General features: G+C 40.1%; 1 protein-coding gene and 1 pseudogene across 6 annotated transcripts; both read right to left on the bottom strand.

Moving 5' to 3' along the window:
• Window positions 1–57,129: 57,129 nt before the first annotated feature.
• LOC137028822 (leucine-rich repeat transmembrane neuronal protein 4) lies at window positions 57,130–174,989 on the bottom strand. Of its 6 annotated transcripts, none has more exons than XM_067398094.1 (4): window positions 174,835–174,989; window positions 174,401–174,594; window positions 169,140–170,704; window positions 57,130–59,576 (listed from the first exon to the last, which is right to left on the bottom strand). In XM_067398094.1, exons 2-4 carry the CDS (start codon window positions 174,402–174,404, stop codon window positions 59,238–59,240), a joined length of 1,908 nt encoding a protein of 635 aa, XP_067254195.1. In that variant the 5' UTR covers window positions 174,405–174,594; window positions 174,835–174,989; the 3' UTR covers window positions 57,130–59,237. The 6 variants fall into 6 exon arrangements, 3 of the variants coding, with proteins under 3 accessions (XP_067254195.1, XP_067254197.1, XP_067254198.1); XR_010896203.1 differs by adding an exon at window positions 138,206–138,376 and having other exon boundaries at window positions 59,445–59,576; window positions 174,401–174,989; XR_010896205.1 differs by adding an exon at window positions 93,991–94,069 and having other exon boundaries at window positions 59,456–59,576; window positions 174,401–174,989.
• A 93,350-nt stretch (window positions 174,990–268,339) lies between these two features.
• On the bottom strand, window positions 268,340–270,397 carry LOC137028390 (piggyBac transposable element-derived protein 4-like; annotated as a pseudogene).
• Window positions 270,398–288,358: the final 17,961 nt, after the last annotated feature.

Below are 288,358 nucleotides of genomic sequence, written 5' to 3'. Positions count from 1 at the left end.
GATCTGAGGGCCGTTATTGCTTCTAAGAGGGCTTCGGTGAAGAAGTTCTGATGTCAATGGTTTCAGGCTCTTGAGGGCAGACCACTCCGGGGGAAGATGGTTTCCACCTCATTACACAGTGCCCATCTCCTCTTCGTGCCCTCAGGAGGCCGTTCTGTCAACCCCACCACCACATGTGTTTTGGGGTGCATCCCAACGTCCGCCCCGAAACATAGAGGTGTCAGGTTGCTCGATCCCTCAGAGGAGTGCTCTAGAGTAGTCAAGTCAGTTGATCCCTGCTGGTTTGCCACTTCAGGGCACTGCTCTACCTGCTAAAATTAGAGACACTGGTTCCTTTAGTAGATTTTTTGACAGAGAGGAAACTACTGCCAAATATATTTCATTGGGTCCTGTAGACAAAAAAGGATATACAATTTAGTTGAGGTCTCACCCACCCCGGGGTTTTGCGAACAGTGGTGGGCCCAAGCAGGATCTTGTTATGGAGCAAGAAGTAAAAGCCCTGCTGGCCAAAGGGGCCATAGAACACATTCCTCCTCCCAGCAGGGAGTCCGGGATCTACAGCCGTTACATTATTGTTCAGAAAAAAGGATGGGGGGGTTGTGTTCAATTCTAGATCAGTGCCAACTAAATCGCTCCGTAGGGAAGTTCAAGATGCTTACTCACAAGAAAATTGTGTCACAAATCAGATCGAAGGACTGGTTTGTCATGATATATCTGAAGGATGCATACTTCCATGTGTCCATCCTTCCACAACACAGGAAGGTCCTGAGGTTTGCTTTTGGGGGAGAAATGTATCAATATCAAGGTCTTCCTTTTGGCCTAGCTTTATCACCTCATACTTTCACAAAGTGTGTGGATGCAACTCTGGCTTCCCTGCGACTCCAGGGCATCCGCATTCTAAATTATATTGACGATCAGTTGATTCTAGCCCAATCAGAGCAGATAGTGGTTCAACATCGAGATGTCATTCTTGCTCATATGAGAAAGTTGTGGTTGAGGTTGAATGCCAAGAAGAGTGTGCTTTCTCCAGCTCAGAGGACCACTTTTCTGGGTGTGGTATGGGATTCAATGACGATGCAGGCCTGTCTCCTGCTCATATCACTTCGATTTTCTCAGCCATAAAAGAACTAAAGCTACGCCAGTCACTCACTGTCAAACAGTTTCGAAGACTGTTAGGTCTGCTGGCAGTTGCATCCAGTGTGATAACTTTTGGCCTGCTGTACAAGGGACATTTGCAGTGGTGGCTCAAGACCAAGGGGTTTTCAAAAATATGCATTACATCGGTTTTTTGAAGCTTTATTTTGTCAATGACCCATACACAACACAAACCAGCTACAGGATTTGAGGCAGGGTCGAAGTAGACGTTGTTTACGGGCAGCCAATGAAGAACTTGCATTAGGTAAAAATGTGTAAATGTACTGATGTGTTGCCACCATGGAACCATGGAAGTGGGATTTGAATTCCTGACAAGAGTCGATTCTTTGTTTTGAGGGACAATAACTTTGCAGATCGTTTACATTCACAGACAGCTACATTACACATTGCATGAAAGGTAATATTGGAAAAAGCATAATAGGGGTATTTTAAAGGAGTGCTATAATGCCCCTTTTACAAGATGTAATATAAGTCTCTGGTGTTCCCAGAATGTGTCTGTGAGCTATTTTGAGCTGAAACTTCACAGACAGTTGCTTAACTTCGTTTTAAAAAATGGGTGGGACAGGAATGTATGGTTGGGGTGGGGTGTGTATGTGTATGTGTGTGTGTGTGTGTGTGTGTGGGGGGGGGGTATTGTAATTGTATTATTACAATAATAAATGCACAATATTTACTGACATAGACCTCATGTTTAATATGATTCATCCTTAGTTGAGTTAGTCTCGAGTATTTACATTAGTCAATAAACACGTGGATTTGTATTTAGTATTAGATTGTCCTGATAGACTAGAGGTAGAATGTTTGTTCAGCGTGCCAGAGGTTCTGGATTTTAATGCGCCCTCGTATATATATATATATTTTTTTTTCTCATTAAAAACAAAGATGTTCATCAGTGATTGTATATCAAGACCAGGGACACATTTATGTGCATTTTGTTTTGTGATTTCACCAGAACGAATAAAGTGTCTCTGCAACAGCGTTAAGACTGTGCAGTGTGCACAAGTGCCAAGAGAACACTTTTGGACCACTGATAACAACGGAAATGAGCACATCCCAGCGCCAGATCGCCTATTATTGAACACAAATGAACGAATTGCTAATCAACTAGAGATGTTTCTTTTCTATTCGATACATCCGGGTCCTCAAGATGTTTCAAAAAGTGGTAGGGACAACATTGACTCTGGCAAAAAGTGGTGGGGACATATCCCACCCGTCCCAACCACAAATTACGCCTATGCCCACAGATAATTTATTTTTGCTTGCCAAATTTGCCTTCTCAGTAGCCTACATGCAATAAATGCACAGCTTTGAATGAGTGCGGATTTCTAGCGTATTTACTTGAACTCATCAGGTAGGCTAATATGGTTTGATCCATTCTAGACCTAGCCAAAATAAGAATTTAAAATGGACTGAATAAAGATTTCTCCGAACTTGACGTGTGATGCCACACTGACTGACATATGCACTTGAATTATGGTCACATGCCCAGAGCACAGCCCTTGAGACGGTTCTGTTGGACACATAACAGTAATTAAAATTATTAGCCTTTTGCTTGACTACATTATCAAACAGCTAATAATATATCTGAGTCAGACAGCTGACTTCTAACAATCAGTATCCCAAACACTTTGAACAATTCAGAACGTCAGTGGAGAAAGGCAAATAGTTGATCATAACACCATAATATACATCATAGACTCGCTATATTACTAAATCTACACAATTTTTCATATTAACAGAAAATACCGGGATAACCTGGCTTCTCTCTTCTGCTTCAAGCAGTCATTATAAATGATATGCTAAAGCCTGCTGGCACATTGTCTTGATTGGTTACAAGGTAGTCTGTGACGTCACAAGCACCCACTATTTCAAACCACAGGTTTTAGACTGTCTTTGGTTTACTGCAGTTTTAAACATAAAATACTAAGCAATGGTGCTGTCTTATGAATTTGCACATGGTTTGTCTTTAAGCATATTAAAAACATATAAACAATATAGACATATACAACATTAAAAACTTGATTTTCACCACAGGGGGTCTTTTATTCTAGCCCTATTAATCCTTGCAGTGCTGCATTCTAAGCAAACAATATTATGAAAAGAAAGCAGAAAGAATCTTTTAAGGTCCAAGTCAGGTGTAAACCATTGCTGGAGGAAAACACGGGAGCATGGAAAATAAAAAGTTTACTCTTGGTAAAAAGTTCATTTTAACCATACTGATTCTAGCTTGCGTTGACATTGTTATCCCACCTCTGTATATCCCGCTTAATTTTCTGACCAATTTCATAAAAATTCATCTGAGCAATCTTAGACAGGGAATCAACAATTTTGATACCAAGATAAGTACATGAATTAGCTAAGGTAAGACCATTCGGAAGATAAATTGCTTTAGTAATACTATTAAGTGCCATTAGGAATGACAATTTATTTTATATCCAGACATAGTGCTAAAAAGTATTGAATAATCGCTGGTAGAGACGTTCTTAAATCTGAAAGATAAAGCATAATATCATCAGCATATAATGAGATGTGATGATGGGAGTTATTAATAATTATAGGGGAAATTGTTTGGATTTGTCTAAGGGCTTGTGCAAGAGGCTCTAGTGTGAGTGCAAATAAAAGTGGGGATAAGGGACAACCTTGCCAACAACCTGTTTGTAGTGGAAAAGGTTGTGATTGACATGAACCTGTAAGCAAAACAGACTTAAAATACTCTGTCATGTTTTGTCATAGAGACTGAAGTAATATATCAATTGAAACTATAGAATGTGTTCTTTTATTTGTGTACACTCAGAGTAAAGACAAAATGGTGTGCTTTTTGTAAAATAAAGAAAACTAACATGATGCATGATCTCTCCTCTCCATCTGAACGAAGTCCAATCTGATAGTTCTCAGAAAATGAAGTGTAACAGTGAATACTAATCGCAAAAAAAAAATGAGACTTATGTCTAAAGAAACGTTGAAATGTCAGGTTTTAAATCATGCAAGTCAAATCGAAAACAAAAATTCTGTTTATGTAATCTGTATGAAAAGAGAGAGATGTCAGAGGTCTGTGAGTCAGCTCATTATCCACTAATTCGGCCACACCCACAGAGCAAGCGCAATTCAGACGCAAATTCTGAGGCAATACATGTATACATTGTCGCAATCGTGTATTTATTATCTGCATGTTATTACCATAGTTATAGTGATCTATGGACGCCTCTGTTAGTTCCTGGAATGTCACATGGTATGCCTCTCCTTCACTACGTGTCATTTGTGGACTTAATGTGCACAGAGCGTACTCCGGCTGCAAGTATGAAATGAAAACACAGTATCCAGAGCTCATAGTGATGCCAATAAATATTGAATACATATTACTCCTCTGTATAGAAAATTGACATAAACATAAGAGAATCCATCAATATTTCTCCAAATGTGCATGCTTTTAAGCTAAAAGCTTATATGAAATGCCACAGAGGTAACATGAATGTTCAGACGCTTTGCATCACAGAAATACATTATATTTTAAAGTATATTAAAACAGAAAACCATTATTTTAAATTGTAGTCATATTTCACAGTATTACTGTTTTTTCTGTATGTTTGATATACAGCATGATGAGCATGAGACTTCTTTTAAAAACATAAACATAAGTAATGTGTCCAATCTTTTGACTGGTACTGTAATTTAAACTATAATAGGCCTATACAAAATTTTCTTCACATGATGTGCAATAATACGTGCATGCATGAGATCTCAATTTTCTTTTTTTTTTTTTTTTTTTTTTTGTCAAGAGTGGATATTATATTAACGTATTCCTGTTATCAGCATGATCACAGAGGGTTTTTTTTTCACATAGCCTACATGACTGAAAGGGCTCATTATGCGGGTCATTATGGAGGTCTTTATCTTCTCAGGTGTGAATCATAGCATTATTCATGAAGATTCACGCCTCCGTGCATACTGTGTGTCTTGACAAAAAGTGTCTTACAAAATTTAAATCAATATATTGTTTTGTATGAACGAGTAGGTAGGATAATTTTTACATCATTTTGAAGCAAAAATCCTAGTCTGCAACCTCCAATTCCAACTCCAACCTCAACACATATTTTATATATATTGGCCTTATTTCAGTATTTTCAGTTAAGTTTTTTGTTTTTTCAATAACCACGCATAAACATTATTCCTTCAAAAATACAAACGTGCATACATGTTGCTCACATATTATGGTAGCCTAGTTTGTGCTGAATACAGTGTAATGAAACCTTTTCCATTAATATGTTTATGAACATCTGAAAAAAGGACAAATGTCAGGGCATGTCAAAACTTCTCCAGGGCGCCAAATCAGCCTCAGACTCCAGAGGGTTAATGGATCTTTATCCTTTTTAAGCAACAGAGTAATGAGGGCTACATTTTGATCTCCCTGAAGTGTGCCGTGATCAATGGCATAATTCATGGACTTCAGAATTAAGGGACCCACAATGTCCTAGATAGCGAGGTAAAGTTCCAGAGGAATTCCATCAGGGCCAGGTGATTTACCTTTCTGCAACATTTTAGCCGCAATGTGGGAAGATTCAAATCACTGAGAAAATCACATTTTCCTCTGTCAAGGGAACCTCAGACAAATACAACACAGAATAAAAGAATTTAAACTCATCGTTAATAACTTTAGGGTCCATAGTAATTTCACCAGAACTAGTTTTGATTACATCAATGTTGGCTTTAGGTTCACACTCTTTGAGTTTCAATGCAAGCAATCTACTAGAACTATCTGCATTAAAATAGTATTTTTGCTTTGTTCTGTGAATAATAAATTCAGCTTTAGATATAGATGGAGTATATTCTGCTTTCAATAAAGAGAGCTCCTGAAAAAGCATGGGCCAATTGGCATTCTAGATCATGGATTTTATTTTCCAGCTCCTCAAACTGTTTATTCCTAGAGGAAGTGGTTCTTTTATGGCAGGGATGGACAACTCCGGTCCTGGAGGGCCAGTGTCCAGCAGAGTTTATCTCCATCCCTGATAAAAACTCACTTGCCTATAACTTTCTACTAATCCTAAAGACCTTGATTAGCTGGTTCAGGTGTGTTTGATTAGATTTGGAGCTAAACTCTGCTGGACACTGGCCCTCCAGGACCGGAGTTGTCCATCCCTGTTTTATGGCATCACTGCGAAAACCCTCCTTTGGAACCTTTATTTTTAAGAGTTGAATAATGTAGGATTGTTTTTGTTTGTCTACCACAAAGCAAAATCATAAATATGTTTGTTTGGAAACAAATAGTAGATCTTTCCTAAATCATCCACATAATGTGTAGTATCATTAATGTTTGTAGTACTTAAATTTAATATTTTGAAAAACACCTTCCCATTTGAGCAGTAAAAGTGTTTGAAATACTAATGCTTGCCTTAGCATGCACCACTAATGATAAAAAAATTAAGTCTTGAGTCATCTCAGAGTTAAAAGAACATCTACCTCTAAAAGCATTTGAAATAAAATGGAATAAAAACCAAACGTTCCCTTCAACAAATATTTTAACACTTTAACAAAATAAGCAGCAACAGGTTGTTCTGGTAGTGCAGGTAAATGGCCTATTGCATATTTTTATGCACAAAAAGCAATTTTGTTTTAATCCAACGTTTCTGCTCAAACCCATCACAAATACATGCAATTTGCCTCTAATAATAAGAGTAAAAGCATCTTTACCTGAATCCAGTCATTTCTTAGGTAATTGTGCATCAACATAATCACACGTTTTGTGTGTGCACAGCCGTCTCTTAGGACTTCTCTGCAAAAGAAAAAAAAACAACAACTTTTGAGCCACACTACTGGCTCTTGACTCAATGCACCTGACATTTTTTTCTTCAGAAACATGATTGATGCCAAAACAATACTTGGTCTTGATACACTGATTGATTACCATGAAAAGAAACAATAGCAGCTCTCAGAAAATCCTTTCTCTGTGGCCCAGAAATCAGGTTGATATGGCAGCGATGGACAATTTCTCTTACTGTATGTTAGTCCCTCTAATGCCATGGCAACCATGGAAAGGTGATGAGGGTAGATTTCTTTGATGTTTTAACAGGTTTTCTGTTGTTTGGGTGGGGTTTTTATCACAATTTTAGTTCTGCTCCCTTACTCCCTTTCGGGGGAACTCCACGCTGCATCAGGTGTTGATGCTATGGGAACCCCTCCGCATGATTGCGTCTTGAAGTAAGTGTGAAATGTCCAGCATGTGATGCTATGACCAGGAAACTATAAAGCACACCTTCACCAAACAATTTTAACTTCTGTGTGTTCAGCAAGCTCTCTATGCAAATCATTTGTCATATTTATTGTTTGTCCTGTAGTCAAAAGTAGTTTTGTTGTTGTTTTTTTGGGAGCAGAGCATGCACAGTCTGCTCTCTATGGGGCTGACTGTGCTCACTGTGAACATCTTCTACTGTGGACGCTCCACTCCTACCTGGTGCTCTTTGAAGAGGGCTCTCGGGCATGCATTTTTTCGTGGTTCTGAATCATGCTCTGAGGACATTCAGAACGCTTACAACAGACTCTCATGGGCTGGGCAGCTGCCTGGAGATGATGGCTGTTTTTCTGGCTCTGAAATCTTTCTTCAAGATCTCAAGGGGCCACTGAGTGCTTGTCAGATCAGACAACATGTCAGTGGTCTCCTACATAAAGGCAGGCTATTCTCTCTGAGGGCAGGGTACATCCCTGGGCACCTGATTCACGGAGCATACATCCTGTTGAGGCTGAGGCTGAGACCCCGTGGATGGAGACACTACCCCGAGGTGGAGTTTTATTTGGAGGAAATTTTTGTTTCTCCCTCATGCATCCAGCCACATTGGTACAGATGTGACAGAGGCTGTGCATGTACATATTACCCCGATTGCTTTGCTCCTGGGAGTTCACAAGTTCACACTTACAAATAAGTCAAATAAGTAAATGGTATGCGTATTTGGCGTGTTGTCCGAGGAGAGGGCTCCGAGCTCGGTAATTGGCCCAAACCCAGAGTACTCCCCCCGTATTCTGGTTGGGAAGATAACCAGGTGAGTGTGAGGAGACAGGGTGGTGGAGAGATGCTGAAAACTGTTGTGGAATCATAGGTGAGTCGACTGTGTATGTATGATGTCCTCCACTTATGCTGATTGGGTAGACATGTTAATTACTGATTGCTGGCAGCCAGTTGGAATGACGTAATAATTGGACAGATCATTTGATAGCGCTCCTCCCGAACTTTTGTTTATAAACATCATTTCTAGAGAGATTTCACCAGGACAGCATCAGTCTACTCCTATTAGCCCCATTCTGATCAGGCTGAGTATGGTTCTCGGACCTGATATCTCTCCCCGATGGCTCTCCCTGGGAGATTCCTGTCAGGAGAGACCTTCTGTCTCAGGCAGGGGGTGCTATCTTCCACCCCCACCCGGACCGGTGGAAACTGTGGGTTTGCCCCCAGAGACCAACTCCTGAACTCTCGCCTCTCAACTGAGGTTGTCTAGACCATCCTTAACTCTAGAGCTCTATCCACAAGGAAACTGTATGGCTTGAAGTGGAGAGTTTTCACTTCATGGTGTGGAAATCACCAGCTGTACCCAGTTAACTGCCCGCTTGATTCAGTGCTGGAGTTCCTCCAGGACTGATTTTCTGCAGGGCAATCCCCCTCCCCCCGAGAAGGGAATGAGTTGCTGCATCGCCCTGCCATACTTCCTACATGTCTGTGATCGACTTGCTTTGGCCAATCAGAAGCCGACATTGCTTGGTCAAGGTGTGCTTTAGCGTGCAAGGAGACTTGTACACGCTACGGAATGACGTCTCACCATGTCACTGGACTGATTTCACATGTACTTTAGAGCTACTAGAGCTCTTGGTCCCCAAGAATCAGAACCTGCTGCAGCTGAGGCACAGTGGAGATTGAGATCCTGGGGCTCTCATTCCTCTGCCGCCGGGATGAATGCTGAGCCAGATGAGGAAGTTCTTTCATTAGAATCATCCAATCTGTCCTGGCTTCAAGCCAGGAAGATCAGGATGTGGCTGTGCAGGGTAAAGACATTCTTATGAAGCCCTCACAGCCTGCCTCCCCCACATACAGTGAGCTGCTGGAGGTTATGGCAGTGTTTCTTGGCCATAACCCCCAAGCTCTTGTGAGTCTTCTGTTTCTTCCAGACCTCCATGCCAAGGTTGAGAGGTCTTGGAAGAAACCATATTCAGCTTGCATTTATTGGCATGAATATGCAGCAATGCCTCTCATTGAAGAGACTTTCGCGGGCTATCTCTCAATGGATGATGTTTTGATGTTAATGATTCCAACCCTGCCGTCTAAGCCATTAAAAACAATGTTTTTGTATGCAGCTGCAGGTCAGGCTGATGGAGCTCCACACACTAGGGTCATGTTAAAAGCTTATCAGGCCAACCTGCTTAAGGACCTTGATAATGGACAGGGTCTTTCCCCTTAGGCGGTTGCAGAGCTCCACCGCACCACAGATCTGGCTCTCTGGGCCACCAAGTAAACTGCTGCCATGATTGGTCGCACTATGGCGGCTATGGTGGCCATGGATGGACATCTGTAGACCAATCTGGCTGACATCGGGGAGAAAGAGAAACGATTTCTTCTCAATGCACCAGTGTCGCCCTCTCAGCTGTTCAGCACATCCGTCAAGGGGGTGGTCGATAAGTTTAGAAAGGCGAGGGTGCGGTCTGCAGCTTTTAAGAAATTTATACCATGCCGTTCCAGGTCCACGCCTCAAACTTTGAGGGGTTCTGGGTCTGTGGGCCACAGACAGGCCCAGAAACAGAGCGTTGCATCTCTGACTCCTCCTCCTGATACCAGATAGCCAAGCATTCGGGTGACAGAAATTATACCTTTTTCCTTTTCCTCATTTCTTTTCCTCATTTCCTTAATTTCTGAGCATGTTCGGTGGAGGACCCCACTCTCTGGAGTCTCTGTAAGACAGTGACTGTAGTAAGATCAAAGTTTGTCTGGAAGGAAGAGGATGGAGTCGGCGATTGACTGCTGACTGAGCTTTATTCAACAACTCAAAACTGTTCAACAGAAAGACTGTGCATCGCACAAGAACAAAATAAATAATCCACAAAGGGCTTCACTCCAGTCTTGGTATACACAATTCCCAAAGGGCTTTACTCCAGTATCGCTGTCGTGACCAGCGTCTCAGTCAGCAGTTCCCCTCTCTCTCCCACACTCCTGCTTCTCACGGCGTTTTATCCTGTCTCTGCACCAATTACTAGAATGAGAAACAGGTGTTTGTGATTTACATTTAACCCGCTTACTTACCAAGCCTCTCCTGACGCTTTCTCCTGCTGCAGACCTCGCTGAACCACGCCCCCCTCGCCACAGTGACATCGGGTTTTCGGCCCCCTTGTGGCCATCTTGGTGATCTGTCTGTAAAATGGAGTTGGCTGAGGCCTACTTTCATCTAGTTCTGGCAGCGAGTTTTATTGAAAAAGAAAATAAACTTGTCCAAGCTCTCTTTAGACTAGAATATTAAGTGTTGGCTCTCTCTAAGCTGTCTTGGTATCTGTCTTTCAGTGCTGTCACTTGAACCCTAAATTAAACAGTACGCCAGGTGTCTTTTTCATTGCAGTTTAACAGAATATCAAGTGTTCTGCCATTTTTTTAATCTGTCTTTGAAGGTAGGCATGGTTTGTTAACTACAGCATGAAAGATCTGATATTCTGATTGACAAATATGTGCAAGTGGATGTGTTTGGCTGTTTAAACACCTTTTATAATGATCGCGTTAGTTGAGCTATATGCACGATGGGCGCCACCATGTTATTTTGCGCTGCAGTACAGAGAATTGGATCTGTTGGATTTACAACACGCAAAATCATCCACTTCTCTCGACGTACATGAAAGTAAGTGAGCGGGTGATCTGGGAGAAGAATAGAGTAAACTTTAAAGTTACTTACACAATGTGTTTCTGATAAGAATAAAATGTGTCGTCTAATTATTATGTAAAGGATTGTTATTGCCACTTCCATAGACATCAGTGTGTATTTTACAAACTCTAAATGTATTTATTTAGAGTTTAGTTAGTACTTATATGTATTTAAATGTATGAAACCTAAAATAAACATTATGTGGTTGAAAACACTGCATATTTTGGCTTTCAGTATTTTTTCCATTTAGTCTTCTTGTGCTTGTCATTCCTATTTAGGCGGTTATTCCCTTAGCATGGTGGAGTGGGTATTTCGTTCCCCAAAGTGTTTTTGATGCAGTGTGAGTTCCCGAAAGGGAACATATCGGGTTACGCATGTAACCATGGTTCCCTGCGAAGGGGAATGAGACACTGGATCTCGCTGCCATGCTTTGGTTTACCCGACCAGGACACCTTCAGACAAAATGCTGATGACGTGTACTCCAGGTTCTCCTTTTATACTAAAGGTCACACTAGATTGATGTCACGGCCTTTCGCAGGTCAATGTTATTGTCACATTTCTATTCTTTAGACATTGTCACACCAAGGCATTTTGCAAAGTGTCTTTGACGCAGTGTCTTGTTCCTCTTCTCAGCGAACCATGGTTACATGCTTGACCATGCTTCAGATTTCACCCTCTTCTGGCCTAAGGAGACAATCCCCCCCCCCCCCCTATCACACAAAGGTGTTCCCACAGTATCAACATCTGATGCAGCGTCTTGTTGGTTACCGTCATAACCAAGACATTCCCATTCAGTCAGTCACGTTCGACGTTAGAGATGGACCAGGTGTGGAGATGGACTCGATCAGTATGACAGCATGTTTCACAAACGAACACGCACAATCTGTGCTGAACTGCCTGAATACATTCAGGTGGGAGAAAGTGTTCCCACTCAAACAATTTCAGAGGCTCCTAGGGCATGTGGCATCCATAGCCGTGGTCACGCCGCTCGGATTGATGCATATGAGACTGCTTCAGCACTGGCTACACAGCCGAGTCCAGAGATGGGCATGGAACCAGGGCACTCTCCGTGTGGCCACCACACGAGTTGTCCTCAAACATTCAGCCCATGGTCGGACCTTGCCTTTCTACAGCAGTGGTTCTCAAACCTGTTCTGGGGACCCCCCCCACCACTGCACATTTTGCATGTCTCCCTCATCTAACACACCCAATTCAGCTCTTGCAGTCTCTACTAATTAGCTGATGACTTGAATCAGGTGTGTTAGATCAGGGTGACATGCAAAATGCACAGATGCACTGGCACACAGCTGGCCCCAGGGCTTACACAAATACGTGTTTCCCCCAGTGAGCCTTCTTGCACAGACACTGTGCAAGGTCATGGAGAATGAGGAGCAGGTCTTGCTAGTTGTGCCATACTGGCCCAACCGGACCTGTTTCCCGGAGTTGATGCTCCTCACGACAGCCCCTCCCTGGCAGATTCGCCTGAAGAAGAACCTGCTTTCTTAGGGATGGGGCACTATGGCACCCACGTGGAGGACTTAAGTGGCCTACCGCCAGTGGTAGTTGACACTATCACTTCGGCCAGAGCCCCCTCTATGAGGCACGCTTATGCCATGAAGTGAAGTCTGTTCACTGAGTGGTGTTCTCCCCGCTAGGAAGACCCCCAAAAATGCCCGGTCAGCTCTGTGCTTTCCTTCCTTCAAGATGGCTTAGAGTGGAGGCTGTCCTCCTCCACCTTGAAGGTCTATGTGGCCGCCATCGCAGCACATCACGATGTGGTCGGTGGCAGGTCGCTAGGAAAGCACAACCTGATTATGAGGTTCCTAAGAGGCGCCAGGAGGTAAAATCCTCCTAGGCCTCACCTCGTTCCCTCTTGGGTCCTCTGTTGCCCTGGCTGGCCTACAGAGAACTCCCTTCGAGCCTCTTAAGTCAGTCAAGCTGAAACATCTGTCGTTAAAGACAGTGTTCCTGACTGTGCTCGCCTCCTTTAAGAGGGTTGGGGACCTGCAAGCATTTTCAGTCAGCGAATCGTGCCTAGAATTCGGGCCGGCTCCCTCTCAGGTTATCCTGAGACCCAGGCTTGGATACGTGCCCAAAGTTCCCACCACTCCCTTTCGGGACCAGGTGGTGAACTTGCAAGTGCTGCCCCTGGAGGAGGCATACCCAGCCCTAGCGTTGCTGTGTCCCGTTCACACTCTGCGCATTTAAGTGGACCGCACGCAGAGGTTCAGAAGCTCTGAGCAGCTCTTTGTCTGCTTTGGAGGTCAGTAGAAGGTAAAGGCTGTCTCCAAACATAGGTTGGCCCACTGGATAGTGGATGCCATTGCCTTGGCTTACCAGTCCCAAGGAGAGCCGTGCCACCTCGGGCTGAGAGTTCACTCCGCTCAGGGTGTTGCTTCCTCCCGGGCGTTGACACACGGTGCCTCTATGGTGGATATTTGTAGAACTGAAGGCTGGGCAACACCAAACACATTTACAAGGTTTTATAATCTCCGAGTGGACCCGGTGTCCTTCCTTGTGCTGTCTACAAGTAGATAGCCATGGGTTCTCGCTTGCTCTGCCATTTCACTCTGAAAAGGGAATACGAGCACTTTTCTCTTCCTCAGTTCAGTTCCCCAGATGGTGAACCCGTGGAGTTCCTCCTACATCCTGCGGCAGACGTGGTGGAGGCATCCGACGCCACGTCCAGTACTCGTGTGCATGCCCGGATGGTCAGCCCTTGTACTGGGCTTGATGCACATATGATGTGATTCCCTGTGGGTAATCCCATATGTGTTTGTCCACAGTACAGTTTCCCTGACAGTAAACCTGTGTCTCTCTGGGCGGCTCTCCCTTGCCCTATCTCTGTAATGTAGTGTTCCTCCCTGGTTAGGTAGGCCCTACCTCAGAGATTTTCATATGCGTTATTGCCCCATGGGTCAGTCCATATGAGTGCTCCACACGTCACCTCTCTTCGGGCAGTCTCCGTAGCATTCCCCTCCATTCAGACTGGGAACGCTTCCATGGTATTTTGGTCATAGCTGAAAAATGTGGGAATTAAGTCTCAAAGCACTCTTCCCCTGGGGTAAGGAACAGCAGCTTCGACCATCCCGAGTACCGCCTGGGCTTACTCTGGATGCTGAAAGGTTACGACTCTATGGTAGCACTTGCATTTGGGCACACTACGGCTTGCCAGCATCTGCTTCCCCAACACTTGTAATGTGGTTCAGTTTCTATGGCGTTTTCCATTGGGACCCATTATGTCAGTATTGACGTAACATCGAATGTGACTGACCGAATGGGAACGTCTAGGTTACTATTGTAACCCCCATTCCCTGATGGGGGGGGAACGGTGACGTTACGCCCCCTTGCCATAGCCCTAAGTCAACACTGAATAGCCGGGTTCCCTGTCTCGGCTTCTCAGCAAAATATGAATTGAAGTCAGTATGCTGGTCCTATTTATACCTGGATGCCGGGGGTGTGGCCCGGCATGTAAATCTCACTGGCCAGTTCCCATTGCCTTGTTTTGTACCACTTGGAGGTGATTGGGCTCCCAGGCGAGACTCCATTACCTCAATATCGACATAACGTCTCTGTTCCCTCCTTCAGGAAATGGGGGTTATAGTAACCTAGATGTTTTCAGTTTGTTTCCATGGTTTTTCATTGATTGTGTTGTTGCATTTGTCAATCATTTTGTTGATTAGTTTCACTGTGTATTTAAGTGTGTTGTTCTGTTCCTGTTTTCTTCACTGCAACCGACTGTGACTGATATCCCTTTTGTGTGATGTTTGGTAACCCATAGCTACGTCCCTGCTTTACTGAAAAAAAAAAAAGAGAGAAGAAAAATTGGTTTAGAAACTATTTTTACTCTGATATTGCTAGTAAATTTTACAAATATTAAAAAAAAAATAAAAAAAATAAATAAATTAAAATTAAAACACATTTTCACATTTCAAATAGTTAATCCTGAGTAATTCTAAACCCAGGGTAAACAGAATCCGCCTGGGCTATTTTCCTTTACATTTCAAATTGCTCATAATTTACCTGGGGTTAATCCTGGGTATTCATAAATTTATAACATTTCACAGTGTACATTCCTAAACCTTGGGTTAACATCCGTATTTGCATATTTGCGGTGTCAGTGTCACTGATGAACGTGATATGTTTACATAAAGGCATTAGCATTGCATATATATAATATATATATATATATATAGCTGATTTCTGTACTATCAAGTTTATCTTGAATGGACTTTCAGACTATAAAGGTAAGAATGAACTCCAGTTGTCACGTCACCATTTGACATTTGTCCCCTCAAATGCTGAAACAACAACACGCTACGTTTCAAAGAACTGTCTAAAGACCCTTTTCACAGACTGTGAGGACGCGTTTTAACAGTCATCAGCATCGTAAATCCTGCAAAATGTTTTATATGTGTGTGTGTGGGTGTGTGTGTGTGGGTGTGTGTGTGTGTGTGTGTGAGTGAGTGTGTGTGTATATATATATATATATATATATATATATATATATATATATATATATATATATATATATATATATATATACAGCTATGTTTCCATCATCCTGTTTTTATGTGCATTTTTAAGTATCACATCATCAGAAACAAGTGATGTGAACGCCATATTTCGAAAAAAAATTGTATAGTTGTCAACAGAACTCTTCTTAGCAACCATCGGGGCCAGCTGATAAATCAAACTTTTGCCGAATCCCGTAGGAAGGACGGCAAAGACATCTTTCTTCTATAACGGACGCGATGGCGGAATCTATACATCTCAGTTCTTCAACAACAGCCATCATTGTTGTAAACTAATTGACCTTTCCCAAAGACTCGTCCCCCTTATTTACTGTTGCTTTGTCCGACAAGCCGTGGCGCTGTCACGCCACACAGAGTGGGAAATACATTGCGGAGCAAAGAGAAAACTGACAACACATCGACAGACGAGACAGAGCAGGTTACTTATGATATTAAACAAAGTCCCAGCTTACAAACTGTGTAGTTATTAAAAAAATTAAAACAATAAAAACCATTTTGTGGCTCTTTAATGTGTTGTGACCATGATCGTGACAGATCGCTGTAGCGCCTCAAGAGGCTCGTGAACCGATCATCTCTTCCTACTAGTCCATTTATAGCATCAAATAAACATGAATGAACATGAGAATCAATGTTGTTTCAAACGCGGAAAGACGTCAATATGCACAATTTTTCAAGTTTAACTCCACCGATGTTAATCTTCTAACTCCTGACTGCTTTGTCGGACAAAATAGCGGATGCGGCATTCTGATCGGTTAGATCGCTTGTCAATCAAACTCCCCAAGCGCTCTTTGATGACATGGCTGATTACGTTTCTGGTGATAATCTGTCAATCATCGCCCTGACAATGTGATTGGTCCGAACAGTTTCTGTTTGGGCATAATTACTCCTCTACGGATCGAGTCCAGACCGAACTCCCCGACCTCAAAATGTTGTGGGCGGGGCTAAGTTCGGCTGGCATCCAGGCTACTGAAAAACTGGAAATGTGAAAAAGGTCAGTTGGCTGTTTGTTTATAAGCATCTAGCCGTAACATTCTAACACAGCATCGTTTCACACTGTACAAGCAAAAGTGGCGTTAACCCTGTTCCGAAACAGAGTTTCATAACCCTAGGTAAAAAGTGGTGTCGTACCATGGGTGCAGCAGGCACAATAATATTACGCACCGTCTCTCACAAATGTCTCCATGGTTGCAAGGCATGCTCCCTGTGCAAGCAGGGGGTCACAGGCGGTGCGTAATATCATTGCGCCTGCTGCACCCATGGTACGGCAGCAAAGTTCCTTGATTATTACGCCATAATGAGAGTATGGTTCCTAGCCATATCGGCCTAGAAAATCACTTAGTACATGATTTAACTACAGAAGAGTCAAGTTTTAAATAGGAAAAATATCAAAACTCCTTGATCATTTTTGAGCGAGATGCTAATGGTCTAATCAGATTCAATGAACTATGCTAAGTAATGCTAAAAGTGGTACCGCCAGAACCGGAGATCGGCTGAATGGATTCGAAAATGGTAAAACTAGGGATGCTCATTTCGGTTAAATTTCTCGACCGACAACCGACGCTCGTTATCCGATTATTAACCGTTAACTGATAAGATTATAATATTGTATAGCCTATATGATGATAATATGACATATATAGGCTATGACATTAAATAAATACAATTGACGAGTGTCTGTGTGTTCCACGGGTTTATTTTAACATGCAAACAGCAGCATAGAACAGATAAACAACAGAACCTGGATTCACATTATCAAATTGTCACGCACCTGCAGTGTTTCTGACAACAGAAAAAAATAATTTAAATAAAAGGCATAAAATAAATAGGCCTACACTAAAATTATTTTTCACTTAAATGTTTAACAAATTAAGATGACAAACAACCGGTATTTTAGACATTTTTTCCATCAAATATAAATAGCAGGCCTACTGTACCTCAAGCATTGTTACTGTTATGACCACGGACGGTGCAAATGTGCATACCGAACGCATCTTTCCGCACTCATGGGCAATGGATTTTCTTTGAAAGGCTCGCACACGAGACTAAGCGGAATGCAGGAAATGAAGTATACCATGGCCCTAAATTGTAATGGGAACGCGGGGGCACCGCGATGCGACCGCAAAAGGCACTTTCACTTTCGTTATCAAAGTGCATGCCACTAATAAGCTTTGTAAATGCAGTATTACAGTATACACATACCAATTAAACGCGCAGGTCTCCTCTCGTGCGTCCTCCCCACTGTGTCGCCGGTCGAAGCAATAATTTTCATTTCGCTTTTAGATATCTCTTTTATACATGCCATCAATGCTTTTAACTCAAAACAGTCCATAAACTACAAATCCTCACGAAAACTTCTGTCAAGCCAGCTCGCGCGTCAATCTGAGAGATCAGCCTCTTACCTTAAAGTGTCAAATTTCTCGGTTTCTGAATGGACGGTTTTGCTTGATTGACAAAAGCTAACGTTCGGGCACGATTTATATACCATCGACCTGTCCTAAAACATTAGCACGCTGTGATCGATTGCTTGGAGATCGCGTCTTTTTCTGTTCGAGAGCGCATTTCCTCTTCTTCACATCTGCAACAAAACAGTTGATTATTTAAGAACGAAAGCTCACAGAAACGTGAAAATGGTCTCATTTGAAAGAAAATATCCTAAGCTAAAAGATGATATATTGTGACTGATTGAAGCAGCCCTTATCAAAAGTGCGGGGGTCGATTTCTGTCTTTTCAAAACTGTCCCCCGTGCCAACGTCGCGACCCTTTCTATCGAAATGGTCAGTACTTATTTTCGCTCGCTTCATTTTGCTTGTTGCTTAGCGAAATATGTCTGGCACGTGTGAAACGCCCTGCGAGTTAACAAATAAGCATATATGTATATATAGCATATTTTTCTTTAACCATGCATCAAAAAAAAAAAAAAAAAAAAAAAAAAAAAATTTAACTGATTGTATTAATCGGTTAAAATTCTTACTTTCGGTTAACGGTTAAACGGTCAATGTGAGCATCCCTAGGTAAAACTCAACTGTTTAACTGTAGGGGTGTTGGAAAATGAGCATATTTTCATAAAAAGTGGAGTGTTCCTTTAAGTGTGAAACGTTCCTTCACCTGGGATTAAACACATTGTGAAAAGCTCTATTGAATTAAATGTTTTTTTTTTTAAGGTATTAGTATATTCTTGTAATGCATACTCCAATAATCTTTGTTTTATTTACATACAACTTTTAAAAATCCTTTTTTTTTTTTTTTTTTTTTTTTTTTTGCTGTAGTGGACTTTGCCTCTTTGTGGCGCCTTACGAGGGGTAACTGAAGTCGTAAATCAAAAATACATCTCAAAGTATCTATATTCTGCAAGAAAACTGCTACTTCATTCCAATTTGGTGAAATGTAATGGATTTTCACAGTATTACTAACAGCTTGATGCAGTGTAAAGACTAAATTTAGTGAAGAAAATGGATGTATATGGGTAGGGCCGTTTCTCTCTTCTTGAGTGACTTGTGTAATGGGCACTTTACAATAGTCTAGCCTTGAGAAACTATCTTGGAAACTTAAAAACTGGCTTTTATGTAACTCAAGCTAGTGTATGGATTGTGTTAGAGCACAAAGGGATCTATTGTGACACACACACTTCAGGTAATGAGCGCAAAGAACTGTAATTTCATCGGCTGATTACAGATGGTAATTAAGACACTGATCCTGCAATTATTCTGAGGCAGATATTGCATGCCTGGAATACTGTTCTTTATGAAACACATCCGGCTCTAGAGGCTGATCGGATGAGCCGCGTTGTAAAATAGTTGAAAACTTATATTTTACCATGTCACTTTAGGGGCTCTGAAGAACTGAGAAGTATTTTAAATGATAAAAAGCGGAATATCTAATTATTTTACTCTGAATACATCAGTTGAATTATATATAAATGCTCTCTCTTTGGTCATTGTGTTGCTTAACCATAAACAACCTACAGTATTTTACTTGCTGGAAAAATTATGATTATTAAATTTTTTTTAAAAAAAGCATTATTTTTCAATTAATTATTTCATTTGTTTTAATATCTTTTATTATAGTATGCCACTGGAGGCCGAGCATTATACACCACAGTCCTTTTCAGGTCATGGCTCACAACAGCCCATAACCGTGGTAAATCACTATGACATGCAGCCTTCAGTGGCTTATTGCTTATTTTCTTTTGTGAGAAAGCAGTATCCACTGCTCACTGGTTTTATTATTGATCAATTATCAATCACCTCAAGGTAAAATATTGATATAAATTCTACTGATGCTTGTCTGTGTTCATTACTGTTCTGCACATAAGTTTTACTTACATTTACCCTTAATTAAAATTTAATTGTGTAACACAATTGTATTATTTAGTTAGTTATGTCACACATAGACTGAGTAATTTATGCCTGGCCCCAGTTGCTTTAATATGAAGGAGGCTGGGGAAACAGACAACAGAGCAAATCTACCCACCAGAGTGATGTTTTGGGGTTTCTGGCAGGGAGGGGGTCATCTTCTTGCTGTGCTATCAGTAGCCTGACACAAACACCTCTACCTTCCCTCTAAATAAATATCTAGACAGACAGCTGTGTCAGGAGATGAGTAACTACACATTCTCTCTATGAAACACTATCACTCACTGGCACAATTGCATTTTCCACCCCGCTTCAGCCTTTTCATGCAGCGACCGCTTACGTTTGGTGCAATCTTGTACATGCACCTGCAAATGCAACAGCATATTTGCTATTGTGGCCATCATGAAGTGTTTTGATTGCCATTAATGTTCACTGTTTATTGCATACTGTATCCCTTTCTTTGAACAGACAAGCCTTGCAAAACATGCCTTGTAATGGAAGCATCTGTCAGCAACCACAACTCATTTAGAAAACTTTGGTGTTTTCAGAAATAAAATAAATGGCTCGTAGCTTTCAAAAACATTTTGTGTGTGTGTGTGTGTGTGTGTGTGTGCATTACACTTTTATACCATCAATGACAAACCCAGCTAACAAAAAATGTTCTAATAAAGTTTTGCTTACCAATATTCCCATTAAGTTATGAAAGCATTATTTCTGAATGTCAGGTAAACGTTTTTAAATATTTTAAAAATGTTTTTGTTTTTTATTTTTATATGAATGTTATTTATATATTAAAGATTATAGTGATCCATTATGTCCTCCTGTTTTTTTTTTTTTTTTTTTTTAAGGGTCTTTGATTAACGTACTCAAAAGGAATTTTTTTTCATAACTTTCTGATGGAAAGGTTAAGGTCTTGAATTATAACACATCTGCATATCAAATGTGTCGCGAATCTTTTGTCTAAGGTGGTAAAGAATGAGAGAATTTTTTTTTTTAACATGCCTTGAAGAAAATATAAATTTGCACTTAGCAAATTACTCTGACTTTTGTAAATAAAGCACATTCTATACAGTAATTAAGCCTAAAGGAAAGGAATCATGTGTGCACTAAATTATCTTAAAATGATCAAGATTAAAAAAGAAAATCACAATAATGTAGGGTTTCTCAAAATACATTTCAAAATATAGCTGCAAGCAGCAATTCGGGGCCAAGCCCCAGAAGGGGCAGTAGCGCAATACGGAGCAGGAAGAGCAAAAACAGCAGAAATTGAATGTACATGCTAAACAGCTCGTTCAGAAGGACAGGTGGAAATGAAATGAAAATTAATAGAAGTTCAGAGAATGAACACGGAATGAACTAAAAACACTTGTATCTCATTCAAGAGGAATAAAGATTAGTACAATGCTTATTTGGATAAAAAAGGTATCAAAATGACTCATTACACACAATTGTATAAAGGCACCCCACACGGGATTCGAACCCACAACCTCCGGGTCCAATGTCCATTTCTCAACTCATTGCGCCACTGTGCAGGTGAATGTTGGCACACCTGCCGAAGTTCATTAGTTCATGTGAAAATGAACTCAAAATGAAGAATTTTTATAAAACTGCACTGAATGTTATATTTAATAACTACTTTAGATCATTCTGCAGCTCATCATGCTGTAGCGCAATACAGAGCAGGAAGAGGAAAAACAGCAGAAAATGAACAAACATGAAACAGCTGGTTCAGAATTACGGGCGAAAATGAACTCAGAACTTATGTACATAAGCTTAGATGTTCCGATGTTGACAAATTCAATATCCCCGGATTCGGCATGGCACAGGGAATCCATAGACACCAAGATCTTGATTTTCTAATAAAGTGTTCAAAAGTTATTGGCCAAAATAGCCATTTTTCAGATCTCATGACCTGTAGGTGGCGCTGTTCCCAAATTTGGCATGGAACCTCAGATCATGGTCTTGATCAAGTGTACCAATTTTAGTTTTGATTGCTCAAAGTTTGGCCGAGATACAGCCTCTATAGCAATTTTGGGTCAACCTCGTTAACTTCGTGACATCATAACTTTTGAACAAAGATGAATAAAAAAAATCTGTTCAGTCATTTCTGTGCGGCTCAGACCAAAGATCACCTGATCAAAGTTTGGACAAAATTGGACAAATTTTGAAGGAGGAGTAGCGAAAAAACGGAATACTGTACTTATCAAAATGGCCGCTACTGTAATGGGTGGAGACTTAATGTAAGAATTTTAATAGAATCAGCATGAAGAGACGAATCAGATGTACTAAATTGTATTTTTCTAGAGCAAATGGTTCAAAAGTTATAAACTTTAGAATGTTGAATTTTTGAACTGGTGGTGGCACTATAGAGTTGGTCCTAGAGACTCCAAAATTGGTCAGATTTCTAGACATGACCATCACTACAAGTGTGCCAAATTTCATAATTTTCTCATGTTCCGTTGATAGGGCTGCCATAGACTCCCATTCGGGAGGAAGAATAATAATAATAAAAGGGAAAACGTACAATTACAATAGGGGCTACAGCCCCTTCGGGGCTTGGCCCCTAATAACTTTAGTTTAGATCATTCTGCAGCTCATCATGCTGTAGTGCAATACAGAGCAGGAAGAGGAAAAACAGCAGAAAATGAACAAACATGAAACAGCTGGTTCAGAATTACGGGCAAGAATGAACTCAGAATGTACATAAGCTTAGATGAAAATGAACACAGCATGAAACAAAAAGCATTTATTTCTAATCCAAGAGGCAGTAAAGGAATCAAAACACACTATTTTATAAAACCGCTCCACCTGGGATTCGAACCCACTAACTTCGGATACAGGGCTCTTCAGATAACTGGCTTTACACATTGAGCTACTTGAGGATGCACATTCAACAGACTGTGGAAGAAACCTTTTAGTCTAACAAAGAATTCACAAAAAAAGCATTACTTAGCATGCTAACCATATTAGCATGCTAAGCTAACTTAATGCTAATGAAGCTCATGGTTAACTTGATAACTGAAGAGCCACATTAAAGAGAATGACAACTGGTTAGCATGCTAAGCAATTAGCATGCTAAGCTAACTAGCATAAGACAACAAACACAAGCAAGGTCACATTCAGAGATGAATATCTTGGGAATGGTAGCGAATATCAAAAATCCATTCAGTCATTTCTGTGCGGCTCGGTCCAAAGATCACCTGAGCTGATTTTGGACAAAATTGGACAAAAATTGTAGGAGGAGTAGCGAAAAAACTGTTTTCCATTTATTTCAATATGGCGGACAGGTACATTTAAGGAAAATGACAAATGACACATCGTCGGAATCGGCATAAGCCAGGGAATAAAATGACATAAAGCATACACATTTTGGAAAGTGTTTTCAAAAGTTATAAGGGGTTTTGCAATAATCATTACATCTGTGAAACAGTAGGTGGCGCTGTGTTGAAACTTCTCAGGTACCTTCAGGACCTTCTAAAGGTCATACATACCAATTTGTGTGAAGATATGTCAAATTGTTTAAAAGTTATTGCAATTTATGACAAAATTCTAAATGGCGGACACGTGGTTCATCCGATGTTGACGAATTCGATATCCTCGGATTCGGCATGGCACAGGGAATCCATAGACACCAAGATCTTGATTTTCTAATAAAGTGTTCAAAAGTTATTGGCCAAAATAGCCATTTTTCAGATCTCATGACCTGTAGGTGGTGCTGTTCCAAAATTTGGCATGGAACCTCAGATCATGGTCTTGATCAAGTGTACCAATTTTAGTTTTGATTGCTCAAAGTTTGGCCGAGATACAGCCTCTATAGCAATTTTGGGTCAACCTCGTTAACTTCGTGACATCATAACTTTTGAACAAAGATGAATAAAAAAAATCTGTTCAGTCATTTCTGTGCGGCTCAGACCAAAGATCACCTGATCAAAGTTTGGACAAAATTGGACAAATTTTGAAGGAGGAGTAGCGAAAAAACGGAATACTGTACTTTTCAAAATGGCCACTACTGTACTGGGTGGAGACTTAATGTAAGATATTGAATGTGATCAGTATGAAGAGAGGAATCAGTTGTATTGACATTCATTTTTCTGGAACAAAGGGTTCAAAAGTTATAACCTTTACAAAAGTGAATATTTGAACTGGTGGTGGCGCTATAGACTTAGTCCTAGATACTCCAAAGTTGGTCAAATTACTTTTAATTACTATCACTACAAGCATGCCAAATTTGATAATTTTCCTTCTTATGGTTCATTGATTACCATACAGGGGGAAGAAGAATAACTATGAATTTGGACATAAAGGAATTGCATGTGATAGCTTCAGATTAGACCAGTTTTAGGCAGAATGCCTAGAACAGACACAAGTTCTGCATCTTTTCCTGCCACAGTACCTCATGCGGTCTGGGCATGTGTCACACTGAGTTTCGAACCCACGATGCAGAGCATTCGGGATCCGTGGCGTAACACATTGAGCTAATCAGCCATGCAAGTTCATCAGTATGCTAAGCAGAGGTTTCAGTGTGAGAAAGAGTTCACAAAAAAAAAAGCTTCATAGCATGTTAACCATATTAGTATGCAAAGTTATTTAATGCCAACTAAGTTTTGGTTAACCTGTTGACTGAAGACCACATTAGAAAGAATAGCAATAGTTTAGCATGCTAAGCAATTACTGTGCTAAGCTAACTAGTATAAGACAACAAACACAAGCAAGGTCACATTCAGAGATGAATATCTTGGGAATGGTAGCGAATATCAAAAATCCGTTCAGTCATTTCTGTGCGGCTCGGTCCAAAGATCATCTGAGCTGATTTTGGACAAAATTGACCAAAATTTGTAGGAGGAGTAGCGAAAAAACTGTTTTTGATTTAATTCAATATGGCAGACAGGTACATTTAAGGAAAATGACAAATGACACATTGTCGGAATCGGCATAAGCCAGGGAATAAAATGACATAAATTGGATAATGTTTTCAAAAGTTATAAGCAATTTTGCAAAAAACATTATATCTGTGGAACACTAGGTGGCGCTGTGCTGAAACTTCTCATGTACCTTCATGACATTCTGATGGTCATATGTACTAAATTTTGTGATGATATGTCAAATTGTTTAAAAGTTATTGCAATTTATGACAAAATTCAAAATGGCGGACATGCTTTTCATCCGATGTTGACAAATTCAATATCCCCGGATTCGGCATGGCCCAAGGAATCCATAGACACCAAGATCTTGATTTTCTAATAAAATGTTCAAAAGTAATTGGCCAAAATAGCCATTTTTCATATCTCATGACCTGTAGGTGGCGCTGTTCCCAAATTCGGCATGGAACCTTAGATCATGGTCTACCAATTTTTGTTTCGATTGCTCAAAGTTTGGCCGAGATACAGCCTCTATAGCAATTTCGGGTCAACCTCGTTAACTTCGTGACATCATAACTTTTGAACAAAGATGAATAAAAAAAATCTGTTCAGTCATTTCCGTGCGGCTCAGACCAAAGATCACCTGATCAAAGTCTGGACAAAATTGGACAAATTTTGAAGGAGGAGAAGCGAAAAAACAAATACTGTACTTTTCAAAATGGCCGCTACTGTAATGGGTGGAGACTTAATGTAAGAAGTTGAATAGCATCAGCATGAAGAGACGAATCAGATGAACTAAATTTAATTTTTCTATGACAAACAGTTCAAATGTTAAAACCGTTAGAATGTTGAAATTTTGAACTGGTGGTGGCGCTATAGAGTTGGTTCTAGAGAATCCAAATTTGGTCCAATCACTATTCATGAGCATCTCTACAACTGTGCCAAATTTCATCATTTTCTCATGTTCCGTTGATAGGGCTGCCATAGACTCCCATTCGGGAGGAAGAATAATAATAATAAAAGGGAAAACGTACAATTACAATAGGGGCTACAGCCCCTTTGGGGCTTGGCCCCTAATTAAATTAAAGCTGCAGTCTGTAAGTTTTGCCTCTTTGTCGCCATCTGTTTGAAACCTGCATTTGCAGTTATTTGTGGAATTTTAATCTTTACGTGGGTTGTGCATCGGCATGTCTACTCAGCCCAGATGAATCTAATGTTTGCTGTCAGTCACCACATCAGTGTGGATACTGTACTTCACAGATTCTTATCCGAATCTGCACAGATCACGTCAAACCGTGCAAATTATTATTACTGTTATACTTTGTTCTCAAATTGTTAATGTTAACAACATCAGCATTGCGTGACTATTAGGGGTGTAACGATACGCGTATTCGTATCGAACCGTTCGTTGGACTAATTAATTACATTTGGAAAATAAAAAAGTTTGTGAAATATAATGTTATGCGTTCAACAAGGTAGCCCAATAACCCAAACGACGTAACAGGCAACGCCCCTGACACCCCCGAAGAAAAAAACACACCAACTTATACGTTTATGTTATGCTGCGTTCAAACCGAACGCGTCTGGGGCATCTGGAGCGTCTGATTTAACGTTACATGTGGCTACTCAGGCAGGCGCTCACTCACTCAGTACGCGCTGAAGGCTCTTTGCAAAATGGCTAATGTGTTTAACACATAGACTGTAAAGGTTTAACAGACCAGAAATAGAAGATCGTCCAAAAAACCAACAGGTCTGGTGTTTGGGTGCACTTTGGATTCCCTGTAAGCTATATAACATTTTCATTTCTTTATAAGGAGCTGTTTTTGTTTTATCTCTTTCGAGCGTGAGTTTAAAATATTGTAATCTCCCCCCAGAGTGAGTTTTTTTTTTAATGCAACCATTATTTTAGAACGTTTGCCTTTAATGTTTCCATAGCGACGCATCTTGCGTGTCACTAGCGCTGAGCGCAGCAACAATAACACTGTATGACAGATGGATCGCTATTATTTTGTTTTTCCTTGTTTATTTAAAATATTCACAAACTTGCTTACCATGTTATCAACTATCTGATATTCCGATCCTCAAATATGTGTAAGTGAGTGTGTTTTGTTGTTTAAAAGCCTTTATAAATGATCTTTATCTTGATCTATAACGCGAGATTGGCGCCGCCATCTTAGTTTGCGCTGCAGTTCACAGAGTTCTGTCAGTCTGATTTACAGCAGATGAATTCATCATTTTCTCCTGAAATATATGCAAGTAAGTGGCTGGTGAACTGGAAGAATAATAGAGTAAACTTTGTAGTTACTTAGGCCCATTATGTGTGTCTGATATGAATAAATATCGGCAAATTGTATATGAATGGATTGTTATTGCTCCTTCCACTGATGTCTGACATCAGTCTGCATTTTATAAACTCTAAATATATTGTTTTAATGGTGCTTATGCGTATATAAATGTCTGAAATCTTAAAAGAATGAACGTTAAAGAACGTTATGTGGCTGAAAACACTGAAAACACACAGCTTCTGTGAGAAAAGGCTATAAATGATCTGCTACTTGCATCCTCACATGATATAGCTTACTAGCTGGGACTCCTTCTTTCTGTTTACAGACATGACGTATTCTCAGCTTCAGATGTCACGCCCACGGACCATTGGCTGAACGTCTGATGCATATGGCACACTTAACTGGAAACACTTCAGGACTTTTGAAGTCGTAATTGGTTCGTTGAATTCTACAGGATGTCCGTGAGCCATGTGTTGCATTCTTTAACGGTCCGCCTGGAAACAAATGCCGATGCCAAACCCCCTCGTGGAAGAAGAACTACGCCTTGTTTACAACTGTGACAATGAGCGTGTATCAGGATCAACTAAACGCTGGATTTTCAAATGTAGGTGTTTGCAGCTCCACTGTTGCAGTAAATTTGCACAATGTTTTTGAATGAATAATTTATTAGATGCATGCTAGTGTTATTGCAAGGACATCGACTTTTCATTTTCACGCTCTAGACATGACGCAGAGCAAAATGAACTGTGATTGATTGCGTTACATATCAGTCAAAACGGCCTCTTGGGCGGTCCTTGGCCAATGAAAGCTGCGACAGAGTCCAGACCTTCTGCCGTCAGTCTGAAGTTCTGGCTACTTGAGACTAGATGTGACGTAATGTTGCAAAGACGAATGCTCAAATTTCCCGTGGAAACCCAGCAGTAGCGATTTTATTATAAAACATTATTTCCTAATTCAAGACAGTTTTACGGTGCACCAAAACATCAGATTGACTCGGTTCACCACCAAAAGCTCTAGTGTGAAATTCTTGTAAAACTGGACATCACTGAAATGAGATTTATCAAACCAACACAGTTCCTGTTAACCTTAGATGACCCCTATGAAACCAACGTAAATGCCCATAGGAGCGAGATACTGCTGTTCACTACTGATGATATACTGCCCTGCACAGAGTTAAAGCTTCATGTCATGATAGATCTAAATTTATCCAAAGATAAATCTCACATTTTAGTCTGTTCAGACACAAAGCTATTGTAACGCTTCAGAAGATGTGTAATATACTGCACAAGTCATTTCAATGATATTTTTATGGATAATTTCATGGTGTTTAGTCCTTACTGAAACTCCCTGAAAAGCCCCAGTTCCAATTCCTTTTTTGTCAAATATGGTAAGGAGTGGCCAGTGCATTGTTCAATTTTTTTATGTTCAATTTTTTTTTTTTTTTTTCATGGACAAAATAAAGGTTTTTTTAGGTGAACTGTTCCTTTTTAATTCAAGAAGCAAAGAGAATCAAAAGCATTTTTTCCTTTATATTTTAAGCTATGCTTTGCTCATTCAAATGACAGTGAGCACTGTGAGAATGATAAATAAGTCTTATTGATATAGCATGTGATACAAAGTGAAACAGATAAATCACGCTGTTTGGCTCTATCTTTTCTTTTGCGATATCTCAGGGAGAAAAAGATTGGAATCTGGGATTCACGCAAAGCTCTCCACTGTCACAGTGCCTTCACTTTAAAAGACACTACCAGCTTTGAAATGAACAAGTTTACAACGAAAACAGTATGTTGCAATGAAATTTCAGTGATGACAAAAACAAGGAATTTTACCCTTTTATCTGCTATTGGAGTTAAGAACTCTTCAGGTCAGCTTCTGTTTTTTTTTTGTTTTTTTATCACAGTGGACACAAACCTAGCAAAGGCCATCTTCTCCTTTGTGTTATTTCATTTGAAAAGTTGAACCTTGAAGGAGCTGAAACACAATTACAAATGCAGCTGTAAAGGTAAGTAATATTAGGCTGATTGCCAGTAATAGCAGGATGTGTCAGCTGGAAAAGAGTCCGATGATTAGATTTCTGAAGAGTGGATATTCAAAGCAACATGAAATAACCATGTGTCTCCGAGGTTAAATTGCTGGTGCAATTGCGGGTCCATTGGTCACCAAAAACTGAAATTATTTGAAGCGTCTCATATAAAATGGCAGCTCATGCTAAACATGGACAAACTATTGGCAAAGAGCAACAACAATAGCAAACAACAGGCAGATGGCCACATAGATGTGCTAACTGGCTGTAAAAAAAGCAGCTTTGAAAAATTATCGTAGAATTAAAACAGGATAATTATCTGAATACAACTGAATATTTTTAGCTTTACAAAGCCGTAATTTATTTCAGACCTGCCATTTGAAAACTTTATCCAAGGCAATAAGCACAAACAATCTGATGTGAGTTGCACAAAACCTAGACATCAGAAAAAGTAATGCAGTTGGAGAATTTCTTTTTACTTATATTGATTGCTTTACATCAAGAAAAATGCTTTTAGCCCAAAACTTTATTACCAACTGTTGCTAGCACATGGGTGCCATTAGTTTGTATTGCTTTGAATGCTTATATTACTGCCAAGGAATATGAACCCAAAATGGAACCCATTTTGCAGTCTAGCAGCACCCTATTGTGAAACATATACTCCACTAATGTTCCCATACACTGGAATTATAATGGCAATAATTCCATTATGGCAAGTTTTGGAGTACAAGTAGATTTTCAGATTTCAAATAGAACACCTCCTGTGTGAACTTTAGGGTTTTTATATAAAAATACATGCTATGGTTTGCTTCGTGAGTGAAACAGATATGCTTATTGTATTGAGCTAGTTGAGACCTTTGCTATATGACAAATTACACATGACCAATTTGTATGACGATTTAACAGATTATTTTTTACAATATTTAGTTCATATTAGTTGCATTTATCATTTTGCATTATTAACAACGCTTTGTCAGCAATGAATATAATGTAAAAGACCAGTTTTTCTCAATCGATTTGACACATTTCTCCAAACTCAGAAAAAACAAAACAACAAACAAAAAAAAAAAAAGAATGGGAAAAGGAAGAGGTGTTAGAGTAAGAGGTTTTGGAGAGGATAGAGGAAGGGAAATATTGAGAGGGAGATGAACAGTGAAAGAGGTAGAAAGAGATGAGGGGAAAGGAATAGGAAGATGAGATGAAGCAAGAAGAGTTGAAGATGTAGGAAGAGGAGTAGAGGGAGAAGAGATGGTAAAATGAAGAGCAATGTATTAGTGGAAAGAGCAAAAGAAGAAAATATAAGAATACATGGACAGAGAGGAAGGGGAGAGCAAGGTGTAAAAGGAGGGAGGAGAGAAGGATAGGGTACAGATGGGTTTCAAATGAAATCAGAGCCAACCTAAATGACCATAATGTCTTAATGGTCTTTCGTTTAGAGAAGCTGGACAGAGAGTTCAGCCCAATATAAACATTGTGCAACAGTCAATGTTCCTGGACAATGAGTGCCACAATCCACTGGTGTTGTGGCACACAATGCTTATGGCCAGCGCCATTTCTAGACATATGCAAACTAGGGGGTCACCTAGGGCGCAAACAGCTGGGGGGCGCCAGTGAGAGCCCCCACCCCATGAAGAGATTTTTTTATTCATATATATTTTATTATTATTATTATTATTATTTCATACTTTTGCTATTTCGAGGCATTATGATTACTTGCAATTACCTGTGTGACAAGTCTCCCTGTTGATAATGGTCGCTGCTGTTAGGAAGAGAACAGAGAAATGAGATGTCAAAGGCGGCAGGGAACGACTGTCTTCAGTTGAAAGAACAAACAGAACAATCGAGCATGAATTAAGTGTTTAATATATGCAGCTATGACTACAGAGATTATACGTCTAAAATATATACAGAAGGTATACACATATATATACACAAGAGTGAAAATGAAGAAAAGACAGGGAAAGAAAGATGATCAAAGAATGGCAAATTACACAGTTAAACCTTTTTGAGAGAGAGCTAGCACAGAAATCAGTTTAGACAAATTTGAGATAAATGATAATACTTGCTTATTGGTTCAAGTCCGTGAGTAGCAGTTTCAGTGCGCTTGGCTTGGTTGGTCCTTTCCGAGAGGGTTTCTCCGGCGGGGTTTTCAAAAGAGGTTTAAACTTAAGTAACTTAACCGAAGAGAGAGAGAGTCCAAAGAAGTGGTCCCGAAGATGAGCGCGATGGCAGCGCGATGGCAGCGCGTGGTCACCGGCGGCGTCCAGGAGAGACGTGCTCGTGAGACAATCGGGAGACAAAGGAGAAGGTGTGTGTCGTTGTTTTTATGGAAACCCAAGCAAACATACCTCCTGAATTGTAGCGGCCAATAGATGCACAGCACTATTTGGCGGGCAAAGTTCCTTGGTTTGGTCTCCTAGATGAATTTGCATACTTAATGGCTATCAGATCGGATTTCAAGATCGAGTGCTTTCTTCACAGTATCATTAAACACAGAAAACTGCATATATCAGCCATGTGACCCACCTCAGTGAATAGCTCGAGTCCGGAGCTTTACGGAGAGATCAAACTCGACAGATCAGAAAGGCATAGAAAAGAAGTTATGGTTTACAGACAGAATTCCACTATTAAAATGCACACTAGCACAAATACACTCATTTATACACTAGGAAACATGCATAGGCCCTAAAATATATGATGGATATATTTCAGCATAGTGGTAGTTAACATATAAAGTTAAAAATGTATGTTTGTGTGTTTCTGTATGTGTCTGTGTGTGTGTTTTTGTGTGTGCCTGTGTGTGTGAGTGTTGGAATGTGGATCTGGCCCGTAGTCCACATGAGGGGCCCCTTTGATGTCCTAAGAGCAAGGAAATTGGGCCTCCTGTGTTACCTCGGAGGGCAACAAAGGTGTCAAGTGGGCTCATCTTTAGCAGACTGTTCGGAGCCCATTTAGTGATTAAGAACACAGTTCCTCAGATTAAAAGCATTCTGAAAACTCTAAAGTTTATTGATTATCCTGATACATGTGCATATGCTACACCAGTGTTGTGATGTATGGCAAAGTGAAACGGAATATTGAGTAGAGGGCAGGATTTTACCTTAGCGCTCCTCCTCTCCATCTCTCGCTCATGGCTGACTAACAATTGGAGGGGAATGGTTTACACGTTTTCAACCCAAGCCGTCAAACTGACGTCATCAGAGAAGGAATGCCATTCCAGACCGGAAGTAACTTTTCAGATTTGATTAAAGATTACCATGACAAACACATTTTTTCTTTGTATTAACTTGCACGGATTAATCGTTCAACACAAGACTAGTAATATGCATTAACAAAGTAAATAGTGTCAATTCTGATTTCATGACGACTTTAAGGGTGCGTTCACACTTGTAGTTTGGTTCGTTTGGTTCATTTGGTCCGGACCAAAGAAGAAAAAAAACATTTAGTCCTGGTCCGGTTAGCATTCAGATTGGATATTTTATCATCGAACCAAAAGACACCGAACCTTCAGGCATAGGGATACATTCACAACGTGATTGGTCGGATTTTATGACGTATTGCCTATTTTGAGACGTAACTTACCGAACATCCAAAACAATGCTGTTTGCTGAGGTAAATGAGCTCGTTGTGTGTGTGTAGCTGTCCGTAGCCTGCATGTGATGGTATTTTGGCCAGCTGGGAACTCGTGAAGAGCTTATAAAATGTGTAAAGTAGTCAAAACACCGGCGGGAATCCATCCGTCCCACACACAAATGATCTGCTGCATGGAGACGCGCGTCTGATGCCTGTCATGGGCAAACTCGCGTCTATGACGAGAAAAACCGACATGCTGAGGATTCTGTCCTTTTTAGGGTCTCGTCTTCCTGTTTTTTGGTTCGGTTACATGTCTTTGGTCCGTGTTGCGTTCATATATCATTCGAACCGCACCAGAGTTCATTTGGCTTGTTTGGTGCGCACCAGGGTTCGGATGGCAGCGTTGACATTATGTTCAAATGAACAGCACCAACCGAGCAAACGCACTAGGGTTCGTTTTAATCGAACCAAACATGACAAGTGTGAACGCACCCTTAGTTTCATCATCATGAAAAAGTCAAAGCCATCAGGGGCTCAATATTGTAAAAAGAAAAAAGAGGATGAGAAAAAGAAAGCAAAATATACAGGTATGTTATTAATTGGATAATTGTTCTGTTCTACTACAAGCTAGTTGCTCCATCATCACAAGCAAAACAAGATACTGCATATTAGCACAGGACTGCTCATTTCAGCAGCGGAATATTATAGCATAGTAAAGTTGAATAAAATGTCATTATCAGAGATGGCTGTTTAAATTGACCAAGTGATAGTGTCATAACTATGACAAGTTTGACAACCAGCGGCCAAACAACATAGTTTCAACAGAAAAACAAAGAAAATTAAAAATGAGTTTTATATGAATTCAGTGCATATCAAGAAATAACTTATTAATAAATGCATTTCTTTATGCTGCAATAGTGCAGTTGAAGTCACAGACAGACAGGCATTGTGATTTGGGTGTGTAGATTATGAGAATCTGTTTATGCTAGAGAGTTTTATATTAATGGTACAAACAATCATGACAGGTGCACTCAACAAATCTTTGGAGAAACACAAGGCAGATGCTACTGTACACTGAAAATAATGATACTTTGGACCAACCTAAAAAAATACTGTAATTTGTTACATCTAAATTTATAATTTATTTCTCAAACTATATAGTTGATTTGGTTGAAACTTTAAACTTTAAAATTTAATATAAATCAAAATAGTTATTCTGCCCAGGATAAAAAAAATATATATATATTTCACACAAAGTAAAAATGTTTTTTTTATAGAGACCAAATCTTTTTTTTTTTTTTTTTTCTTTTTTGGAAAAACCTACTTTTTTGGAAAAAACTACTTTTTACTATAACATCAAAGTATACTTTTTACTTTGGACTAAACTAAATAAATTGCTGTAATTTTGTTCCAAGCAATTTTATTAAGTTCACTCAAGTTAAATTTCTGATTCAATATGAAGTATATTTTTTAATAATACCTTAACTAATTTATTTTCTTTAGTCAAGACAAAACTTTATTTAATGCAGGTCAATATAATAAAAATGTTTGCTCTGCTACAACTTTTATCATGAACAAAAGCTAAATATGCTATAGTATAACATACAAATATTCCCTTAAAATAAAAACAAAAACATTCAGTAAATGCTTAATTTATTTGACTTAGTATAAATAAAGACAGGAATATTCTCTTCAAAAGGCCTATGTTTATTGTGATGTCATTGTCTATAGGAAGAGAAGCATCAGAGCCAAGCCCCAGTCCTAACTGTAAGTGTTTACTTCTTTTTTACAGCTTTAGCTATACAGAATAGTTTCAAAAGTGTTTAAAATGATATGTGGCAATACCATGCCTGATTGTACATCATGTAGGTGAAGCTGACCAGACTAGGCTATCAGCAGGTGTGTGCATGTTTCTCATATGAAATACTGCTGTATAATAGTTACTTTCATACACTGGATAAGGTATAAAAAATGATAGAACACAAATGAGTGTTGTATTGCTATTGAACTTATTATTATAGCTGATAACATATAGCTGATAATGTAATATATTGTTTTGTTACAGTATTTTTTATTTTAATTTATTTAGTTTAATACACAGTATATGTTTACATGAATTGGGGCAATTTTGCAATAATTATTAAATGTTTTCCATAATGGAATCTAAAAAAGGCTAGAAATGGCCCTGCTTAGGGCAGCACCACACAGAAAGGCTCCTAAATTTTTTAAATTCCCTCAATGAAATTCACTTTCCACAAGGTGTTCAGGAGCAAATTGAGCAAAATTTGTGTAGTTGTGATGGACAATGTCCACTTTCACCATTCAGAGTGGTTTGAGCATCACACATTTCAAGATGTTGTTTCCTCAAGTATATTCTCCTCTTTGAGATGGAAAGTATATTATTGCAACCCTTACAACTAAGTCTTCTTCAACCAATGGAAGAGGCCTGTGGAGAAGTTGAGGCACAAGGATGGATCCAGCATTCACAGCTTTTTTCCCCACAGTGCATAACTCATGAAAATATATGCTCTAATGTTGATAAAATTCTTTGACCAGATATAAATGAGAGGCAAGATCTATAAAGTTATCTGATTCAATGTTTGCAGTACATTTATTTGATTTATTTACTTATTTATTTTTTTGGGGAGGACAACTGATCATTATCTGAATTTATCAAACCAGCAGATAACAAATTTGTAGTTTTGATGTTAGTATTTATTTTCGACAAATGCATTACTAGAACAATGTTAGTTGTTTTGAGAGCAACTACATTCATTTGGAGAAATGAGAGAGAGAGAGAGAGAGAGAGAGAGAGAGAGAGAGAGAGAGAGAGAGAGAGAGAGAGAGAGAGAGAGAGAAAAGATTGTCTTCATTTACTCACCCTTGTGTTTTTCCAAATTTTATTTATGTGAAAAATAAAAGCTGGTAATTTTACGAATTTCCAGTTGGGTGAATTCAATACAGTGGCAATACATTATAACCCACTTTAATGCTTAATAAAGCACCCAAGAGTGTCAGAAAAATAAACTCTATTAGGCTCACATGATCATTTTTCAAGTGCTCTAAAATGGTTTCAGTGAAAAACAGGCATTTTAACAGTAAAATCACCATCCTGTGTGTCCATCCAGTGCTTTATACTCCAGTCCAGTAGATGAAAGAAATGTGGTTCTTCTAGACCTTCTACACACTAATGTAAAAGGTTCCATCTCCACCTACAGTACTGGAGTGTAAAATTTTATTTACTGGGATAATTATTAAATTAACTCCTTTGATATTGCTACAGAAGTCATACGGCTTTGGAACATAATGGGGGTGAGTAAATGGACAAAATTTAGATTTTTCGTCACAATTTTCTCACCCTTAGGTGTTGTTCCAAACTCTGTTTTTTGTTCATACAATGAAAGTCAGTGTTGTTTGGACCCCAGTGTTCTTCAAACTATATTCTTTTGCGTTCTACAGAAGAAAGTTTGGAACAACCTGAGAGTGAGTAAATGATAACCTTTTTTTTTTTCTTTTTTTTTTCTTTTTTTTTTCGGGGGTAAACTATCCCTTTAAGAATCATCTGTTACAGAAAAATTAAGTCTTCTATACAGTATTAGAACCTCAGATATTATGATTGACATGCTGAAGTTGTTGAGAAGTGGTAGCATATTCTTAAAGGAAATTGTGCTCTCAAACAGTAACCCCTCAATGTTTTTTCAATAATTCAACCAAAGAAAAGAGGACACTTCTCTCAGTGCTTGAGACTCCTCTTCAGACAGCCGACAACATCTATGACCAATGGTGCAAGGGACTGGAGCCTCCCTATGGCCGTCCGCATGCTGCGTTGGTGATTATTTTTTTTCCCTGAGTCATTAGACCCCTACCAGTGAAGTCCATGCCCTGCTGGGACCAATGTGTCTTGATAAATTTGCCCTATTATGCTGATAAATTAGTCCATCTCCAGAGCATTCGGGGGCTCTCTGCAGCTGTGACTGGGGGCAATGCTTCTGCCATTACACTCTTTTAAATGTCATTCTATTATCTTCCCTGAGCACAGGAAGAAAAAAAAAAAAAAAAAATGAGACGGGTAGAATTGAGATGAGAGTATGAAAGCGGTTTCACTCTTAGTTGTGCTAAGTTCACATTAAATCTAAATAGAAGTTTGTATAGTGTCCACAAAAAGTCAAATTTCACTGAATGTTTATGAATGTTGTTACATTATGCATAACAAAATATCAAAATAAATGGCACTTCCTTACATAAAAGATAGCACAAAAAAAACACTTTTTAAGCTAATGTTGATGACGTTAGAGAGAAATATTTGAAAAAAAAAAAAACATGTTTGCCAGTTATCTTGTGCAAACCAACATGCAACTTCTGCAAAAAGTAATTATTTATGAAATAATAATTCATATGTTAAAAACATTTCTCTTTATGTATATACAAAAGTACATAGATACATTTAACAATATTTAATAATTCATGTTATCATCTTATTTGTTAAATTCTTTATATATAAAAATACAAGTTGTATACAATCAGAGGAATATTTGCAACTTGTGCCCAAATACTTTTTAAGGCCACTGCATCTGGTACAGTAAAGATTTAAAATAATTTTACCATTTTGTGTTCCTCTATTTTTATGAAATGTTCTAGACAATATTCAATCAGCCAGATAAAACAACAAAACAGGTGTTGATACAGCATGACTTTAAACATAATGTGAAATGCAGTGTTTTAGCTGTGGAGAAATGGTCTGCCGTTTTAGCATTACAAAAGCCGTGAATCGTTGATATTCTGATGTCCTCTTTTATACATATCAAAAGTGGGAATGGCTCCACCTGTATTGTTATTGCATCTGTTTGAAATCATAATCCATTATGTAGAATGTTAAGAGCTCATGCTGGTAGGAATAAAGAAAGGCTGCATTATTTACCACTACAAATTCTCCAGGGATACTATGAAAAGCCTGTTTACTTTGGGTAAACATTATTGTGCGTCACAAGGAGAGAGAGAAAATAACCACTAACAACAGTAGAAAATTTCCCAGAATGCTCCTACACCTACTCCTCTCCACTATTAAAGTTCACAAAAAGGTCATTTTGGCTTTCAAATACCCTCTTCTTCTGGTGCTCCAGGCTGCTGAATGAAGCTCCTCCGTCGTGCTTTTTTCTTGCAACCATTATTAAGTTTAACAACTATGTATGTTTCTAACAGAAAATCGGTAGCGGGGCATCAGAAAATGTTGGCCTCTGGATTCCTCCTGACAGTGTCTGTTTTCACAGTCATTCACTATCAGATGGCCTCTATTACACAAAACCTTTAGAAGAACCTGGCAACAATGCAGCTTTAAAGGGCACGAGTGAAAACACACACAGAATAATTATGAAGCCGCTGACCTCTTGCTCGTGCAGCATACGCCATTGGCAAACAGCTGTAGCAGAGTACATGGGAGAGTGAGTTTAGTATTTCTGCAGTGTTTCAGGTATTGGATCCTACAGCTTTACTTAAGAGAAACCTGATTTCAGGCCGTATCCATTATCGATAACTCTTTAAGGATTCGAGTTACAATTAAAATGCAAGATTTTAAAGCCTAACAAATGTAGCTCTTGGAAGTAGCTAACAAAAAGTAACACTGTTTAGGAGCATGAGAGTAGCACAGATGTTTGCAAAACACTGTAGCTTTTCCAGTAATGAGCTTTTTAGTCCATGAAGTAGCAATGTGTTTTTTTATTTTTATTTTTTATTTTTTTTGTCACACTTTAATGCTTTTCTGCAGTGCAAAATGGAATCGTAATCAAATGTGCTCACCTAGAATAGGTCATCTGGAAAATGCTGAAATGATGCACTTGATGTGGACTTGCAATCACACTTTCTTCACTCATGGCTCCTGGTTTGTCATCTTATAATTCAGAAAGGTGCTCGTAAGCATCTCGTTTGAGTTCATTATGCCCAACAGTCTATTCATTTGACGGATAATTAATTTACATGAACTGGTAAATATTAATAATAAAGATTGTCTTCCATCTTTTTTTTTTTTTTTTTTGTAATATTCACTACTTGATTATATACATTGCTAATGTGCCCCTCTCACAGAGCTGGGAAATGTGACTCAGTTGACTGAATCTCTTCATTCAGATGGTTCATTTAAATGAACTGGTTTAAAAGGATTAAATCATCTAAATCCTTCCATCTTTTTATAGTGATCACTATGTTTCTACTTGGTTATATAATTTTGCTTGTGTGCCACTATGATTAGGAAATCTGATTCATTTGTGTGAATCATTTTATTCAGATGGTTAATTTAAAGTTACACTATGTAATATTTTGCAGTAAAATATCCAAAAACCACTAGGCCAGTGTCATATAATATTTTGTTCACTTGAGTACTTACAATATCCCAAATGTTTCCAACTACAGTAGTTAACATTTGAAGTGGATCAAAAAAGTTAATCAAAGTTGTCTTAATAACTAAGTTTTCCTAATATGAAGGTTTTAGGACAACTTTGATGAAAGGTTTTGATCCACTTCAAATGTTGACTACTATATTTGTAAATTGTGAGAAAATTGCATTTTTAATCAAGGCTCCGGGACGTGTGAGGAGTCGCCTGTCAATTGTGCCATACTCGCATTACCATTGGTTTCCGGTTTTATTTTTTAGAAACCATGGAAACACCAAAGACGCTTTAATATTACATGTTTTAATACACAAGGGAACAACTGTTTTGATATATTAGACAGAAAATGGATTTTTATATAGCTCAACACGTTAAGTCTTATTGTTTAAATCTAATTTTCTTGATTTTTTGTGAGTACCATGTTTTACCATGCCTCAGAGAAAAACACTATTTTGTCAAGTAGCTAACATAGCGTAACTTTATTTTTATTAACAGAAATACATAATTTTCTCCATCATACAATACGTTTTAAAATTAATTGCATGCCATTTATCAACACAAGAAATCCAATATTTAATATGATATTCTAAAATCGATCTAGCTTACTGCAGTGTGCAACAGTGTCGCAGCTGCCGAGCAAATGCTCAGAGTAACATTATAACATAATTTTCAACACACTCAAATGTATCTAATATGATAAACAGAGCTGTGTTACCTCATACTCATGACCGGAAAAACGGAAGCGGCGTCGGTGACTGTGTCATAATAAAAGTTCTGCTGCTCGTGAGGCGTGTGTTGTGCAATTGCTCCAGTGGCCTCGTTCAGCTCCCACAACACTCAGTCTTGTTCTGCTTCATACTACAGTAACGTTAATAATCTAATTCATGAACATGATTTCTGTAAAAGATCTAACCAGATATTTCATGTAATTTTACTGTAAAATACTGTTAAATGTACAGTTCCCTTTCAAGGGAACTCAATGCTGCGTCATGATGTCATGACACTGTTTGAACATGTGACTGGTGCCTGAAGCACATGTGCAAACATGCCAATCTATATTGGACACGGTATAGAATGACGTCACTTGGTGCACCGGCATGCACTATAAAGGGGTGCCCATACAACACATCATCGGCTTTTGTTGTCTTCCGTAAGATCTCCATTTGCCTTTTTACACCTGAGTGCTAAGATGTGGTTCAGATCTGCTTGCATTCATGGGGCTTGCAGCTCGATCTTGCTGATGAACTGGAGACAGGACTTTCCCTTTCTCCATCCTAACTCCCGAGCTCGCAGATTCCCAGGCAGGATCAGGAAGCATGCTCAGCGGATTCTTCCGATCCTCCTGGGAGCATTGTATTGGCCCATTTAGTTCTGAGGAACTCCTGCTGATCGTGAGCTGGTAGACTTTTGACTCGTGCCACGGCCAGGCTCAAGCTGGAGTGGTCTGTTGAGAGGGAGAAGCCTGCTCCTAGCAGACTAGATGAGTGGTTCCTCCTGGGTACTAAACATCCCAAGCCTGTGAGCCTTCCTTTTCTACCTGAGATTCACAATGAGATTATGAAGTCTTGGGACAAACCGTTCTCTGCTCATTTCTTTTCAGCCCCAACTCCAAATTATTGTAATGTGAAGAGGCTGGAAGAGCATGGGTGTGTGAGGATGCCCCCAGTTGAGGCGGCACTGGCCATGTACACTCTCACCAGAGGTGGCGTCCTCGCAGAAGGTTCCTGTTCTGTCTACGAAACCCTGCCATTTGACATCTAAATTAGTAGGCAGAGCATACTCAGCTGGTGGAGTGTTGCAAATGCTCTGCTTGTTACAAGTTTACCAGGCCAACCTGCTAGGGGACCAGGGCGAGGGGCTGTCTGCCAAGGCAGTCCTAGAGCTCCGCCGCACCACGGATTATGCCCTTGCGTTAATTCTAAGCATTTAATTCCCCGCCATGTCCAGCATTCTTCCTCTGTCACCCTGTCTCAAGTTGAGGTTCGAAGTGGCGATCTTGTGCAAAGCCGAAGAAAGATCTTAGAGAGGTGATTTCAGATAAAACAAAAGTCAAAGCAGAATCCCTAACTCTATTTCAGCTTGTCTCTCTCTCCCTCCCTCCCCCTGCCCCTTCCATCCCTCACTGCATTTGCGTTAGCAAGGATGTTGGAGTACAAGATGTTGTTATTCCAAATTATATTTTTTTATTTGTGTTTTCAAATAATACATATTTTATCCTCTTCATGGATGTGAAGCGTTCTCCTCCTGAAGAGGATTGAAATATTTCTGAGGTGGTTCGACTTGAGTAGCCCTCTTCTCAATCTAGAGTGGAAAGCTTTTGCTCCCCTGGGGCTGGGAAACTGCATTAGTATGTGTGTAATTAATTCTGGGCAGATACACCCTGCTTTGAAACACAAAATTCTAAAAGGGAGAAACTTGTGTGTCTCTAGTTTGGTTGTGATTGTAGAGAGACTCTCTCCAGCACTGCGAGATTAATATATATGAACCAAACTTATTATTACGCACACTATTTGCGGCATTAGACAGTGACATACGAACATTAACACTGGGAGGTTGATAGCAAAAATATTTCTGCTCTCTCTCTCCTGTTGTGCGTTCCCACGGTCACACCTGAGTGTAGGGGAAATTGTGTTTCTCTCTCTTTCTGTCTGATGGGCTGCTCCTGACAGTGTAACGGCACTCATTAAAGTGCCACGTGTTTTTCATTGAAGAGGGCAAGTTTTATATTCTGTTTTCGGATTGAGGCGAGTTTTTTCTCATATCCTTCCCACCGTCTAGCACCTGGTGTAGGAGCTGGGAGAGGATGCAGTATACCCCAGTTTAGTTAGCATATCGATCCTTTACTATTGCCCATCCTACCCTGTTATTGGTGTCTGCGATTAGGTAAGCTAAGCTGTACGACAGTCACACACGAACATTAACACTTCCTCAGTAGTGCCCTCTGGTGGAGACTAGAGGTAGAAGCCCTGTGCTGTGCTCTCTAAGTGATCTGTTTAACAGACTGAGAACTTATCTGGGGTCCAGCAGCGAGTGCTTTCAATTGTTGAGCTCTTTCTGGTGGAGCCTCCTCACTTGAGGTTCTGGAAGCACCATCCTCTCTTAGGTGGCTAATTGGTTGCTTATGCAATCCCCTCTTTTATGATGCTGGCAAGGCTAGGTTGAAACAAGACTCTGCCCTAAGTACTTCTGAGTCTTGGCTCCCTAGATGCCAGATCCTTGATGTGCAGTTTGGCAGTGTTGGCTACGGACTGCCTCACTAGATGGCGCAATATAGTGAGCAGGCATGATGTCATATGGCTTAGTGTATTAATGTTCCCACAGTGTCATGACACAGAGTTGAGTTGGAACATTTTGGGTTATAAATATAATCCTTGTTCCCTGAGAGGGAACGAGAAGTTGCGTCTCACCGCCATACTCCAGGCATGCCTACTGCGTCTTACTTCAGACAACTTGAAGCTGATGACTCATTGTATGGGCGCCCCTTTTATAGTGCATGCCAACACTTCAAGTGAAGTCATCCAGTACCGTGGCCAACATAGACTGGCATGTTTGCACACGTGCTTCGGGGACCGGTCAAACTGGGGGCATTCCCACATTGTCATAACATCATGACACAGCGTCTCCTTCCCTCTCAGGGAACAAGGGTTATATTTATATAGAAGCAAACAGAACAAGTTAACTTATAATTTACAGTGAAAAACTGTAAACTCTCATTCCCAGAATTCCCTGCATGACATTTAATGTTATTTCGTTACATAAATATGTTAGTTAATAGTCATGTAGTGTATAGTTTTTGTTATCAGTTATGTACATTTGGGTTTTGTTACAGTTTCTGTTGTTTAGTGCATTATTTTAGCGCTGTGTGTTGCCATTTTGGTGTTTTGTGGGAATGACCGTGCACCTTCTGAAGTAACGTAGAAACAGTTTGTGGAAAAGCTACTTGTGAGGAACTTTGTTTTTTTTTTTAAACCAAAACAACAACAACAACAACAACAACAAAAAACAACAGGAGTTGTTTTTTTTTTTAATGTGTAGATGATTCATTTAAATGAATTACTTCAAGAAAGATTTACATTTTTGTTAGTATTGCAGTATGCAGTGTTGCTAAATAAATTTTTTTTTTTTTTAAATAGGTAGCTCAGAGGCAGTTTCAAAAGTAGTTTTAAAGAAGCTTCCACCACACTGCAGGATAAGTCCGTGGTCTCATACGGTAACAAGAAATGATAACATTTATTGTAGTGCTGATTGAGCTAATCGAGCAAAGGAATAAGAAATGCTCTACTACATAAGCAGCTTAAAGCTTCTCTCGGGCCCAGTTCATGTTTAAATGCCCCAGCGGGGTGCCTAACCTTTCAGCTGAAGAGGTTTTCCAATGGACTTTCTTGCTGGACTTTAAATGTCTCATCCAACCATTTCAGTACAGGGCAGATAATGACAGCTAGATTGACCGCTTTCTTCCTTGAAGGGGGACAGCAACTGAGGGAGTGATCAAAAGAACAGTGTCCTGACTTCTGATACTGTATCACTTTTGCACCGATTCAAAAAAGGATAGGAAAGAACTGGCCCAACATGTAAAATTAGGTGGCATTCTGTGATGCTCGAAATTGCAAAATTGCAGTTTCAAAATCTTGGGACTCAGACTTTTTTTTTTTTTTTTTGTGAAAGATGTTTTTTTGTTTTTTTTCCATAGGGCTGTCTCTCTCTCTCTCTCTCTCTCTCTCTCTCTCTCTCTCTCTCTCTATATATATATATATATATATATATATATATATATATATATTTCACATACATTAAATATTTAATTTACTATCTACATTAAAGGGATTTAGAAACCCTTGTAATTCTGACACCGGTGGCCATTAAGTGAACTGTAGCCAGCAACTTACTGATTGTGCTCACACTCGTGCACTCATAAAGTTCAAGAGACTGAAGGTGATTCAATGCCCCAATATACTCATGGTGTTATGTTATCACAAGTTTTTTTTTTTTTTTTTCTCCTTAGAAATAAAAAGAAGTTGGAAAGTATAATTTACTATATACATTATTAATTATATGGAATGTGATTAATTAATATTAACAATAATAATAATAATTTAGTAATTAAATACTGTCATTAAAATTTTTCAAAGTTCTATAGCTTCTTTTTATATTTATAATTTTATATTTTATATATCAGATTCTATATTTTTTTCTTCAGATAAGACTAGTTCCAATAAGTTTCTGATCAGTTTTTAGAAATCACACAGAACAAAATAAAAAGGTTAATATCAATATTAAATAAAAGAGTAACAGCTTTAACAAAAAACAAAACAAAATACACATCTTTCATTAAGCAATAAGTTAATGTGTTCATTCTGATAGTTTTTCCAAAAACAAACAAACATAGAAATGACATTCAAAATGAAAAAAATTCAGATCGACAGTGCTGTACATTAGATCGTTAAATTACTTTATTTCTGATCTCATCATCAAAATTTTTACAAAACATTTTTTTCTGACAATAATATACTCAAAGAAGAGCCACATTTTTGCATTTGGAGCAGGTCTTCACAAAACTGTTTTCAATCTGCGTACAGATGAAAACAAAAGAAAACAACAGCAAACTAACAGAAGGGTTATAACAATGCATATTTACATCCCACAGAAAAACAATAACCCATAGCCCGAGACCAGGCAAAGCCAGAGAAACATGATTTTCATGGAAGTTAATGGGCCTACAGAGGATGAAGTGGAAGGTTAAAACACAGGGAGAGAATACAAATGAGAGACAATATTGCTTTTCATTGTGTTTTTGCCCTATGTAATCCATTAATAGATTGAGTGGGGGGAAATGAATCAGAACCAAAAAGCCAAAATTCACTTGAATCATTAGTTTGAGTTCTCCATAAATCATCAAGGCCCAGATCGTTGATATCTACACAATTAGCAGTGATGTCACGCCTCTTTCTACAGCACTGTATTTCAATTCAAAGGACGGTGTTTGAGGTCTCGGCTGAGAACCGATTGCCTTCCTACAAAGCGGCTCTGCTTTACAAATGGAACAAAACATCTGACTCAAGATGTTATGCTGAGGAACCTTGAACATGCTAGATGGGTATGCACACAGCCAGCTTAACAGACGTCATTTTAACAAAAGCGTTTTTTGCTGTAGATACATCAAGCACTCAGTGAAAAACAGATACATGGGAGCTATTGCGACAAGTAGGCCTACTGTATAGCAGTCAAAATACAAAATCAAAAGTGTGTCTATATCAGATCCTTTTTCCTGCAGATGACACTCAAAAGTGCTCGACCGACAACTCGGAATCAGAATGAAATACGTAAAGCAATAAGCTTTAGTCAGTGTAGAAGAAATACTGAAAATGTCATGAACAAAAACAAAGCTGTAAGAGATGGAAGTACAGTCAATTCAAGATCTGCCAGTCATTCAAACAATTAAGCATTTATATTTCCATACATTTTCAGTGGACAAAAGACTTTAGAAATGACACACTGAACAAACTTCCATCCTGTTTGCATTTTCTCTGCCTAAATTCTGTAATTTCCTGTTCATTGATTATACTAAGTTCAGGTTGGAATGAGTTTTATTCCACATGATTGCATTATGACCAATTTTATATTAGTAATGAATGCCTTTTTTTAGCATTTCAGAGGAAATTGTGTCTCTGTTCCAAAACCTAGCATGCAGCCTACGTAAGCAAGATTTTAAGGCATTATTGGCATGTTTGTGACATAAAAGCCATTTCAAAAGGTAGGCAGCAACATGATTAAGCTGCCTTCTAAAATACCTACTTTGGCCAGTTCAAAGGCAATCCCATAATGCAAGGCTGAAATAATGATGATATTATTCATTTGAGTGAACCACTTTAGATTTATTTAAATTCTTCCATCTTTCTTATAGTAATAACTATGTTACTTATGTTGTAAACTATTTTGTAAATGATGCTGATGTGTGGCCCTCCCACTCATACAGTTAGGAAATCTGATTTATTTCAGGGAATCTGTTCATCCAATATGATCAATTTAAATTAACTGTTTCAAAAATTATTTTATGATTGAACTGCTCATTTTAAAATCTTCCCTGTCTACTGAAATTTGTTAAGACATCTGCTTTAAACATAACAATGCTCATGATAACTTTCATTAACTCTACAACAGGTAAATCCACTTCACCAGCTAATTATTCTTCAACAGCAATGCCATAGAAATATACAGGGCTACCGGAAAAACAGAAGTTCAAAGACTATATTCTAAAGATGGTGGCGCGCTTGTTTCTCTGGTATCTATTACAGACCAAACTGGCCTTGAAAAAATAAAAAAATAAATAAAAATCCCTGTACTGATTTGAAATGAGAGGAAACCACTGGATTTTAATCATGATCCAAAACAAAGATGCTGCACACATTTTGGTTACTTTCAAGATTTTGAGCAAAAACAGAACAATCTTAACATTCTCTTTACAGACTTCACAATATTCCCACTCAAATTACATTTTGGGAAATGACTGCAATGCAGTTTGTGTGCAAGTCCAAAACAGAGATCGGCCAAAATAAAATGTCCAGTTCTGATTTATGGCCGGTAGATCGGTGCATCTCTTGTTTTTAAATTGGTAGCTCAAAAGCACTTTCAAGTTTTATAGACTATTTTGCCCCAAATTAGTGTCATTTGTTTTTATGCTTCCTAAAATTTTGTGTCGTTAGCTTAGTGACATGCTAACACTCTCATACAATAGGAATTTTCTATGTAGGGCATTCCAAATCAGTCTCTTCTCATGTTTCATGATGGTTAAGATGCTGTCTGTGTACAGTAGGTGGTGAGGCAGCTGCCTAGATTTTGGAACAGATCCTTCAGCTCTTTAGCCCAATTTTCGCCTGGCCATTCTGTCCAACATTCAGTTGCTAAACTACGACACTTGATGTTTAGATAGTTTGTGGGCTGGAGCTCTGGTTGAATGTGGCAGATTTAGTTGACATAGAATAAGTATGGTGAGAGAGCCAAGTCCACAATAGCAGCAGATGTTAGCCCCATGGGCCAACCCCCGCACACTGACAACAGCGCTACCTCTCAGCCATGTGCAGGCCTGGAGATAAGCAATGTTTTTTTTTTCTCCTCCAATTTCTGCACAGATGAGCAGATGTATGTATTTGTGTATGTGTGTTGTATATAGCTCCTTTCACCAAGACTTTTGCCCCCAATGTTTTTTTTTTTTTTTTTGGGCTGCACAGCAAAGAAAACGGCCAGTGAGCTGAAATTCTTTCTTTCTTTCTTTCTTTCTTTCTTTCTTTCTTTCTTTCTTTCTTTCTTTCTTTCTTTCTTTCTTTCTTTCTTTCTTTCTTTCTTTCTTTCTTTCTATCTTTCTCACAGGCCTCTTCCTGTCCTTCTGGATATTTGCATTAGACACTCATTTGAGAGTCACTGCAGAAGTATAAAAGTCTTCTCTGTTCCTTTAAATCCTACCCTTGAGGAAAAATGTGTTCCCAGAAGACACTGGGACCCAAATCACAAGGGGAAAATAAAAGAACAAGACCAAAACAAACAAACAGGAGGGGAAAACTCTGTGAAGTTGTGGTTTTATTTTTTTGGAACTCTTAATTTTGCTTTTGTGTGAATGAACTGTATTAGCCTATTCTTTGTCTGCAAAGTGCTCTCTGAAAACCAGCGAATTACTGTACGCCCACTTCCTCCGTTTTTAGAGAACATCCTTTGTGGACTGAGATGAAGTAAATGAAAAATTTGCATTTAGCTTGTTTGTTTTCCGCAGCTTAACATCACCTGCTTGGATATTTTCAGTAAATCTTCCAGGAAATGTTTTGCTTTGTAAACACTACTAAACACAGTTTTTATTTAACTTTTTTGTCTGCACCTGCATATGATCCTTGTGGCAAATTGAAATTTGATTGCACTAAAATCCATTAATAATTCATAAATTCTTGATTAGGGACTATTCCCTTTAAGGAAAACATGCCCTCATGCCCCCATCCCCCCTCCCCTTCTGGTTCTAAAGTGTATTAAAACAATTTATTCAAAAGAATCAGCATGGACCCATTCTGCCCAATCACTGCATAATAGAATTAGGCACTAAATTTTTGAAAATGTAAAATATTTTGGGCTCAAATATGATTAACACATTTAATATATACACACTGTATTTAAAAAAAAAAAAAAAAAAAAAAAAAAAAAGAATAATGTACTGGCAGAAAATTACCAGGACATTATCCAGTAATCTAAAACACAACGCAATGAAGTTCAAAACTCAAAATACAGGTAACTACCTGGTGCAGCCTGGACCACGAAACATAATAAACATGCTCCAGCCAATAACCGACAAGAATGATTTTAAATGCGCGTTGATGACTGTTTCAGGAAGCACGGAGGGGAGGGGGAGGGGAAGGAGGAGGGAGGGAGGTTCTAGCTAGCCTCTGTTTTGTTTGACAACACTTCGAACGTCAACAGGAAGTTACTCCACCCAGGATCACTTAGAGCACCTTTAAAACTGTACATTCTGCCCTATATTTATGGATTTTTTTTTTTTTTTAGAGTGCACTACCGTTCAAAAATTGGGGGCCTGTTTTTTTTATTTTTTGAGAGAAGTCTCTTATGCTAACAAAGGATGCATTTGTTTGATAATACAGTAAAATACCGTAATATTATGAAACATTATTACAATTACAAAAAAAATAAATAAATAAAAAATGTTCTCTATTTTAAAATATTTTAAAAGGTAATTTATTCCTGTGATGTCAAAGCTGAATTTTCAGCATCATTACTCCAGTCTTCAGTGTCACATGATCCTTCAGAAATCATTCCAATATTCTGATTTGATGCTCAAGAAACTTTCTTATTATTATCAGTGTTGAAAACCATTTTGATGCCCAATATTCTTGTGGAAACCACAATCATTTATTTATTTATTTATTTATTTATTTTTTTCAGATTATTTGATGACTAGAAAGCTCAAAAGAACAGCTTTAAAAACTAAATCTATATAAATATTTTGTATTTTCTGTCAGATATTTAAGAATGAATTTCTTTTAGAAAAATAAGGTATTGTATTTCTGTCATGACAACTCTCGGAGAGATTGGCATGGTAATGAATATGGCAATCTAGAGTTTCATGACAGAACTAGGTGCATATCAGGTTCCCTTTCATGGGAACTATCGACGCTACGTCGAATGACATGATGGGAACCCTCTGTATTTTGTGTTCGTGAAGCACCTCTGTATCCAACCAATGAGAAAGACGTGACGTCAGAAGCGGGTGACATCACGGATCAGGAAGCTATAAATCATACCCACAACAAAGCACACTAGCTTCTGTTGTCTTCAGCAAGTGCTATCTGTATCTTGTTTGTCTTATTTATTGTTGTATTGTCTCCATACACACTGTGGTCTCTTCGTCCGAGGACAAGAGTTCCCAAGCACAAATAAGACACATATATATATATATATATATATATATATATATATATATATATATATATATATATATATATATATATATATATATATATAAAATGGCGGAAAAGCAGCAGTTTAAGAAGTGTGCTCCTCCCTGCCCACGTTTCATTGTGGTTGGAGATATACACGAGATGTGCGTGAAATGCCTGGGGGTTAAGCATGCACAGGCAGCTCTCGAGGGAGCTGTCTGTGTACATTGCGAACGGCTCACCCTGGCCGAGGCGAGTGTTCCCTGCCGGTCTGGTTCCGCTGCTGCCGAGACACAGCGAAGGCTGCACTCGTGGGGTTCACAGATGGATCTAGTAGAGGGGGGAGACGGGCGCTGTCCTATCGCTTCCCTTACCTGCTAGACCCAGTGTCTCTCCTTTGGTGGTGGAAGCACGCGTAGCGGTTTCTTCCCCCCGAAGGGAGACACAGATGCACAACATATCTTCCTCCGAGGAGGTTGATGTGGAGAGCGTCGATGAGGAACCGCCAGCCTCATCCCCTGCATATGAAAAGCTTTTGGAGGTAGTGACCAGGGCAGTAAAAAAAACTAAATATTGACTTGCCCGCGGAGAAAGCTGATAGTAAACCGAAAAGCAAGTTAGACGAGAGGTTTCTTCCCACGCAGTCACTAGGTGTCGAGGTCGTGGAAGAGACCAGTCCAGTATCGACTGTATAACCCACAGACATCGCTATATAGTAATAATGTTGGCTTAAAACATCACGGCTATGGGGCGATGCCTCGGATCGAGGAGACGCTTGCGAGCCATCTCTCGCCCGAGTCTGCATCGTCCCTCAAGACCCTGACGTTGCCCACCAAGCTAGAAGTTGTCTTTAGGGGCTTGGTGGGCAACGTCGGCAAAGCTTATTCGGCGGCAGGTCAGGCGGCTGCATGCCTTCATACTATGTCGATATTACAGGCATATCAAGCCGATCTGCTGGGGGAGATTGATGAGAGTGGGGAAGCGTCCTTTGAAGCGATACACGAGCTAAGAAAAGCGACAGATCTAGCTCTCCGGGCCACCAAGGGGACGGCCAAATCCATCGGCCGCTCTATGGCAGCCCTGGTGGTCACGGAGAGGCATCTCTGGCTCAACCTCTCTGACATCAAAGAGAGGGATAAGAATATGCTGATGGACGTGCTGCCGTCTCCTGATGGCCTGTTCGGCGACACATTGTCAACTGTCGTCAACAGGTTTTAGGAGACACGAAAACAAACAGCGGCATTTTCTAAAATCATTCCCCGCCGCTCTCATCCCCCGAGGCTGCTGGGCGGGAGCAGCCTTGGCCGACAGCCAGCTCCTCAGCGCACAGGGCGCAACAGAAGGCCAGTATTGGCTCCCGCACTCCCCCACGAAAATCTTGGGGACTGGGTCGGGCGGCACAGGCGAAGCCTTCCGGAGGTAGGACGGATCTGAGGACCGTCATTATCTCCCGGAAGGCTTCAAAGAAGAGGTCCTGACATCTATAGCGCAGGATCTCTCGAGGGCAGCCCCCTCCGGGGGGATTCGGATATTGGGTCCTTCCCGGTGCCCTCAGGGGACAGTCCAGTCAACCCTGCCACCCAGTGTGCGTCAGGGCACAGTGGTCTCCGCCGATCCTCCAAAGAGGGTCGGTCAGCACGTGATTCGTTTGTCTGCCAGTGCGCCGCGTCAGATAGACGAGCCAAGTGCTCAAAAAACACCAGAGACCAGTCTCGGGAGACTGGTTCCCTTAGTAGAATATTTGGAAGAATGGAAAAGTCTCCCGAACATTTCGAAGTGGGTGCTACTCATGATAGAACAGGGTTACAGAATTCAGTTCGGTTCTTGACCGCCGAAGTTCAATGGGGTGCTTCCCACAGTGGTAACCCCAGAGCAGTCTCTGGTGATGGAATAAGAGGTTACGACGCTTTTGCAAAAAGGGGCTATAGAAAGGGTTCCCCCTCCCAACTTCATTGTTCCGAAGAAGGATGGAGGGTTGCGTCCGATCATAGATTTACGTGTGCTAAATCGATCTGTAAAGAAGTTGAAGTTCAAAATGCTTACACTCAAACAGATCATCCCTCAGATCAGGTCCGAGGCCTGGTTTGTAGCGATGGATCTGAAAGACGCATACTTTCAAGTATCCATCCATCCTTCTCAAAGGAAGTTCCTCAGGTTTTCTTTCGGGGGCGAAGCTTACCAATACAGGGTTCTTCCTTTCTGCCTATCTCTCTCACCCTGCACGTTCACGAAGTGCGTGAATGCAGCTCTGGCTCCACTGAGACTCCAGGGCATCCATGTGCTGAACTATATCGACGATTGGTTGATACTAGCTCAAACAGAACAATTGGCAGTTCAACATCGAGATGTTGTTCTGTCGCACATGAAAAGGCTTGGGCTGAGGCTCAATGCCAAAAAGAGTGTGCTGGTCCCAAGTCAGGTTGCAAACTATCTAGGAGTTATCTGGGATTCCACCACGATGCAGGCGCAGTTGTCCCCTGCTCGTGTGAGTTCCATTCTTGGGGCCGTGAATGGGGTGAAATTAGGCTAGTCACTCACTGTAAAACAGTTTCAGAGACTGTTAGGTCTGATGGCAGCCGCATCCAACGTTATTACTTTTGGCCTCCTGCACATGTGACCCTTACAGTGGTGGCTCAGGACCAAGGGGTTTTCTCCGAGGGGGAAATCCTTTTCGCATGATCAAAGTCACGCGGCGATGTCATGTGGAAAAAGCCTTGGTTCCTGTCCCAGGGACCCGTGCTGGGGACTTCTTGTCGTCGTGTAATGCTTATGACAGATGCTTCTCTCTGGGGGGAGGGGGGGGGGGTATCTCCTGGCACATAAATCGGCTGGAGATGATGGCGGTGTTTCTTGCACTGAAACACTTCCTCCCAGACATGATAGATCACCATGTGTTGGTCCGTATGGACAACACTTCGGTGGTCTCGTACATCAAACATCAAGGGGGGATTGCGTTCTCGCCTATCAACCAAGTTGGCCAGTCGCATCCTTCTCTGGTCCTAGCTGAAAGCAGCTTACATTCCCGGGTGGTTGAATGTGGGGGCGGACGCTCTGTCCAGGCAGAGCGTGAGACTGGGGGAATGGAAACTCCACACCGAGGTGGCGGAGTTAATATGGAAAACGTTTGGGTTGGATGCTATGCTACAGACGTGACCGAGGCTGTGCCTGTACGCATTTCCCCCAGTCTCACTGCTCCCGGGAGTTCTGGAGAAGGTTCGCCAGGAGAAGGTCGACCTAATATTGGTGCCCCCTTACTGGCCGACCAGAATATGGTTTTCGGACATAATGTCACTACTTCACGGCTCTCCTTTGGAGCTTCCTCTCAGACAGGATCTCTTGTCTCAAGCGGGCGGCACAATTCTCCATCCCCGTCCAGAAATGTGGAAACTGTGGGCCTGAGCTCTGAGGGGGCAAGGCTCATAGAATCTGGTCTCCCAACCAAGGTTGTGGAGACCATCCTTCACTCCAGAGCTCCCTCCACTAGGAAGCTGTATTAATATAAATGGAAATTGTTCACTACATGGTGTGGACAATGTAATTTGGACACTGTCAAGTCTCCTATCAGCTATGTGCAACAGTTTTCAGAAGGTTTAACCCCTTCAACACTGAAGGTTTATATTGCAGCCATTTCGGCTTATCATAACCCTGTAAGGGGTTCCTCGGTGGGCCGAGACCCCCTAGTTATACGCTTCCTCCGTGGTGCACTCAAGTTGAGACCTGTGGTGCGCACAAAAACCCAACCTGGGATCTAACTATTGTGCTCCAAGGGTTAGCCGAGGGTCCCTTTGAGCCAATAGAAGAAGTGTCGGATAAATTCTTGACACTAAAAACCATCTTTCTATAGGCCGTTTCATCCCTAAAAAGGATCAGTGATTTACAAGCGCTGACAGTCGCTCCATCATGCTTAGAAGTTGCGCCTGGTATGATTAAGGTCTTTCTACACACTAGACTGGGCTATGTCCCAAAGGTGCCATTATACTTGAGGCGTTCTGCCCGCCTCCATTCACAAATTCAGATCAGGAAAAGAAGAATCTGCTTTGCCCTGTGAGGGCACTGGATGCTTATGTCCACAGAGCTGCCCTGTGGAGGAAAACCGATCAGTTATTTGTGTGTTATGGGTCCCCTAAGAGAGAGGGCCCAGCATCCAAGCAGAGGATGAGTAAGTGGGTGGTTGAGGCTATCTCACTCGCATATGAAACAGTGGGACGCCCCTGTCCCTTAATTGTGCGCGCTCATTCCACGAGAGGTATGGCTGCATCTAAAGCTCTCTTGTCAGGAGTCTCTCTAGACGACATATGCGGTGCGGCTGGATGGTCATCCCAGCACACCTTCATTAGATTTAATAATCTCAACCTAAATGTTACTCTGGGTGCCAGAGTTCTACAAGATAACAGCCAGGCACTTGGAGACAAGGCGTAGTTGGGATAGCGTTCCCATCACGTCATTCGACTTAGCGTCGATAGTTCCCACAAAAGGGAAGGTCTTGGGTTACGAGTGTAACTCCTGTTCCCTGAGTAATCGAACGAGACGCTACGTCACGTTGCCGTACCTCCTACATACCTGGAGCGCTTGCTTCAGACATATTACAGAAGCTAGCATTCTTTGTTCTGGGTATGCTTTATAGCTTCCTGATCCGTGACATCACCCGCTTCTGACGTCATGTCTTTCTCATTGGTTGGATACAGAGGTGCTTCACGAACACAAAATACAGAGGGTTCCCATCACGTCATTCGACATAGCGTCTCGTTCCCTTACTCAGGGAACAGGGGTTACACTCGTAACCCGAGACGTTCTTCACATGCGCCAAATTTGACAACAGAAAATGAAGACTTCAGATGCAAAAGCCTCTAAGTGCCATTTGAAATTTTCTTCTAAAATGAGCATTTTTATCAAGCTCATGTGTTTAGGTTCAGTAATTTCACTTTAATGGCAATTAATAGGTCATTTTCATTGCCACTGAAGTGAAATAACTGAACATAAACATACAAGCTCGATAAAAATGCTCATTTTATAAGAAAATTTCAGATGGAACTTAGAGGCTTTTGCATCTGAAGTCTTCAAATACTTTTTTAAATCATTGTATTAAAAAGGTGTTTGGATATTGTCACAATGTCACAAAGCCTAATTACCAAAATTATACTATTTATATTATTTTTACCCAAAAGAAAATAAACGCTCAAAACAGAAACTACAAAATGTGAAAGACAAGCAAAGAGAAGATGCAGGAGCATCTTCAGGCTTACATAAATGACAGTAAAGCAGCAAATTGTCAGAAAAATGGGAAGAGACAGTTACATAAGGCTTCCTGATTTGGCGACTTTGTGGAGGAGGAGAATCATTGCTTTGAATGGTGGTTTAAGAGCTTAGATTATCAAGTCAATGTAACTCATCCAAATAGCTGATTGGATCAGATGCTTTCATACACATTCCTAGTCTATTTTAAGACAAAAATGATAAAACTATGCAGTTCTGAAAAAAATAAGCGTATGCAAATTATTTTATTTAGACTGATACCTCATCAAGCAGACAGCCCCAAACAGGGAAGTCTATGGAGAAACACAATCTCATGGCAATTCATAACTATTGTACATTTTGGCAAAATTTATGGCTAATTCGTATGAATTCATACAATCTCATTTGTATGTTTCCGTACAATCTGCTTACACTCATGTATAGGTATGTTTATGGGTGGATTTTGGAGTGGACCTACATGCTTTACTTTTTTTTTTTTTTTAAATACTCGTACAAATTAATACAAAATCGCTACCCAGTAACACAGTTATGTTTTCCTGGGAGATCAGGTTGGAAAATTATCCTTAAGCATTCCTATCCATCTCAATGGCAGTTGCTCAGCTGGTGCATATATATACAGTATATATATATATATATATATATATATATATATATATATATATATATATATATATATATATATATATATATAAATTAAGAACAATTACAATGAAATATTCTACTTTCCCCTAAACAACAGCCTGACATTGCCTTTGTCAGACAAATACAGGACACAGAAAGTACTATGGATTTTCTGCAACGCTGCCACTGAGCTAATGTCTTGCTGTAAGGAGCATTTTATGAGGTTGTAAAGTTCTTGCGACTTACTCAGAATTGAAATGCGGTGGGCAGGTAACCCTATTAGCATTTACCTAACAACATCAAGCCTTTACTTGATACATCATGCATGAAGCCTCGGAGCAAAGTATAAGCCACTCTCACTGAACAAGTAGATATTATTTTAATTTGCCTGGGCTTCTCAAATACAAACCAAGGAGAAAGAGAGAGGGCTGGTGGTGGATCACAAAGCTTAGGGCACATAGCAGAATCAAAGTATATATGATGTTAAAATGAGCACTGATATCAATCTTTCAATTCCCAAACAGATGTCAGCAATAAAGTGATACAAAGAATATGAAAATCTATGATGCTAATGAGATGAGGAACTGACTGAGACAGCAGATAGAAAAATATCAATCTTCCAAATGAGGAATCATATCGAGTCTTTCTAGAAGCGTATTCTTTGATCAGGATGCGCGTTTAAACAGCTGAGGCTTCTGTCCTTTTCACAAAACTTGTGTCAAAAGAAGCAAAACAATATGTTTCTTTATACTCTCTATTTACAAGATAAACATGTGAAGATAACTGGTGCCGGAGACCATCAGGACATGTTTCAAAATGTCTTTGATCGTCTTGACAGCGTCAGTTCTCTCGAAGAGTTTGAGACATGACAGTGTGAAATTTCTTACCTCGCCAGCTCTCCACCATACTTCCTGTGACGTCTTGGTGGAGCATTGCGTTTTATCGATCCGTGTCAATTACAAACATGCCAAAGTAGAGTTCTGAAGGGGCCAAAGTGGTTACCGTGGCTCCCGAGAAGACGGTGATGATGTCACCACCAGCCGTTGTTCCGGAGGCTTTGAACAGGTTGAAATTTGCAATATCCACACTAACCGTTGGTGAGGTACCATGTCCACATTCATTGTGTGAAGTCCAAACGCACAGGCACACAGGGTGAAAAAAAAAAAAATCAGAGTTTACAGGCAATAATTCCACGTTTTCATGTAATTCAAAAGTCCTTTGAGGGTTAAAAGAAAGAAAAACCAAACCGGACAATGGCTTGCAATGCCAGAGAGTTCCTTGATCAAAATGCTCTGCTGAACAACAGTGTGTGAAACTGCAAACTGAGTGATACAGAATCAATGTAATGTGACTAATGAATGACTATAGTAGTCTATTAGACTGGTAATAGTCTAAAGTTCAAATAAAAGCCACACCAGGAGCATCTGGTCACCTTAATCTGAGCTCAAACTAAAAATGAACAGGCCCTTGGTGACTATGGGAGACCGGAGGCTATTGCAACACGTATTCAGCACATGTTTAGTAGAGATCACTTTCTGCCTGAGGAAAAGTATGATCATTTCACTTTAATAAATAATAAATTAAACGAATAATACATTTTAGTAAAAGGCATTTTTCCCACTTTGTTTTAAACATTATTCCTGACATCTAAAAGATGTACCATCTAAAGGTGAAAACTCTTACTACATGTATTAGATCAATAATACTATTATTTTGATGTTTGCTCTTATTGGACATACAGTGGGTTAATAAATTTTTTTGTGTTATGTGTTATGATTGCCCCAAGTCACTGTCACAATCAAACCCATAACACTCTGACAACTTGTATTAAATTCAGTTTAATGATATTATTACATTTGGCACATATATACATTTCTTACATCAAAACATGTCATGTAGATTTGTAGCAGTAGTCCGAGTTATAAAGGAAAATTTCAATTGCAGTTGTCCCCGGTCTCCCATATGTCTTGCTGTTTCATTTAATTATAGCAATTTCATCTGTGTAGCTGCTTTGTTGAGTGACATCTAGGGTCAGAAAATCTCTTTGTTAACACTCCATGACCTGAGGTGACTGTCCACCTCTTTCTGAACTCAATTAAAGAAAAGTTTGGGAAATCCTGGTTTATTCAGCTCTTCTATACAACTGGAGGCTCTTATTAGAGGTTCTAGCTTTGCTATTGTTAGATCATTTTCTTAGATAATTAAAAAGCCATTTGAAAATGGTTCAGAAAAATCATTTTGGTCAGAAACATGTTTTACACAAGTATGTGAATGTAAACTCTTCTAGCTAAGCTCCATTTCACACATTGTTGCGTGCCAAAAAATAAATACAATTGTCAGCATTTCCACAATCAGTTTTTCCATTTAGGTCTATTACTGTCATAGCGTATCAACAGTTTGAAGAGAACACTCTTCGATGACACATAGCTAGCTACCTCAATAATAACACATCCAGCGTAATGCCACCATCTGGAGGTTTGTCACAACAGCGTGTACAACAGGACAGTGCGCTTGCGATGTGTTGCATACTTGCGAAGAAGGTGTTTCTGCCACTGTACGGTAACTCCAGCATTCTATCCGAGTGAGGTACGTTTCCTCCGCCATCTTAGGATTCTTTCCTCTTGAAGCTGAAGTGTGTAATTTCTAGCAAAATGCAGAGACAACTAGTATTTAGTAGAAAGTATGAACAAGCGGTTGATTTAGCAGAAACATCAAAACATAGATTGTTTGTTTGAACAGCCAACATACTGTAGCAACACCGGCTCAACCAATAGTGTACATTTGGGGGTGTGGTTTTCTGTTTGCCTCACCAATGGCAGATAAAGAGTGTTATTATTTTTGACACTAGTGGTTGCAGAAATTACACACTTCAGCTTTTGAACTTAAAAAACACATACACACTCACAAGCAAACACACATACACTATCTAGTTAACAGGTAGCCTTCAAACACAAAGCTTGATGTTTTTCACTCTGCATTTCAGTATTGAATTCTGCAGAAATAAAAATCAGGCAACATGTTGTCAGTCGTAAACACCGCTGGCCCACACATTACAGTATGCTTTAGACACACACTGATTAATTTGAATACATTTTGAAAAGAAACACAAGCTTTATGTACATTTAAAGAAGCTTGATCTTTGGTACATGTGCACACTGAAAGACCTTGCCGTGTGAGACTTCATTTCAATTTTAATGAATGCTTTTTTATATACTCAAGAGATCTTCCATCTGACATGCTCATGTCTGGACAGATCTGTCTTTTTAATCAAATAATGACAGCATTTATGAGCACTCCCTGGCAACTAAATGAAAATAACAGCGAGAGGCCTTTGAGCTCTGGTGAACATTAATTTGTTTCTTTTCATTCTCTCATTCTCACACTCTCTCCCTGGTCAAAAAAAGCCTTGTTTATTGCACATTCCTATTCATTCTTCACTCAGCATGAGAGAATCACCATTATCTACTCCTCAGAGAAGGCGTCATGTAGCGTCGGCACAGAGCGAGGGCTGAATGAAACCAAAGCCACGTTTAACGTCTCATGCATGTTGCATTGGATTTCAATTTGCCTTTGAGCAGAACCGGGACAACAAAACATGTACTGGCCTTTGATTCGGAACAAAGAAAAGATGGAAAAAAACAAACAAATGGAATCCTATTTTCCAGGATACGCTACACTCCAAAATAGAAGTGTACCGTATGCCAGATCCTCGTGTCCTCCAGCGACGTCATGGGAATGATTTTCACTTCTCTATATTCACGAGAAACAGTTAGTGCACAGCAGTATGCACAGTTTTCAGACGCGCAGCTGCGTTAATGCCGGCAGAATGTGGATCACCACCCAGGCACAGCCTCTTTTGAAATTATCCAACATGCCTTGCTATACGAGCGGGGCTGTTAGCGTCTAAAAGTGAGGGTGCTGGTGGAACGTTCTGTTGTTGGATAGTTAATGGAGCGTTCTGTGGTGGGGTAGGGGATGCTGGGCCCCTCCATGGTCGCTCTCTGGCTCGGTGGGGAGCAGGGTCCCGCGGTGCCCGTTTTGATGGTGGGCACTGCCGGAAGGGCCACAGTCTGGATGGTGCTCCTCTCGCGGGGGGGAAGCTCCTCCAGCCCCTCCAGGCTTTGCGGGGGACCGTCGTAGCTCATGTTGAGCCGCAGGGGTTGATGCGCCTGGCAGTAGTCCACTATGGGCTGCTCATACCTGTAGAAGGTCAGAGTGCTCATCTGGTGAGGGACCTGTTGGGGGTAAAGTAGAGCGAGACAAGAATGAGACAAGTTGAAGATTCTTAATTAAGCCATCAACAGTCGTTAAATCATCATTAAAGGGATAGTTTATTCAAAAATGAACATTTTTCTCATTATTTACTCATCCTCAAGTCTGTATGACTTACTTTTCTCAGTAGGACACATAATAAGAAAATCTGAAGTTTTTACTGGTTATTCTTTTTCATGCAAATATAATCAAAGTCCCTTTAAGACAAGTCATTTCACTCGGCGACCATCTTTGAAATGCCTCTCAGGCATCCTGGGCATCATGCAGCTCCTATCTCTTTGAATGGGGAAACATCAAATTCTCCAAAGCTGTTCACCAAGCTTTCGCTTAAATTTCATATTTGAAATAACCAATGGAATCTGACAACTGTCATATAATTATTTTTTTTCCAAACGCTGGAATTATGACCTAAATGCGCGTCTCTGACTGTTTCTATAGAAACCGGTGCTTCTAACAGCCGCTGCAATGACGCGATGACTTTACCAGTCGGCGATTGGCTCTTATTTAGAAGGCGGGACTTATTCCGCCATATTGTGCATTCACTTTCTCCCATTCAAAACAATACGAGTGACACGACTTGTGTTATTCTACACGACTAGTGAATTCAAGCTTCAAAAAATCATGCAAAAGCACCATAAAATTTGACTATATTCCAAGTGTGTTGTAGTCTTTTGAAGCTTTTTGTGACAAGAAAACTTAAGTTGTTATCATAGAACTCAAAAACAGAATCAGTCAGATTTCTGAATGAATCATTCAGACTCAAATGGAATTAATTCATTGAAAAGATCTGATTAAAAAATTATTTATTCACGAATCAGTCATTGCTTCTGTCATTAAGAATTTTTAGTGAATAAATAATTTGATAACTCTTTACAGTAAGGTTCCATTTGTTAACACTAGTTAACTACATTAGTTGATGTAAACATTATTTAATGAACCTGACTTAACATAAACTAACAATGAACAGTTTTATTTTTATTAATGTTAACAAACATGAATAGATACTGTAACAAGTGTATTGCTCATTGTTATTTAATGTTAGTTAATGATTTTACTAATGTTAACTAATGGGACCCTACTGTAAAGTGTGAACAATCATTCAAACTGGAACTAAATTAAAGTTTCATTAAAAAGATCCGAATCAAAATAATGATTTGTTCATGAATCAAACATTGCTACTGCTCTCATGAAGAATGTTCACAGAATTAATCATTCAGACTGGAACTGCAATAACGATTCATTTAGAGGATCAGATTCTAAATAATAATTCGTTCACGAATCTGACATACTTCTTCCATTTTTGATTTTCAAACAACTTACATTTTGGTCTTTTTTGATCACAAAAAGCTATTGTATGACTCTGAATATTGCACATTAGTCATATAGTATGGACTACTTTTATGGTGTTTCTTGTCATTCTGTATAGCTTGATAGTCCCTGTCTTAATTCAGTTTCTTTTATGGAGAAAAAAAAAAAAAAAGCAATCATGATATTCATCAATATCTATTGAACCTATAGTGCATTCCAAGGATAAATGAAAGACATGAAGGTGAGTAAATAATGAAATTTTTCATTTTTGGGTGAACACTCCCTTTAATTAGAGTAATTAAACCACCCCCTCACCACAAGAGTCATTAAATAGTCATAAAATATCTCCGATAATGATTCTACCACCAAGAGACATGCACACATTCCAACATCCCTCATTCCCTCATCGTTCTCAGCCCACTCGCGACTTCCTCTTTAAGCCCTGCTTCCGTCTGCATTTAGAAGCTGCCTCGTGGCGCCTCGTTTTCAAAGAGGCACCGCGCTGGTAGGGGTAATAGCTTTTTACACCGAGTGCAAACCCAGCATCTGTCTTGCTTCCCAGTGTGTGTGCTGTGCTCGCTGGTGACTCACTCTGTGTATACACAAGTGGCAGAACACACACATGCATACACACACACACACACGCACACACACAAACCCCCGCATAGGCTTCTGCAGCTATTCCTATGATAAGTGACACAAGCAAATATGCCTTTCCTTTTCATGCCGTGACTCTGGGAGAGCTGCTGTGGAGAAACATGCCTCATGTGTACTGCAAAAAATAATGCAATTTTACCGGAAAACTTGACAACAAATACTGATAAAATACTGACTGGTAATTTTTCCTAAACTCATTGACAAATTAGTTTCTTGTGTAGTTTATGCTTAAGGAATCATGGATCATTCTTTTTGATTCACATGAATCAGTGAATGAATCATTCTTTTGAGCTGGATCTTTTCAATGAACCAAATTTTCACAAATTGAACAATTGGTTAAAGAATAAAACTGATTTGGTCATAGCGAGCTCAAACCACTGAAAACTTGATTTGGTTCTGTTTCTATCATATAAACTCTACATTTAATTCTACACATTCATAAATTCTACATTTATGGTGATTTTATCATTAATTTTGGAGCTTAACAGCTATGATCACTATAAACTATCTTCATATGGAAAATAATCTTTAAAATACCTAATATTTATTTCCAGAGAAAGCCATACAGATTTGGAACAACATAATTTTGATAATATATACAGTATATTTTCTAAAAACCAAAGAGGACCCATTATGGTTTTTTTTATATTTTTTTGATTTTTACATTTTGTTTTGTCTTTAGTGTGTAATGTTGCTGTTTGAGCATGAAAAATGTAAAGTTACAAAGTACTCTTTATCAGTAAGAACTGTTCCTGAACTCTCTGAAACGCTTGATAGTAGTCTTGTGTTTTCTTCCGGGAATGAACACGTCACAATATTCCCAATTAAGTTACATTAGTAGTCAGTTTGTGGTAAGGGGTGTGACATTTCAGAAACAAGCTATAAGCAGTTGACCAATCACAACACAATGGTCCAGCTGACCAATCAGAGCACAGTGCACTTTTCAGAAGAGGGGCTTCCTAGAGACAGGAACTAAACAGAGTGTTACAAAAGACTATAGATATAGAAAGATGGTTCTCTCTTATTAGTTATGAATGGGAGAATCTGCAATGTGCAATATGGTGGAATATGTCCCGCCTTCAAAGTGAAAGAGCCAATTAGAAGAAGCCATTAGAAGCTCCGGTTCCCACAGAAACCTGAGAGTCGTGTTTAGGACTGTGCATAATAAATGTAATTTATGGGTCTGTTTATGTCAGATTTTGTTGCTGATTTGCCAAGCAGTTTGAGATTTCAGGATTCCCTCATTCAAATAGATAGGACTTGGTTTCGGATGCCTGAAATAGCTGCCCAGAGGCATTGCAAATATGGCTGCCGTGTGAACAGACTTGAAAGGGACTTTGGCGTTACTGACAGACTGGGAAGAGAGGTGCTGCACCAATGTAAAATATGTGAAAAATAGTGTTTTTTGATCATTCAATGAAAGCCTGTTCTAGAAGACTCCAAAAATAAAATCAAAACTTTCAAAAAGGGCATAATATCTCCCTGATATATTCTATGAAATCGTACTATCCAATACAGGTTTGCTTCTCAAGTAAACTGATCTTGTTTAAAGGATTTTCAGACATTATATTAGAAAACATGACAAAAATAGTGATTTAAAAACTATTTTTGTTGTGTTCTCATCCCTCTTACCCTCACACACAATGACAAATCCTGCTGAAACGAGTCACCATGTATTTCCACTGAACGACCGGAGTTCATTGCTTTTAAAGGGGTGAATTAGTGAACGCTTACAGATAGTAAAGAGCAACCAAGCGCGATTACCGTCACCGAGCACTAAGTGAACATTAGTGACAAGAGAGCTCTGCCGGTGTGACAGACGAAGAGATTTTACAAAGAGACTCCTGACAGGAAGCAAAATAAATAAACAACGTCAAATGCAGGGCCGACTCTCAAGTGATAATGAGATGCGTTGTGTCAGCGGCTCGGGTTTAAAGCTCTTTGTATGCCACAATTAATCCACTTCCCCATATTCCCTTGAGCAGAGCGAATGGCTTTTGCATAGGCACCAGCAGAATGCACAGCTACTTAAAAAAACTGCTTTACTTAAAGTGTCATGGGATTTGTTAAGAAGAAATGGATAGTCATATAGGGCCAGTGCAAGGGATCTCAAAAGTACTAAAGCCAATATTAAAATACGAAAAGCGATTTTGTACAAATACATGCGTATTTGTGCTAACGGGTATGTGAAGTGCACATGCTCATCAAGATACCATTTAATGCGGCCATGTAATTGAAAAAAAATCAGATTAAAAATTGGATCTGTGCATTAGGTCTTGCAGTGTAAATGCAGCTTAATAGAACTGCTACTGTGTGTTATGTTATTAATACTAATCAAACAACAATATTGTCAAGAAAAAAGACAAAAATGCTCACTAATGTTGACTGGATAACTGTAGAAGCTTTAATAAGTCTCTACAATCAAATATAAACACAAAATCAGGCTTAAAGAAAACAATATAATTAATTTACTCATTTTAATTACATGCCTGCTTCTCATTTAAACTCCAACAGCATTCAATATTAATGCTTTATATCTAATAATCATGCAGTGAAGACGCTAGTGCTAGTAATTTGAGCAGTTTACATTTGATTACTTGAAGAAATTATGCTGCCTTAACATAACTTCAAGCACTTCATTTATTCTGTTGGATATAATTGATTCTATCAACTGGTTATTCATAAGCAAAACTGTATAATTATTACTGGTTATCAGCTGATGGTGATGGCAAATATCTGCTAATTAATTGGTCTGTCTAATACAGTTTATGTTGGCAACATCAATCACAAAGAAGTAGCAATGTTACAAAAGCACAGGAAGAGTCTGTGAGCTGAGCTATTCAATAATGGTCTTATTGAATTTTATGACTCATCTGTGTGTTTGGGAGACAAGTGGGTTGGACCTTTAGTCTATGAGGACCCTCGGAAACATCAAAAGGTACCTGGGTAAAAAGAGAGGAGCGCTTGCCAAAATCTAAACCACTGCCCCAGGTGGCTTGAAAAATAGAAAATGAATGAGAAAGAGATTGGATCATTGTTGTCAAAATGAAAGACCCTTTGGCAAATATTTTTTTCTTCTACAATCTGACATAGATTTTCTGATGACTACTCTTCATGATATTCAATATATAATGAGTTAAGGTAGAGGCTATTTGCATTAAGTGCAAATAGTGATAGATGCTTACACTAAGTGAAAATAGCAATATATTCTATTTACACCATGTAAAAGTATCAGTTCTTTGCAATAAGAGTAAATAGTAATCAGATGCCATCTATACTTTATATTAGCAGATTCTATTTGCACCTTAGTATTTTTGTACATTAACAGGATGCAATAATATCATGCAATTGATCATATTTATTAAAATTATTACATTGATACTGCCTTGTTGAGAGAATAAAAAACCTCCCTACACCTTCCCCTAACCCTATCCAATAAACACTTTTAATATTATTAAACACTAGTTTGCAGTTTATTTCCACTTTTAGAACATTATTTTTTATTGAAAATAAATGCGAGCTTGGCAAAAGGCGGATTTGAACCCACATTGATCGCGTTTGCGTGCCTTATATGCTACTGCTGTGCCACTGAAGATGTTAAATCCTGTGTCTTTTTTTGAAACTCAAGTGGCCCAACCAGATATTGTGGGCGGAGCTAGAGTAAATAGTGTTTGCCTACAAGGGACGCTATTTGAACTTAGTGTAAATAGACACTCCGATGAAGGCAAATATGTATTTGTTTTGTTAAATGACTTGCCATTTTAACCAAACAGACATTGTTGCCAAGAAGATGTATAATGTTTGATGTATAATGCAATAATACAGTGATTTTCCTCAACATTCGTCCTTCTTCATGTGGTTGGAGTGGTGTGGTTAAAACCTGCTTGCTATTTTCCAAGCGACAAGCAAAAGTGAAGCATGTTTTTGATTTAGAAGAACTTTGGAATATTTGGAATAACATAAAGAAATCAGTTAATATTCATTAACAAAGTAAATGGTCTATTTTGATTTGCTATTGACTGAAATTGTCTTCTCTGATTAAGTGAACTGTCACATTGTACTGAGTTACAATGATTGTCAGAAGTAAAGAGCGGTCATCTAAAAAGGGAAATGTTTCAGGATGTTTACGCTACCATGAAACCAGTGGACTATCCAAATGAAAAGACATATATATGATAAACAGGGTGAATCCTGTACAATGAGGCAGGCATAATGTTTGCGGTGAGTCAAACCTTTCTAATGACACCATAGCATTACCTCTTCACTTTTTCCAGCTTAAATCAACTCCATTAAGCTTTACTTATTACATTGTAAATGCTCAGTGGGTTAGACCCCCCCCCTCCACAAACACACAACTCTCTTTCATAGCCATTCCTTCCTTCAGCCACTCCCAACAGATCTGCAGTGAAGTTGCACTGATTAATTATAATATTAACTACTAACTGTTTCAGTGAATTCTGAACAGTGCTGGTACATAAATCTGGACTTAATGTGTGTGTGAGGGAGAGAAAGGGTGTGTGACAAGTCATAACTACACCTTTCAGCACGGCAAAGTGACAGACGTGGACCTTAGTCAGGGAAGACACTATATTTAATTTAACACAAATGAAAAATGGCCTTGAGAGACAGACGTACGGTCTGTTCACTGGGTTTGACTGTCTTACAGAAACAGTTCATCCAGTGCGGATGCCATGAACAGACTTATGGGTCAATGACATGATGTTAATTTGTTATTAATTCATTAAAAAAATGTATACATTCATACATACAGAGTTAAATTCACCTATTCTATGATGATCATGTTTTAATTACTGCTTTACATTTCATTTTGATTTTGACTAAGTAAAAAATAAAAATCAGGGTGACACAATTGTCATGATATTATAATAATAATAATAATAATAAAAAGCTTAATTAAAAGAACAAATTCTTGAAAAACTCTGAAAAAAGCTGTTTGGCATAATGTTTTATTATAGATTCTCACAAAGAATAAAACCATATAAATTAAAATGCTATTACAATTTAAAAAAAAATATATATATATATATATTTTAAAATGTAATTTATTCATCTGATGCCAAAGCTGAATTTTCAGAATTACTTCAGTCTTCAGTGTCACATGATCCTTCAGAAATCATTCTAATATGATGATATGATGCTCAAGAAACATTTATTATTGTATTATTATAAATATTTTGATCAATTTAAATTGTCTTTGCTGAATAAAAGTATTAATTAATTAATTAATTTATTTATTTTTTAATATTTTACTGATATTATTTTAAATCCAATTAAAAAAAATATATATATTTTTTTGGACATCCTCATTTGTCATTGATCCTTAATTAGATTTCACTCTTTTCTGGCTTATTTACAGTATACAAGTCAAACTTTTATTGTTGGTCATGTATGCCTGAATACCAGGGCTGGACTGGTAATCAGGCATACCAGGCATTTTCCCGGTGGGCTGATGCACTTTGGGGCAGATAAAAGGTTATTTATTTATTTTTATTTCTATTTTTTGCCATGGACTGGCACATCTCGAAGGGACAGCGGCCCATTGGTTTGTCTTCTGAATTGACAGGCCAAAGTGAGAGAGATCTCCCCCTCCTGTGCTGTTTTTTGTTTTTAATTGGAGCACAAGGGAAACTGCAAAAGGCAAATACCCGCTCACCGCTGCCATTGACGAACATGCACTGCGTTTCTGTCGCCCCATGAAATGATAAACAGCGCAAATCGCTTGATGCGTTGATCGATTCAGATTTGTCTCAGAATTTTGTTTAAAACAGTCGTGTGATATGGGAACATTACAGGTTACAGGTTGCCGATACACACGACTACAAGCTTGTCAATCCAACACCACCACCTTTATCTTGCAGCTACAGTGAAGAAATATGGTGTTTTGGCAGAAATGTATTTATTAAAAATGCTGCTATTATTAGGCCAACTTATATTAAATATTGCAGAATATAAATCACTTTTTTTCATATAGGCTGTTTTCGTATTTTCTGCGTTTACAATAGTTTTATCACACAGTCTATAGTTTATTATTTATTTTAGAAACCATTTACCTATGGTAATGAGGAGCAGGGTTTTACCTGTGCCCTTTCTACCATGATCTTACAGTTAAACCATGGTAAATTTCAGTAGGGTAATTAAAGCATCATTTAACAAAACAGCTTTAAAGCCTGGATCCCATGAAATAAGGGCAAAGCTTTTTTTCCTTCTTCTTTTTTTCTTTCTTTAAATATGTTTTATGATATTTTTAATAGTTCTTATGAATTTTAATTGAAGTAAAATGTTATTTCAATGAGAGCGTCATGAAAGATAACATAAATTAGGTGTTAACTCTTTAAAAATGTTATTGTTTTAATGGGGTAACCAAAATGTCACACTCACCCTAATGTCATTACAAACATGAATTACTTTCTTTCTGTGTAACATAAAAAAGAAAATAATTGGAGTCAAGGGTAGCTAACCAAAATGGTTTGGTTGACAACATTCTTCAGAAGAGAGAAAGTCATACAGGTTTGGAATGACACAAGAGTGTGTAAATGATGACAGAATTCAATAGCATTAAATTTACTTAACGACATGAAAATCAGCACTTTACTGCCAAAGTGCATTTCTATGTGACAAAAGTGCAATATTAAATTTGTTAAATGCATTTATAGTAAATTCAATAATATCCATCACTATTTGTCACTGTCCTTGTTGTATTTATTCATTTATTTACTCCAATTTAAGGCCCTAAGCCCAGCAAAAACATTCACAGGGGAACTCGTGGGCCGCATGGGCTGGGTTTGTCCAGGGCCGAATTTTAGCCCCAGTCTAGCCCTGCTGAATACTATCCCATAATGCCATTCATCTCACAACCGGTGAGGTTTAAATGCTTTCTATTCAGTGTCTGTAACAAATCTCCTGTTGTGTTTCATTTGGAGTGGTACATACTGTGATGTTTTTTTGTTTTTTTTTTTCTCACTGTCTCCTGCCCCATATACCCAGATGACAACACCGTGGCCAACTCTGGTCAAATCGCTGGGCTGTTTGTCCATTACGGATGACTATGACAGCAGGGACTCATCAGTATGTGAGGGACATGGTGTCTTTGCCATTCCTGTTTATTCAGAGCTTAACAGGGAATTCTTGTGCCCTGGCCACTAGTTATGCAAATAAGCAGGCTCGCGTAGCATATTAAAGCCATACAGTCAAGCTAACACTTTGATTTGTTGCCGCTGCTGGTCTTAGAAGCGTGCCAACTAGCTGACAGCGAAGGCTAATAGATTGCCTGCCGAGCACCGTAAGGAATCTATAGTATTCATTCTCAACATTCAGGCCAAAACCTTTTTATTACAAGAAACATTACCGCTGTGCATTTGCAGTGCATTCGTGCAAGAGGAAATTCAGTGCAACAATGTATTTACCATGTCTAAGCGGCTAAACAAGGCAAAAGACATTCACCATCTGCATGCATGAGTCATCCTGCTACAACTAAGCATGCACAGTATGGAATCTGCTAGATCTTTAGTTAATAAGGTGACAAGTATGATAAGCAATATTAAATCACTCGGGTTTAGAAGCACAATCTGCATGGAGTGGGAAAATGCACAACTTCATGCGAGAGGAATGTTTCAGCGGTAAATGGACACGTTGTGCAAATGCGATTGTGTTGCAATTAGTATACATTTTAAAGGGCGGATTCACACCAAAATGTAATGTTCTGTCATTGTTTACCCCTTGTTATTTTTTTTTCTGTGGATATACAATGATAAAAGGACTAAAATAAAAGGAATAAATAAATACATGGACTAAATAAATGAATACATTGACTAAATACATACATAAATAGGCAAGTATGTTAAACCATATAAACCACATAAAACATAATTGTGAGTATAAAACAAGCAATTGTGAGGTAGTTTATAAGAAATACCGTAAGAGACATTGTGAGGTATAAAGTTGCAATTCCAAGAAATAAAGGTGCACAATTGCTTCACTCCAAAATGAAAATTGTCATTGTTTACTATTTTCTCTGTTATTTTTTTTCTGTGGAACTCAAAAGATTTTTTTAACAACCATTACACAGATCTCACCATACAGTATAATGACAGTACGAACATAAATAAATAAATAAATACACAAGGATTTTAAGTGTTATTAAGTGGTATAAAGCAGTGAGTATAATACAGGTAATTGTGAGGTAGTTTATAATAAAAGACATTGTGAGGTATGAACTTGCCATTCTGAGGTAATTGCAATTACAAAAGTAAAGTTACAATTACGAGAAATAAATATGCAGTTGTACGATATAAATTCACAGGTATGATATTTAAAGCCACAATATGATATATAGTCACTCTTAAGATAAACAATGACAATAGGTTGTTTGCAAATGGCGCAAAATGCAGATGGAGGACAGGGAAAGATTTTCTACATAGGGAAGCACTATGAAATGCTCATCTTTTGTGTTATTTATGGATGCTCCATTCGAAACCACAAGGAGCCTTTATCGTGTAACAAAAGTTGTTGTTCTTCAGGGGGAAAAATGTAAGAAATTGACTGAAAAACGCAGGAAAAAGTGGCTTGTAATCCTGCGTATACAGTCAGGAGGAGCCGAGTTGGATAATGCTTGTGTGTGCAGTGACCTTTTTGTCTGTATTAACAAATAACATGTCCAAGGCTACAGTATAATTTTTACAATGGCAAAACCTGGGTCGCTGTCGTGAAACACTTTGCGGTTTCTCTTAGAGAACTGTTTAAGGGATTATATCAATATAGGCATATAATAGACATTCCCATAAGAAAGGGGTTAATCACACATTAAGTCTCATACTTAAGGGAAAAACTGTTTAAGTGCTTTAAACAGCCGGGCAATGGAGAAGTTTCATCTCGATGATAGGCAAATATTACAATTCCGCTCCTCTTTATAACGTAAGGATCACATCCAATGCTTTGGGTCAGAGTTAACTCTTCCGCAAATCAATGCGTACAATCATCTACCAGAAATTATTTTAAAATATGGATATTTTTCTTACAAAAAAACAATCGCTTACTTTCAGAAGGCCTTTATTAACCCCCGGAGCCGTATGGATTATTTTTTTATGATGTATGGATGCATTTATTTTGGGCTTCAAAACTTGCAAACTTTGCAAGCAGGAAAAAGTATCTTTATGTCTTAAGTCATATGGACTACTTTTATGGTGCAACAGGTGTTTCTTTACCATTTTTTGGAAGTTGGCAGCCCTTAGTCACAATGAACTACTGTGAGGCAAGAGTTGCATAATGATTCTTTAGAAATGTTCCATGAAAAACAATGTGTGAGAGAGAATAATAAGAGAATTGCCATTTTTGGGTGAACTATCCCTTTTAGTTTGTTTACCAAAGCAGAAAACATGGACCAGGGCAGGATGCGCAGTAACAAATTATCTTCACAATGGTTTGACAGAAGTATTTTTATCACTGTCGAGAGAGTTTAAATCGACCCTGATAGGGCTTAAAAGTGTTTGCATGCATTTGTGTGTGAGTGTTGCATCAGGGTGCGTGAAAATTTAATGTGGCTGTGTTGTGTAGAGAAAGATGACACAGATGTTGCACAGGGAGCCTGTGTGACACTAAAGACACCAGACACACTTTCAATGAAGTAAAACACATGTCTGAGGGCAAGTTCGCCTGAGCAGCATGAAATTTAAACAAGAGGGAGGGGAAGAACATGTTTAAGAGAGAAAAGGGAATTTGAGTCTGCGGTAACCGTGACTAGTGTTTGCTTTCCATTTATATAACTGATTAACTCATACATTATCTGTCAGAAAGCTGAAAGGCTTATCTGCATTTATCCAATAAAGGTCTGTGCACTGATTTTTGGGGAATGTTGCTTTAGTTGGTATATGGTGATATTCCTAAAGGAATAGTTCAGCCAAAAATGAAAATCTCCATAATTGCTCAACCTCATGTCATTCCTCCATTTCAGTTGCTTGCAAAAAAATCATTTAAAAAATTATATTTTCTTTATTCTGTGGAATACAACAGATATTTTGAAGAATGTTTGAGCTGTTTTTGTCCATATTCTTAAAGGTGCCCTCGAATGAAAAATTGAATTTACCTTGGCATAGTCAAATAACAAGAGTTCAGTACATGGAAATGACATACAGTGAGTCTCAAACACCATTGTTTCCTCCTTCTTGTATAAATCTTATTTGTTTAGAATCTCAACATAACACCGACTGTTACGTAACAGTCGGGGTGTAGGCCCAAATATTTGCATATGCCAGCCCATGTTCCCAACATTATGAAAGGCATTAGACAAGGCAGCCAGTATTAAAGTCTGGATGTGCACAGGTGAATCAACAGACTAGGTAAGCAAGCAAGAACAATAGCGAAAAATGGCAGATGGAGCAATAATAACTGACATGATCCATGATATCATGATATTTTTAGTGATATTTATAAACTGTCTTTCTAAATGTTTCGTTAGCATGTTGCTAATGTACTGTTAAATGTGGTTAAAGTTACCATCATTTATTACTGTATTCACAGAGACAAGAGCCGTTGCTATTTTCATTTTTAAACACTTGCAGTCTGTATAATGAATAAACACAACTTCATTCTTTATAAATCTCTCCAACAGTGTAGCATTAGCCGTTAGCCACGGAACACAGCCTCAAATGCATTCAGAATCAAATGTAAACAATATAACAGTATGCAATACTCACACAATCATACGCATGCATGACGAACACTTTGTTAAGATCCATTTGAGGGTTATATTAGCTGTGTAAACTTTGTTTGTGCACTGTTAAAGGCAAGCGAGCTCCGTGGGCGTGGAGCACGAGAATTAAAGGGCCAGTAGCCTTTGAATCGGCTCATTTATAATGATGCCCCAAAATAGGCAGTTTAAAAAATGAATTTAAAAAAAAAAAAATCTATGGGGTATTTTGAGCTGAAACTTCACAGACACATTCAGGGGACACCTTAGACTTATATTACATCTTTTTTAAAAAAAGTTCTAGGGCACCTTTAAAATAACTTTTTTTTTTTATCTTGGTGTTAAGAAATTTTTAATAATCTGAAGAACCCTTTTCCACCATAAAGAACCTTTTATAGGAAGGAAAGGTTCCATGGATGTTAAATGTTTTTCATGGAACCACAGATGCCAATAAAGAACCTTTTTTTTAAAGAGTATTTTATTACTGGAAAACAAGAAAAAGTCTCAGTTGATAGGACAGAACTTGATTAATTTAGTTTGTGTTGATAAAAATACATGGTTTGACTCATCTATAACTTCACGCCACCATGCATATCTCCGTTCCTTTTGTGGCAATGCTCCATCTTCCATCATTCCTTTGAAGAGGTACGCTTTGTCTGCACGCCCAAAACTGCTGTGTCCATTCGTCCAAATCTACTTTCATTTTCACTCTGTCTAGCTGATGAACATTTCAAAAAGTAAAAAGGGTTTTTGGCTCTGTGGCAGCCGCCCCTGTCAACTTTTAATCAGGGATATTGAAAAGGAGTGTGTGAACGGGCCTTTTTAAGCTGGGGCTAATCAGACATGCCTCTGTGATCTGGACCAAAGCCAGGCCTGTGTGAAGACTTTGCTCTGACTCTGCCATTGTTTCTTTACCTACTACTTTCTCTTTCCCGTCTGATTTCATTTCAGAGAGGCAGATTATCTGAAATGAGGCATTCTATCTGGAAAAGAGCACTCAGGATAAGCCTTTACTGAAGATGCTTCTGTTTGAAAAGGATCGATGTGGATTGTCTCTCCCTCCTGTGCATCTAAGTCCTGGCTTTCTACTTTAAGGTGCTCTTGAGAAAGAACTACAAAGAATTTACTGTTCTTTAGTAAATGGACAAATCCCTAATTCTTATAAATGGAGCTGTAGACAACAGGTTATGTTCTGCTGGCGAATCTTCTTGGAAAACACATTGGTTTTGTTTGTGTCTATTTAGTATGCTTCTCTCCACCTCTACTATAGTGTCAGCCTCAGACAGTACGCCCACAACCCGTTCATTGACTGTCAGATGCGAATTGCACAAAAAAAAGGCATGAAACCACAAATTGGGATCTGATTGGCTGTTGCTACACATCTTAAATGTAAAGTGTGTCATTTCTTGCACCAACTGGCACAAAAAGTGTTTCCAAACATTCAGAAGCCCAACGAGGTCATGTGTTTGTATATAGTTTTCTCAAGTTCACAACTTATTGTATATCCTCTGTGTTTTTGTATTTAGTTTGGTGCCATTTATGGTGCAAGAAACTGCACAGTTCACATATACAGGTAGTTTTTAAATAAATTTTTAAATTTTCAATTAATTAATTAATTAAAAAAAAAAAAAAAATCAACCCAGGCTCATTAGAAAAACATGCCTGTGGCGAAATTTCTGCAAAATAATATTACAATGCTACTTGCATGTTTTGTGACACTTTCAAAGTGAAATGTCCAGTAAGTGAATCTGTACAGTACACCTAACCAATAAGGTTAAAGGGTTAGTTCACCCAAAAATAAAAATTATCCCATGATTTACTCACGCTCAAGCCATCCTAGGTCTATATGACTATCTTCTTTCAGAAGAACACAGAGATATATTTAAAAATATCCTTAGTCCTCCAAGGTTTATAATGGTTGTGATTGGCAGCCCACATTTTGAAGACAAAAAAATCCATCCATAACAAAAATTAATCCATACGACTCCAGGGGGTTAATAAAGGCCCTCTGAAGCAAATCGATGCATTTGTTTAAGACAAATATCCTTTATAAAGTAAAATAATGAGTTTCTGGTGGGACAGCCCAGATCTATATTTAATTAAAAAAAAATTGACGATACTGTTTTGCATTTTGCACAGTGGTAATGTCATTTGCCATCAACTTACAGTGGCATGAAAAAGTATGTGAACCCCTTGCAGAATCTGTGAAAATGAGAATTATTTTAATAAAATAAGAGGGATAATAAAAAAATGCATGCTATTTTTTGTTTAGTACTTTCCTGAGTAAGATATTTTACATAAAAGATGTTTGCATTTAGTTCACAAGACAAAACAATAGCTGAATTTATTAAAATAACGTCCACGACTGTTTTTATGTTTTGTGATGGTTGTTCATGAGTCTTGTTTGTCCTGATCAGTTAAACTGAGCTCTGTTCTTCAGAAAATTCCTCCAGGTCCTGCAGATTCATCAGTTTTCAAGCATTTTTGCATATTTGAACCATTTCCAGCAGTGGCTGAAGGATTTTGAGATTCATCTTTTCACACTGAGGACAACTGAGGGATTTAAACTCAACTATTAAAAAAGGTTCAAACATGCACTGATGCTCCAGAAGGAAACACGATGCATTAAGAGGCGAGGGGTGAAAACTTTTGAATTCAAATATCAAGGTAAATTGTACTTAATTTTTCTGCCGGGAAACATGCAAGTATCTTCTGTTGCTTCTGAAGGGCAGTACTAAATGAAAAATGATATTTAAACAAAATAAGAAAAAATGTGATATCTTCATCCTGTTCAAAAGTTTTCACACCCCGACTCTTAATGCATCGTGTTTCCTTCTGGAGCATCAGTGAATATTTGAACCTTTTTTAATAGTTGTGTTTGAGTCCCTCAGTTGTCCTCAGTGTGAAAAGATGAATCTCAAAATCCTACAGTGCTGGAAAGGGTTCAAATATGCAAAAATGCTTGAAAACTGATGAATCTGCAGGACCTGGAGGAATTTTCTGAAGAACAGAGCTCAGTTTAACTGCTCAGAATAAACAAGGGACTCATGAACAACTATCACAAAACAAAAAAAAGCAAAAAAAAACAGTCATGGATCATCAGGTAACCACACACAGTATTGAGAATCAGTGGTTCACATACTTATAAATGGGGTTATTTTAATAAATTCAGCTATTGTTTTGTCTTGTGAACTAAATGCAAACATCTTTTATGTAAAATATCTTACTCAGGACAGTACTAAACAAAAAATAACATGCATTTTTTATTATCCCTCTTATTTTATTAAAATAATTCTCATTTTCACAGATTCTGCAAGGGGTTCACATACTTCTTCATGCCACTGTATATCCCAACCATTATAATAATAATAAAAAAAGACAGATACAATATCATTTGCACCACAGACACACATACACCTTCAATTTTCTAAATCAGCCCACTTTCATTTACAGATTACATAGCTGCAAAAAGGTTGGGGAGGTGTAGAAGATATGTAATTATATTCTGGTGTAATATCTCTCCCACTCCCCTTGCCTGTTGTGTGATTACATTAGCAGAGAGCTGCAGTGCTGTTCTGCTCTGCTTGCTGTGCTGTTGGGTTTGTTAACTTCAACATGTGTGTGTTCCTCATTCATGGTGGGTCTAGGCTACTAATCTAAATTAAAACGATAACAACAACTTATTTGGCAGTAATTAAGATAGATTGTACAGTCAAAAATTAATGAAGGGGCGTATGTTTTCATCTGCAGAAATAATTAACACAAGGCAGGAATGAGGGGAAAAACACCTTACAGGCCTGTGCATGGAAGCAGTGAAATATCGGTATATATTGGTACACTTAGTGAAGATTATGGTATGAGCATTTTATATGACAGTAATGGAGTAAATCACAATATAGCTATTTTCAACATAATAATCACTTTTATTTTGACTTGTTTGATAGCAAATAAATAAATAAATAAAAATGGGTAGTTCCGAAATTCTGATCGGATGAACAACATTCAAAGTCATAAAATGTTAATATACACACTTCTGATACATATACATGGAAGAGTAAACAAGCACTGCCATTTCTAACTCATATTTGTGTGGATAAACCACATCACTGTATATGGATTTAGATGTCTGGTGGTACAGTTTGTGTTGAATGTTTGGATCAATACTGCTAATACAGACACACCATCCCATACTGCCTCTCTCACTGAACTTCTTATCAAAGCAGAGTCTGCTTGCTTTGATCTGATGTTCAGCGCGGAAGAGATAAGACAGGACATCCAAGCACCAGACCTTGACCTCAGGCCTGTGGTGAGCAGACAGCAACCGGAAACATTTCACAAACATACACTGTTACGATTACAGTGTTTATTAAGTGACAGCTGAAAAAGTGAACTTTAATTTTCGCTTGAAATCATCTAATCGTCATTTTCTGATTTCTGGCTCATCACCTCTTAAAATACTGCTAGTGATACTTTAAGCTGTTAGGCAGTTACCAAGGAAATGTCACATCTATTTTCTTAAGATTAGGTCGAGGAAGTGGATTTCGAGTGGATTGCCTTTTAACACTGAACTTAGCTTTTCTTCCTTTTTTGCTTGAGAATTGCTTCCTTTGGCGGCCTGACTGCTGATAGGCCGATAAGAAGTGATGTTATTTAAGTGTTTACGAATATATTAGATAGTGATCTAACATAGCATCTGCATAGTAGCACATCAATGTATTTACATACTTTGTGATGATTAAATTGCAAGGTCATTAAAATAATCATATACACGTACGTTATATTATTTATTTTTACTTAAAGGCACACTATGTAATTTTCCGCCGCTAGAGGTCGCTTATTGAAAACAAAGGCGTAAATTTTTATTATGCCACAGTCGTCGCTTCCGCTTCTTCCAGGCAAGCGTATGTGGATTAGAGGTCTACAAAGAAGACCCGAGACCCGAGGACCCGGTACCCGACCCGGGACCCGTACGGGTTCGGGACTATATTTTAAATGGTCAGCCGGGTCCGGGTCGGGTCCTAATCTATTACTTCGGTTCCCGGGTCTGATTAACATTGTGTGTATACCCGAGCTGATTTGATGCGGAGATCACCCGGCCGTGTTGGGAGTCAGTCAGCGCTGTGCGTGTTTTGTAACTTGCAAAGTATGAGCCGGGAAATAAGGTGAAAAAACACGAGTGACCCCAGCCATCAGAAGCAGAGCGGGCGGAGTTAATGCAAGCGAACGGTGATCATCGAGTTTTACTATTCCTATCGTGTGCAACAGTAATGCAAACAAACTTCAAATCTCAAGAACTGCTTGTAGCCTTGCACATTCGCAAAAAAATAACATTTAAATAACATAGCCTATTTCAAATCATTAACAAAATATGAACTATTACACGAATGTCGAATCTGTGACGCTTAAAGCTTATTTTTCAGGTTGCTCCAGCTAACGCGCATGTCTCATGCGAGCGCATTTTCTTTCTCCTGTTTTTATAATAACATTATGCCGTCTTGTTATATCTAAAGTTTTGGTCAGACTCGGCTCAGAAAGCACAGAAATAACCGCAAATAAGTAATGCCAACGTCAGCGGCCATATCACTGAACAAGCAATCGTTATTATAGTTCAAAAGGGCAAACAGTCAAAGTTATTTTATTATGCTAGTTGAATCGAGTCTCGAGATACAACGAAATAATGCAAAACTGCAAAGTCGCATTTGTCATCGTGACAGCAAGTGGACTTTTGAAGCTGGAATAATGAGTGGATTAAGCATTTCAATCGGCAAGAGAGGAATAACGGATGAACTTTCTTGGCAAGTGCATCACAGCCAGGTACAAGGGAGAAAGCTATAGCATACTAATAAGACAACACGTTTTATTTTCGCAACTTGTTTGTTGACTTATTAAAAGCAATTTGCTGTGGAATAGACCTATGTGCCGATCGGGTCCAGACGGGTCCGGTCGGGTTCGGGTCCAGCTTAGACGGGTCCGGGTAGTACATTTATGGCATTTCTCGGTTCTGCACGGGTTCGGGTCCAACTTTCAGAATAATAGTCGGGCCGGGTCGGTTTCGTGTAGCACATTTACGGGTCTCTTCGGGTTCGGGTATGAATTTTTGGACCCGTGAAGACCTCTAATGTGGATTAAAGCAGCGCTGTTTTATCATATTAGATACATTTGTGTGTCGAAAGTTGTTATAGTGCTACTATGCATTCGTTTGGCGGCGGCTTAATGCACACTGCAGTAGGCTAGATCGATATTGGGCATGGCAAAAAATGGTACTCACTGTAAATCAAGAAAACAGGGTTTAAACAATAAGACTTACTTTGGTGAGCTATATAACATGATTAGTTTTGTCAGTGAATGTATCCATCCAAACAGTTGCTCACCTGTCTAATAAATCACATGATATATTAAAGCGTCTTTGGTGTTTCCATGGTTTCTAGAAAATAAAACCAGAAACCGAGGGTAACGCGAGTATGATTTCATTGATAGGCAACACATGGACATGGTCTGTGTCCTGGTTAAAATTGTTTATTTCTCTGGATTTAAACATTCTTGGAAACATTTGAGATAATGTAAGTACACAAGTCAACAAAATATATAACACTGTTCTAGTGTTTTTTGGATATTTTAATCCAAAAATCTTACATATTGTGCCTTTAATTCAGTTGAAACAAACATGAAACAAACAGCTCAACTTTATCTCACCTTCAGACCAATGATTGAACATACAACTTCTAACATATAAAAATGATCAATCAAATGGTCTTAATTGTATCCATTCTGATGAAAATAGCCTAAATTCCTTCATTACTGTCTAAATACTGTCTGTGCATTGGCTGCATAAAACAATACATTATGGATTAGAAGCTTTCTGAGATAAATAGCTTTGGACAGACATATAACTGCATTATTAAAGCTCCAGTGGGAAAGATGTGACACTTCCAGAACTGCAGCAACAAATCCAGAGAGGTGCATTAAGAATGCATGTGTGAGTATTAAGTATGTAGAAGTGCTTTAAGAATGTATTATGTATGTTTATGCTTCAAATCGATCTGAGTTTCACCGGTGCATCCACGAGAGGGTGTGTTTATCTCACTTGCATCCCACTGTATTTACTCCAATGACACTTGTCCCTCTGCACTTTTTTTAAAAGGTCATTGAAACAATGTAGTGAGATGTTCACAAAAGCGCTGGCTTATGGATGTCTATTTGCGACCGCAGTTCTGCAGATAGTCAACAAATAAAATCTCTGAGTCAGCAATGTGCTACAAAGTAGAAAATCTTGTCAAATCTAAATGTAAAACTTGTTTCTCACCTCAGGGACCCTCAGATTGTATTTTTCTATTGTACAACTGGTGATTTACATTCTGCTAACAATGTCAGATGAAATTCGACTTCAATGGAAGATGTTGGCATGGAATTAAGAGACAAAGACACATTTTAAATGTATTAAAATAAATTTAAGTGATGTATGGTAAAAAAATAATTATAGCACTTTACAAATTTTAAACATTAGTTAATTTTTAACAACAACAACAAAAAAAAGATAAATACTTCTATAGAATTTATTAATTGTAGTTAATTATAACATTTACTAATAAATACATTTTTAAAAATCAAAAGTTATTTTGATTGGTTGACGTTAGTTAATGCAATTAACACACACAACAAACAACTGCAATTTTATGAACTAACATTAAAAATGACTAAATTCTGTAAAATATATATTGCTCATTGTCATTGTTAACAAATGAGACCTTATTGTAAAATTTTACTCGCACTGTAAAAAGGAATTGTTGGTTTAACTTTAAAAAGTAAGTTACCTGGTTGCCTTAAAATTTTGAGTTCATTGAAATTAAAAATTTGAGTTAATACAATGAAGGCAATTGGTTTAATCATCAGAAACTCAAAATATTATGTTATCTGAACCACATTAATTATTTAAGTTGATTTGACAAAAGAAAAAATGTTGTGATAACAAATCATGAAAATATTTTTTTTTACAGTGCATAAACCATACCATTCTATAACGCGACACAATGACCACAAATATGCAAGCTAAATAATTCTATATTTTTCTCAGTTTTTGCACATTGGCAGACATGGAAAGTTAATTTCAGTGTATGCATCGCCCTCCCAAGAACAAAAGTCAAACTCTTTGTTAAGCAAGGAAAGTAATACCCGTACAATGCCTTTGACTTAGACCACATCTTGGGAGAAAATGACTCTCTTTCAGCGGTTCCCGCTGCTGATGTTCCGTTCCTCCGTGGTTATCTGAAAAGTGACGTGCAAGCACAGCAGGGGTGCAGCTCCGTTGGGAGATGAATGGAAGGTTGAGTAACCCCTAGAGCTGCAATTACTCCAAACACTAAGTGGTCTTTTTCCCTTTAACCTCTTTGTGACCTTTCATAAAGAGCGTGAACAGTCTTATGCACGCCTGCAAAACACCGAACATCAGCAGGCTCTAATCAAACTTTAATAACCACCATTGATAACCGCGTGCTTGACTGCTCCAAAGACGTCCAGCTGGGTTGTCCTCTGATGACTTTCTTCTAGCAAAACCATTGACCACAAAATGAGGCTTTATCCCAGTCTGAAGAAAGATTTTCCCCCAGAAAAACACTTTTGTTCCAAGACAGCTCTTCATCTGGCTGTGAGAAATAGTTCCTCACTTGAAATGTTGGAGAATGTGGTGCTGACTTTGATGGTGTGCTCTACAGTTTCAGAGCAGAACGCTGAACGATACTCCCACCGCTTCTTTCTCAGCCTCAGAGTTGCTCTTTGGCCCTCTCTGCTGAAAGTAAGAGTCTCTACAGAGGTGTTCTGATTTCAGAACAGCATGCCCTGGCTAGCCCTCCTGTCACATCAAATCTCTTCGTGATCTTGGTGGATGTGCGTGGAGAGAGATGGGTAAATATTGGGCCTAGGCTCAAATTAAACTGGCCAGATATACCATTGCAATACAGATGGCAGGTTTAGGTTGTGAGATTTACCCAGAGCTAAACATCAGATCAGTGTTATGGCTAATGGCACAGTTGCAGCAAGTTGAGGAAATGCTTCAGCCAAAATGTAAAGATTATGCACTTCATGATTCTCATACTTTTGACTAATTTGACTTTTTTTGTTAGCAAATGCAAGTTTATGGTCAGTCGGATTTTTCAATAATTTTGAAAGATGTCTCTTATGCTCACCAAGGCAGCATTTTTTTTTTTTTTTTGGATCAAAAATACGGTAAAAAAAAACTATAATATAAAAACATTAGACGTTCTGCTGTTCCTGTCTGTGGAAAAACACCATCTTTGCATAAGCTGCCGATCGGATCCCGATGTCAGAGAAAAATAGATTTTTTTATTTTTAAATTTCACTGTGGATTATTTGGTAATTCAGTCCCAATATACACAGGCTATGCAAACAGAGTCTTACAACATGGATTCGACAGCAACGTATACGTAACAGTGTTCATTCTAATGCCTGATCTGTGATCAGTGATATGATCAGTCAGATTTTCTGTCCCAAAATCGTTTAATACTGTTTATGCATCAGTAAATCAAGCCAGTGACTAAATGATAAACTTCACATTGTTTCTCTTAGTACCATGAAAAAATTAGATTTTTAAATTGTGATTAAATGACATACAGAAAGCGATCAAAGTACGCTACCTTTATATTGGCTGAAGCTGTCAATCACACAGCTTGAGTTTATCTGCCACTTGCTAAAACTGCCACTATAATGATGATGCTGTTACACCTCACAACAAAGCTATAGGCTAACGTTACTTTAGTTACGTCATTGTTAATTGTGGTGAAAGCATTTAGTACAGGAATCGAGTTACAATGATAACTACAAAAATAATAATAATAATAATAATAATAATATGTTTTATGTATATAGCGCCTTTCCAGAGCTCAAGGATGCTTTACAGTGAACAATTAACAGGGAAGAGATAATACAAGTAGACAATGATGAGAAACAATAATGGAAGTATACAGAAAAACAGAGTCAAGTACAAAATTACAAAACAGGACTTAAGAGACATAACATTCAGAGAAATAATAGTAATAATGCAGAGTAATCAATTAATCAAATCAGGGGTATAACATTCAGAAAATAGGTGAGTTTTGAGTAGTGATTTAAATTCAGAGATATTATTGACACAACAGAGTGAGCGTGGGAGAGAATTCCAGAGTTTGGGTGCAATAACACTGAATGATCTGCGATGCCGAGGGACAACGAGAAGGCCAGAGTCAGAGGAACGTAGTGAGCGAGTTGGAGTATAGGGGACGAGCATATTACAGAGATAAGGGGGAGCCAAACCATGCAAAGATTTAAAAGTGAGCAAGAGAAGAATTTTGAATTTAATACGGTAGGCAACTGGAAGCCAGTGGAGATCATACAAAATTGGGGTGATGTGAGCAGAACGCTTGGTATGGGTGAGTATTCTAGCAGCAGAGTTTTGAATGTATTGTAATCTGGAAATGGAGCTAGCAGGTGGATGACAGTTTCGGCGTCTTTGGTACTGATGAAGGGACGGAGTTGGGCAATGCGACGTAGGTGAAAGAATGCAGATTTGGTTATAAAGGAAATATGAGACTGAAAGGAAAGGGTGGAGTCAATGATTAAACCTAAATTTTTAACAGTATTGGATGTTTTGATATGAGAACCATCTATTTCACAGGTGAGATTTGTAGAAATATGGCTAGTAAGTGAGGGGGTTCCAATTAAAATAATCTGTTTTGTCCATGTTGAGTTTTAGAAAATTTGAATTAAGCCAATTTTTTATTTCTTTAACACAAGCAGAGATTTGAGATCACTGCATTCACGTGATCATCTGGTCAATGCTCATCACTGCAACTTTTCATGTGATGGGAAAATATATAATCAACACTTTTCAGGATTTGTTCATTTCAACAGCTATAATCGTAAAAATGTAGTAAAAGTATCCGAGAGATTTTTACATGTAATATGTATTTCAAATGCAAAGATTTCAGCCAATCACAACAGCGGGCGTTTACACTGAAGTCTCACAGCAGACACACCCCTTCAAACAGAGCGTTCAACCAGAGGGCTTAAATCAGGATAGAAAAATGCCTTTTATTTCTAAATTATGACATTTTATGATGTAAAAATCATACTAACAGTATAAGTGCATCTCAGGAAACATTATAAATAAAAATTAAAAAAAAAAAAATCCACTTCATGACCCCTTTAATATTTTTGTAGAAATCGTGATGCATTTTTTTTTTTTTTCAGGATTCTTTGATGAATACAAATTTCAAAAGAGCAGAATCTATTTGAAATATACTTTTACAATGTTGCAAAAAAATATTTACTATCCCTTTTGCCCAGTTTATTGAAACCTTGCTAAATAAAAGCATTAATTTATAAAAAAAAAAAAAGAAAAAAAAAAAAGAGAACTGACCCCAAACAGTAGTGTATGCAAACATACAGAATGACGGCATCGTTAGTGATCATCTCGCATGATCATAAACATAAACTAAATACATTTACTTACACATATTTGTGTATTCGTGAAACGGGGGATCAGTTCGAATATTTTTAAATTACATGTGAAATGGTTAAATGTCCATTAAATATTTTAGAATGGTGTAAAAAAAGAGCCTGACGTGGAAATTAGAATTTTTCTATGATATTTCTAGATTTTTCATGAACGTGTCAATCCTATATTTATGTGCTATTTCATCATTTTCCCCTTCTCCTGCATCCATTTCTCATTCTTTCTTAGTTTCCTTCCCCCAATTTCTCTCTCCATTACGCCCACAAACAGCAGCTGAAAAGGTCTGGCACTTGTTCAGAATCCCAATGATCACCCTTCCCAAAAATGTCAATGGATGGAAATCAGGCAACGTCACCAGACTGAGGATTGAAGCGTGGCATTATGGGCGACAGAGAAGCTCCGGCTGTGTGCGGAGAGGGGGCGAGTGTTCTTCTCGCCACTCCTGCCCAGTCGGAGGCCTGGTGAAGGGTATAAATCAGCAGTTAAAAGTGAGGTGCCTCCGGCTGATTGGTGTATAATTGAGTGTCTTTTCCGGACATTTCTCAAGGCTCTGGCTCTGATCATTTTAATTTTGCAGTGTAATTCAGGGTTCTGGCCTAATCAGAAGAATCTGTGCCCTGTGAGATTTGAACACCACAGCCAGTGTGGCTGAATGGTGTTTAATATAAGAGAGTTGGTTTCTAAAGTCAAAAAGGGAAATTAAATTATGCTGCAGAGATTTAAATTTATATCTGGAGTGCTCGCCTAATAATATGAACCCACGACTTTGGGTTTTCATTAGAAAAGTTACAGGTCTAAAAAAAGAGTGATAGAGTTATTATGCACTTTTAAAGGTCCAGTTTATTTTGTGATTTTATGCCTTATGTCCTTACCAGATGCAATGGGATGACACGCAATGATAGGATCAATGATAAAGGCCTTCTGAAGTGAAGCGATGTGTTTTTGTAAGAAAAATATCCATATTTAAAACTTTATTAACTATAATAACTAGCTTTCCGACAGACGGCAGAAGAGCAACCTCTGACCTGACACAATGACAAACATAGAAACGCAGAGGATAGAGCAAAACAAAATATAAGTCATGAATTAGAAGTCTAAAACGAGACATTTTAAAGAGAAATGTTGGAGGAATTTGATATAAGAGAAGAGGAGCTTGAGTTTGTTGCTCAGGCCTAATTGTTTGAACCGCGAGAGTCATCTAAGCTTACGATACTCCTACATCCTGCGTCATACATCGGGGTTACTCTTGTGTCGACTTGCACAGTATGAGTACGGTCGTCCACCGGAAGCTAGTTATTTGAGATTTATGAAGTTTTAAATATGGATGTTTTTTTTACAAAAATGCATTATTTCGCTTCAAAAGGCCTTTATTAACCCACTGGAGCCGTATGGATTACTTTTATTATGGATGGATGCATTTTATTTTTGTTTCAAAATGTAACAGAAGTGTCATATACTGTACATCTAGGATGGCTTGAGGGTGAGTAAATCACAGGATAATTTTCATTTTTGGGTTAACTATCCCTTTAATGTGAAATAACAATGAACGATATTTCTACTGCATTTATTGATCATAGATAATGTTAATCTCAACATTTATTAATACATTTTTAAGATCAAATGTTATAGGCCTATCTGTTAACATTAGTTTTAACAGGGGTGTGTAGACTTTTTATATCCACTGTAGCTATGATTAATAAATGCTGTAGAAATATTGTTTACTTTTAGTACATGATTACCCATTTGTTTCTGCATTTTGGTAATGAGACTGTCTGGGAATTAGCTAAAAAAATTCAAATAAAAAAATAAATTTCATTTTTTTTTTTTTTTTTCTCCATTAAGAAAATTGATTTTAGATCAGGTAGCAAGATTTGCCTATCTACTTTTTCCTCTTCTTATATATATATATATATATATATATATATATATATATATATATATATATATATATATATATATATATATATATATACTTTCCTGAGAAGTTTACATATTATTAAATGGCCTTTGGCATTGATTGACTGTTAGCCTCTGGATCTGTCTTGATAGACAGTGGAAGACCACAACTAGTGTCATTTCCTTACTCTGATGGCAGCTGCACTGCTGATTGATTGGGTCAGGGTAAAATCCTTTGAAATATCTCTCTGCATCTCTTTGTTTCACCATCATACCATCCATCATTCTCAGGTGCCACCTCTCCTGCCCCCTTCCATCACCTCCATCCTTCCTGTTCCACTGTTTCCATAGTGATGTGTGCTTGTGCCCATAATGACTAAGTATCTCTCAAAGGGACTGGCAGAACCCCTCTAATTTCTCTCAGCCCTTTTCTTTTCTTTGTCACATTGATGCAAGCTCACCTTTTAAGAACAGTCCATAGAGAACACGACAGCATCAGAAAATGCAAAGTGTCTGTAGAAGGGTGTATAATGTCAGCATGTCTCTTATGTAGGTTAGCCACATCAAAACAAAGTGGTAAAAGCAAACCTTTTGAAGGAAAATAGATCTTTAAAACTGAAATGTTACTCACTCTTATTTCTTTAAAAACCTGGAACATCAAAGGAGACAAGTCCAATCTGCATGTTCTCCGTACAGTGAAAGTGAATGGTAACCACAACTGTCAAGGATGATTTGAATTGTGTGAATAATGATTTAAATTTTAATCTGTTTGTCATACAAAGCTATTGTATGAGTTTAGTAGACTTTTAATAAAGTGTACAGGTCATGTGGAAAAAATATTTATGATGTTTTTTTTTTGTTTGTTTTTTTTATGTTTGTTTGACAGTTCCTGGTCAACATTTACTTTTATTCCATAAGAAAGAGCAGCGTGAACATTCTTCAAAAAACAAACAAACAAACAAACAAACAACAACAACAAAAAAAAAACACAGGTTTGGATCATCACAAGAATGTTCATTTTTGTATGAACTATCCCTTTAAGAAACAAAAGGGAAACAGATTTCTTGAAGAAGAGATTTTTTGCCCAAGAAAACAGAGGGGAGGGCTAGTAGAGATGAAGGGGGTGGGGGGTGCATTGGATGCAGAAGAGCATTGAGCCGTGGCCTGTGTAGCAGCATGTAGGCACTCGTTACTGATGTGGCAGAAAATATGTGCCGACAGGAAACGAGGATGCCAGCTGTCCCTCGATTATGACATTACCGCGCAAGAATGGGCGACAGCAAAATCATATATGACTCACAGGCGATGAATAATAGAGGCAAGAACCATGAACTTCTGGCCCCGTATTAGGTGCCACATACAACCTCCCAGCCTCCCTATACAAGACCAACACTGCATATGAACAATGACACTAAACCACTATGAGAGGCTTGAGGGATTGCATCGACACTCAATAATTAATAGCAATTAAAATGAGTGTCTGTGCATGCAAAATCACATCTGGAACAGCTGAAAGCAATGCCTCTAGCAAAAAGCTTGTTTTTTCCTGCCAGTAACCATGCAAACATCCAAACAACAGCATCGGTGTGTGGGCAGCAAACATTATTATGCAGATTATTTTTTCAGCACAAGTGACCTTGCCTTTAGAATCTACTGGTGCAGAACTGTAGGGAAGTGAAGTCTAACACCACCCATGTTGACTTATTTAAATACTGCATTGACATAAATGCATACAAGGGATGTGCAGTTTGGTCATTTGGACTTCTCGTGTACCTAACTGCGAAAGTTTTCCAGGTTTCAGATGGACAACTTTAGTCGTTAACTTGCAGCATGAGCATTGCATTTTTAAGATGCAATGTCAAGTTAAAAATAGTTGAACTTTTTAAAATGCACTTCAAGACCTCTACATTATGTTCCTTAGCTGGACCTTGCAATCTCATTTTTAACGAGAATGCAGTGTTTGCACTGCCCCTTTTTTAACACTAGAACTACCAAGGCAGTCATTTTGACCGTTTTAAAGATTTGCAATGTAATAACTTTGTTGAAATAAAACCCATATAACTACAGTTCCATGACTTTTCTTAAATTAATGTAAATTTTATTTTAACATTGTTATTTTATTAAAATTTCAAAACACAAAAGAGTTCTGAGTATTTCTACCTTGAATGGCCATAGCGGTCAATTTGACCGCACATATTGCAGGCGTATCTCCTCAGCGCTTTTTCCCGCGGTTAAAGATGTGCGTAGCTGTTGCCTAGCAACCTTTCTCTGGCAGTTTTGTATGCTTTTGATAAGCTAAAACTTAGCTTTACCGTCAAAATGGCAACAAGAAAGAAAATGACTGTCACTGAGGTTTTATCCTTGCTTGAGAACATTGATGATGCAGAGTCTGATGGAGGAGCAGAGAGCGATGTCTCTTGGTCTCTTGACAGTTCGTCTGACACTGATTCTGAGGTTCTGAGTCCTAATATAACAGAACTATTTATTCATTCTAGATTTCATTAGAGGCTGCATAAAATTGTTTCCGATTCGTGTGGTCCAAACATTTCCGATAATGCTAAAGCATTGTAAACTCCAAAAGTCAAAATGTATTGAATAAAGACAGATGTAATCATTTCCAAAATTCACAATATGTTTTTATCTAACGAAATATTCTGCTTCATTTTATATTTGTTGACATTTTGACTTTCAAAAACAACATTTTAACTGCGGTGAAAAACTTTGATCTCCAGCTTGCCGGATGCAAATTGCAGAAAGCAAATTGCGGCATGCACTTTTGTGGGAGGTCTAGTAGCTCTTACACAATAATATCACGAACATATTATATTATGTATGCTTAAATTACCCCACATTTTTCATTAAACATGACCATAGAAGCTTTGAAGTAAATATAACATGAAAAAAATGACATTCACTGCTGTCTGGTATGAACAGTCAAAATGACCGCTATTGGCAGTTCTAGTAGTTATGGAATTCCGGTAGTGCTAGTGTTAACAGGGGTGGCCATGTGAGGCACGATCAATCAGTCAATCAATCAATCAATCAATCAATCAATCAATCAATCAATCAATCAATCAATCAATCAATCAATCAATCAATCAATCAATCGGAGTGAAAACAACAACGATTAACATTTTTATCATCATTACCATTAGTTTTAACTGCTATTGAATGGAGTCTTTTTTATAATGGCAAATCACATTTTTTTGGGTGGGTACAGACTCCTTCAATCGAACAGCATCCCAGTGTGAGAAAGAGATTATCATACAGTATGTGCACAGTTATCCTGCCACCTCCATTGGGGGATCAGCCCTTGTGTTTATACAATGAGCTCTGGACTCCTTTTTTAAATGCATTGTAATCCGCTTCCTGCAGCCAACGCAGTTGTGGTAATGTAGTTACAGATGGGAATTGTCATTATATGAGAGAGAACGGTCTATATCCTTAGAACTTGTCAACTTGGCAGTAACACTATTTTCTGCAACTCAAGTCCAAAAGTTACATTGAAAACACTAGCATGGGGCAAGAACTGTGGCCCAGCAAGCGACCACTGCAATGCAAGAATGTGCATGCTGGTAGTTTGGTCCCCTCAGGGATGTAATCTCTAGGGAATAATGTTCAGCATATGAGACAGGGGAGAGCCATCAAGACTTAGCCATGTGCCCCACGGCACTGGAGATCATGCATATTTCATGGAAATGGCAAAAACAGACAGTAAGGGCTGCTAGGTCTCTCTGTGGTGCTCTTGAATGACAGCAGTGTGCTTTGGGCCGAGGACTGGTGGGTCATGTTTGGTAAGCAATATTTGAAAATAGCATAACAGACTTCTTAAATGGCTTTCTAAAGGTATTTTGGAGAAACCTATGAATATCTGAACTCTTACATGAGGGAATAAAATATAGAAAAATGAAATGCATTTCTGGCATGGCAGTTGTCCATAATGCAATTCAAGATAACATACAAAATAAATAGCCTACCAAAACTGCTTTCAATGTGGTGTTAAATAGACTACTGTAATGATCACTTCATTTTCAGTCTCTTTCTCACCTCCCATTCAAACACACACACACACACACACACACACACACACACACACACACACACACACACACACACACACACACACACACACACACACACACACACACACACACACACACCATGGCATCAATAAATGCAAAAAAACTGGAGAGATTCACAATCCCTTTAAGATCGTCTCTTATGTTTTATCCATGCTGGAATAATTGCCACAGCTGGTTTTCCTAGTTATCCTTCTGCAGAGAGCTAATGACTTCATATCACATAAGTAAAGTAAAACATTGATGGCTCACGTGTGCACTGCATCCTTCATATCTTAAATTGCATGTGCGAGGACACTCCTGCAGAAACGTGACATCAGTTCTTTTCACCTGCTGAGAAACCACTAATTTGTAGATCATGTGTCCACCACTCTATAAAACTCTAGGCTGGAGCACATTACTAAAAGTTTGCTAGGGTGTTCTAGCTATTAGCTAGGTGGTTACTAGGATGTTACTCAATGGCTGCCCGACCCTCAACTCTCTACAGCATTCTGTTCCTGAGATATAATCTTTCATTTCAGCGAAAGACTATAGGATTTCTTCATCCGATTTTTCATTCACCAAGCAAAAACTGTAATGTGGACTGCCTAGAAATGTAATATCAAAATAAGCTGCACAATTTGAGGTATCATATGTGGGAAAAGTTATGTGCCAAACATTTTCTCTAGAAGAAGAAAAATAATGCGCCTTAAGTTTTCAAAAAAAAAAAAAAAAAAAAGGTTTCCCAAATACTCTTCCAATGTTCAGCCAAACAGGTAGTCGTGTCCTGAATTTAGGCCAATGGTTGAGGGTCACTCAAACAAGCACAGTAATGCTGAAAGCCCTACAGAGCCACAGTTTCCTTACTTATATTTGTCTCTGCACATTAAACTTGGGTAGGAGAAAGCATTTTAACATCAAAAACATTACATTTCTGCTATCGCATCATAGAGCTGGGTGGGGTTATGTGGACTTAGGCATCAACCAACTTTGAAGTTTTATGATTATACAAATGTGTGTACCCAAAGCACACTCCCTTTAAACTGTAAACAAAGTCTAAGTTGAGATGGCAATGCTCTGCAGTTTGTTTAAGGCCATCTGCTGAGAGCTTTGCTTTTGCTGTGTGCTAGATTTAAAGCTTTTCAAACAGGCTCAGAGATGATACTCATGCCACAGTAGTTTTAATCTCAGTTGTGGCACTGTCTCAATGCCCTATGCCTTGTGTGATTGGTAAGTGTTGGCCTCTATGAGAGCGTTGAATATAAGAGAGGTGCACTGGTTGTTTACCCAGCAAGGTAAGAAATTGTGCACTTTTTATTCCCGGCGTCTTCGAGAGCTTTGGCTATAGCTTCGGTAATGGGATCCTTCTGTATAGGTGAGGCAGCAATCAGAAAAAGCAAGAAGCTAGGATTGAGAGGGGGAAATAGAAGATGAGGCGGAGGCAGGAAAGAAATAAAAGAGATACGGAAATTCTCATTGACATTTGAATAGTCTGCAATGGCGTTTCAGAGTCTTGGTGCACAAGCTAAAAACCAGTGAATAAATATATCATGTCAAGAAGCCAGAGAGATACAGAGAGACATCGATAGATAGACCGAGAAGGGGGGTAGAAAGAAAATCACCACTAGTGGTGATTTTCAATCCCCCCTTGTCATCGCGAGTGGGTGTAAAGTTCAGCCTCCTCACAAATTGGATGGGGGAATTTGTTCTCCCTTGACATTCTCTATGGAGGTGTCACACAGAGGAGCTGGCCGCCTGCTCTTTGGAGGGAGATGACAGGGGCATTGTCAGGCCAGGAAACACAGGCCCCACTCCCCCTGCACTATCTGTTGTACATCACAATACAAGGGCAGCTTTTTGAATGCCGTAGCTTGCCTTGAAACTGCAGGGTGGAGAGGGAAACGTTGTAGGCACTCAAATGGACTCTCGTGAGACGCTGTTTTGGGATCGGCAGATAAAGAGGTTGTAGATCACGGCGTGTTTTGGGGAATAAGGTGAACGTTCATCTTAATTACCTCCCTGACATCTCACAGCTGTCCGTGATATTTGCAAGATACCTGAAAATGCGGATGATGAATCCCTGTGAGGGTCTGGAATGTCTGAAGACAGAGGGATCCTGTCTTGCTCTGTACCAATCTCTTCATCAACCACATCATCATTTCTCACACTCAGCTTGCGATGGTGGCCACATGGGAGTTGGTAGGAAACTACCCACCCCGCCCCCATCCGACACAATTTCGCATGCTTCGCAAAATAAACTCTTCTCTATCTGGGGAAATAGACATAGACACCTTCCAAATTAACTGCGACAAAAAGAGCTAGGCACGATCCCCTGACGTTTCCGGCTTATCACAAAATGTCTGGTCATTAGCAGATTTGCCAGTTAACACAAATGTGCATGCTTTCCCCAAAGGGACACATCAAGGTTCGACGTTTGCATGCTGCTGCTTTTCTGAGGCAAAGCCAACTGAAACTGACTTGATTACTGCATGCTGCTGAAACCAACAAGGTCAATAGTATCTGGTAAAAGCTCTTTGTTAGAATTCACATTGATCTGAATTGTAGTTGTTCAACTGGTGCAGGACCCCATGGAGGTATGCCATTTAAAATCTTATTGGACCACAGTACTTTTTGAATAACTCCTACAGTTGCTGTGGTGGTGTAGTTACCATTTAGCATCTACCATTTAAATTTATGCATTTGGCAAACATTTTTATCCAAAGCAACCAAGGGTGCCCAATACTGATCCTGTAGGGCCACTTTCCTGCAGAGTTCAGCTCCAACACACCTGCCTGGACATTTCTAGTTATCCCGAAGACCTTGTGGCTATTTCAGGTTTGTTTAATTTGGGCTAGAGTTAAACTGCAGTGGAAAGTGGCCCTCCAGGAGCAGGACTGGACACCCCCGAGGTGTGCAGGACATTTTATCAGTTCATGCATTCCCTGGAAATCAAACCCATGATCTTGGCATTGCTGGCACCATGCTCTAATGTTTGAGTTACAGGGAGGCTAACAACAGGGGTTAGCTGGGCTATACTAACCATCCAAACATTAAACGTCTTGGCAGAACCAGAGTGCAGAATCTGTAGCTGTACATGGTCCTGAAACCACTGCAGTTCAGTAATTGAGTTGTACTGAACCGAACACAACAGGTAACTGTCCAGGGTCCTGAAAAGAAGTGCACTACACATCTGTCCACTATTCTATTCCTGGCTCATATGAGAATCAGTGTCAGTAGGTTGGCACAACAAAACAGAGAACAAAGAGAACACGGGCGGCAGACGCACCATGTCGAGACGTCATGCGACCGGATTATAGGCAGAGTGACACTGCAGAAGCCCTAATCCGTATCTGGGAGATTAGGAAAACATGACACTGTGCTCATCAAATCCTTTTAATCATCCAAATGTTCTGGTCTCCTCCACATTTACAAAAATGTGGCCAAATGGAAGGAGAAATGAATCTGTCTGGAAGTTACTGTCTGGCATCATTGCCCCACATTGCCTAAACCCCTCACTACAAATGATGCCTGAAAGTTAAATAGCATAAGGGCATGCAATGCAGTTGTCTGCATTAGACTAAGAAGATATCTTCTTTTCGCATAATTGATAGGTTTGAGGCAATTTACATGCAACCTGCCCTTTAAATAGTATCAAACAATATTAGTGTCTAACTCTGAAGTCTGACAAAAGAAGTATGCATTGTCTCCTTCAGGCCCCAAAAGTGGTACAAATAAGAAAGAACTGTATGTGCACTAAGTCCTAAGGGGTTTGTAGAGAAGGTTTTGGATGAGGATTTAATGGAGCGATAGTAGAGGAAGTCATGTAAAATTAAGCACTAGCACAAGACGAACGAGTCATTGTGACCCCTTAACCTAATGTTCTGACTGATTTCAGTTTTCTTATAAGTTCTATCTAATTCTTTCTATGTATGCCTCACGTCTTTAGGAACGGCAGCTACATACACAAAATAGCAGAATATGGTTGTCAGTCATGTTTTAAAGTGCTAAATATGGCTATGTTTCAGTCATAAACAAGAGTGATGACTGCACTCTAAAATTGAAGACTCCTTTACTTTTTTTTCCTGAGATGGAGAGATGAGCTGTGTCACTCAAAGGTTTTAGATCCAGTCACTGTTTTCCATATGGAACTGCTCCCATGATGTTGTGGTTTGTGTGTGACCAAAACGCTGCAATGTAGTCTTATAAATTAGTAAAAAATGCTGTCAATTAAGAGTTGACAGATGATCTTGTACCTCAGTTAGGCTTGTCTCAGTGGTTTTCAATCTAGGGTCTGCCTCCATCCCCCCTCTCTCACAGGGCCAGAAGAGGGTGCTAATGGGTCCAAGGCAAAATGCACAGAAAAATAAATAAATAATAAAATAAGTAACAATTTACAGAATTTGACATTATTATGGTTTCATTCTATTTTCTAAAAACTGAATTAACAGTCATATTAGATTTAAGTTTCTCTTTCGGTTTATACATCTAAACATTCACTTTAAAGTTGGACAGAAAAAAAAAATAATAAAGTGCCAAATTAATGTAAAATGTAAAGTAAAATTTTCCAGATTTGACATATTACCTTTTTAAAAGCATAAATACCCCTTTACCTACTTACCAAAATCTTTAAAAAACAAAATGTTTTACCTGTTTTTAATAATAATAATAAAAACTGCTAAAGCTTCTGACCCCTTATTTTGACTCCAACAAACATACCAAGAGTGAAAAACCCATAACATAACATTGAGGTATGAAGCAATAGCGGCTATGAAAAAAATAAAAATAAAATAATTCATATATACATGTGTTTGCTTGCACACATTTCTTGCAACAATGCCCTAAGGCAAAATACACATGCTGCACCTGTACCGCTGTCATCTGGAATTGTTTGATGGGACTCGAATTAAGTCATTACTACAGGCGTACTTCTTTCTCCCTGATGTCACGTACAGCAACCACAGAGAATTACGCTCTCAGCCAATTCTACGTGCATGGGCTCATTCTCATGCAAACATAAACACATGCACACTCCAGAGTCCTCACGGGACTTTCCCAGAGTCTTACAAACACATTTCCCATATCTGCAGAGATTGGAATGTGCAAAACCATGTTCAAATTGACTAGGCTTTCCGGAATGACTAGTTGACTAATCAGTCTTTAATAAATGCTGTACGGTTAATCTGGTTTCGCCAAATTAACAAGTTTCTAATGGACTGTTTACATAAAATTTGTGTGTGTGTGTGTGTATATATATATATATATATATATATATATATATATATATATATATATATATATATATATATATATATATATATATATATATATATATATATAGAAAAGGGCGCCAGTGCCAGACCTGCCAATTCTGGTGTTCAATGGCAAATGCCAGTCAAGCTCCACGGTGCCGGGCAGTGAGCACAGGGCCCACTAGAGGATGTCGGGCCCTCAGGCCACCCTCATGAAGTCTGTTTCTGATTGTTTGGTCAGAGACATTCACACCAGTGGCTTGTTGGAGGTCATTTTGTAGGGCTCTGGCAGTGCTCATCCTGTTCCTCCTTGCACAAAGGAGCAGATACCGGTCCTGCTGATGGGTTAAGGACCTTCTACAGCCCTGTCCAACTCTCCTAGAGCAACTGCTTGTCTCCTGGCATCTCCACATGCTCTAGACACAGCAAATCTTCTGGCAATGGCATGTATTGATGTGCCATCCTGGAGGAGTTGGACTGCCTATGCAACCTCTGTAGGGTCCAGGTATCGGCTCATGCTACCAGTAATGACACTGACCCTAGCCAAATGCAAAACTAGTGAAAAACAGTCATCTCATTGTTGCCCATCTAGTGCACCTGTTGTTGATTTCATTAACACCAAAGCAGCTGAAACTGATTAACAGTGTGTGTGTATATATATATATATATATATATATATATATATACACATTTATACATTACCCCACCGCCCTAAACAAACAAACAAACAAAACAAAAAAAAAAAAACAATCAAAAAATGTTCCATGGTACTAGAACAGTATTTTGGGCCTGTATTTTGGGTTAATACTATTGAAAGTACTTTGGTAAGTATCACAGTATTACCATCTGAGACAACTGATGTGCCACAGTATGCCATAACAATACTTTTTTTGCTTTTTGTTTGTTTTGTTATTCTTTTATTAAGCTCATTAAAGCAACATTAGCTAAAATAAAAAGAAAAGAAACAAGATGAACTGCTTCACCTCACTAATCAATTGCTCTGTTGAACTTTGATGACTTAACAATCGTGATTTATCCCTAGTAGATGAGCTTTTTGGTAACAATCCACCCTTCCCATATCCAGCAGGCAATTAGCCATCTGAACTTTCTCACACATCCAACAAAGCATCATTCAGTTCCACTCACCATGAAAACATTCTCGCGAGAGTGCCTTTTCCTCTGAATGTATTCAGAAATCAGGGAACATGTCCATACGCATGGCCGCTGTGATAAAGTGCCCAATTCCACTATCGCAGAGTCTACGGCAGAAAGCCGTGCCTCCTGTGTGTTGTAATTGTGATTCTTGTTTCAGAGTGTGAGCCTTCAGGCTGCTCTTTTGGTTTATTCATGAGTTGGGTTTGAGGATGGGAGTGGTGGAAAAGAATCTTTAATTTTACTATCAGCCCAGGCCTGGCAGATCTATGTGAAGAAGCCTCTAATTAAAGTCAAAAGGAACACTGACCATTTTCTAATGGAATAATTCAGATGAGCCATGTTTGTCCATGCCAGTCTCTCATCCTCCATTCTCATTTATTAGAATGCATTATACTTGTGTGATTTCTGGCAGCTTGTATTTGCTTCAAGATCACAAGCAAGTGTTGCCCTCAAAGAGAATTGCACTCTCTCTCTCTCTCCCTCTCAAGTGTGTTTGCCAGTTGGTGCTGGAAGCAACCAGATGAGGAAAGCGAGGAACTATGTGCTCTGGTTAACCCTTTAAAGCTTGACATTTAAAATGATTTTTGAAATGGAACAGTTTATTGAACCTTTAGATAAAATCTAAAAAAAAAATAAAAATAATAAAGACAGCTTCATATAGTAAGAAAATATGGAGCTCATACACAAGGGGGAAAATACTCAGTTTTATTCAGAGGACCCAACTGTGCAAATAACTGTGAGTTGTTGATATTTATATGCTTTATGATCAAAACTCTGTAGATTTTCAGCAAAGTGTTGATCAAGGTCATACAGTAATTTAGAAGCCCTAGAAATTTGTGTATTAAAATCAACAGAAGGATTTATAGGTTTAAGAAGAGGCAGGAAGTGAGCACAGTTGGTTTTTCACAGCGTTGCTGGAGAGGGGCTGAAGTAACCACAGGTAACAGGTATGGAGATCACACACACCAGGCATGAAGGTATCAATAGCTTCACAGAATCCAGATGTGAAAGAGGGGATGTCAGAAGAGGACACGACAAGAACATTCTGTAAAAATGACACATTAAGAGACTGTTCTGCATTTAGTGGTCTTATGGATGGAGACATTTTTTGTGTGGTTAGAAACGTCTTTAACCAGATCTCAAAAGCCCAGTAATGTAATTTGTGATTGCGGTGAATAAAGTCACTACCAACCATCAACCCAAAATCCTGCAAATCTGATTAGGACCACCTGAGGGCACATTATATTGAGAGACTGTCTGTATTAAATCTTATTTTGAAAATAAATAAAAAGACAACATAAATAAGCATGAAGCAATTAAAATGCCAGTAAACTTTAGATAAGTATTTATCCGTATTAAAAATACTTGGATCAGCCAACAAATTTACTTTTCCTCCAATCCATTAGTACAGATACATGACGAATGGCTTTAACTACCATTTCAAAGCTTGTGGAAAAAACCTAAATGGGAACTCAGTCACAGCGAGACCTACATTCGCAGCACTTTGAGGAGGATGTCACGCCACGTGGTTCCTTTGCGGCTTGTGAGCGAGTTCCACTAAGCCTTGGAGAGGGATGCCTCTCTAGTTCCCACTCACTTCCCTCTTCGTCTAGCATAGATGTTCATCCAATGGTTTTTCTGAAGACACACTGTCAACATAACGACATGACAAGTAATTCATGAAGCCTGACAGAAACGTTATCAAATATGCATTAAATATCACGACTAGCAACATGTAGTCCCTCACAACATTTGTCGAAGTGAGCCGTGTTGAGTGAGTCATGCGTGGTTTGTTGCCGTTACGGGATGTTGGGGAAATGTATTATTCCAAAAAACAGGGAAAAAAAGTTTTCAAACTTACAAAAGTTTTCAAAGTTACAAAGTGTACATTTGCTCAAGCGATCAATCAAAATCTCTTGAGGTGTTTTCTGAAATTTTCAAATTTAGTGCTGCTACATCCTTATTTCCATTAACACCTAGCTATAGCCGTTAATGAGATTCTTTAACCTGTGCCTAATTAGGACAGCAGGAGCCGATGTGAGATTTAATCTCTCAGGATTTAGCTTTGATCATCCCTTAACCCCGAGCATGGCCCTGGGGGGTCTAGTTTTAGCCCACTGCTGCGGCCGTCCAGGGTTGTGAATCGCAGTGGGAAGGGTCTAAAGTCAGAAGGCCTGTGGTTGGGGATGAAAGCCAGGATTGAGAATACAAAGGCAAAACGAAGGACTTTGCTACTAGGAAAGGTAAGTCTATTTACAGCAACATTGTCTGGTTGGGAGAGAACAAGGGAGTAGGGGGAAAAAAAAGACAGCTTCAGGAAACATTTTCCCTGATTGAGGAAAAAAAAAACAAGGTGAAACAAACAAACCAAGCACAGGAAATGCAGTGAGAAGAGCTTCAAAGCCTGCAGGTTGATTTAGCAATTAACTTCATTAGCATATGGTTGACTTAAGTACATGGTTTTAAAACACAAAGGCGTCTTGTCAAAAAACAACACAGGATTATGCTCAGAAAGAAATCATACATGACAGTGATACTGTACACTAGAGACACAATGTTCATTATACTAAATACTCCCACATACAGTACTGTATCTTTCCATGTATTTCTTAGAACGTAGCACCCGAGTTAGCTTTCGTACCCAAGGGTGTGAAAACATATAGGCTGTCTCTAATGCTTTCCTTTTGCATTTTTCTGTTTCTACGCTTGTGCTAAAAACTGAGGTGCTTAGTCAAATCACTGAGGCTTGAAGAGCAGAGAGGGCTAAATTATTTACACTCAAATGAGGGCAACACTGACGACTTATAAGTTGTAAACAAAAGAGCCGGGACATATACTGCAGTTATTTACCCTGGCAAAACTTAAGCCAGTTAATGAAGTTCACTCAAAAAAGACAAGGTAAAGTACCAGCTAGCAAAGCAACAATAAACAAGCTCTTAATAAAGGGCAATATCAGCAAAATCTGTTGGTAAATCTAAGGTCATGAGTCCCTTACAAAAAATACTGTAGTGAAAATAACTGTAATTATGGTATTCTGGTGGAAAAGTAGCAGATTCATAAGACAAAATCTGTCCAAAATGGCAGATAAAACAATTACAAACTATTTTACTTCATCGGCCAATGCCAAAAAGTTGTGGAAATAAATATGTGTTATTTTACCAATAATTGTGTGTTTTTTATTGTTTTTTATGTTTATTTGTGTATAATCGTGTTAGTATAGCAAAATGCTAACGCTAAACTACACTGCAATCAAATGAGAATCGAGTCTCCTGTTTGTTTCATGTTTGAGGAGCATTATTTCTACAGTTGCAGCCAATGTAGGGTGCTGCAAATGTGTCACTTATGAGGTTTAATGACAGGTAGGATGCTGCATTAATATTAGAAAACAAGGCAGCTCACTAGGTTTTGAAACAGAGCCATTGTTCTCAAAATGTGTCCTTACCATAGTTAGTTTTATAGAAGAATATCTGATCTCCCATTGATCGATATAATTGCACTGCAAAAACTACAGTAAATTTTCAGATATAAACACAGTTTGCTGTGCCTAATGTTTTGTGTCATAAATCAATGCTAAACGGCTAGCTTCCTTTGATAATTCGAGCCCTTGGCGCGCGGTGCAGCAGGCTGTATTTGACAGCTGCACGATTTGACTCCAAAGTCTGTTTTCCTTGGGCTTCCTGAAAGAGATGTTACTCCCTGCGCTCAGTAGGGGGATGCTTTTATTTGGCACCAGACAAAGTATTATCCAAATGCACCTATCTACATCAGATAACCTAGCAGCTTCAGTCTGTCTCTGGATTTTTCCAGTTCAATTTCCGTGCAGGAAGTCCTCAGAGATGGCAAATTATACAGTCCATAGCAACACAGGTGCAAGCTGGCTGATATACTGAACAAAGCAGCAAGGCCACCCAGCATCATCTCAGGGGAGGGAGGGAGAAAGCAGATAAAATGACATTTATCCAGACATTTATTTTGCGGATTAAAAGATTAGATGGGCAATGCAACAATGTATATGAGACATATGATGACATATAGTAGCATTTTTTTTTTACGGAGACAGGTGCTCACCCACATATTCAAGGGCGCAAACGTACACACTAGCAAAAATGACAAACTGATAGACATGGCTTTCTCTCCGACATATGTCAATCTTCAAAGGCACGAAGCGACTGAAATGGGATGCAGCGTGGATCGCTCCATCAAAACAACATAACCTTGATGTCTGCAGTTCAATAGTTCCTGTTTGAGCTACACACCATTTACTCCATCTCAGGCTTCCTGTGGATAAATAGGTGAATGAGAAGTATGTAGAAGAAAAATAATAGCGTGGAAGACATGGGAGGAAAACAAGCAAAGAAAATTCAGGAAGAAAAAACTGACTAATCTTGACAAAACTGACAGATGGGATGATATACAGACAGAAGATCAATGGGTTTCTGACAGGACTCTACTGACAAGACAGCTGCAGTAATAATGCTAATGTGTTAATGATTGTTACATATGATGCAGTTATACGTAGATCTGTGAGCAGAAAATAAATAGATAAAACATACAATTGTGCCTCTGTGGTGCAGTAACATACTGACTAGGCACTGGGTTAGGGCTTTTCAAAAGCCATAATTCAAAAGACGTCCAAATATAAAGATTCACCCCGACAAACAGTTGACCATCCTGACCCTATTCTATGATAAAAAATAAATGCCAGTAAAGAATTATCCCCCTAACATTTGTGGCCCCTTCATTAGGTTCATCTTTCTAATACTAGGTCTGATGCGTCTAGTGCTTTGTGACAAGGTGTGTTATCCAGCTGGAAGCAGCCATGACAAGATAGGCAGAATGTGGCTATAAAGGGCTGCACATGGGCAGCAACAATACTCAGGTACACTGTGACATTTAAACAATGCTCAACTGGTGTTAAGGGCCTAATGCGTGCCAAGAAAATATTTCCCACATCATTACACCAACACTACAAGCCTGAGCAGTTGACACAGGGCAGGATGGATTCATGGATTCAATGTTGTACACCAAATTCTGACCATACCAAACCCTAGATTTTCCTATTTTTAACTGATGTAAGTACAACTTGGAGTGGCCATTTGCTGCTGTAGCTCATCATATTCAAGGTTTGATTCAAGGTACATCCAGAGATTCTCTTCTGAATAGCATCGCTGTAATGCTTGGTTACTGTCGCCTTCCTGTCAGCTTGAACCAGCCTGGCCATTTTCCTCTGACCTCTCTCATTACCAAGGCATTTTCACCCACATAACTGCCGCTCACTGGATGCTTTTTGTTGTTAGCAACATTCTCTGCAATCCCTAGAGACTCTGGTACATGAGCAATCCCTGGAGATCAGCAGTTTTCTGAGATTACATTTCTTCCCATTTCTGATGTTTAGTTTGAACAATACCTGAAACACTTGATCACATTGTACCCAATCACCTCTAGTGCTTTGTGACTGGAACTATGCCATTTTGTAGAAGCGGTTTTGATTATAAAGTGTACCAAATCATGACCATGGGTTAAATAACAGTTGAGCTGACAAATACAAATAATTAAATAATACTGCAATTAAATAATCTTGTTTTTCTTCAGATTAAACACAACCATTATGTATATTTATGCAATATATGTAACAGTTATGTAAATGAAGTATTTATATAAAATTTAGAGTTTTTATGTAAATATACAGTTCAGGGCTCAACATTAACGCTTGTCTGCTTGTCTGGGACAAGCAGATTTTTTGAAGGGGCAAGTGAAAGAGACAAGTAGCCTGATTAGAACAAAAAAAAAAAAAAACAACTAGGGAGGCATCAAAATGCACAATGATTCTGATTTTATTAGGCGATTGATAATGGTATAGTGTATTTCTGGTAACAAGGTTGCACTGTTGAGGCTCGCACTGCCTGTCAATTTGTGAGAGACTTTAGGAGAGTTTTAAGTTACGTATTAAGCGTATTAAGTTACTTACATTTTAGACACAATATTGACTGTTCTTGTTCTATTTCACCAACGAAAATAGGTCCAAACAAAGATCACAGCAGAACTATTGCACGTTCTCTAAGCACCACAGCGTTTTGTTACTGAATGACTTAGCATTTTTAACTAATCGGTTGAATGAATGACTCAATGGGCCCCTTATTAACGATCTAAGTGCGTGATCTAAAGCGCACGGCGCAAGTGCACTTGGGGCGTGTCCAAATCCACTTGTGTTAGTTTAAGGCGTGGTCTAAAAGGGTTATCCCTATTCTCTTAATGGGTAATGGGTGTGTTTTGGGTGTAATATGCAATAAACCAATCAGAGTCTCATCTCCCATTCCCTTTAAAAGCCAGTTGAGCTCGCGCCATGGTGGATTCGCTATTTACATTGTAATCCTTTTATTTTAAATATTTGACGTGTATGTGTAATAAGCAGAGTGTACGTGCATTGTGTACCCGCATATAGGTGCATATTACTAACACACTCTATAAATAACAAAACAAATATTGCGCCATTGACAGTTGGTTCAGTTGGTCAATGGCGCAGTCTATTTCAGTTGCCTCAAAATAGCAACTGTCACGGTTCGCAGATGCATTGTTTCCTTCTTGTCGCGTGCTCTGTGTTATGACCGCAGTGGGTGTGTTTGTGTTTGTGTGCGAGTGTGTTTGTGGGTGTGCCCAGGCCACGTGGGTGATCAGTGGACCCAGCTGCCACTCATCACTCTCCCCACCTGCTGCTCATCACCTCAGTCTTTTTATACTCACCTCGTTCATCTCTCCTTGTCAGATCGTTGTTTGGTGTCCTGTTCGTGGTTGTCTTGTCTGTTCCTGACCGGAGTCCCAGTTGTTTCGTCGTCATTCTGTGGATTACTGTCTTCGTGCCTTGTCTACTGTCTGGAACCTGGAATCATCTCACCGCCACCCTTCAGTCACCACGTCACGTCACCAGCCGACCATCTCAGTCCCTGCGCCACCTGAAGCCTGCCCGTTTCCATTGACTGTGTTTCTGTTACTGCTTGTTGTAGAATAAACGACGTTACTTGCATTTGCTTCCTGTAGTCAATCATGACAGAACGATCTGACCAAGGAGCGGAAGCAGCAAGCACTCAGCAGTCTTCACTGGAGGATTTCGTCAACAGCAGCATTCGTCGAATGGAGTCACAGGAGAGAAATCTCAACGAGACGGGAAGAGCCGTGCAGGCTCTCGTGGCGCAGGTATCCGAGCTCACCCAGCAAGTCCAGCTGCTTCGTGTTCCCGCTGCGCCGCCCACACCGGCCGTTTCCCCACCCACACCTGCGAGCGTCGCCGCTTCGGAGCCTCGTCTTCCAGTACCCGAAGCTTATTCAGGTGAACCAGGATTTTGTAGAGCTTTTCTGACACATTGTACCATGCACTTTGCTCTGCAGCCCCGCACTTTCAGCACCGAACAAAGCAGAGTGGCTTTCGTACTGACGCTTCTGACGGGGAAGGCGTCGCTCTGGGGAACGGCGGTGTGGGAGAACCAAGACCCCTGCTGTACCTCGTTCCAGTCACTCTCCGCAGAAATGAAGAGAGTGTTCGACCGCTCAGTCGCGGGGAGAGAAGCCGCCAGACAGTTGGCGGAACTACGCCAAGGAGAGAAGTCGGTGTCTGATTATTCCATCGAATTTCGTACATTGGCGGCAGAGTGTCACTGGAACGAGGAGGCGCAGTGGGACATGTTCCTGCATGGGTTGGCTGACCGTGTTCAAAGGGAGATCTACGCGCTGGACCTCCCCACCACGTTTAATGGTCTCGTCGACCTGGCGCTCCGGGTGGATGCTCGGCTGACCAGGGCCGAGCGGAGAAGTCCAGTCCACAGGAGTGAGGAAATCCGGAGGTCCAGCGGCGGGGACACGGTCAGTCCTATTCAAGATCATGAGCCCATGCAGGTAGGTCGAGCTCGGCTTTCCCGGGAGGAGCGGGAGAGGCGGAGGTCCCAAGGACTTTGTTTATATTGTGGCAAGGCGGGACATTTCGCTTACAACTGCCCGTTAAAAGGGCAAGCCCGGCAGTAAGTTTGAGGCTACTGTCGGGTGGGATCTCCGCTGGAAAGTCCTCAACCACATCCACCCTCCTCCCGGTGAGATTGGGATGGTCACATCACCTTCACAACTGCAACGCACTTCTGGATTCCGGGGCAGAAGGTAACTTCATGGACCAATCTTTCGCCACCAAGTTCCACATTCCTTTCAGACCACTCACCGACAGAATCGCTGTTCACGCACTCAATGGACAGAGTCTTCCCACCATTTCTCACATCACTGAAGATATCACCCTGATCACCGCTGGCAACCATTCTGAACAGATTAAATTTTTTATTTTTGACTCCCCTCACACCCCCGTCGTCCTTGGTCATCCTTGGTTCACCAGACACAACCCCCGGGTAGACTGGGTCCAGAACTGCATTGTGGCCTGGAGTGAGGAGTGTCATAAGTCTTGTCTTGTCTCTGCTTGTTCGTCTGTTTCTGGTTCTGTCTTACAGGAGGAAGCAGTGGATCTGTCTACCGTGCCCGTTGAGTACCAGGACCTGAAGGAGGTGTTCAGTAAGTCCAGGGCTGCTTCTCTTCCTCCGCATCGTCCCTACGACTGTGCCATAGATCTAGTACCAGGGAAGTCTCCGCCTAAGGGCAAGTTATATTCACTTTCAGTTCCCGAAAGAGAGGCTATGGAGAAATATATTTCTGATTCACTAGCAGCCGGGTTCATTCGCCATTCCTCTTCTCCAGCGGGGGCGGGGTTCTTTTTGTGTGGGGAAGAAGGATGGTTCCCTGCGACCTTGTATTGATTACCGGGGTTGAACAACATTACGGTAAAGAATACCTATCCTTTGCCGTTAATGTCTTCAGCCTTCGAGAGGTTGCAGGGAGCATCCGTCTTCACGAAATTGGATTTAAGAAATGCTTATCATTTGGTCCGCATCAGGGAGGGTGATGAATGGAAGACCGCCTTTAACACCCCTAGGGGGCACTTTGAATATTTGGTCATGCCGTTCGGGCTTTCCAACTCCCCAGCGGTCTTCCAGGCACTCGTCAATGACGTGCTGAGAGATATGGTCGATCAGTTCTTATATGTCTACCTGGACGACATATTGATTTTTTCCTCATCTCTCCAGGAACACGTACAGCACGTTCGACGAGTGCTTCAGAGGTTGCTAGTGAATGGGCTTTTTGTCAAGGCGGAGAAATGCGTTTTTCATGCACAGTCTGTTCCTTTCCTAGGATACATCGTGTCGACTGAGGGAGTACGCATGGACCCTGAGAAGGTTAAGGCTGTGGTAGATTGGCCAAATCCAGATTCCCGTAAGGCCCTACAGAGGTTTCTGGGGTTCGCCAATTTTTACCGGCGTTTCATTCGCAACTTCAGCCAACTAGCCTCACCTCTGATCGCCTTGACCTCCCCCAAAACTACGTTCAGGTGGTCAGACGCAGCGGAAGCTGCGTTTGCCAAACTGAAGGCTCGCTTTGTTTCAGCCCCTATTCTCGTTGCCCCTGATCCATCACGGCAGTTTGTGGTGGAGGTCGACGCATCAGAGGTGGGGGTAGGTGCAGTGTTGTCCCAGCGTTCTTCCGCAGACGATAAGATGCATCCGTGCGCGTTTTTTTCACATCGCTTATCTCCCGCCGAAAGTAACTACGACATTGGTAATCGGGAGTTGCTGGCAGTCAAGTTAGCGTTGGAGGAATGGCGTCACTGGTTAGAGGGCTCTGGGGTACCCTTTATCGTCTGGACCGATCATAAGAACCTAGAATACATCAGAACTGCCAAAAGATTGAACTCCAGGCAGGCTCGGTGGGCACTTTTTTCGGACGTTTTGATTTTACTCTCTCGTACCGCCCGGGTTCCAAAAACATCAAACCCGACTCTTTGTCTCGTATTTTTGACCGTTCCGAACGCCCGTCTACTCCCGAGTGCATTTTTCCCGAGAGATTAGTTATCTCCACACTCACATGGGAGGTCGAATCGAGAGTCAAGTCGGCTCTAGAAGGGGTAACGCCTCCGCCCGAGTGCCCACCAAACCGATTATTCGTGCCGGAGGGATTACGGTCCATGGTCATTCAGTGGGGTCATTGTTCCAACGTGGCATGTCATCCAGGAGTCAGTCGAACTAAGTTTTTGGTTAAGCAACGATTCTGGTGGCCTCTCATGGCTCGTGACGTTCGCGATTTTGTCTTGGCTTGCTCAGTCTGCGCCGTTGGTAAGACTTCCAATCGTGCCCCAGATGGGTTACTTCAACCGCTGTCAGTCCCTTCGAGACCCTGGTCCCATATCTCGCTAGATTTTGTGACCGCCCTCCCACCCTCCCAAGGGAACACGGTTGTTTTAACCGTAGTGGACCGGTTCTCGAAGGCGGCTCATTTTATTCCCTTGCCCAAATTACCCTCAGCCAAGGAGACAGCGGTTACGGTCATTGATCACGTCTTTCGGATTCATGGCCTCCCGGTAGACGTGGTCTCTGACAGGGGTCCCCAATTCGTTTCCAAATTTTGGCAGGAATTCTGTAGATTGCTGGGGGCGACTGTTAGTCTGTCATCTGGGTTTCACCCCCAGAGCAATGGTCAGACTGAGAGAGCCAATCAGGATTTGGAGCGAACGTTGCGATGTATGGTCTCCAAGAATCCTTCCTCTTGGAGTCAGCAACTCTCAATGGTGGAGTACGCGCACAATACTTTACCAGTGTCGTCCACGGGCCTATCTCCGTTTGAATGCAGTGTAGGTTACCAGCCACCTATTTTTCCCAGTCTGGAATCCGAGGTCGCGGTCCCCTCTGCCCACGCCTTTGTCCAGAGGTGCCACCGAACTTGGACGAGGGTCCGAGAGACTCTCCTCCAAGTGAGGGAACGCACCAAGGCCAAGGCCGATCGCCACCGGTCAAGGCCTCCGGTTTACGTCGTCGGTCAAAAAGTGTGGCTTTCTACCAAGGACATTCCTCTCCGATCCGTTTCTAAGAAGCTTGCTCCTAAATTTATTGGCCCGTTCACTGTCACCAAGATCATTAGTCCGGTGGCAGTCCGCTCTTAAACTTCCTCCAGTGTACAGGAGGATTCATTCCGTCTTCCATGTCTCCAAAATTAAACCTGTTTTTCATTCTGAGATTAACCCGCCAGCCCCGGTTCCCCCACCGCCGCGTCTCGTAGATGGGGAGCCAGCTTATTCGGTAACTCGTATTCTGGACTCTAGGCGGAGGGGACGCGGATTTCAGTACTTGGTGGACTGGGAAGGTTACGGTCCGGAGGAGAGGAGTTGGGTTCCTGCCAGGGACATTCTGGATCACACCCTTATCGAGGATTACAATCGACAGGTAAGGGAGTCGGGGAATGCCAGGAGGCATTCCTAGGAGGAGGGGTACTGTCACGGTTCGCAGATGCATTGTTTCCTTCTTGTCGCGTGCTCTGTGTTATGACCGCAGTGGGTGTGTTTGTGTTTGTGTGCGAGTGTGTTTGTGGGTGTGCCCAGGCCACGTGGGTGATCAGTGGACCCAGCTGCCACTCATCACTCTCCCCACCTGCTGCTCATCACCTCAGTCTTTTTATACTCACCTCGTTCATCTCTCCTTGTCAGATCGTTGTTTGGTGTCCTGTTCGTGGTTGTCTTGTCTGTTCCTGACCGGAGTCCCAGTTGTTTCGTCGTCATTCTGTGGATTACTGTCTTCGTGCCTTGTCTACTGTCTGGAACCTGGAATCATCTCACCGCCACCCTTCAGTCACCACGTCACGTCACCAGCCGACCATCTCAGTCCCTGCGCCACCTGAAGCCTGCCCGTTTTCATTGACTGTGTTTCTGTTACTGCTTGTTGTAGAATAAACGACGTTACTTGCATTTGCTTCCTGTAGTCAATCATGACAGCAACACGCCAACAATGCACCTGAACACTCCACGTTTTCAGACCAGCACGCCCAATGGTGCACAAATGGGTATGAATGCATTGAATCAAATGCTGTCTAAACAAGATGGTGCAGGACGTGAAAATGATAACTGCGTCGGGCTGAAACTAGCAAAAAACACTTGTTTCACGCCTGGCGCCGCATTGCACCGGATGCATGATAGGGCCCATGACTCACTCATTAAGCGACATGCGGCCACCATCTGGCAGATTAGTTTCATGTTTAAAAGTATCATTGCATTTTTTTCCAACATTTCTTATTTGTATATTCAAAAAAATATTTAAAAATGAATCTCATGACATTATGTATTGCAGTTGTAATTTTGCAGTGTAAATTATTTAATTTGTTGGTAACAGCCCTATAGTGTCTATAACTGAATTTATTGATTAATGTAAGAAATTGACATGAAAGGTAAAGCACATGTACAATTCATAAGGTTTAAAAATGGACTTTATAGAGGAAAATAATGCCCTGGGGTAAATATCAAAAATATGCAGATTTAAGTATGTAAATAAAACTGATGATACACTGATATAACACTGTAACACTTATGAAAATCCCCCCTACCCACTGGACAAATGAATGACCGATTTACTTTTGATTTACTTACATTTGCATGCATCTTAAATTTTAATCAATGATGATAAGACTTTTTTTTTTTTTTTTTTTTTTTTACGAATCGTTTAAGTCAATAATTCAATGACTTGTTCATAACACAAAAATAAAAATATTTTTATTTTTATTATTATTATAATATAATATTACTGGTGTAACAATGTAACCCAGTGAAAGGGTCACTGAATGAATCAGTGAAGGAATCTGAACATTTTTGGTGAACTGATTCAAAAGATTAAAATCCACTTGATTAATTCACTGAATCAAAATCCTCGCCTGCTGCTCGAGTGTGCATGCTTTTATGTAATAAGCTGCTGCCACATGATTGCCCAATTAGATATTTGCATTAGCAAGCAGGTGTACTGTACCTCATAAAGCCTCCTTGAATGCACAATACATCACATTCATCAGGAACTCAAAGCTCAGACTGTAACGAGAATGATCTTACAGAGACCGCAGAAGACAGACACAGGAATATAATCTGGCGAACATCCACACCACTTCTACTTGAAGTTTTACAGCCATTTGAGGCCTTTAAAAACCCTCCATCAGCTACAACATACTGAACAGGATTAAAGGGGTATTAGATATTCAAAGAAACTACAGATTTAACCTTTAATATGAGTTTAAAAAAGATATTTAGCAACTATTTATGTTTGACTTCTGCTAATTAAGAAAAAAACTAGGGGTTCAGTGACATTTGCACTCGCTTCCCTCAGTACCTGCCCACTGATGCATTAGAGAGAAAGGGTCAGGCTTGTTTCTTCAAGGCTATGGGTACCATAAAATAATATATGCATATCAATTCCACTGACCTTTATTAAGTTCTTACAGGCACCTATTGAACAAGAGTTTAGTCGAATTTATAGTTTAGATTTAAGACTAGTATCTGCACCACAGATTTTGTATGCAACAACATCTTCAAGTGAAAAAAAAATACTGTTGACAGTTGCTTCCAATACAAAAATGATGAATTGGTGAAACGGTAAATGTTGGAGAATATTTTCTAAATACTACGTCCTGACACAAACCCTGTAGCAGCAAAACTGTCAGTAGACTAAAAAATAATGCTTCTTCAGTCATAGCACTTTGTTGTGCCGGCTCAAAACCAGAGTTGTGATTTTGACTAAGAACCACCTCAGGTGTAAGAAAAGTTTGCAATATACATCTTACCCATTTTTCAGATAAAAGGACACATGTCAGATCCAAGTACAAGATAAATTATTCTGTATCTGACAAAAACAGACTGTCGCACTTGTTAGAGGACTACATCTAGCAAACAAAATTCTAATAGTGGATGGATATAAAGAGGGTCTTTATCTTTAGATCGCATCCAGGACTTCCCGAAGGATGCTGCTTTGTTCAAAGAGCAAAGATAAAGCATTGGAAACTCATCTTTGTCATTTTCAGTCGCAGTTAACTGAATCATTAGCGGGGGGCCACCAAATCGAAGATAGTGCGGCATTCTAGCTGCGGGTAAAACCCCTGCAGAGCTGAGATTTATCTTCTGACTGCCTGCCAGAGCTATAGAGGAAGAGGCGAAGAAAAGGCCATCAGAGGGATTTTTTTTTTTCCTCAGCGCAGCCGTCTGAAACATGGGGTTGTGGGACCAGTCTCGGACAGCCTCAGAAGTGAGTCGGAGTCCTGGGGAGGAAGCTCTCTGGGGAGGCCGCTCCAGGGGAGTGTGGGGAAATGTAGCCAGAGACGAAGTCAATCTGCTGTCAGCCTGCCAAACATAGGACAATGAGACAGGCAGGAGAAAGGAGACATTACCAGTCCTCGGGGAGACTTTTCAGAAGCTCGGCTGGTACAGGTGGAACAAATGGCAAAGGTTGTGTTTTGAATGGTAAGTCACAACAGAGTGTTCTGCGGCGTTGAAGGACAAGGGCACGCTTTGACTGGATCCTTTCCAAATATCTGTCAGCGTGTTTTTTGCAGTGAGGGTGACATCTTTTGGACACAGTCCCTGCAGCTACAACCGTCAAATTCCCTTTTTTATCCTAGTGTATGCTCTCTATGATGCACTGTCAAGTAAAACGGCACTGTTGATGTCGGGAGACCACGTCAGATCCGTGCTCTCGCTTGAATGATCGGAACCTGTAAAAACTATCGATTCCTCGCTGGAGGTTATGTTGTATTTAAAAAGTGCTTCTGTTTTAGTAGTTGTGATGGCCTGCATCCAAAGTCAAGTGTGTAATTTTTGTGTCACCAAACAGACGTTTGCCAAACACACCATGGAAAATGGGAACATAGAAAAAAGAGATTAAAAAGGTGAAAAACTTTGATGACCAGTTACAAGACATATTAGAGTTGGGTTAAAAATACTGATTTCTTGCTTTTAATCGATTCTCATTTTAATAAACCAATATCGGTTCTTAAATACCTAAAATATTTATATGCAGTTTTCAGCTGATGTGTGAAAAAAAGAGATTAAGATGCCATACTCTTACATGTATTTAAGGTGTAAGAAAAAAAAAAATTATGTTATTTTTTACTTGATGGTTACATTATATGACATGTTTTGGTGAGTCAGTGTTTACACTTTTCAGGTGAATCAACCTATGAGTTGTTTACTTCTAGTTGTCTCTTCATATTAAGCTATAAATGGCACTTTAAAGGGTTAGTTCACCCAAAAATGAAAATTCTGTCATTTATTACTTACCCTCATGCCGTTCCACACCCATAAGACCTTCGTTCATCTTCAGAACACAAATTAAGATATTTTAGTTAAAATTCGATGGCTCAGTGAGGCCTCCATTGGGAGCAATGACATTTCCTCTCTCAAGATCCATAAAGGTACTAAAAACATATTTAAATCAGTTCATGTGAGTACAGTGGTTCAATATTAATATTATAAAGCGACGAGAATATTTTTGGTGCGCCAAAAATAAACAAAATAACGACTTATTTAGTGATGGCCGATTTAAAAACACTGCTTCAGGAAGCATCGGAGCACAAATGAATCCGTGTATCGAATCATGATTCAGATCGCGTGTCAAACTGCCAACGGCTGAAATCACATGACTTTGGCGCTCCGAACTGCGGATTTGATACACTGATTCATTTATGATCCGATGCTTCCTGAAGCGTTGTTTTGAAATTGGCCATCACTAAATAAGTTGTTATTTTGTTTTTTTGGCACTCCAAAAATATTCTTGTGGCTTTATAATATTAATATTGAACCACTGTACTCACATGAACTGATTTAGATTTTGTTTTAAGTACCTTTATGGATCTTGAGAGAGGAAATGTCATTGCTCCCAATGGAGGCCTCACTGAGTCATCGGATTTCAACTAAAATATCTTAATTTATGTTCTGAAGATGAACGAAGGTCTTACGGGTGAGAAAAGGCATGAGCGTAAGTAATAAATGACAGAATTTTTTGGGTTTCATTTTTGGGTGAACAAACCTTTTAACATAAAAAGAACTGCACATTTCATCTCTACACCATGAAACATTAAAGAACAAGCACAGAAGGAAGGTCAACATGTTAATTGTAGTCAATAAAGCAAGAACAAGTATTTCCTCCTTTTAGACGTTGAGGTGAACGTATCTTAGTGTACCTTACAAAATGTTCCACTTAAAGGTGAGTTGAATCTTTACTCTTGGTCTCTCTGCCCTACTTAGAGCCTGTGTTATCGGTCTTCATAACCCAAACTGAATGCCTTTGTAGCACTCTGCTAAATTCACCTTTCTCTTGAGGCTCTGTGTCTTTTCTATTTTCCCCCACTTTAAAAGAAATTGTTTCCATTTGTCTCTTCCTATGTCTATCCACTTCCCCAGTATGTAAATGACTGTCCTAGATAAAAGTGTAAAGCACCTACTGGTACATTCACAGGGATTATACATCTAATCTCAACACTTCATCATATCATTTTCAACGGTACGGCTCATAAAAGCCGTAACAACCCACAATGTGAGAACGTGGAAAAATACACCAAACCTCTGTAAGTGTCCTCAAAAGAAACAGGCTCCTGAGATGTGTGGAGGTGTGAATTATTGATAAGCAAGGATGTGAATTGAAAGAAATTAAAATATTCTGGTTCAGATTCAGATTCCTCTAAAAGATTTCAGTTGCAATAAAAGATTGTTTTAGTACTATTGAAAAATAAATATTTGAAAAACACAGTTCTTCTTACATTTACAGCCCTCAGCAGTCTGATGACACATGATGAGATCATTTCAGACTTTTCAGAGGCAGTACAATGCAAATGCAATCCACAAACTGGCTCTAACTACACTACTGTTAAAAAGTTTGTGGTTGTTAAGATTGTTTTAATTTTTTGAAACAAGTCTTTTATATTCACTAAGGCTGCATATTTTTATCAAAAATACAGTGAAAAAAAAAAAAAAAAAAATAGCTGCAAGCTGTAATTATCAGGGCCAAGCACAAAAGAGGCATAATGAGGAGTTATCAGACTGCAACAATGAGTAATTAAAGACATATTTAGATGATTTTAGACAAAATGGCTGAGAAATCATAAATACAATCACTAGAAATATGATTTAATTGCTTATCATTTTTGATCAAAAGATGGTTAATCACCAAATTGATGAGGTGTGTCAGTTTGAGGTGACAATAACACACAAAATTTGGTGTCAATATGGCAAAGCATTGCAGAGGTACAGCCTCAAAATCAGCTTTGCATCATGCCATCAAATTTGTTGATACTTTATTTTATAATCGTTTTGATTAATCAAAAAGCTTTTAATAACTTTTTGCCAGCATGGTTTAACAATAATCTGAGCTGATTTTGGTGATAATTTGACCAACAGTCTAGGAGGAGTTCGACAAAGTAGGCCTTCAGCAGAATTCAAAATGGTGGACAAGAAGTTTGCTGCATGGCATAACTGGTACCATTGTTCTTTGGTATGACTCAACGAATCTCATTTCATTACAATAGGTGAAATTATCCAAAAGCTATTAGCATTATTTGAAATTTCTTTATACTTTATGTGCAGGTATTGTTGTCTCGAAACTTTTTGAGTAAGTTCAGCGCATGGTGTCGATGACACATACAATTTCGTAACTATATGCTAATGCGTTCGTAAAATATAACATTTAATACAAAATTGGGTATCATCCGACTGCATGCTGCACTAAATCAAAATAGAGCAGTTTTATGATTTAAGGACAAACCTTTTAGAAGTTATAAGGAAAAATAAACATTTGACCAGTAGGTGGTGCTGTGCCAAAACGCTGCAAATAGAGTAGAACTGTATCATAAGAGTCTGTTAAAAATGGCTGACAAGAGTCACAATGTAGTATGGGTATGTAGTAAGGCATTCAGATTGTGTGTCAAACTGCCAACGGCTGAAATCACGTGACTTTGGCGCTCTGAACTGCAGATTCGATACACTGATTCATTTATGCTCCGATGCTTCATGAAGCAGTGTTTTGAAATCAGCCATCACTAAATAAGTCGTTATTTTGTTTTTTTGGTGCTCCAAAAGTATTCTCGTCGCTTTATAATATTAATATTGAACCACTGTACTCACATGAACTGATTTAGAGTATGTAGTATGCATATGTAGTAAGGCATTTTCTGCACATTTAAGATCTGTTATCTGAACCAAAGGTCTTCTTTCTTTTTCTTTTTTTCTTTTTTTTTCTGTTTCTGAATAAGAAGTGGTTTTGGTTCCCAGGCTCATTTATAAGGAGATGAGGCCTAGTTATCCTATAAAAAAAAATTTTAAAAAAATCATTATATAGGCATTGTCTTATTAAAAGTAGAGAACTATACTGCAGGGATCCACAAAGTACGGCCCACGGGACAAAATCTGTCCTACCACATGGTTATCAGTAGCAATTTACCACAATCCAGACACTTTGGGAAAATTCAGTTGCCACTTCTGTACAGCAAGTGAATGATGCAACACAACAAATCAGAACTATACTGTTATAATAAAAAAAAAAAAGAGATAACTCTATTGTTATAATAAACAAAGTTGACTGCACTTCAAAGATGACTGTAACATGTCTACACTGCAAACGCTGTGTCATTCATTTAAATTACATTCAGTTTAATTCATAAATGGTGTTGCAATATTATTCATGATTTTACAAACTAATTACATATTATAATGAAATTATTTTCTTGAATAGCAAGTATAACATTTACATGTAACATCAAAACATTAATATACTAGAAGCATATTAATTTAAAAACTGACCAGAGCGCATGTGTTACGGGTGGCTGGTAGAGAGATGAGGCAGATACGGATTTCCACGATAATAGAGACTTTACTTCAAACAATGGCAATGAACAACAGACAGACACCTTAACAAAACAGAGAACGGACGAGGAGTGCAGGGAGTGAGTGCATTATATAGGAGTGCTAACAATAGAGTCCAGGTGCAGGTGATCTGTGATGATGAGGAGCTGACGAGGGAAGTGAGTGCAGGTGTGGAGAACAGGAGGATTCTGGGAAATGGAGTCCAGGGAAACAAGGGATCTGTAACAGTACCTCCCCCTCCCGGTAGGCGCGTCCTCGCGCCGTAGATGTAACAACCGGGAGGGGGGCGGGCGCCCTGGAGACCTCAAACCGGAGCAGGGGAAGGAGTAAACTGGAGTGGAGGTCTCCAGGGCAGGTCCAAAAACCATGGCGGGTCAGGAGCCGTGGGCAGCCATGGCGGGTCAGGGGTTGAAGGCAGCCTTGGCGGGTCAGGAGCCGTGGGCAGCCATGGCGGGTCAGGAGCCGAAGGCAGCCATGGCGGGTCAGGTGCAGCGGGCAGCCATGGCGGGTCAGGTGCAGCGGGCAGACATGCAGCGGGCATACATGGCGGGTCAGGTGCAGCGGGCAGCCATGGCGGGTCAGGTGCAGCGGGCAGCCATGGCGGGTCAGGAGCCGAAGCCTTCGAGGCGTTGAGCCCAGGCGTCGCTGAAGGACTGGCGGGTGATGGCGGAACCGAAGGCGACGAACACCGGGGGGAGTGAGGAGGCCAACTGAATCCGAGGGACGGAGTGACGGAGCGGAGACGGAGGAGTGAAGTCCAGAGGGGAGGGCAGGCTGATGAATGACCAAGGTGTGAGTGGAGGCAGGATGGAGACTGGTGAAGCTGGAGGACTGATGGGCAACGGTGGAGCAGAGGGAGGTTGGAGCCGGGGTGAAGGTAATCGCCCAGAGGTCCGAGGTGGAGATCTGGGCGAGGGGGCTTGAGGTGGAGGTGCAGTATAGACATGACTAGGAGGAGGCGGGAGAGGGAGGCAGGGAGGGAAAACAGTCTTTGGGCTGGAGAGTTCAATCACAGAGACCATACTAGGAGCGGCTGGCTCGGCGGCGGCGGCTGGAGCGGCAGGCTCGGCGGCGGCGGCTGGAGCGGCAGGCTCGGCGGCGGCGGCTGGAGCGGCTGGCTCGGCGGCGGCGGCTGGAGCGGATGGCTCGGCGGCGGCGGCTGGAGCTGAGGGCTCGGCGGCGGCGGCTGGAGCTGAGGGCTCGTAGGCGGCGGCTGGAGCTGAGGGCTCGTAGGCGGCGGCTGGCGCTGAGGGCTCGTAGGCGTCGGAGACTGGAGAACTTTGCTTGGCGGCGGAGACTGGAGAATTTTGCTCGGCGGCGGAGACTGGAGAACTTTGCTCGGCGGCGGAGACTGGAGAACTTTGCTCGGCGGCGGAGACTGGAGAACTTTGCTCGGCGGCGGAGACTGGAGAACTTTGCTCGGCGGCGGAGACTGGAGAACTTTGCTCGGCGGCGGAGACTGGAGAACTTTGCTCGGCGGCGGAGACTGGAGAACTTTGCTCGGCGGCGGAGACTGGAGAACTTTGCTCGGCGGCGGAGACTGGAGAACTTTGCTCGGCGGCGGAGACTGGAGAACTTTGCTCGGCGGCGGAGACTGGAGAACTTTGCTCGGCGGCGGAGACTGGAGAACTTTGCTCGGCGGCGGAGACTGGAGAACTTTGCTCGGCGGCGGAGACTGGAGAACTTTGCTCGGCGGCGGAGACTGGAGAACTTTGCTCGGCGGCGGAGACTGGAGAACTTTGCTCGGCGGCGGAGACTGGAGAACTTTGCTCGGCGGCGGAGACTGGAGAACTTTGCTCGGCGGCGGAGACTGGAGAACTTTGCTCGGCGGCGGAGACTGGAGAACTTGGCTCGGCGGCGGAGACTGGAGAACTTGGCTCGGCGGCGGAGACTGGAGAACTTGGCTCGGCGGCGGAGACTGGAGAACTTGGCTCGGCGGAGACTGGGGTTGAGGGCCATTTCATCCCCTCAAATACAATTAAAATCCCCACAGGCACTGGAGCTGGCTCTGTGGGGACTGGAGCTGGCTCTGGAGATACTGGAGCTGGCTCTGGAGATACTGGAGCTGGCTCTGGAGATACTGGAGCGGGCTCTGGAGATACTGGAGCGGGCTCTGGAGATACTGGAGCGGGCTCTGGAGACACTGGAGCGGGCTCTGGAGACACTGGAGCGGGCTCTGGAGACACTGGAGCGGGCTCTGGAGATACTGGAGCGGGCTCTGGAGATACTGGAGCGGGCTCTGGAGATACTGGAGCGGGCTCTGGAGATACTGGAGCGGGCTCTGGAGATACTGGAGCGGGCTCTGGAGATACTGGAGCGGGCTCTGGAGATACTGGAGCGGGCTCTGGAGATACTGGAGCGGGCTCTGGAGATACTGGAGCGGGCTCTGGAGATACTGGAGCGGGCTCTGGAGATACTGGAGCGGGCTCTGGAGACATTGGGGCCGCTTTCTTCCTCCTCCTCCGCTTACTGGGCCCAGTAGCGGAATATGGGTCCAGCCTGGGGCAGGCAGGGAGTTCGCTGGAGCGGTGTGCGGAGGAAGCCGGAGGTTGACTAACTGGCCCGGCCAACCGTGTTTCTGGATGGACCGGACGACAACACTGATCCTGAACCTCTTTCACTAAGAATTTGGAGCCATTCAACCACAAAATTAAATTGATAGTTTCGCTTAAGGAGAAACAAAAAACAGGTTCATCAAAACGGATAGTGTCGTCATCCAATCCATCCAAAAACAGGGAGATCAACTGAGCGTCGGGCCAGTTAGACAAGTAAGCAAGCTCAACGAACTCCTCCACATACCTCTCCAGCGAACGTCCTACCTGCAGGAGCCCGATAATGCGTTCGCTGGCTGTTAGGGTGAGAGGCGATGGAGGAGCTGGATCCAGGGAGCTGGGGAAAGTCTCCATTTTTTTTTTTCGTGGAAAATCCGGTCGGTTTTGGTCCGTTCTTCTGTTACGGGTGGCTGGTAGAGAGATGAGGCAGATACGGATTTCCACGATAATAGAGACTTTACTTCAAACAATGGCAATGAACAACAGACAGACACCTTAACAAAACAGAGAACGGACGAGGAGTGCAGGGAGTGAGTGCATTATATAGGAGTGCTAACAATAGAGTCCAGGTGCAGGTGATCTGTGATGATGAGGAGCTGACGAGGGAAGTGAGTGCAGGTGTGGAGAACAGGAGGATTCTGGGAAATGGAGTCCAGGGAAACAAGGGATCTGTAACAGCATGTTAAATGAGGTCCTAAAAATAAGAGGTTGCTGTAAGAAATAGCTGTGATTGTTAGCTATTGTGCATTTTAAAACCCAATGAAGATCAAGCATCGTTACAATTACCAGGTCATTTGAATCACCGACCTTGGTCACCCTGCATTTTAAAACTGGCCCCTGAGCTATGTAATTTTAATATCCCTGCTATACTATGTAATATAGAACTGTCATACTTTCAGAATCTTTTGAAATCTTTCTTTATCAAAGCAAGCGTTGTGGTAGCGTGCTTTATCTTTAACTACCCTCATTATCTTTCCTCAAAGCACAAGTTTAACCGGCAAGGAAGATAACTTCAATTTCTTTTCCTTTTATTACTAATTAAACCCAGGATGTGCTATGCTGTTTGAATCTTCTCCTTAAAATCCTATTAGCTAAGACAGCCATAAAACTAGTTTGCTGCAGTGACTCAGGAGTACAAACTTTACACAGACTTACCAGTCCTGCATGTTAGTGATGGGCCGGGGAGGTTAACAGCTTACATGTCTAAATCCAAGAGAGTTTGCTCTTGTTCCATTAGGCTTTGCTACTTTTTTTGTTACATTGACACGGAAGCAAAAACGGGTTTCAATCCTGTTTAGATTGATATATGACTATATAAAGTGACTTATATTGAAAAATACAATACCTATTATAGAAATAAAAGAAATAATAATATAAAAAGAATATACTTAAATGTGAACTGGATTTAATGTTTTGTGACACTTAATTGCATGTTAACTGAATGAAAATGTATTCTAGTTTAAATTTATAGGGCTTTTTGACACTTAAGTAGGACTTAAGTACTCTTTATCCCCTGGTTTCACAGACAAGGCTTAAGCCTATCCTAGACTAAAATGTTTGAGCAGTTTTAACTGAAAGCAACTTCACTGACATATCTTAAAATATGTCAGTGCCATTGTTTTGTTTCAAGATGCACACCTTAAAGGTACTTAAATGTAATAATTGAACTAATTATGTAATTTCATAATTACTCCTTTAAAGATGGTTTAAGTGTACTGCAGAATGCACTGACAAGCATTTATTTACATTTATGCATTTGGCAGATGCTTCTATCTAAAGCGACTTACAAAGAGGAACATTTATGGTAGGTTAAAATGATTGGTTTTGTAATTTCGACTGAAACTTGTATGTCATATTTCAATTTATTTGTAATTATTAAACATTTGATGAATACATGACGAAGTTTCAATTTTGTACATTTAAAATATATTGACTTTAAATGTAATATCGAACAACACTACAGTTAATCACTTGATCAAGCACTTAGCATTTAGTTTGTTAGCACATCAAAGTTAGTGTGCTTCTTTAAAGCATGACAAAATATTATTAAAACAATGATTTAAAATGTACTTTAAAGTAAAACTTTTAATTTGACATTATTAAATGCACTTTTTAAAAGTGTACTTAAGTGTACTTCAGTTCTCTTTAAGTACACTTAAGTGGAATTTTATTTCCTTAATTATATTTTAACTGCAAGGTTTTTTTTATATATATATACTTTTTTTAATACTTGTATGAAGTACATTCAGTCGCACTTTATTTTAAGATGTCCTTGTTACAATGTAATTATACATTTAAGTACTAAATAACATTAAGTAACACCATGCACACATGGTTATAACATGATTTGGTTTAGGGTTAGTTGCATGTTATTATGCATAATGTACTGTTATTAAAGTGATGTGAAGTCAAGTGTCCCATACTCAGAATTCATGCTCTGCATTTCACCCATCCAAGTGCACACACACAGCAGTGAGTAGTGAACAAACACACCGTAAACACACACCCGGAGCAGTTGGCAGCCATTTTTGCTGCAGCACCCGGGGAGCAAACGGGGGTTAGGCGCCTTGCGGGTAATTAGTTGTGGGTAATGAGAGAGCTGTTCATTCACTTTCCCCACCTACATTTCCTGCCAGTACTGAGACTCGAACCCACAACCTTTGAGTTACAAGGCTGACTCTCTAACCATTAGGCTACAACCGCCCAACTGTAAGTACAACACTGTACATGTAACATTTAACAAGGACAATGTAAAATAAAGTGCTAACATACATTACATTCAGTACAATTAGTACACACTTCTTTTTCATTCAAACAGACAGTATTTGAGTGTCACACCTGTTAGCAAACACAGTATTCACTCCTAAACATTTACTTAGTGAACACAGCCTTGCCATTCCTCACTTCTTGTATTGCTTTAGCATTCTCCACACAAGTGTTTCTTAGCAGTCAGCAGCATTTACAGCCATTGACCGGGCCGCACCATTTGATCAGCAGTTAATGACACTTAACACAATCGCTTCAAGACAACCCGGTGCTGTTTAGAGCAGAACAGATGTTTTGGCAAAGCGATCTCATGGTTTAATTAGCCATTGATACTAAGTGCATTAGCAGTGAGAAACGTCACAGCTTGAGATATGGCTGTCGCACTACACATGCTAACGCTAATAGGTACTCGAATGGACACTGTGATGATAGTGAATGGAAGGTGCCAACACTGAGGTGTGTTTTTGTTGTGAGCTGCTTAAGGAGGTGTTTTATGGCTACTAACATCTGGAGCTCAGGCAGATGTGTGTGACAAACAGGAGGACGCCTTAATAGGTCTCTCTAGGTGAAAGTCATTACTGCCCATTACACAGTCGACTGAGAATGATATCCACGGTGTTCTGAAGAGCTTAATAACTTAATTAAATGCTTTGATTGATAATACAAGCATATATTGTCATCAAGCTGTGATTATAAGAGCGGAATGTAAGATTAGCTTATGTAATTTGGAGCCCTCCCTCCCACCTCCCCTTACTCACCAGCAATTATTCAAAACCATTCATTAAGCTTGTGCATTACGCATAAGATATAAAACAAGGATTAGTGTTTGAAAGTGTTGTACCTGTACATGCGAAGTCATTCAAAGTCATAAGGTACGTTTTTACTTAGCCAAACTAAGTCACTTTCCTCATGTAAATAAAGCTCAGCAATTAGGCCCGTAGGCCTGCATGATATCTCAAATTGCTGTTGCTTGAATAAAGGCTAGATAAACAAAAAGGCATTCAAAACACTGAAAAAGCAGCTTTTGTGAATGTGTGAAAATGACAAAAAACATGCTCTGATGCCAATAGTTATCTTTGAGGGTCTTCACACTTATTTAAAAGGTTCAAACTATGACTCAGACTCAGACTCAAATATGCTCAGGACCACTTCACACCATTATTTAATAATATACTTTTAGTTAAAGGCACAATATGTAGGATTTTTAGATTAAAATATCCAAAAACCACTAGAACAATGTTAGATATTTGGATGACTTGTGTACGCAGATTATCTCAAATGTTTCCAAGAATGTTTAAATCCAGAGAAATAAGCAATTTTTTTACCAGGACATGGACGTGTCTGACTGTCCGTGTGTCACCTATCAGTGACGTCATACCCGTGTTAACCTTTGTTTCCGATTTTATTTTGTAGAAACCATGGAAATATATTACATATTTTGTTAGACAAGGGAACAACTGTATAGACAGAAAATAAATTATTGTTATATAGCTCAACACAGTCTTATTGCTTAAATCTAATTTTCTTGATTTTCTGCGAGTACCATGCTTTTACCATGCCTCAGAAAAAAAAAAAACACTATTTTGTCAAGTAGCTTACATAGCATAATCAGATGCAGCTTTATTTTTAATAACAGTATAATACAGCATTTTCTCCATCATATGTTTGTATTTAATTGTATGCCATTTATCAACACAAGCCATCCAGAATTTATTAAATAGATATTCTAAAATCGATCTAGCATATAGATTCAAATGTCTCTAATATGATAAATAGAGCTACGTTACGTACACTTGACCGGAAGAAGCGGAAGCAGTGACTGTGGCATAATAAAAGTTCCTCTGCTGTCGAGCCGTGTGTCGTCTCTCATTAGCAATCGTTCCAGAGGCCTCGTTCAGCTCCCGCAGCACTCGGCCCCGCTCTGCTTCATACTACAGTTAATAATTTCTTCCATGAACATGATTTCTGCCCGAGTCCCATCCCGATTCTTTTCCACCGGCTGTGAGGTGAAGACGACATCTCCCAAGTTACGCCTTCATTTTGAATAGGCGACCTCTAGCAGCGGAAATTCTACCTACTGTGCCTTTAATGTTTAAGTATTAGTAAATACTACTACTACTATTTATTATAATAAGCTAATAATAAAAATATATTTTAAATTACAGTAAATTCTATAATAATAGTAAAACTTATTATTATTATTATTATTATTATTATTAGTCATGATGATAATAATAATAATAATAATAATAATAATAATAATATATAATTTAAAGTATTTTAAATAGTAAATGATAATAACAATACTATTGTTACAGTGTAGTGCAGGACGGAAGAGGCAGTAGTCGGTAATCCACTATACAAGGGTATTTATTCACAACAACGAAGGAGAAGAGAGCACTTAACACATAATAAACATGACGGAGAACGGACAAGGAGTGAAGGGAGTGAGTCCATATAAATAGGGAGTGCAGATGATCAGGTCCAGGTGAAGATGATCTGTGATAATGGGGAGATAACGAGGGAAGTGAGTGCAGGTGTGGAGAACAGGAGGATTATGGGAAATGGAGTTCGGGAAACACGGGAACTGTGACAGTACCTCCCCCTCCCGGTAGGCGCGTCCTCACGCCGTAGATGTAACACCGGGGAGGGAGGGTGGGCATCCTGGAGACCTCACGCCGGTGCAGGAAGAGGGACGGACATGACCGGAGGTCTCCAGGACGGGTCTATGAGTCTGGGCGGCCATGGCGGGTCTGGAGTCGTGGGACACCATGGCAGGTCTGGGGCCGTAGGCTGCCATGGCAGGTCAGGGGGCGTGGGCTGCCATGGCGGGTCCAGGGTCTTGGCAGGCCATGGCGGGTCAGGGGCTGAAGGCGGCCATGGCTGGTCAGAGGCCATGGGCGACCACGGCGGGTCAGGGGTCTTGGCAGGACATGGCGGGTCAGCGGCTGAAGGTGGCCATGGCGGATCAGAGGCCGTGGGCGGCCATGGAGGGTCAGAGGCTGTGGACAGCTATGGAGGGTCAGAGGCTGTGGGCCTTCAGGAGTCTGAGGAAAGGAGTGGGTTTGTGGGCTGGAATGGGCTCTTGGCAGGCTGGAGATGCAGGCTCGGCAGCGGCTGGAGCAGAGGGCGCGGCGGCGGCTGGAGCAGAGGGCGCGGCGGCGGCTGAAGATGCAGGCTCGGCGGCGGCAGCTGGAGCAGAGGGAGCGGCGGTGGCTGGAACCACTTGAAGAGGGATCCAGTCCATTCCCTCATACATTATTAAAATCCCCACTTGCACAGGAGAGGACTCAGCCGAGAGTGGAGAGTGCTCGGCGGAGAAGAAAAAAATAATAACGACAATAATAATAATAATAATAATAAATTGTTATTAATAATAACAATTATTAATTATTATGTATTATTAATTTATTATATATCACAGAAATAACAGAATACTGCTTCACTTTCAAGCATGCAGCGCATTCATTTCAATCACAGTCTACTATAATATAATTTACTATACTGTAAAAATTAATATTTTTTATTAATAGATCATTACTATTATTAACTTAACTATTTAAAATGTTTTTTTATAATAGCATATTGATGATGATGATAATAATAATAATAATAATCAACATTATTATTATTATTATTATTAAGTATATTACATAAAGAACAAAGTACCACTCATTCTTTTTGAAGCATGCAGCACATACATGTATTTATTTAAATCTCAGTCTAAAAATCAAACAAGGTCATATAGCAAGTTTGATTAATTGTGCAACTCTAACTGTGCTTATTTCCAGCCGGGGCTCACACAAGGCAACAAGATTGGCTCTCATCCACCAGCAGTGGTTCAGCCACCTGGCCTCCGCCAGCTTCAAAAGTACCTCATCAAGCTTGCTGTAGCCCCAGCTGAGGCAGCGTTTAACCTTAAAGACACTTGTATCTGTTCCCCTAGTGACACCCTCTCCTTTCTCACCTCGACCAACCTGCCTCGGCTATCCGAAATGTCAGGTCATGGGCCACTGACTGCATGCGAGCTCCCCGGTCTCAAATGACACTCACTCCTCCCCTCCCAACCTCCTACACTCAGCCGCACGATGGTCCACTGACCGTAGTGCTGGTAAAAATGACCTTTCAAAGCTGGTCTGAGACTAGATTTTTTAAATCGCGCTGATGATCTGAGGTTTTCTGAGACTTGCTTGATCAGTGCAGGAGGGCAGTTCTCACCACTACCTCCCAAAGTGGCCTGTTTTTGGGCATCATCTGCCCTAAGGCTGGTAACTGTAGCTGATGTAAAGGGCTACATCCTATTAAATGACACCAGAAATGAATTTTCAGTTAGAGGTTATTGTTGCATGTAACGGGCCCCAAGCTGCCAAGCTTTAAAGGCATTTAACAGGGTTTAACGGTTCTCTGTGTTGACGAAAGAAAGCAGCACATCGGAATTGTATTAAAGATGATACATCAGACCCTTCATATGGTCGTAAACACCCACAGAAGATTCAGAGCTCATAAAAAAGGACATAAAACATGGCCAGAGCTCATAATCTTAAGCTTTTTGCAGTATGGCGCATCAAACATGCAACTTTATATTTGCACTCCAAACAGATAATGTTTTCAATTAAAAATGCACATTTCCTGCATATAATTAAAGGATGTTTGTCACATGAGGATGAATGGTGCAGTAAAAAGTTAACAATGAACCAAAGAAATGGAATTGAGTGTGGTAAATGCCTTAGGGGTACAGCTGATGCATGCTGGGAATGACAAAGGGACTATGGGAGGCTGAAAAAGAGATGCAACAATTAAAAAAAACAAACAAACAAACAAAAAAAAGCAGCATTTGCAGGCAAAATCCTCCTGAGTAATCAGTGCAAAGAGGCATAAACAGAGACAGCTGAAAAGAGCACTTCCTAAGATGAATGTCACAAAACATATTGGTGCACACAAATTTCTACAAATTTCTATTTTGCTTAAAGACAATGAAGCTTACTTTAGGTCCAATAAGATCCTCCCCCATTCTCATTCTCTCATTCTTATTACCATAATGTGAAAAATTAATTGTGTTCCCACTTTACATTGTCTGTCTTCTACTTTTGCCTCATACCTCCAAACCTGCCCTAACCTTATCCCACATCAATAGCAACAAAAGTATTTTGTAATCTAACATGAACACAATAAGTACATTGTACCTAAAAATTATTTATATATATATATATATATATATATATATATATATATATATATATATATATATATATATATATATATATATATATATATATATATATATATATATATATATTGGTTACACTTTATTTTAAGGTGTCTCTGACAATGTAATTATACATTTAAGTACTGAGTAACATTAAGTAACTACATGTACTTGCTTTAGGGTTAGGGTTAGGATTAGGGTGTGTGTGTGTGTGTGTGTGTGTGTGTGTGTGTGTGTGTGTGTGTGTGTGTGTGTGTGTGTACACATATATATATATTGTAAAAAAAATGCTCAAATAAAATGCTTACTTTAGGATCATTTATATCCTCCCCCATTCTCATTAACTTAATGAAAAGAAATCTCATTACTGTAATGCAAAACTGTTATATAGAATTTATGTTATATGTTAATTGCAACTACATTTATTTTATGCTAATTGTCACAGTCACATGGACTTTCAGTTTGTTTGTCAAGTAAAGACTTATTATACGTTACTCTTCCTCGTCGTGTGTTTGATGTACCAGCACCTGTAACAGAAGACCCGACCAATACAGTTGCGGCGTTATTTTGTCGTCAGTGTTTTTTTTGTTTTTTTTTCTGTGTCAGTGTTTTTTCTTGTTTCACTTTTTTTGTATTCCCGTCACCATGTACTCACCTGCATTTCTGTTGCTCTGCCTTGAGCAGAAGGACCGCTCCCTCGAGGCACATTTGAAGGATTTTTTGCTCCTAGCACCATCTACACATTACCCGGACAGCAGCCTTTGCAACTTCTTGTATGCCGGCCTCAACACCCCCACCAAAGCGCTGCTGTCCGGGGAGGGGCCTCGAGGGAGCTTCATGGAATAGGTCGAGTGGGTGCTGGTGTCCTGTGATTCGCCACTCACAGTTAACATCATCGATGACAACACCAGCCCCACCAGCTACCCAGTGCCCAGCCAACAACATCCCGACTGCGAGGATCGACAGCCCGAGTCCACTGCAGGCAACGAGAGCCACTCCGCCGTGACGTATACGTCAGCGCACACAAGAGCGACCGAGCTGAACATCACCATGGAGCCTGAGCAACGCGTGCCTGACCAGGTGTGTGAGTCGGCTGCCTCAACCATCGCTGAGGGAATCTTAGTGGAGTTCGACGGGATGGAAGCGAGCCCCGCCCAACCCCCCCCACCACTGAGAGTGAATGTTCGGCCACCGCACTGGAGAGAATTTTTGATGTTGAAGAAGTTGTCTTGTTTTCCCCTCTGTTATCTCCTGAATCTGTCTATGTTCCTGTCTCCCCGCTGGTTCCGTCCAGCCCTGAACTGTCCGTCTCCCCGCTGGTCCCATCCAGCCCTGAACTGTCCGTCTCCCCGCTGGTCCCGTCCAGCCCTGTATTCCCTCCCAACCTCCCTCATCCACTACCTCTTCAGCACACCTTGGACTCTGTTTTTTGTTTTGGACCTTCCTCTGCTCCACAGTTTTTGCCCCAGTCCCCAGCTATTCCTGTCGTCCCTTCATTGATGCCTCCCATCAGTCCCTCTGCGTCTCCTCTCAGTGGTGAGGCTACTACTCGGGCCCTCTGGGAGTCATCTCAACACGGCTGTGAGAAGCCCTTGGCTCCGCCCTCTGCCTCTGCACACTCCAGTCCTCGATCCGGCGTCCCAACTCCTGCGCCTACACTCCTTCCTCCCTCGATGTTGGCAGAATTCGTCGGACTTTTAGCCTCGCAGGACTCCCTCAGTACGTCGGCTCCACCTGGGTCGGGCATCGCTACACCTACGCCACAGACTTACGGGCCAGTAGTTACACTCCGGCCCTCCACCCCTTCGTCTTCGGCCAGCTCATCCCTCCCTCAGGCTCCACCTCCGCCCTCGGTCGCTCCTGCTCGCCTTCTGCCCTCTGGATCTCTACCACGATCTCGGGGGATCGTCACTACGGCTACGTCGCGGCTGCCTAGATCTTCGGGGTCCCTCCACTACATTGGCTCTCTGGCTTTGCGGTGGGCTTCATCATCAGTGTCGCCGTCACCTCCGGTCATCCCCATGGCGGCTCCAATGATCTTCGCTCCATGGCTCCTCCCTCCGGCGCCGCCGCCATGGGACGCAGTCGTAGCTGTGGCCTGGGTCAGCTCACAACATCTGCCTCTGCTCAAGGCTCCAACCTAGATCACTCCACCACCATCTCCACCATGGACTTTTGCTTTTCACCTTTCCCCTCCAGCCCTCCCCTTCGATGTTACTTTACGGCGCGAGGACGCGCCTTTCCGGGAGGGGAAAGTCACATGGACTTTCAGTTTGTTTGTTTGCATTGTCACGTGTTCCTTTGTTCTGTTTCCCGCCACATTCAGTCACCATGGACACTCATTGGACCACGCCCCCTTGTTAACCTGTTTAGCTTGTTTGTGTCTGTGTTCAGTTGTTGGTCGGGTCTCGTTTGTACTTGGATGTGTTTGGTGTATGCTCTACTCTGGATTCTGTGGTTCTCCTTGTGGATTATCAAGTAAAGACTTATTATACGTTACTCTTCCTCATCGTGTGTTTGATGTACCAGCACCCGTAACACTAAAGTATGTGAATCAAATGAGAATAATTTCTCTAAATGAGAATAAAAAAGTTAAACCACTAAATGTGCCACAATAATGAGGACAATTGTGCTTAATTGACAGAAAAGTGGTCACAATATAATAAAAAATCTTGTTAATCTTAAAAACCAGCTTAATTTTCTTCATTATATTAAATAGAAGTATTTATAGTACTTGTACTATAAAAGTATTTATACATCATGATAGTGCTTATTTATGCTGATTTAAATAAAAATACTGTATTCAAGTAATGTGATTCTAATAAGTCATTATGCATGCATTTAAAAAAAAAAAAACTAAAACGTATAGATATAATAATTACGAAAAAGCTTAATTGTCAAAATGTCACAATGCAAAATTTGTATTAGTCTTAAAAAAAGAGAGTGCATTTTCTTAAACAAAAAAATCCTTTCTTAACATAGTACATTTTTCTTTATGATTTAGAGGCTAAAATATGTTTAAGTTTATGTATTAAATATAGGCTTCTATGATGGACAGAGATTTAGCAATAAACTCTCCTGTTTGTGTCTATAACCCTATTGGAAAACAATTTGTTATTATAGTGTCTGTGCACATGATTACAGTATCACTGTATTACCCAGCTAATAGACCGATTTGTGGGGCAGAACCTTGTGCAAATCACTCATGGACGTATTTTAGAGGGAGCCACTGAAGCCCTTTTCTGTATTTCCATAATGGCTCTTGTGGGTTGTGTGTAAGGTGACAGATTAAAGGCAAAGAGAGTCAGGGGTATAATATCGGGTAAAAGCAAGGCTGCCGAGAGTATTTTTGATGTGCAGCCCATTGTGGCAAGTGCTATTGTGTGAGGCCGTGAATGTGTGTGTGTGTGTGCTATGGATGCAGAGCGTGTCAGCGTTAGGTTGTGTGTTTGATGTGAAGGTAAAAAGCCTGATTGTGTTTTCTCTGTCCCCGAGGAAGTGACAGGGCTTTATTGTAATTCCACTCTCATTTCCTGCACCATGGCGACCGCAACTCTGTCACTCAAGCGCATGAGAGAATGGCTCTGCCAATCAATCAAGCCTCCATTACGCAAAACCTCCTTTTCAAACCTGCTCTTTTTCTCCTGTGCCACTTTAGCATAACTAAATTTGAGCTCTTTGTCATTGGCGACCATGGATCGTGATTGGTGTGGTAAGTGAAAAGAACGAGATATGAAGAAGCGATGGCACAGAACAACTTAACGCAGGGCCCATAAGCCGCATGCAGCGTTTTGTGTCCCGTGTGAGGACCTCAACAAAAACAATCACAAGAATGTCTTCTTACCATGCTAACGAAGAGCAGGGATGGGTTGACTATATGTACCTTCTGATGTTTAAAACATATCAACCGGTATTGATTCTGCTGAACCATTTATACAGCAACTGCAAATGTTTTTCTCACTTTTCCGTGATTTCATATCTCATATTTGTGACTATTTTTTTTTGTAATTGTGACTTCATTTCTTGAAATTGTGACTTTTCAGAAGTGGTCACAAATGTGAGATATGAAGTTACAATTATGAGTTGACAGTTCTTATCTAACATTGGTGACTTTATTTCTGTCATGACAAATCTGAGTGTTTTGCTGTTGATATGTTTGGTCTTGGCGGAATCGATCTGCTACGCTGCTGCAGAACAGCAAGTACGGTAGTTGCTACTGCCAATTCAAAAGGGGCTTTCACACCGGAGGAACTTTTTCATAGTTCCTAGAACTATTGGCTGAAGTACCCAGATGAAGTAGACCGCAGGAACTAGGAATGATTTTAGTTCTAGGAACTCCTTTTGGGGGAACTAAATTAGCTCCTACTTCAGAGTAGGGTCTAAATTAGCACTATAGGAACTATCAGTGACGTGAGTGTACATTGATTGGTCAAACGCATGTCAAACACCGGCACCCGACATTTTTAAAAAAGCTTCGTAAACATATTTACTTCACAAATATGGAAAACAGCTATAACAGCATATACCTGTTGACTGCAGGGTTGTGTTCTTTTCTCTGTACCGATAATATGTAATACTCAAAGTTTTAATAGATTTTGTCTCTTATCCCCACTTTTTGCTGTTTCAGTTGTGTAAATTGTGAGTATACATTCCATCTCCATTTTCATGAAACCCACGACACTCAACAAACACAGCGTCGATCACAAAATCCTCAATCCACCGTTTTTTAGCGTTTGTAAATGCTGCGCTTAAAGGCGGCGCTGCAAGACACTTCAAAGGTCCTATTCCCGGTGTGAATGCAATCAGGAACATGGCCTGGGGGAAGAAATAAGTTCTTGGGGAACTATCCTAGTGGCTAGAACTATTTGGTGCGAAAGCTCCAAATACATGACACGCTGCTGTGAGCAAGTAAGACATGCTGCTGCTGTATAGCATACATGAATTACCTGAAGCAGATCTATACAGGTGGAGCTGGGGAAGGTGGAGGGTCTCTGTAAGCACGTTGCACTGCTACATCAAATGCTAACCAAGTATTTGAAGGTGAAGCAGTGGGCTCATTGGCTACTGATACAGCAGGAACCAATCAGCTGTGCCCTTTAGAGAATGATCTGATTGCAAGCAAATTGAGTTAAGGATCTATCAAGGACCTATCAGCTAGAGTTCAAAAACAATTTCTTGCAATTGTGACTTTCTCTTAATGTGACTTATCTAAATGTACAATATTTTTAAATTCTAAAATAAAATAATATTAAAACTAAGCAGTATAGCTAACATTTAAATATATATAAATATATAGATATTTAAAATGATTTTTAATAATACCACATACCGCAAAAAAAGAGAGATATTGGTAATACCGCATACCACACAAGTCTATTCTCCTCATTAGTATAAAATAAATATAATAAACAATTATAATTTTATAACTGTACTACAAAATGTCTGTTTTATGGCCCCTGTGCTTTCAGCAGCAGTGGACTAGAGAAGGGGAATATACGAAATCATTAGCTTGCATAACCTTATCCATCTGACCGACAGAAAGTGAAAAATAATTATATGCCCCTTCTATGTTTTTACATCTTGAGATGGTGACAGGACATTTTGATATGAAAGTGTCTACTAAGGAAATAAATGTATACGAAAGTGTGACAGCCCTATAAATTGAGCCTCCAGCTCTTCAGTCATACAAATCTGACAGACATGCACAACTTACTCTCTATAATTGGTAACTCACAGCTCACCTTTCCTTCTAAAGGGATGCGCATGTGAAAAGAGAGAATTGAGTGTTCCAGAAAGAAAATAGATATGAATATAGGAATATGACACTAAAAGGGGTAAATGCAAGACAGAGCACAATGAGATGAAACCGTGATGTAAAAAGAAACTGTGACAGGGGGTTAAGCAGTCAAGATCTGTTGTGTGACGTTCAAACGGAGCAGAACATTACATTTTTTTCTTTTCCATTTCCAACAAAGACAAAAGTACATTCACAGCCATGTTGAGTGAGAGCGGGAGAGAAGCAAGGAAAATTAGAAGCAATAGTCTACCTTGAAACTGTCAGTTGGTCTAATTTTGTATGCTGCACCTTGTCAAAGACTTATGCGTTATACAAAATGAATTCTGTGACACTTTAAGACAACTAAAATTGTTCCAAGCTGTGACATTTAATACTCCCCCTGTTGTCTTCAAAACATTATTTTTCAAAGTAAATATCCTCCTTAACCCCCTGCGTTCAACATAATAATAAAGTGGGCTGAAAGGCACAAACTTTAATGACTTTCAAAACACTCCATCATTCCCTATGGCAAACCAAGGTTCTACAATGGCTTTGTACATATACACCACGTCCAATAACTATAATATAAGTATTTGTAAAAGTAGCAAATACTAAAAAGTACACTAAACTAACACTAAGGGGATATAAATAAACCTAGTAGTTGTCATAAACAGTAAATGAGGTTTCTGTGTCGTTCTTAAGTCTTCAGGGCATTTCCAAAGAAAGATATCTCAGAAAAAAAAAAAAATCAAATGTAATGAATGTCCTTTAAAAAAAAGTTAATGATATTCCTCTATCCCACACTAAGTAGGCTTTAGGCTAGTCATACAAACTGAGGGTGACATTTGCAGAGGTAGGATATATATGCTAATAAAATGTCAGCCCTCTCTGACAGCGTTTTAAGTAGTTCCTGACACATTTTGATGCCCCTCTACGATCCACACTGCAATGTTGACTTACATCAAGGTTTGATCATGTTTTCAAAGCAGTGGGTCACAGAGGCTATTTTCACAATAGATGTAGTGCAGATTTAGCCTTTAGTTATTCATTGCCGTTCTACAAAATGGCTCCTGCTCTTTTGTATAGAAGCTATACTGAGGTCAGGGGCAGACATGCTATAGAAACCCAGGATCAGTGTAAGGTTAAGTGTCTTGCTTGAGGGTTTTTCTTCCTTTTTGAACAAAACTTATCAATGAAAGGAGATGCATAACCCTCAGGAGGTCAAACTAAAAGAAATTGTATGCAATATTGTATACCGATTTAGATATTTTTCTTTTTGTAATAATGTATTTTTTTTCTTTTTAAATAATTATTTAAAATAAATTATAATTAATAATAAATAGTTATTATGAAATAATTATATATACATGTATATGTATGCATGTATGTATATATAGCATTTTATTGTAATATTGTATTTTGTTTTTCTTTTAACCCTTAAATGCATGACTGTTTCGCCAATCATTCTTACAAATTCGGGTCTTTATTGACCCGGATCTATATCTAACACGGAAAGAATTTCTTCCTGTCGCGATAATATAAAACTCCTCTGATATTAGAGTAACAATTACAGAAGAATAAAATAAATAATATTTTGTTACCTTTTGGAGCTTGAAAGGGCTCCGTTTAAGCAGATGTTTTATGCCATCACCACTGTCCTCGTCAGAGCTCATTTCCCAGTAAATTCAGCAAATAATGGGCTAGTTTTATGTTTGAGGTCACGAATATGAGCCCATTCGCGATCTCAAACATATTCTCAGAACTATATAATTTTCAACATCTTCAAAATCAATATTTCGATCGCTAACAGCTTCACCAGATCCATCCAGTAACAGTTACAGTCATATCTGATTGCGTTCAGTACTTGCTCTGCAGTAAATCGCTGAGCCATTTCATGTTTTTCTTATTATTTAGTTTTCTGTCTGAATGAGTCGTCACTTCAGCATTGTGTATCAGACATTGCCACCTTGTGGATTAAAGGTGAATTGCACTTATTCCGTCATCTAAGATTCAATTATTGTTGTGCAAATAAAAAAAAATATATATATACATACACTGATACACACCTCGGGTCGTTAGTGACCCTATAAAATTTTTACAAAAAATGAATTCAAAAATAGGCATTTTTTTTTTATAATTTTATGATTTTTTTTTTCTTGTTATATTCTTTATATTAAATTGATTGAGGAATACCAAGAATGTTGATGTCTAACTTTAAAAAAAATGAATGAGGAGGAGGGAAGCGAATGATTTCCCGGGTCACTTAAGACCTGAGGTATGCATTTAAGGGTTAAACTGAGAAAAGAAAATTATAACCCTATTAAATGCCTCAATGTCTTAAAATGTAAATAAAAAGTAAAAAAAAAAAAAAAAAAAAAATAGCTGTGATTTTTAAATGATAAACAATAAATAAAATCCTAAATTGCATACAGTATACAACATTTATACAATTTTAATAAATAAATAAATAAATGAAAATAACATTTTCATAAAAGCCTCAGTCTCTCAGTACAACATGTTTGTAATACATTTCCTATAAATTAAATTAAATTAAATTAATTTAATTATATATATTAAAAAAAAATGCTTATAAAAAGTTTGTCAGCAGGGATGAATGGTTGAGTTTGAAAAAACACTACAATTTGTATAAAAATGAGAAAAATAGAACAAATTATTTCACCCTACAGTACGTTTTCAAACATATTTCCAGTTGCCAAAAGGCTATGAAAACCCATGTTTGGGGTTTTTAATACTGGATATTTCTGTGAAATGTTGAAGAATGTTGGTAACAAAACAGTTTTGGTGCCTATATGTTCCACAGTTTTGAGCTGGATGATGACTCTGTCTTCTGAAGAGCTGATTTATAGCTGAATCGACTTTTCATACTTGATGAATTTTGACACTGTCATTGAACCGAACTGAATCAACACTGAGCCGAATAATGACATTATTGTCTTCTGTAGAGTTGCTTACAAAGCTGAACTGAACTTTTTCATAATTGATGTTACTATTATAGAAGTTAGTGAACTGACCCGTATAATAACACTATTGTCTTCTGTTGAACTGCTTTACAGCACAATTTGAATATGCCTCATATTTGAAGTTTGCATCATTCTGATTGTTATTTTCCTGTTTATTTTGTGAAGCTGTTTTGAAACAATCTGTATTGTATAAAGGGCTTTAGAAATAAAGGTAAAGGTCAAGAAAAAAAAAAAGTCGTACAGTTTTGGGATGGGTAAATGATAGAATTTTCAATTTTAGGTGAACTATCCTTTTAGACCTTGTATTTCCGTCCCTCATAGCCTCATTTTTTTTTTTTTTTTTTTTCTGCTGAGAACTGTGTTGTTTGTCACTAGATGTGAAAATGTGTTATGAACCATTGATGGAAACATGAAGACATACAGTATCATAAAGTCTCTGTCCCCATGAGTCCTAGACATATGTTTTTCCTACTGTTAACATCCTACCAGTGGAGACCTTATTAATCAAAAATGATTGGCCAGTTAAAAACACTTTGTGCCTTCCCCTCCCTGCAGAGCACTACATCCAAACATGCCTCTCTTTCAGTTGCTCTCTGTGCCAGAATGAAACTGCTGGCACTAAACACACACAGGTCCATAAGGGACAAGCAATCGATCGCTCTGAGTCAGCTCTGTCCACTTTAATTCATTAAAACCCCCCTGTCAATGCCCTTTGGGTAATTCCAGTAATGTGAAAGAACCTGGGAGTGCCTGTGTATGCACATGCATAGGGTATACGTGTCTTACTATATACAGCTTTCCTTGAAGGAAGAAGATTTATCAATTGATTAAACATTTTAAATGGAATTATTAACATTATATGGCAAATAATTATATCGCAATTAATTGCATGTAACAATATAATTAAAGAAAATTAATGAAAATAATTAGACAGTATACAGCCTGTGCTGTTGTGCTGGTCAAGTCAAAAATGCAGCTGGTGCAGATGCATTGGATGGGTTTATTATAAGTGAGACGCTTATGTTTGCTCTAGACAGAGTGTTAGTCTACTCAATTGCTTACTCATGATACATAGCGACACAGCTAAAAGTATTCCTAATATGCTGGACCTTTTATTGAACGTAGCCTGCATTTACCTGTTGAGACTAGGAATAGGCCGGTTACCGGTTTCAAGGCAATACATCAAATTAGTGTTGTCAAATTATGTCGAAATGCCTGAAATACATGTTTACTACAGTTCCAAATATTCCACATGTTGCTTTTTATCCGGAAATTTAAAAATAACATTTTAGAGCTGTAATCGCAATATTGCGATACTGTGAAACCATGATATCTTTGCTTAAGGCTATCAAATCCTCTAACAAGCCCATGCTTAGTTTAGACATCCTTTCAAAAGCACCGCTAAGAGCTGTGATGTTTGAGTTGGGGAGGCGTGACATGAGAAAGGGGTGTATCAAAGGGGTGTAATTCCGCTAGGTGCCACTAGTGTCGCAGAAACTGCATACTTCACCTTTAAATGGCTACATTAGGCCGTCATGCATTTCCGATAATGCCGTCTTTATCGGATGTTGAATGATTAGTTAGGCATCAGAACACACTGAGGCATGAGCCCGACTCTCATGCTATTACAAGCCTGAGTTAAGAGCGGAGGACAGAACATTCTGCAACAAAAACACACTTGCAATAAGCGCACAATCACATTCCACACTTGTCAACTTAAAAGGTCACTGTATTAGTGTGGGCCCTGCGTCCATTCTGGTAGCTCATTTTAAATGCTCTGTTCGTTCCAAGGTATACTTGATGGGGAGACATAGCATGAAAAATAATTGGATGCGTATTTTGATGAATTCATGAGACGAAAATAATCTCCATCTTTAGTTTGACATTAAAAACTGCTGTTTCACACAACAGCTGAAGTGGAACCAAGTCTGAAATGAGAATTGCAGGCTAGTAGGAAAATCACAATCTGATGAGACTCAGAACGTCTATTTGTTGAAGTTCTTAATCATAAATCTTTAATCTGTCACATAAAATAGTGGATATGAACATATATTATAGGTCTTTTTCATAGCAAATGAATAACGGCAACTTAAAACTACTGTACACAGCTTTACACACATTACACTCACATAAAGTGATATATCAACTGCTTGATTGTTTATATCATCACTAAATGTAAACTATCCTATCACTCACCTCTAAGCTCCTAAATGTGGATAATTAGGCATTAAGGTATAAACTTCAACATCATGAATTTCCGTAAAGCTGCTTTTATACAAGGTGTATCATAAAAAGCGCTGTACAAATATTAAATTTTTAGCTCACCCAAGGTTTCATGCCAAGTTTAAGTATAATAACTTTGAGTAATTTGTAAATAATGAAAAAAAGTATTATAACATGGCTCACACTTCATCTTCAAGTCAGAGGTTAGTGGGCTGTTGCTGAGAAATTTTAAATTTTGTATTGGGATCGGACCTAAAATTTGAACTGGTTAGGTTGGGTTAAAAAGTTTTGTTTACAGTGCAGATTCGTGATTCAACGTAATGCCTTTTCCAGACCTCTATCAGTTCTCCCCATAATTTGACATACCCTTGGCAGAAGCTGCAAGATTCTTTATAATTCTTTATAAAAGAAAAATGAGTATCTTTAAAAAATGCATTTTGTTTATTTAGTACAGCTTTGAAGCTATTCAACAACAGATATTTACACATATTCCACAAGACTAAATAATAACAAAATTTACACAAAGTATTTTTTTTTTTTTTTTTTTTTAAAGTTTACACTGCCTCAGTACTTAATATAGAGTGCTATTTTAAAACAAATCCTAAACATCTTACAGATTCTACAAGTGGGAAGTAAACTTATGACAGAAAAAAAAACACCACTTGAGCAGTAGATCCATACTTTTGCTCTTATCAGGATTATGGGAATGATCCACCTGTGCAGATTGTGGATGATGTAGCAGAAAAAAGTAATAATCTGAGTTCACTGAGCCATAACACCCACTGCAATCCCAATTCCTACCAACACAAAAATAACATGCCAACTTCTCTGAAACAAAAAAGAATGAAGGTTTTATCCCCATCTTTTTGGACAAAAACAGCATTAGGATTCTGGCGAAGGATGTTCCTTATAGCAGCCTTTGCCAGACACTTAATTTGTTTATAGTTTCACCATGGCAATAATTTAATCTGTAGCCTGCAGAATATTTCTGCCAACGCTGATGTGTGTGTGGCGATGTGAGAGGATGTCGTGCAGATCTTTAAAGGAATAGTTCACTCAAAAATGGAAATTCGGTCATCATTTACTTATTTGAATGTAATTTCAAACCTGTATGACTTCCTTTCTTCAGTGTAACACAAAGGACAATGACAATTTGAAGACTGTAGTCCATGTTTTGTTGAGGACTTGTAGCATTTAAGCTTCAAAAGGGATGCAAAAACACCACAGAAGTATCGTAAATGTGTTCTGTGTCACGCATGCGGCATAATCCATGTTTTATGAAGTCATGCGATAGATTTGTGTAGAAACACACCAAAATTTACATCGTTATTCACAGATAATCTTAATAACCACCCTTGTTCTCCTTAGTATGTTTATGAGAGAAGTAGTGATGTATGATTGTTTGATTAATTCTTAAGTTTAATATTATCAATCAGTTCACAAAACCAGTGTACATGACAAGTTTACAAATCACACTGACTGGTTACAGCTCACATAAATTAGCAATATCAGATTTACAACTCGTATTGACCAATTTTATCCTTTATGAAATTTGAAAGCTTCAGTCCTCATTCAATGTAATTGCATTGTCTCCTTTTGTGTTCAACAGAAGCAGGTATGCAATTAAAAGGTGCGGAAATGATGACAGAATTTTTGGGTGAACTATAACTGTAAGAAATGTTTAAGAAGCATTTATGTTAGGGAGTTTATGGATGTGTGTACAACCTAAACGGTCGATGAACGTGCACATTAATATTACTGATAAACATATTTTGTGGGCAAGAATGTGTCTTTTCATGTGTCTGTGTGTGTTTGTAGTTGTTTTACCAGCCTCGTGGGATGAAGCAGCGGTATTCAGATCCTCTTATTTAGATGCAAGTCCTAGCGTGGTTGAACAGTGCTGGGAGATGGAGCGAGGTGGGAGTGAAATGGGGGGATTGGCTGTCCTTGTCTCCAGTCTCCTGCCCTCTGGGCTTCCCGAGACCTATCGAACCCTCTCTAAAGGCATAAACAGTAATAACAAAAATAACCCTTTACAGCATTATCACAAAGTAATCACCACTACAGTCCTTTTTTAAAGAAATAGTTTTAAATTCTACTTTGAAACCGGGCCGGGCATCAGGCCACTTAATATTATTCACATCTGTGCAGTTTAAAGAATCAGGGGCATGAGATGAAAAATTTCTCCATCAACATATACTGAGTTTTAGCTTTATCTTCACAAATGTTCCCAATGGCCTTCAACTGTGTATTATTCTTTCCCAGGCAATTATTATTCACTCACTAGCCAACGAGAGTCAATTACGGACAGTAGATGTCATACTTCCATGCTCATTTATCTTAATCGGACATGTTGCTGCATGATCTCATTCATTTTTTTTTTTTTTAAAAGTTAGCTATTCAACAAGCCTTTTGGGCGGCAACCCAACTGATTGAAGCCTGTGAGAGCAAAGAGCCCCATTTTCCCACTTACATATCCCGAAGTGCTGTGAGGTTCGTCCCTTCAATTGCCTGTTCCCAGAGGTCTCTTCAATTGTATACGCTCTCACTAAACCTCCTCCCTCAATGCTAGCAAATGTCTGGATTTAAAAAAAATTACAGCCTTTGAGAATTTCATTCTGCCTCTTGCCTCAATGTCGCAGACAAAAGCCCTCGAAATTCAACTCCTGCTAAACAGACAATAGATGGAGTATTTGCAGACAGAAAGCAAAGGTAAAACAACACAGCTGCCACAAAATGTATAAAAAAATCAATTGGAAGAGCATGAAAATGTCTCACATTAAAGCAACCTATCAGTCACAAGAAAATGGCTGCTTTTCAAGAGCTTCATGACAAATTTACAAGTCAGGTGGCTTGAGCCTGGAACACCAAAGATCTAAGATCTCCAGCAGATCTAAGACTACATCTGAATAAGTGATTTAAGCATTACTCTCGCGCTTTCAATCCCTTTGTCATTGTGCAGTGAGATCAGAGCCTCACTGTCTCCCCTCATCTCATCCGCTGACTTCAACTGTCCGCGCCACTCGAAGAAAAGCGTGCCTGAACTTCAGAGCTTAATGAACATGTCGGAATTCAATGAATTCTAATTTGCCTGTACTTTCGAAAGAGCTCGGGAAAAAAAGGGGAGGAAATTTATTAGAGAGAAAATTGAAAAGGGGGCCCTCTCTTGCTCCTTGATTTCCTGCACACGTTCCAAGAGGGGCTGAAAAGCAATTAGCTCTCCGGCTATGATAGTAAATGAGAGGTATGAATGCCCAGGATGGATAGCTTTCCAGGAATGAAAATTCTGCAGTGGGAAGGATTATGTTAAACAGCCCATACCAAAAATCAAGGTAGCATGGTGCTTGAGCAAACGCTCTGTTACACGTAATCCTCCCCGGAGCCCAATTTTCTTTCCACGTGTATTGATTATTTGAAAAGGATGAAAGGAAACAAGATTTACAGAGAGCATGCTTTATAGATAAATTCATCAGTGGCGAGTAACCCACTGAACTTCGACAATATGAGCTAGAAAAGAAATCCCTTCAAAATCGCTGCGAGTGAAGGTGGTAAATGAGAGGTGTTTGCTGATACAACCTTTGCAAACCAATTTGTTTAGGCAGTCTTTAGTGAAGTAGCTAAATTGCACCGCTCTGACTGCTTTGCATTGTTGTTTCAGAAGGCACACTTGCATAGAGATGCTCTCTCTGCTAAACACTTAATTAGAAGCCGTGCTGCCGTGCGCTGCCCTGAGTCTGTCCAGCCTCTGGCTCTTCCCTGCCAATCAACAGGAAATGGACTGCACCTATATGTCAATCTGCGGGAAACTCTCTATGGTTGCCCAGCAAGAATGCAGCTTGAGATGTGTCAGATTCACAGTTTTAGAGACGGTGATGCAACATGTTATCCACAGCTCAGCTACACAATGGGAAAATGGGGAGTGTTGTAACATGGGGTGAGTTGTAACACTGTCAGTTTAACCAATTAGAGCTAAGGTGGAGTGAAATCATCATATATGACCACCAGCCTCTCGGGATGATGGTGGATGTGTAAAAATGTCAAATGTTTAAACAAAATGTGTTACAACACTTACTAGTGACAAATATAATTAATATATATGGTATAGCATGATCTGTGTATATACAAATGCATGTACATGCACTCAAAAAAATGATGCTATTCTTTTAAATAAAATAAGCAGAAACAACACAAATCTTTAGTTTTTTACTTAATTGGCACTCAACTGTATTATGTTAAATTAAATTAAATTTGCAAAATGTTAGGTCAACCTAAACCATTTGTGTTGGAACTACATGAATCGTTTATGTTGCACTGATTGAAACTGGGCAGTGGATTTCTAGTTCCCAGCATGCTTTGCGTAGGGAAAGATCAGGACAGTAAATGTTGAACTTAAGTGCTGTTTAATGTGTTTTTTACTAAAGGGAAATAGCTTTTAAAGTTTGATGTTCAGTTATATTTGACATTTAAAAGAGTTTATGGTATGTCGATTTTTTGAGGTTACCATTATGCTGAAGTGTAGACCTTGTGGTTAGGCTGTGGGTGGCTACATGAAATAAATCTATGTTGTTCTTGATAAGCTTTAACTGTGCTAAAGCCAGTGAAGAGATGTTCTTTACCTGCTCATTACCTGCATGCTATACATGTTACTTAGCATATGAAAAAGTGTTATTTAGGTTTAGTTTTTATAGAAATATAAATAAATTAGTTTGAGGGCCAGCACATAATTTACACAGTCTACATATGGTCATCAGCTTTACCCCTCTCAACGGTCATGAAACATGTATGTCTGTGTACAACAGCTACTCACAACCTAAGCACAAGCGCACATCTTCACCACGATGGTAACAAAAATGAATAAATAAATAAATTATACGCTACAAACTCTTTTAAATGTTCAAAATAACTAAACATTAAACACTGACAGACTAACAGGTCTTTCCATTTCCTTAAAAGCGCAGAAAACTTGAGCAACAGTGCACAAGGGCACCAGTCTGAATTGCAATAGCACTGGTTGCATCAACAAGAATGAATTATGTTCAGGAAACATTCACAGAATATGTCAAATGAAACTGGTGTGATCTCATTCAATCACATTTAAATGAAAAGACACACACATATATATATATATATATATATATATGGCCACATGTTGACACATGTCCCTATGTAATTTAATGAACCAAATACATGAAAACTCAGCTCATATACTGTACATATAGCCACATAAACTCTTTTGCAATTACCCTGCAGCTTTAAAGAGACTATCAGATGTATTCTAGTCATTAAAGGTCCGCTGAAGTGTCTTTGAATGCGCAGCATTATTCAGTGTGTTGACGTGATTTGAACTGAAACAGGAAGACGGCGATATATCGAACAGTCCCGTTCCTTTTTTAAAATAGCCAATAGCGTTTTGTTTATATCACAGCTCGGCCAGAGACGTTAAACTCAGTAAAACCTCTGTTTCCTTTTAATATCTGTTTCTCCTACTATACTAACGTGAAAACGGACTTCATTCCCTATTTTCTATATAGGGCACTATGTGCCATTCACCATGTAGAGACCGATTTCAGACGCAGCTTGTTTGTTGATCGTGTAGGAGGGGGCGGGACTTCAGATTCTGGAGTACTTTTGATTGGACAGAAGATTTGATGAGAAGCTGAAGTGCGATGTGATGTCATGAAAATCTGTGATCTATTTTAGCAGAAGTGAGAGACTAAGTTTTGAATGCTTATATCTCCTAAATGCAAATTTTGTCATTGCTTTGGAACACACCAGCTTATTCATCACACTAAGGCTAAAATATTCAAACTAAAAGCTAGAAAAACTTAAGTTTTGATTTCAGGGGGACTTTAATTACTACCAGGCAAATGTACATTATTTATGAGTGCTCTTCTGCATATGCAAATGATCTATACTCTCCAAAGCTTATATAGTGCCCTGGACGTTATGTCAAATAAACACATATACCTGCACTTACACAGGCTCACTGCTCTAACTAACCCTTCTCCTGGTGATTTATAGCACTTAAAGGAGGTGACAAGATGACACTTAACTCTGCCATCATATATCTCCTCATCATACATGTTGGTCACATGAGAGGCCCAGCGCAGACGCCCCAGTCATAACCTGAAGCCACTTACCTCTGACTGACAACTCTTCAAGGAGAAACACAGAGAGGGGAATTCAACTAAAAATTAATTTCAGTCACTCATAGCATTGTTTGCTGACACAAGCTAACCATATTCACAAAACTGGCACATCTTTTTAGTGAATTTATTCCTGAGTATCACCTAACCAGATAAACATCGGGCCATTGTACTTTGCATTAACTTTGTGGAGATCCGAACTTTTTTTTTCAGTAAAAGGGAGAGAGCGAGAGAGAGGAAGGGGAAACAATAGAGAAAGAGCTATGTGGATATGCTGTTGCTTGGTGACTGACTCCATCTAGCTCTCATGGCTCATTGGCCATGTACAAGTACGGCTAAATTTCCCTGCAAAGAGAGAGAGGTGTCATGCTATTTGCATGAAGAGTGTGGCAGAAAAGCTCTTGCCCGCTCTTTCTCGGTCCCGTACACCCCCGTCCATCACAGTATGTGAGCGCTGTGGAAAGGAAGGAGAGTGGGTAGAGATGGAAAGTCAATTCTCCGAATCAGTTCTTTCATACAGTTTCGAAGAACTGGTTCAGAGGTTCATGATTTGGTCCCTGACATTCCAGTGTGACATATTACCTGTTTTCAAGCAATCCACTAAAGCCACATGTAGGTGCATGCTGCTGTTTATTATAGGCTTCCAATTATTATGATTCCAATTATTATTTTTTTTATTAATTAGGCTGTTTACAAGTTAATCAGAACCTGAACATAACGTTGGGATAGGATCCAGCATACCCACGACCCTAAAGAGGATATGCGGTTTGGAGAATGGATAGAATTTGCTTTTTTAAATTAGCAATATTACAAATATTAATACCATTTACTCATCCCATGTTGAAATAAAATAAAAAGTTTGTAATAAAATTACATTAATTTTAAAACTAAACATTTTTTGTTTGTGTGCTGATAAATCTGTAATACAATCAAATTAACATATTTCCAGTATGCTGATTTTGTTGACATTCTGCTATTAAACATATTTTTCACCCCATACCCTGTTCACACCAAATGACTTGAGAACCACTTGAACTGACTCACATTACAAATAGCAAATGGCTTTGAATTAAGTGTTAAGACCAGCACTGTGAATCGGTTTAGTCACTGAGATCAAACTCTACAGTATGTTGAATGAATATGTTGAATAACTAGGAGCTGAGACTTTTTTTTCTGGTCCACTACATGACAGGTGAAATAATATATATATATATATATATTAGGGGTGTAACGGTTCACGTATTTGTACCGAACCGTTTCGGTACAGGGCTTTCGATACAGTGCACTTGTGTACTGAAGCATTACATTGCAACCAATATTCACCACCAATAACCGCAATAAGCTCTGCGTTTTGTTACTTTCGATAAGAAACAAAGTGTCATCCTTCAAATGATGTCCACGAAATCATGAAGTTTAAACAGAAAATGCCATTTTGACGTGCTTTGATGTGGGGTGACAGATCACTGTACAGGCGCCTCAGTTCAACCGGCAGCGCGAGCGCGGAGCGCAAGTGAACGTGTTCATCTCTTCCTCCTTAATACTAGATACAGAATAAACATGAAAGAACATCTGAAGGTATGTTGCAAGATTCAGTACAACTTACTGAAACGGTCATATCTCATGTAATCGCTCATTCAGTGTTTCAACGGTGGAAAGACATCAATGAAAGCGTCCGTATTCAACAATATGTCATGATGCATTTAACTCAGAAAAGCCATTTAGTGTTCACAGCTTGTTAGTTCGCTAGAGAAATGAACTCTTTCGCTTAATATATACACTGTATTAGTCAATATATTCATTATTTTACTTAATCTTTTTGTGATATCCTGATTAGGCTATTTAATGTATGTTTAAATAAATCTGATGTTAAAATAACAGCCACTGTGTAGAAATGATTATATTTCAACAACGAATTGGAGTAAAAACATTTAGAAGTTAATGCAAAAACCGCCTTAGGTGCAGCTTACAGGTTTGCATACAATTTGTTATTTGAGTGTTGATTATTTTATCTAAAAATAAAAAGCAATTGAATTTCGGCTAATAGTTTGGGCTTCTTTCAAGTTAGGGCTCCCTACATAGTTTATAGCATTAGCAGAGATCATTTTTTTTATCCTTAAGAAACTTTTAGTTTTAATTTAATTTAATATATTTAAAGACAAAAACACAATTTGTTCAGTAAACCTCTGTTTAATAATAAAAAAAAGCAATTTTATGTTTAGTTTTCTCTCCACCTGCTGTACCGAAAACTGTACCGAACCGTGAGTTCAAAACCGAGGTACGTACCGAACCGTGAGTTTTGTGTACCGTTACACCCCTAATATATATATATATATGTATATATATAATATATATAAATCCAGAGTGAAAGTGAAATTGGAGCAGAGTAATTACAGGATACTTTTTGCAACGAATGCTACACTCACACACTACAATCCTTTAAAAGACCGTGTTTATCTCAAGCTAATTTCTGAATCGTCCACAGCATTGAGGTTGTTTGTATTCATGCAGGCCGTGGTGGTTTAAACATAAACTCTATTAACCCAGCTTAAAGACCATTCAGTAGAGCTCAGATGTACAGAGGGGACTCTTAGACAAACTCAGTGTGGCAAATTAACAGCAGCGCACACACACGCAAATGTTTGTGTTTGGCATTATATTTAGAGGTAACACTCAACACTTCAGTCGTATTACAATTCTCAATGCATTTAGAAAATAGGCTCCACTACAAAATGCGGAGCTCGATAATGAACTACAGACAAAATGAGTGAATCATTTATGGGAGGTAAGGAAAACATTACGGGTAAATAGATTAACTCAACTCTCCCAAGCAAACAAATAAACAAATGAACACCCCCTACCATCACCACCACCCCCAAGCTCCTCAAATGGCAGCTTATTTGAGTAGAAGTGAAGGGAATGTTTGGCGTATGGCTCCTGTTTGTGCACAAGTGAAGCCAAGCCCGATAAGAGACAGTAAAGTAGATAATTACCAGTTTTGAAAGATTTACGAGCTACTACAGAGAAGGCTCACCGTTCCTAACACTGTTTGTGCATGTGTAGATTTCTTTATTTATTAAAAGGGGGAAATTAAGTGATTAAAAACAAAGGTAATGAAGGCTTTTGTGGCTCACAGCATGAGCCAAACAGGGTGGTTAAACTCAGTGGATAAATGGTGCTGTTGGAAGAGCCTCTCTCGATCTCTCGTGTGTGGTGAGGGTGCTTAACGTTGGCCCGAACTTAGGATTCTACAGGGCCATTTATTTCCTTTGCCGTTCAACAAATCACCACTTTAAATCTCAACTGTCATAATGCCATTTACTCAAAATGGGACCGCAACAACACGTAATTCAATCTGACCCCCATGTTAATTCAATAAAGAACAAGAGCTCAGATGCACAGCTGCTCTTTACTGTTACTGTGGGGAACCATGGTGAGAACATAAAGTTCTCCTTTCTCATTGGATGGGCTGGAATCCTCTTGCGTTGCTGCCATGCAGGAGTATCATGCACCTATTTTGTTAATGAGGGGGTACCAGGTGCAGTACTAGCTGACTTGGGATGCTAGGAAACATAAGACACGACCAAGCAAGTCTTAACCCATAAATGTATGAATGTTTCACTAATCATTCTTACATATTTGGGTCTTTAGCGACCAGAATCTATATCTAACACGGATGGATCTCCACCTGTCGCAATAATATAAAACTCCCCTAATATTAGTATAACCATTACAGAAGAATAAAATAAAGCATATGTTGTTACCATTTGGAGCTTGGAAGGGTTCACTTTGAGCAGATGTTTTATGCCATCATCACTGTCCTCGTCAGAGCTCATTTCCCAGTACATTCAGCAAATGATAGTTTTGAGAATATTTTTGAGATCATAAATTTCATCATCTTTAAAAAATCAATATCGCTAAAATTTTGATCGCTAACAGCTTCACCAAATCCTCCATCAAGTGACAGTGACACCCATATTTGACTGAATTCAGTACTTGCCCTGCAGTAAATCGATGAGCCGCTTCATGTTTTGCCTATTCTTTCGTTTTCTGTCTGAATGAAACGTCACTTCATCATTGTGTATCAGACATTGCCACCTTGTGGAATAAAGGTGAATTGCGCTTATTCCGTCATCAAAGATTCAATTATTGTGCAGAAAAATTATACGTACACTGATACACCTCATGTTGTTAGCGACCCTATACAATTTTTACAAAAAAAAAAAAAAATGTTTTCTTGTTATATTCTTTATAATGAATTGACTAAGGAATACTAAGAAGGTTGATGTCTAACTTTGAAAAACGAATGAGAAGGAGGGTAGTGAATGACGTCCCAGGTCAATACAGACATGAGGTATGCATGTAAGGGTTAAGGGAGCCCTGTATAGTTAATGTAGGCTGGTTATGAGTTTATCTGACCCAGATTACACATATTTCTTAGATGGCATTTACATAAAATGCATTCTTGCAAAAAAAAAAGCAATATGGACTGCAATGGAATCGAACACAATACAACGTTTTAAAAAGTTGTTACATGAACTTAAAGATGCAAAAATCGATTAAAAGACCTCAGTTTGAATGGGCAGGACACTGCTGTTGCTTGCGCTGTACTGCGGATGGGTTAGCCCATCACAATGATCCAGAGGGGGAGTGCCAAGAGAGGGCAGGAGTGAGCAGTGACAAAAGACTATGTAAGGAGAGAAACGAGATGGATGGAGGACTGCAGTAATGGGGAACTACAGGGGCTGGCAGAGACAGGTAGAAGAGACGAAAAGTAAATAGGAAGGAGAGCCAGGGATAGGGAGGAAGATAGAGGAGTAGGAGGATAAATGGATGGCAAGCAGAAGAGAATGAAAAGACGTCAAGTCAGGGAAAATAAATGGCTGCCGGAATGCTTACAGGTGAATTTAAAGAGGGATTAGTTGGTGTGTACATGGAGGAAAGAAATGCACTCTGTTCCAAAACCTAGTGAGCTGCCTCCGCAGGCGGCATATTAAGGAATCGTAAGCGTACTCGAGTTGTGAAGACTGTTTCAAACAGATTATAAATGTAACTCATTCAATACTGAAATCTACACAAAGTTGAACCACTGGCTTGCTTCTCATGTGGAATACTATTCATTTGTATGACGCGTCGAGTTGCAAAGCATCTCAAACCAGTAACTCAAACCAGTTTTGTTTCAGTTATGATGCTGCTCTTGAAGGAAACTGTCTATGTTGACAGTAGACAGCAAGGATCTCTAAGAAAGATGCTGAAAGAACTTGGCTAATGAAGGAATTGGGAATGAGGAAGAACGAAAGGGAGAGGCATGTCCTAACTCAGTCTGACTCTCCTGGGGTAGGTCTTAAATTACACTCGGATGTGGACAGCTTGTCAATTGCGAAGCCAGGGCCCTGGCTCGAGAGAAACGCTGCATACCCTTCATTAGGTCGCAATATCAGTGGCCGTCTCTAAATCTCAAGACCCTTTATTTATTTATATACACACTTATTTATGTATTAACCTTTCACCTCTTCTTCATGCCTTGCAATGTGGGCTAGATCCCCCAGGCTTCCTCTTGAATAAGAGATAGCAACAAACCTTGCACTATACTAACCAAACAGTATAAGAGTCACTATGATTCCAGCTTATCAGACTCCTAATTGCATGTGTGTCAACAGATTGAGCAGATTTTACCAGTTCTTTGTGTTCAGTACCCTCACTATGGCTATGTACCAAAAACTAGTGTGCTTATCCTTCTTTGATAACTTTATTTTTTAACAAGAGTGTCCAAATTTTGACATTCAATGATGCAGATGAGAGAAGATAAATCTCAATTTGGATTCTTTATATGGGCATTTTGACTGATCTTTCTATTGAAATTCTACCCTCCTTAAAGGACATGTAAGATCCATTATTGACATTCTTTTGATTCCAAAATAAAAAAAAAGGGGGCAGAGAAAAGAAGATAATTTAGTGCACTGCTAGATTTCCAGCCAGATCACTCAAAGTAGCAGTCTTGCCGCAGGTATACATCTCTAGTTGTTCAATAATTTAGCCACAGTAAAATGTCTAATTTTACAGACCACTGTAGCTAAGCCCAATTTGAGTGCTAGTGTTTTTGAAGGCAAACAAAAGTCTTAGAAGCCCAAGGTTGTGATGATGCAGCCATATCCTTATCCAGACACATTAGCAACAGTGACAACCAAGCAAGAACAAGTATGAACTGTTAATCTCTGAGTGTTAGAGCAGAAATAACCAATGTGTGATGTAAATTTTAGGCTATGGAGGCATTTCTGCTTGATCTAGCCCCTAACAGCAATAATTGTCATTTACATTTGATCTCAAGGCAAGATATATGCATAGTGCTAACACTAACCAATGGCTAGAAACTCTCCGCCTAACCTCAGGCTAGACTCTGCATTCAATGATTTATCGAAGGACAGTTAATTAGCCTCCTGCACTGAGATTTCTGCAGGCGCTGTTGAGGGGCTGCCCGTCACATCCATCAGTAATGATGCCTGTCAATCACAGAACTGGCGGCTGAGCCCCTAAAGCCCGTAAAGCTCCTGCTGGGCCCACGCCAGCATGACCAGTTTAGAATGAGAGGAGAAGCTGCAGGAGGCTGGACTGAGCTGTTCCACAACTCTATGATATGAAATCATGAAATAAGCCAGAGTCAAACTCAGTTCACCTCAGTTTCACACATTTTCTGGGCTCCCACTCCTGATGTTACTGCCCAACTATCCAGAATGTCCATCTCCTACTGAGACGAGTTATGTGAGATTCCCTGCTGGCATGAGCCAAGCTGCCCCATCACACACTTGATGCACCATAAAAGACACCAAAAACCCATTCCCATGTAACAAGTTGAGGATTGCAAAAGTACATCAGTGGATTAAACCCTCAAGAGGTTCAACTTTGCAAGGGATATTCTTTCTTAAATTATTGGTTGACCTTGCAAAAAAACAAAAAACAAACAAACAAACAAAAAACATTTAGTGATCATTTACTCACCATCATAACCAGTACAATTTACTTTATTACAGAAAGATAAATTTGTAATTATGTACTTGTCACTCTTTTCCATTTAAGAAGTGATTCCAAGTCCTCTGAACTCATATAATATATTTATTTGTCAGTTTTCTGTCAGAAAGCTCATTCTACAATAAAACAACAAAAATATGATTAAACTGAGCGAATAAAATAATAAAATAATAAAATATTGTTTACTAATTGTTTCAAATGAACTCATTCACCCATTTATCAAAAAGGCTCATTTACAAATAAAAATAAGACAACATTTCTTAAATAAAACATTCATAGGGTGATTTTCAGGGAAATAACGGGGATTTGTAAAGCTTAGTTAAAGGAAGATGTTGCCGTGAATTTAAACAGGCTTAGTTAGAGGAGCTGTAAGGTAAAGTACCAGGAGAGTCAATACCCCAAGTCTGATATCTATTCTCCATATTTCTGAGCACCCTTCCTCAACAAGAGAGGCTTTTGAGCCTTTTCTCCCTCCAGTCAAACCGAATGAGCTGAGGAATAATCGCTCAGCTTGAGTGGGAGAGTTGGGGCTATCCCCTCCAGGCACTGCAGCAGGTGATGGGATGAAGAAGGGAGGAAGGGAAATAGGATTGCACTGCAAGAAAATCAAAAAGTAAAAATAAAAAGACACAAAAAAGAAAAAGTGTGTTGATGTAAATTAATCAAATTTTGGCAGTAAAATTTCTATGATCATGTGACAAAAAAAAAAAAAAATCAGTTTGGTTATATTAGTGTTAATTGACAGTTGATACATTACAAACCCATATTTGGATTGTTACCTAGCTCTTAACATCACAGTTGGATTTTCAATTTAAAACCTTCTCATTTGACTCGTCTTAACTTACATGGACTCCTTAGGTAAAGCCTGCCACATGTCATTTGTCTCATTGAAACTTTAATATATTCCTTAGGTAAAGACTGTCATATGAAATTACTGAGGTTGCTCCATCAATGAAATAATTTCCACTGTGAATTGGTGATCTGCAGTGCATTTGTTGGAGACTGCTTTATTTTGACAAGGAGGTTAATGCAGCAGAAATTTATTTATAACTCTGAGAAGGCGTGAGGATGAAGAGCGTGGGGGTGGGGGGTGGGGATACAGGAAAGGAGATTTATCGGGAGGCTCGTTAGACAAGCATCAAATTTCAGCCCTGTCAAAAGAGGGTACAGTACACCTCCACAGAACTTTGTGCCCTGGGTCTTCAACTCACCTCACATCTTTGTAATGGGAGTCAGCAGTCATTACATTTGCTCGATGACTCATTCTGCAAGACTTTATGCTTCTTGGTTGGTTTCTCTTTTTCAGTGTGCTGTTATTGTTAATATTGCAAGTACTGCTGCTAATATTGACATATCCTTTAATACTAAATATTTGAAAATAAAAACGAAGTAGAACCCCTCCCCTTAAAGTCGATACCAAAATGAAGCTATTACACAATGGAGAATATCCCCAAACTTTTAACCTCTCCAAGGGGTTCCTCTTGTCAGATTTGACCTTGCTGTATGCTAGCTGGTGGGGCTTTATTCCTTTGCCTTCCCACTATTCAGCGGCTCATTATTTCTCATCCCTGTTGTGAATTATCTTCCTATGTCTAGCCCTGAACGTCTGGATCATCATAAAGGAGACTGCTGGGCCATTTCAGGACTCTTCCGAATTTCCTACGGTGCATTAGCAAACACACAAGGGAAGCACCTGCTGGTCACACGACTGCATATGTGTCTAGACACTGCAGCCCTTCGATCAAATGAGTCTGTGGGTATATAATAAAACTACAGAAGATTCAAGTCAGAATTCTGGAATTTTACCATTTGTGGATTTACACAGTTGTGAAATCAGTATGCGGCAACTACAGGAAGTAGTGTGCACACTAGGATAAGGCTATGGGAGTAAAGTTACCTGTGACATAATGTACTTCTTTGCCTTCTTCTTCAGCACATCTCAGCATGTCATCTCAATGTCGCCAATTTTGCTGCTCACCCACTGCTTGGTAATTACACCACCCATCAAGACTAAGCCAAACTCTGGAATACAAATGCACAGTCTTGCAAAAACAAGGCCACATAGTCAACATCATCTGCTGTTCAGGGCTTACTGTGTTTCTCACAAGTGTCTATACGGCCATCAGTGGAATTGGAACCACAGACTATTCAAAAGCCGGACACTGCTACAGAGCCCTTCCTAAATCTAGTGAGGAGCAGGAAAAGTAGTGTCTGAAATGGAAATTGGAGTCATCATCTCTTCTCTGACTGCCCATATGGTCCTGCCTGCTGGAGATGCCAAGCCCTCATGGGACTTAGCAGCTAGAACAATTTCCATCTCCGATTTCGGACACAGCTTATCCACAACCAGTTACCTCCAGGGCAATGAGAAACAGTAGGGGTTTTTGAGGTGGGCTGTTTGATATTCAGGGTCTAAAGACCAAGCTGTATACCAATCGTCTCAAAATGTCTTGTGTTTCCGCTTATGAACACTCCCGTATATGACAGAGAGTTTTGGCATTCTCAGACACTGTCTCAGTCTTATTTGTTCTCCAAAGAGATTCCAAATACAGGGCTTGTCTCTGTCTCTCTCTTGCTTAGTGGAGGGCAGCCATTGATAGGCGGAGGAGCAGATGGGGATTGACAGAACTCCTAGGCAGAGAGCTAATTGAAGGAGACTGGGGAGGACTTTGACGGCACTCAAATGCCAGCAATGATGGGGAAATCAATGAAAGCTACAAATGTACTACGTTTATAAAAAAAAATCAAGGAACTCTTTGCTAATTTCCATGTACTGTTAGTGCAAATGATTTAGTTTTTTCTGGTTACAGCCCCAGAAAATAATAATAATAATAATAATAATAATAATAATAATAATAATAATAATAATACAGACAGCTTATTTAATATTTTTCCTAATAGTTTCCTATATTTAGAAATACGTAGCACAAGCAGACTATGTGAGGAGGGTTCGGACCAAAATCAATTTCCCACTTAACACTTAAAGCATTCAGTAATCATTCCACTCTAGGTTTTTCATTTCCCACTCTTCACTGTCTTTCCCTTCACTGGTGAGAGAAAGCCTGCTCCAATCACTCAATAGTGAAGTTCTTTCAGTATGTTTTTTAACACTTTAATATAAGGTTTAATGTAAAGCAGCATGAACTAACAAAGATTTTTTTTTAGTTAATTTATAAATATACTATTGTTCATTGTTAATTCATGTACATTCAATCAACATATACATTACATTTACATTTACAACTTCAAACGTTACAAATAAATTAACCAAGACAAAAGTACTGTTTACTATATAGGCTACTGATACCTACTGTAATGCATCAATTACATTTTTTTTAATTATTATTACTTTTTTTTTTTTTTTTTTTTTGTACAATTGAACACATGGCCACAATATGCATTAAGTGAAATCATCTTTCTGCAGCTTGTGTGACATAACTGCAATCTTGGAGGGACTTTGTGATCTTGGAGTGAGAGAGAACACCACTGCTCTATTGTTAAAAAAGGTCCTCATTTTAGGCAACATCATGAACTCCCTGCTCCATTTCAACTTGCACACACTAATCACGAGCTGCAAAATGGCGTGTTGCTGTTGGAAAGCAGTGTATGAGGAGCAGCTGCAATATGAACAAAACAAATTTTAACTCTCTCTGAGTGGTCAGATCTGCAGACACATTGAATGAGCAAGTGGGACAGTGCCACTCTGACCTTGAGCCACAACAATATCCACCAATATAATCAGATATATTAGTACATCATTAATTTGCAATGTGTAAGTGATTCACTCTCGATAAGAGTTATAGGGCAAACAAGTGGCTAGCCACAGGTGACTGACGTGTTGCATGACTCACCAGCATAGCCAACCATTTCATTTTACAGATGGCGAGAGACAGACGACAAAGTGGAGCACCTTCAGATTTAAAGTGGGAGAGGATGGAGCAAGCTGAAATGCCCAGCAAACAGACAAGGCTCAATCTGTGATTTATATTTCCTTGTGCTGCAGACAGTGTACCTAACCTCAATCCATCAGGGTTTCTTAAATTAATGTACCCACCATGTGACAACCCTCTTGCAATGGCCCCCTTAAGAAAAATAAACAGATATGCGTCTTTAACTTGAGTTTTGTCTTGTGCTGCACAAAAGCAGGCTCACATTTAATTGGTAAAAAAATAAAAAATAAAAATGAAATTAAGCCTGTGGCACATTTTAGACAGCTGCACAAGGGACTGTGATGAGAAATTATTTATATTCTTATGAAGTAAAATAATAATAAAAAACATAATAATAATTTGGCAATGAAACTCTTGGGGCTATCTGCAACTTTGACTGTTGGGAGATTGCGACTTTTGTTGTTAATGAACGAATTCAACATTTATAGGGAGGTGAAGTGCTGATTATGACTTGATTCTCCCCAAGGCTTTTTGATGTCAGATAAGTTGCAAAAGCATTGATAGCTGCCATTTGATTTCAGGCAGATACAAAGCATCTAAATTGTAAATGAAATAAATAAAATTACAAAGATGCACAAGAGTCACACAGGACACAAAAGAAAACATATGAAAATTCCTAGGCTGGTAGAAAGGTGCCTGGACAAAATTGACCATGTTTGTGTTTATGTTGCCATGACAATCAGCAAGCAGAACCCACACTACTGTTTTGAGAATATTCAGCCTACATAGTAATGTGTTTTGTTGTTTCATCTATTTATATTGCTCTAATTAATCTCTACTATCTTTAGTACAACTTGATGACTACACACTTAGAGTTGCTCAGCTCTTAGCTTTTAATGCTTTATCAACATTAAATACTCTCTAAATCATTTTTTTCTTTTTTCTTTTTTTTTTATTATTATTGTACCAAAGCTAATTAAAATGTTTAGAAAATATTTACTTTGTATCAAGTAGACAGTGTAGTCTTAGACCTGTTAAAGATGTACAAACCTGAAGATAAATATTTCTATTTGAATTCAATTAAATTTATCATGTGCTTTTTACCCAAGGACCATCCAGTGCCCACTTTGCAGACCCATTTTAAAAACCTTTGCTCTAAAAACCACAGGGGGAAAAAAATCAGACCATTAAAGGTGCCATCGAACGTTTTTTTACAAGATGTAATATAAGTCTAAGGTTTCCCCTGAATGTGTCTGTGAAGTTTCAACTCGAAATACCCCATATATTTTTTTATTTAATATTTTTTTTTTAACTGCCTATTTTGGGGCATAATTAGAAATGCATCGATTCAGGCTGTGGCCACTTTAATTCCTCACGCTCCCCGTCCCCAGAGCTCACGCTTGCCTTAAACAGCATAAACAAAATTCACACAGCTAATATAACCCTCAAAATGGATCTTTACAAAGTGTTCGTCATGCATGCTGCATGCATACATCAGATCATGTGAGTATAGTATTTATTTGGATGTTTACATTTGATTCTGAATGAGTTTGATAGTGCTCCGTGGCTAACGGGCTAACATTACACACTGTTGGAGAGATTTATAAAGAATGAAGTTGTGTTTATGAATTATACAGACTGCAAGTGTTTAAAAATGAAAATAGCGACCGTTCTCTTGTCTCCGTGAATACAGTAATAAACGATGGTAACTTTAACCACATTTAACAGTACATTAGCAACATGCTAACGAAACATTTAGAAAGACAATTTACAAATATCACTAAAAATATCATGATATCATGGATCATGTCAGTTATTATTGCTCCATCTGCCATTTTTCGCTATTGTTCTTGCTTGCTTACCTAGTCTGATGATTCAGCTGTGCACAGATCCAGACGTTAATACTGGCTGCCCTTGTCTAATGCCTTGAACATGGGCTGGCATATGCAAATATTGGGGGTGTACATATGTACATATAATGATCCCAACTGTTACGTAACAGTCAGTGTTATGTTGAGATTCGCCTGTTCCTCTGAGTTCTTTTAAACAAATGAGATTTACACAAGCAGGAGGAAACAATGGTGTTTGAGACTCACTGTATGTCATTTCCATGTACTGAACTCTTGTTATTCAACTATGCCAAGGTAAATTCAATTTTCCATTTGATGGAACATTTAAAGGGGTACTTCACTACTGGCAAAATGGGCTTTCAATAAAACTTGGCTGCCTATACAGTAAGCAGACAGAGAAAACAGAGGGAAAAAAGCCTGTTGGCTGTTTCCGAAATTGCATATTCTTTTGAGTAGGCACATATTTTTAATAAGTAATTACTTCACGACCATTAAAAAAGTATGTTCTATATAGTATGAATGTATGTAGTATGAATGTAATCTAGACGTGCTACATACACCATGTTGCCCTTATCACGTAACTTACCAACGTCCATTCACAAATCCTCTCCTATGGCCTCATGGGACATTAAAGTGTCCATCATATGCACACTTCAGAATCTAGCTGGTGAAGTAGGTCATCCAGGTACTTTTTGCTTACTCTTTTATGAGTACTGCGAATTCAGACACACCTCTTTTGTCACATACTGTTTTTCGCCTAACATACAGTATGCGATTTCGGATGCAGCCATGGTCTTCTCTTTTGCCAAATAAGTAGGAAAACTCGAACACCCATAATGCACTGTTGCCTTTCAAGACCACTCCCACCAGTCTGCTATGGATACACTTATCAGAGTCAAATACTGCCTTGCTTTAGTAGGAAATACTTCTTAGCAACCTTTTAGTCATAATGGTGTCGTCTTGTGTTATTGCCGGGTGCAAAAATTCAAAGAGTAAATGTTTAGTACTCGGTAGTGAGTAACTTTTTAGTTTCCAGTGAAGGATCCAGCACATTGTTGGCATTGGCTAAAGGCTGCAAAGAATCGTAAATACGGAAAGAATGCCGCAACAGAAAATACAGTGTTTTAGGCCAAACAGAGGGGAAAACTAAAACAGACTGCTGTTCTGTCAAAGCAAAACGCAGTATATCATACAGGTAAGAAAGCTGCTGCAATAATGTTACATTTTTACCATAATGCTGTTTAAAGAGTAGTAACCTTACATTAACTGTTCTGTTAATAACCCTATGTCACTGTCTGTTGGTGGGGATACAAAATGCAGAAGTATAATCTGTAGTTGTCATGAAAGCCCAGGAGCTGCCAAAAGTCTACTGCGTTTTACATCATCCTACATCATTGCTAAAAAATAAATGTGAATTTCTCTGTCAAGTAATACAGAGAATGAGAAAACATTGTTCATTTAAATATACTACAGACATTGTAACAATACCAAGCAGGTTGAAAATCGGCAGAGTTACTCTTTAACTTGCACATCCCTCTTGATCCCTACAGATGCAAAAAGTGAGCATACACAAGACATAAACATCACAAAATATGACTCCTTCACAAAAAAAACTGCATCAAGAATTTTACATAAGCACAAGCTCTTGTTGCCTCTTTTTTTCCTCCTCTCAAAAAAAAATTAAACTAAGGCAGAGTAGTGGGTGGTTTGGGTAGCATCTGACTTATCTGACACAGCCAGAGATAGCCTGGAGGGTGCCATGCTAAAGAGGCATATCCAAAAATTGGAGCTTGAATCAAGCAATACAGTAGGAGGTGATAGTACCTTTGCTTCAAACTAAAACAAAGCTTACCTACTCAAGAAGAAAACACCTCAACACAGGTCTTGTTTGAGAACACAGTACTGCAAGAGCGCAAACAACCGTGATTATGTGCGAAGAAATGCAATGTGAAAATCAAACTGAGAGCATTTTGCATGCATAAACCCCATGAGGAAACAGAGATCGTGGGAGCTAGCATATGAGGGTACACTACCTCAATGATAGAAGAGGAGTATGTTAGAATAACAGATGGAAAGTAGGGGGCTCTTGAGGATGCGAGGGGCATAGGCAAAGTAAATCATAAGTGGATCATTCCATTTGGGACGGTCTCAGGCGCCAGTGTTGAAAGGAGTGTTTACCACTCTGCAGCCCCTCGATGGAGGTATTAAGGAGCCCCACTTTAAAAAATAGGCCAGCTGTAAAGCGCCAACCGCTACTCTAGAAAAAGAGCCAGAGCAGATCACCACAATCTAAAAATTAACATCTGAAGTTTCACTGCCTTTCAGAGATACAGCAAAAATAATTACCTAGTACACTCTGCACGAAAACCCCAAGGTTTGCCAGAGAGGCTCAATGGTAAGTGCATCGTTCCTCAGTCGATGACTGCTTTGGTACCCTTGAGCAAGGCACTTAACCACTATAAGCTCCAGGTGTGCTGCAATATAGATAAATTTATGTTTCGACCCACTGGTTATGTCCAAAAGCAAAGGTAGCTGACCAGTCAATCAAAGTGTTAACATTTTATAAGAAGGTTACTGGTTTCAGACAGGACCAGGACCATTCAGAACTGATAAGATTAAGGTATCTTAGTAGAGAGTTTGTAAGGTGAAATATTGAATTTGGACACATCTTGGTGTCTTTCTAAAGTTTTGGGAACTGTCATTGTCCAATTGACCGTTCGCAAAGACCTCCCTCTTAGTTACTGTTGCTATGTCCAATAAGCCATACCGCTCTCACACCACACATCATGTTCTCATGCAATGAAAAATACATTGCAGAGCAAAGAGGACACTAACAATGCGTCAACAGACAAGACAGAGCAAGTTACTTTTGATATTTTTAAAAATGATAATTTTTAAAGAAATGAAAACAATAAATACCGTTTTGTGGCTCATTAATGTGTCCCGACAGATCACTGTAGCTCCCCATATCAAGTGGCTCGTAAACTGATCATCTCTTCTTATTAGTTAATTTATAGCATCAAATAAACATAAATGAACATCATAAGGAATGTTGTTTCAACCGCAGAAAGACACCATTTTCAAGTTCAAGTCAATCTTATGCTGCCTTCACGTGTTATTGGAAATGTGATAAGAGTGCAATTCGTGCACTTCATGTGCAATTTTTAGAAAACTCATATTTATGATAATTACGAGAGCATGTGAAGGCAGCAGTACTCCCCTGACTGCTTTGTGAGACATAAAGGCGGATTGGGCATTATGGTTGGTTAGATCGCCTGTCAATCAAACTCCCGGCAAAGGGTCAATTGAATGTGAGAAGAGTTGTTTTGTTAGACTGGGTAAACCCAGCCTGATCTGCCGGCGATTTGATTTCACCCGGCAACTCAGTCTGGAAACCTGTACATTCATTTCTGCTGCATCTGTTACACTTTTGCGGGAACCAATCACAGACTGGCTTATCCACCTTGCTCGCTATTGGCGGGTACAGAGCTCTTTCTATGGCTCTGGGCGGGTATAACATGATGACATCTCTCGCACGACCGTCAATCCAATTCCTTTTAACCTCTCAACGATACTAAATGACTTCTTTAGTTTAGCAAACAAATCGCTCGACTGGGTGTAAAAACCACTCACTTTCATGTTTTTTTGCACAACCTGCAAAAATCGCTCGATGCCATTGCCGCTTTTGCAAACCATTGATCAATGCTACAAACCAATACAAACTAAGCCTGTCTGGAGTTTTCGCATCGCTCTGCAAAAGTACGTCACCCAGATCGTTGATCTGATTGGTTGGAGGACTATCCAATTGCGTGAATAATGCTCATTGATCACGCCTCTTGTGCAGTAGGAAATACATAGCAAACTCCCCAGACCAATGTTCAATTTTAAATTGAGCTTGGTCTGGTGATAGCCAGACAATTGTTTTGTATGAATTGCAACTGAAATAACCTTCAGTTAAAGTAACCTAATTTTATTTGTTAATAAATTGACTGAAGCTAATTTTTTTAGAGACATCCTCCTAAATATAATGTGGATGTTAAAAGCTAAACCTGCAGAAGATAATATTGGATTAGAGAACTACAGCTAATGAAAATAAAATTCAAAATTGCATTTGGGTCCAAAGAATTGCAGGTGCCAGCAAAACTGCATATCAGCTTGGCACTATATTTCGAATAGTTCACAATGAGACCCGTGAGACCTTCAAGACACTGAGCCCTAGTCACAGGGAATAGTCATTACCTGCAAAACCACACTTGGTTATCTCACCATTCTGACAGGAGGCAGGCTGTAGTCCCAGGGCTCAGTTAAGTGCATGCTCCCAACAGGCCTTGGCGGCAGACAAGACATTGCAGACATTGAAATGATGCATGAAGGATTAGATGGCCGCCAGACAACACTTCCAGTGATGGGTTAGACATGTCATCCTCCCACTCTGTCCAGGGACAATGTTTTTCGACCTCATTGCCATTGAGATTGCTCTCTGAGCACTTCTCTTGACACAAAGCCACCCTAGTTTTGCTCAGAATAAGCGTTTCACATGAGCTTGCTCTCTTGTGAGTATCTTTCCTAAGATAAACAAAACATACATGATGAACCCCAAACGCCAATTAAAATTGAGATTGTCAGAGAGCCTGGGAAAAATCTAGAAGTGTTATCATTTTTGCTGATTAATTAGTGCAGATAACAGCCTATGTATCAATCAAATCGTCACCTTGGAATTATAAGGTTCTATCTGACATTTTTGTCCAAATTGAGTTATTCACATATTCTTGTTCTGTGACAACTTGTTTACATTATGTGATTTTTTTTTAAAGTTTTTTTACATTTCTTTTACTTTTTATTAAGAAAACAAAAAGGTTTCTAAGTTGAATTGAATGCAAAAACTTTTCAGCTCAATATCTCAAAACTGATCAGAATGCAGATAGAACCTTATAATCCCAAGGTGTAGAAATATTGGCAAAAAAATGCAATAGGATTTTTCTCTTTATTTTTTCTTCTTTTTTTTTTTTTTTTCTTTGTAAATAAATATGCCCTGACAGCATGCATTGCATCTACTTATAGTAAATAAGGGGGGGGGAACCTATTTATATCAGTGACTAAAATATAGGTAAGATGTATACATAAAAATATTAACTACATGAAATAGAGATATGAACATTTATATATACAACCATCAAGTTCATTTTAACCCTGTCTTTGATGTTGTTTCTAGAGAACAAGAAAAAAGAAAATCTAAATTTAATACCATAATACCAGGGATTTATAATGGCCAATATTGTTCTGAATCTATATTGTTCATGTATTGCTGTTCATATTTGTTGTAGGACAATATTTACTTTACAATGTAAATTTTCTAATGTGTTATATAAAACTGGATGTGAGTAATGTATATTTTGTTTTGCTTATCTGTAAGCCACTGGGGACCAATTTCTAAACAATCTCTGGTGTATGTTGGGGTTGTAGTTAAAAGCCAATATTGTGTACCAAATATTCTTTTTTTTTTTTTTTTTTTTTTTTTTTTACTTGATACTGGAAATGTTTGCACCTAAACATTTTTTTTTTTTTTAAATATCAACAGGTGAATTTAAAATCAGCTTTTTTTTCCACCTTAGTTATCAGTATTGGCAATCCCCAATATACCGTAGGATGAAGTTCTTGTAAAAACAGAATTCTGGCAATTATACCCACTTGACAAGCTGTCCGTCAAAAACATTTCTAACCATTGGAGTATAAATTTCCGAGACACGGCTTAAAAGGTCATTTCCCACATCACCTCTCCTTCCACAATGAAGGCTCTACTGTTCTCGTTTCATTTCCTCAACCTTCCCGAATCTGCCCTCTCCAAAGATAAAAAAGAACAGGTCACGATAAAAGAACCAAAGAGAAATGTAGTGACGCTTCGTGAGGGAGGTGAGATGACCTTGATACGCAAATAGACCATCTTAAAAAGAAAGAGAGACAGAGAAAAAAAACTAAAGTCACTAAAGATATTTATCATGCAGTGGGCCATTGGCAGGAAAGTAGATGGGTTCTGCTTCATTTAATTATAATCATCTATTAGAAATTATTTTTTAATTTTCCCAAAGCTGGTAGAATAAATGTTTTAAAGGAGGTTCTAGCTTTGTTCCTCAGAAGAGGTCATACAGGTTTGGAATGACATAAAAGTAAGTAGAAGATGAGAAGATTTTCATTTTTGGGTGAACAATCCATTCAAGCACAATGAACCTCTGCCTGAAAAAGGAATAAACAGCCGGTTAAGTTGACAACACCCTTTCTTTACATACGTATTTGCTGTGTGGAGTCTTGACATTTGAGGTTCTGCTAATTCTACCCTTGTGTCACTGCACTATAATCATAATCAGCGGTATTCTTCTGCTCAAAACTGAGCCTCTGAACGAGAAACATGCTCTAGCCCACCATGCAACGTGTACTTGAGAGGTGAGAGCTTCATGTGTGCCTACTGGGCCAAATGCCTGCTCAAGCCATGACATGATCCTAATCGACATGAGCACACGGGAGGGCTCAAGCCCAGGGCCGTGGGCCAGACACTGAACACAATGACCAGCTCTCCCATTCCAGCATCTCTGAGCGCCTTACAAACAATGCCCGGTCAGGAAAACAAGCCCTCGATATCAGTCCACAGCTGTGCTTTTGTCTCTCTCTCCATCCGTCAGAGACACACCACGCAGGCTTAGACACCTACGCCGTTGCCTCTGCTGCCCTCTGTGACGGAAAGAGCTTGTTTATCACACCGAAGCATATTGCCGATGTCCTCGCAAGGCGAAGAGAGAAAGAGAGAGACAGGAAGATAGAGAGACGGACACAAGAAAAGGGAACGAAAGAGAAACAGAACAAATAGAGGCTGTGAAAAAGATGAATAGAGAAAGAGTAGCAAATAAAGCGAGAGAGAAAGGACAGTAAAAATTGCTGAGATAGAGAGTGGGAGAGAGAGAAATGGAGTGAATGCATTGGAAAGCACATAATGGAGGGGACAGAGGCTAATTAAGGAAGGCCGGATTAATTAGGCTTTCAGTCTGCTTGCCTCTCATTCTCCCACTGTGTTTCCTGCCAGCACCACCCTCCATCCCCTCATAAAACACGCCGCATTGTTGTTGGACGGATTTTAGGTCTCTAGTCTTTGGAAAGTACACAAGTCTATAATTTCCAGTGGGAATGTAACTTGGTTACCTTTGTGGGCAAATGCAAGGTAAGGCTGGGCCGTATGATGGCCGTATAATGTGTGAAACATGCTATACCACTTATACCAAAAAGTATCCACAACGTAATTAAAAAAATCTGACATCAAGCGGAAAATTATAGCCTGAGGCAGCAAGTTTTGTGTTTCGCTCCATGAAGTAGTTAGTGATTCCAGCCCTAGCATCCAACAATTTTCAAATTAAAAAATAATAATAATTATAATAAATTCAGTTAGAGATGCACAGATAGTAACATTTTGTCTGATACTGATGAGCTGAAGCTGATAAAATTAACTGATAAATTATCAATTTTAAAAATGTATTATTTTGTATTGAATTATAACTAAAATAATTTAATAAAAAGTAGTTTACAGTTCAGTACAGTATGAAAATGATGTTGTTAAAGATTAACTCAAAGTAATCAAAATGTAAACATAGGGGAAATGAGCATATACAATTAAATATCCGATATCAGTTGATACATACACACACACAAGCACGCATGCACACACAAACCACTACTCCAATATAAAATAACTCAAACTGTGATATAAGATTTTAGTTATACAGTAGGGCTGCACAATTAATCAAATTTCTAATCACGATTACGATTACGAATGCCACGATTTCATAATCATTCAAAGGCATGATTAGAAAGAAAAATATCCACTTACATTATTCTGTGTTTAAGAGGTGTGTTTAGAGCATGTTACGTTGCGAGAGGCGAATCACGACTACCTCAGAATGTAAAAGGTTTAACCTAGCACAAAAGGAGTTACAAGTAACGTAGGTGTTCGCTGATATGTCGAACGCACGCGAAACAGCAGCACCCGCCATTTTTAAAAAGCAGTGTACACAGCCTATATATTTACTCCACAAACTATTAAAAATCTACAAACATGAAAAACAATGATAGGACCTCTCAACCTTACGCTAAGGAGAAAATCCAGAGAAACTCTGAGCAGACCAAGCTAAACATGATTATGTATTTCTGCTAAGCTAGTGACATTGGGCATCAACGACACGGAAAAAGCTAATACTATGTATAACAGTTATATCTAATAATGATTTAGACAGGACTGTTAAACAGATTGTAAACTAATGAAGACAAAGAATGCGAGCACTGTGTGCTCAGGATCTGTCTGAACTCTTCTCAGTGGTGCAAAATAAGTAACAACAAGCGCAGTTTGTTCCTAGGGGAACATTAGTTCTCGGGGAATCACACTGGTGGCTAGTTCCTATATCTTTGTTCCAAGAACAACCCGGTGCAAAAGCCCATATTATTATACGTGCATATGTTGACTATTTTTTTATTATTATTTAAAGAAGAAACCAATGCATAGTTGACATTTGAGGTTTAATGCTATAGAAAAACAATAAAAAAATTCAGGAAGAGTGTTTTCAGCTTGTTTTTGTTGTTGTTGTTGTTGTTGTTGTTTTTTGTTTTTTTTTATACAAAAATATGGCATGCAGTTGCTTCAAACAATGGTATAAAGATATTCAATACATCAATCAATGATGATCATAATCAATAATCGCAATTACAATTTCAAGGGAATAATCAACAATTATGATTTTTGTCATAATCGTGCAGCCCTATTATACAGTAATTAATTATCATTTACTTCCTTATGTTCGCAAATTTTTTTTTTAGATTTAGATTTAACTTTATTGTCATTGTGGTATCTTGGACATTTAGCATGGACTGTTTACATTGTATCAGTGCAAAACGTGATGTGTGCTCACTTCACCAATCTAGTGAAAGAGTACTAAAGATTTATGGGAGTTCAGATGTGAATAATCCATTGAATTACTGCCACTTTTCAGCCAAGGGTGCCTGCACTCCAGCAGACTGTCATTTACAAAAGCTTCAAAACAACATCTATGTTTTAAATAGACGACTTGGACCAGCCCCCATACAATCCAATTAGGCATCAAATCATTCCAACTCTATTTTCATAACACTGAGTTACAAGAGGCCATCTGGGACACAAAACAACCCTCTCTCACAATCCCAAATATGCCCCCCCCCCACCCCTAAAAAACACTCTCTTTCTCAATGGCACTGGATTCATGAGCAGACATGAGGGGCCACTTTTACAGCAAGAACCCTCATTGGTTCTTTTCCACCTCCCTGTTCGATGGAGCAAACTATGAGGACCCTTCAGGCCTGTTCACTATGCAGGATTCTTGGCCAAAAATGACAGACACTGATGGGCATAAATATTTATCAGGTGCCAAAGCTTTGCCAACCTGAAGATACTGGGACAAAAAATCAGAAGGGTTGGAGAAAAAGTGCGGTTAGCCATTTCATGATGGTTGACGTCGAGGCTCGTTGTCAGAAAGTCATTCTGAGGGGGAGGCTGGAATGCCCTTGTGCCAGGCTGCAAGCTCACGTTTATGATAATCCCAATAAATTATAATGAACTCTGCAGACACTAAAAAGCATGATTTGTGCTAAATTAAATGAGCTATGACTCTCAGGTCACAGAATCTAGAAGAACAGATTCATCTCAACCCTTCTATCGCTTCTTTTACTATCAGAGAAGATTCTCTTCTGCTGGACTCATGCAGTAGGGGAAAGTGGGGTAAGCTGTGCCACTTAAACTGTCCTCTACTCAAAGAGAAATGTGCTAAAGGTGCAATTAATACTTCTGATAATATTTCAGGATGTATGATATCAACTGAAATTAGAGGAACACATCTATAATAGAAACAGACAGAGAAATTTGACTTTACAAGAGAGAGAGAAAGTGGTCCAATGACAACTTATCCCAAAAAGATGTCAAGGGGTACAAGTCGAATTTACAGTTCAAATAAAAACATGGAGATTAAGAGAAAATATTTAATATTAAACGTTAAAATTGTGCAATAATATAAAATTAATTTAGAAAATGTGTAGGCAATTTACTTAATGTAAAGAAATTAGTCAAATTTTGAGTCAGTTTTCTGAACAGCTGTATACATTATACCATTTTTAAACAAGACAATGACAAAAACATCAAACATTATTGCTTGATTAAGGGAGCCACACGCCTTACCCACTCACAAACCCTGTATCACTCTCTCAATCATTTGACTTAACAATAGTTTGCCTTTTTTGATCAGTGAGCACATTGGACTAATTGTGTGTGCATTTTTTCTACTATACCTTTCTCTCCCTAGTTTAATACAGTTCCTATTTTTTATTTCATGAGCCCGTTCTGAACTGCTAACCAGATTTGTGGTTGGAACGTTAATCTCCAGCACACACTTTTGTCTGTTGGGGGGGGGGGGGGGATTAGTCCATTTTCATTATTTGCAGGGGTCAAAGGTACTGTTCAACACCAATTTGTTAACTAAAATTTGTTGAGTCTAATGATGATTAATGCCCTTGTTGTAGGCCTTCCACTGTTGCACCGAAGCAAAGTTCTTGTTCTTTTTTTTTTTTTTTACAAAAGCAATTAGAGCCATTTTAAATCCACAAAACGAATCACAGGCTGACAGGTTAAGCTTTTAATGCAAATGTGACAGCAACATAATGTACAATACGACAAAATGTGATGGTACTGGCCTAATTGCTCACAACTAAGAAGAATTAATATTAAATGAGATGCCTTCAAAAACACGCTTGATGATTTCAGCGCCTCCATGCATAAACATATACATACATAGACGATATCCCCAATGGGCCTGGCAGTGTAATGCCTCATTTCTGCACTCATGTGAGTATTTTATGATTTATGAGAACATGTAATGAGGTAAAGACCGCAAAGTAAGGATAACTAATGGATTTGGTGACAACTCCCAACAATTACAATAATAAGTGTTGGAAATGGAAGACTGTGTGACCTATTATAAATGACAAGTAGTTTTTAAATATTTAAATTTTAATTGGATTAACCAAAAATAATAATTAATGACTACAAAAGCAAAAAAAAAATAGTCTACTATAGCACGGTGACTGTTCAGTAAAACAAAGTTCCTCACCTAAATAAATGGATTGAATGGGTACTTCATCCACATTTGAGCCTTTATGAGTTCTGACGATAAAGACCTTCAGTTGATCTAAATCGTTCAAAGAAGACATGGGATCTTGGCATTATATTTTACCATGAAAGGTGTCCAAAGCGCATTTCAGTTTAATGTAGAACCTCTCTCAAGGTGAGGTCAGAGGACACTTCTCAGCAGTCTCTTCCACACCTTTATGCCATTTGTGATTCGCAACAGAAGCGATGTAAGGAATGAGAAGAACACTGGTTTTCAAGACAGGAGCAATCTGAACTGTGTGTTTGAATCTAGTCTTTTGGCTTGATGTGAAAAGCCCGTAAATCAGGTGCGCGTGTGGAATACCAAATCACAGGAGAGAGAATAGAACTCATCAATCATGGGTGACGTGCGCTCTGCTGCACGGGAGGGAAGCCAAACCACATTAGTGTTGATGCAGCAATGCTGTGGTATGGTGGACGGTAGGGGAAAAAAGGAGGCAAACAATTCAGAATTATAGACTATTAATGGAAAACCTTATGGAAACAGGTCAAGTAAGTGACCTCAACATGAGGAATTGATGATTATGGACTTGACGGGTCACACTAAACTTTGGCCAATAGTTAGCAAGGTCTAAACAAAGAGGTGTTTAACACCTGTAGAAAGCGCCATTACCATGTCAATTCATCTCCATGCATTTCAAAGAAGCTAAATGCATGGATCACTTTATGCTTTCAAAAGTCCACCAAAAACAAACTGAATATTGGCACAATATCTACTGTAACATTTTTTTATTTATTTTATTATTATTATTTACAAATAAATAAGACATTTTCTATAATATAATGAAATATTTCGAGATCTTTTGGAATAACCAACAATGGACGGAAAAAAGAAAAAGAAAAAAACTTTTACTGCCGCATGGTGAAGTTACAGCATCTTCCAGCATGGGCTAATTAGGTCATTCTAACATGTCAAACCTTGACCTGTTGGTCAAGCAATAGGTGTACACCATGAGACAAACTGTTTTCTTCTTTCAGTTGTTCTTTCTTGTGTTGCCAAGACATATCATCATAAAGGCAAAAAGGGTCACATGCTATGTAAGAGACTTAGGGATTTGCTCATAATAAAGAAAAAAAGTTTGTTCCTTGACTTGGGGAAATCGCAAGAGAAAAACATGCCAATCTGCTGGACTCTGATGTGCACCTCTGATCTCTCAAAAATGCTTTGAGGCGGCAGATCAGAGAACCAACAGAGGCCTGTGTGGAGAGGTCAACGTTGCTGTCAGGATGTCATTCTGTGTGCCTTTGTGCTCTCACCCACCTTTATAGTCTTCTCTTCCTGCGACTTGATTTGGCATACCTGTTTACCATCATGCCAATCGGCCTGCTAGCATGTCTACCTGCCTTTCTTGTTTCACTTAGGCCTGTCTTGCTAGCCACCAGCACATACGCCCTATTATGGCTCTGCCAGAGGCACTGTCTGCCTTCAATGACACCTTACTGCACTACTGACAGATTTCTTATCCCGAAGGAGTAAAGGTAGCAGCTGCCCCTTGGGAAAAGCATGAACATATGTAAATATGGTGAAGCATACAAACCACACACAAAACCAGCCCCTTAAAGTGCATCTATTGACCCCAGCTGCCAATACACGCATGTCAGCGGAGTCCTGAGTGACACACTGAGAAAATTAGTATTTTGTAAATTGGAACTGCAGATTGTGCTGAAGTATAAAAGTGGTGATCTAAAATGAGGGAAAGATGATTCAAGAGGCAAAGATTAATGTGAAGCAAAGATAAGAGGCTAAAAAAATAGGTATGAACTGATACACGTAGAAGAAGTCAAAAAGAGCCCTTGGAAGACAAAGTGGGGGTGTCATTAAAGACATTTTCATAGCCCCGGGAAGATCACTAGAAGAAAAAAAAAAAAGAGAGAAAAAAGAGAAATAGTGCTGTTTCACTGAGCATGGCTCAAATAGTGTTGAAACAACCAATAAGTATATAGGAGTCAGGATTAGAATGATGGTTAGGAGGTTTTTTTCATTAGCAGGATGTGTTTGAAGTTCCCCATAGACAAAACCATTCCATTTTGGTCTTGGGAGTAGTTGAGCGTACATATTTTAATGAGGACAAATAAATTATTGTGACACAGCAGCTTTTTGAGGGAGTTTGTTATCCTGTGATTACTATAGCTGAATTTTTCAAAGAACCACAAATCTCTATGGGATAAAAGAACAAGCAAGTGCCTGCCTGACAGAGCATAATTAAAACCACCCTATCACCTTCAAAGAAATGCCTACCAGGTAGAAGAAGGTATTGCAGGTAGATATGTATAAATGCATTATGTTATAGCCCAGAATACAACTGCTCCTAAAAGATGAAATCAAATGAATTAACAGGACACCTCAAATATGAACTAACAAATCAATATGTAATTGTAAATTAACACCTTGTCCGAGGTTAAACAAATTGCATACTGTGCCAAAAACATTTTAAAAAATTGTGTCCCTCCTAAAATATCTCCCTGCCAGAATCATATCCCTCCCACGCATTTATCCAACAAAAACAAACCCCTAAAAATGGCATCAAAAGAGCACAAGAACAGAAGGAATTTCTTAAAAGCAGCTAAAGAACTGACCTCTTTTCCCACCAAACCCAGTGGATTGTAAGTTGAGGTATGGAGTCTTACCTCACATTCTCTGGAGCCAGAGATGGTGTAGGTGCATGGCCCAGTACCATTGACTAGCACATCTGTGCCCTCTGTGTTATTAGGCTTGTAGTCCACATAGTACTCCTGCAATGGTGTGCTGAGTGTGCGCTCTGTCTCCCGTGACTTTTTCCGACGTTTGCGAGCTGCAGCCGAGTTTTCCTGCAGCTGCTTTACACTGCTTGGGTAGCGCTTCCATGAGACATAAATTACCAGGAGGATCATGGCAACTGACAGGAAAAGGGCAACACTTCCTGCCACTATCTTGTGGAATGATACTGGTTCGAAGTCTTGCTCAGGTGGTGGGACAGCGGGCTGAGAAGGTGCTGAAGAGGTGGTACCTTCCAAGGATGTCCCCTGGCCCCCTCTGCTATCTCCAGATTTAAGAGTCGGGATGAAAGAGCTGGCTGGGGGCTGTGCAAAGGCGACAAAAGGGGTAGAGGGTGCAATTACGGTTGATGGCGTAGCAGGGGGAATCATGCAAACTCTATTGGCATCAACTGCATCCATAACCTTTTCCCCCTGAACTTCTTTGGGAGATGCACAAATCATATTAATCTCTTTGTTTCCACGGAAGGTTCTCAGCCAGGCCACTAGTGGACACACAACTGGCCCACAGTCCCACATGTTTCCTGCCAGACTAATTGCAGTCAGAGAGGTCCAAGCATCCACAGCTTCTTGAGACACATTGACAAGCTTGTTTGAATCCAGGTTAAGTGTCTGCAGATTCGGCATGGCCCGGTACACTTCTGCATCTATCTCCTGCAGGTCATTTCCTGAAAGGTCTAGCTTCTGCAGTGATGTCCAGGTCCACGTAAGGCCTTCACTCATGGTTCTAATGCGGTTCCACTGTAGGTAAAGAGCACGCAAATTATAGAAGCGTGGGAAGTTGAAAAAGTTGATTTTGGAGAACTGGTTATGCTCAATATGCAGCTCAGTTAGCTTCAGCAGGCCAGACATTGAATTGCGAGTAATGCTGCGCAGACGGTTGTAGCCAAGGTCAAGGAACTCAAGATTACGGCAGTCCTGAAAAAGACGAGAGGGGAGATTCTTAAGGGAGTTGGAGCGCATGTGCAAACTGAGTAGCTTACGCAGTCCCTGGAACTGCCCTGGCTGCAGAGCTTGTAGCTTGTTATAAGAAAGGTCCAGGTTTCTCAAGTTTGGTACCAGGTGAAATGTGGTGTTATGAAGAAGTGTTATCTTGTTGGAGCTCAATATTAGCTCTTTGAGCCTCCGTATCCCTTGAAAAGCACGTGCATCCACATTGGCAATGTAGTTGTGGTCCAGGTACAGCCAAATGAGCTGGTTGAGGCCAACAAATTGTCCAGCCTTTAGGCTTGCCAAGCTGTTATACCGCAGGGACAGGCCTTGACAGCCACCAGAGAGGTTCTTGGGAACATCACGGAATGCACTAGACTCACAGTATACAATCTTTCCATCACATCGGCAGCTCCGAGGGCAAGGTCGCTCACCAAAGCAAGGGGTGGCAGAGAGCCATGCCTGCATTAGCAGTGGCACCATGAACCAGCGGTGCCTCATGGCAAAGCCTGAAATGGAAAAAGAAAAGAACTGTCAAAAAAAACGATTTACTTCCTGAATGTACAAATAGAGTTTAAGAGAGTTTAAAACAGATACAGCAGATTCACTCTCTCTGACAGAATATCTCTCTCACTTGTTTGGCACAGATTAAATTGTGATCCTATTAGGATGCTGTGATGTATTGCGACGTGTTGAATCGTGAAATGTGCATTGTGATGTGCATCATATTGTGAGGTACTTGATAACACCCAGCCCTAACTGTTAAGCAGTTTCAAAGCAGAGATTAAGACGATTAATGAGAGAAGAAATATTGTAATTGTTCTGTGATTATAAACCCTTGAAATATTACATTTATACAGCAATGTGATACCACACAGGACCCAATTAACAGTGGTGATTGTGCAAATCAATCCAGTCATGCCATGTTGTTTAATTCTTCTCTCTGGCAATGGCAAACATGTCTGTCTTCCAATAAGCTTGGACATGAGCCCACTACAGTATGAAAGGAAATGTCCTGAGAGATATGCCTCGGCCATCCTATTAGTCCCTAATTATAATCTAAATCATTGTCAGTCAACCAAATCATTTATATTTGCCTGGCTGTTCAGTGACTCTGTTACCAGCCTTTGTCCATCTTTCCTTAATACACAAAGAAAGGCCTATGTGTTGTTCTTGTCAAAACAAATGGGAGGTTTGAGAGAGGCATAATATCAGCAGTGAGTTCACAACTAAACATTGGCTCAAGAGGTTAAAGGTCTGGCCAAAATAAGTATGATCTTTATGTGGAGGTCTTGGCCGAAGCCTGGACATTTTAAAGTAATGGGATTTTATCAATTGTGCTGTGTCTTTCTGGCCTTCATGCCCACACCGTGTTGCTGTAAAAGGGTTTCAATTCCATCCCTGATGCAACTTTTAAAAATCTGGCTAGAAATAGCATTCTGAAATGAAGTTCCTAAGGCATTATCTGTCTGTATGAGACAACTAATGTGGCACATTATGACACATAATATTGTCATAACAAGAATTCAAAAAATTGATTATGAAATATCAAAACATACATTTAGCTTGAAGGGAAAACTATAGCAAAACCATCCAAACAAAAGAAAAAAGAAAAATGTGCATGAAACTGAATGGCTTTTCAGAATCTATACTATGTAGTAATTCTACCAGATTTTCTACTCATCTTAACTGCATTTAACGGCTTATCAGGACCAAACATTTAAATGGTCAAGAGCATTATTAATGTACATCCTGATTATAATATACTGTGACCTCAAAAATGTGTACACTTAAGTTACATCTATCTATAAAAACAATTTATTAAAATAAACCATCTTCTAAACAAATGTTGGTAGATCTCGGATTTAACTACACATTTTTTAGCTATTTTTGCAAAGAGTTTTAAATTAACTGATCTTGATGCAATTATTGGTGAATGTATTATTTCAGTTCCACCAAGCTGACAACCAGAAAATGTCTGAATAAATGTCTTAATTTTGAAAAGCATCTCTTGTTATCATGTAGAACCTAAAAAATGTCACTTGGTTTGATATTTTCTAATGTGATACATTCATACATTTCTGCATGTGGCTTCAGTGTTCACTGATTGTGATTAACAACAACAATCACAAAAACAAAGCACAGAGGTGCTGATGTCCATGAGCGTACACTTGCCAACAACTGAAGCACAAGCAGGCTGCAGTACAATAAAGTAATTACGTCACTGGCTTCCATTCATACTAACCAGACAAACAGACTGTATCAACTTAATGACATTTGCTAATGAAATGATCCTGATAAAGTTAATGATCCAAGTGAAGTCTAATGAAAATTAATTTGTAACAAACTTGCTCTGCCACTTTTCTTATTTTAGATGCAACTACACTTTTTCTTCTCTTGGTAAAACTGCTTTTGCCTCTGTATAGGCCTACATACCCTTCACAGTGATGCTCCAAAATTTTGCCAGGTTGGTTATTTTATGTTTGCTGTCAAGATCTCCCACTACAGTGCCGCAAAGCAGCAAGCATAGCTCATCATTTTATGAGCTGTGGAAGGCCATCTCGCCGCACGCTGCTAACGAATAACAATCAGAGCAGGTCACATATCTGTCAAATAGCCCCTGTAAAATGATTGAAAGCACATCCATAATCAAGTACACTCTAATGTGACCATGAGAAGGTCTGTGACTTAGTTAATTGCAGTGCTTATTTAAATAATGAGAAATCATCAGAATCATGTAAGAAATATAACTCTGGTAAATATCTATACATACTGTAAGCATGCAGAATGCATCTTTTAATAAACACAAAATTAAATGCAGTTTAACACTGCAAAAGTCACACTGTTAACACTGATGGAATGCAATGATTATTTGCTTTTCTGTAAAAAAAAAAATACAATCTATGTGGCTTCACCTTTCTTTGATGTAGAAATAAGTCCAGTTGCTCAAACAAACAAATTATGCAAACTGAACAACTATACAATAAGCCTTCCAAGCATTGTATGCACACTTACATTGAAAAATATCTGTACACACGACAATGCATGCACATAATGTGCACCTTTTCCAATATCACATAAATCTCTGAAAGAATATTAACTATTGCTATATGATCTCCACTATCAATAATGCATGGGCACACTCTGAGAAATTGCCTTGCTGCCAAAAATTAGGTTCAATTAGCGTTCCAGTGTTAATCAATGAATTGGCATCAGTCTGATATTTAAATCAGTGTGAAATAAAGAATAGAGATAAGCCGATAATCTGACCAATATTTTTACCAATATTCACACTTTCTAACTTAATTGGTTGTCAGGTCTATGGATGAATGGCACTGTTGGATCACAATTGAAAAGCACAACAGCATTTACAGTTAAAATAAGTTATTCCGTCTATTGTCTGGACACTCAACTTTGTATAGTCATTTATTCTCAAATGAAAAATATCTAGCTTAACGATTACGCGTGGTATTATAGTGGTAACGAGACTTTACCACTATAGTCCAAACCAAAGATTCAAATGAATTTGCCACCATCTAGATCACCAAACATAAATATAATGGCAGAGTATTTAACAGCAGTAATATTTTACACTAATTTTGTTATAAATACTTGTTATCAAATTATTTTAGATATTATATGACAATATATTATAAGTAGCAGCAGAAATAAATAAAATTGAATACATAATGTATTTTTGTTGTAGTAGAATGGTCATTTAGATGTTATTGTGACAAAAAAGTCAAAGATCAGTTAGCAGACACCCAATTATATAGCCTATACTAAAAAAAAATATATATATAAATAAAAAATAAAAACTCTGTGTCGACCATAAAAACATCGAATAAATGCCCACCGAATAAATGATAGACGGATACACTTGACTGTACCTCAACCGACTCATACATGTGAACTGAAGTGAATGCAGGGTCAGATGTGAAATATGCATGATTATCAAATGCGAGATAAATCAATATATGTAAATGATATGAATACATGCACAAATATGCATATAATAAACATGTTATGTGAATGAGAGTAGCCTACATGCGATCTCTTTTGATTTAAATGCATATTCACCGTTTTTCATTTATCACGATGAAAAATAATTAAACTGCAGAAAATTCCCCCCTAATTTATCACCATAAATCATCTACAGTGGTTTCCATGTTCACTTAGGTCCGAGTGACAATAGACAAACTTACCCATCACCGCGTCTCAGTCAACTCCTCGCCACAGGTTTTTACAGCTTTCTACCGTTCGAGACCCGAAACGGCATGGCACGCGCTCTCTTCAGATGGTTCGGTTCTTCCACACGCGCACGTTCCCGCCTGTAGTCCTCCACCGCAGAGCAGACGCGGGAAATCTTCAGTCTCTCCTGACTGACCACTGACCATATCTTTCCATTCCCCTCAAAACAATTTTTTTCATAATAAACATCCACTCGAACAGAAAGAATCCATTTTAATCCTAAAATTTTAGCTTAAGTCACAAACAGAATCGAAGACGCGCGATTCCAAATCCAAGTTATCTACCACAAGTCAAACTTATGGAAATCCCAGCAATCCCCTTCCGCCTCAGTATATTCCATCGCAGCATAATGCGCAAACACTGTCTTTCCCGAAAGGATGATGCTTACCGTAGATTAATCCGTGGATATTTTATTTATAAATGAAAATGGTGATGTTTAGGAGATTTCAATCCAGTCCAAAATTATTGCACTCAGAGAATATTGTTTAGAAGTGTCCTCCACTCCATCGGGAATGTTTCTCCTCTCCTGTACAGTTCCCGACAGTACAGAGATGCAGCAGGATTGTGAGCGGTTAACCACAACCGCCTGTCGCACCATAACTTTGTCAGACAGAATCCGAATGCCCTCTTCTGGCGAACTGACATCTCCAACAGCAATCTCTTCTCCTCTCATTTCACACACACACACTCGATATTTCCAGAGGAAAACGAGTGGGTGACACAACAAGTCTATTAGATCGACTAACATAAAAAAAGAACAAGCAAACAATCCAGAGATGTCTAGCTATTTCTTGGCCAAACAACAAATCATCACAAATCTCAAAATCTTTTATGTAGCCAACACTGCTTTTATGTTCCTTTTGAAGTTTTAGATGCTTTATGCGAAAATAAAGGAAAACAGAATGTGGAAATCTTCAATTTTATTTAGTCGAAATATGATTGATTTATGCTTCTTTCTTTCAGCTGCAAATTATTCATATTAGGTGAGTAGGCCTACTTAATGATTTATCTGTTTATTTTAGCATTCTCGTGCTGCCACGGGGGTTGTTGGGAAATTTTTTTTTTTTTTTTTTTTTTTTTAATAGGCTATTTATTTATTTGATTTGGTTTAAACGTTATGTTTGGAATAGGCATATACATAAATACTTAAATTCGACATATTAAAGTTGATATGAAATGGATGTTGCTAGTCTCTATCTGCAAATGCTTTGGAAAGTATTTTGTTTGAAGATTACAGGGAAGATTTTTTTTTTTTCTTTTTTAAATAACAATGTGCACACATAGCCTAAATCTTTTTTTTCTAATAAACACTGCTATATTTAATAAATATATATTTTAGGCCTATACAATAAATATAAAAATATAAAAAAAAAAAAATTTATTTATATATATATATATATATATATATTACATGTGTGTTTTTAAAATGTTTAAAGGCAAGGCAAGGCAAGGCAATTTTATTTGTATAGCACATTTCATACACAATGGTAATTCAAAGTGCTTTACATAAAGAAGAAGAATAAAAATAGAACATAAGGAATAGAAATAACAGTATTTAAAATGCATTAAAAGTCAGAATCATGATGATACATAAAAGATATAAAAATACATTAAAAATGAAATAAAAACAGGAAAAAAATTTAAAGAATAAAAAGATAATACGTATAAAATAAAGTGCAAACAGTTCGGACATAGCACAGTGCTCAATCAGCAAATGCATAGGTAAAAAGATGTGTTTTGAGTCTGGATTTGAATGTGGCTACTGTTGGAGCACACCTGATCTCTTCTGGAAGCTGGTTCCAGCTGCGGCTGGCGTAACAGCTAAAAGCAGACTCTCCCTGCTTTGAGTGAGCCCTTGGTATTTTTAAGTGAGTTGATCCTGATGATCTTAGTAATCTGTTAGGTTTATATTCTATGAGCAAATCTGCAATGTATTGAGGTCCTAGGCCATTGAGTGATTTATAAACAAGCAACAGTACTTTAAAATCAATTCTAAATGCGACTGGAAGCCAGTGCAAGGACCTGAGGACTGGTGTGATGTGTTCATGTTTTCGGGTTCTGCTCAGAATCCTGGCAGCAGCGTTCTGTCAGAGCTGCAGCTGTCTTATGGTCTTTTTGGGAAGACCAGTGAGGAGCCCATTACAATAATCCACCCTGCTGGTGATGAAAGCATGAACACGTTTCTCTAAGTCTTGACTGGAGACAAAGCATCTAATTCTTGCAATATTTTTGAGATGATAATATGCTGATTTAGTTATTGTCTTTACATGGCTACTGAAACTCAGGTCTGACTCCAAAATCACACCAAGATTCCTGACTTGATTTTTAGTTGTTTGACCCCTAGAGTGAAGGTACATGTTCACTTTGAGAACCTCATCTTTGTTTCCAAACTCAATGACTTCAGTTTTGTCTTTGTTTAACTGAAGGAAGTTTAGGCACATCCAATTTTTAATTTCATCAATGCATTGACAAAGGGAGTCAATGGGGCTGTAGTCGTTGGGTGATAGGGCTAGGTAAATCTGGGTGTCATCTGCATAGCTGTGATATGCAATTTGGTTCTTTCTCATTATTTGGCTCAGTGGCAGCATATATAGGTTGAACAGGAGGGGTGCAAGTATTGAACCTTGAGGGACTCCGCATGTCATGGATGTCCACTCAGACTTATGGTCACTGATACTCACATAATAACCTCTCCCTTCTAAGTATGACCTGAACCATTTAAGGACCATTAAAGGTATTTTAAGGTACATTTAAGGGCCATTTAAGGTACACTATTTTTTACCAAATTTATATAAAGAGCTACATTATAAATACATCTTACAAACCGTGTTTTTGTCTTATCCTGAATCACTACAGCACGCCTATAATAATGTTTATTATTATTATTATTTTTCCCTATTATAAACAGAGTGGTACGCCAACCACTGCAGAGTAGCCAGTACCTGCATGACTCGTCGTATACATAAACTGAGTGAAGTAGCTCCGTCTAAAATGTTCTTCTGAAAGACGCATGCAGTTTTGTTTATTAAATGCTAGAATGTCAAAAGTTACATAGTGTTCCATTAAGTAACTAAATAGGGACTACAAATACCACTAGGCTGTGGTCCTGCTTATCAGTCATCCCTTGGTTTCCTGATATTATGATTTATCTAAATATATAAATATGTCAGTAACGGATTTGATTGACGTTGCATGAATTCCACAATGACAGTCTAATCAGTTATTATGGATTTTCACATAGACTTGAATCTGATTGGCTGTGGTTGTCCTCACTGCAAAGGAAATGTTTGAGTGGCAGGGCTATTTCCTGCTTCATCATTAGCACAACCCTGCAATTTCTGTCCATCAACTGTCCCCTTTAAACTAACAAGCCAGTTAACAGAAGCATTTAACCTCTTGAGGCTAAGTGAACTGATTGAGCAAAGCCAATTACTGAGAAGCTGACTATCATATATATATATATATATATATATATATATATATATATATATATATATATAATATGTGAATGCCTGAATAAAAGAAATGTAGAATGAAAGAGGCTTGTGTTTCCAATATTCCCTTCCTGTCTTTAAAGCGAACAGCTTATCCCTGCACTGAGTCTCAGCAATTGTACAATTGCCTAGAAATCGAGGCCAGACAGCTGCAGTCTTTAACAACAGTTCAGAAAGAGGTCATGGCAGGAGAAAAGTGTGTGTTCCTGACTACTTTGGTTTATCCAGGACCACAAATATTTTTTTTGTGTGTGTGGGTTTTGGTAGTTCTCATCACTGTTGTGGTCTTTATGCTGGTGCTTAAGTATTCTGAGTGGTTTGAGCAGATTACTATGTGATTACTAGGGCATTTTGGATGGTTAGTGTGTGTTTTCTTATAGGCTGAAATCAAAAGAGCCCACCTGCAAGTCTCTATGATGTTCTGGCCCCAATATACAGTATGGCTGCAATTATGGGAGTATTTTTTGCCAATTTTTTTTTTCTGTGCAGCAAGCAAAAATTTAATCTTTACCAATTTGCATACTTTTTATGAACACTAAAAACTTACTCTGATCAGTTGTTGAGCTAACTGTCATTCTATACTGTATAATTGTCAGCTGCACATTTTGAGTCGCTGCTGTGAATATTACCAGCGGCTCAGAGTTCTACCTGGCCTCAGCATTTTTTCCCAAAATTGAGCTTGACACATCTGTCTGTAATGCGAAAACATCATTCCCTGGAACTCTTACTTACGTACCTACTGGACTCCAATTTGGCTGATGGGCCGCTCCTTGGCCAGGGTTCAACGAGCAGAGACAATCCTGCTGACAGTGGTGAAACAATTAATGCCCTGTGAAGTTATGATGCTGGCAGCTGCCCTTGTCCCATGTAGTGCTTCCACCCTGGTGACAGTGCTATCCTTCTTTTTGCTGCTTCACATGCTGATGTCATATTTAGATATCTGTTCAGGTTTGCCTCATGGGAGGAGGTAACATCAAGCTAAATCGGGGGTGATAATCAAGTGCGTTACCATTTCAAAGTCTTGACTTAAGGCCGTTCACACCAAGAGTGATAACTGTAAAGATAACTTATGATAACTAAACTAGCATCCACACTAATGCACAATATTATCATTTATTTTAAGCATGCTATAGTTTTGTCATCTGCTGCTTTAAATGCTCAAGCTCTTTAAAGTAGGATGGATTCTGATTGGCTGTCAATGTTTTTATCGTTCATCAGTTGGAAAAAAACGTTCTGAAAGTAATTCCAACGATATCATTCTTGGGTGCCGTTAATGTTCCAGTTGTGGTGTAGGCTATTCCATTATATATAGAATGATTCCCTATATCTTTATCATTATCTTTATAGTCATGACAACTCTCGGAGTGTTTGCATGTAATGGATATGACAATGTAGATATATTTGGTCTTGGCGGAATAGATCTGCTACGCTGCGCTACGCTGTTGATTATTGCTGCTGCAGAGCAAGTACGGGACTTGCTACTGCCAATACATACACGACACGCTGCTGTGAGCAAGTAAGACATGCTGCTGCAGTACAATATAATGTACATGAATAACCATAGCAGATCAATACAGGTGGAGCGGGGGAAGGTGGAGGGTTTCTGAAGCACGCTGCGCTGCTAAGCAATGCCAACTCATGTATTTACAGATTAAGCACGCAAGCTCATTGGCTACTAATACAGCAGGAACCAATCATCTGTGACCTCTAGATAATGATGCGATAATTAGCAGGTTGTATTAAAGGAACTAGAAGTGGCGATGTCTCACACTGATGTTGAAATGGATTGGAAAAACAGAAATGATAAAATAAAAAGAATTATATTGTGCATTAGCGTGGATGGCTATGGATGGCTATGTATGTATGCAGATTCTATGTAATTGCAGATTCAGTCTTCAATTGTTAGACTTTCTATAGGCTATATATATTTAAATATATATATATATATATATATATATATATATATATATATATATATATATATATATATATATATATATATATATATATATATATATTTAAATATATATAGCCTATAGAAAGTCTAACAATTGAAGACTGAATCTGCAATTTCTTAGTTGTCTTCAACCATTAAAACCTGAATCAGCTTTAGACACACTGTTAAGAGGTATTACACTTTGATTACAAGTTGATTAAGTTGGTTTTGACATGGTCCAGACTCCAGGCCATTCCACTGTTTCCATTATATCCACAATAACACTCTTATTTGGTGCTATGATTTTTTTCTCCATTATTGCATTGTAGTAATCTTATTATATATAGTAATTGTATATATTAGGGATGCACCGATACCAATTTTTACAATTTACATACAAATTACAAACAGTACAACAAATACTATAGAGATACAAATTAAATAAAGTTGTTTTTCAGATACAGTATGGTGGTCATTATTTACCATGTATACATTTATTTAACATCTTTTGTTGTTTTATTAACATTAATGACAAATATAGGCTACGGTCCCTTTAAAAACGAATCCATGGATACTGACACATATCCTGTTTTCACCCAAATGTTTATGCCCATTAAGCCATAACCAACTGTATTTACATGAGATACTCCATACGATGGACATTTTGACATGTGTGCATTTGACCATTCAGGCGCAAGGAGAACTGATCGCATGCTGTCTGAGAGAACTGGGATCGTGCAGAGAGTGCACTTCTGGTCTTATCCTGTCTTCACTAATCGATAACGAATTGTGATTGAAAGCATGCAGTTCACAATGTGTGTGTTTTCATCATTAATTTTGAAGTATTTTCACAACCCTGAAGCTGGCATTGTTTCTGTTGCTACCATCTGTGTCTCTGTGCACAGAAAATTCTGTCAGTTATGTCACGTGAGGTATCGGTCTTTGGTATCAGGGTTTTTTAAGAAGTACGAGTGCATGAGCTTGGTATCTGCCTGATACCGATATATATATATATATATATATATATATATATATATATATATATATATATATATATATATATATATATATATATATATATATATATGTGTGTGTGTTCAAATTGCAATAAGCCGTGGAAAAAACTCAATGTGGTTCTTGAGTGCACAGAAAGCTCTGCTCTGAAAAAGAAGGTAAAACATTTATGTTGGTTTTATCAATCTCAGTTTTAAATATATTTAAATATAATTTACATTGATTACCGACATTCTTCAAAATAACTTCTTCTGTATTTAGCAGAAGAAAGAAAATCATACAGGTTTGGAACAACTTGCGGGTGAGGAAATGATGACAGAATTTAAATTTTTGGTTAAACTACCCATTTAAATAAATAATAAAATGCTCATCATTATCTGTAATTATCTTATTTAAAAATGAAATGATCTATATTTAATAATTTAAAAAGAAGAAGAACTCTTGGCCAATTCTTCTGTGCATAATTGTGTTAAGTTTGATAGACTAATAGATAGAGATATCTAATATATGAACAGCTCTTTTTAGTCCCTGCCATATCATCTCAAAGGATTCAGATCAGAACATTGCCTCTCCAAATCTTGCATTTTTGTTTCCTTTCAGTCATTCATATGTCCGACTGCTTCTGGATTTTGGTTTGTTGTCTGACTGCATCACCCAGTTACACTTAAGCTTCAGCTTACACACAGATGTTCTCCTTAAGAATTGCCTGGTATATCAAAGAACTTATGCTTCCTGCAGTGATAACAGCAAAACACCCACTTAGAATCAAACTGTCACTACTGAAAATGTATGACATTCTTGCAGTAAAATGATGTGCTTACTATACTTATCTATCCAGAGAATATTTTCCCAGAATTCATACAGGGATCATCTAAGTGCAAACACATAAGATGAGCTTTGATGTTCTTTCTTGGCAAGCACTGGTTTTCACCTTCTTATTGTTCTCTTTCTTATAAGTTATGATCACTGACCTTATAGCTGATGCTAGAGATATCTGCAGTTCTTTGAAAAAAAGTTAAGGGATTTTATTTTAAACTTCCCAGAGGAGGTGCCGCTATGCCCTTGGAGAAATTTTGGCAGGTTGGCGACTTTTCTGTGTTCCTTGTCTTCTCCATTTGCAGGTAATGACTCACACTGTGGTTCAATTGAGTCCAAGAACCTTTAAATGGCTTTCTAACCCTTTCCAAACTGATATATCTCAACAACATTATTTTATCTGCTGTTTTGGATTTTCTGAGGAATTAAATGCGGCATTGCATACCTTTTAGGCGGAACTTTGGTGACCACATCCCTCTGGTTCAATGTATCAGTATATATGCAATTTAAACTCAACAGGATTGGTTGCACTAAAGTCTGTCTGTGTTCAGCTTCATACATCCTACATTACATATATATATATATATATATATATATATATATATATATATATATATATATATATATATATATATATATATATATATATATATATATATATATATATATATATATATCCCTACTGTTAAATATGCTGTGTATAATGAATCACAGAAACTCTCAAGAAAATATAAAAATGTTGCTCTCAAATGTAACCAGACTGCTTTGGTGGTGTTTTTGCAAAACATTTCTCACTAGGGAACAAGCCTCCGGACCCCCCTATAGAAAATAAGGATACTTTTGTGCTTGATGGGAGCCTGTGCCTCAGTACTGATGAAAGGCTAGTGACATGCAGTGCTAGTTTTCTTATATTTGTCTTCTTAACAAATCCCTGTTCCAAAATTAAAAGGTTGAGTAATCACCAGGTGGTGATTGTTGCACTTTCACTAAACTGTGAAATAAAGTTAAAGTTGAAGCATTAAACTCGCCAAGCTGAGACAAATAAAATGACAGATGTTTTGCTGGTTTGTTGACAAGACTTGTGAAGTGTGGCGGCAATTCAGTTCAGTGTGTCTGTCTGTGTGTGTGTGTGTGTGTGTGTGTGTGTGTGTGTGTGTGTGTGTGTGTGTGTGTGTGTGTGTGTGTGTGTGTGTGTGTGTGTGTGTTTGTGTGTGTGTGTGTGTGTGTGTGTGTTTGTCCCCACGATGTCCCAACGATGTAATATAAATCTGAGTTCGACCACATTGTGGGGACACAGATTGTGTCCCCACAAGGAAAATGGATTAATAAACATACTAAAAGATGATTTTGTGAGAAAGTAAAGGTATGCACAGTTTCCTGTGATGGTTAGGTTTAGGGGTGGGGGTGGGGTAGGGGGATAGAATGTACAGTTTGTACGGTATAAAATGCATTACGCCTATGGAATTTACGCCAATGTCCCCACAAGGAACCAAAACCTAAACTGTGTGTGTGTGTGTGTGTAGGTGTGTGCGCGTGTGTGTATGTGTGCGCACGCACATTTTTGTGACATATCAGGACACAAATTTGTATAGTGACATGGGTTTGACATAGGTATTAGGACTTATATGACTTATGAGGACATTACCCCATGTCCCCATTTTTCAAAAGGCTTATAAATCATACAGAATGAGTTTTTTTAAGAAAGTAAAAATGTGCACAGTTTTCTGTGATGGGTTGATTAAGTTGTATGGTTGGTGTAGGGCCATATAAAATATGGTTTGTACAGTATAAAAAGCCTGGAATATCCCCACAATTCACAAAAACAAACCTCTGTGTGTGTGTGCGTGTGTGTGTCTGTGTGTGTATAGGGGGATCTTACCAACTTTTGCCACAAGCTGTGTCCCAATCTGGAGTGCTGTTATCTAAACCAAGAATCATAGGATGCTGGGATTGGATTTACAGGAACATGACATATGGATCTTTTTGTAAATTACTGCAGAGCAAGTATGGATCAGAGTCACACATTAACCACCATGGTCTGAGAGAAAAATTATTATTTATTTTTTTATTTTTTGGAAGGACAATTCTTTTATTTAATGCATTCTAGCAGAGCGTTTATTGTGTTATCCTGTGTATTACTTACAGCATCTATGTTCACTTGATTTTATACAACAATAATGTTAAAACTAAGAATGATTTCAGTTAATTTATTCAAGTAAAGTAAAGTAAAAGGGAGAAAAAAAAACGCTGAAAATCAGTTCCAAATATTCCCCCTTAAAATATTTTTTTTTTTTTAAACACTGATGTACTGTATACATAATTGATTTTCTTAATGATTCATAGCAATGGGTGCAGTGTTTTAAACTTGGGTGAGCAGGTTCATTTATAGCCCCACAGAACCTTGTGGAATCTGAAATCAGGACAATTTATGGCCTGTGTTTCTGCTGACACAGTCCTGCCTGTCAAAACCATCAGTGTTATACAAACCCCACTCATCGTAATGCCCATATGCAAACAAAACATGAAGAGACCATCAGATTCCCTCTAAAGTAAAAGAGACCTTCAAATCAATTACCAGGTCCCATCAGTGTCATAGCAAAAAGGTCATTAAATGATATTGTTTCATATTCCACTCAGATCAAACATGAACCGAAGGGTGGATTAAGGGGTGAAATCCAAGCCCAACATTCTCTGTGCACTGAGAATCCAAAGGAGGCTATTTGTGTTTCTACTTTCACTTATGTCATTGTTTCTGGTTGCCTTGTAAACACTGATCAAGAGCTAAGTCATTTCATTTTGGTCTTATATACTGTATATACACATGAATTGTTAATAGAATGTTTGTTTTAAGGCCCAAACAAACATTTTAACAATTTCTTTAAGCTCTTTTCACACTCATTAAGTTTGCTCATCACGCCCTTGCTCTTTTACGAAACCCATGAGCTGCCAACATACAGCATTATAAGGCATGCTCCAGATGACAAGGCTGTTCCAAAAGGGGCAGTCTTGCTAGTCTCGCTGACCAACTCATTGAAAAACACATCAGAAAGCCTATTGCAGATTACCCTAATTATCATTACAAGCACGTTTACTAATTTCATTGCAACTGACTTGACCAGATTTCAGCTCTCTGCATTGTATTTTTAATGTGCCATGCATGTAAAGTCACAATAAAATCTACAATTCTTGTTTTTTTTATTGGAATATTGCAGTCATTTGTAATAAATTATTTATCTGTGCACATCATTATTTATCTAAAATTATTGTGCCCTTGTAATCTTAATAACTCACTCAGATATACATGATAGGGAATGGCGAAAATCAAATCCAAGTGTGTGTGTGTGTGGTGCATCCAAAGATGAATCACCAAGGCCTATAGTTTTGATCATGATCCAGCAAATTGTCAGTTATAGACCACTGTTAAGAATGAAGGAATTTTTAAGGACTTTGAAGTGCTTCACACAACCTTTTCCAGCAAAGCTCAAAAGTTTGAATATTGTACAATTGAAATGTTATCTTTAATGTGATGACCAAAAACATTTTTTATTCATCTTTCAAAGATTGTCCCCATTTGTAAAACTAAAAGTTTCACAATGTAGGAAAACTAACATTGGTGGAAAACAAACACTTATTTTAAAATAAAAAAGGCATGGAATTACAACTATAACCAGTAGATGGTGGCAGAGGACCACTTATTGGCTCATTGCCGTTTCCACTCCTTCATATATATTTTTTAATGTTTTGCTTTTGAATTTATTTATTTATTTATTTTTAGACATTATCAAATCCCTATTTTAACATTAAAAATCAATGTAATTTTTATCACATTTTGTAATGAAGTGTGAAGTATATATTTGTAGAAAAAGTCTAAAATTCTCATGAAAAACTATTTTTTTTCTTCAAATCACGAATGAAATTACACAGACAGAGCACTTCATTTATAATCACTGAAGCTGTCTGACAGTACAGCGCAAACTCACTGAGTGTGAAAACTCCTGTTTTAATCAATGAATCTTACTAAACTTCATAATAAATCTTTATTTAAATTGTGTCTCCACTTTGTTATAATTAGAGGATTTGTGAATTTATAAAACTCAGTACACTTGCACTAAACATAAACTCAAAGTGTTTTGAGAGAAACTGAGTGGATTCTCACTACTGGTAACTTAAACACATCTGATTGGTCATTAAATTTCAGAAATGGCTGTAATTGGTTACAATATACGGAGCCCCTAAAGGGACATGGTGGTAGAAAAAATGGGAAGGAAGGAAATTTTACGTGGTGGTGGAAAAAAAATTTGGGATTGGAGGAATTTTTTTTTTTTTAATATTTTGCGTTCCCTCGCAAAGATGTTTTGCGTTCCCTCGCAAAGATGTTTTGCGTTCCCTCGCAAAGATTGCGTTCCCTCGCAAAGTTATAATCGTGCCCTTGCTGTGAGCTCGGACGAACACTTCCTCTTTAATGTCCCGCTGGCTGGCAGTAGTGTTTCAGTTAGTAACATACGTTAATAATGCACACAAATAATGCGCGGCTCAAAGAGTTTGAACTTGGACTCAAAAATGAAGAAATGCAGTCAGTGCTTATGTCAAGCAGTTCAGTTGGCAATATATACACAGATTCGAGCTTCCCGGATTAATAACTCGTGTGCTAAACGTTATTAAAACACAAATGCAGCTACTTCCAATCATAGTAACCTAGACAACAAGCTACAACAACCCAATTTTGAGCAGGCAGCGGATACACGACTGAAGGGACCGTCTGAAAAGTGCAAAACCCGAAACCCCTTTTGCTCATTTTATATTACGAAAAATACTCAGTAACGTCACTGTAACACACTGTACTGTCACCGAATTCAGTTCATACATCACTGCCCTCCTGCTGGTTATAGGTACACTTAGTTTGGCAAGTAGCACATAAAGGCCTTCTTTACACAAATGATGTTGGTACACTGCTTACATTCTTACAACAGCTTTTGCATGATAATTGCTTACTGGATTTGATGGCATTACAATTTATTTAATATTTTTACCACTAACAGTGTAGTTATTATTATTTTATTTTATTTAATAATTATAATCATAAACGTTATGCTTTTTTAAAAAAAAATCAAATTGGGTTTTGCACTTTTCAGACGGTCCCTTCAGGCGTGTATCTCCGCTGCCTGCTCATAGAGACATTTATTATAAAGCACGTTTGAGGAAAATTGGGTTGTTGTATCTTGTTGTCTAGGTTACTATAATTGGAAGTAGCTGCATTTGTGTTTTAACAACATTTAGCTAACGAGTTATTAATCCGGGAAGCTCGAATCTGTGAATATATTGCCAACTGAACTGCTTGACATAAGCACTGACTGCATTTCTTCATTTTTGAGTCCAAGTTCAAACTCTATGAGCATGTGTAACATAGTAACATGTGTGCATGTTACTAACTGAAACACTACTGCCAGCCAGCGGGACATTAAAGAGGAAGTGTTCGTCCGAGCTCACAGCAAGGGCACGATTATAACTTTGCGAGGGAACGCAAAACATCTTTGCGAGGGAACGCAAAACATCTTTGCGAGGGAACGAAAAATATTTTAAAAAAAAATTCCTCCCATCACAATTTTTTTTTCCACCACCACGTAAAATTTCCTTCCTTCCCATTTTTTTTTTTTTTTTACCACCATGTCCCTTTAGGGGCTCCGTAACAATACACAACGCTGCAAAAGCACATTGCAAATAAACACATTTGCAGCACCATTAAACTTACGTGACATGATTCACGAATATGACAACCAGATCACTTTAATTTATTGCTTTTATTTTTTTATTAAATGTGACCCGTGCTGGCAAAATGAGTTGGAAGGTGTACAGGCTAATTACGAGCTACAGGCAAAAAAAGTGAAAATTTTTAGTTTTGGTCGAATTTGAGGTTTTCACAAAAATGTGTTCATTAAGCCCTCGTTTAGCAATCCCAATGCTCCAAATAGCAATTAAACATCTTTATTTGAGTACCTTTCCTTTGTCCATGAAAAATGCTGAAAATGTGCTCATTGTGACTCATTTTTCCAGCATGTGTCACACATAATTACAAATTATATGTTACACATAGTAATATGACTCTGTTAATCCTGCAATAAAATATATTACTTTGCATTAACCTGATCAGGCAGCCAAGGAATGGCAGCCACCACACCCTGCCATACCCAATTGATGCCCCTGCCATTACGACACCTCAAGACTCAAGACAACTAGTTTTCTTTAAATTAGGACAGGTTTTGTATTCATTTTTGAAACTGACTGATCGTAGGCCTCATTGATCTGAGCATCATGGGCAGTCATTTTTGACCAATATAAGCTCTGATCAATGAGGCCTACAATCAATCAGTTTCAAAAATGAATACAAAACCTGTCCTAATTTAAAGAAAACTAGTTGACAAAAACATTGAATCCAATATTTGGTGATAAGGTAGCATAATGAGAGATTTATAAGCAATTTTTGTAGGCTGGTCATTTTTGACTGTGAACACCACAGTTGTGATTTTATGCCTTTTTGTAATGAATAAAAACCAAAATAAAAACATTTCAAAACACATTTCCAGCTTAAACATTAAAGCATACATATTTTTCCACTCAAAAACTGAGGTGCCTACTATCAGATAAATGAAGCCTACGATTAATCAGATGCAAAAAGAAATACAAATCCAGTCCTAAATGAAATAAAACAAACTGACAAAAAGATTGAATCCAATATTTGGTGATAATGAGAGCTTTATAAGCAGTTGTTTGTAAGCCGGTCATTTTTGACTAGGAGCACCACAAGTGTGACAAAGTGAAAAACCTTTCCCAAAAATGTATGAAAATTATCAAAAAATAAATTAATTAATAATAATAAAAAAATAAAATAAAAAAAAAAGAGAGAGAGAGAATTATACCCAGTGTGAACAAAGTCACAAAGTTTCAGTCCAATGTGATAACATTAACTAGTATTTTCGGAAAAAAAGAAAATCTTCCTCAGGTCAAAATGACCCGAACACCGCTTAACCGTCACCCCCCTTTTTGAGAATATATATGAAAATGCACTATTCAAATTTAATTGCTAATTCCAAAATGCCATTTTAGAGCTAGTAACAGAAGATCGAGCCATTGATAGCAGACTAATGCAGCTAGTAATGCAGTTAGAGAGAGAGTGTTGTGTTTGAATTACTTGTGTCTGTGCATCTCTCAACAGTGTTTGACGGCAGCGCCTCTACTAATAAGCAAACTGTAAGTTTATCTGCTTCAAGAACAGCGGCATTATTACCACTGCTAATGAGAGATGTCATGTGGCTTTTAAGTTGCTAAACTGTTTCACTGATCAAATCGTCAGAGCAGCTCTGAACACATTTCTGTGCGAGTAGTGTCTTTACACTGACAATTCCAAAAAGAAAAAGTGCACTTTAAATACCTGGATGATGCACTTAATTAACCAAAAAATAAATAAAAATAAAACTAAGTGTGGAATGTTAGACACTTCATACACTCGACTGTCGCAGCTTTATTTATGTAGTGGAGGGGGAGGGGCTATCAGACTCTGATGTTGAATGACAAAATAACCATATAAAATTCATATACTACATGGTTGAGAACATAATGTATAAGTGTGTCATATAGTGCATCATTTGGGACACAACTATTGTTTATTTTTATGAAAAATGACAAAGAAATTTGCTATGGAAGAATACTATTTTATTTTATAATACTATTTTCAGAAATAAGTAGGCATTCAGTGTTCATAGAGTCCATTCTTTGGTACCACTGACATCAGTAAGACCATGCTGGTCAACTTAAGTTTTACTTGTCAACAGCATAGCAATACAGGTTCACCAGCATTAATCAGCAGGCCCTGCATGGAAATTGATGCTGGTGTCTTTTAGCAGGAATCAAATCAAAGGTAAAGCTCTCAAATTCATTAAAAACAGTAAACCTTGGTAGGTGACATCAAGGTATCTCCTGAGACCATGTTTACTTTCAAATATTAATGGTAAACCAAAGCTGCCATTATCAAAGATCACTGCAGTGTGACTGTGGACGTTTAGAGGAAATAATGTCTGATAGGGTTGTTTTGCCCATACCTGAAGCTGGTGAGAAGGAGGTCTATGGAAGGTCACTCCTGTAGTGCATAATTAGGCAGCAAACTGCCTCACTAAACATGGCGGCTACCCTGCAGAGCACATTCTCACACACACACCATACACACACACTCCACAAAAAACACATGCACGACTATGAGTTTAACACCAGCCGGACAAACAAGCGAACAGCTCTCTCTCTTTGGCTCGATTATTATTCTGTCTGGTTTGGAGTTTTGTCAGGATAGGTAAAATTGAAGCTGTACATGTTCAATAATATTTGCTAAGAACTCGAAGGTATCTGGTACTTTGCATAAGTGAGTTATTTATAATCGTCAAATGGTTTGATGGGGAAAATGTAATGTTTAATATTTAAATTAAAGGGATATAATTACATACTGACCACACAGAGACTGCTGCCCAGAATACTAATGCCACTTAGACTTTTATTTGGTTGTTAAATAATAAAATATCTCTAAAACTCTTCTATTCTGTATCACATTTGATCAAAAATTCATACATTTTAAATGCCCTATACTCTGTGACTTAAAGAAATGATTTTGAGTCTATAATCACAAAAAAGCCACAATTTCAAATGTCTGAAATACGATCTGTGGTTTGTCATAATTCTCAGCGCCCCTTTGGCAACTCAGTTTTGAGCAACCATCTCTTTAAGGCATTTATTTCCTCATTCCTAATTCATTTTACACAGTGCAAGAAGAGCTTTACTGGGATTTTACTTCAAAACATTGAACAATGAGGTACTGCTTTAGGTAGACTGTGGGCTCTTCTGGCCCAGTAGCCATACATAATTCAAGTCATTTAGCAAGGCGTGGTGTTGTTTTGCATCCATAAAGTGTTATGTTAACCTTTGAAGCCCTGCCAAGACCTGCAGTCCACAAAAAGATAGGTGCACCACTGGTCCGAATGAACTGATGGCCAAACATTTTAGTGAGATTTGAGCTGGTGTGAATGGCTTGATTTGATCCTTTTTGATGGCATTAGGGTTGTGAGGGCTTTCTGTATTGATGTTTAGCTTCGTTTAACCATAGTCACCCCTCGAAATGGCCCCAGATTGTCTCGATTTATGATTCGCTTGCAGCCTCCAGCAAGCCCAGCTGAATAATTTACATTGTGCTGAGGCCTGCGTGCCTGGAATGGCTGATAGCATTGTTGCATGCACGGATGTATGTGTGTGCCTGTGCATGTCGGGCAGGAAGGAATAAGGCCAGCAACAGAGTTTCTTACCTTTCATCAAAGAGGTTGAAAGGTAAGAAACCTGGGAAGGCAAAGGATTGGTGATGTATGCAAGAAGGAGATCCCAGCAAAGCTAATTTCACCCTCAATTTCTCATTGCAGTAGTCTAAATTGTAACTGTATTTAAAAGAACAGTTCACCTAAGAAGGAAAATTTTGGTCTTTATTCACTTTATTCATTGACATTCAAAACACATATCACACATATCAATAGAACAGAGAATTAACTTATCCAAAAATTAAAATTATTTACACTATGGTAATTATTTTGACTGTTACTAAAAATTTTGTTTTGTATTTATTTTAAAGGTGCCCTTGATTAAAAAATTGAATTTATCTTGGCATAGTTGAATAACAAGAGTTCAGTACATGGAAATGACATTCAGTGAGTCTTAGACTCCATTGTTTCCTCCTTCTTATATAAATCTCATTTGTTTAAAAGACCTCAGAAGAACAGGCAAATCTCAACATAACACCGACTGTTATGTAACAGTCGGGGTGTACGCCCCCAATATTTGCATATGCCAGCCCATGTTCCCAACATTATGAAAGGGATTACACGTCTGGATCTGCACAGCTGAAATATCAGACTAGGTAAGTAAGCAAGAACAATAGCAAAAAATGGCAGATGGGGCAATAATAACTGACATGATCCATGATAACATGATATTTTTAGTGATATTTGTAAACTGTCTTTCTAAATGTTTCGTTAGCATGTTGCTATTGTACTGTTAAATGTGGTTAAAGTTACCATGGTTTCTTACTGTATTCACGGAGACAAGAGCCGTCGATATTTTCATTTTTAAACACTTGCAGTCTGTATAATTCATAAACACAACTTCATTCTTTATAAATCAATCCAACAGTGTAGCATTAGCCGTTAGCCATGGAGCACTATCAAACTCATACATAACCAAATAAACACTGTACTTACGCGATTAGATATGCTGCATGACGAACACTTTGTAAAGATCCATTTTGAGGGTTATATATTAGCTGTTTGAACTTTTTTTATGTTGTTTAAGGCAAGCGTGAGCTCTTGGGGCGTGGAGCACCAGATTTAAAGGGGCAGCGTACCCTGAATCAACTCATTTATAATGATGCCCCAAAAGGCAGTTAAAAAAAAAATAATTAAAAAAAATCTATGGGATATTTTGACCTGAAACTTCACAGACACATTTAGGGGACACCCTAATATTACATCTTTTTAAAAAAAGTTCTAGGGCACCTTTAAAATGAGAAAATTTTGAATTTTAAAACATCCTCCTCACACACAGCTATAGAGTGCTGCAGGGATGACATATTTTTGTAGGCCAAAACCCATAAACAAGTTTGCATTTAGCACTTCCGGTTCCAGTGTCCCGAAGTCAATGGGTTTTTTGAATGGGTTTTTGGTTAAATGCTTAAAATACGTTTCACATTATATTCTACAATATAAAATACATCAGTAATGCCCTCTTATAATTTTTTTTAAAAGCTTTTACTTGTCTTGTAAAAGGCACAGAACCTGATTTCACCAAGTGCAACATGTTCCTGGATCAACATCTCAAAAATCTATTTTAGTGAGTGGTTATGCATTGCTAAGGACTTAATTTGGACAACTTTAAAGGCGATTTTCAAATAGTATATCGAGCAAATATTGTCCTATCCTGATGCGCCTAACATAGCAAAATCAGGATGTGCATAAAAGCCAGTTGCTTGCAAGTGGCTAAATGGGCTTACAGAGGTTGTCGGGACTTTAAACATCATCAGGCCAAACAGATAAACTCATCTAAACACTAATCCACTTTCAAAGCCTCATTGTATTTATAATCGCACTTTGGCAAACTATTATAACTTGAACTTTCAGGGAAAATGTTTTTAAATTAAAACTAAAAGAAAGCTTACTGATGGTGACATTGAAATCATGTGACCACCACGGTTTCATTTATCTATTGACTTCTGGTAATTGTATTTACACTTCAAAATTCATAAAAGCTTGAAAAGTGTTAATTTGTGAACATCATAATGAAGAAGAATCCTAAGAATCCTTTTTTAAGTCCTAGACTTTACCTTTTGCAGTAATCCAAAAGCCAGTGGAAAAATTGGGTTTTGGTCGAGGTAACGGGGTGATGCACACTTCCAAATTGGCCTACAAAAACACATCCCTGCACCACTCTATATCAAACAATGTATTTTTCATTAAGCTGTCGAGACGTTGGGATATAAGCCAACAAATCAAAACTAAGACAAGTGAAGAGCACTTGATTCGTCTATTCACATACACATGTATTAGATACAGCGAGTGTTTCAACACAAGATAGGCCTACTTTTTCAGATCTAATCTAGATGTACAGTAGAAACTCACTGCAAGTATTTTGGGAGATAATATCTCATGTCTAGGGCTCAACACACAGTGTGTGAGATTATCCCATGTGTAGATGAAGTCACTCAGCCTTTATCCTTCTGCCCATCAGACCACCCTGCTTCCCACTCACCCTCGCTCTTCATGACACTTTCTCAGTGGAGGTACAGCCTCAGGGAAGATGCTACAGAGACCTTGATCCCTTTTCCGCCTGAATATCCTTTTCCTTGCCTTGTATCACCCTCGATCTTTTGCCATTCTCTCTCTAGAGCTTGAGAGCAGCCTGTCTGAGGCTCGTTACATGCTTTTTCATATTTAAACCCTGGCTTTTTGCCAAGTTTGCCTTGATGTTATTTTCCATCACATGTTCAACATCACTCATGCTCTAACCTCTCCGCTCGGTGTATTTCAATCATGAGATCTGTAGAACATCTTGGGTGCTTCGCTATCATGTGTCTCAGTCATGTTGATGACTAGTCTTGAGAGGCTGCTTGCATGGCCTGCCAAGAAGTTATTTTTTGCAAAATTCATTTGAACTCTTATTAACTGAGGTACAAATTCATGCATGACATTTCAGGTCTGATTAAAAGGGACAAGTAATGCTTGGAGGAAACACTCTCATTCAGTTGTTGCATTCAGCGAAGTGCAGTTTGAGTAATTTTGTTGTCGAGTACTCAAACGTATTAAAAAAGTGTTGTGTTTGTTATAATAATCTTCTATATACACACAAGATTATTAAAACACACACACAAACACGTTTTTCGTAGTACTACACATATTTCTCAGCTATAAAAATGGATCATCATCTGTAGGGATGTATGACTCTAATAAGATCTGAATATACCAATAAGAATCAAAATATTGTTACACTTGGATGCGCCTGAAAGCACACGGCATCTCTCATCACCTCAAAGTCAAATATCCACTGCACCACTCTTTGAATTCAACTGGAGTCATTTAGGTGAAGGATTTAGTGAGAAAGTGCATTGGTGTACTCAACCAGTCGATAACCAATGCTAATCTGATCTAAATTACACTCAAAAAAAAAGAACTTTCACTGTTGTTAGTTTTACTCAAACCGCCCTTGTTCACATTACTTAAAAAACTCATGTAACTACATGAATGTAATTTAACTGCGTTGTTTCTACTAAAATTGAGTATTGTCAGCTTTACTTAGTAAGTGTTTGTTTAGACAGCTTAACATTGCTGTATGAAACGCACACATTATTGTTGACATAACTAACTGTGCAGTGGATCCGTAGTTCCCAGCATACTTTGCAAGGGACTGCATTAGGAGTGTAAATTTAGGGATTAAAGTGTTATTTTATGTGTTTTTCAGTAAAGGGAAAGATGTTGTTAGCTTATGTTAGTGTCTAATGTTCAGTTATGTTGGACATTTAGAGTAGTTTCTGTAATGTTTTTGAATTTTGTGGTTACCATCATGCAGAAGAGTGTCGCCTGTGTTTAGGCTGTGAACGCTCATATACGCATGTTTATAGGATGAAATTCCTGCTCTCAATTCAATTGAGTTTGTTCAATTAGTTATTTTTTGAGTGCATTTCGGGGTGAGGGACTGCATTCTGATATGTTGTATCCTTTTTATTTAAATGATTATTCAAAAAAAAAAAAAAAGTGTTCACCTTACGTAATCAACATAACATTGTTAAGTAAGTAAACTGCAAGACATTTTGTCAGCTTTACTTGAATTCTTTTGTTCATTCAACTAAACAGTTTTTTGTACAAATTACTCAATATTGTTGCGTGGAACCACTTGACACTTATTTTTTAAGTAAATCCAACAATTAATTTTTTTTGAGTGTAGGTTGAGTACATGCACACAAAGACAAGGTATGTCTTGAGAGAAGTTTTGGGTGGTTAAAGGGTTAATTCACCTTTTGATGTCCAGAAAGTTAAAACATGGTTAAAATAGTCAACGTGACTACAGTGGTTCAACCTTAATGTTTTGAAGTGACGAGAAAACTTTTTGTGGGCAAAAACAAAACAAAAATAACAAAAAATTATTCAACAATTTGAACCATTGTCATACATAGTGAACTTTTGTCATACATAGTGAACATTGCTGCTTATGTATGGATCACATACCCTCAGATTTCATCAAAAATATCTTAATTTGTGTTCTGGAGATGAACGAAGGTCTTACAGGTGTGGAACAACATGAGGGTGAGTACTTGACAGAAATTTTGTTTTTGGGTGAACTTAGCCTCCAGGTAAAAGTATTTTGATATAAAGACAAAAAAAAAAAAAAAAAGCCTTATTTTTAATACTTTTTATACAAACCAAGCCAACATACGCTTGTTACATTTAAAATTAAGACTTTCTTTTCTATGAAAATGGACCATTGATGACTCATCATGCACCAAAGATTTCGGACCAATCAAATGCTCTCTAGAATGTCAATGTCACTACCTCTAATATCACCTGCAACCGACTAGCAAATATATCCTTAAGTCATGTTTCTCAATGTTGTATAACAGCAAGTTGTAATAAACAGCAAGAAATTTTAATATCAAACCTGCTGTGCAATATACTGTGCAATTCAAATTCGTCTTACTGCCGATATCATTTAGAATATATAATAATTCTGAGATACTGTCACAAATCCTGTCAGTTCCCCGGACTACATTTCCCATCATCCCCCCTGCCAGTCACACGCTCACACTCCCCTCCAATCATCATCAGCCACATACACCTTAAGCACACTCCCTGGACTATATAAGACTCTCACACACACCACCCATTTGCTAAGTCTTGTTTACCTTGTGTGACATTTCTGAGCGTTTCCCTGTGTTTATTGTCTGCCTGTTTATCGTTGCCGATCCTGCCTGTTTCCTGTTTATCGACCCGTTGCTGCCTGTCCTGACCCTTGCTTTGTATACCGACCTGTGAGTGATATCTGCCTGTCCTGATCATTGCCTGTTCCTTGACCACGATTCTGCCTGTTCCTTGCTGTTCCTGTTTGCTCCTGTTTGACCCTGCCTGTACGACCACTCTCACTTTAATAAATGCTGCACATGGATCTCTGCTTCAGTCCCGCTTCGTTACAGATACTATGTCTGCACACGTCTTTCCATATTTCTCCATCAGGGTAAATACGTGTATACTTAGTGTCTTGCGAGCTGGGGCAATCTCATTATGCTTATAAGATCGAGTGCAGTGAGCCATGAGGTAACCTAAATATTAAAATCTACTGGACTCATCCATTTCCTGAGTGCCACTAAAAGGGTTCGGAGCAGGAGTTCGGCTACAGGTCATTAATTCAATTGGGACACCACATTTTTGGGCTCAGGTGATCCTCACAGAAATCTCACAGCTTTTAACACTGACAATTTGTTTCATGATATTACTATTGTTTATATGCTGCATGTCCCTCCAGCAAGAAACCCACATCTGTTCAGCTCCACTTTTTTTTTTTCTTTTTTTTTCACAATGCTGATCTGTTGGAGTGTGTAGTCAAGTGCTAGATTACAGACAGACAGATGATGCCAGGATTAAAAAAGGTCTTTTTGAACCAAATGTTATGGGGGAAACGTGAGATTGCAAGACAAAAGTGGGTTGAAGTGTGGCTGAGGGCAATATGATTATAAAATGTTGCTGCTGTATTTTAAGTGTTTCTTTTGTTGCTTGTGATAATGACGCATATGTATCATGCTTTTTTGCATTAAACATTAGTGAATATAATTTCATTATTCATGGGGAATTAAGCAAATGTCTAGTATCTGTGTAAAATGCATCCCCAGAGATGCAAACAAACAAAAGCAGAGGCACGAAACACATGCGCACACACACACATAGACCGAATGCCCGTTTTTTAAATCGCAGCAGGAGCACACTTCTCTAGCGTAGCGCTAATAAAATATGGTGCTGCTCTGGACAGGATTTATGAGCTCAATCAATTTCCTTCAGCCTGATCTTCATCTTGTCCCTAGCTTTCTTTCTCAAGAGCCTTATCAATTATATGTAGCCAAGGGAGGCTGTATTGCTTGTGTAGGTGTAGTCGGTCTTGTAAAGGAGCGTGGATAATGGATACACACCCTTGGCGATAGTGGATGCCATCTTGGGGTGGGCACTGGGATATGTGAGGGCAACTAATGTCATGAGAAGAAGGAAAACGATTTTACCATTAAAAGTACAAAACTATACAGCAATGCAAAATCAGACAATGTGAATACATTGACCAAAGTCGCACTCATGTTTGTGGTCTCAGGAACCCAGAAACTGTATGACTGACTGAGATTTCTTGTTTGTACATACAATGAAAGTCATTGGGTTTTAGTGTCGTTTTGGTCTCCATTTACTTTCATTGTAAGGATGTGAGTAAGTTGTTCATTGTGAGTAAATTATTAAATTTGGGTGTGAACTATTGTTTTATTTCCCTTTGTCTCTTTAACATTAGGTTTTATCTTGATATGAAAAATTTTGCCCTCTCTTCTACATGTGATACTAACCAAAAAGTCAAAATCTGTTTTGTTGTTGTATGAGAAGCCTTTAAGCTATTTGAATTCTCATCCTTTCAAAAAACAAAACATCTAACCATGCAGATTTATATTCTGGTTTATCGTAGCAAATCCGTTTCGCTCTATTGTTTATGATAACCCAACACTGATTATTAGTTATAACCGTATGCATGAGCAAAGTCTGTTGCAAATAAGAAATGGAAACATGAAACAAACATTTCCTTTGATGTCAGTATCACACCCAAAAGCCCTACCTGGTGTACAGTGTTTGCTCATTCATTAAAAGTAATCAATCTGGGTACACTCTAATGAATACAGCTGTGGCCAAGACATTTAGGTACCCAAAAGTTATTACTCATGTTAAATGCTCTGCATCTTTAAATCATGCGGACAACATTAATAAACATTTCCCGCTGCTTGCTGAGGCGGTAGATGCAAAGACTGTGATTTCCCCAAAGTGTAAACAGACGGTAAACACTCTGAGCTATGTTGTTCTGTAACAGCAACACACATATAGGGTCTCCATGTTGGAATTCAATGGAAATGTGCTGTGATTGGCAAAATGCTAAACAAAACAATAGGGGGAATGGGGTAAGCTGTGCCAATTTTTATTTAGATTGTCTAGTCAAGGAGAAATGAGATGAAGGGATATTAGATAAAACTTGCACACCTATTTTAGGATGTCTGCTATTACCTGAAATTAGAAGAAAGAGTCTATAACACAAGTTCATAGAAAACTGGCCTTTCAAATATGACTTGTAGTCCATTGACACGTTTGAATGCAGACATCATTCTAAGACATCTATTGTAAAACACTGGAACATCTTACCCTGAAGCATCTGGTTCACTTTTAGGTATTTCATTATTGTAACGAGGTCAGTAGATGTGGGAAGAAGGAGGCGGGAACCGGCGAACATTCAACAAAACTTTAATCTCAAAATAAACAAACAACAAAACGGAACATAATAAAACATAAAATAAAGTCCAGGCCTGTCCTCTCTCGTCCTTCACTGTAGTCGCTCCTCCTTTTATGCCTCCGGAGCTCCTCCGTGAGAGACTCGCGCCATTCCCTCACGGCTCTCGCCCGCCCTGCTCGTCACATACCCCCAACGCCCCTTGCAGGCCGGGGGGTACTCCCGCGACTGCGCTTACTCCCCCCCCGGGGCCTGTCTCGGCGGCTGCAGCACCTGGGGGTAAGGACAGACGAGACGAGAGAAAGGAGACGGAAGCAAGGGGAGCGACAGGACGAGAGAGGGGAGAGAGGAAAAAGAAAGAGAGAAAAAAAAAATTTCTTGGTCCGGTTCCCTGACACACTGCCGCTCGGTCCTCAGCCTGCCAAGAGGCTCTTCTTCGCAGTGCCATGCTGGCGGCCGGCGATGGCTCCTCCGACTGAGGGCAGACGAGTCCCCCGTCCCCTGCTCCTCCCCTTCATGGCGGACGGCAGCAGGCTCCGGCCCACGGCAGACGGCGGCGACTCCTCCGCTCCCTCCAGGTCCAGGACGGCAGCCACCCCACCTCGTCCCAGGAGCATGGCATTCGGGTCTCCGTCCCACCTTTCACAAGGCTCCAGCACCACCGCCTCGGGCAGCCTCTCGCGGTCTACACACACTCCCGCGCTGCCCGAACTCCGCAGCACCGCGATCCCCCTCAGCAGCGAGGGCTCTTCGACAGCATGTCCCTCCTTCCTCCCGGGTTTCGGCACCAATGTAACGAGGTCAGTAGATGTGGGAAGAAGGAGGCGGGAACCGGCGAACATTCAACAAAACTTTAATCTCAAAATAAACAAACAACAAAACGGAAGTAATGCCGACAGACCCTCGCGGACGTCTGCCGGCCACACAAACATAATAAAACATAAAATAAAGTCCAGGCCTGGTCCTCTCTCGTCCTTCACTGTAGTCGCTCCTCCTTTTATGCCTCCGGAGCTCCTCCGTGAGAGACTCGAGGCCGGCACGCCTCGCAGGTGACGCTCATTATCACTCGCGTCACCGGCCTTGCGCCGTTCCCTCACGGCTCTCGCCCGCCCTGCTCGTCACAATTATATATTTGAATTCATGGAATCGGACTGTTAGAGCAGTTTTTACAACTGATATCCATCAGCACTGGAATGTTTCACTCTAATTTTTCTCTACTTGTCTGTCTGCACAAGTAGGTGGCAACAAGTGACTTGATGAGTGAATCATTCATTCAACTGATTCATAATGAGGATTTATTCAGGAACAAAACAAGTTTTGTTTACACATTAGGTGTGTTTGACTTGAAGTGGCGCTGCGCAGACCTATCAATGTATGTCATCAAAATATCGCAAGAGCAATTCTTCATACACAGATCAGTTTGCGCAGCGCCTCTTCAAGTTGGACACACCTACTGGCTTTATAAGCTACTCATTGAATTATTCTTTCAACAGAATCGTTCAAAATGTGTATCCATTAAGGAATGAAACAAGTGACTGCCTTTGGTGAGTCATTAAAAGCATTTATTTACATTTTTTTTTTTTTTTTTTTTTTTTTTTTTTTTCAATTGCTAACAAGCATTTACCAATACTTAAAATACTTTTTCTAAACTCTTAACACAGCAAAACACCTACATCACACAATTAGCCAAATAGTTAATTTTCTGCCCAAAACCACATTTTGTTAAATAAACACAAACTCTACATTTCAAAATGCTAAAAATCTTTTTCAACACATACTAACTCTATCAAAACACAGCAAGCCTGATTCAAAATAGAGTCATTCTGTCAAAACATAGCACTAGTTTTCTATCCAATATGAACAAATAGTCAATCATAGTGCAATGACTGTCAAAATAACAGTTGATGGCATTATGAAAACTGCATTACTTGTCATGTTTCAGCTCTACCTGGAGAAAATATGAAAATCATAGTTTTTAAAATTCAGTTTTCTTTTACTGCAGTAAAAGTATAATGCATGCAAGCCATTCTACATTTTTGGTTGAGTGTTGAATGTGTGCATTCTTGGCAACAGAAGTGAGTCATTATTTTATAGAATGTGCAGTAGAAAAAGACAAGAAGAAGAAGAAAGTAACAGAATTGCTTAGGGCAGCTGCTGGTCAAATGAGTCCCCTATGCAGAACTTCAGTGTCCCCTTTGGTTGAAATCTCTTTCTGAGGTTGGGTGTGTGGTGTTGATGTTACTCTCATAGAGGGTGGGATAGTGTCCCCTTGGTAGCTAGTGCCCTATGCAGACCACATATTTTGTAAATATGGAAAAGTGGTAGTGGTATAAAGCTAGGGACAAGTATAAAGCTTTTACTGAAATGAAAGCAAGAAATTGCTTACATTGATCAACAAATCCAAGATACATGGTCTTTGGTTATTATGGAAGCTTTTTTTCCTCCACAGAATAAAAAAGCATAGAAGGTTATTGTGACTTTTTATCAAAAAATATTTTTTATTTTGCAATTGTGAGTCTACATCTCACATTTCTGACTTTTTCCCCCTCAGAACTGTGAGATATAAACTATGAATTGAGAGAATAAAGTCAGAATTGTGAGATACAATTTTTTATTTTCTATGCATGGCAGAAATTCTACATGTTCTACATGTGTAAGGTGTCCAGCATAGTCCAGCACACATTCTTCCTCCCCTCCTCTACCTCTTCTTCTCCCTTGTCCTGATCCAGCTTCTCCTCTCCTCCATCTATTCCTCTCCCTTACCCAGACATCATGCTCCTCTGTGTCGTTCTTCATCCACACTGAACAAATCTGATTCAAAGAGTCCTATTTTACTGTGTCCATGTAATTAAAGTTTTTCTCAATTGTTTACACACAAATATTGGTACTTGAGACACAATGACCTCAACATGTAACTCATCTGTTTTGGAGCAATGGATGCCAACAATGGAAACAGAGGAAGAGCAGCATATTTTTTTTTTACTGTAACTGTATACAGTAAATTCTTCTGTTGTTTTGTATGTATACCACTATATGTGCAACTTTGCATTGGTTGGGATGTGCACTGTACATTGTTTTTGTTGGAAAAATAAAATAAAATATATTTGTTACCGTGTATTTGTGTGTTCTGACACTATATATATATATATATATATATATATATATATATATATATATATATATATATATATATATATATATATATATACTAATATACTACAAATATTTTACAACACACTTATGTATGTACTGTCTGTAGTAAGTGTAACACTGAATCAAATAAAGACCAAAATCATTATGATGAATGGAGAAGTGTTTTCCAATCATCAGTGTTTTACATAGAGCACATCAGTGTTCAACTGGTTCTTATAAATGTCTATTCATATGATGGTTTGTGTGTGTCTTTTGAAAACAAAATACCATTTTGAGAAGAAAGAACATTGTTTTGAATGTAAAGTTTCATTTTGCAGGAGAATTGAGGGGTTTTGCCCATTGTGTGTGTGTTTTTTGATTTGTGTGTAGAGTTCTGAGAGTATGAGGCAAGCTTTCAGAAAATGTATGTGAACAATCAAGAAAAACTGTAAAATAAATTCAACACCTGACTATGCCTCCAACTGAGATTGGAATCTGCTATTTCTAAATATTTACAGTTTTTTTCAATTGCTAACAAGCATTTACCAAAACTTAAAGTACTTTTTCTAAACTCTTAACACAGCAACGCACCTACATCACACAATTAGCCAAATAGTTAATTTTCTGCTCAGAATCATGTTTTGTTAAATAAACTCAAACTCTACATTTCAAAACGCTAAAAACCTTTTTCTACACATACTAACTCTATCAAAACACACCAAACCTGATTCAAAATAGAGTCATTCTGTCAAACACTAGCACTAGTTTTCTATCTAACATGAACATAGTCAATCAAAGTGAAATGAGTGTCAAAATACTAACAGTTGATGGCATTATGAAAACTGCATTACTGTCATGTTTCAGTTTTACCTGCAGAAAATATGAAATTCATAGTTTTTAAAATTCAGTTTCCTTTTACTGCAGTAAAAGTATAATGCATGTAAGCCATTCTACATGTTTGGTTGAGTGTTGAATGTGTTCATTCTAGGCAACAGAAGAGAGTCATTATTTTATTGAATGTGCAGAAGAAAAAGAGAAGAAGAAGAAGAAGAAAGTAACAGAATTGCTCATGGCAGACACTGGTCAAATGAGTCCCTTATGCAGAACTATAGTGTCCCTCTAGGTAGAAATCTCTTTCTGGGGTTGGGTGTGTGGTGTTGATGGTTCACTCATGAGGGTGGGATGGTGTCCACTTGGTAGCTAGTGCCCTGTGTAGACCACATATTTTGTAAATATGGAACAATGGTTGTGGAATCGTTGTAATATAAAGCTTTTACTGAAATGAAAACATGAAATTTGCTGCCATTGATCAACAACAAATCCAACATACATGGTCTCTGGTTATTATGGAAGCTTTTTTTCCACCACAGAATAAAAAAGAATAAAAGGTTATTGTGACTTTTTATCAAAAATATTTTTTATTTTGCAATTGTGAGTTTATATCTCACTGTGGCGAGGGGGGCGTGGTTCAGCGAGGTCTGCGGCGGGAGAGAGCATCGGGAGATCTTTGGTGAGTGAGCGAGTTAAATGTAAATCACGAACACCTGTTTCTCATTTCAGTAATTGGCGCGGAGACAGGTTAAAACGCCGCGAGAAGCAGGAGTCGGCGAGAGAGAGGGGAACTGCTGACTGAGCAGCTGGTGCACGACTAACTGGAGTGAAGCCCATTGTGGATTGTACAGCCGTGACCAGGAGTGAAGCCCATTGTGGATTGTATATGCCGTGACTGGAGTGAAGCCCTTTGTGGATTATTTTATTTGCTGTTGTGCCTTGCACAGTTTTTGTTGGACGTTTCTAATTCTTGAAATAAAGCTCAGTCAGCAGTTGAACGCCGACCCTGTCCCCTTCCTTCCTACACATAAGAACATTAGTTGTATTACACTGGTGCCGAAACCCGGGAAGGAAGCTGGGTGGCCGCTGACATGCAATCTTCGTCCTCCCCATCGACATTTGCGGAAGTCATCGCGTCCGTCGCGGTCCTGCATCAGGAACAACATCGAGCCCTGCTGGACCTGCGCACCGACCAAGAACGTCGCTTCCAAGCCATCGTGCAGGCCCAGCAGGAGGACCGCGAGAGGTTCCGGAGCTGCATTGACCGGGAGGTTCACCAGGAGACCATCGGGCAGCCGGCTGCGCCTACCCACCTGCCATTGAACAAAATGGGGCCGTCGGACGACCCCGAGGCCTTCCTCGACTTATTTGAGCGGTCAGCCGAGGCAAGTGGCTGGCCGCGGGACCAATGGGCCATGAGGCTGGTCCCCCTCCTCTCGGGGGAATCGCAGGTGGCGGCGCAGCAGCTGCCAGCAGAGAACCTCCTGGTCTTTGACGACCTTCGGCGGGCCATCGTTCAGCGGGTCGGCCGGACCCCAGAGCAACATCGTCAACGCTTCCGCTCCCTGGACCTGGGTGAGTCCGGCCGGCCCTTCGTGTTGGCCCAACAGCTCCGGGACTCGTGCCGCAAATGGCTACTGGCTGAGGGAAGCGACGTGGACCGGATTATCGATCGCGTGGTACTGGAGCAGTTTATCACTCGGCTCCCCAAGAAAACAGCCGAGTGGGTCCAGTGCCACCGCCCCACGTCGCTGGACTCAGCCATCGAACTGGCGGAGGACCACATGGTGGCGTGCCAAGGGGTCGGCGAACCCCTACCATCCGCCTCTCTCTCTCCTTCTTTTAATTCCCCCTCTCTCTCTAAACCTGTCCCTCTACCCAGGTCTCGTCCGCCCGGCCCACCACGTGTTCCGCCCCGGGGGCGGGGCAGAACGGAACAGGGCCCGTATTATGGACCAAGAGCCCCGCCCAGGGGGGCGGGACTCCCTGCTGCCGGGCCGGACTCCGCTCCTGCTTCTCCCCTCTCTCCGCGTCAACCATTTAACCCGCTCCCTGCCACAAGAGCGGCGGGCAGGTCTGGGCCGGCCTGTTGGCGTTGCGGGGACCCGGAGCACTTTGTGGACAGGTGTCCAGTGATGGAGGTTGGGACGTTGATCCGGGTCCCGGACGATCCGCAGGCTGCCCCCGGTCAAGCTGGCGAGTACCAAATACCTGTGAGTGTCAAGGTGGGTACCTATCAGGCTTTGGTGGACTCAGGATGTAACCAAACCTCGGTGCATCAAAGCCTGATTTCGTCCGGGGCATTGGATACAGGCCGCTTGGTTAAGGTGAGGTGTGTGCACGGGGATGTGGTGAAATATCCGTTAGTGCCCGTCATTATTCAATTTAGGGGTCAAAAGCATAGTGTGGAGGTGGCAGTTAATCCGCACCTCCGGCATCCGATAATTTTGGGGACGAATTGGCCTGCATTTAATAAATTATTGGGGTGTTTATGCTCGGATGCCTCTTGGGGGGAAAAATCGCGGGATAAGGAGGTGCGAGTGCAGGCGGGAGAGACTGATCAGGGACCGGTGAGTTCAGCTTCAGGGGAACAGAGCGAAATTGGAAGACTTATTCTTTCGGATCGCGATGACTTTCCCCTGGAACAGTCTCACGATGAGACGCTAAAAAACGCGTTTGAAAAGGTCAGCACCATCGATGGTCAGCCTCTCCAGCCTGGGCGTCCACTTTCTTATCTGTATTTTGAATCATAAAAGATAGGTTGTATCGAGTGACCCAGGACACTCAGACAAAAGAAGATACGACCCACCGGCCACCCCAAAAGCGCCGTTGCGCCCCCTCCCATTAATGCAGGTCCCCTTCGAAAGAATTGGTATGGACCTCATCGGGCCATTAGAGCGATCAGCAAGAGGGCATCGCTTTGCATGAGTCATTGTGGATTATGCAACACGATATCCTGAAGCAGTGCCACTCCGCAACATTTCTGCTAAGAGTGTTGCGGATGCACTGTTTAGTTTAATCTCCCGAGTGGGGGTTCCGAAAGAAATCCTCACTGATCAAGGCACGGCGTTTATGTCACGCACGTTACGCGAACTTTACGAATTGTTGGGCATTAAATCCGTGCGTACCAGCGTCTTTCACCCACAAACGGACGGCCTGGTCGAACGGTTTAATCGCACGCTTAAATCCATGATTCGTAAATTCGTTCAAGAGGACGCCAAAAATTGGGATAAGTGGTTAGAACCTCTGTTATTTGCAGTGCGAGAGGTCCCGCAAGCCTCCACGGGGTTTTCCCCCTTCGAGCTTCTCTTTGGACGCCAGCCCCGGGGGGTATTAGACATCCTAAGAGAGACTTGGGAGGACGGACCATCTCAAGCCAAAAATGAAATTCAGTATGTGCTGGACTTGAGAGCAAAACTCCACACGTTGGGGCGGCTGTCTATGGAGAATTTGTTACAAGCCCAGCACAGACAGAGCCAGCTGTATAACAGGGGAGCTAACTTGCGCAAATTTTCACCGGGAGATAAAGTACTTGTATTGCTTCCCACTTCAAGCTCGAAATTACTTGCAAAGTGGCAAGGACCGTTTGTGGTGACACGGCAAGTCGGTGAGCTCGATTATAAGGTTGTGCGTTCCGATAGGAGAGGAGCACGTCAGATTTACCACCTCAATCTCCTTAAAAAATGGAATGAGGCGGAATCAGTGATGCTGGCGACGGTGATTAGCGGAGAGGATGATCTCGGGCCAGAGGCGAATGTCAAAAAACAGTCCCTCGCTCTGGCCCCACGTGGAGATCACCTCTCGCCCTCACAGCTCACTGATTTATCCAAGTTACAAGCAGAGTTTGCAGACGTGTTTTCTCCCCTACCGGGCCGTACAAACCTCATTCAGCACCACATCGAGACAGAGCCGGGCGTGGTGGTTCGCAGCTGGCCGTATAGATTGCCTGAACACAAGAAAAATGTAGTGCAGGCAGAATTAGAAGCTATGCTTGAAATGGGAGTAATAGAAGAGTCCAGCAGTAACTGGGCGAGCCCGATAGTTTTGGTTCCCAAGACGGACGGTTCAGTTCGGTTCTGTGTGGACTATCGCAAGGTGAACGCAGTGTCGAAATTCGACGCGTATCCAATGCCTCGGGTGGACGAGTTGCTTGACCGGCTAGGTACGGCTCGATTTTATTCGACACTGGACTTAACGAAAGGGTATTGGCAGATCCCCTTGTCGCCATTATCCAAAGAAAAGACGGCTTTCACGACGCCGTTTGGATTACACCAATTCGTCACCCTTCCGTTCGGGTTGTTCGGGGCACCGGCTACCTTTCAGCGTCTCATGGATAAAATTTTGCGGCCCCATGGTGCATATGCTGCTGCCTATCTGGACGATATTATTATCTTCAGTAATGACTGGCAGCGGCATATGCAGCATTTGAGGGCCGTCCTGAGATCGCTGAGGGGAGCCGGGCTCACGGCCAACCCGAAGAAGTGTGCGATTGGGCGCGTGGAAGTAAGGTATCTGGGCTTCCACTTGGGGCATGGACAGGTGCGTCCCCAAATTGATAAGACGGCAGCGATTGCGACCTGTCCGCGCCCCAAGACCAAAAAGGAGGTTAGACAGTTCCTCGGGCTGGCGGGATATTATAGGAGGTTTGTTCCTAATTATTCGGCCCTCACCTGCTCGTTGACTGATCTAACCAAAAAGGATGCGCCAGATACGGTCCAGTGGACGGAGCTGTGCCAGCAGGCCTTCACCCAGGTGAAGGCTGCTCTATGTGGCGGGCCATTGCTTCACTCTCATGATTTTTCTCTCCCTTTTCTGTTGCAGACTGACGCGTCGGACAGGGGGCTGGGTGCTGTCCTGTCCCAGGAGATAGAGGGTGAGGAACGGCCGGTGCTGTACATTAGCCGTAAGCTCTCAAAGAGAGAAGCTAAGTACAGCACCGTTGAGAAAGAGTGTTTGGCTATTAGATGGGCCGTCCTCACCCTCCGCTATTATCTCCTGGGGCGGGAATTCACTCTCTGTTCGGACCACGCTCCCCTGCAGTGGCTCCACCGCATGAAGGATACCAATGCGCGGATCACTCGTTGGTATCTGGCATTACAGCCTTTTAAGTTCAAGGTGGTCCACAGGCCGGGTGTTCAGATGGCTGTGGCCGATTTCCTCTCCAGAAATGGGGGGGGGGCTGCAGGCCGGACGGCTCCCCGGCCTGAGTCGGGCGGTGGGGGTATGTGGCGAGGGGGGCGTGGTTCAGCGAGGTCTGCGGCGGGAGAGAGCATCGGGAGATCTTTGGTGAGTGAGCGAGTTAAATGTAAATCACGAACACCTGTTTCTCATTTCAGTAATTGGCGCGGAGACAGGTTAAAACGCCGCGAGAAGCAGGAGTCGGCGAGAGAGAGGGGAACTGCTGACTGAGCAGCTGGTGCACGACTAACTGGAGTGAAGCCCATTGTGGATTGTACAGCCGTGACCAGGAGTGAAGCCCATTGTGGATTGTATATGCCGTGACTGGAGTGAAGCCCTTTGTGGATTATTTTATTTGCTGTTGTGCCTTGCACAGTTTTTGTTGGACGTTTCTAATTCTTGAAATAAAGCTCAGTCAGCAGTTGAACGCCGACCCTGTCCCCTTCCTTCCTACACATAAGAACATTAGTTGTATTACACTCACAATTATGAGTTTTATTATTCTCAGAATTGTGAGATAAAAAGTCACAATTATCTTTTTTTATTTTCTATTTATGGCAGAAATAAGCTTTCATAGGTTCATCGTGTATAAGGGGGAAAACCATAGAGATGCACAATCCAGCACACATTCTTCCTCTTCTTCTCACTTGTCCTGATCCAACTTCTCCTCTCCTCCTTCATCAATTCCTCTCCCTCACCCAGATATTATTTTCTCTCTGCTCCTCTGTGTTGTTCTTCATACACACTGAACAAATCCGATTCAAAGAGTCCTATTTTACTGAGACTGGAATCTGCCAAATATTTAAGTGATCTGCTAATTAAACATACTTATCAATTGTTTCAGTATGTGTTTTATATATATTTTCAATACTTTTGAGCTACTGTTGTTGCAGAAGTATAGGTTTTATCCTATATTTAATGATTGGAACATTAGGTCTTCATTTCTGACTTGCTGTGTTTAAGCATTTGCAAATAAGATGAGAAAGATCCATGATTATGGTATGAGGTATGCTTATATGAAAAGAAAATGTAAGCATTTTAGAAACGTGTTAATTGACTGCATTTTATATGAAAATGACATGAATTGTGTTAATGGTATGGCCACAACAGACGGATGTTCTGCTAAATGTGTTTAGAGTTTTGAAAATGTGACTACAGAATGGACAAAAGTATGTTAGCAATTGAAAAAAACTGTAAGTGATCTGCTAATTTAAAATGCTTATTAATTCTTTCATTATTTGTTTTATATTTATTTTCCAGTACTTTTCTAGTACTGCTATTGTTGTAAAAGTATAAGTTTTATCCTATATTTAAAGATTGGAACATTAGGTCTTCATTTCTGACTTGCTGTGTTAGATGCAAATAATATGAGAAAGATCCATGATTTTGGTATGAGGTAAGCTTACATGAAAAGTGTAACGTAGGGGGGCTCATGGTAAGATCCATTTGCAGCTTTATTGAAGTTAGAGTGGTCGTACAGGCAGGGTCAGACAGGAGCAAACAGGAATCACAAGGAACAGGCAGAATCGTGGTCAAAATACAGGCAATGGTCAAAGGCAGGCAGATATCAATCACGGAACAGGATAACAAGGCAAGTGTCAAAGACAGGAACAGACAGGAAAACAGGATAACGCTTGGAATTGACACACAGGGTAATCAAGACTTCGCGGTGAGGTGGTGTGTGTGACAGTCTGTTATAGTCCTGGTAATGAGTGGCAGCTGGGTGTGGTGATTAGTGTGGAGTGATTGTAAAGTGAGTGCAGGTGAAGGGCAATGGAGGATCATGGGAAATGGAGTCCGGAGTGAACAGGAACAGACTGTGATCGTGACATAACGCCCCCCTTCCGGAAGGCGCGTCCTCGCGGCATGAAAGGAACAGCTAGGGAGGGGGGGTGGGTGCATTGGGGACATGCATGCAGACAAAAACAGGGTCCCCAATGCAGGTCCATGCACTCGGGCAGCCACGGAGGGTCAGGTGCCACGGGCGGCCACGGCGGGTCAGGAGCCACGGGCGGCCACGGCGGGTCATGTGGCTCGGGCAACCGCGGCGGGTCATGTGGCGAGACGCCTGGACGGCGCAGACAGGGCAAGGAGCTCAGGTGGCGCTGGCAGGGCAAGGAGCTCAGGTGGCGCCGGCAGGGCAAGGAGCTCAGGTGGCGCCGGCAGGGCAAGGAGCTCAGGTGGCGCCGGCAGGGCAAGGAGCTCAGGTGGCGCCGGCAGGGCAAGGAGCTCAGGTGGCGCCGGCAGGGCAAGGAGCTCAGGTGGCGCCGGCAGGGCAAGGAGCTCAGGTGGCGCCGGCAGAGCGAGACACCTGGGCGGAGTAGGAGAGACCTCTGGAGTAGTCTCCGGACCCCCAGCGGCCTCATGAAAGGCCTCTGAGCCTTGAGGAATGGAAGAAGCCTTCTTCCTCCTTCTCCTCCTCTTCCGAGGGTGAGGCGATGGTTCACCGGTTGGAGTGGGTCCTGGAGCAGACTCACTGGCTGAAGCAGGTTCTGGAGCGGACTCAATGGCTGGAACACCCCCTACATCTTTCAGCACTGCAGGGGCGGCCATCTTGCCCGTGGGCACTGGCAAAGCAGCCATCTTGTCCATCGCATCCAGGGCGCTTGAGAGCGTAGCGTCCGACGAACTTGAGAGCGTAGCGTCCGACGAACTTGAGAGCGTAGCGTCCGACGAACTTGAGAGCGTAGCGTCCGACGAACTTGAGAGCGTAGCGTCCGACGAACTTGAGAGCGTAGCGTCCGACGAACTTGAGTGCGACGCGGCCGGCTGGCTTAGGAATGCCAGCCGCTTGTGCTGAAATCAGCGGTGGATCAGTCACACTGGAACGCAACCCTCTCCGCTCCCGAACTGATCTAGAGACGTGACGTTGCTCTGGGCGATCAGCGAAGGCGTGACGTTGCTCTGGGCGATCAGCGAAGGCGTGACGTTGCTCTGGGCGATCAGCGAAGGCGTGACGTTGCTCTGGGCGATCAGCGAAGGCGTGACGTTGCTCTGGGCGATCAGCGGAGACGTGACGTTGCTCTGGGCGATCAGCGGAGGCGTGACGTTGCTCTGGGCGATCAGCGGAGGCGTGACGTTGCTCTGGGCGATCAGCGAAGGCGTGACGTTGCTCTGGGCGATCAGCGGAGACGTGACGTTGCTCTGGGCGATCAGCGGAGACGTGACGTTGCTCTGGGCGATCAGCGGAGACGTGACGTTGCTCTGGGCGATCAGCGGAGACGTGACGTTGCTCTGGGCGATCAGCGGAGACGTGACGTTGCTCTGGGCGATCAGCGGAGACGTGACGTTGCTCTGGGCGATCAGCGGAGACGTGACGTTGCTCTGGGCGATCAGCGGAGACGTGACGTTGCTCTGGGCGATCAGCGGAGACGTGACGTTGCTCTGGGCGATCAGCGGAGACGTGACGTTGCTCTGGGCGATCAGCGGAGACGTGACGTTGCTCTGGGCGATCAGCGGAGACGTGACGTTGCTCTGGGCGATCAGCGGAGACGTGACGTGACTCTGGGCGATCAGAGGAGACGTTGACTGGTGTTGCTGTTATGGGAGCCGCCATCTTGTGAGTGTCCTTTGGCGCGGCAGCCATTACATGATTAAGCGAGGAATCACGTTCCCCCGCTTCACCCACAGTAAACTGAGAGCCAACAGTCAACAAGGCATAATCCAAAAATTGACTAAGGGTGGAACGGGGTCCATTGTGAACTAATTGTTCTTTGAGTGGCTGGTTCACTCCATCACAAAAAAAGTCAATGAGTGCGCAGTCAGGCAGATCCGAATAACAAGCTAGGTTCAGATATTCCGTGATGTAATCCTCCAGTGAACCTGTGCCCTGCGTACTCCACAACAACAATTGGTTAATGTCCATACCGTAAAGAGTTCCTCCGGGAAAGCTGCTGGATCGTGGTGGAGGCGAAGTCTTCTGTAACGTAGGGGGGCTCATGGTAAGATCCATTTGCAGCTTTATTGAAGTTAGAGTGGTCGTACAGGCAGGGTCAGACAGGAGCAAACAGGAATCACAAGGAACAGGCAGAATCGTGGTCAAAATACAGGCAATGGTCAAAGGCAGGCAGATATCAATCACGGAACAGGATAACAAGGCAATTGTCAAAGACAGGAACAGACAGGAACAGACAGGAACAGACAGGAACAGACAGGAACAGACAGGAACAGACAGGAACAGACAGGAACAGACAGGAACAGACAGGAACAGACAGGAACAGACAGGAACAGACAGGATAACGCTTGGAATTGACACACAGGGTAATCAAGACTTCGCGGTGAGGTGGTGTGTGTGACAGTCTGTTATAGTCCTGGTAATGAGTGGCAGCTGGGTGTGGTGATTAGTGTGGAGTGATTGTAAAGTGAGTGCAGGTGAAGAGCAATGGAGGATCATGGGAAATGGAGTCCGGAGTGAACAGGAACAGACTGTGATCGTGACAAAAAGAAAATGTAAGCATTTTAGAAACGTGTTAACTGACTGCATTTTGTGTGAAAATGACATGAATTGTGTTAATGGTATGGCCACAACAGACGGATGTTCTGCTAAATGTGTTTAGAGTTTTGAAAATGTGACTACAGAATGGACAAAGGTATGTTAGCAATTGAAAAAAAAAAAACTGTAATGCATTAGTTCAAAAATGCGGATTTATTAAGGAACTAAATAAGTGAATGCCTTTATGAGTGATTGAATCATTATTGAGTGACTCTTTATGAATGAGTCACTGAATCATCTTTCTTCACCGATTTGTTCAAAAAAGTTTAATCATTCAAGAACAAAACTCCATTATGTGTTGCAACGATTCTGCTGTGGCTTTGTTTGGGACTATTTCGAAGGAACTGACATTGTATCTAAAATGTAAGTTATTCGATACTAATTCAATACTAACATTTTTATTTACAGTTTTTTTTTCAATTGCTAACATACTTTTGTCCATTCTGTAGTCACATTTTCAAAACTCTAAACACATTTAGCAGAACATTCGTTTGTTGTGGCCATACCATTAACACAATTCATGTCGTTTTCACACAAAACGCAGTCAATTAACACGTTTCTAAAATGCTTTTTCTTTTCATGTAAGCTTACCCTATACCAAAATCATAGATCTTTCTCATCTTATTTGCAAATGCTTAAACACAGCAAGTCAGAAATGAAGACCTAATGTTCCAATCTTTAAATATAGGATAAATCCTATACTTTTGCAACAACAGCAGTACTGGAAAAGTACTGGGGAAAAAAAATAAAACAAATACTCAAACAATTGATAAGCATTTTAAATTAGCAGATCACTTGAGATAACAGATTCCAATCTCAGTTGGAGGCATGGTCAGGTGTTGAATTTATTTTCATTACATGGACATACACAGTAAAATGGGACTCTTTGAATAGGATTTGTTCAGTTTGTATGAAGAACAACACAGAGGAGCAGAGAGAAAATAATGTCTGGGTGAGGGAGAGGAATAGATGAAGGAGGAGAGGAGAAGTTGGATCAGGACAAAGGGAGAAGAAGAGGTATGGGAGAGGAGTAAGAATGTGCACTGGATTGTGCATCTCTATGGTTTTCCCCCCTTACACATGTGGAACCTATGAAAGCTTATTTCTGCCATGAATAGAAAACAAAAAAAGGCAATTGTTACATTTTATTGCACAATTCTGAGTGAGATGTGAAAAAGAATTGTGAGATGTAAACTCACAATTGCAAAATAAAAAATATACAAATATTTTTGATAAAAAGTCACAATTACCTTTTTATGCTGTGGTGGAAAAAAAAGCTTCCATAATAACCAAAGACCATGTATGTTGGATTTGTTGTTGATCAATGGCAGCAATTTCATGTTTTCATTTCTGTAAAAGCTTTATACTACAACAATTTTACTACAACTATTCCACGACCTCTGTTCCATATTTACAAAATATGTGGTCTGCATAGGGCACTAGCTACAAAGGGGACACTATCCCACCCTCTATGAGAGTAACATCAACACCACACACCCAACCCCAGAAAGAGATTTCAACCAAAGGGGACACTGAAGTTCAGCATAGGGGACTCATTTGACCAGCAGCTGCCCTGAGCAATTCTGTTACTTTCTTCTTCTTGTCTTTTTCTACTGTACATTCTATAAAATAATGACTCATTTCTGTTGCCAAGAATGCACACATTCAACACTCAACCAAAAATGTAGAATGGCTTACATGCATTACACTTTTACTGCAGTAAAAGGAAACTTTTTTAAAAAACTTAAATTTTAAAAACTATGAAATTCATATTTTCTGCAGGTAGAATTGAAACATGACAAGTAATGCAGTTTTTATAATGCCATCAACTGTTAGTATTTTGACGCTCATTTCACTTTGATTGACTATGTTCATGTTAGATAGAAAACGTCTCAGGTTACGTATGTAACCATAGTTCCCTGAGAACAGCGACCCCATTGGAACTCAATTGAGACAAGTGAAGCCCATTTTTTAAGCGATTTTTAGCACTATGTTTCTGACGCGCAGACTCAAACTAAGCTTGATGATGTCAGCAACCTGTCTGACAGATGTAAATCTTCTAGTAGCTGTGCCTGCAAACTGCCATCGTTAATCTTGCAGAAACGGCGAGCTTGAGCGGGGAGTTCTTTGGTGTGAGTGAGCAGGAGTAAGTATTCTGATTAATTATTTTGTATAGTATTTTAAAATGTAACGCCAGTACGCCATATTAAGTTAATGCATACTATTGCCTGCGAGCTTCTCCTCCTGTCTGTACGGTAATTTCGCTACTGTGCGACAGAGAGTCGAGTGGTTATGACGCAATCGTTAGCCTATTTTTACAAAAACTGTTTCTACGGGGCCATAATGTAACATAGAAGGTAATGGAGCCCTTTATACATTGTCGTGTATCTTTAGAAAAAAATAATGGACAATGGCCTCAGATGTAAAGTTATTCGCTGTCAAAGTGACGTCAAAATGAATGGGAGTCAATGGGATGCTAACGCAAGTGAAGTTCTGCTACAAGATGGCGGCACGCGGCAGACTTCAACTTCCGGTCGACTTCCTTGGGCACTGCTCGTGACAGGTGTTTGAAATGCCAAGAATCACAACACTCCAATCATATTGGCCGGCGACAGCCTATGACGTCATACGGCGCAAACCGTGACGTATAAAGGGAGCGCCTGAGGAACATATTGTCAACACCTTCTCATCTTTGAGGGACTGTTCAGCAGGCAACCCGAAGCATGGCAGGGAAACACAGAGTCTCGTTCCCTGTTCTCAGGGAACTATGGTTACATACGTAACCTGAGACGTTCCCTTTCGAAAGGGAACTTTAACTCTGCATTCAGTCGCATTGGAGAATGATATACCCATGCCGCCATGCTAGGGGAGAGTGCAAGCCAAATGTCAGGACAAATGTCCGGCAGTTCCAGAGAAAAGCCGGGAGCAACTCCCCCCAAGGCTGTCAGTGACAGCATTCCCTATCGCCAACCGCCCGAGCTGAGCCTAAAAGAGGCCTTCCGAAAAAAGCCTTCCAAGGCTGCTCAGGAAACCAAATGGAACCCCGGCCAGTCACTATAGGGGAACAAAGTCACCCTCAACGCCACCAAGGAGGCCGTACAAATCTAGCGAAAGCCAAACATAGTTCTGGGCCAACCCTGTCTGATATACAGAATCTCCAAAGCGTATTCTTCAAAGAAGAGAGCAGATACGAGCGACTGCAGAAGAGCAGTAAGCAACTCAAACCCACACGCAGAGATGGGCATCCTGGAGAGCAGAACTCAGCTGAGCGCTATAAACCCTCGTATTGAGGGGAGTATAATCCACTCATCCTAGGATCTAGCACTGAGGAGGCTGTGCACTAGAAAACCCTGGTACAGGGGAGCACAAACCAGCCTAGGGCTAGTCTGAATGGGAGATTTCATAGAAGTCTACAACAAATGACCAGCTTAGAGAGCTAAGCACAATTATGCAGTTAACCCGGAGGGAAGTACGAAGCTCAACTTAACAGACAGACATCTAGTAGGCACATTGTCATGGAGGCCGACCAGAAGAGGCCTACAGCATAACTGAAGTTCTTACAAATGAACTACCGTCACACAAGAAACCCAATATAGGTGGTATTCAGGATGGCCCATAAGGCAAATCGACTAAAAACAGCATGCTGAGCGCATGACCACCCAAGCAATTAGGTATCTGTGAGTGCCCACGAAACAGCCCGTCCAACACAATTCAACGAGCAGTGTACTCTGTAAAACACCTTTCTACTCTTCAAGCAAGAGGAGTACAGCATATGCCATCATACACTAAGGAAGGCCCTATGGGCCTATGACCTCAGCAGACATGTGGCATCAGCTCGTGGCAGTGTTATCAAGCTCCAGGCAGACTGACTACAGAGGAGGTTAATGAGTCAGCCGGAGCCCTGGCTAGCCAGCGACAGAAATCCCTTTACTATATCAGTAAAATAGTCAGAGAGAAAAACCTCGAGATAGGTAAATGCCAGCATGCTCCCAAAGGAGGCCCTTAAGGCCGACCCGTCGCACGCAGCGCCAGCTAGCAGCCACTAAAGTTCTAGGAGCAAAATAGAACCGAGTAACAAACAAGGTAGCTTCTTAGCTCAACTAGAGCTAAAGGAAACCAAGCTCAAGGAAGCAAATGCATAAAACCAGACAAACAGTTGGTTTTAATACAGGAGCTCACCTCGAGAGGCAAGCCACTCAGAAATGTACTCTATCTAAGCGAGAGATGTACAAAGCCAAGCTCCAGCGTGATACCTAGGAGGCCTGTGAAAGCCTACAACTCGTAAAACATGCGGCGTCAGCTAGTGGCAATCACGACTCATCCATTCTGAGTCACAAAAAAAACCACACAAAGCTGTGCCAACATGCAGACTGAAAGAGGCCCTGATGGGGGCTTATGACCTCCATGAACACATGGCATCAACCAGTGGTAGCTTCATGATTAAGGCCAGCCAGCAGGCCAAGTACTCGAGAAACCCTTAGGTAGGAGAAGTACACACTACGCCACAGAACTCAATGAGAGTCCTGACCTAGGGCCTATTCATACGGAGGTTGGCGTGGCCGATGGCGGCGTGTGTCATAAGACATGACTCAACCATGGAATGAATCTAGATATAACCAACCCAGCTGGGCCAACACAGAGGCTACAAAGGAGGCCTTTAAGCACCATGTGGCGCCAGCCCATGGTCATAACAGGGCCCAAGCTCAAAGGGGACCAGCTCTAGACCCTACACGATAACTGTGGGTAACTAGTTACACAACCTGAGCTTTAGCCTAGTGTGTATGTATATATCAGGGGCATTTACTGCTTTACTGTCTATGGAGTTGTGCCTCCCTTTCCCTTTCATAGAAAACCATTTAAAATCATCAGACCCCCGGCATGTGGTGGGTTTTGTGGGGGGTAATTGAGAATGAATGGGGGAAAGTCACGTGAGAGGAGGCAATGTCTCCATCGCGCTATGATTGGATGTAATTGGTTGTGATTGGATATGATTGGCTTGTGCGATAAATCCCGCATCTTGTTGATGTGCGCGATCCGAGCATCAGTTTGACTGAATTAATGGCGTCAATGGGAAAACTAATTGAAAAGTAAGTAAACAGATCACAGTTAGATATCACTGCTTTATGTCATGTCAAAATGAAACTTGAAATGGACTGAAAGCTTGATGACTGCGGGGTTTTTTATTAGTGCAATCAGTTTGGTAAAATTATGCCGCGTTCCAGGCAACCCGTGTTTTTCCAACCTTCTACCCGTGAAAGTGCACTGGAACAGCAGTCAAAGCTGTGACTTCCCACCTGTGAACTCGTACTAGATCAATGTACTCCCAGTTACGAATTCTGATGTCACATAGCCCGTGAAACAACAATGGCAGCCCCTACGGATGCCGTGTTTATGCAAGTACACGGTAAAATTAAAGGTATAACAGCTTCTCTTGCCTTATGCGCCGTTTTCCTCCTATGTTTCCCTCAAATAAGCAAGGAGTAAGCACATTTGGTGACAGAAATAATGAATGAGCATAAGCCCCGTACGGTCCGCCATGTTGGTTTGGTTACACTTTTATGCAGTTTGGCATGACTTTCCTGGAACGCTACAAAGTCGTGAGTCGTGATTTGAAAGCATTAAAAATAGCTACTATTCGTGTCTGTGACAGACGGTGTTATTGGAGCATGACTGATGATCCAAAATATCCTAGGTTGACAATTAAAAAGAAAAACCGCAATACACAAATAAAATATATTGTTTAAATTATTATTGCCTTTAGTTATTATTTTGGAAAGAATGTAGAAATGCTTAAAACACTAACTTGATGAGATTGACTTGGTTCTGAGAACATTACATTGTTAATATAAAATTACAAAATAGAATTGTATTTTGTTTCTTTTGTTCTTTTTTGATGTACTATAAAGTAATGCATATTTAACGAGGAAGATGCGTCAACTTTAAGAGTAATGCACATGAATTTACATTAAAAAAAAAAATGTGCCTCCTCATTTCAGAACACCAATGCACGCCACTGATATATATATATATATATATATATATATATATATATATATTAAAGGGATACTTCACCTCTGGAAAGATGAATGTGTATTTAAAATAGGTCATTTATGTAGAAGAAATGTGAAATTATTTTTGAATTTGGAGCTTTCTAGACTGAGAAAAGCCAGAAAATGTATTTTTGGCTTATGTGGATGAAAGACAACAACTCCCAGAATGCACTTGCTTCGCTGCCCTAGGAGGCCACTCCCAAGCCACGCCTATCAGTTAAAGGCGACATTACCAGGAAAATTCAATCAACTAGGCTTGCTTTGTTACATATTAATTCTATAAATCGTGAGTTAGTTCATACATTTACAGCGAAATGGTGCTAAATTGCTTTGTACCTGGATGTACACCCAAAACCAGGAAAGGACAAGTAAGTTTCCATCATTTTCCGATTAAGTTAAAGATTTGGAGCGATGTAAACAGTGGCTGCGGGCCATCAAACACCCGAAGTTTGGAGATGACACCGTTATAGAAAACCTAAAAAAACGCAGAATATGTAGTCTCCATTTCAAGCACGAGGACTACGAACCAAATATCCTTGCAATGAAGAGAACTGTTCTGAAGGACACCACGATACCATCGATATTCACTTTCCCAGCGTATTCGCCTAGAGGTAAGACTCACTGATATTAGACTGATAACACAGTAGCCTATATGTAGTGTTGTAGGTAGCAGTAAAACTGCAAACTTAGCAAAGTAACGTTAGATAGACAATTACATATAAGTTGCATATAAGTTGACTGTTATCAAAGTAAAGCCACTGTTCTGTAAAACTGAGTTAGTCTATTTATCTATTTATGCTAACGTTATCACAAAAGCCTGTTGCTGTATTGGTTGAGATGACTGCAGAGACTGATAAATTTGCGAGATGAACCACTGATGTAGTGCAGACAAAATAAAGTTAATTACTGTAAGCTTAAAAATATAATTGACACCCACTTTTGATAAAATCTTTGATCTATGCCCGTGAGTAACCTCAAACGTGCATATGTATGGGCGTGGTGAAAAAATGCGGAACTACCTGCTATTACTGGCTGTAGTTTTAAGCCTCTGGCCAAAAAACCCTCCGATGATGCAAAATGACGATTTTTGCGTCATCGGAGGCTTTTTTACAGAATAAAAATGCATAAATCTCTCATCTCGGGCTGATATGAAGGGAGAAAGCACGGTAATTCGAAAATACTAGTGGTATTCTACTAATACAAAGCTTAATGCTAAATCCTGAAGTAACCCTTTAAAGGATCTGAGTAGATGGGAGTTCCCTTTCTCTTTTTCCCTGAAATACCTTGCGAATTATTACGGGCTATAATTTTTTTTTTTGTATTCTAAATATATTCAGTCTGTTCAAAAAATATATATTTATATAAGAACTGGCTGCATTTAATTTGAGAATTAAATTAAATATTGAATAGATTAAATTCTGAGGAATTTAAAAGAAAATGAGGAGACCATACTGCCAACCCTGCCACCTCGTGTGCTTCAGGCCGCAGTGGTTTCCAGTGTTCCTCCAAGAAAGAGGAGGATTGTAGAGCAGTCAGTTCAGATGTTCCCTGACAGTTCGCCGTTTCAGGGCACTGGTCTGACCGTTCATCCAAAGAAAGTGTCGCCACCCTTGGTCCCCCGCAGAAAGCTTGGGGACAGAGATAGGCGACACAGCTGAAGTCTTTGTGGGGTAACACAGATCTGTGGACCGTAACTATCACCAAGAAGGCTTCGAAGAGGTCCTGATGCCAGTGGCGTGGGACATTGGAGGACAGCCCCCTCCAGAGAGGGTTGGGTATTAAAATACTTGGTACCCATCCCTCTTTGGCGCCCTCAGGGGGCAGCGGTCATCACTTGATTTGGCTGTTCCTTGCCGGTTCGCCGCTTCAGGGCGCTGAGTCAAGTGCTCAAAATACACCAGAGACCAGTCTCGAGAGACTGGTTCCCTTAATAAATAAAGCAGAATGGAAACTTCTCCCAAATATTTCAAAATGGGTGCTGCTCACAATAGAAAAGGGTTACTAATTCTGGTCTCGCCCGCCCCAGTTTAATGGGGTCCTTCCCACAGTGGTGGCCCCCGAGCAGTCTCTGGTAATGGAACAGGAGGTTATGACGCTCTTGCAAAAAGGAGCTATAGAAGGGGTTCTCCTCCCAGCAAGCTGTCAGGGTTTTACAACCTATACTTCATTGTTCCAAAGAAGGATGGAGAGTTTTGGCCTTCTGCACATGAGACCCTTACAGTGGTCGCTCAGGACCAAGGGGTTTTCTCCGATGGGAAATCCTTTTCGCATAATCAAAGTCACGCGGCGATGCCTTCATGCTCTGGTCATGTAGAAAAAGCCTTGGTTCCTATCCCAGGACCCGTGTTGGGGACTTCTCGTCGTTGTGTATTGCTTATGACGGATGCTTCCCTCACAGGCTGGGGGGCGATCATGAGTGGTTGCTCAGCTCAGTGTCTCTGGGAGGACCATTAGAGTTCCTGGCACATAAATCGGCTGGAAATGATGGCGGTATTTCTTGCAGTAAAATACTTCCTCCCAGACCTGAGGGCATTAAATGTGGGAGCAGACGCCCTGTTAAGGCAGGGGCCGAGGCCCAGGGAATGGAGTCTCCACACCGAGGTGTGGAGCTCACTTTGGAAAACTATGATCAAACTGAAATCGACCTATTTGCTTCAGGGGAATCAACCCAGTGTCCACTGTGATTCTCCCTATCTCATTCAAACATGGCCAAGGCTGCGTCTGTATGCATTTCCAAGTTCGCTCTGCTCCCTGGAGTTCTAAAGAAAGTACGCCAGGAAGGGGTCAGTCTAATATTGATAGCCCTGTACTGGCCAACCAAAATATGGTTCTCAAACCTAGTGTCACTTCTAGATGGCTCCTTGATGGAGCTTCCTCTCAGGCAGGACCGTCTGTCTCAAGCGGGTGCCATGATAGTTAATCCAGGCCCAGGACTACAGAGACTGTGGGCCTGGCCACAACTGAGGTTGTGGAGACCATACTCCACTCCAGAGCTCCCTCCACGTGGAAGTTGTATGCGGCCTTTTCATCCATGCTCCTCTGGGGGATTCCTCGGTAGGTCGAGACCCCCTTTTTATACTCTGAGGCTGAGGCCTTCAGTACGTACAAGGACTCCAGCCTGGGACTTGGCCATGGTATTAGAAGGGTTAGCTGAGACTCCCTTTGAACCACTAGAGTAAGTTTCAGGGACATTCCTCACCCTTAAAGACCATATTTCTACTGGCTATTTCATCTCTTAAAAGAATAGGAGATCTTCAAGCACTTTCAGTTGCTTCTTTGTGTTGGAATTCGCACCTGGAATGTTCAAAGCGTTCCTTCACACTAGACCAGGCTATATGCCCAAGGTCCCCACCAACGTCCCAGGTCCCATCATACTTCAGGCCTTCTATCTTCCTCCATTTACAACTTTGGATCAGGAGAAACTCAATCTGCTCTGCCCAGTGAGGGCTTTAGATGCATATATCCACAGAGCTGCCCTGTGGGGCAAAACAGATCAATTGTTTCTGTGTTACGGGTCTCATAAGAAAGGAGGCCCAGCATCTAAGCAGAGAATGAGCAAGTGGGTTGTCGAGGCTATCTCACTTGCTTATGAGGCGGTCGGACAGCCATCTTCATTAGCTGTCCGTGTCCACTCTACTAGGGGTATGGTGGCCTCAAAGCCCTAATGTCAGGAGTATCCATTAATGACATATGTGGTTCTGCTGGATGGTCATCCCAGCACACATTTATTAGGTTTTACAACCTGGACATAGGCTCCTCTCCGGGGTCCTCAGTTCTGTCTACAAGATAACAGGTACTTGGTGATACAGCGTAGTTGGAATAGCATTCCCATCACGTCATTGACGTAGCGTCGATAGTTCCCACGAAAGGGAACGTCTCGGGTTAATGATGTAACCCTTGTTCCCTGAGTAAGGGAACGAGACACTACTTCACGTTGCCATACCCCCTGCATACCTGCGAGCATCTTGCTTCAGACATATTCCAGAAGCTAGCGTTCTTTGTTCTGGGTATGCTTTATAGTTTCCTGATCCATGATGTTACCCTCCTCTGACATCTCGTTTCCTCATTGGTTGGATACAGAGGTGCTTCACGAACACATCATACAGAGGGTTCCCATCACGTCATTGATGTAGCATCTCGTTCCCTTACTCGGGGAACAAGGGTTACATCAGTAACCCGAGACGTTTTTTTTTCAGTTGCTAACATACTTTTGTCCATTCTGTAGTCACATTTTCAAAACTCTAAACACATTTTGCAGAACATCCGTCTGTTGTTACCATACCATTAACACAATTCATGTCGTTTTCACACAAAATGCAGTCAATTAACACATTTCTTAAATGCTTAAATTTTCTTTTCATATAAGCTTACCTCATGCCAAAATCATGGATCTTTCTTATCTTATTTGCAAATGCTTAAACACAGCAAGTCAGAAATTAAGATCTAATGTTCCAAACCATAAATAAAGAATAAAGACGTCTGCAGCTCAAAAGTATTGAAAATTATTGAAAAAAAATGAATTTTTTAAAATTACTAATCACTGAGAAATAGCCACCAAATAGTGACATAGCCAGTTGTTGAAGTCTTTCTATTACATGGACATGCAATAAAAAGGCACCCTTTTTGTTGGTTTTGTTCAACACAGAACAACACAGAGGAGCAGAAAAAGAACGAAAATGTCTGGACGAAGGAGAGGAATAGTTGGTTGAGGGAGAGGACTAGTTGGTCGAGGAAGAGGAATTGCTCAAGGAAGAGGACTAGTTGGACAAGGGAGAGGACTAGTTGGTAGAGGGAGAGGATTAGTTGGACCAGGACAAGGGAGAAGGAGAGGTAGTGGGAGAGGAGTAAGAATGTGTGGTGCTGCTCAAAGGAGAGTGAGAGCTGTTGTCACTGATGAAATAAGAGCCACCACCATGGACCATGTGATAAACCATGGTCTTTTATTGAGAGAGGCTGGTGAAAAAGTCCAGCCTAATATTAGGCGGTCAACCGTCATCCGGATTTTTCAACAAACCAACAGATAAGTTATGAATTTCAAGAGGGCTATCATTGCAGTTGCTACTTATTACAGTAACTGCTGGCCAACAGCAGTGATAATTCTAAATATGTTGTATTTTTGTTCCTTTAAAAAGAACACAACGACTTCCTCATTCTGGGGGAAGAAGAAAGCTTCTCAGTGATGACCAGGAGCAAGCCATTGTAGAATGGGTCATTGCTGACAATTCAATAAAACTGAGAGAAATTCAAACCAGAATTTTAGAGGACAACCAGGTATTCCAGAACGTGGAAAGCATCAGCCAGTCTACCATTGCTCGGACTCTGACCAAACACAGAATTCGAATGAAACAGTTGTACACAGTTCCCTTTGAAAGGAACAGTGATCGGGTCAAGGAACTCTGGCACCAATACATCCAGGTATGGTGTCTGTACCATATGTCTGATTCTTCAGGGAGTTTTACATTATTCTTTTCCATTTTTTTCCACTCTCTATAACTAACCTACAAGTAAACACCCACATAGTGAAAATCATTTACTGTAAACAATGGGTCTCATTCATGAAACACGAGCCGAACAAATTTTTGTGTAAATCGTGTGTAAAGTGGTTTTGTCATAAATTTTCGGATTCATTAAAATGTTCATATTTTCCAAATGTTAGTTGGTACGAAAGAAATCTACACCTGCTCCCAGCCACGCGTAAATAGTGCGTTTAACATCCGAACGTTTTGCTCATTAACAAGGTTGCATTTTAATTCACCTTAATTGGGTACATATTTACACAGCATTTTGTAAAAATATTATATATAGTAATTGTAATGTATAGGCTAATGTAGATATGCTCGATGATGATGGTGGTCCTCCTCCAGTTTGAAATACGATTTTTTTCGAAGTGAACTAATTAGTTTTTTGCAGTCAAGCTTCATGTCAACATTTTCTTGGTCTTCTCGATTAACAGATGAAACTCCATTAACAGCATATGTAATATGTTGCCAAGCCTCCTTTTTTAGGACCTGATGCGCCACTATGTACGATTGAAAATAAAATGTGGTGTTTTGAATGAACTTCTGATAATAAAACTTCAATTTCTGCATCTGAGATTTTTTTTCTTTTTCATCCGCTTTTGAGAAGATATGTTGAAATCGTCTCAGGTTACAGATGTAACCCTGGTTCCCTGAGTAGGGAACGAGACGCTGCGTGGTAACGCATTGGGAACCTTCTGCGTGATGTCGTCACTGAAGCACTCATGTATCTAGCCAATCGCGAAGCGAGACGTCAGAGACGGGTGACGTCACGGACCAGGAAACTATAAAGCACACTCGGATGCAGAGCACGCCAGCTTCTAAGTAAGTCTGAAGCAAGCACTTGCAAGTGTGCAGGGGTACGGCAAGAGACGCAGCGTCTCGTTCCCTACTCAGGGAACCAGGGTTACATCTGTAACCTGAGACGTTCCCTTTCGTGGGAACTGTCGACGCTGCGTGGTAACGCATTGGGAACGCAATCCCAACTGAGCCGTAGCTCAAGCACTTGCCAAGGTTATCTTGACAGGACAGAGGACCCCGGAGTGGAGCCAACATCAAGGTTATAATATTTAATAAATGTGTGCTGGCATGACCATCCAGCTGCATCACATATGTCACTCATGGAGACTCCTGACATCAGAGCTTTTGATGCCGCCATACCCCTGGTAGAATGGGCGCGAACATTCAAGGGAGAGGGCTGTCCGGCCGCTTCGTATGCAAGTGAGATGGCCTCGACCACCCACTTGCTCATTCTCTGTTTTGATGCTTTGGGCCCCCTTTTCTAGGGGACCCATAACAGACAAACAACTGATCTGACTTACGCCACAGGGCAGCTCTGTGGACATAAGTATCCAAAGCCCTTACTGGGCATAACAGATTCAATTTTTCCTGATCCGCAGATTCAAATGGAGGAGGATAGAAAGACTGAAGCACAATGGGGCCTGGGACATTGGTAGGGACCTTTGGGACATACCCCGGTTTAGGATACAGGAATGCTTTCACCATTCCTGGAGCAAATTCAAGGAAAGAGGGAGCAACAGAAAGTGCTTGTAAATCTCCTATCCGCTTCAGAGAAGTGATAGCTAATAAAATAATCGTTTTCAGAGTGAGGAACCTCTCAGGAACCTCCTCTAATGGTTCAAAGGGAGCCTCAGCTAACCCTTGTAAGACCACAGCCAAGTCCCAGGTTGGCACCCTTGTGCGCACTGGAGGCCTCAACCTCAGTGTGCCACGGAGGAAGCGTGTGACGAGGGGGTCTCGACCTACCGAGATATTCCCCTCAAGAGGAGCATGATATGCTGAAATTGCTGCAACATAAACCTTTAAGGTTGAGTGAGATAGGCCCTCCGAGAATTTTTTCTGGAGGAATTTTAGCACAAAGCTAACAGAAGAAAGGACAGGGTCCGTATTATTGTGTCTGCACCAGGTAGAAAACAAATTCCATTTGTAGGCATACAACTTCCTCGTGGCGGGAGCTCTGGAGTTAAGAATGGTCTCCACAACCTCGGTTGGGAGACCAGCATTTATGAGTCTGGCCCCCTCAGAGGCCAGGCCCATAGTTTCAGTCGTTCTGGGCGGGGATGTATAATCATGCCGCCCGCTTGAGACAGGAGGTCCTGTCTGAGAGGAAGCTCCATTGGGGAGCCGTTGAGTAACGACACTAGGTCTGAGAACCATATCCTGGTTGGCCAGAATGGGGCTACCAGTATTAGATTGGCCCCTTCTCGGCGTACTTTTTCCAGAACTCCCGGGAGCAGGGCGATCGGGGGAAATGCGTACAGGCGCAGCCTCGGCCACGTCTGTACCATAGCATCCAGACCCAGAGGTGCTGGATGTGTTAGGGAGTACCAGAGCGGACACTGGGTTGACTCTCCCGAGGCGAACAGGTCGACTTCCGCTCGACCGAAATTTTCCATAGGAGACTCACCACTTCTGGGTGGAGTTTCCACTCCCCGGGCCTTGGCCCCTGCCTCGACAGGGCATCTGCTCCCACATTTTGATGTCCCGGGATGTAAGCTGCCCTCAGCGAGAGCAGCTTCCCTTGGGACCACAGGAGGATCTGACGGGCCAAGTAATATAGTCGGCGAGACCGCAGACCCCCTGATGATTTATATATGCAACCACTGCAGTGTTGTCCGTACGAACCAACACATGGTAACCTCTCAGGTCTGGGAGAAAGTGTTTCAGAGCTAGGAACACTGCCATCATCTCTAGCCGATTTATGTGCCAAGAGAGCTGATGGTCTTCCCAAAGACCCTGAGCTGAGCGACCACTCATGATCGCTCCCCAGCCCGTGAGGGAGGCGTCCGTCGTAAGCATTACTCGACGAGTAGTGGCCCCCAACACGGGTCCCTGGGACAGGAACCGGGGGTCTTTCCACATGGTCAGAGAACGAAGACATCGTTTTGAGACTTTGATCAAGCGAAATGGATTTCCCTCGGGGAGAACCCCCTGGTCCTGAGCCACCACTGTAGGGGCCTCATGTGCAGAAGGCCAAAAGGTATCACGTTGGACGCAGCTGCCATCAGACCCAGCAGTTTCTGGAACTGTTTTACAGTGAGTGACTGGCCTAACTTCACCCCTTTCATAGCCATAAGAATGGCACTCACCCGAGCGGGAGACAAATATGCCCGCATCGTGGTGGAGTCCCACACTACACCCAGATAGTTGGTGGATTGAGCTGGAACTAGCACACTCTTTTTGGCATTGAGCCTCAGCCCAAGCCTCTTCATATGGGACAGAACAGCATCTCGATGCTGAACTGCTAGTTGCTCTGACTGAGCTAGAATCAACCAATCGTCGATATAATTCAGTATGCGAATGCCCTGGATCCTCAGCGGAGCCAGAGCTGCGTCCACGCATTTCGTGAATGTGCGGGGTGATAATGATAGGCCGAACGGAAGAACCCTGTACTGGTAAGCTTCGCCCCCGAAAGCAAACCTGAGGAACTTCCTGTGAGAAGGATGGATGGACACATGAAAGTAAGCATCTTTCAGGTCTATTGCCACAAACCAGTCCTCGGACCTGATCTGTGGTATAATCTGTTTGAGTGTCAGCATCTTGAACTTGAGCTTTTGTATTGAGCGATTTAGCACACGTAAATCTATAATAGGTCGTAGACCTCCATCCTTCTTTGGAACAATGAAGTAACGGCTGTAGAACCCTGACTGGTTGCTGGGAGGAGGAACCCTTTCTATAGCTCCTTTTCGCAAAAGTGTCGCAACTTCTTGTTCCATAACCAGAGACTGCTCGGGGGTTACCACTGTGGGAAGAACCCCGTTGAATCTGGGCGGGCGAGACCCGAACTGGATCTTGTAACCCTCTTTTATAGTGAGCAGCACCCATTTTGATATATTCGGAAGAGGTTTCCATTCTACCAGAAAATTTACTAAGGGAACCAGTCTCTCGAGACTGGCCTCTGGTGTTTTTTGAGCACCTGATTCGACGCTCTGAAGCGGCGCACCGGCAGAGAACAATCGAATCAAGTGGCCGGCCCTCCTCGGAGGGTCGGTGGAGACCGCTGCGCCCTGACGCACCCTGGGTGGCAGGGTTGGCATAACGATCCCCTGAGGGCGCCGAAGGGAAGCGGCTTTTAGATGTATTTTTCGCCGGCTCCCTTCGGAGGGGGCCGCCCTCATCGGTTCCTGACCCACAGACATCAGGACCGCTTCGAAGCCTTCCGGGCCAGGATAACGGCGCGCAGGTCCGTTCTGCCCCTAGAAGGCTTCGGCTGAGCGGGCCGACCCGATCCCCAAGCTCTCTGCGGGGGAGCACGGGCGGCCACGCTAATCTTTTGTTGCGCTCTGTGGTGCGCTGAGGAGCTCGTTGACGGCCGAGGCTGATCCCGCTCATCAGCCTCGGGGGGAGGGATTCTTGGTTTGCGGGGGATGAACCTCTGGAACGCCGCAGATTGTTTCTTAGCCTCCTGGAACCTCTCGACGACTGTTGTAACGGCGTCGCCGAAGAGGCCCGCAGGAGACAGCGAGCGCGTCCATAAGGGAGGCTTTGTCACGCTCCCTTATGTCCGAGAGGTTCAGCCACAAGTGCCTCTCCGTAGCCACCAATGCTGCCATAGAGCGGCCGATTTCTTTTGCCGTCTCTTTGGTGGCACGGAGAGCCAGGTCAGTTGCCATCCTGATTTCCTGGATGCACTCATACGTGGCCTCCCCGCTATTCTCCACTTCCCCCAGCAGGTCGGCTTGATATGCCTGTAGGAGCGACATGGTATGTAGACATGCCGCTGCCTGACCTGCTGCCGCATAAGCCTTGCCCACCAAGCCTGATGTAGTTTTTAATGGCTTGGTGGGCAACGTCGAGGTTTTCAGCGACGATGCAGACTCGGGGAGAGATAGCCCGCATAGCGTCTCTTCCACCCGAGGCATCGCCGCATAGCCTTGCTGCTTCAGCCCCACGATGTTACTATACATTGAGGTCTGGGGGCTGAAGACACGATATGATGCCGGCTTCTTCCAAGACCTCGAGACCTCGGTGTGGAGGTCCGGAAAGAAGGGCAAACCCCGACGCTGGGGTAGTGACCGAGCGGGCAGAAAGCGCTCATCCAGCTTACTCTTTGGTCTAGTATCTGCCCGCTCTGCTGGCCAGTCAATTTTTAATTTGGCAACAGCCCTGGTCACTACCTCCAGGAGCTCCTCATGTGCTGGGGAAGAGGATGGCGGTTCCTCTTCCCCCACGCTCATCACATCAACCTCCTCAGAGGAAGAGAGATGAAGCGCGGGTGCCTCTCTGGGGGGAAGAAACCGCAGCGCGTGCTTCCGCCGCCTGAGAAGAGGCACTGGGGCTGGCAGGTAAAGGGCGAGATAAGGCTGGGCCCGTCTCAACCCCCTCTGCCAGCTCCATTTGCGAACCCCACGAATGAAGCCGCCGCTGCGCCTCAGCAACAGCGGGACCCGATCCGCGGGGAACGCCGACCGGAGCACTCTCTTTATCGTGAAAGAGTGCCCGGCGTGATCTTAAAACTCTGAGGGTGAGCTTCTCACAATGAACACAGACAGCCCCCTCGAGAGCTGCCTGTGCATGCTCAACCCCCAGGCAGACAACACACATCTCATGAGTGTCCCCATCTGGAATAAACCGTGTGCATGGGTGAACACACTTTTTAAATTGTCTGCCTTCCGCCATTTCACTCGTGTCTTTATTCACTATATATATATATATATATATATGTGTGGTGCACAATAACACTCTTGTCCTCAGACGAAGAGATAATGTTTTCCAAAAATAAGCAGGACAAACAACACCAAATAAGACACACAAGATAACATAGAGCGCTTGCTGAAGACACAGAAGCTGGCGTGCTCTGCATCCGAGTGTGCTTTATAGTTTCCTGGTCCGTGACGTCACCCGTCTCTGACGTCTCGCTTCGCGATTGGCTAGATACATGAGTGCTTCAGTGACGACATCACGCAGAAGGTTCCCAATGCGTTACCACGCAGCGTCGACAGTTCCCACGAAAGGGAACCTTCGTTCGGTGTTATAATATGATGCTCATATATAGTTGTCAGTCGGATTTAATGGGCGAGATTTATGGTAATTGAGAATTAGCGTGCACACGCATTTACGACTTATTGGAATTCATTAACACACACACACATTTCACTATCGCTTCTGACGTTTACGAAGTTTTTGTGAATCAGGAGAAGAGTTTTCGGGAAGGTCTCTTTACGCGCAAATCACTCACATATTTACTCGTATATTTACGAATGTTTCATGAATGAGACCCATTGTGTGTTTCATTTCTTTCAGAGAATTATGGAGTTGGAGGCTAATCAGACACCACATGAATTCATTTATGTAGGCGAGGCAGGATTTAACCTGGCAAAAACACGTAGATGAGGAAGAAACGTAATTGGGAAAAGGGCCACCATTGATGTGCCGGGTCAGAGAGGAGCAAATATCACAATGTGTGCTGCAATCTCAAGTGCTGGTTTGGTCCTGCAGAAAAGCCAGATTGGTCCCTACAACACAGAGCACCTTCTTTTGTTTTTAGATGACCTCCACCAACAACTGGTGCCAGAAGCAGAACAGGAGGGAGGAAACATGAGAACATTTGTGATTACATGGGACAATGTAGCATTCCACCACTCACGTGCAATAACAAACTGGTTTGCAGCCCATCCGAGATTTGTTTCCCTTTTTTTCCTCCGTACTCTCCTTTCCTCAACCCCATTGAGGAGTTTTTTTCTGCTTGGAGGTGGAAGGTCCATGATCATCGCCCACATGACCAAATGTCCCTGCTGGATGCAATGGATGCTGGCTGCCGAGACATCTCAGCTGAAGACTGCCAGGGGTGGATAAGGCATGCCAAGTGTTTCTATCCAAGGTGCATTGCAAGAGACAACATTAGATGTGGACGAGAACATGTGACCAAATCCTGAAGATCGTATAGATTGAAAAAGCACTGTACTCTTTCCTGTGCTTTTTTTTCTTTTTGACTGTCAGTTTGTTTTATTTTTGCACACTTTGAAAAAAAGGCCATGTATGTGTGTCTCTTTTATTTTGTTTTGCTGATCACTGACAGCAATTAAATATTGCTAATAAAGCCTTTACTGCAGAAATTCTGTCACTTACTGCTTTTTCCCCCCAGTTGTACATTCTATAATGTATTCATGACCCCTTAAATTTTATTTACTATGCTGTATACATCTAATTAACCATGAATTCTCACACACTAAAAATGTGGTTTACATCTGACTAAATAATTAAAAATGACCTGTGTAGAACATCCAATCATACGGATGTTCTATACAGGTAGATCTGAAACATGACAAGTAATGCAGTTTTCATAATGCCATCAACTGTTAGTATTTTGACAGTCATTGCGCTTTGATTTACTTTTTGTTCATGTTGGATAGAAAACGTCTCGGGTTACGAGTGTAACCCCTGTTCCCTGAGTAAGGGAACGAGACGCTACGTCGAATGACGTGATGGGAACCCTCTGTATTTTGTGTTCGTGAAGCACCTCTGTATCCAACCAATGAAGAGACGTGACGTCAGAGGCGGGTGACGTCACGGATCAGGAAGCTATAAAGCACACCTGAACACAAAGCACGCCAGCTTCTGTAAAATGTCTGAAGCAAGCGCACCAGGTATGCAGGAGATACGGCCACGTGACGTAGCGTCTCGTTCCCTTACTCAGGGAACAGGGGTTACACTCGTAACCCGAGACGTTCCCTTTCGTGGGAACTATCGACGCTACGTCGAATGACGTGATGGGAACGCAATCCCAACTACGCCGTGTCTCAGAGTGCCTGGCTGCTATCTTGTAGGACCCTGGCCCCCGAAGTGATATTAAGATTAAGATTATAAAATCTGATGAAGGTGTGCTGGGATGACCATCCAGCCGCACCACAAATGTCGTCCATGGAGACTCCAGATAAGAGAGCTCTGGACGCGGCCATACCTCTCGTGGAATGAGCGCGCACCACTAAGGGGCACGGACATCCCACTGTCTCATATGCAAGTGAGATGGCCTCGACCACCCACTTGCTTATCCACTTTCTTTCCTGATCCGAACTCGTAAAAGGAGGCGGGCAGAAAGCCTCGAGTACAATGGGACCTGGGACCCTCGTCGGAACCTTCGGAACATAGCCCGGCCTGGTATGCAGAAAGGCTTTCACCATACCAGGCGCAAACTAAAGACAAGATGGAGCGACTGACAGCGCTTGTAAATCACCAATTCTCTTCAAAGAAGATACGGCAAGAGAAAGATAGTTTTAAGTGTCAAGAACTTGTCGGACACCTCCTCTATTGGCTCGAAGGGAGCCTCAGCCAGCCCTTGGAGCACAATAGTGAGGTCCCAGGTCGGGGTCTTTGTGCGCACCACAGGTCTCAACCTGAGTGCACCACGGAGGAAGCGTACTACTAGGGGGTCTCGACCCAGCGAGGAGCCCCCTACAGGGATATGATGAGCCGAAATAGCGGCCACATATGCTTTCAGCGTGGAAGGGGTTAAACCTTCCGAAAACTTTTCCTGAAGGAACTGAAGCATGTCAAAGACAGAAGAATGGACCGGGTCCAAATTATGATGTTCACACCACACAGAGAACAATTTCCATTTACATAAGTACAACTTCCTCGTGGAGGGAGCTCTGGAGTGAAGGATGGTCTCTACAACCTCGGTTGAGAGACCAGTTCCTATGAGCCTTGCCCCCTCAGGGGCCAGGCCCACAGTTTCCACATTTCTGGGCGGGGATAGAGAATCGTGCCGCCCGCTTGAGACAGGAGATCCTGCCTGAGAGGAAGCTCTAAGGGAGAGCCTTGAAGTAGAGACATTATGTCCAAAAAACCATATTCTGGTCGGCCAGTACGGGGCCACCAATATTAGGTCGACCTTCTCCTGGCGAACCTTCTCCAGAACTCCCAGGAGCATTGAGACTGGGGGGAACACATACAGACGTAGCCTCGGCCACGTCTGTAGCATGGCATCCAGCCCTATAGGTGCTGGGTGCTGAAGTGAGTACCACAGAGGGCACTGAGCTGACTCCTCTGTGGCAAATAGATCGACTTGAGCTCGACCGAAAGTTTTCCATATCAACTCCACCACCTCAGTGTGGAGTTTCCATTCCCCCGGTCTCGCGCCCTGCCTCGACAGGGCGTCCGCTCCCATGTTCAACCGCCCGGGGATGTAAGCTGCTCTCAGCGAGAGGAGCTTTCCCTGGGACCAGAGGAGGATGCGACTGGCCAGCCTGAATAACAGGCGAGACCGCAAGCCCCCCTGATGGTTGATGTATGAGACCACCGCAGTGTTGTCCGTGCGGCCCAACCCATGGTGATCTCTCAGGTCTGGGAGGAAGTGTTTTAATGCAAGAAACACCGCCATCATCTCCAGCCGATTTATGTGCCAGGAGCACTGATGGTCCTCCCAGAGACCCTGAGCCGAGCGACCACTCATGATCGCCCCCAGCCAGTGAGGGAAGCATCCGTCGTAAGCATTACGCGACGACGAGAAGTCCCCAACATGGGTTCTGGGACAGGAACCAAGGCTTTTTCCACATGACCAGAGCACGAAGGCATCGCCGCGTGACTTTGATCATGCAAAAAAGGATTTCCCCTCGGGGAAAACCCCTTGGTCCTGAGCCACCACTGTAGGGGTCTCATGTGCAGAAGGCCAAAAGTAATAACGTTGGACGCAGCTGCCATAAGACCCAACAGTCTCTGAAACTGTTTTACAGTGAGTGACTGGTCATAAGAGACCACCGTCATGTTGTCCGTATGGACCAACATGTGGTGGCCCCTCAGGTCTGGGAGGAAGTGTTTCAGTGCTAGAGACACCGCCATCATCTCCAGCCGATTTATGTGCCAGGAGCGCTGATGGTCCTCCCACAGACCCTGAGCTGAGCGGCCACTCATGACCGCTCCCCAGCCCGTGAGGAAAGCATCTGTCGTAAGCATTACACGACGACCAGAAGTCCCCAGCACGGGTCCCTGGGTTATTAACCAAGGCTCTTTCCACATGACCAGAGCACGAAGGCATCGCCGCGTGACTTTGATCATGCGAAAAGGATTTCCCCTCGGGGAAAACCCTTTGGTCCTGAGCCACCACTGTAGGGGTCTCATGTGCAGAAGGCCAAAAGTAATAACGTTGGACGCAGCTGCCATCAGACCCACCAGTCTCTGAAACTGTTTTACAGTGAGTGACTGGCCTAACTTCACCCCTTTCACGGCCCCGAGAATGGAACTCAAACGAGCAGGGGACAACTGCGCCTGCATCGTGGTGGAATCCCAGATTACACCTAAATAGTTTGCAACCTGACTCGGGACCAGCACACTCTTTTTGGCGTTGAGCCTCAGCCCAAGCCACTTCATGTGCGACAGGACAACATCTCGATGTTGAACTGCCAGTTGTTCTGTTTGAGCTAATATCAACCAATCATCGATATAGTTCAGCACGCGGATGCCCTGGAGTCTCAGCGGAGCCAGCGCTGCATCCACGCGCTTCGTGAACGTGCGGGGTGAGAGGGATAGGCCGAACGGAAGAACCCTGTGTTGGTAAGCTTCGCCCCGAAAGCAAACCTGAGGAACTTCCTGTGTGAAGGATGGATGGATACATGAAAGTATGCGTCTTTCAGATCTGTCGCTACAAACCAGTCCTCGGACCTGATCTGAGGGATGATCTGTCTGAGTGTAAGCATTTTGAGCTTCAGCTTCTTTATGGATCGATTTAGCACACGTAAATCTATGATCGGACGCAACCCTCCATCCTTCTTCGGAACAATGAAGTAGCGGCTGTAAAGCCCGACATTTTGCTGGGAGGGGAAACCCTTTCTATAGCCCCTTTTTGCAAAAGCGTCGTTACTTCTTGCTCCATCATCAGAGACTGCTCTGGGGTTACCACCGTAGGAAGCACCCCATTGAACTTGGGCGGTCGTGAACCAAACTGAATTCTGTAGCCCTGTTCTATCATGAGCAGCACCCACTTCGAAACATTCGGGATTTTTCCACTCTTCCAAATATTCTACTAAGGGAACCAGTCTCTCGAGACTGGTCTCTGGTGTTTTTGAGCACTTGGCTCGTCTATCTGACGCGGCGCACCGGCAGACAGACGAATCACGTGCTGGCCGACTCTCCTCGGAGGATCGGTGGAAACTGCTGTGCCCTGACTCACGCTTGGTGGCAGGGTTGACAGAACGGTCCCCTGAGGGCACCGAGGAGGACCCGATATCCGAACCCCCCGGAGGGGCTGCCCTCGAGAGATCCTGCACTATGTCAGGACCTCTTCTTTGAAGCCTTCCGAGAGATAATGACGGTCCTCAGATCCATCCTAGTCCGGAGGCTTTTAAATTCCTCAGAATTTAATGTATTCAATATTTCATTTAATCCTCAAATTAAATGCAGCCAGTTCTTATATTTTTGAACAGACTGAATATATTTAGAATACAAAAAAGAATTATAGCTCGTAATAATTCGCAAGGTATTTTAGGGAAATAGAGAAAGGGAACTCCCGTCTACTCAGATCCCTTAATATATACATACACATACACACACATGCATAATTACGGACACGTGATATATGCGCAGCCTCGGCAAACGCAAGACCCGAGCCGTATTTTCATTCTTGCAGACTTAATCTACGCGCTGCCTCGGCAACGCGAGATCCGAGCCATATATTCTTTAATGAAAACTCAGTCTACGCGCTGCCTCGGCAAGCGCGAGATCTGAGCTATATTCTTTAATGAAAACTCAATCCACGCGCTGCCTCGGCAAGCGCGAGATTCGAGCTTTGCAATAGACTTTTATTCCCTCGAGAATAAAGCCAACAGGAGTGGAGCTACAAAACTCCCGCTAGTGCATACTTTTCTTCGGGACATTTTTATGAATGAACACGGTCACTGTCAGTTGTGAGCTGACGTGCACGCTCCACTCCCAGCAAACAACACATAAATCGTGTGTATCCCAACTCGCTTTGTAGTGTAGCACAGGGGGAAAAATCAAACTGCTGTTCACGATTGATTTGTTATAAACGTGTGATTTTGAAACACGATATGTGTGTGTGACTGTGAGGTGGCGATCCTCAGATCGATATCACAATATCCACCTCCTCAGAGCTGGACATGTGAGTATCGGTGCCTCAACCCGGGGGAAGAAACCGCAGAGCGTGCTTCCACCTGGGAGACGGCGCTGAACCTGGCTGGTGAGGGCAGAGAAAAGGCGCGCCCGTCTCTAATCCCTCTGTCAGATCCATTTGTGAAACCCATGAACGGAGCCTCCGCCCTGCCTCAGCAGAAGCGGGACCCGATCCGCGGGGAACACTGCAGCAGTGTCCTGAGAGCGAGTTTTTACAGTGCACACAGACGCTCCCTCGAGAGCTGCCTGGGCTCACTCCCATTTCACTGCTGTTTCTCGCCATAATACGTGTCTTTTTTATATATAAATATATGGATTGGTGTGAGATACTCTTGTCCTCAGACGAAGAGATCTTGACTTGTTTATATGTAATAAGACAAACAACACCAAATAAGACACACAAGATACAGAGAGCGCTTGCTGAAGACAACAGAAGCTGGCGTGCTTTGTGTTCAGGTGTGCTTTATAGCTTCCTGATCCGTGACGTCACCCGCCTCTGACGTCACGTCTCTTCATTGGTTGGATACAGAGGTGCTTCACGAACACAAAATACAGAGGGTTCCCATCACGTCATTCGACGTAGCGTCGATAGTTCCCACGAAAGGGAACTAGTGCTACGTTTTCACAGAATGACTCTATTTTGAATCAGGCTTGCTGTGTTTTGAAAGAGTTAGTATGTGTTGAAAAAGGTTTTTAGCATTTTGAAATGTGAGTTTGTGTTTATTTAACAATATAGTTTTGGGCAGAAAATTAACTATTTGGCTAATTGTGTGATGTATGTGTGTTGCTGTGTTAAGAGTTTAGAAAAAGTATTTTAAGTATTGCTAAACGCTTGTTAGCAATTGAAAAAAAACTGTAAGAGAGAGGCTACAATAAAGAGTCAATAATCTAACAGCAAATGCAAAACAGCTGCTGTGGTCATGATCGACTGGGAGCTAGCAGAGATCATACTATTCTAACCAGAATTAGACTCTTTACACTCAACCTGAGTGTGCAATCCAACAGGTGATGCACTCAGTGAAACACAAACCCTAACCGGGGAGTACAACAAAACACCACGTTCATAGATAGAGGCTAATCACAGCCTGCTATCACAGAAACAGGCGTTAACCTTTGACAGCACTAGAGTAAGCTCACATATGTATGTAGGGCTAAAGCCTAGAACTCCAAAGCAAACGCAAAAGATTTGTAATACATGCCATCCAAACAGGATAAATGTTTCACAGAAGAGATCTGAGATCTGTAATGAACCCTTAGAGAACAAAAGCTAAAATATTTAGCATCGTAATCTCAAACTTGAATATAATTCAAGGGGCTCATGTGAAGACATTATAAGCATGACAAAAGTTCTAAAAAGTGGGGCCTAGCAGCACTGCATAACTCATATTCTCAAAGATAAGGGCCTACCACCTGGGAAAAACAGCACCAGGAAGATTAATAACAGCCTATAACCTTACCTGTTAACCTCAGCCATTGCACCTACATTTTCATATCGAAGGGGAAATGGGCATACGGCCCGCAACTCCCTCAGGAGGAGGCCAGAACTAGGAACTATCAACCTCACAGGGGTAGTTATAATAAGGGTGATATCAAACCCCTGGGACACGGATGAACACATTCTCCTGAACGTTTGCAGACATAAAAGGAGTAATTTCCTACCGGAGTTTGTGAAACAAGGGCACGAACAAAACAGTCCCGGAAAGACGAGAAGATGTTGACTGCTTCCTCAGGCGCTCCCTTTATACGTCACGGTTCACGTCGTATGACGTCATAGGCTGTCGCCGGCCAATAGATTGGAGTGTTGTGATCCTTGGCATTTCGAACACCTGTCATGAGTGACGGTTCCCCAATGCGATTGAACGCAGAGTTGAAGTTCCCTTTTGAAAGGGAACTACTGCTATGTTTTGACAGAACGACTCTATTTTGAATCAGGTTTGCTGTGTTTTGATAGAGTTAGTATGTGTTTAAAAAGGTTTTTAGCATTTTGAAATGTACAGTTTGTGTTTATTTAACAAAATATGGTTTTGGACAGAAAATTAACTATTTGTCTAATTGTGTTATGTAGGTGTGTTGCTGTGTTAAGAGTTTAGAAAAAATACTTTAAGTATTGGTAAATGCTTGTTAGCTGTTACGGTCCCCGGTTTAAATGCCTAGGAGTGAAGGGGGGCACGTAACATAGATGGACAACGGCCAGAGTTTTCCAAATAAATGATTTTATTTTAACACAAATTACTCACAAAAGTAACCAAAAACAAGAGATGGGGAGCCCAGCAACAAAAGGGAGAAAATGAACTCAACTAATAAAGTCAAGCTGGGCTTCCCCGCTCCAACAAAAAGTACAAACAAAGTGAAAATAATATAAAGACGAAACGATATGGCTGCGAAGAAAGCTGTGGCTGCCCGAGACCCGAAAGTCCGCCTCCTGTCACTTTATAGCCTCGCTTCCCCAACTCAGCCAATAGGAAACTAGAAAAAGAAAACAATATAACAATGTTAATTAATCATTGAGGACTCTGGGCAGGGCATTTGCGCAACACGCGTAACATTTAGCAAAAAATATGTAATTGTTTCATAAAAGTAATATTACATTGTGCTGACTGCTAACAAATGGGCCAAGTCGTTGTTAGTTCGTTGTAAAGGTGATGCCTTTGAATTAGTAACTGAGGCTTTTTATAGCCTTATAGCAGCACTGTGATTACCTGCAGCCTCGTTCATACCTATGCCATCTTGTGCATATCAATGGGACCTTGGTAATTATGGTAATGATATAAATTAGACAGCATGTGATACAACGTAGTTGGCCCAGCTGACACATTTTTACCCCACTCTCCTCCAGTGGCAAAATTTTTTACAGGTTTTGGCAGATGTTTACAGTTTATAGAGCTCTAAAAGTTGGGAAAGTTTATTACTTCTACCTGACTTCATATTCTGAGCATTTCTATCTCTGTCGCCATACAAATAGTTGAAAATGAGACAGAATGGATGTGAAGTGTGGGTCCTGGCTCTGAGCCAAATCTGTTCCCACTGTCTGTATCCGAGATGACAAGAGAACATGAGGCTTTCGTCATGTGAGCCTGTTGCTAATGCATAAAGGCATTGGTAGTAGCAGTTCATACAATTTTACAACAACGTGAGAGGGTATTTTAGGTAACTGCTTACTGAAGACATTTTTCAATGTAAAATTCACTGTGGTATATAATATATATATATATATATATATATATATATATATATATATATATATATAGAAGATTGTATTGACAGTTTTTTTCTCATTAAATGAAAGTCAGTGAGATCAAAACAACAGTGCACCTCATAGACTTTCATTATATGGACATAAAAAACAGGCTTTTAAAAATATCTTCTTTTGTGTAGTGTTTTTTTTTCTTTTTTTTTTCACAAGTTTATGCAAATTTACAATGACATAAGGAATATTATTGATATTATTAATATTATTAATGACATCATTTTCAGTTTTGGGTGAACAATACCTTTTATAATCAGCAATGAAAATTTTTGAGGAAGTACTAATAACTGGTTTTACCAAAAATGTCTTGGTTAGTGGCATTACATCTTTGAAAGATATTTCTGTCATGACAACTCAGAGACTTTGGCATAGTAATGAGGATGACAATGTTAATGTGTTTGATCTTTTTACAAGCTGCTGCTGCTTTTATTGCTGCTGAATCACCCCTGTAGCAGATCTATACAGGTGGAGCTGGGGATGGTGGAGAGTTTTTGAAAGTGCACAGCAAGCAATAGGCAAGAATTTGAATGTTGAGCAGCGAGCTCATTGGCAACCAATAGAGTGGGAACCAATATGCTGTGCACTACAGAGAATGATGCATCTGTGACGTAGGCTGAATTTCTCCAATCATTTTATCAGCATAAACCCCGCTCCTCATTCATTTTTGAGTGCAGCATCCACATCTCAAAATCCAGTCAACAACCAAGTCCCTGCCTTACTTTCTTCTTTTTCTTTTTTGATAATCCATTACACTTGAATGTACATCACAATATGGAAGAAAACATATCTCTGCTTCCATTTCACTGCAACTTTAAGGTTTTGTTTGACACATTTTGTATCAAGTATACTATCCACAGAAAAAAAAAAAAAAAAAAAAAAAAGTTATTCTGTTTTGCTTTTGAAACATGTCTTTGAAATCATTTGAATTTTTTCCAGTTTTTTCAGTACAGCCGGTAACAGACTCACACTGCTGTGTAATTGTGCTTGGATACTTTCCATGTTGGTCAGACAGACCTTTTCTTTCTAAGTGGGCGATTCTTGGCTAGATAAAGCAGAAAACTGGACCAGACTTAATGACAATGGACAAAAGTCAGCGTACTTTGTTGGCTAGGTTATTTTGGAGTGTACAAATGAAACAAATACTGATGTAAGTATTGAGTTGGTCAGGCAAACTAACCTTACTGTCTTCTAACACAGACAGGAATAGTATATACAAAATGAATAATGGAAGTGCAAATCGGAGGGCCCACATGGAGGGTGTGATGCTGAGCATGGCGCTGACTCAGCGAAACCTTCCGAGAAGCAGATGAGCAACAGCAGCAGAGACTGGCGTTAGCATCCATATCTGCCCGGGGACAGAAGACTTACTGTGCACAGGGGGCCTCCCGCATGGGTGGGAAACGACCTGTCTGCACCGAGCTGACACTCATTTGATCTTCAAGCCCAACACAGGCTTGTTTTCTCAATAATGTGCTTTTGCAATTGAGCACTTTGAGTCCAAATAAGGGTGGAGTCTTTAACAAAAGTAGTGCACTTATCACAGCGGGCAAGATACATTATTTATCATGTGACAAAGTGCTGCACTTATTTGGTGTACTAGGTCTGATTTTCTTTCTGAATTATATATTTTTTGCATTCCAGAAGAGACCATCTGACTGACATAAAAGTGAATAACCTCAGTTAATTTTATTTATTGTTTAGGAAGGTAATTCTGAAATATTATGTTACCACAATAATAGATTGGCATGGAAAACGCCTTATTAAATTATTGCTGCATTCTCCACAAACAATTATATGGATAAGAAAGAAAATGTGAGTAGATTTTGTGGTCACAATCTGTCAAAATTAACTGATTATTTCACTAAAAGAAAACACAGCAGAATAGATTTCTGCTCATGAAAGTCTAATTTAACTGCTGATTAGTGCCTCACACCACTTTGGCTGAAGAATGAATCTATTTCAGTTAAACTGCCAGTAAATTAGGCAATGCAATGTCAATAATTTGCAATTTATTTCAAAATCATATTTATCATATTTAGTTTCTTTTTAAGCAAATAAAAATATAATAATTTGTAAGTGCTGGGGATATATTCAAATATGTCTATCAAGAATGGATAGAATGTGAGTCAAAATTTTCATGGAGCTCCTACACTCTAAAAAATGCTGGGTTAATAACAACCCAAGTTGGGTTGAAAATGGACAAACCCAGCAATTGGGTTGTTTTAACCCAGTGGTAGGGTAAAATGTTTGCCCAACCTGCTGGGTAGTTTTATTTAACTCAACTATTGTTTAAAAATTACTGTATTGCTTAATTAAAATTAACCCAAAGAATGTTGGAAATGAACATTTATTAATGTTCAATGAATAATTATTAAACAATAAACATTTATTAAATTGCTTATTAATAATTGTATATTAATAAACTATTAAACTATTAAATTTATATTAATAAAATATTAAAGCTTATTAATAAACATTCACCTTTTGTCTATTATTGTTGTCTCTAATTGCATCTGGTTTTTAATTTCCCAACTATTTTGCTATTATATAGCAATTTTTAAACAATAGTTGGTGTTACGTCTGCGATTGTACTTTGGTTGTTGTATTTTGGTTGGTCTCCTCTTTCTTTTCTCCACTGTCATAACTCTTAGGTTCGCGATTGGTTGACGGGCATGTCAATCATCATTACATCCTTCAATGAGTCGACACCATAGACCAGCACTTCTCAAAGTCCGGACTCCGGTCCGGATCCGGACCCGGAGGGAATTCAATCCGGACCCGCCTCCATTTCGTATTTCAACAGCAGTAACTGTGTGTAATGGATTAAAAATCTGGATTTCTTACTTTGAAAAACGCATGTCAAAATCATTTGTTTAGTGTTTTATTTCTTTTTGGAGATGGTCCGAAATTAAAGCGAAGGCGAGATATTTAAAGTTTTCCTCCGTGATTCGGTTGCCATGACATCCAGTGAGCATATACTCTTTTGATGTAATTGGATATGAGTCGCGTGACGCAGCGAGCGTTTGAATGGGTGTGGAGCAGTGGTTCTCAACCTGCGGCCCGTCACAAATGTAAATGCTGCCCGCGATATGCCGACCACAATAATAATAATAAACAAAAATAGCATACAATTTATTTTTGTTTTAAAATTTAAATTAAAGTGAATTAAATAAATATAAATGAGCTATAATGCTTTATTTGTCATATAAAATAATTTTGGTGAGCATTTATTATTTTCAGACATCAGGCAACGTAGGCTAATGACTCAATCACTCAGTTAACGAAACAAACACAAGTGCGCGCTTTGGAAGAATTCAAACAGTAGTTAGGCTAATTTTGTAAATTTAATCCTCAAAATGGTCAAATTTGTTATTAAAGGAGAAAAGCTAAATGTGGAAGATAAAATGACACGACACAAGAAGAGTCGCAGCATCAGCAGCAAAGGTAAGAAGAATGGAAGAATCAGTTTGCTGTTAGGCCTAATGAGCGAGATGGGCAGCCTTCCTGTTTGCTCTGTAGTAAAGTACTTGACAAGCAAAACCTACAATTTCAGAAGACTGAACTGTGAATTCGATGTGTTTGTTTGATGTATTTTAAATCAGTAAAATAACCACATCAGCGCACCCGCGGCTGGATGAGCCCAACTCTGCGGGCGCTCGCGGATTCGATGCTGCGCGAGGGATTGCGACGTGACAGAAAGCTTGATATCGTCAGAGATTGTAATTAGCCTACAGTGCGCTCAATGTTGTTTGTAAAAAGAGCTGAGTAACATTTGCTTATTAAGGCGTTTATGTGATTGTTTGGTGACTATTGCGATGCTGTTGAAAAGAGTCATAAAGTCATACAGAATTAAATAGCAACTTAAAGTGATTGTATATACAGTTTGTGTGTTCATTGAGCATTACTGATTATTATTGTAAAGCTAATGTCAGTAAGTTAGTTTTTATTTGTTATTTATTGTGTGCAACATCTTAGTATAATAATAGTATTATCTGCTAATACCATAACATTAAATCTGATTGGTTTGCATTGGTGACGTCATATGCAAATTATATGCGGACCGTGATACCTGCACTTGGACCATTGTGCGGCCCACTGGGAAAAAAGTTTGAGAACCACTGCCATAGACTGTAAAAGGTCGACACCTTTCTCCTGAACAACCAATCTGAACTCGCCTGTCTGGTATAAAGTTCCGGAAGTGACGAGAGGAGGGGCGCGCGTGATTTTCTCGTTGTGACTGCTGTCTGTTATTAGCGATCCTGATTTATTAGTTTGTTTGTTTTTTTCCTTTTGTGTGCAATCTTGGAAAACTTATGGCGTTCACTTTGGTAATGAGTTGATTTCATTCCAAAGATTTTTCCCGGGCTCGGAGAGGAGAGGTAGCTAGCATGTCACGTGACTTACACGATGCAACACGTTAGTTTGAGTTTGTTTATACACACCAGGTAGGAGCGGACGCTACCCCTTGTACTTATGTTTGCTAGTTAGTGTAGTTTAGTTGAAGATTGGTATTATTTTGATGCTTTATTTTCTTCGTTAGATTAGTATGTTAAATGGGGTAAGTTAGCATACGTTTGATTTTGTTTATTTCTTTGATTTTAGCGCCGCTCTTTTTCCCTCCCTCCTGTGTTCCGTGTTTGTTTTTTTATATATATAATATAATATAATATAATATAATATAATATAATATAATATAATATAATATAATATAATATAATATAATATAATATAATATAATATATATATATATATATATATATATATATATATATATATATATATATATATATATATATATATATATATATATATATATATATATATATATATATATATATATATATATATATATATATATATATATATATATATATAATATAAAATATTCCTTTTGTAAATATTTGTTTCTGAGTTCACTGTATTGTGTATATACCATCGGGTGTTTTTTTTTTTTTTTTCCTCAATGAGATACTAAAGAAAAAGTTCTATTTCTAATCCGTCTCTGTCTGATTCATCTCACCACACAAGTTTTTCAGTAGCGTAACTGAACCCGTTTATTTATTTTATTTTTCTCATTTAATTTCAACATTAACATGTTACACTTTTTATATACTTGTACTTGGTACAAATGGAGGGTCGTAACAGTTGGTTTAAATAAAACTACCCAGCAGGTTGGGCAAACATTTAACCCAACCGCTGGGTTTGTCCATTTTCAACCTAACTTGGGTTGTTTTTAACCCAGCATTTTTTAGAGTGTATGTCACATATCACACTTAAAGTAACACTCCACTTTTTTTTTTTTTTTTTTTTTTGAAAATGGGCTCATTTTCCAATCCCCTAGAGTTAAACAGTTGAGTTTTACCGTTTTTGAATCCATTCAGCCGATCTCCGGGTACCACTTTTAGCATAGCTTAGCATAATTCATTGAATCTGATGAGACCAATAGCATCTCACTCAAAAATGAACAAAGAGTTTCAATATTTTTCCTATTTAAAACTTGACTCTTCTGTAGTTGCATTGTGTACTAAGACCGATGGAAAATTAAAAGTTGCGATTTTTCTAGGCCGATATGGCTAGGAACTATATTCTCATTCTGGTGTAATAATCAAGGAACTGTACATCAAAAGTCTTTGGTCATTTTTTTTTAGCGAGATGTTAACGTTCTAATCAGATTCAATGAACTATGCTAAACTATGCTAAAAGTGGTACCGCCAGACCCGGAGATCGGCTGAATGGATTCGAAAACGGTAAAACTCAACTGTTTAACTCTAGGGGAGTTGGAAAATGAGCCTATTTTCAAAAAAGGTGGAGTGGACCTTAAATCTTTCTTCAAAAAGCAATTCTTCCAAGCTTTCTGAACAAGTCAGTAGAGGAAGCAACCTTTGCTTTTTTGCTTTGTCTGAATGGGCTTGTGCACTGGGGAATGGTTTTACTGTGCTCATGTTTGCACCCAGCATTTATATTCCTCTGGACCAGGTGTTATTTTATTTCACACCAACAGAAATAATCCTTACATCTGGGGTGTTTGCATCTGTTGGGTGCAGGGAATGATTCTGTCAGAACTTGAAGTGGAGAAAAAAAAAGTGGGATATGCAAATTAGCATCATAAAAGAGAACTTCCAATAGGGTAGACCGACTCTGCTTGCATTCACATGATTTGTCAAGATAAGAGGTAATTCACATAGTGCCCCCTGGGTATATGTCAATAGAAGTGTGATGTTATTGGAAGTTCTCTTTTTTGATGCTAATTTGCATATGCAACATCTTTTTTTCTCCTCTTCAAGCAATGACTGAATCATTCCCTCCACCCAACAGATGCAAACATCCCAGAGTCAGTCTAATCTTCCAGTAGAGTAGACTGACTCTGCTTGTATTCATGTAATTTGTTGAGTTGAGAGGTAGTTCACTGCCCCCTGTGATGTCATTAGGTGTGCTCGATTTGAAGCGGTGCTGAACAGACTAGTGTATGACATCAAAGTACCGTGAGAGTGATTAGAAAGCAGACGTCTGCGCTGCACAGCTTCAAGTCGAACACACCTATTACTAGTGTTGTGAGAAACAAAGCTTTTCGAAACCAATTGAACCAATTGCTTTGCAAAATGATTTACTGTTTCGAAGCACTCGAAAGACCACATGCTGGTGACACTTGCTGGTCAAAACTGTGTAAATGCAATGAAAATTCAGCCCAAACATGCGTAAAAACACATTTTACAAACCAATTGCATGTTTTCTTGAAAGGTTAATCTATTAAATAGAATCTACAAATCATCAAATACCATTAAATATGAAGTGTTTGTATACTATGTGCTCTTTTATGCTTGTTTTGTGTGTTTCAACGGAGAGCATGGCTAGTCTGGCTGGTAAGAGAAAATTAAATACTCTTCTTTTGTATTATACAAATGAAACTGATCTGCTATAGGTCAGGTAAAATCCATAACTCCAACCCAAATTAAACACATCTGATTCAGCTAATCAAGGTCTTATTAGGCATACTAGAAACTTCTAGGCAGGTGTGTTGAGGTAAATTGGAGCTAAACACTGCATGACATTGGCTCTCCAGAGGGCTGTTTCATAAAACAAGATTAGAAAACAAGCCAGGCTTATTTTACTTAGTCAGACTTGTTGTCAGCGAATTCTGTTTCATAAAACAAACTTAAATGAGTTCAAACTCAGTTACTCTGGCAACTTATGCTGGGAAACTAGCCTGGTCTAGAGCAGGCTAACTGTCAGGCTAAACTGAGCTTCTCTAACATGCAATGATATTACAGCTGAATCTCTCACATACAATTATTTGACTTTATTAACATATATGTATGTATATGTATATGTACCGCATTACAATAGTCCATTTACAGTTACTATCATAAAAAATTCACTTACTTGTAGGTTTAAACTTGTATACATATACATTTATAGCGAAATATACATTATTGCTTCTATTGCATTCCGTCTGTTTAGCGCGCAGCAGCGCTCGTTCACTGTGAAGTTTAGCCGCAAAATGGAAATATTTGCATTACTTTCTAACATTTACAGATGGAGAATAAACTTGTGAAAAGTAAGTTATGCACTGAGGAAAACACCATGTCTCAAACACATAAAATAGCACAAAATGTATGTCCTTTCCTATGGTGGATTGATTTGATCCATGATCGACCTCTAGGGCTGCTTAAAAATACCGTGCACGCGAAATTATCTTGACTACGTGAACCTGGATCGAATGAGCGGGACTGCGTGAACTTCAATTACCTTTTATGAAACCGTTTTAGCCCAAACTCATTTGTTAGGTTAATTCAAGTCAGGTTTTGGAGTTTAATCCTTGCTTTTCTTAGCATCTTTTGTGAAACAGCCCTCTGGACCGAGTTTGGACACCCCTGATATAAACACTGGTTCAGTGATTCACTAAGAATGTTCCCTAATGGCAAACTATTGAAATTCTGATACATACACCAAACCACTGATTTGAAAAAAAGAAGAAAAAAAAAAGATTTGTGAAGGCTTTTGGGTAACTTTTTACAGACTTTTTACAGAAGACCCATTTTGAGTTCCTCAAGGAACTTTTCAATGAACAGTTCTTAAAATAAGAACTTAATTTTTTTATTTATTTTTTTCTCTACTATAAAGAACCTTTTGTGTTTTTGTTGCAGTGTGTATGTGTCATTGCTTATATATGAATAAAGTAAAGTCACAGCTGCTGCCTCCCAAATGAATTAATTCCCATCCAAATGCATGAGTTTTATCACAGAGAACCCATTTATTTATTTTTTTTAATACATACGTCAGCATACAGTAGCTGACAGCAATTAACCTACCATCCAAAAAAGGCTCCTGTGTCATGTCCCAACAATTTAATACATTTTGCTGCAGTTGCACAGTAATCACACAAAAGCAGTCTCGCTTTCAAAGTTCACCTTTCAGCATTCTGCAGACAAGTTAACTATAGCGGCCAGTCAAAAACAGATGCCTGGTGTTTCAGTTGCTACCCCTATTGAGAAGAGACTGTCGGAGTAGTGCTGTTGGGTTTGCAGGTGATTAATGGACTGTGTTGTTACACTGTGAGAGTCAGATAATGAAGGAAGCAATGCTCTTTGTGTTCTTGTCTGTGTACCAGCCTTTATCTCCTTTAGATTTAATGATCAGACGTCCAAATAGATGCAGTTAAAGCAATCAGTATGGACTTAAACTGCCTTCTTGTTAACCACAAAGATGTGTCTATTTGGCTTGCAAATATAAGCAATTTATTAACATGTTAGGGTACTAGGGTACTGAAAAATACAGTAGGTTAGTACAATATCATAGCTTTGGAAATGTCGGTACCTGAAGACAATATCAGCCGGTCAAGTGTAAAACTTAATGCATTATGTGATTCTTTAAATGCTTTTAACACATTAACCAAAATAATTTATTTAATTTATTGTTTTTGGTGTAATTTAAGTATCATTGAATTTCAAAAAGTTTTTAAAAAATTATATTTTTTACAAACATTAATAGAAAGACCATCAGACAACAAAGGCAAATACGCAAATACTTGGAATATTTACACAGGTAAAGAAAGTTTTATATATTTTAAATTATATATATATATATATTCAATTACTGCAGATTTACATTGCTTTGCATTGTATTTCCTATGCATTTTGATAAAGATTAAGAAATATTGAATGCAATCATCAAACCCAACACACACTCACACTCACAGACACACACAAAGAAGCCTGAGATGAATTATAAATTATTGACAGAATTACTTAAGTAAAATATTTACAGTCAAATTTCAGTTGTCCAAAGCTGATTATTTGTGGAAGAATTGATTTAGTTAATTTACCAAGATGCAGAAGATAAAACTTCCCATCATGGACACTCTTTTTGTTATTTCGTAAAGTGTTCGTTTTAAAGGGGTCATAATCAAATTTTCCTTTTGAGATATAAGAGGTCTTTTACCATTAAAACATCCTGCAAGTTTAATAGCTTTAAACATTCTATTCATTAAATAAATAAATAATCTAAAAATGGTTTGTTTAGATATTGTGATATCTGTGGCGTAACTTAAAAGACATCAACGAATAGTTTTACTTCTAATGTATTATTTTTTAATTGCGCTCTGGATCCTGTCAGAGGACTATATGTTTGTTCAGAGCATATGACTGCTGATGGTTTTGCAAATTAAATTATGCTAATTATTCACAAATGAAGATAATTCAAAGACATGATTGAGCCAGATGCAAATCACTGAATAGACAAAAAGTGACCTTAGAATCTATTTAGGTAAAACTGAACATAAGCCTATAACTGGCCAACAATCCAAAGTGAATCATTTTATGAATATGTTTGTATGTGTGAGGTAAACTTTGGGGCAATTAATAACAAAATGAAAAATGTTAAATTACATAAAAAAGTTAGTATGCATCTCATTTTAAAGGTGCCATTGTAGAGACTTAGAAATCATCATAGTACAAATATTTCTAACACCTCTTGTTGAGATGCCCTATTTTCCTAGGTAGCCACTGTTGGGGATGCAGCACCAGGGACATATGCAGAATGAAGTCCCATGAGCTTCTGTTGCATTCAAGAGCAGGTTTGCCTACGTTCAAAACTTTAGGCAAATCTAACATGTGTGTTCAGCAAGCTTTCATTCATGGCTCCTGCAAGACTTGCCAGTTTTGTAAAGCTCACTAGGGCTTTTCTGTATCATTGTGTCTGCTCACGTGTTTTCTGTGGGCAGGTACAATAACGGCTGCCGGCGGGAGCGCAAATTTGTGGCTGGAGGCATTTTCCCTCTTTGTGTTTGCCAGTGGGTAATTTTTACATTTTTTGCAGCTCCCATTTGCAAAATCTGTATTAATTCAGAGAGCTATAAAGCTATACATACTTCGGCTCTGCCTTTTCATTATCCAAATGCTGTAAAAGCCAACAGCACAGCAGCCTTGTTAAAAAAACCTACATCATTAAAGTGTGTACAGCTTGGAAAAAATAAATAAAAAATAACTTCCAATTGTGCCATTCAAGAGCAAAATTACATTAATGATCTCAGCTTGCCTTCTTTTAAATAGTGTCTCTGAAAAAGAAACAGTGTGTCTAAATGGAAAGATTATTCATTTCTTTAATTCTAAACAATATACTCAACCAATTATTTTGTACCCTCAGTGCTTCTGTTGTTCTTGGAGGTGTTACTGTAGTAATGACGAGAAAAATATATTTTAGCAAACAGTGTGAATATTTATTTAACAGAACTCAAGAACTGCTATATCACAACAAGAACTGACAATCAACTGAAAGAAACACTGAGCTTAAATACGTAGACCAAACAAATGAACAAAATGAACAACAGGTGCAAATGTTAATCAAACAATGAGACACCATAGTAACTAACTGAAACACAGGAAACTGATATTTACATGTGAAAACCCACCCTCACACACAAAGAACACATATAATTCCTTACAGTATCCCCCCATCAATTCAAACAGTCCCAAAGAGGAGGGCAAGAGGGGGTTTAGGTGGAGGACGTGGTGCAGGAAAACATGAGAGGAGCCAGGGCAGTGATGACCAAATTAGGCACCCAGCGACAGAGCACGGAGGACAGAGGCATCACATTATATTATCGAAGAAAAAAAAAAATGGTCAAATAAATGTTTTCAGATAGCAAGCTAACAACATAGCTTAGCATTGCACTAGCCAGTTAGGAAAAGCTGTTTTGGATTAACTAGCACAAGAAATTACAATAACACTATGTTTTTGATCAGGCATAGAAATTTGCCACTTTTGCATACATATGATGCTGGTTTTCTTAAATTTAAATATCTAATGCTCTAGTATGGAGCACATCTGGGTCTGTACCCTTACCTATGCACTCTCTGTCAGATTTACATTTCCTCCAACTCAACGAATGATGATGGTGCCATCACAGCATGGTACAAGGTCACTTTCAGAAACCTTCATATTCCCTCAGTGGCGGAACAAACTATTAACCTTCACCTGAACAGCGGAATCCATTGAAATTTTCACACATGGTTGAAGACACACCTCATCTGGGAGTATTTGACAAACTAATCAGTCTCTGATTTGCACCTTTTGCACTTACTACTCTTTCTAGTGTTTCAGTATAAACACTGTGCAGAATATGCAGATTTTAATAGAGTGAAAAAGTCAAGTTCCGGAAGTAAAAATCCCATTTATTTTCTCCATAGGGGAATTGATTTTTAATAATAACATATACACCTTTAAAGACAGACTTACTGTGAGCTATGAGGTTGTTAATCCATAAAGTATACTTTGTTGAAGCCATCAGCCTGCATTATTTCAACTTAATTTTTTAAATAATCATGTTTAACAGCAGAACTCCTAGTGAAAAATCTTGCCAGAAGAACATGCTGTTTTTTTATGTTTGTGTTTGTGTATCTGTCTTTAAATGCAAATGAGCTGATCTCCACCCTGCTTTCCAGAAAGAGGGCGGAGCCTTTACAGCTAGTGCCTGCATCAGATACTCTGCCAAATACTAACAAAACATCTGCTTGTTTTTGATTATAATCTATATCGCGATCACACTCATGGTTTTTCATTAAAGTTCTCCTTCACCAAGTTTATTATCTGCATGCATTTTAAAGCGATATCAGTTTAAAAATCTAAAGCACATGCACAGAAAGCTGGCCGGCAGACAACACATCTCACGAGTATTAAAGGTGCCCTCGAATGAAAAATTGAATTTATCTTGGCATAGTTAAATAACAAGAGTTCAGTACATGGAAATGACATACAGTGAGTCTCAAACTCCATTGTTTCCTCCTTCTTATATAAATCTCATTTGTTTAAAAGACCTCCGAAGAACAGGCGAATCTCAACATAACACCGACTGTTACGTAACAGTCGGGGTGTACGCCCCCAATATTTGCATATGCCAGCCCATGTTCCCAACATTATGAAAGGAATTACACAAGGAGCAGCACAGCCGAATCATCAGACTAGGTAAGCAAGCAAGGACAATAGCGAAAAATGGCAGATGGAGCAATAATAACTGACATGATCCATGATATCATGATATTTTTAGTGATATTTGTAAACTGTCTTTCTAAATGTTTCGTTAGCATGTTGCTAATGTACTGTTAAATGTGGTATACCATAGTTTATTACTGTATTCACGGAGACACGAGCCGTCGCTGTTTTCATTTTTAAACACTTGCAGTCTGTATAATTCATAAACACAACTTCATTCTTTATAAATCTCTCCAACAGTGTAGCATTAGCCATTAGCCACAGAGCACAGCCTCAAATTCATTCAGAATCAATGTAAACAATGTAACAGTATACAATACTCAGCATTTAAAGGGGCCGCACAGCATAAATAGGCTCATATTTAATGATGCCCCAAAATAGGCAGTTAAAAAAATTAATTAAAAAAAATATATGGGGTATTTTGAGCTGAAACTTCACAGACACATTCAGGGGACACCTTAGACTTATATTACATCTTGTAAAAAAAACGTTCGATGGCACCTTTAAACTAACATCTCGTAAAATACACACAAAAGTTCAAAAACACAAAAACACAAAGTTCAAAAACATAGTCGGTTATGTGAACGTAAACAGCAGGGACAGAAATCGCATGTGTATATTAGATCTGTGGCGCATTTTCTTCAAAAACAAAACTACTTCACTGCGTCTTCGTTGATTTTAATTTGATTGTCTTTCACAGTGCTTTATGTAATTGTAGTTCCCTTTCGTGGGAACTATCAACGCTACGTCGAATGACGTGATGGGAACGCTCTGTATTTTGTGTTCATGAAGAACCTCTGTATCCAACCAATGAGAAAGATGTGACGTCAGAGGCGGGTGACGTCACGGATCAGGAAGCTATAAAGCATACCCAGAACAAAGCACGCTAGCTTCTGTTGCCTTCAGCAAGTGCTATCTGTATCTTGTCTGTCTTATTTATTGTTGTATTGTCTCTATACACACTGTGGTCTCTTCGTCCGAGGACAAGAGTTCCCAAGCACAAAACAAGACACACACACATATATATATATATATATATATATATATATATATATATATATATATATAACACAAACAATCAGACACACAAATATAGATATATATATATATAGATATATATATATATATATATATATATATATATATATATATATATGTGTGTCTTATTTTGTGCTTGGGAACTCTTGTCCTCGGACGAAGAGACCACAGTGTGTATATATATATATATATTATGGCGGAAAAGCAGCAGTTTAAGAAGTGTGCTCCTCCCTGCCCACATTTCATTGTGGTTGGGGATACACACGAGATGTGCGTGAAATGCCTGGGAGTTGAGCATGCACAGGCGGCTCTTGAGGGAGCTGTCTGTGTACATTGCGAACGGCTCACCCTCAGAGTGCTGCGATCTCGTCAGGCGCTCTTTGAGGAGAGCGCCGAGGCGAGTGTTCCCTGCGGATCTGGTCCTGCTGCTGCCGAGGCACAGCAAAGGCTGCACTAGTTGGGTTCACAGACGGATCTAGCAGAGGGGGAAGAGACGGGCGCTGCCCTATTGCTTCCCTTACCTGCTAGACCCAGTGTCTCTCCTTTGGTGGCGGAAGCATGCGTAGCGGTTTCACCCCCCCGAAGGGAGACACTGATGCTCAATATATCTTCCTCCGAGGAGGATGATGTGGAGAGCGTTGATGAGGAACCGCCATCCTCATCCCCTGCATATGAGGAGCTTTTGGAGGTAGTGACCAGGGCAGTAGAAAAACTAAATATCAACTGGCCCGCAGAGAAAGCTGAAAGTAAACCTACAAGCAAGTTAGATGGAAGGTTTCTTCGCACACGGTCACTAGCCCAGCATCGAGGTCTGCCATTTTTTCCCGACCTCCACACCGAGGTGTCGAGGTTGTGAAAGAGACCAGTCCAGTATCGATTGTATAGCCCACAGACATCGCTATATAGTAATATAGTTGGGTTAAAACATCACGGCTATGGGACGATGCCTCGGGTCAAAGAGGCGCTTGCGAGCTATCTCTCGCCCAAGTCTGCATCGTCCCTCAAGACCCCGACGTCGCCCACCAAGCCCCTAAAGACAACTTCGAACTTGGTGGGTAAGGCTTATTCGGTGGCAGGTCAGGCGGCTGCATGCCTTCATACAATGTCGATTTTACAGGCATATCAAGCCGATCTGCTGGGGGAGATTGACGAGAGTGGGCAAGCGTCCTTTGAAGTGATACATGAGCTAAGAAAAGCGACAGATCTAGCTCTCCAGGCCACCAAGGAGACGGCTAAATCCATCGGCCACTCTATGGCAGCCCTGGTGGCCACAGAGAGGCACGCACGTTCACGAAGTGCGTGGATGCAGCTCTGGCTCCACTGAGACTCCAGGGCATCTGCGTGCTGAACTATATCGATGATTGGTTGATACTAGCTCAAACAGAACAATTAGCAGTTCAACATGAAAAGGCTTGGGCTGAGGATCAATGCCAAAAAGAGTGTGCTGGTCCCGAGTCAGGTTGAAAACTATCTAGGAGTAATCTGGGATTCCACCACGATGCAGGCGCAGTTGTCCCCTGCTTGGGTGAGTTCCATTCTCGGGGCCGTGAATGGGGTGAAGTTAGGTCAGTCACTCACTGTAAAACAGTTTCAGAGACTGTTGGGTCTGTTGGGTCGGTGTGGTCCGTACGGACAACACTGCGGTGGTCTCGTACATCAACCATCAGGGGGGTTTGCGTACTCGCCTATTATATAAGTTGGCCAGTCGCATCTCCTCTGGTCCCAGGGAAAGCTCCTTTCGCTGAAAGCACCTTACATCCCTGGGAGGTTGAATGTGGGGGTGGATGCTCTGTCGAGGCAGAGCGCGAGACCAGGGGAATGGAAACTCCACACTGAGGTGGCGGAGTTAATATGGAAAAATTTTGGTCGAGCTCAAGTCGATCTATTTGCCACAGAGGAGTCATCTCAGTGCCCTCTGTGGTATTCCCTACAGCACTCAGCACCTCTAGGGCTGGATGCTATGCTACAGACGTGGCCGAGGTTGCGCCTGTACGCATTTCCCCCAGTCTCACTGCTCCCGGGAGTTCTGGAGAAGGTTCGCCAGGAGAAGGTCAACCTAATATTGGTGGCCCCTTACTGGCCAACCAGAATATGGTTTTCAGACATAATGTCACTACTTCACGGCTCTCCTTTGGAGCTTCCTCTCAAACAGGATCTCTTGTCTCAAGCGGGCGGCATTCTCCATCCCCGCCCAGAAATGTGGAAACTGTGGGCCTGGCCTCTGAGGGGGCAAGGCTCATAGAATCTGGTCTCCCAACCGAGGTTGTGGAGACCATCCTTCACTCCAGAGCTCCCTCCACGAGGAAGCTGTATTCATATAAATGGAAATTGTTCACTACATGGTGTGGACAACGTAATTTGGACCCTGTCCAGTCTCCTATCAGCTATGTGCTACAGTTCCTTCAAGAAAAGTTTTCAGAAGGTTTAACCCCTTCAACACTGAAGGTTTATATTGCAGCCATTTGGGCTTATCATAACCCTGTAGGGGGTTCCTCGGTGGGCCGAGACCCCCTAGTTATACGCTTCCTCCATGGCGCACTCAGGTTGAGACCTGCAGTGCGCACAAAAACCCAGACCTGGGATCTAACTATAGTGCTCCCTTTGAGCCAATAGAAGAAGTGTCGGATAAAATCCTGACACTAAAAACCATCTTTCTGTTGGCCGTTTCATCCCTAAAAAGGATCGGTGATTTACAAGTGCTGTCAGTCACTCCATCATGCTTAGAATTTGCGCCTGGTATGATTAAGGCCTTTCTACACACTAGACCGGCTATGTCCCAAAGGTGCCAACAAGGGTCCAAGGTCCCATTATACTTGAGGCGTTCTGCCCACCTCCATTCACAAATTCGGATCAGGAAAAGAAGAATCTGCTTTGCCCTGTGAGGGCACTGGATGCTTATGTCCACAGAGCTGCCCTGTGGAGGAAAACAGATCAGTTATTTGTGTGTTATGGGTCCCCTAATAGAGCTCACCTTGTAGCTGGTTGTTTTGGTTTATGGCTTAAAACTCTCAAATAATGATGAAATCATATGGGAAAAATTTACGCCGCTGTAAGAACTATTTTATTATTGAGTGAGCACTCTACAACAGAACATACTACATGAAATACTGTATTGCAACAATGCGTTGTGCTAAACTTGACCTTCCATTTCCGAGGTCATGAATGAACGAGAAGTCAGGCGACCAGTAGGTAGCAGAAATACACCTTATGTTGGTTCACAAACTGCTACGCTATTTTTGTTGCAGAGCTTCAATGTTTATGTTTGAATGCGGGCTCAGTATTGGCCGGCTCCTGCATCAGCATCATCGGCCAATACTGAGCCAGATGTAAACACTGAAGCTCTGCAATGAAAATAGTGTAGCAGTATGACAGGGGACAGACAAATTTCTTGAATAAAGTTGTTATTTTTGTTTTGTTTTTGCGCACAAAAAGTATTCTCTGTGCTTCATAATATTAAGGTTGAACCACTGTAGTCACATTGACTATTTTATCGATGTCTTTAATACCTTTCTGGACCTCAAAAGGTGCAATGTCGTTGCTGCCTATGTGTGGATCAGATGTGGATCAATATCTTAATTTGTGCGAAGACAAACAAAGGTCTTACAGGTTTGGGACGACATGAGGATGAGTACTTATTGACAAAAATTACATTTTTGGGTGAACTAACCCTTTAATGCACTGTGAGGGCCATACACTGAATTAATTCCCTCATCTGACCAGAAGTTGGAGCCCGCAGTTCATCTTACAACTGGAGCTAACAGTTTGCTAAGTTTCAAATGATTATTAACAAGCACAAACTATGCAAAAGCGGCAGCCCTTCCGGTGCCCTCAGTGTCCAAATTCACAAACATGTTTTCATTCACTCCTTCAAGTGGACTTTATTAATGGAGTAATGTAGGGAATAGTGAATGAGGGTATAGGAGGTGATTTCGGACACAGCCTTGGACTGTGTATGAAAGCTTAAAAATAATGCTTTCGGAGGCTGCATTCCAAGGTAGGAAGGCATTAAGACATGTCTGAATCCAAAGCTTCACTTCCTGTCTCCTGAGATACCTTCATCTGATCGATTTTTGAAAGCAGCACAGATGTTTCCTTTGCTACCATTGATATCCCACAACCATGTGCTTTCCATTCCGTGACAAGCTAAAAAAAATAAAGATGGCATTTGAAAGTTACAGTTGGTGGTCAGTTTGTGTGTAAATGTACTTTTTGTCCAATGTTTTCTACTTCTGATGTCGTTTCTAGCAAGAAATTACTACGGTAGTAATTAAATATTTGCTTAGTTATCACCAAAGCTCACTCTGTTTTGTTGTAGATCATTAAACCATTATGCTGCCTCTGAAGTCTGTCCAAAAGTTTTGTGAGATACCTTCATGCGCAAACACTGCCTACAAAGTCATTGTGTTATAAGGCAGCAAGGCAACCAATCAGCTGCCCATATTTTTGGATGCAGCTTTGGTATGAAATATATTTTCCAAAACAGAATTCACTGTAAATCTGTGAGAAAATCAAAGCTGTAAAATGAAAAGTTGTGTTTCAAATTTGAGGCAGATATCTAAGAAAATTAGCTTCCATTAAAAAAAAAAAAAAAATTGAGCACAGTACCAAATGTTTCCACTATGAAATTAGCTTGAAATGAAATTGACTTCTGCTTGTATCTGCTTGTTTTCTTTTCAAAGTTACTTTGTAAATCAATGTAAATATTAAATCCCACCAGATTTTTTTAGTTGTAGCTTAAAGAACTTCACTTGAAAGACCATTTAAGGTTGTCCGTTTTTAAGCTACATTTTAAAACCAAAGAAATTTAGGGCTTTTTGTCATATTTGTCAGACTTCATAAATAAATACTTTGGCCATCATTTGACATCAAATTTAACCTGCTAAAAACAAATTCACTTTCCATTTACAGTGACTTTGACAATTAGGTGACAAATTGCTATTCCCATGCAGTTTAAAATGAATCTACTTGGTAGATTAGATTTCTGAGTGTGGATTTTTCAGGAAATGCAGTCATAATGGCAGGAATATGCGCTTGACTGCACGCTATTTGTCTGCATTACCTGGAGGGTCTCGGCAGCCCGGGCGACCTGACTCTCTAGTGCTTTGTAATGAGGGAGTTTAATTATTGCTCACTCTGTGTGAAGACTCAACAGCACTCGTAGGACCCTCACCTTCTGTCCCCTCCACACTTTCTGATCTAAAAACAAGCTTAGCATCTCCATGGCAACAGCTCTTGATGTGCTCTGATTTAAATGCCTGGCATTGTGCTATTTGACTGGGTGTTGTTGTTTCCTCCCCCCTTTGTTTGATTTTTCAAAAGTGGATGTCGATTCGTTAACAGACATTCCCTGCTTCATTTTATAGACCGGTAAAAAAGAAAGAAGGACTCTTTTATTTCTTAGCAAGAGACATAATGGAGTTCTCAGTTGTGTTTCAAATAAGTATTAACTTTGCCTACTTTTATTTATTTTATATATTTTATTTTTATTTTATTTTATTGGGCTATCCATTCAGTCCCATCAGTTTTTAGGAGAAACAGCTGCCTTTTTGTTTTCCTTCAAAATCACAGTCCTCTACAATATAACATGTTAAATTTGTCACTTTTTGAGGAAGGGCAAAAATGCTCAGTTTTTGTGTGTCCCTTTATGCAAATTAACTGCTGCTCTCAAGAAGAGGGCGGAGTTTCAAGAGCTCATGTTAGCAGCGCCGATTACCTCACGCAGACTCACTTAAAATGTCAGAAACTGTTCACCCTTTTATGTTCAAAACGGAGTAAGACAACGATGGAGAGGCTCAAGAAGAAGTGACAACGTAGAATGCAACAGGACATTTCTGAATGGTTAGTTGATTAATTTTTATGTAGCTGATGTGGAGTAAATCATTGATTAGCATATTCTGTCATGATAATCTATAAATTGTTCATGTGGGAACTTTTGTAAGATGCCTACAGAGCCAGAGAATATATGCGCAATGAGGACAGATCAGGTATAGTTTAGTTTAATTATGGTTATAGCTTGTCATGTTGTCATCTTGCATTTATGACATGCTATTGTATTTGTGTTATGTACTGTATGTCAATAACATGGCCTCGCCCCCGTTGTTGCGTGTTCTCAGGGGCAGGGTTTATGTAAATTTTAGGGTTAGTGATGTCACCAATCCGGGAAGAAGCTCATTGTAGTCCCTACCAGCTGTTTGTTGTATTCCTTAAAAAATTCTTTAATAGAAAATAATATCTCCCTTTGCTTTGAACTTTGAGCGTCATCACTTTGCAGATGTTGTTTATGCTCAAACAACATTACACACTAACTAAAGTTCAAAAAGTGAAATCATAATCAAACACCCCTTTAAAATCAGTTGTTGAGATATAGCCTATTTGTATATGTAGTTACTGTATTGTTTAGTGCAAAGACACATTGTTTTATGACAGTTCAGATCAGTGAAGCTGCTACAGATTACATTGTAAAGTGCTAATGTGTGATTCAACTAAAGGGTGTAACAATTACAAAAAAGCATTACAGAGAGGCCAAGTAACATCACGTTAGCAAGACACTCCACTGTCACATCATCTAATTGAGTAATTGGCCAAACTGCCCACCCTGTACGTGATACGGCAGCATCTCTCCCTTCATTTATCATTGGTGATTGGTTAGTTTAAAGTTAAGTGATGGAGCTGTCTTTGCTTCTGTGTGGATGCAGCAGGTCAGCCAATTCAGTGAGAGGAGATTTGTTTTAGAAAACATCCGTTGTTACTGATGGTGCAAGCACACCTGCAGTTTGTGGGAATTTTTACTGTTTGCCAGGCATTTGTTATTGCATTGTTCTGACCCCATTCTGGCAGCGAGTCACGCATTGGTCATCTCGGATGAAGCGAAGTGACTTTGCAAAGTCAATGTGGTAATTAAGGGGAGGCGAAATCATTAAACAGAATTTTGATGATAACACAACATTTATCAGGCCAGTTTAATATGGACTGCCTGACCTCCAATTGCTCCCAAACAAATAAAACTAATTTTTGCACCTTTTCTTCCTGAAAATGTAATGTATTATATGAAAGTTGGTGGTTGTCATGGTGTTGCTATGCAGTTCCTAAGGTGTTCTAAATGTGTTTTTGGTGTGGTCCTATATTGGTTCTAAATCATTTAAACAGAAAGAGCTCCTTTTGCCTTTTTGAAAAAGCTATATATATATATATATATATATATATATATATATATATATATATATATATATATATATATATACATATATACACTCATACCTTGGCTCATACCACCGTCGGTGCTTCTCAGTACTCAAATTGATGCTTCCACATTTCCTCGCTTTCCTCACATCTCAATTCTCTAAATGCACCGCGAGGAGGTGAGGACTTGCTCCCTCGGTCAAAATCGAGGGGACGAGGGTCTGTCCATATAAACTTCCCTCATCAGTTTATATGGTTACTGATTTGTTAATCATTGTCCAGCTGTTCCTGTTTAGTTCCATCATTTACTATGTGTATACTCCCTATTCTGCTCAGTCCTTTGTCGGTTTTTGTATGTGTAGAACGTGGTTGTTCATCCTGAATTTGCTATTGTATAGACTGTGCATTTCTAATCATCTTCATCACTTTCTACAGCCACCAATCTGTGACACTGTGATGGAAAAGCTGAATTTTCAGCATCATTACTCCAGTCTTCAGTGTCACATAATCGTTCAGAAATTGATCTAATATGATGATTTGATGCTCAAGAAACATTTTTATTGTCAATGTTGAAAGCAGTTGTGCTGCTTAATATTTCTGTGGAAACTGTGATTCTTCAAAAGTCATTAATTTGATTTTTTTTTCTTTTGTAACATTTTGCATGTCTTAACCATCACTTTTGATCAATTTAATGCATCTGTGCTGAATAAAAGTATTCTTAAAAAAAAAAAAAAAAAAAAATTAAGGGCAGCGTATATCTATGCCATGTCCTAACCATAAAAGTAATTAAATTATGTAAAGCTTGTGCAATTATGCAAACACTTATCACTGTTGTAAACCTTACTGCTGCCGGTTTATTTCTTCCAGTCAGTGCCCTCTTCAATTCTGGGTCAGCCAGGAATTTCATCTCCGGACCCCTCTGCCACCAGCTCCAGCTCAAGACAACAGCCACGCCGTTGACTTATTAGATCCACTCGATAACTGGAAGACTGCTAAGCCGAAACAAGTGTGCTTCAGCGCCAGCCCCATCCAACTTCAAGTCGGCATCCTCCACATTGAGCAACTACACCTGCTGGTTCTGGAGGAATCCACCGCTGATGTGATTTTAGGGCACCCATGGTTGGAGCAGCACTTCCAACCCATGGAAGACTGGGGAAATCCTGGTGACAAATGTTTTCTGGATTGTTTTCCTGAGTTTCCTGTTCCAAGTTCTCCTCGTTCTGAAGAATTATTAGTCTGTGCTACTTCCATAGAAATTCCCCTAGAGAATCGTTCCGTGGATATTCCCCAGTGTTACTCCCACTTCAGAGATGTCTTCTGCCCCAAGAAAGCCTCCACGCTGCCTCCACACCGGCCATGGGACTGTGCCATTGATCTACTTGAGCTCCCCTCCTGGTACATCCTGATCCTGACAAACCTTTCGTCGTAGAGGTTGACGCCTTGACCACTGGAGTGGGAGCGGTCCTATCACAGCAGCAGGGGAATCCAAGTAGACTACATCCATGCACCTTCTTCTCCCGCAAACTGAACCCAGCGGAGGTAAATTATGACATTGGGAATAGGGAGCTTCTGTCCATCAAGTCAGCCCTCAAGGATTGGAGGCATTGGCTTGAAGGAGCCAAACACCCGTTTGTTGTATTAACCGACCACAAGAACCTGGACTAAACCCACGCTAAGCAAGATGGGCTCTGTTCTTTACCTGTTTCAATTTCTCCATCTCATATCATCCAGGATCCGAGAACGTAACGGCCGACATTCTCTCTCACATCCATGGTCCTGATGAGAGTCCTGAAATCCCTGAATCTATTCTGCTGGAGAAGCTCTTCGTGAATCCCATAGTCTGGTCCAAAGAAACCCTTCCCGAGTCCAATGCCTCCACCAATGCCCCACCGGATTGCCCCCCAGGTTTTCTCTACATCACCCGGACACGGCGCACTCCCCTCATTCACGCATCTCACATGTCACTGGGCACTGGCCATCCTGGAGTCAATGAAACCCTCTCGTTGCTAAAACAATGCTTCTGGTGGTCGAACATGGCAGCGAATGTCAGGAGGTATGTGCAAGGATGCAAGGAATGTGCCATACTCCAACCTCTGCCCGTTCCCAATCGCCCTTGGTCACACCTAGGAGTCGACTTCATCACCGATCTTCCAGCATCTGATAATTGTACCTGCATATTGGTGGTTGTGGACAAATTTTCTAAGTCATGTTGTCTAATTCCTCTAAAAGGACTGCCTACAGCAATGGAGACTGCTGAACTGATGTTTATCTGTATTTTCAGATATTATGGAATTCCCGAGGACATTGTATCAGACCGAGGACCACAGTTTGTCTCCAGGGTCTGGAAGGCCTTCTTCAAACTCCTAGGTGTGACCGTAAGCCTCTCCTCAGGATACCATCCACAGACAAACGGGCAGACGAAGCAGAAGATGCAGGAGATAGGGCGCTTCCTTCGTACCTTCTGTCACAGCCACCAGGACTCTTGGAACCAGTTCCTGGGTTGGGCCGAGTACACCCAGAACTCTCTACGGCAGCCTACCACCGTACTCACCCCGTTTCAGTGCATACTCAGCTACCAACCCCCACTGTTCCCCTGGACTAGGGAACCCTCGGACGTACCAGCGGTCGACTACAGGTTCCGAGAGAGCGAGAGGGTCTGGGACTCCATCAGCTCCAATGGGCCCTACACAGGCGCAGAATGACAGCCGACCTTCAACTCTCTAATGCTCCAAACTACCAGCCGGGACAGAAGGTCTGGCTGTACACGGGGGACATCAGGATTCGCCTGCCCTGTAGGAAGCTGAGTCCCAGGTTCATTAGCCCCTTCACCATCGTCCGGCAGATCAACCCCATCACCTATCAACTACAACTACCACCTGAGTATAAAATTCACTCCACTTTCCACATGTTACTACTAAAGCCTCACCATCCATCTGTTTCTGTTTCCACTGAGCATGGCGGAACCGAGGAACCCACCCCCTTCCTCTCATTGTGGGAGATGGAGCTGCTTACCTGGTATGTGACATCTTGGACTCCCGGCGCTGTGGTGGTCACCTGGAGTACCTCATAGATTGGGAGGTCTACGGTCCCGAGGAACGCCCATGGGTCCCCAGGAATTATATATTCGACCCCAGCCTGCTTGACACCTTCCATGCCATTCTTCCAGAGAGTCCAGCACCCAATGGCAGAAGTCGACCACCACGACATCAGGGTAGGTAGGTAATGTCACAGACATGCCAGGCTCTACCCTCATACAGACACAGTGCACGTCATCACCAGAGTATTAATCACGCACACCTGCAACCCATCAGCACCCTCATCAGCAGCACCATAAAAGTCACTGTCCGCTGTCACTGTCACTGTCACTGTCTTTGCACATGGTTCCTACCAATCTGCTTACCTTAAGGACTCCTCCGAAGATACTTACCTGTCTCCAGTGTGTTCCCTCATCTCCTCGTGTTCTCCTCATCAATCGTGAGTTCATCAGTGTCTGCTCAAGCCTCAAGTCTGTCATCTGTCTGCCATTCCTGCAAAACAAGACAAGTATCAGTTCTACATCTATATCTGCCATCGTATCAACTTGCATTCACACTTACCTGCACTCTGTCATCAATACTGGTTGTTCAGTAAACATCATTACTATTATTCCTGTGTCGCTGTCTCCTTCTGTACTTGTAACAACAGTGTTGTGATAAACCCTGCTGGCCTTTTCAAGCAACGCTAATAATGCTGCATGCAAGATGCATTTTCAGTTGAAAGGCTCTTGAGAATGCAGACAACAAAGAGTTCTGTCCTTTCAAGGCAAGAATTTTAGCTCCATCAGTCTGAGAAAGATGCACTGCCTGCCCATTCAGGTACAACAAATTGTTTAGCCTGAAAAAGAGACAATACAGCTGTCAGCTACTCCATTTTTTTTTTTTTTTTTTTTATATCTCTTTTCATGTCTCAAACTGGGTTTCTAGAGATACACTAGCTGAAAAGTTAACAAAAGAAGCTTCCAAAATGAACAAAAATCTCTCATAATTAGATTAGCATATATCGCCTTTCAATAACATGCAGTGTTTCATTACCACACACATCTCCACCCGCATATTCTCATTTACGGCTACACGATGAGATTGAGAACAACTTGTACAATGTCTGATTAGCTGGAGAAAATTTTAGACATAGAGAAAATGAGATGCTACTTGGCTGAGAAGCTGGGAGGGAGCAGCTGCCTTGGGAGAGGGTGCAAAGCACCATTTTAATGATCAAAAACTAAATGAGCAAGCTTGTAATGCATTTAGAGAGTAGATTTAATCCACCTGGAGGTTTAGCATAATTAAAATCACTAATGAACGAGCCCTCAGAATGGCAGACAGGGCCACACAGTATTTGAGAGTGAACTGAATACTGTCTGTGTGATTAGGTAAGTCAATCCACCTTCTTTAACTCTTATTAATACATGTAACAACAGTGCTAGATAACAAATGTTCAATGTGTTCATCACACAAAGCTATCATATGGCCTTAAACCATGAAAATCCATAATGTAAATATGAATGATCACATTTAAAACTAAGATAATCTAAACATTCTTATGTAAATGTGAATGTGTGTTGTACACACATTCACAGACTAAGTTACACCAGTTAGGTTGACGATTGGCCAAGCACCATAAAGACTATATATTACTTATATAAGTAGTGGTTGTGCGCTCTTCAGCACAGTGATAGTCTCTTTGCTAAATACTTCAGTATAAGCTGATGTGCTTATGCTATTGTTAACTGGCTTGAAAATATAAAACCTTTCAAATGTAAATAATTGTAAAATATAAGAAATATATTGTTACATATACAATATACAATATATTTATACCCATGAGTATCTTATCACATGTATATCTATATGTTATGAAGTGTATTACTAAATATAAAATTACATGCATTATGATATATTAGTAAATATATTGTCACATGTTTTTCAATATATGAAAGCGGCAATTCCTTATGAACTATTCAATATATTGTAATATATTACCACAATATGTCATTTTGTTCATTTTCAAATATACTGTTTAATCATTTAAAATATTGATCATTCATATGTATGGAAATATATTTTCGTTCCATAAGGGAGGCTTAAGAGATATAACAAGTTTAGATGGAAAGGATCTTAAGCTGACTAGCTGAAGACGTTACTGTAGGTTCACCCATTATTAGACACAGTACTTCCTTGAAAATAAATTCCAGCACAGTGCTACCACGACCATAACAAAATGACCCTTCACAATACATTATGTATTTACAATGATCTTTGTTATATAGCTACATTTTTATCTGTTGAATAAACTGTCTTACTGACCTGTTAATCCAATGTCAAGCCAATGTTGATTCTTGTTTTATTACGAGCTCTTTTGCATTCTCTTTTTGCCAGCAGATTCTCCTCTGTTGTGCATTTTAAATTCATTTTATTCACAATAGAACATGGATAACATAACAAATGTTTAAACTGAGAAATTTTACAATTTTATGCACAAAATGAGCTAATTTCAAATTTGATGCCTACTACAGGTCTCAAAATAGTTGGGATTGGGGCATGTTTACCATGGTGTAGCATCTCTTCTTTTCAAAAAGTGTGAAGATGTCTGGGCATCAAGGTTAAGAGTTTCTGGAGTTTTGGTGTTGAAATTTGGTCCCATTCTTGCCTGATAAAGGTTTCCAGTTGCTGTAGAGTTTGTGGTCGTCTTTGACGTATTTTTCTCTATAGGTGAAAGATCTGCAGGTAGGCCAATTCAGCACCAGGACTCCCTCCTCTTTAGCCCAGAGGACATAGCGTCTGTGATTTCCAACAAGAATGTCAAATTTGGACTCGTCTGACCATAGAACACTTTTCTACTTTGAAACAGTTAATTTTAAATGAGCCTTGGCCCACAGGACACAACAGCGCTTCTGGACCATGTTCACATATGGCTTCCTTTTTGCATGATAGAGCTTTAGTTGGCATCTGCAGATGGCACAGCGAATTGTGTTTACCGACAATGGAAGTATTCCTGGGCCCATTTAGTAATGTCATTGACACAATCATGCTGATGAGTGATGCAGTGTTATCTGGGGGCCTGAAGACTATGGACATCCAATAAAGGTCTTCGGCCTTGTCCCTTACGCACAGAGATTCCTCCAGTTTCTCTGAATCTTTTGATGATGTTATGCACTGTAGATGATGAGATTTGCAAAACCTTTGCAATTTGACATTGACGAACATTGTTTTCTATTCCCCAATCGTTTTATGCACTCTTTCACAGCTCTGCCCATCTTTACTTCTGAGAGACTCTGCCTCTCTAAGACATCCCTTTTATATCTAATCATGTTACTGACCTGATATCAGTTAACTTAATTAGTTGCTAGATGTTCTCCCAGCCCCCGAGACAGCTTTTTTGAGACCTGTAGCAGGTATCAAATTTGAAATGAGCTCATTTAGTGGTTAAAAGTGTAACATTTCTCCATTTAAACATTTGTTATGTTATCTATGTTCTATTGTGAATAAAATGTTGGCTCATGTGATTTGAAAGTCTTTTAGTTATCATTTTATTCAAACTAATTATTTAAACATTTCCAGAATTCGGGTTGCACATAGTGTACCTTTAACAATAACAACATTATTGAAATGAAGCCATTCTCAATGCTAATTCTTTTCTCTCTAATGTGTTCATTAGCGTTTCCTTGATACTGGCAATCATTACAGACATTTTTACACTTATATACTGTGTCATCACAAAGACTAACACAAAGTTCTAGTCTAGACTAGTTCTTGATTATGCAAAAATTATGTGTCTGCCGCATACGTTCCCGCTAAAAGCAGATGACAGGTTGACATTGAAGTGTCCTGTCACTATTAGCAGTGATTGACAGGGATTTCAGGGAAAAGAAAGAGGTTGCTTAGATGACAAAATCTGTTGGGACCTCCCAGTCAGGGTCTAAAACCAGCAGGCAGAATGGACAATACTGAGCACTAATTATGACAGGCTTTGCTGTAAAGATGCTTAAAGAAAAGTTGCAACCCTTGAAACACTGTAAAACAGCACCTAAATCCGCTAGTTTAAACCTTAAAATAGCATTTGAAAAAGCATAAGACTGCAGTGCATTTGGTATATATATATGTACATACCAAACTTATGCTTTTTATATATATGTGCATGTGCATACTATATGTGACCATGAACTGATCCTTCATTTTAACTCGATGTGAGCTTCAGCATTTGAACATGTTGGTTTGGAAATAAAAGAAGGAATTTCTTATCATCCTGTTTGTTATTTTGCTCCTAGGTGCGTCATTGAAAACCCTTTAAGGAAACAACTCTGAAAACACAGAAATAGGTTTCTAACCCACTTTTTCAAAGATATATTCTGTTCAAAAGGGCTTTTCCTTAGGGTATTCCTTTCAAAGAATTAATCTGGAAGGCATTCGCTTCTTCTTTTTTCACACCTTCTTAAATTTTTTTCGGCAGAATTAGCACTATACATTTGACTGTTCTTGAACACTTTAATGATCTTCCCAGTCCCTATTAACCTGTAGATTAATGCTGAGCGCGATACTTGTCCCCACACCTCTGCTGACGAATTTAATAAGATGGTTGAAATAGCTATACGATTCTTGGTCTAAATGCTGTATGGCTTTCATTTAGGTCAGCTAAAAGTAAAACTGATGCTAGTTTTTGAGGTGTGAATGGAGAGAAATGTAAGAATACAGTGGCTATGATGCAATATAATGTGACACAAACAGCATTTGTTGTGCTACACTTAGGGAAAACTGGCTTGGCACAAGTGAACTACAGACATTCTACTGAAAAAATGTGGGTAGGTTTGGTTATGCATTACAACTTTAACCTTCAAATGGACCTCGTTTCCTGTTTATTAATCTGGTCTTTGGGGTCAATATGACCCCAAAATTGAAAGCATAATTGTGGAAAAAATATACATTTTCAATAATACAAATAATATATCATTTTTTTTGTTTACTTCTCATCTATGCATTAATACTGTGTTTTGGGAGATTTGAAGGACTTTTGTACCCATTTACCACAAAAATCTGCAACAACACAATTAGCTAGCACATGAAATATCATTTTTTTATGAAAAAATCACTTAAATTATTATCAAAATTTAATTTAAATTGTTTCTGGATATTCATCTAGGTGTTAGAAGTAGAATGCTGCCATCTGTTGGTTAATGAAAAACCTAAGGGGATTACAGTTTAAGCAGTAAATTGTTTTGACCAGCAGAGGGCCATTGAAAGCCATTCATTTTACTGGATGTGGTCAACTACTAATAAATGCCACATAAGTCACACCTAAAGGAAAAAAAAACAGATTCAGACTTTAGTTGCATATTATTGAACATTTTAATGAATCAAGTGTAAAAAAAATAGAATAATTAACTTTAGAATGTAAACAAAATAAAAAAAAGTGTAAATAACCAACAGCAATATCTAGACATGAACAGAAGTAAAAGTGGACAACAAATTATTTTTGTACAATCACATTCTTAACATTGAACATAAAAGCAATAACAAACTACCAAAAATTTCTAAAATACATGGTGTAAAACACATGATAAAGTAATCATTCCACGCACTTCTGGCAAAAGAACACTGTGTGAGCAGCACAAATGGCTCTTTTGCAGATCACGCACTGCTTGTCAGTTTTTGCATCTTTAGCCCGTGGACAAACCTGACACCTTGTTCGCTTTGGTTGTGGTTCAGTGGAGGGCCCTGGAGCATTGGAAGAATCCCATTGTCGTTTTAGGATTGATGCAGATGCTGGTGCACGAGGCAGGTGTTGCCGTCGCTCCATAAGAGGGGACACCAGAGCTTTGCCCAGCTGCTCGAGAAAGATCCTCCTTGCGTGCTCTTCCCTCTCTCCCAAGATGGATTGATTTCTCTCCACACCACGAAGGCATTTATGGCCGAGACATCAAGGATGGTAGAGAAGACAACCATTGGCCAACGATTAGTCTTACGCTTGCAGCTGTAACTTGCAACCATCTGTAATATTGCAAACACACACATATATCAGTAAATCTGCTGGCAAAAGAAATACCACTCACTATCAAAATAATGCATCAAATCATGAAATTTGTAAATACCTTGTCAAGGTTGTCAACTCCGCCTTTACAGCGGTTGTAGTCCAAGATGACCTCTGGCTTCCTGTCCTCCCGGTCACTGATTTTTGCATCCTTGTGACAGGTGCTCATGAGCAGCACATTTCTATGCCTTTTGGGGCAATATGAGACAAGACTGTGCGTCTCCGTGAATGCAAAAAGAGAGGAATGCACAGCTCTGTCTCTCGTTGTCAAAAGTGCTGATGGGAGTTCCGGCTTGTTTCTGCGAACAGTTCCGACCATGGTCATTTTCCTTTTCAGGAGCTCCTGTCCAAGGGCATAGGAAGTGAAGAAATTGTCACACGTAACAGTGTGTCCCTGGAGTCCAGTGGTCAAATCAAGGACCACACGCATGCCTTGATTTCTCTCAGGTGGTCCATCACGAGGCTTGCCGGTGTAAATCTGCATGCTCCAAGCATAGCTTGTCTTGGCATCACATGCTGCCCAGATTTTGATACCGTATTTTGCCGGCTTATTAGGCATGTACTGTTTGAACATGCAACGACCTCTGAATGACACCAGGCACTCGTCCACTGTTATGTTTGGACCAGGGTTGAACATCATTGGAAGGCGCTCCACCCATGAATTCCACAGGTCCCGAATTGGTGCCAGCTTGTCATTCTCTCGTCGGGCAGGTCTTGTGGCCTTGTCATCGAAACGGATGACTCTTGAAAAAATTTTAAATTTTTCAGCGGCATGACTGCACCAAAAATCGCACGCCCAGTTTGAGCATCCCACAAACTTTCCAGGTTTTCATTTTTGGAGCGATAAACTCCTGCAAGAAGTATCAGACCGATATATGCTTCCATATCTGTCCAGTCCACATCCCTCCAGTCAGCTCCATAAACACGCCTTCCTTCAAGATTAGTCATCTCCACCAAGATGCTTTGAATGCATGATGGAAAAAATAATAAAAAACTGGACTTTATGTCCTCTACACGAGAACAAGCATACCTAGTTGGTCCAGGTGTCAACTTTATAACTTGTGCAGCTGGTGATCTCCCTGGCCTCTGTGGAGGTGGAATGGTAGACCAGGTTATTTGCCCATTTTTAGAAATTAAGGTTTGGTCTGCATCTGCCTCCTCAAAGTCATCCTCCGATTCCTGGTTATCCTCATCCTCTTCTTCAGGGGGATTGCAGTCCTCTGGCTCAGAGTCCTCAGGCTCAGAGTCTTCTAGGTTTTCATTTTCGCTGGAATCCAGCAGAAACTCACGGTCTCATGAAGAGTGTACCTCTTTGCCATGCTGCCAGCACAGAATGATCCATGTGCAGGACACCAAAGGCACTCTTTTATACCTTTTGCGTGGGAACTACTTTTTTGTTTTCAAAACACAGATGCAGCCCTTACATCTCAACATAAACTTTCTCGAAGTGGAAAAGGTTATTTGTCTTTCATCTCTGTTTGATCTCTCTCTAGCTCTTTCTAAATGTGTGTGCATGCATTAGGCCGCACACACACGTGTTCTGCATGTATGGCTGATTACCTTTGCCTAATTTGAAAATGCTTTCTGTGGCAATCATACCCCTCTCTCTATACAAAGTCTATACAAATGCTCTCTGTGGCTGTCTGTGTGTGTGTGTGTGTGTGTGTGTGTGTGTGTGTGTGTGTGTGTGTGAGTGTGTGTGTGTGTGTGAGTGTGTGTGAGAGTGTGAGTGAGAGTGTGAGTGTATGAGAGAGAGATAGCATGTGTTCGTGTCTCTGTGTTTGTCTCTGTGTGTGTTTGTCTTTGTGTGTAAGTGTCTTTTTGTGTTTGTGTGTGTGTGTGTGTGTGTGTGAGAGAGAGAGAGAGTGTGTGTGTGTGTGTGTGTGTGTGTGTGTGTGTATGTGTGTTTGTGCATGCATTAGGTCTCACCCCTTTATATCTTTTTTTCTGCATTTGTGACTGATTTTATTTGCCAAATTCTATACAAATGCTCTCTGTGGCAGTCATACCTGTGTGTGTTTAGGTGTGTGTATTTCTGTGTGTGTTTGTGTGAGCATGTGTTTTCCACATTGAATTTGTGCTCAAGTACCAGGCCTTCATTTCGGTGTGAAAATTTTCAGATTTATGTTGCATTTATTGTTTTTTTTTTTGACAAATTGAAAAAAAAAATTACATTTTTTGCATTTCCCATTCATTTTCAATTGGGGTCATATTGACCCCAAAGACCAGATTAATAAAAAAATTTTTTGCATACCTTCAGAACGACCGAATCAATCCCAGTTTTTTTGTGGATGTATAGCTAGACAATTCAGGAAAAGTCACAAAATTTTAATCCTCTGAGATTAAGGGAACCCTTTTTTTTAACTAATGAAATGTCCATTGGGGTCATATATACCCCAAGGTCCAATTGAGGGTTAAGTTTGCTATTCTCAAACACTGGTAGCTACATACATGTGAGAGGTGGAAAAATATTGGGCTGCAAGTCTTCTATCCTATTAAAGGAGGCCTATGGAACGGAGATGAAATATGATCCCAATGAAACAGGACAGTACAGAGTATTTAGAACTTCCTCTGTATGTCTTTGATAGGAAGACAAAAAAAATCAGGAACAAAGTGAATTTGTAACAAATCAAAGATGCAGACAGGAGTGCAGATGGAAGGTAAATTGCATTGTTAATATTTTATAGTGTTATGCATATTTCTGTATTGTGATTGTGAGTGTTGGAGAGAAAGACAGGATAAAAGGGAAAAATAATGATTTTTTTCTTCTTCTGCATTTCAAAAGCTTAAGTTTCAAAAGTAAGCAAAAACATCTGGGGCATGACCTATCGGTCAGCATACGTAAGATGGGGTAGCAGTTTGACTCTATGCCATTGTTAGTAGGTAAACAACTCAATCTCATGGTAAAGCATAACTATTTTATGAGGTAGCGATTTCATATAAATTCATACAAATTCATTCAATTTGAAATTCATTCAAATTCATTGATTTGTACAGATTCGTATGAATTATATTAAAAAAAAGTAAGCATGAAGGTCCACCCCTAATCCCAACCATAAAATGAACCATCAGTTGGGCATTAGCAGATCGTACGAATGAAACTGTAGAAATTCATGTGAAATGGCCAACAAATCGCCAAAAAATAATAAATAGTTTCCCGTAAATAGTTACGAATTACCATGAGAGTGTGTTGGAAGTAAAAGTAAGTAAAAGTAGTGACACTACTACCTTAAATATGTTTAGCATATTTTAAAGGTGCAGTCATATTTATCATTGCTCAGCAAAATTTTTGCGGGCGGAATCATTCCAATAAAAATCAAAACATGTCCTCCAATCAATACGACCATATAGGTCACTTCCCTGAAATACGACCCATAGGAGCGTCTACTAAAGTTGCGCCCCTATCGGCAACAGGACTGTGGACTGAGTTGTTAATAAAAAAAATTGTTTTGCTAAATGGAAATAGAAGAAATGGTGTAAAAAATCCACACATTGCATTTAAATGAACACGCATTTTGATTGGTAACGACAGTTATACGTCATTTCATGACGACAGACGTAACATGACACTGTCATTATTTTTATGCCAGCTAGAGGGTGCATGACTTTAAAATGTAAATATAGGTCGTAATAAGGTGCTTGAAAAACAACCTATATGTACGAATGTATTTTGGATGTACTACATTCGCTATATTGATATTGTCTTGTGACTTATAGCATCAGTTGTGTCACTTTACTGCTATTCACAAATCCTCTCCCGTGGCCTCATGGGATAGTAAAGTGCCTATCAGATCCACACTTTCACAACTTCGGCAGGGTACTTTTTGAATATTTTGAAAGTTTAGCTAAATATGTAGTCTTTTTGGTGTCATTTAACTTGTATTTGGTGTGCACTGTTGTATTGAGTAGTTTATTATTGTTAACCTATTTAAAACTGACATTCTGATTTGCATTAATTACATGCCTCTGACATACATGAAACCTTGTGTTAACTTTTCCCATTCACATGTCCAAGGATTCTACCTTAGTTCCAACAAGTTTAATAATATCCTTGCAGTTTGGCATTATGTGACCACCACAAATAGATGTGAATGGATTAATGCAGTGGAGAACACTGCCGGTTTGCCGCAGCACTTGATTTGTCATGGCAGATCAAAGGTGAATCTGGGTTGGGTCTGCATCATCTTGTACTCCTGTCCCTCTCCACTTTCATCTGCTCTATGAGGCCTGGATGAGGCTCCTCTTCAGCTGGAGCAATCTTGTCATTTTCCACAGCAATCATACTCAAGGTTGAAGTCGCAGCTTTTTTATTGATCTGGGCCGAGCGTGATGAGTTTCATTTCGGAGGGCTCGGGTGTATCAGTCAAAGATAGACAGAAAACACACACTTGTATAGTGGCACGTACAAACAGACCATATACTTCCTTATTGCATTTATAAGTTGAGATGCACTTATTTTGTATGCCTTTATCACACAGCAATGCATAAAACTTAAAGATAGTTTTGCCCAGTTTTTTTACTGGTTTAATGCATCATAAAAATATTAAAAGCATGAAAAAATTATATAGTAAAGTTGCATGTACTAGAGTTCACAATCTATTTATACTTTGAGATCATGCATAATAGACAACTATTATTCTTGGCTGTGGCTTACCCTTGGTCTGAACATTCACCTAGCAATTAATCCTTGTTCAAAGCTTCCTGCTTCTTCACACTGACTCCTTGTTGCAATAAATCAGGCTCACTCAGTCTCTAATGAGGGTTCCTGACATCAAAGTTACCCTCTCAACCTCATTAACCTGTCTGGGGAAGAAGGACACTGATAACGGTGGTCCCTTAATCTCTTTCTCCCTCCCCTTCTCTGGGATCTGTGTATTAGCAGTATAATAGCAGACACTCTTTGATATTCTCTATGATAATCCTTTTCTCTTTTTTTTTTTGTATATTATTTTGCTCTTTTGTGCCATTTGACAGGCTTTAAACTTCACACTTGTTTTCCAGGTGAAGTGTGTAATTTCTGAAACAAATAAAATTGAACAGTGCTGTGGATGGTTGCATAGACGTTGCTGTGCAGTTACTAAGGTGTTGTAAGTGTTGCTGTGTGGTTGCTAGGGCCTTCTGGGTGGTTTCTAAGTTGTTGTGTATTAGCCCAAGGCAAAAAAAAGTCCAAGTGTCTTTGATATTCTAGGGGAACATTTTTTGAAAGCATCGTTGACCAACTATGGTCACAAGTTCTGTGATTATCAGCAAAGTTCAAGGAGTCAGTATTTCCCAAAACCATAGTTCCAAGGAACATTCGTGAAGGCATCGCACAGTTGTGTGGTTGAAACGATAGCTCTTGACCTTTGGTTAGAAGTGGACTTAAAGGTGCCCTAGAATCAAAAATTGAATTTACCTTGGCATAGTTGAATAACAAGAGTTCAGTACATGTAAATGACATACAGTGAGTCTCAAACACCATTGTTTCCTCCTTCTTGTGTAAATCTCATTTGTTTAAAAGACCTCAGAAAAACAGGCGAATCTCAACATAACACCGACTGTTACGTAACAATCGGGATCATTAATATGTACGCCCCCAATATTTGCATATGTCAGCCCATGTTCAAGGCATTACACAAGGGCAGGCAGTAACGTCTGGATCTGTGCACAGCTGAATCAACAGACTAGGCAAGCAAGCAAGAACAACAGCGAAAAATGACAGATGGAGCGATAATAACTGACATGATCCATGATTACATTATATTTTTGTGATATTTGTAAATTGTCTTTATAATTGTTTCATTAGCATGTTGCTAATGTACTGTTAAATGTGGTTAAAGTTACCATCGTTTCTTACTGTATTCATGGAGACAAGAGTCGTCGCTATTTTCATTTTTAAACACTTGCAGTCTGTATAATGAATAAACACATCTTCATTCTTTATAAATCTCTCCAACAGTGTGTAATGTTAGCTTTAGCCATGGAGCATACTATCAAACTCATTCAGAATCAAATGTAAACATCCAAATGAATACTATACTCACACTAATAAATGAACTTAATGTGATATAATTAATATGACAATCAATTAACCTGTTTGGCCAGCAAACACTTAGTATTGATCGTCTATCAACTTTTAAAAAAATAGTTTTGAAAAAACTATTTGAAAAATAACGCTTTTTTAGCACGTAGCTGTGATCAACTTGTTATCAGGGACATTGGGTTTATAAGCAGGTCAGAATCAACTCACAAGATTGTGCACACAAGTTTTATTTAACTAATGCCTGGCTCACACTACAGGAGTTTTAAAATCCTATCCGATTGTAAAATCTGGTTGCAGCACACACTTCAGGAGAATCTTTGCAGATTTTCTTCCCTCAAATCTTAAACATGCTCACACTACAAGATTTGAAATTCGAGGAGCATCACACACTACAAAATGTTATTAAGATTATCTGCCAGAGGAAGCGCGTCACGTGATCTACGCAGCAGATCGAAAGCGGATGTAAGCAAAATGGATACTGAAACATGGAAACTTGCTGTAGCAATAATAATCGTTTGTTGTGAGAAAACACAAAAGCGGAAGAATAAACGAGTGTGGATAAAAAAATGGTTGAGGCTCAACATGGATTGTCAGTTCTTCAGCGAGAAATGTAGGTAAAATTGTAGGTAAAATGTAGGTAAAACCTTTTATTACTATCGTAGTGTGCTAGAATGTTTACCGTTATAACATTGCCTGCCTAGTTCAAAAGCGATAGTGTCACCTTTTACATTGTAGATTCCTTGATCTTGGTTTCGCGGTCGCCATTTCGAAATGTCTGTCACTTCCGTCGCGTTGTATACTTGTTTCCTATTGGCTATTGTGACAGTACTGACGTTATTACAATCTTGCTCATCCCGATAAATATCAAACATGTTTGATATGATCGGGGTGAGCCCGATTTGTGTGAGATCAGATCGGGAGGTGCAATATTTTATCTGTGAACGTCTCACATTACCAGATAATCTGCGCCGAACATCGGAACCGATCGAGGTCGTGGACAAGATTTTTCTCAGATTCTCGGGAGGGGAAAATCGGGCATAAATCGGCCAAAAACTCCTGTAGTGTGAGCCAGGCATACATCACAAACACATAACTAAACTAACAAACACATAACATACACACAAATCACACACATACATGGGTAAAATGAGCAATAATAGAGTTGAACCAGAAGTGGGACAGGAAATGGAGCTATGGAAAAAAGTCAAAAACAATCTGGAACAGACCATCAGTTTTCTCAGTAATAAAGCACCTTTGCTAACAAAGTTGGTTCACAAATTAGTACTAAATCGCTGTTTAGTATCCAAATGTACGATACTTTCAAAATGCCTTTACTCTTTTGAGGAGCATCGGGTCTGCAGGCTGAAGAGAAATCCTTGATGGTTTAATCCAAAATCTTCTGTGTTGGATGAAGAAATATGAAACAACTTAAGCTGTTAATTTGACTCTTGTAGTCCGACAGAGTTCTTTCTCCCTTCTATATGAGCACATGGCTGGGGTGCAGGTTTAGGACTACAGGCCTTGCAGGCCCACAGGTCTTGGCCTGCAGCAAAGGGGGTTTCTTCAGTCTGTCCAAAGAAGCAATAGAGAGAGGGAGGGGCATTGTGCACTGGCTTTTAACCTCTGGTCAAAGTCACACCTCTTAGGGTTGACCTGACCAATGAGAAAGTTGAATTTCCAGGTTGAATTTCAAGTTGTTGAAGAAGAACTATTAAAGAATATTGTAATACTGATGTGTCGTACAGGTATCGATTATATCGTATACACAAGCATTTAAATCATCTCGATACGAACCCATAGACACTAAACATGGCATAATTGAAGTTACTTTACATGTATCATAAAACATGTGAATACAATACTGAGTACAATACAACAAACAGTAATAATGGGTACCATTTCCCGGGGATATGGATGTTCATTTATAAAACAGTCTGTCTATAAATTAATGCAGGAAAGTCTGTTTTCAGGCTTTTTTGTGCTTTTTCTATGGGTCTGGCTCAAAATGACTTTTGGATGCAGAGTTCTGCATAGCTGCATAGTTTCGGATCATAAAAGTCTTATCTGATTGTGTCCAAGAGGACCTTGCCCAAATTGGTCTTCTCGGGGGATGGGGACAGAGTGAGTTTAAAGAGTATTTGTTCAATATGACAAATAATTGTGTCTGATTTGTCTCAGTCGTTACAACTGTAATGCTTACATGGAGAGACTACCCTAGAATATCATGCACTTTTCCAACTAATCCTAAACAAACTTTTCTTCACGGAATAGTAAGAAAAACCCTCTTTGTCCTCTTTATACGGAACATTTCCCTTATGATAATTCTTAAAGAAAACGTGCTGCCTGTCTACTGTTGCTATAGTAACGAACGCAACTTTAATGCGCATCTGACTGACAAATAAACGGCGCGCTCTTAATTCAGGGTTGTTAATGTTGTAGTTACTTCAGCAGTTTTCTTCGCGCATTCAGTTTAACGACATTAAGTTCATCATTTCATGTATCATTCATTGGAACTGTGGGTATGCATTTAGATACTTACATTATGTGTTTGGTTCGTCCATGCAATAAATGCGCGCCCTTGATTTTATCTTATAGAAAATAACAGTGACGTTTCCGGCGACCAAGCGATGACCTGGCAGTTTTATCAATGGCTTGAGCAGTGTGACCCAGGACTATTGCCATTATAATAGAGAGCTGTCATCTGCTCATGTGAATAGCAGTGGCCATCCTGAGGAGAGCTCAAATGTGGGCTGCTCAAAAATGTGCCAGTGGGAACTACAGACGGAGCGCGAGTGCAATCCGGTGAAAGTCAGTAAAGAGTGCAGCGCATATCTGTGAAGGAGAGATGTGAGAGCGCGAATGATGGCGCACGTCTCCAGCTCACGCCTGTAGTAATGTAATATTATATATATTTAATTAATATATGATTTTATTATATTATATTATATATTAATATTTAATATATTATATTTTATATTTTAAAGCACTGATTCGCTATAGAATCGCGATTAATCCGATTCTTAACATTTTACATTGATTATTAACCGAAATTAATGATTCACGATTCAAAAAACATGTTTCAAGATCAATGCATATGCATCGTAAGGATTTGTAATCGATGCATCGAGAAAACGAGTGAATCGTTACTCGCCTAGTTTGAAGTCTTATTAAACACACACACACACACACACACACACACACACACACACACACACACACACACAGGTTTGTTTTTGTGGGGACATTCCATAGGCATAATGGTTTTTATACTGTACAAACTGTATTTCCTATCGCCTAAACCAACCTCTACACCTTAAACAACCCATCACAGGAAACTGTGCACATTTTTATTTACTCAAAAAAACTCATTCTGCATGATTTATAAGCCTTTTGAAAAATGGGGATATGGGGTAATGTCCTCATAAGTCACCCTCTTCTTGTAATACCTATGTCATGTCATTATACAAATTTGTGTCCTGATATGTCACAAAAACGCATGCGCGCACACACACACACACACACACACACACACACACACACACACTCTCTCTCTCACTCACTCTCTTACATGTAGGTCCAGACATCATGCATTGACAGCAGTTTAACATTACTACTGGCCTTTTCCATTGGGGATTAAAATGCGATTAGTCTTATCACTGTCAGTGATAAAGATTTTATTTTACATTTTTCTCATGTGTCACACTACGTCGGTGGAGAGTTATCTAACAGCACATTTGGACATTTGGGAGCTTTAATATTAATCACATGTATCTCTTACATCACACTATCTCCATACTGAAGTCATGCTGCTGTCAGATGTTAACACATAGAGAAAACCTACAACAAGGGACACTCATTATCAGATCTGTTCACATAGAATGTGATGTCCGACCAGGCCCGGATTGGGACTCATTTTCAGCCCTGGAGTTTCATGCCTTAGACCGGCCCACTTTAATTCACGACTGACTATATTAAAATAATGTAATTAAAACCTCAGTATATAAGTCTTTAATAGTGCACTGTTCTCTACAATCTTGTAAAAATTGTATTTTTCAAAAATATCTTCAAATACCCATGATAATACAAATGATAGTACAAAAAATGCTAAAATTTGGTACAGTTATTTTCATAGTTATAATAATGATTTTATAATGTGCACCACTGATTAATTCTCTAGCCATCTAGTGGCTGTAGTTAAAAATTCATGTTATTTTAATTTTAATTTAATTAAGAGTTTGCTTTCCAGTAGATGGCAGTAATCGTCCACTAAACCCAGGCACATTTTTCATGTCTTTCACTATGAATGAAATTTAGAAATGTAGATCTTTGTTAAAGTGGATTTAACATAAAATTTTGCTATTTTATATAAATGTATATACTTAAATTATTTCAAATTGAGGCAAATAAATAACACAAAATACCATAAATCCTACAAAATTGCACAACTTTACAGTAAAATATTAAAGTAGGCTATTACGTTTGTTTAAAAAAAAAAGTTACATGTTACAAAATCACATTTTACTGTCTGGTTAAGCTAGTGTAAGAACTGTGGACGAACCAGACAAATGAATCATTTAGATGATTCTTTCAAAACATAATTCTAATTCAGAATTGAGGTTCCGGCTCCGAACCGTCTGCAGATAAAGCCAGGCTGATTACTTTTACGACACATGCTTCCTGATAGCAGAAGCGACATACCAAAGGGTCACCCAAGAAGACAGAGAGACAATCCAGACCCTTTTGTTTCCTTACTTCACAGGAGAGCCAAAGAGACTGTTGAACAAATAAATCTGCTTCAAAATTGTTCCAACAATTTTAACGGACTTATCAAACATCTTTTAACTACATACATTTTGCATTATGTGTCCACAAATACTACCTGTAAACAGTTAGGCTTTAGAAACACTCACAATTCATGTAAATGTGTTAACTCTTGACTGAATGATTGAAAGTATGCCTTATTTGGACTTAATTTGATTCTTTCCCCCTTTCCTATATCCTGACTTGAATGAAATCTGTTTAAAATGTATTGTATCCCATTTAACAGCAATTAGGTTAAAATGGCAATCTGCTAAAGCAGAGACAGACCGGGATGTGACACTTATGTTTTATTGGGGGCAGAGGAAGGCCCTCTTGAAACAGGACAATGTCTGATTGGCCAAGACTCCTCAGAGGTGTGACAAACAACTAAGTTTAAATGATCATATTGCAAGATAGTGATGGAGAGAAGTTGGTTAGTAAATGAACTGGAGTTGGTTAGTTCTGGTAAGAGAAACCATGACCAGAGTACCAAGAACAATGGAGTAACAAGAAGAACAGACCAGCCGCCCATCCAAGCCATCCAACCTTCACTCACTTTTCTTTTCTTTACTTAATTTTCCTTTACCGCTGAAAGTCTCGTGTCCTACGTTTCGCCGCAAAGTTCAACCAACGACTTTTGCCGCTTCAACTCCAGCGACAAAGAGACTTCCTTCATTGTTCCACACGGACCTGATCTGGACCAATCATCGACTTGGGAAACCCCTCTCTGCACGACGAGGGAAATTCACCTTTAAGTCAACGCAAGCAAGTACCTCCAGACCAAAACTGAACTGGTGCATAAATGAATGATTCATGGTTCGTTCTGGTCCTTGAAATGCATTGATAGGAATTCGGTTAATCAGATCACTCTCTCTCTCTCTCTCTCTCTCTCTTTCAAAACTCTTTCTCTCTCATTTCCTTCTTACTGCAACGCGTATGAATGTGTGTGTGTGTGTATGTGCGTGCCTTTGTGTTAGATTAGTTTGTGTTAGAATAAATAAAATCTCTTGTAGATTTTAAAAGGAAAGTGTCTTGTATTATGTGCTTTATGATTTAATGTCTTAAACTGTGATCAAGTTACCGTGCTCTAATCAGTGTTTTCACGATTGTTGCATATTTATATCCGTTACAAGAGCTTATTACGGCTCGAGCAAATGAACGCTGGACGAATCAGTTGCTCGGTCGTAATCTAAACAACTCTTTATAATTCCCTAAATATTTCATTTGAGCTAATTTTACTTCCTAGGGTGTTTTCCCTACAGTAATGGTGGAGTAGAATGCGGGCAGTTTAATCTTAATTTGGAGCACATAGCAAGTCATTTTTCTTTTTATCAACGCAAATTATTAAACCCCTCAGTGTTTGAGTGACGTATGCAGCGCGCACGGCGCGGTCCGTTTGAACGAGTGCTTGAATGAGTGAGAGCTGTAACCCCAGTCTGCTGTCTTGTCTCTAAACTCCAGTCTGCAGTAAATTTCAGATCTGTATCACACATACTATAAGGTAAGAATTAAGCGTGTTCCTTAAATTCTAGAATGCCTTGTTTATAGCTATCCTGATGTCTGCGTGTTCCAGCGTCATTCAAATAGCTATAATAACGTTATTGTGTATCAGAGAGCTGAATTGAAACTAAACTGCATTTAGTTAAAATAGTCTGTGCAGGACGAATACTCTCCTCACAGAACGGCAAGATCGAGCGTGTTCCTCGATCTGTTTCTAAAACCATATATTTATAGCTAAAGTGTCAGTGCGTGTTCCACTGTACTAAATCTGCTATATTCTCCCTTTGTAAAACAGTAACGCTATACGCTTGCTTGTTTTATATTTATAGCTAAACTGGTTATAGTGCGTGTTCCACTGTACTCAATCTGCTATTTTCCCCTTTGTAAAACAGTAACGCTATACGCTTGCTTGTTTTATATTTATAGCTAAACTGATTATAGTGCGTGTTCCACTGTACTCAATCTGCTATATTCTCCCTTTTGCTAAACGCTACACGCTTGCTTGTTTGAGCTCGTGTAACACTACGTATGTCCGAGCGCAATTTAAGTGATTTGAAACTGTTATATTTTGCGTGCAAATAGAGACCCGCCGAGGTCGCGATTTTTTCCATCTATTACAGCAGAAAGCTATCACTTAAAGTTTAAGCCCCACGTCGTAAAACAGCTACGAGTGGTGTCTCTTATTTATAGAGTTGAAATGCGCCGACATTTCACGTAACGCTTGATTGTACGTGCATGTGTCTTTCATTTGTACAGTTACATGTATTTGATGTAATTCACATGTTCGCCACTATCATTTTGTTTGGTCGCCATAGTTACAGTCGTGGCACGGAAGTCTTAACCAACGCTTCCGGAAGAACGTCATTGTAAACAAACCGCACGGTGTTGCTAAGCTAACCTCTGCAGTTGTTTACATTGAAGTTCATATGCTAAAGCCTTTAGCCTCGAAGCTAAGCTAGTTAACATCATTGTGTGAAAGCAGTGTCTGTGTGAGCAACTATAGAGTGATTTAACCACCTAAAACACTTCAATTTTATGTACACTTGTTGGTCTTTCCTTCTTATTTTCCCCTTTACTTTCTCACTTATTACTTTACCTATATTTTACTTGAAAAGAAAAATATTGGTTTACAATTATTAATCGTTTTACCTGCATTTGACTTGAAAAAGAAATACTGGCTTACAATTTTAATTGTCAAATTTGAATTTAATAAAACTAATTAAATTTAAATTGAAACCCTATTTTTCTAGAAAGTAATTTTAAATGATTTCTACATTTCCAAATTTCCATTATTTCTAATTTCATGACTAAAATTATATTTTAGATCTAATTACTTCAGGTATGAATAAGCCTTGAACTTTAAAAGTTTAAGCAAACTTATTCCACCAAAGTTTTCCTAATTTTGACTCACATTTGTTCATTATTTTATTGCGTTATATCTTTCTTTTCCTTTTCTTGGTTATAAACTTAGCCACTCTATTTTATTCATTCATTTACCTCTTTGTTTAATTCCCTTTTTCTTATCTCATCCCATTATTGTCATTTGTTTTCTCTTTCTTACCGTTTTCCTTTCCTCTTTGTATTCTAGCTTAGGAACGACACACCTGAGCCTCAATAGGAGACATTGATATCTTACGAGTTTCAAATCAATCAGAGACAACCCTCTCTTTACTAAAAATTGTATTCTCATGTGTTTAGTTGTTCATCAACTACCAATTCTATACTCGTAATTAGACAAAGGCTTCAGAGCCATTTGTGGATCTGGTCTCCTCCCCTTTCCTTTTCCTCACGTCTTTCCTGTTCTATCCTCCTTTCTTCCATCTTATTCTTCAGATTTGTAGGGATCAAGCTTGGACGAACCATCAATCAATTCTAAAGAAAGAAAAACACAATCTTTCCAAAGAAACAATTCATTAGGTATTTGATTTTAATCAAACCCTTTTGGGTTCTCCATACTCCCTGCATTTGTAAACGCAACTTAAATTTTGACATTTCCTCCAAGAACATTTAACAGAGACAAGTGTTGAGCAACCGTTGCCTTCACAGCATCCCTGGTAAGCAGTTCAACTGAAGGTGTGTGGTGTCAATCCTGTCAAACTAAGAAAAGAGGTATCAGCATTATTATTGTCTTATTGTCCTTGCAAACATAAACAATAATATATATATGTTCTTTTCTTTTACTTTAGAAACAGCTTTTCATTAATAGAAAATATTTATTTGAAATAAATATTTCTCTAAATTGAAAAAAAAAAACTTACAATTTGTTTTAACATTTTCTCTCTTTTACCTTTCTCAGTTGAGTGACAAAGTCCTCACATCACGAGTTGAAAACAGTTTTTCATTAATAGAAAATATTTATAGAAAATATTTCATCTATTGAAATTTTGTTTTAACTTTTTCTCTTTCTCTCTCTTACTCAGTTGAGTGACAAAGCCTTCTCATCACTAGCCTACCTGTCTACACTCTGAGACCAACACGTAGCCATCACACTTCACGATTGGTGTACATTCACTGAACGACACTTAGCTGTTCCACCACATATAGGCTTGCACCCCACACAGATCTGTGTCAGTCTCTTCTCCCCAGCGTGCCAACATGTCGCAGACGGAAAACCCCACTGCCCAAGATGTGGACGCCTGGCTCAGCGGCATTACAAACTGCCTCATGCCAAAGACAATTGAACTGTTATTATTTTTAATAATAATCATAATTCTGAGAAGATTCCCGACGCATGATTCAAGCCAGAACCAAGACCACACTGAACTAGGCAAGATAACCCATTCTCTAAGCATTGCCTTCACAGCCCAGCTGAAACTAAGGGACAAGCACATCACCCACCTACAGGAGGAGCTGACACGTGCCCAGAGCCGCATAGACAAGCTGGAAGTGAAAGTCCAAGACGACTTCAAACGTCAGACCACTGAGTTCCTGAGAGAGCTGATGCACATCCAACGCTGCGCAGACCAGCACAAGGTGAAAGCTCAAGACAAACTTGTGGAGCAAGAAACAAAGGAACAAGTTGACAAGCTCCAAGAAGCCCTTGCAGTTGCGGAACGTGACAAGCAAGAATTAAAGACTGTCCAATGTCACCTGGTAAACCAACTAGAAAATGCCAATTCTGACATTAAAGATAAGAACTTTAAAATCAATGCTCTGGAAGACCATTTGAAATGGTACAGCACTGAAATGGACCATCTAAACCAACAATTAGACGATGCCAACGGCAAGCTCTAAATGGTTAGAAATGAACTTAAACATGTTCACACCCAGAAACCAGAGTTAAGAAGGGAGGGGCCTCCCTCAGCATCACCACAGCTGAGCACAACAGAGTCCCCCATCCAAGAACTGCCATGCAACGGAAGAAGTGAGTGGCCACAACCCACAACATCACCGGCCTTCACTACAGAATTCTTCCCTGTCAACCAAAGAGAGCTCATCCATGCAGACCCCAAATTTGCACACGAGATGACCCTTAAAGACCTTAACAAGCTGGCTAAGAACATCACACAGTTCAACCCGAACTCCATGGAGAACCACAACATCCAGACTTACCTCCGAGATATTGACTTCTACCTAGAGGTGAGACCCAATGTGACTGACAGAGACAGGTTGTATCTCCTCAGGTCCACATCCAGCCCAGAGGTACGAAGCTTCTTAGATCGACAACCTGTTCACGTTAAGCACAACTCACGTAATAGCTGGTAGTCACTGATCAAAGAATTTACAGGCCCAGAGTCTGAACATGGACTATTAGTCGCCTTGGAAACCAAACAAGGTCGACAAGAGACTCCCCAAGCTTACTACAACCGTTTCCGACAAGCCTACTTAGGTGCACATCACGAACCTGAACTTGAAGAGGATGTGAACTTCAAAACCCTCTTCCTGAGAAACCTGCACCCTGGACTAAGTCACCATCTTGGCGTAATGGCCTGCCCAAGCACAATGTCAATCCAACAGCTACGTGACTTGACACACAAGGCCTACATCAAACAGAAGATGAACTCAAAGAAAGGTTTGAAAACAGCCACAATTTCAAACTCCGGCAGCCAAGACTCAAGCCGTGCACTGCAAGACAGCCAGTGGCATGACAATGCCACAGCCTGTCATAAAGGACACGGAGAACGTGACCCCCATGCCACTGACAGCTTCCACACCGACAGCTGGAAAATGCCATGGGACCAGCCACACTTCTCAAGAAACCCACCAGAAAGAAACATCTGGGATCCAAACTGGACAGCCAAAGTCCACCAACCAACACATTCAAATGCATCCACTGTGGGTAAGCGACGGCGGAACCCACCTCTGCATCACTCAGTTAAACACAGCACTGAGAACAAGAACGCCCAAGAACAAGACAGTTCCACCTCAGAAGACATGGAACAACTGATGAGGCAAATTACAGCGTTCTTTGCAAACAACATAAACAGCGACGATCAAAAGGATCAGTCACCCTCGTTATGACTAGAGACGGAACGGAAGGTCAGTGATCACCTGATCCACCTTCCAAATGGAGATGACTGCCACCTGTTCTACAACAGCACAGAACGAAGCGGCCTCTTGCAGCCAAACACCGCTGGAAACTCAATAGTACCAGAGAACACAGTTCTGGTCACTCATCACCCACCAATAAACCCAACGAGTTCCCATCTCAAGAACCATGCTTGTGCAACAGTAACAACAGTAAGCACAGAAGGTCAGACAGTCTGTCACAACCAGAAGGCATTACAAAAGGAATGCAATGTAGGAGACAAAGTTTTGCACCACAGCTCAACACAGCCATGTCAAACTTCCTCCTACCTTCTGCCAAAGAACTTCCTGCCTCACTGGACTGACTCCCATCAAATTAGGGATGATCTCTCATCCCAAGTCCAAGATGCAAAGAGCCAATCTTCATCTAAGCCCTTCAAGAAAAGGGGGGAGCAAGACAGACTGAACCAGATCTGACCATACCTACACTGCACTACATTACATTTTACACTACACTACATTAACATACTCACCAACATGCTCTTCCTACAGACAGATATTAGTTTCAGAACCTAGCTCAACATCGACTTAGCTACATTCACCATAAGAAACATGCAACCATCTGCCCAACAAGTAGAACACCTTTCATTAAGCTGGTACATGACATCTTAGATGCACGCAGTAGTGTTAGCCATACCAGGAAACACTTAAGTGTTTTATTTTGTTTTGTTTTCCTCTTCCTCTCTTTCCCTTCTTCTTTATAAGGTAAAATACCTGTCTGCCCCATAAGGGTCAAGGTCATGACATTAGGATTGACGCACCACGCCTAAGGTCTGAAAGCCATTTGAAAATTCGAATGTGAGCCCGAGAGAGCTCCATGATGGGTCACATCATTTTTACCACAAATGATGTCACCAGACAACCTAGAACAAGTTAGAAGAGATGGAAACTAACAATTTAATCACACAATGTAGAATAACAATCCCAAAATTGAACTTAATCCATCAGTACTCAGATAATCTAATGCCCTGCACCAGTATAGTGGTCAATCATGGAGGTGTTGTTTTGTTGTTGCTTTGTGTGTGTCTGCTTCGTGTCCATTTTTCTACAGTGTTCGCCGATGTCTTCATCTCAACACATCGCCGAACAAAGGGGGGATATGTAAGAACTGTGGACGAACCAGACAAATGAATCATTTAGATGATTCTTTCAAAACATAATTCTAATTCAGAATTGAGGTTCCGGCTCCGAACCGTCTGCAGATAAAGCCAGGCTGATTACTTTTACGACACATGCTTCCTGATAGCAGAAGCGACATACCAAAGGGTCACCCAAGAAGACAGAGAGACAATCCAGACCCTTTTGTTTCCTTACTTCACAGGAGAGCCAAAGAGACTGTTGAACAAATAAATCTGCTTCAAAATTGTTCCAACAATTTTAACGGACTTATCAAACATCTTTTAACTACATACATTTTGCATTATGTGTCCACAAATACTACCTGTAAACAGTTAGGCTTTAGAAACACTCACAATTCATGTAAATGTGTTAACTCTTGACTGAATGATTGAAAGTATGCCTTATTTGGACTTAATTTGATTCTTTCCCCCTTTCCTATATCCTGACTTGAATGAAATCTGTTTAAAATGTATTGTATCCCATTTAACAGCAATTAGGTTAAAATGGCAATCTGCTAAAGCAGAGACAGACCGGGATGTGACACTTATGTTTTATTGGGGGCAGAGGAAGGCCCTCTTGAAACAGGACAATGTCTGATTGGCCAAGACTCCTCAGAGGTGTGACAAACAACTAAGTTTAAATGATCATATTGCAAGATAGTGATGGAGAGAAGTTGGTTAGTAAATGAACTGGAGTTGGTTAGTTCTGGTAAGAGAAACCATGACCAGAGTACCAAGAACAATGGAGTAACAAGAAGAACAGACCAGCCGCCCATCCAAGCCATCCAACCTTCACTCACTTTTCTTTTCTTTACTTAATTTTCCTTTACCGCTGAAAGTCTCGTGTCCTACGTTTCGCCGCAAAGTTCAACCAACGACTTTTGCCGCTTCAACTCCAGCGACAAAGAGACTTCCTTCATTGTTCCACACGGACCTGATCTGGACCAATCATCGACTTGGGAAACCCCTCTCTGCACGACGAGGGAAATTCACCTTTAAGTCAACGCAAGCAAGTACCTCCAGACCAAAACTGAACTGGTGCATAAATGAATGATTCATGGTTCGTTCTGGTCCTTGAAATGCATTGATAGGAATTCGGTTAATCAGATCACTCTCTCTCTCTCTCTCTCTCTTTCAAAACTCTTTCTCTCTCATTTCCTTCTTACTGCAACGCGAATGAATGTGTGTGTGTGTGTGTGTATGTGCGTGCCTTTGTGTTAGATTAGTTTGTGTTAGAATAAATAAAATCTCTTGTAGATTTTAAAAGGAAAGTGTCTTGTATTATGTGCTTTATGATTTAATGTCTTAAACTG

The sequence above is a fragment of the Chanodichthys erythropterus genome, chromosome 10 (genome assembly GCF_024489055.1).
Source record: "Chanodichthys erythropterus isolate Z2021 chromosome 10, ASM2448905v1, whole genome shotgun sequence".
Classification (NCBI taxonomy): domain Eukaryota; kingdom Metazoa; phylum Chordata; class Actinopteri; order Cypriniformes; family Xenocyprididae; genus Chanodichthys; species Chanodichthys erythropterus.
The sequence above is the reverse complement of the archived record's forward strand: the minus strand, read 5'-3'. Positions and strand labels throughout refer to the sequence as shown.

What these genes read in the sequence shown, in the direction of transcription:
- LOC137028822 (XM_067398094.1), bottom strand. An exon ending in CTGGCTCCAGAGAATGTGAG is followed by an intron (nt 59,577 to 169,139) that starts GTAAGACTCCAT and finishes TACCCCCAACAG; the next exon opens with GTCCCTCACCAGATGAGCAC.